This window comes from Lissotriton helveticus, chromosome 2_1 (genome assembly GCF_964261635.1).
Source record: "Lissotriton helveticus chromosome 2_1, aLisHel1.1, whole genome shotgun sequence".
NCBI classification, from domain to species: domain Eukaryota; kingdom Metazoa; phylum Chordata; class Amphibia; order Caudata; family Salamandridae; genus Lissotriton; species Lissotriton helveticus.
Genome location: NC_136059.1, coordinates 333796283 through 334084640, shown reverse-complemented (window position 1 = coordinate 334084640; position 288358 = coordinate 333796283). Strand labels below are relative to the sequence as shown.

The 288358-nt window shown below is 44.4% G+C and overlaps 4 protein-coding genes across 4 annotated transcripts; 2 read left to right on the top strand and 2 right to left on the bottom strand.

The window, feature by feature from the left end:
• The first annotated feature begins 75794 nt into the window (after window positions 1-75794).
• LOC144819343 (uncharacterized) lies at window positions 75795-198387 on the top strand. The gene is made up of 5 exons (XM_078677284.1): window positions 75795-75846; window positions 86162-86375; window positions 177860-177937; window positions 181553-181624; window positions 197529-198387. The coding sequence occupies exons 2-5, from the start codon at window positions 86199-86201 to the stop codon at window positions 197568-197570; spliced, it is 369 nt and encodes a 122-aa protein (XP_078533410.1). The 5' UTR covers window positions 75795-75846; window positions 86162-86198; the 3' UTR covers window positions 197571-198387.
• Window positions 154346-155882, top strand: LOC144819091 (uncharacterized). Its single transcript, XM_078677099.1, has 3 exons — window positions 154346-154831; window positions 154939-155163; window positions 155259-155882. The coding sequence occupies exons 1-3, from the start codon at window positions 154346-154348 to the stop codon at window positions 155880-155882; spliced, it is 1335 nt and encodes a 444-aa protein (XP_078533225.1).
• Window positions 160446-166732, bottom strand: LOC144817954 (uncharacterized). The gene has a single exon (XM_078674921.1). It carries the CDS (start codon window positions 166598-166600, stop codon window positions 162449-162451), a length of 4152 nt encoding a protein of 1383 aa, XP_078531047.1. The 5' UTR covers window positions 166601-166732; the 3' UTR covers window positions 160446-162448.
• Window positions 160446-168897, bottom strand: LOC144817955 (uncharacterized). The gene is made up of 4 exons (XM_078674922.1): window positions 168802-168897; window positions 168600-168698; window positions 168306-168446; window positions 160446-168096 (listed from the first exon to the last, which is right to left on the bottom strand). Exons 1-4 carry the CDS (start codon window positions 168857-168859, stop codon window positions 166742-166744), a joined length of 1653 nt encoding a protein of 550 aa, XP_078531048.1. The 5' UTR covers window positions 168860-168897; the 3' UTR covers window positions 160446-166741.
• Window positions 198388-288358: the final 89971 nt, after the last annotated feature.

The following is a 288358-nucleotide window of genomic DNA, read 5'->3' as shown; positions in this document are numbered from 1 at the left end:
GAGGAAAATAACAGAAAAACACTAGAGGGCAAGTAAAAGAGGCAGAGTGAGACGGTGAGGATGGGAAAAGCAGAAAATAAAGAGTTGGGGGTTGAGTCGTTCGGCTTTGTTCTATGAAGTTTGAGCTCATGCAGTGTAAGCCACACATCATCCCATGGGAATGCGTGCATCGCTGCTGTGGAGGAGTGATGGTATTTGTTTAATGAACTCATTAAAGCAATAAAACAAAACCAGCATTCCAGGCCAGGGCGACCTATTAAGGGAAAGAAAAACAATTAATGTAGTGTCTGCCCTATGTGTTTTGGTTTCTTTACATCACTGCCTTCCACCCGGTCCTTTCAAGTATCAACCAGTACAGCATGTTTTAGCCATGGGACATCTATTACAGCGTTTTTGAATTTCTTGAACTCACAAAATATGTTATGTATATTTTCTGATTGTTTGTTTGCATAAAGAGGGGCGCGCTGGTGAGCTTTTTGCAGAAATGATCCTCATTTGCCATTTTATAACACGATGAAAATTCTTGGAATAGATCTACTATAATTAATCCTGTTGTCAGCAAAATATTGGTTTTGGCTAAACTTCAGGGAACAGGGCAGCTCTGCTAATAATAAGGCACTTACTGTAAACTTCTGCAAGAGCAAACACCATTTGAAGCTTGTTTTAGACGAACCTCCACATGACTGTGAAAATAAAATACGTAGTGTTTGAGTTTCCTCCTCTGCGGCCTTACGCCTCTTGGCTTCTCTATTCTGTAACAGCTTTTTATTCCTCTGTTTCCAACCATATTTAATAATGTACATTAAACGAATATGTAATTAATGGGATCTTTGCTAAAATGTTGAGGTAGCAGTAAGGGATGTACTGATATCTATAAAAACGGTTTTGTGCATTATTTATCTTTGCATGGTTTATGTGTCATTTTAGCATTATATCAGTTTTACCTTAAATGTCCTTTGTATGGTAGTTTAAACGTTTTATTATCTGCATAAGTGATTACATGAGACTCTTAAAACATTGATTTGGTGTTGGCAGAGGAATAGAATATTATCCATTAAATTATATTTTGACAGGCACCACCTCTGACTTGGCTGATGTCCCAACCAATCTAGCAAAGGTCACCACTCCCAGCATCCATACCCCATTCAAATAGAAGTTTCAACCCAAGGTTGCTGCCTTTTTGTTGGAATCTACTTCACGCCCTGACTCTGCCATTTTATGAGGAGTCTGCACTCAATTCCGAGTCTGTCATTTTGTGAGATGTCTGCACCTATTAGAAACAGACTTTTACGGCAGTCAATGACCTTGGCCACTACTGTCTTCCGTACTGGTAATGTAAATTGAGTAAGAATGTGTTGTTGGAGCAGCATATGTGGCAGAGGTTTTTATAAATGAACATGCTGCAAGGATTATTGACAGAGATTATTGAAGGTGGGCCGCCCTCCTCCACCATCCAGCAGTGAGGCTGATAACATAAGTGGACCAGTGGTACCCCAGGGAACTTAAGTCTAGTCTGACAAATTATTTCTCCATGGATGCCTGCTAATAAGGTTTCAGGTTCATGATAGATGTTAAAGTCTGAAAAGAAGTTCACGAGTCGGGTGAGTGAATAACTTCTTATTTATTGCCAACAGGACGGAGAGGAAAAGCAATGCAACCTCTCTCTTTGAATCTCTCAACTGTCGACTCTTCATTCCAGAACTCCACTACGTGAGAGTTCTAATCTAATATAGAGAATGGAACCTAACATATCTTTCTCCTATACAGAAAAGAAAACTAAAAACAAATACATATCAAAATTAAATACAACAACATTTTATGGCATTTCATGAAAGTAAAAACAATAAGTGATTAAATTCTGATCTGTTATTACACCTATTTATACATTACATAGTCATGAAATTTATTAGGTAACTTTGTTAATCTAGAATAGTGCTCACAAGTGTGAGAACAGGAACATGTAGTACTTTGATCAGCACAAGTGATAGTTGGATTGGTACCAAATGAATTCTGGTGATCACAAATAATTTGGTTGGTACAAAGTGAATTATACTTATTGGAGACAGAAATTTTACTTTTATTCCATCACCTCCCATCTTGTAATTGCACCGCACTCTTATTGGTTCTCACTACAAGTTGAGGCTAAGAAAACTTTGACGAACCCTTAGACAAGATTTTAGAACATTGAACTCGAACAAAATCTCCCACTTTTACTTTGAGCTCTATAGTACACGGTTGAATGTACTTCTTTTGAGCTTCAGTTCTCTTCTTGGTAACATCTTGTACTTTGGTTAGTGGTACTGTGAATGCACCCATCCACCCTCTTAACATTTTTGAAGAAGGAACCCGACCCCTAAGTAAAACAAACGGAGAAACTCCTGTGTCTGAATTAGGTGTAGTGTGTACAGCCCACAATACATTTTTATGTTCCTTTTTAGGTTTCGCCTTGGCCATAGCACTGCGAAGCAGTGCTCCGCCCAGGGCGAAAACTTATGTCCTACAGTATGGGGCTTCGTCCAGCCTCTGTATTCCATTGGCTAGCTCCATAAATGGAGGCTAGCCATTGGAAGAGATTGGCTGTCAGTCACTATTTCCCCGTCGGAACGCGATTCGGGGGCGTTTCCGTGTCTTTTTTTAAGTCCCGCCCTCTCCTCTTCCCATTGGCTGGAATTTTACCTTCCAGCCAATGGGAAGGGGAGAGCACGAAAAACACGCCCCCGAATCTCAAATTGACCTTGTTTTTCGTCGGTGCATTGGGGGGGGGGGGGGGTTAGCTATTATGGGAAGTTTCATTACATAATTACCAGAATCGTTACGGGGGAAGAGAGCACAGGTGCGCATCGTAAAGCCCGGCTCGTTTTAAGGTCGAAGGTCCAAGAGAACTTCGAGCTAAGCCAGCGCCTACCAACTGTCTCGAGCCTACCAACTGTCTCTATGCCTTCAGTGGCTCGACCACCTCTACGTAATACAATACGCCACCGACCAAGCATTGAGGCTTTAAACTAATCATGATTGTCGCTCCGGAAGTTGTCAATGTAATTTTGGACGTAAGGTTGTTTACACCGGTTTCTTCTCTGAGTTCCTATTGGTTTGTAAATATCCCGGATACTGTGTTGCCCGTCCTTCCTATGAGCGTAGTGATGTCAAACGCAGCCCCCTTCGCTGAACTCCCTGAGAGCCGAAAACAATTTTCAAGATGGCCGAAGAGAGAAAGATAACAATGGCGGGCGGAGGCTGGGCGCAGGATTGTAACCTTTGAGGACCGGAGGAGCCCAGGGCCCTGGGAGCCCAGGGGGCTCTGCGAGGTTCCATCCCTTGCTGCGGTCCTCCAGCCCTGGAAATCCTTTCCAGGCTGTCCCAGGAACTGTCAAAGGCCTTCTACGAGCAGAGGGATCTGTCCCAGGACGGCTGGGCCTGGAGTAGCAAGAAACAGGCGGGCCATATCACTGGCGGCAGTGCCAGGAGACCTCTTGAGTACAGCGCGATGTGTCCAGCTGGATCCTGAACGAAGGAGTTTAAGGGTATAATTGGTGACTCCATTCCGCCAAAGTGGCATCAAGCATTTGGACAGTTTTTACCCAAGACCGGGGATTCTGTGTGGTCAATCTTGGAGCGAAGAAACTGTACTGGTGGTTACCTTGGATATTGATTTGCGGCAGTGCTGTCTGGTCTTTTTACCCGAGACTGGGGATCTCTGAAGCCCAGTCCCAGGTTCTCGATGTACACCCCCTGGGGGTAGATACTTCTACCCTCCCATGGCGGAGTTTGCAGTGCGGTGATGGAACGCCTCCGTCGCCGGATCGAGCTCTGCCGCCGGCATCACGGCTCTTGTGAGAGCCGCTACGAGGCAGTTTCGGCCGAGCGGCTAGGCTTAGAGCGACAACAGACTTACAGCTTGCACCAGCGCTGCCGCCAAGACAAAGCGAGCTGGCAAGCACCGGGCGCCATCCATCGCCTCCGGGGCTGGTGACCGGGGAGTGGCAGGGTCCGGTGGCGGTGATAACGGCACAGGGACAGATGGGGACCGGAGCAACAGCGCCGTCATAGCGGTAAGGACCCTGGTGGAGTAGTGGTAATATATGGCTTCTATAGATTGGCACCACGTTGCGGAGATGTATAGGGAGGTGGAGACATTGCTAATAGGAAGTCATGGTACAAGAATAGGATATCGGCGTGCAGAAGCCGTATCACCACAGTAAGGTTGCATTTCAGGCCATGGATGCAGGAGTGAGGACAGGTGCACATAATATATAGAACGTTGACGTTAATGCTGGAGTGTATAATTTTATAAATTGTCGTGGGAGGAGTAGATCTGAAACGAATGGATTTCCCGAATTAGGTACGTAGAAATGCCTGCCGAGATTCTGAGATGGGGCCAGTCCCCCCTATTTGGACATTGGAGCATGATGTTTTTGTAATTACATTGCGTGTAGAGGGCATTCTCATGTACGTTTTTTGAGAAGAGCCGATCGGGATAGGGGAACCTTTCTGGCTGAATAGTTTGCTTATGAGATTGGTATGTGGCAGGTCGCGTGTAGAGGGCACTCTCGTGTAAGTTATTGAGAAGAGCAGATCGAGATAGGGGAACAATTTGGGCTGGACAGTTTATTTATGAGCATGGTATGTGGCAGGTCGAGTGGGTTGCACACGGAGGCTGGAAGCGCACTCTTTTTTCTGAGGAAAGCTTTTGTTGTTACTTCCCTTACAGAAAGAGGGGAGTTACATGAGAATTACATAAATCTAGAAGCTATCCCTTGAATATTGAAGTGGGCACGTAAAGGGTTTTGGTCCCTTGAGGTATGTGTTGTTTGTTCACATCTTCATTTACCTCCTTCCCCTCTTTATAATCCCTGTTTTGTATACCGTAGATCACCTCCATTCCGTAATACGTTATGTATTGGCTGGGTTTTTCCTTCGACTACGGCCATATGTTGGTCTTCTTAGGCCATAGTACGCAATTTATGCCGGTAACGCCACCCACAGAAAGTCCTTTTGTGCGTTTAGCTCACTGTTTCTCCGGGAATCGGAAGTTGAGTTGGCTTTTTATTGTACTGGAGAGGGTAGGTTGCCGGAGGTACTCGGTTCCACCTCTGTTTTCAGTTCAGATCGGTTCTGGCCCACAATGCGTGGGCGCTGTAAGGACCCGGAGAACAAAGAAATCTGTGCGTTTTTACGACAGAGTGCTTTCCTTTGTATGTCAAAGGCAGTGAAGCAGTGAAGCACTCGCTTAATTTGGGATCTCTGGGCATCAGCGTGTCACTGCTCCTGGGTTTACAGGCGGGGGTGGGCTCGGTCAGTGGGCATTTCAACCTGGGACATACAGGAACTCATCGGGTGGGTCACTAGGCGTGGCCACGGCATAATGAGATCATCGGGTCGTGCCGGGTTGTGAAGTCAGCGAGCGTTGAAAGCCGCATTTCTCAAAAGGCTTCGTGATAGAAATTGTGGATTCACAGTATTATGGTTTGGGATCTACCCGGGAGCATACCCAAACGTTTCTGGTTACTAGACAGTCGTATACAATCTGGTTGCCAATTGTTCCCCGTCACCGCTAATTTCATATCTTAACTGGTCACGCTCCAATGTATAATCCGTCTTGCACAGGGTAGCTCTTATCGATCAGTGACATTTTCATTAAAACTATTTAGGCATGTAATACGAAGCGTGCATAAGGAGGCTGTCTCAACAATACCCCGGAAGTACTTTCTCCCCCTCTTTTTTTTTTCCACCCCTTCCCTATAATTCCAGTTTTCGGGTTTCAATATTATTTTTCTACAAATGTGAGTATTCCCCCGTCAAAACAAACTATTCATTGTTGCATATAATGGGCAACGGGGTTATCTCTAGATGTCGGGAATGTTTCTGGCTTGTCTAGTGTGCTAAGTTTTGTGTATGTGAGTGGGGGTGTCTCATTGGGCTTTAAGATTGTTATAGCTAGTCTTGACTATGGTCTCAGTGGACTGCGTTTAACTATGGCTAGTTATGGCCATATCCCTCTTATGCAGGTAAAGGCTCATTGGGGCTTTATGTAGGCGTTGTAGCCAGCCAAAACGTTTATTTTGGATCTCCGATTCAGTGTTACATAAGTTAAGGCTGGATAGGACCAGGGCTCTTGACAGTTACACCAGAAGGTCAGCACTTAGTATAGAGTATTTTGAGTAAGGAGAGCTGGAGATTCATCCCTTTGACCGTTGCTTTACACTGTGGAACCAATGTTTGTGGTGGTGTCTAGTTGGAGATGGGTTTGAGTTTCATCTATGACCGTTTGGAAGTTTACTTGCTATAGCACATACCTGTGCCAAAGGACTTGCCGAGAAAGGGACGAACCTTGGAACACTACACGATAATGGTGTGTGGAGGGCTCATTGGTTTAGAATTAGATTTTCTATCATAATTCTCTCATGATAGCAGACACTTTATCTTGCTTTAAAACAACTGTCTGTTGGACGTGTGCACCAGCTGTGTACGAAATTGTGTTGCTTGATTGAATAAACTGCACCAAAAGACAAAATTATTAAATGTTTTGTGTGTCTTTTTTTCTGCTGAAAAGCTCTTCCTTTATGGATCACCAATTGGGAATATTAATATCGCTGTGGCCAAGTTATCTTTTCTTTAACACCTGAATATAATCGATAGACTTAAGTGTTGCTGTGTGGCTCTGTGTGTGTGTGGCTGTGTGTGTGTGTGTGTGTGTGTGGCTGGCTCTGGGTGTCTGTGGCTCTGGGTGTGTGTGTGTGGCTCTGGGTGTGTGTGTGTGGCTCTGGGTGTGTGTGTGTGGCTCTGGGTGTGTGTGTGTGTGGCTCTGGGTGTGTGTGGCTGGCTGTGTGTGTGGCTCTGGGTGTCTGTGGCTCTGGGTGTGTGTGTTGTGTGGTAGTAATTGCTGTCTGCTGAGCTCGTCCAGTAGGGTACAATAGGTCTCACATTTGCGAGAGATTAAGCTATTGGCAATGTAAATGACAATGCCATTTATTTATCTGTTTTCAAAACCAACACATAAATAAAAATGTTGTCATTTACAATGCCAATAGCTCTAACTTTTGCAAAAGGAGAAACCGTTCCATTGTAAATGCTTGTTACAATTAAGATTACTGGCCTTGGAGAGTTGTATGTTCTCCTTAATTACCCTATTACACCGCGCCACAAGGCCATTACTCCTAGGGTGATAGAGAGATGTCTTGGTATGTTTTATATCTAAGAAGTTTAAAAATTCTTCAAATTCTGAGGAAGTAAATTGACAACCATTGTCAGATATAATTTCATCAGGAATTCCATCCCTAGCAAAAAGAAATTCCAGAAATTCTATGATGCCAGAAGTTGTCGGAACTTTAAAAAATTTTAGTTCTGGCCAAAGGCTGTAATAATCCTTGACAACAATACCATATTCTAAATTACCATGATCTGTTAACTTCAAAGAACCAATGATGTCAATAGCCAATTTAGACCATGATTTTGGAGGAACTTCCACAGCATGAACAAGACTGTGGACAGTCACCTGAGTCTTATCACTGATGGCACATTGCAAATAATCTCTGAACTGCTCCGTGATCCTCCTCTTCATGGCACGTATGCCTTTTTGTCCCTCATGAGCTAGGGTAAGAATTGTATTCCTCATACCAGTAGGTACTACAAGAGAAGTAGAACGGAATAACAAATCATAAATTATTGACAACTCATCAAAAACATGTTTGAATTTACCAATGGAATCCTCAAAAGAAGACTGAGAACTCCACCCGATTGAATCATGTCCATCACCTTCTTGATGTCCTCATCACATAAATATGCATTTCTCCACTCACTCTCTAAAATGGCACCACAAGACTCCTAAATGGCGAAACAAAACACATCCCCATCATCAAACTCCTCAATGTCATCTGTGTAATTGATAAATGGCAATCTAGATAGACAATCAGCGACAATGTTCTTTTTTCCTGGAACATACTCTACTTCAAAATTCTGTTCCAATAACCTATACTGCCATTTTGCAATGTGGGTTGTTGCCTTTTCTCCACCTTTTGTTGTGAAAGTTGTACCAAGGGCTTGTGATCAACTCTTACTGTGAATTTTGAGCCCGACAAATAGTGTTTAAAATAGACAATGCCCCACCAACATGCTAAAGCTTCACGCTCTATTACAGAACACATAGATTCTGCACCTTTTAGTCCTCTTGAAGCGAAGGCTACCACCTTATCTCTTCCATTTCTGCATTGCATTAAAACTGCACCTTTTTGACTCGCATCTATCATAATTATGGAATTATCATTGATGTTAAAGTGTGCAATCTCATGTTTAATTTTTTTTAATTCTTTGTCGCACTCATTATACCATTTGAAAATGTCATTTTTCTACAGAAGATTCCTCATATGAAAAGATTTTGAAGAACAATTGGGAACAAACCTTGCATACTACTCAATTAGTCCCATGAAAGATCTTAGTTGATCTTTGTCAACTGGAACACAAAAATCTTCTATAGCTTTAATTAGACTAGCTTTTGGTTCAACCCCATTCTCAGATATTTTATACCCCAAATAATCTACAGAGACAACATTCATTTTGCATTTTTCCACACTTAATGTGACACCTTTTTCCTTCAAAATATTAAAAACTTTACTTAAAGTTTCATCATGCTCATTTTGATTTGAACCATAAACCAAAACATCATCCTGAAAGGCCATCACCCTAGGGATGTTTTTAAACATGCCTTCCACAATTTCCTGAAAATCTGCCGAACTTTTTCCCATTCTGAAGGGTACTAGTCATTTCAGTTATATTTGGTAACGGATGCTGATCTATCCAGATGTTGCGATTTAACTCGCGAAGGTCAACACACGTGTGAAGAGAACCCTTGGCCTTGCGTGCTAAAACTATAGGGGAAACCCAATCGGAAGATTGAATGGGTTCTATGACACCAGATGCACAAAGCTTTCCTAGTTCATTTTTAAGCCCTTCGCGCAATGCCAATGGTACCCTGCAAACTTTATGTACAACTGATTGACACCTATCAATCAATTTGATTTTGTGCTTAAAACCTTTAATTAAGCCTAGGTTATCGTTAAAAATTTCAGGATGAGCAGTTACCCATGGTTCATCTTTAAGAGCATGTACTAAAACCAAATCCTTCTTTAGGATGACCTGCTCTGGGTCGTTAGGATCAAGAATAATTCCCAAATTGCCTTGGTCTTTCCAACTCAAAAGACATGTGCCATCTTTAGCAACATACACGATTGCATTGGTACGATTACCTTTGAAACATAGATTTGCATCAAATTCACCTATAACATTTATGTTTTTACCTCCATACGCAATAGGTTTAACAATAGAGTGTCTTAAAACATGACCTTGTAACTTAAACAAATCGTCCCATATTTTATCCGATATGAGAGTAAATGGAGATTCTGAATCGGCTAGAACTTTGAGGTCCACTCCATTTATTGTTGACATGCATAGTGGTAATTTAGTTTCAGATCCAAGTATGGCGATGACATCAGGATTATGGGAATCTGACAATATGCAGATTTAGTCTTCCTCACTTGACGATGATACATCGGAAGATTGCTCAATATTCATGATTTTCTTCTTGGATAATGTGCTTGGTTTGTTGGATGATGACGATTTAACAATAGATTTGCAGGTACTCGCATAATGACCTTTCTTTTGACATTTACTACATGTTTTATTAAGAGCTGGATAAAACTTAGCATTTCGAACAACTTCCACAACGGTACCATTCCCAGCATTTACCTGGTTTAAAATTAAAGTCAGATCCATCTCTTTTTCCTTTATGTTTATCTTTTGAAGAAACTTTGGATTTGTTTTTAATGGCAGAAACCGTCGGTGCTTGAGCATCAGAACTAGAAATAGTCATCTTCTCTAGATGAGAAGAAGTGTTTTCAATTCTTACTGCTATTTCCAAAGCTTTGTGTAGTGACAGATTTGGTTTGTTCAGAAGAGCTTCCTGGACTTTTTTGCTGTTAGTTTTTTCCACTAACTGATCCCTTATCATTTCTTCCTCAAAAGGTTTGTAATCGCAGGATTCTGCTAAAGTGCGTAAAGCACCCACATAAGTAGTGGCTGACTCACCAGAGAGTTGTGCTCTATTTCTGAACTTGTGTCTTTTTAATGTAATGTTTTTACAGGCTTTGAACCTATTAAGCGATTTAATTGCTGTAGCATACTCATCTTCACCTTCACCTTCGCCACTTCCTGGTAAAAGTACAATTATTTTTGTGGTGTGTTTAAGAATGGTGCGACCTTCCGATCCGAGACAATGTCTCAACATTGCAAATTTCTTTTTATGCGTGAAAGAATCGCCATCTAGAGCTTCCAGATATACTTCAAAACTTTCTTTCCACTTTCCCAATCCAACTCAGGAGAAGAAGGATTTGGAGAAAACACAGGAAGAGCTGATAATGATTGCTGCATTTTGGCCATGACAACTAATGAGAAGAAGAATGCTATATGCTTATTCTGAAATGGTATAATAAACTAGAATGTGATTGAAAAATTACATTCCACTGTACTGTGCTAAAAAGTGCTAAAAATGTATAATAAGAAAACAAAATAGATAAGCTCTTGTAGTAACAATCCTATTGTATAATATGTGAAACAGATGTAAAACAACTAGGATGTAAAAAGTCAGTTTTTAAAATGACTACAATATTAACAGAACAAAATCCTTGTGTTTATTTTGAAGAAATAATGTTTTTCACTTGGTCGCATAAATAATAATGTTCAGTACTTGTCTGTATAAATAATAATAATTTCTACTTGGTTGTAGAAACTCGCACTGTGACTTGCTTTCCAAGCTGACTGCGCATGAGCAGAAGCTTAATAGTAAATAATTGCTTCCTTTCACGCTTGATTAAACACATAAAAAGAATATAGCCTGCACATCGCTGAACATGCGCTGGTTGATTCAGATGAGTGTGTTTTTTATTTGGTTGCAGAACTGGAGAACGCGCATAGCTGACTGCGCGCGTGAGCGGAGGCTTAATTGTAAATAATTGCTCCCCTTCACGCTTTGTTAACCTCACAAGAAGAGTATAGTATGCGCATCGCTGAATATGCGCTGGTTGATTCAGATGATAGTGTTTTGAGCGTTGCTGGGCACGCGCTGGTAAAAGACTCGTGAATAAATGCGTTGCTGTGCGACAGCTTAACAAAGCGTTCTGACTCAAAATGGTGGCACGTCAGGAATTACGTCAAGACGCTGTGCTCACGACGTTGTGCTCAGAGTCTCGGGGAAAACATGTCTCGAGCGCAACGCATACTTTAAAATCGCACGTTAAATAACTTCATGAAGTCACATACCTTGCCCAAATATGCCGCCAAGATTTCAGGCACTTATTTAACTTTCCAGGATTTCATCGACGTTGAAAAAAACAAAGTATGAAGTTTCTGGGCCGGACACAGCTCCTGTAGAATGCTGCTTCACCAACTGAAGACTGGAAACTGCACGCATGGCTGTCCTGGTTGTCCTGTTGGCACCTCATCGCCAGTGAAAAGAAGTTCACGAGTCAGGTGAGTGAATAACCTCTTATTTATTGCCAACAGGACGGAGAGGAAAAGCAATGCGACCTCTCTCTCTAAATTTCTCAACTGTCGACCCTTCATTCCAGAGTCCTGATGATGATCCTGTGTATTGGGAGAGGATTGAAACACTGTCTGGTTGTACCACAGACCTACTTTTCAATTTAGTATGATTTGTTATGAGGGGCAGTGTTGTATTTGTAATTTTGACACATAAGATGATCACGTTTATCACATATGTGTGAAAAGGTGTGGAATGTTTCTGGTAAAGAGCTAGGTCTAATAAAATGTGCCCAGCCAGTTAAGATCAGAGTAAATCTGAATGTTGTTTTCCCTAGAACTAAACAGTACAGACTTTCAAGAGAAGCATAATTTGGAGTTAAATCTGTCATTGAGAAAACGATTGAGCAGGGAATTGTTCAGGAAGTGCTTGTTAGCCCTTGCAAGTCTCCTGTGAAGGGGATAAAGAAACAGAGCGGTAAATAAAGAATAGTGCATTATTTATGAAAAATAAATAAAATAGTAATCCCATGTTGTCCGGTGGTACCAAATCCATCAGTAATCCTGTTTCAAATTCCAACCCGCACACCCTCCCGTTATCCGTGTTGCCCCCCCACATACCCTCACTCCCTCTGTGTTGCCTTCTGTCTCTGCCTCCAACCCTACCAGCAATAAAAAAAAGTGCTATGACGCAGGCAGTGGGGGCTACGTTATAGCCCAAGTATTTTACTTTTGTTTGTGTTGCCCATCCTTCATCTCGCTTCATGTCCCACCCTCCTGCCCCGCCAGCAGTTAAAAAACAGTGCTATGGGGAACCCAGCGCAAGCATTGTTATAGCACTGTTTTTATTTTTAACTCTCATTCATGCAGCACAGCAGCTACGCTACTTTACAACATGGCTAAAACAACTTTGACAAATCCAATAGCTCTTGTAGGGAAGACCTATTGGCTTTGCCAAGCTTGTTTAAACAATAGTTTCAGATTAATCTTAGAGAATTTGTTTGATGATAGTTTTGTGACTATGGACCTGATTTAAATCTCGGGAGACATTTTAAGACATCACAAAGGGGATGGATATCCCGTCAGATGAAATATAAATCAAATTATATCCTATGCGATTTATATTTTGGCAGACAGAATATCTGTCACCATTGTGATGCAGAAACCCTTCCGTTGAGATCTAAATCAGGCCCTATGTGTGAGCTGTTCTCATGTAGTGTAGTTCCTATATTCCCAATAGGCTCTGCGCATTGGAATAATATAAACAGCAGTGTAGACGTAGGACTGAGGTCGACTAGGTCACTACTGACTATATTAGACTTAATTAGTTTTGCCAGCTAGCTCAGAGTTCACTAGAAACTTTCTCGAATGTTCAGGAAAGAGTTAACTCTCCGGATTTAGACATGAAGGGATTAGCTTCTGACAACCGCATAAACATGACAACTTTGCTCCCTCAGAATAAAGAGTGTATCTCTAGAGTCGTGTGAAAACAATAGACGGTTATTTCACTCGTGCGTACTTAGTTTCACCAGAGTGCAGAGAAATAGAGAGACGGGCGTTTTCAATAAAAGGTGTTATTTATTGAGCAGTCTTCTTTCTCAAGCAAGAGAAATGAATTGCCACAATTGCAATACTTATCATAAAGTAAAGTGCGTACTGTAAAAGGAGTATTATAAAATAATACTGTAAAAGCATTGATATGGTTTCTTAGCCATATGATACTTTAAAATGGATAAAATATATACATACATAAAAACATTGACTAACGTACTCAACTGGTGCTTCTAAGATACGCCTACCCCGGTGTACCTGACCTGAGCTTAATACGTGGGAAGGAGTAAGTAAGTTGCAGTTTAAGTTAAGTTGTTTTTTGCCAAGGAATCTGAGTCAAGAATTCTCTTAAGGGTTTAGTCAGCTCCGTACCTTGGTAATAGGATGTAGGAGGTCTTGTATCTCTCTCTCAGGACTCGATCTCCCAGCAACCCACAAGGGTGACTGGAAACACCGGAGCTGGATTTCTCAGCAAGAGAAAAGACAGCGTCTCTCTCAGTGCGTCAAGGGAGGGTCGGCTTCCTTCGGCTCTCGCATCAGCTGGGCTTCAGGCAAATAGATAGCCGCTCTGCTCCAAACCACCGTGTATTTGCTTAAGGCAACGTTGGTATATTTATACCTGAAAGGTGCCGGGTTTGACGTAAGGTTGGACATAAGACGTCACTAAGAACTAACAGTTCTTTCTGGACTCCAGGAGTTCTTGTGCAAATCAAAACAAGAGCAGGGGGAATTCCCTGGCTGCTGGAGGCTTGGTTTGTTTAAAGAACACGTTGTGCTTTCTAGGAGTCTATGGGAGTAGCCTTGCTGTATTTGGACTGCATGGGCTATTACTAAATATGGATATGATTCTTATGCCTTTATAAGGATATTATTTATTATAACCACATAAGGGCATAAATCGGGAATATCGAATTAGGGTCCTAGATAGAAACACAACACCCACTCCACGTATTATGTCAATCATTTCTAAAAATACTAAGCAATAGTAAACATATAACGATGCATGTGTGTTTTACAACCCACCCCAAAATACATAATTCGCATTTGAAATGGTATGTTGTAAATACACGAAAATGAGTATTGGTACTGTACGCTTTTCAAGCAGTGTTATCATTCAGTTAAAAAATGCATATATGTATCAGCTGAATGAATTGCGAAAATTACACATGAAATGGCTCTAAATACAGAAATGAAGGTCGAGACCATTCCATCACATATTTATACAAATGCTGTGCATGTGCTAGAGGCTGAGGTAAAATATTGTCTCTAGTATCTCTAAAAATAGAAGCTCTGTTCTTTAAGAATAGTTCTACTTTAAGCATAATACTGTGTGCCAAAAAAAAGTAAATATTTTGGAAATGGAAAAAATAATTTCTCTTTCAGGGGAAAAAATAGTTCCAAATGTTTTCAGTAGTTTTGTTTATCAGAATTGAAGACCGAATTCAGAGTTCAGGGAACGCTGTCTACTCGTTGTTCAAAAAGTTATTCTTTTTGTTCAGGGGAGAACATCATTTCAGACAGGCTTGCAAAAAATTGGTCTACACCATCAGGTGAAAGTTCGACCAAGTTCGAAAATGCTGAAATTGTGCATAAGTGAGAATGATTGCTATCATCGATGTTTGGATCAGCAATGCTCACAGAAGGTTGTACCTGGTTGGTGCTGCTTTTCTCTCATACTTCACCACCACCTACTCGTAGTGGTGAAGTCTCAACGAATGCCGTCATCAGAATAGGTAACTGCTGGGGACAACACGATGCATGAGTCGTTACCGGACCTAGCAAGGTATCTGTATCCATTGGTACTGCTGATGGTAGTGTAAGACATACGTCCAACACGCATTCTTCTCCGCATAGCAGACATCAAAGCACAGGTAAGATGCAATTTTGCCAGATAGGTCTGAATGAAAGAAACCATGTTGCACTTAGATCTCTTAGCCGGGATAGTCCGAGGACTCTAGTGATTTGGTCTTGGTAGCGTATTGCTAGGATCATCTCCTCCATCGTAGCTGGAGTTCTGTCTGTGGCTTGGCTTGCCATATCGGAGCAGAAGGATCAAAAATAAAATTCCTGCTACGAGTCCCAAAAGAAGAGGCAGGCCGCCTAATACAGAATGGACAAAATTCGGAAAAATGCCCAGAACTGTTTCGAAGGGTGATAACAGTCTCGAAAAAATTGTCTTAAATACATGTGCGATGCCACTGGTATCAGACATGTTTAAAATTTGGCTTAACATTTCTACGAAATGTACCAGGCAATTTGTTGATAATAGGGAATGTATCTCTGCCGCTGTTCTTGCAACTTGCAGATCATACGTCTCTTTGGACGAGGTTAAAGGCACAGTTGTCTCTAAAAGAATGGATTTCATTGTGCTTAAAGTATCAATTCGAACAGAAGAGATATTCAAAGAAGGCCATAACGCAGCCTCCATGTCTGGATTGCTGTTTGGATACAATACTTGCATACAGCAAATGACCCTGGAAGTGACGGTTACGAGATAGGCTTTTCCTGGCACCATGCCACAACAGCTGTGGCCACTTATTAGAACATAACTGCTGTTGGAAATGAGAATACATGCTCTGGATGACTGTGGGAGAAAGTGGGATATGATGAAATGATTTTGATTTATAAATTCTGTGACCCTTTGTATATCTAGAGTTTTTTGTCCGATCAATCACAAATAAAATATATCTATTTTTCATAGAGAATTGTTTGGACCTTGTGTCATTCTATGTCTGCTCTGATACGGTTACTCCTGTCACCTTGCATTTAACATGAGGATCCTTGAGTAGGACCTTAAAAATTCAACCCTGGCAGGGTTCTCTCCTTTTCTATTTTGCTGCTGTTGGAAAGCTGTCTGAAAAATGGCTCTATCTGTTTTGCAGGAGTGCCATGCAGGTGACATGAAAGGTTATTTGAAGACCCTTTGCAGGCTCCATGCAAGTTAATACCTTGACACAGGAATGTACAGCTTAGTGATTTTTTACAATTGTTACCACTAAGAAATACCTCTTTTTTCCCTTCACTATAACATTCATGTGTGTATGGTAAATCCCAGGTTGATTTGATGTATCCTTTACCCAACTTTTCATACAGGCCTGCTGGTATATATTTTTGGCAATACTGGAAAGTTGTTATTGGGATTGTAATCGTTCCATGTATTATCCATTCAATGACAGGTCTCTCTGACATTGTCAATGGTAATTGTAGAAAAGATGACGTAGGCAATTCCAGTTCCTTACTTCTTTATTCTATGTAATACAAATACAGCGACACCGAACACACCTCCAACCTCCAACCCTCCTCCTTCAGCAACTGCCTTCCCTATGACATAAACCTTCTCGTATCCGACGCATTCCACATACTCCACACGTGCACACACAAACACGCGCTATCATACACTATCATACCACGAGACAATCCACGCGCACAACACAACACGATACATACGAACCAATACCACACACCCTCCTCCTCAACAATTTACACGACACTGACTAAAAGTTACCCTAACTTAAAATCAGAAAAACGAACAGGCAACTTCCTTGTTCTATTACCACGGCGTAAAGCCTCACCTTCAACACCCATATTGGTACGAGTGGAACAAGATTCAATAACATCACTAACACCACTCCTACTCCTGATTACATCTCGACCAGATGTGTCACATCTGACATTACAACTACTCGTACTTCCAGTTGACACCACTTCCCTCATCAGTCCAAAATCATCACCTAACATATATCCGCTACACACTCCTTCATCATCACCAGACCGTGTACCTACCCCACCTTCCTTCCCATTGCAAAGACTCAATTGGCGAAAATTCCATCTCTTACCGTCCTCCAACTCTACTGCACTTCCAAACACTTTCATTACTTCCAGGGGTTTAGACCATACACTTTCACCCTTCAACACAATTCTAGGATTCTTTACCCGAACCATTTGACCTATCTTAACCAACGGCCAACTACATCTACCTCCATGATACTGCTGACTACGATCCTGATACTTTTTGACCTCAGACCTAATTTCTTTATCAATATTGTTGTTATTGCACTGCACTTTACCATTCCTTTTCCTCAACCACCATGGAACTAATCCAGTGAATGGTTTCCTACCTCTCAAAACCTCAAAGGGTGTCTTTCCTGTAGCAGAATGCGGGGTGACACGGTATGCTGTCAATCTTTCTTGTAGAGCTTTTCTCCAGGGTAAGCCTGCACTCAATGCTAATTCAATCACTTCCTTGACCACCCTATTGAAGCGCTCGACTTGACCATTGCCCTCGGGATGATATAGTGATGATTTAATATGCTTGATGCCCATCACTATTAAAAATTCTTCCATTTTTTGTGACACAAACTGAGGCCCATTATCCGAAACAAGAACTTCCGGAACTCCTTCCCTTGAAAACACATCTTCTAAAAACTCAATGACCACATCAGTAGTCATCCCATTTACCATTCTCACCTCAGGCCACTTCGAATAATAATCGACTAATACAATGGCATAACAATCCTTTACTGATATAGCTGAAAATTGACCCATAAAATCAATAGCAACTTTTTGCCATGGATACTCAGGTAACTCCACCATAGTTAAAGGCACACTAAACGGCTTTGCCACCTTATCACTGGTACAACAAACTTTACAATTTCTCACTAAACGATCCACCATAGAATCAACTCCTGGCCACTAAAACCACTCTTTAATCCTCCTTTTTGTACTGGACATACCACCGTGCCCCATGTGACTCTTCTCAACAATATTCTCTCTTAAACTAAATGGAGGCACAATTCTGTCACCTCTTAAAACAATATCTTTAACAACACACAGTTCCTCTTTGACTTTCCAAAACGCAGCACATTCACCCCGTAAGTTAGACTCTCTTGGCCAACCATTTATTATGAATTGTTTAACCTCTTTCAAAACAATATCCTTGTCCATCTCGCACATCCATGACGCTTCGGATAATATGTTATTAACATCCTTTTCATCAATCAGAAATACATCCTTGATGGTAAAAGCTATTTCGCCATCACTGTTGATTTCAGTACCTGTCGAATCTACATTTGGTAATCTTGAAAGACCATCCGCAACCACGTTATCCTTACCAGGAATATATTCTATATCAAAACTGAATATTTGCAACTTTGAAGCTAAGCGAGCTAACCTAGGAGTTAAATTCTTCCCACCTTCAGGTCTCAAAATATTTACCAAGGGTTTATGATCAGTACAAATTTTGAACTTCTTCCCCCACACATACATCCTAAATCTCTCAGCAGCCCATGAAGCAGCCAACAACTCCTTCTCTATTACAGAATAATTGCGTTCTGATTTTGTCAACGTGCGTGAAGCATACGCAACTACCCATTTCTCTGATTTGATATGCTGAGAGAATACAGCACCAATGCCATACCCAGATGCATCCACAGACAATACACATTCAGCAGTTGGTAAGAAGGGTTTCAAACACGGTGTTGTGAGAATCTCTTTTTTCACTCTTTCAAAACACATTTTTTGTTGCTCTTCCCATGCAAATGTTACACCCTTTTTTAACAACAATCTTAATGGTTCAACTTTAGATGCATAATTTTCAATAAAACGAGAGTAAAACTCTGTTAATCCTAGGAACGACATTAATTGTTCCTTATTTGTAGGCTCAGGAACAGCTAGAATTGCATCCACATGACCAATTTTTGGTCGAATACCATCCTTGGATATGACATGTCCTAAATACTCTACTTCAGGTTTTCCAAAGATACACTTTTCATTTTTGATAGTTAACCCACTATTCTTCAATGCTTCTAATACAGCATATAAACTTTCATCATGACATTCCTTATTCCTTCCATATATTAAAATGTCATCTTGAAATACCTTTGCATTTTTAATCCCTTGCAAAATTCTACACATTTCTCTTTGAAACACTGCAGACGCGCTTGCAAGGCCAAACGGCATACGTTTATATCTAAACATTCCTTCTGTGGTAATGAATGCAGTACAATGCTTAGAATCTTCATCTAAAACAATTTGGTGATACGCACTTGTCAAATCTATCTTGGAAAACCAAGAGGACCCACCAACAGAAGATGTAAGTTCTTGTAAATTCGGAAGAGGAAATGTATCAACCCAAATGGCATCATTTAGGCATCTTAAATCGACACATAAGCGCAAATCGCCATTAGACTTAAGGGAAATCACCACTGGAGAAACCCAGTCTGAACTCTCAACTGGTTCAATAATTTCATCCTTGCATAATGTTTTTAGTATTTCACCCAATTTTTCTCTGTAACTAATAGGTACGTTCCTAAGTTTTATTCTCACGGGACACGCACCTTCTCTTAGAATAATTTTATGTTTAAATCCAACCATCTTGCCGATGCTATTGGAAAATACATCAGAAAATTTTTCTTTAAGAAAGGAATAGTTGTTCATCTCACGACAGTCATCCTGAATAGAATAAACAGGACAATCTAAACTAGGATCAATTTTCATACCCAAGTCTGTTATGTGTGGCCATCCTAAAATAGTTGCACCTTTGTTAGCCACATATATTTTACCTTGACACGAATTATGTCCAAAACTAATCTTAGCCAAAATGAAACCTTCTAAAGGTATTTTATGTCCAGTATAACTTTCAGGATGTACATCCGATTCCAATAATGGTCTGTTCGGCCAAAGTGTTTTAAATGAATCCATGCCCATAATGGTATACCATGCACAAGAGTCTACCATTATTTTAACTTCCAGACCGTCAATGTTGACGATACATGATGGTAGCTTTCTAACTTTACTCGTCCCCTTAATTGACTCATCATGCACACTGCAAATTTCACCTACAACGTGAAAAATATCATCTTGATCATCTTCTTGGACACAATTAACCTTAGCTTTAAAGTTGTGACATACTCTAGTAAAATGTCCTTTTTTTTGACAGTTGGTGCATATTTTGTCAAGTGCAGGACACCACTTATAATTTGCTAAATGGTTGCTAGATCCGCACCTATAGCATACAAATGTCTTTTGTTCATTACTTTTCTCATAACTTTTCTCGTTACTTTTCTTGTTAGAGTAATTACTAAACAACTTATTATCATTCATGTACTTGGATTTGTCATCCTTATTTATCACATTGACTGAACTAGATTCAGAATCATTTTTCTCAGTTCTAACTTCACGAATACATTGGTCCGAGATTTCTACACCTCTAGCCACTTCAATGGCATTTTTTTATGAAGTACTACCTGATGACCATAACTTTTCTTGAATTTTTTTAGATTTAGTTTTCATAAGAATTTGGTCACGTAAAACCTGGTGATATGTCATACTTTCAAACTCACACGTAACAGCCAAACCTCTCAGGACTGAAACATACTGATCAATCGACTCATCCACCTTTTGAGTCCTCGAATAAAACTTAAACCTTTCCATAACGACATTAATTTTCCTCCCAAATCTTTCCTGCATTTGTTTAACTGCACATTGATAAACACCCATATCACCAGCATTCTCAATTTTAGGTAAATTCTTAAACTCCCTTAAACCTACTGCACCTAGTCTATGTTTAAGTAAAGACACTTTCCTTTCCTGTGAACATTCTTCTTCGTCTAAGACCTCTACATAAGCTTCAAACATGTCAACCCATAAGTCCCATGCAATAGGGGGTTCACCAGATTCCGCTAAAAAAAATGGCGGTGGATGAATTGAAGACATTTTAAATACGTAAAGGAAATACAATGCAATTGCTTCAAAAGAAATAAATAAAAAAAATTCTTTCCAAAATTCAATTCTTGCCCAAAAAGTTCACCAAAGTTCCAGTAGTATCCTTTGTTGTACTTCAATTTGGGCAAACAGTTCACCACAGTTTTTATTTCAAATCTTCTCAAAGGGAAATTGGCTTGTAGATCCAAATAATCCAGTAGAATTAAACATTAAGTTCAATAGCCAGGAAAAGTCAATGGAGAAATAAACGCTTACTTCCATGTATTAAGCGCTGAACGATAAAAGCTCCTTAATGCACACGATGTAAAGATAATTAATTTGTTCGGCGCTCGGTACTTGTTGCTAGGATACCTTTAAACAAAATTAAAAATGGCCGTCATATTGCGTAGTAGTGCGTAAGCAAAAGCGTGTCTTTCGTATCATCCAGTTGCTAGGATGAAGTAAGAACGTGCGTCATAGTACGCTCACGCTCAATCTACTCACGCATTGATGAAAACACTTCAGCCGCTTGAAAGATGCAAGATGTAACAGCAATAGATAAACGTTACCGAAGGTAAAGGTTCCGAGCCAAATTTTGCTAGTTTAGAGTTTCTCTTGAGATGAAGGTTAAAGAGTGCCTTAGAATAGATTTGAAAATCGGTAAACAATTCGTGGTATTAGTAAATGCAACGTGGTAAAAAATTATTATTTTTTTTTTAGAGAAAAAAATAATCCACAAGGAATTTGTGCTCAGTGCCGCTGAATCCCGCTCGTCGTCGCCATGTGTAGAAAAGATGACGTAGGCAATTCCAGTTCATTACTTCTTTATTCTATGTAATACAAATACAGCGACACCGAACACACCTCCAACCTCCAACCCTCCTCCTTCAGCAACTGCCTTCCCTATGACATAAACCTTCTCGTATCCCATGCATTCCACATACTCCACACGTGTACACACAAACACGTGCTATTATACACTATCATACCACGAGACAATCCACGCGCACAACACGATACATACGAACCAATACCACAGTAATCTCTCAAGTTTTTCAATGCTCAGAATCGTATAGTCTGCTCCTTTTTGTGCCAAACTGATTTGTTTATCAGTAAGGTTAAAGATAGAGAATAATGACGTTATGTTGATTAAACGCATTGGCACGTAGCCTGAACGCAGATTTTGCAACGTCCAGCCAAGCTGTACAAAAGAACGTAATTGGGACTGACCATGTTGTAACATTAGTAAGTCCTGCTCTATTATATCAATAGCAGATGATACAATGCCGTCCAGTGAATATATTCTGGAGGACAGAGTCGTTAACCCATTGTCCACTACAGAAAGTGAATTTTTCCAAATTTATACGATCAATTTCTCGTATTTTTTCAGCTGTTTCAATTTGTGTTACTTTCCAAGCTTCGTTGTAAGCAGCGTATAAACCGGAGTATATGAAACGTTTTTGATAATGTTTGCGTGGTCCCAGTATGAAATCACGCAAATCAGCACCGTCTTTAAGTAACGTCAAGTGTTGCTTAATTTCAGCCAGTGTGGATTTCTGTAGCCATTCGAGGCATAGTTTCCCTACACTGTATGTTGTAACTATCCCTGGATGTTGTCTCTGGGTGTATCTAGGGTCTGGCCTGGTCTGTTTAAACCCCTGTGTTTTGTTTAGGAATCTACCTTGACTGTTATTTGTGTCTGTGGGCCAGATCAACCATTGTTTCCAATCAGGATTTGTTCTGTTTTGGTGTAAAATATGGGATATGTCTATCTCCACATCTGTAGTGCTATTACTATCAGGCATGGGCTTCGGAATAGACGGTTTGTTTAAATCTTTTATCTTGGCTAGGCCAAGACAGGTTGTCTGTTGAATGGTGTCATTCAAGGATATTATTTGTTCTGGGATCATGCAGGCTCTAAATAATGCTTCTAAACCTTGTTCCTGCCAGTATTTTGACCCACAGATGGTTTTTGTTTCAATGTTGTTTTTCCAAAATTCAAAACCAAATGTAGACATTTTGTCATAAAACCTTTCAGAATAAATCAATTTAGTATTTGTCAACATTGTTTTCATTCCTGTCTTATTTAACATTTTAAAATAAAACGTTTCTGGATCACTGTTGTTAAACCCTGAGAAGTATGTGAATTTCTCCTAAAATGTTTTTGAACTGCCTTTTGGCGGTGTTGGACAATGTTCCCATTGATTATAATTTAAAACATTTCTAGGTTCAGCAGATTTATGCAAATAGTGTTCACCATAATGATTGTAACAATATAACTCTTCATAATTTGATGAACCCTGCAAATAATCATGTTCTGTAAATTTTGCTGACATTACTAAATCTGACATCATATTATTAATATTTTCAAAGTCCCAACCATCAGAGAAAGTACTTGGTGTCACAAAGTCACTTAAGGAAACCTTAAACTGGTGTAGATATTTCAAGAGCTCAATCGGGCCATAGATTTCATAATCCGTTTCGTCCCATGCTACCCAACCAGGTATTGGATTGGCTGTGATGTTCACTGGTGACAGTTCTCTTTTCTCGATGTGAGAGGATGTGTGAGGCTTTAGGACCAAGTTGATGTTCTGACTTGCTGTGTCCATTGTACTATATGTTCCATTAATGAATCTATCCAAACATAAAACCATGATGAGCCAAAGCAGGAGGAAAAGTACACCTAACACAATCCAAAATTCAATCCATGGTGAAATCAGATAAGTTTCTTTTAGTTGGTAAAAAAGTTCAGTTACTTTCTCTTTGAAAGTTTTTGTAGCTGGCGTTTCTTAATGCTCGCTTGGATCTTCCGAAAAGTCATCGAAATTGATGAAGTAGCCAGATGCAGTTCTGTCAATTGTTGGAATTGTTTCCGGATTTTCATTTTCTTTTGGATTTTTTCCTTGTTTCATTAGCATAGTCTGAGGCTACATCGTTGTAGACAGGTGTTTCTTGACGAACTGTTGCAATTTGGGTTTCAAGAGGCACAAGTTCCATGGCTTTGTTGCATAGTCCTTTTTTATTCTCTGCAGGTTTATCAAATGTGATTAGTCTCTCAGTTTGAACCTCTTCGATTGTAGCAAGATTTGGTCTTCTGCTATTTCTTGGGAGTCCACTGGGCCTACTACTTATTATTGGCCACATGATTGTGGTTATACCAGGTCGATGGATACAACTCGGTTCTCCTTTTTACCAGCAAGGGGCGGAAGTACAACTGATCTTGTTCCGCTGACGGCTAAGAAAGGTACTGCTTTTCTGTAAGAAGGCCCAAATTCCTTCTTCACCGCGATCTTCTCTCTGACCAGATCCCCAATCTTTGGAATCCAGACAGGTCTTGCTGGGACAGGTGGCTTCTCTTCAGTGGCTGTTGGCTTTAACTTTATATTACTCAGACTTCTTCTTGTTTCATTTAAGTCCTGTAAAACAGCCAACCGATCTTTAATATCAAAGGCTTTTTCTTCTACCACTGAAGTCTGACAATCAAGATCCTGGATGTGCATTCTAGTGCCGAACAATAGTTCGTAAGGAGTGAGTCCTTTTAGAGAATTTCTTGGCAGACTGTTAAGACTACGTTGGACACTTTTTAAATGTTTGACCCACCCATCACCCGAACCTAATACCCTCGCCGTTATAGATTGCTTTATGTCACGTTTTTTTCTTTCCACTACCGCATTTCCCTCAGGTTGGAAGGGTGAAGAGTACCGCAATGCAATGCCCATGCTGGCCATGGCCTCTTTGCAAGCTCGAGAGCTAAACGCGGGACCCTGGTCAGAATGTAGCATGCCAATTGCGTATGTGCCGATAAAGACTCGCAAATCTTTTATAACAGTTCTGGCGTTAGACGAGGGCTGGGGCCTGCATTTTAAGTGAATCGAGTCTTAATATTTACGGGATCGCGTTTTTCCTGCTGGATTTTTGCGTATAGATAGCCTTATGCTTTCAAATAGAGGTGTCCTGGCATTAGACTGGTCCGGTTCACGACTGCGATCTTGGTTGCAGTTTGGACAATCCTTTGCAAATTTGTAATGTTGCAGGCTCATCCCCGGCCACCAGTATTCTGATTGTAATTCTTTTAGAGATTTCATGATCTCTTGGTGCCTTAGACCTAATCCCACGTGTACTGCTTCAATCAAGAAGACTCTCCGGTTCGTGTTTGGAATTACTCTATCCCCCACTCCAGGGATTTGAGCAAAAGGAACGGAGTTTGCATCAATTATGTATGTATTATTGAGTGGATAGCCGAGAGGTAATGCTGCATAGTCGCCTTTTAAAGAGGCTTTTACCGCCAGCATGGTTTCCCCGTCTATGTGTTTTTTAGAACGCTTTTTTGTGGCTACGGAAGCCGGTTGAACCGCTACCGCTGTGGCTCTGTTAGCCAATGAATTCCCTGCAACGTGAATGCTATCACGTTGATGACTCAGTGTATGTATCACGTGAGTCTTTCGTAGTTCTTTCTGTAAAAGAACTACTTGTTCCCAGAGCTTTTTATGCTTTATTGTCACACCTCTGTCATCTTTGTAACCGTTTTGAATCCAGGTCTGCATGTCATTATTGTAAGACTTGACACAGTAATGCGACTCGTACACTATTAGTGTCGGGAATTCACGATCGGCATTTTCAAGCGCCATCTTTAGAGATCTTATTTCAGCTCGCTGAGCTGTACAGTTTCTGAGTGATTTAGTTTTGGTAATTAATGGTCTGAATTTACCAAAGCGCCAGCGACCTTTAACAATCATGCACGCTGTGTTGTAGGATTTTTCCTCTACATCGTAGTGTTGTGCAAATCTGTCCATGTATATTACACATGTGTACTGTTCGAGAGGCAGAATTTCGATTGGCAGAGGATATTCTTCTCCATATTCTAGACCTTCTAGTTTTTTCATTTTCGGGTCAAAATAGTGCTTCACGTCTTCTGCAGCAAGATAATTTTTCCATTGTATCCATTTTGGATCTAATGCCACTGCATTTAGATTGCGTGGGCTTGTTAATGCCTCAAGGGCTGATTCTGCTGTTAAAACAGATATCCTCCTGCCTTGGGCTTGGGTTCTTTCTATTGCTACAGCAGTTTGAACCGCTATTAGAAGTTTTTCAGTAGAACTGAATGTCATTTCAGCTTGTGTGTACAAATGTGATTTGTAAGCTATTGTACCGTTTCTCCCTCATTAGAGGATAGGTATGTGAATCTGCATCTTCCTGGGATGACTCGGATTGCAAGGTTGCGTATGTTTTCGCGTGTTTGCAATTTTGTTTTAGTTAACATGTCTGCTTGTAATAATCTTAAAATTTCTGTGTGTTTCTGAGTCCAATTGATTGGTTTGAAATCAGGTTTTATTAATTCATAGAGAGGTTTAACCCTCTCTGCATAATTTAGAATGTATGTTCTTCCGAAATTCAGGAAACCTAGTATTGATTGTAAATTCTTCAGCGTTTTTAAAGTTGAATTTGTAACGCTCAGCTGCGAACCTAAGTATTATGGTGTTCACTCTTTTCAAGTGAGTCTCCAGGTCATCATCTGTGAGATAGATGTCATCGACATAAGATAATGCCTCATCATCATATATTTGTAGTAACTCTGTTACCCTTGCTGAGAATAATCCTGGGCTATTCTTGAACCCCTGTGGGAGTCGACAGATTTGTTTTGCGACCTCATTATTGAGAAAGCGGTCAAATACCTGCTTTCAGGTGCAATGTTTTGACAAAAGAATCCATTTGAGATATCTAATGTCGTTTTATACTTTTTGCACACTATGTTATTCATTAGTGCTGCACTGTGTGAGTTTTGTACTGCAAATGTTTTGCAGCAGGAGTTTAGGTGTCTGTAGTCCAAAACTAGACGATATGAATTGTCTGGCTTGGAGACAGGAAACAAAGGATTGTTCATTTGTGAGGTGCATGTTTCAAGCACCCCCTGATATTCAAGTTGATCTAAGATCTCCCTGACTTGCTTTTTAGCTTCTTGTTTAACTGGGTACTGCCTTTGTGCAGTGGGTTGTCTTTTTTACTGGATTTTGTGAGGAGGAGAATCCTCATCCCATCCTACATGATTTTTATATAATTCAGGAGCTTGGGCCACTGCCCATTTTCTTGCAAATGTATATTTTTTATGAATTGGAATATGATTTGAGAATGCAGGCATAATCATTTCTTCGCCATGAGGCGACTCCCTGACAAACTCTCAGCTAACAGGATGTCATAGCCTTTTGAAAGGTTATCCCAAAAGAGACCCTTTACTTTCCTAGTCTTGTCCCCGTCTATACGTAATGTTATTTCGTATAATTTATGGGGTTTGCTAACTCTGGTATCTGTAGTTTCCACTTGAATGTATTCATTCGTGTCCACTGTCTCCAGAAGATTCATCAGGATCTTGCGAGCTATGGTTATTTCTGCTGTGCTGTCTAGCATTGTCTGGGCCCACTCTCCGTTTTTCAGTTGTGTCCTCAGTATCCTCGGCATGTTTTATTTTAATACTGGCTACCTTCTTTCTTGAAAATTGTAATTTTTTACTTTGATGAGCAGGTTCCTTATCTTTGGACTTGACGTGCTCTTCTTTGGGATGTATGACATTACAATGCATGCTTTTACCACGCATGCTGTTACAACACAGTTGTTACAACGCATGCTGTTACAACGCATAGCGCTTTGGGGTGCTGGATAGTGAATAGTTTAATTTACTATTCCAACTCCAGTCCCCGTGGATAGTAGGGAAGGTGTTGGATAGTAAATTAAATCTATTCCCTATCCTAGAGCGCCCCCCAGCGCAATGCGTTGTAATGGTTTTCGTTGTAAAACCTGCGTTGTAATAGCACTGCGTTGTAAAAGTTTCGTTGTAAAGGATGTTTCCCCTTCTTTGTGTTCTGACCGTCCTCTTCTTTCCGATTTCTGTGAGGAAGTCTGAAAAGATCGAGAGGGACGTGTATCAATATCTTGATATCTATCGGGTTTTCTCAATTTATCCCTATCTCTAAGGTTGTATCTTTTCTCAGAGGGCTCCCTCTGGGGAGACTTGCCACCTCGTTCTGGAGATCTATCTCCCCGTTGAGGAGACCTTCCTCTGGACTGGAATCGTTTTTCTTTGGGAGTAGATTGTTTATTTCCATCCCAACTCTTTTTTGGAGTGTTCAGATTATTTTTAATAAATGTTTTTTCAGGATTTTCAAGTAGTTGGGGTTTTACTGGTTTTCCACCCAAACTATTTCTACCTAGTTCTTCATAGGATTTTTCTATGATTCTGGCAAGTTCAAAAGGTTGTTCTGCTATATCTGTTTCTTTCAATTTCTGGCGAATCGCCACAGATGCTGCTTCTCCTTTTATGTTGGCTAATAATATAGCCGAGACCTGCTTGAAGTCTTTCAGTAATTGCATACCCAGAGTTAAAGCAGGTTCTGGACTGTATTCATTTTGAATCTGTCTTATTACGTCTGGTATAACCGCCATGGACGGAACACCATGTGTTTTTGTGTAGATTGAAGCAAAGACTGTGCCCCAAGTGTCACAGTCCTCCACATGTGGTGCGATCCCCATTGGAAGACAGATAGTCAGAATTCTGTGTTTCTCATTAGGAGTAGTATCAGGAAATACCGCCTCTATTTGAGTGATTTTCTGGGCTAACCACTATGGAATCTGTTCCCGTTTTGCGGGAATTTTGCCAATTGCTGATTGTATATTCTGTGGTGTGTTTTTGTTTGTGTTCCCCTGGTGAGGGGTGGTCTGTGGAATTATTATTGCTGGTTGGACTGTTGAAGTCCGCATGACATATTGGACCAATTGTCTATGTATTTTGATTAGTTGTTTTAGCTGAGCTAAAAGTTCCCGGTCTGACATTTTTTCAATGTCGGGATGTGGTGTGTAGCTGGCTAGAACCGGCCACGTTGCTCCTGGTCTACCTAGTGGACCGAGCCTGGTGATGTGATTTTGATGCTTTAGGGCGCCATTAAACCAGAGCAGGTGCTCTTGGTAAGTTAGTGGGATTTCAACGTCCTCGAAAGGAGCGTATTCCTCCGGAGTTTCCCCTATTTTGTAATAGTGGAATTTGTGTGTCACAGCGTGTGCTGCTGGAAAATGTATCCATGAATAGAATACCTCTGTCTGCCGATATTCATGGGCCTCTACCACGAATATTACTGTACCACCTCGTGATGATACTTCATTTTCTATAAGTTTTTTAGTTATAGTTCTCGGTACATTTACTGGAATGAGTATAGCATTCGGGTCTACATCTTGGAGACTTGTGTCATCCGCTAGGAGTTGAGATGCTATTCTAGCTTTCTCCCTTTCATCGTCACTTTCCGCCATTTGCTGACTGAAAGTTTTTTTGCAGATCAAGTTTCAAGGAAACAAAGATTAGGTGCACAATATTTTGGAACACTGTATCCTTCAACGTTGACTAAACCAAAACCTAATACATAGGAATCTCTTCCTACTAAGTTCCGGCGGATATTAACCTTTTACCCACTCCAGACGTCTATTGGAGTTTTTACGGGAAAAGGGGTCTGTGTGAAAAAGCACGACTGAGTTACTCTAATGTCTTGCGTTAGATTATCGCCTTACCAAACGTTGGGCGCCATGTAGTGTAGTACCTATATTCCCAATAGGCTCTGCGCATTGGAATAATATAAACAGCAGTGTAGACGTAGGACTGAGGTCGACTAGGTCTCTACTGACTATATTAGACTCAATTAGTTTTGCCAGCTAGCTCAGAGGTCACTAGAAACTTTCTCGAATGTTCAGGAAAGAGTTAACTCTCCGGATTTAGACAAGAAGGGATTAGCTTCTGACAACCGCATAAACATGACAACTTTGCTCCCTCAGAATAAAGAATGTATCTCTAGAGTCGTGTGAAAACAATAGACGGTTATTTCACTCAGTCAATCGTGCGTACTTAGTTTCACCAGAGTGCAGAGAAATAGAGAGATGAGCGTTTTCAATAAAAGGTGTTATTTATTGAGCAGTCTTCTTTCTCATGCAAGAGAAATGAATTGCCACAATTGCAATACTTATCATGAAGTAAAGTGTGTACTGTAAAAGGAGTATTATAAAATAATACTGTAAAAGCATTGATATGGTTTCTTAGCCATATGATACTTTAAAATGGATAAAATATATACATACATAAAAACATTGACTAACGTACTCAACTGGTGCTTCTAAGATACGCCTACCCCGGTGTACCTGACCTAAGCTTAATACGTGGGAAGGAGTAAGTAAGTTGCAGTTTAAGTTAAGCTGGTTTTTGCCAATGAATCTGAGTCAAGAATTCTCTTAAGGGTTTAGTCAGCTCCGTACCTTGGTAATAGAATGTAGGAGGTCTTTTATCTCTCTCTCAGGACTCGATCTCCAGGCAACCCGCAAGGGTGACTTGTAACACCGGAGCTGGATTTCGCAGCAAGAGAAAAGACAGCGTCTCTCTCAGTGCGTCAAGGGAGGGTCGGCTTCCTTCGGCTCTCGCATCAGCTGGGCTTCGGGCAAATAGCCGCTCTGCTCCAAACCACCGTGTGTTTGCTTAAGGCAACGTTGGTATATTTATACCTGAAAGGTGCCGGGTTTAACGTAAGGTTGGACATAAGACGTCACTAAGAACTAACAGTTCTTTCTGAACTCCAGGAGTTCTTGTGCAAATCAAAACAAGAGCAGGGGGAATTCCCGGGCTGCTGGAGGCTTGGTTTGTTTAAAGAACACGTTGTGCTTTCTAGGAGTCTATGGGAGTAGCCTTGCCGTATTTGGACTGCATGGGCTATTACTAAATATGGATATGATTTTTATGCCTTTATAAGGATATTATTTATTATAACCACATAAGGGCATAAATCGGGAATATCGAATTAGGGTCCTAGATAGAAACACAACACTCACCTTGTCCTAGAATGCAAATTCAAAAATGGAGAATCATTTGTGACGAAAACAATATAAAAGTTATGAGTTGGGTCTCTTTACTGAACAGACTGCATTAGCAGTGTTAAACTCTACCTTCAGAGAAAAGCATTGTGGAAAGGAGTCAGAAGATGAATATTGCATTGTAATGCCTCAATTACAATTAACTTATAGCAAAATACCCATATTTGCTCCAACCAGCAGGCAGGATCATGCTACAATCAAGGGTGGTAGCGCCACTCATCACATGCAGTATAATTTATTACACGCACAGCCAGACAGGCTCGCTGATGGCAGAGTGGCGGTAGGTCTCATCAATTGAGGTGGTGAAAGCTTTTATGTCTCAAGGTCTTGGGGTTCACCCATGACCCCTAGGCCTATTGAATTCCAGGCTTCTGCTTCGCATTTCAATGCATGCACCGAATCATTGCTGGAAACTCCAAGCATTTCCAGGAGATTCATGCAACCCTGTTGTTGGAGGCTACCAAGCATGCCCACTGTTCCATTCTACATCAGCATGATAGTAGCACCACTGCCATGTTTATGTCCTCCTTTGCCACACTTTTCAACCTTGGCCCAGTCACTTACTTGTGAGGAAAGAATGCTGGTGAAAGCGGCCGATTGTTGGTGGGACTTATTGGGTGAAGTAATCAGGTGTAGGCTGTTCCTCTGCAGATGTTTAAAGTTCAGCCTAAATATTATTTATTATATTATGAACGAGCAAGAGACATCCATACAAGAAAGTCAGTTACTTCGCATAGCATTACATCAGGAGTGATGGCATTGCAGTGATTGAATCAGGAGTCTTTACATCAGGAGGTATTTTTTGTTTTTAAATAATACCTTTAAATTAATCTGCACACAATTTTAAAAAGAAAACGTTCATTCACTTTGGCAACTTCATGCAAAGTTTTGCGCTGATCTGTCAAGTGAGGGTCAAAAATAAGTTGTTCTCAAAATATTGATTTCCCATGTTATTTCCATAAACAACTTTGTACTTCGATACAGGAAAAATTGTCTAAACATATGTACACGAACTTTGGCAGAAAGTTAGAACTTCGTTCAGAACGTGTGCTATTAATTATTTGGTGTAAATCTGTTCAGTACTGTTTGAGAAATTAGCATTTAAAAAGGTGCCTGGTGGGCATGAAGGGGTTAACCACCAGAAATAGTTAGTTATATCAGGACCATTGGTGTCAAGAAATGCTTTGATTGATCAAATTAAAGGGGATTTGTCAATCCCGATTGGCTGCCACAACATGAATAATGTGTTGTGGCAACCATTTTAGAAATCAGGGACATGGTCCCTGTGTCCCGAAAATAAATTAAAAAGAGCCTACGAGGGGGCAGGGTGAGTACATCCTGACCCACAGGGACAAGGGATTGGCCGGCCACAACATGGACAACATGATGTGGTAGCCATTACAAGACTCAAAGGCATTGTAAAGAAAGGCAATTTTTGATGGTTCCCAAAAAAGAAAACGTATGAAGGGTGATGTTAGTCACAATGTAAATTGTTTATTGGTAGTACCATGCAAATTCTAATAATTTTAGTGCATTCTAAAGTGATCTAAACCTGTGAAAAATGCTAATCCTTTGCTGGGATTTGATGAACAATATTTGACGGAAAAAAGTTTTCTCTTATGATTTTCTGCTAGAGTTATATCAAGTGCTCCAGAAGCTAAAATGAGAACATATTTTCTATAAGGGCTCCCTATCCTTCCGGGCAAAGTGAGAACAAAGTCAAATATTCTGAGAAGAATATGTTTTTCCAAAAGCAGCTGCAGACTATCAGTAATTCCTCAGTATTCTACTGTAGCTTCACCACAGTGTTGTAATGAAAAACTGGAGTGCTAACATTCTGTATTTATAACAGAAGAGTGGCACACCTAAATGCCATCTTGGTGGAATCATAACTATAAAACTGAAAGCATTTCCTACAGTGGTTACTGCATCAAATGAAGAAATAATGGGGGTCTTTTGTCATAGAAAATATGATTAGTGCTCTAGAAAGCTGGAACCGGGACACATTTTCTTTGAGTTCTCAAATAGCTTTCTCATCTATTTTAGTAAAACATTTAACATACAGAGTGAAACATGTACATCTAACACCAGCAGCAGTCTATCATTTACCTCCCTACTAATCAACTGCAGCTTCACCACAGAGTTCCAAACAACTATTAGAGTAATAATATTGTGCATGCATGACAAAAATGAGGCACTCCTCAATGCTATTTTGTTGGACTAACAGCTGTTGAATTTAAAGCTTTTTCTCTGGAGTAAGCTAAAGTAAATTAGTATTGAGATGTTAACACAGGTATGAAACCTATGGGTTAGAAAAATGAGCTCAGTTATGCGTTTTTAGTAAATTGAGGATTAATTAATTTTTAAAGGGACTACAAATAGCTAAAGAGGGAGGTGTTTGCGTAAGTATAGCATCCCATTTTCATATCTCTTTACTCGCCCTGTTCATTTTTGCTGTCGCTTAACATCTCCCTAGTTTGTGTGCATCAGTGGTGGACACCCGCAGAGGGACACCAGTGTAGGATGGTTACTACCCCAGTGGTCATCATCCGCTCCAGGTGTTGGCCGTCTACTGACCGTTGGGTGCAGGGACTGGTCTTGTGACTAAGCCATGTGGTCAGCCCCCACTGCAAATCCCCCAGTGGAAATCACTCAACCCTGTCCGCTCCTCCCCGAACCTGAACACAAGCAACCCAGGACCGGTTTCACCCTAATTATGGTCTCATCAGCCAAGTACAGCTTGGTTCCAATGAGACAGCGTGTATTAGACCCACATCTGGGCATACCTGTCATACTTATGATGACACATTAAAGTATACAAAAAGTGATTAATGGAATGGTTAAAATAATCTCAGCCACTGGTAAATACTGGGGCTGCATCCAATCCATCGTTATACTGTTCTGATTGGAGCAGCGGTCAAGACTGATTTGCATATAGCTGGGTGACATAGTGACAAAATAACCATGGATTGGGATGCTCCCCCGAGTAACTACCAGTGGCTGAGAATAATTCAAGCATCCCATCCATCACTTTTTCTATATTTTACCGTGCAATACTCAATGTAGATTCCAGATTGCCAGTAGACAACATTTTCTCCTGCACTCTATGATTGTTGGTTGTCTCAATTAATTGACCTGAGAATACTCATCCACTGCTTCAATGTATACAATTCCTCCAGCAGCACTTTCTAGAGTAACCCAAATCTTCACCTCTTGTATAGGTAATAGTTTTAAAATAGACCTTGCTTCAAGCCCTAGATTATGGATAAGTAGGATTTTCTTTTTTTTTATTAGTAAAAGTGTTGCCATTAAATGTCTCAAAATAAGCCTCAAACAACTCTTTCAATATTTTGCCAGTCTACAGGAGGCACACCAGGTTCAGACAGAAATGGGGGTGGAGCTAATACACCAGCCATAGCAGAATAATAGCTAGTAATATTGACTAATAACTCTTACCAGGAAGTAGAAGAAGAAAGGCAAATACTCGTAACACTTACTGCATTGTCCCAAATAAGAATAATAGCAGTCAGGCAAATCCACAATGGCAGAAACAAAGCTTTACGGGCGCTGAATAAAACCGTCAGTGAAACTGCCAGTGTAGACCCCATGATACGCAGTGTCCAATTAATGTGTGTCACATGCTGTGCTGAACTCCCTGTTTACTAGGTGCGATCAGTGCCCAGGATTCTCGTCATGGCCATCACGGTGTTGCACGCAAGGCAACCTGGTTTTGGCTGAATGGCACGGCCAATATTTTCAACAGGCTTCCACCAAATTGGCCTAAAGGTCGCTGCACTAAGTAAGCTCTTTTTTGTTGACACATAAGATTAAGTGACCTTGGGGAGGGTTTGCCTGTGATGGTTCATATTAGGCCCTGTTGCACTGTCAAGCCAGACCTAAAAATCCATGCCGGTTGATGACTGCCCGCTTCCCATCTGTGCTGTTGCTACACGAAAACACTATAAATGATCCAGTTATTTAAGATACTTTAACAGCATTACAAAGTCATTTGTGTGCACCTGAATTTTCAAGTTCAGGCAGCTGCATAAATAAACAAAATAATCAGAGATGTGTGGAGGGCAACAACCTTTTTGTGGAAGCACACAACGTCTGCCTAATCAAAACATGTACTCCTGGCTCCTAACATGTGGGCGGAGCCAAAGCCCCTTTCTTGGTGAGTCTCACATCATTGTCAGGTGAGAGCTGTACTGTCAAGTCTAACCATAAAAATGGTACATACATCCAGCTGAAATCATCTTGGTTTGATTTGTCACAACTTCTGGGGTTTTAGATATCGCAACAGGGATACTACCAGATTTATCAATATGTGGTTGAATGTGAAGATAGGTCCAATTGGTTGATAAACTGATGTCGCACCGCACAGATTAGGAACTGACAGGTAAGGACATTCTTGCCTTCCTAGATCAGTAGAGGTAGGAAGAAGAGAGAAGATGACAATGAGAAGACTGGTGGAAAACAATTAGATTAACATGTTAACAGTCATAAATGAGACACCTGTACTGAAATATATATAAGACACAAGGAGTGCTTTTGACAGCATTCAAACTACTTAACCAGCAATTTGTAGGATCAGCATAACACCACATCACACAACATAACGCTCAACATCCCACCTCCTACTCTACTCCAAATTGAGTTTCTTGTCCATGACCTTTGTAGGTTGTTCATGAGATTGGTAAAGCTGAATATATACCTTTATTGCACTTTCCATACTAGTTCTAATTATCAGTCCTAAGAATACTTTTTTCAAACTGGTCTACATGGAACTGTTTGCTGGACTTGCATCTATTGCTGCAGGAAAGCCAAACAAACAGGTAAAGTTTACTAATTAATTATTCAATTAATCATGCATTAGATTTATTCTCTTACTGAGTCAATCTATTTTAAAATGGTGTTGCATTGTTTCCTTGAACATATCAATTATGATTCGATTACTTGTGCTCAGGTGCTATGTAAAAGGCTGCATATGCTAAGACTGCATAAAGTGTGCAGGAACCAATGTCTTTACATTCTCTATCCCTGAGAAGAGTTCCCGAGACCCCTATATCCCTGTACATTAGTGGGAGGAATAAACCTTTTCTCAGTAACAGTTACAATATTACTTGTGTATACCAATTTTCTTCCTGGTTAAGTTATTTGATATCTACACTTGCTGCCCCCTACCACTGTCATTAGAGTTTGGGATAGGGTTAGAGGTAGGGTTATTGTGCCATATTCTTTTATTCAAATTACATTAAAAGGTAACATACACCGACTGTTTTAAACAAGCATTGGCATAGCCAATAGCTCTCGCTTTTGGGGCCATATAAGTGTTTAGCCGTGCAGCAGTTGATGTCGTAGCACCAAGGATTTTGTGCTGCATAACTAAATTTATTTATTTATTTATTTATAACATTTATAAACATTTATAAAGCGCACTGTTACCAGCCGGTGTCCTGGCGCTGATTGACCGCTCCCATGACTGAAATAGTTATAAGGTCCCAAAAGCTAGACCTTTTGGCAATGCCAATGCTTGTTGTATGTTTACATTGGTACAGGTTTGGTACAGGTTTGTAGGATATGGCATTATATTACTTCTTTGGTGAGGGCTGCAATCACTATGTAGTCCTTTGGCGTCCATGGCTGCTGTACACATTTAGGGCCTGATTCTGATGCAGTTACGAAAGCATTCCCACCTAGGGACTGATTCTGATGCGGTTAGGAAGGCCTCCTAACGGCATTTGCGCCTTCCAAATCGGATCGGGAACGTGTCTTCTTAATCGAGAGCCCAATTATGATGCGGTTAGGAACATATGCTCCCATTGAAGTCAATGGGAGTCCAACCAAATTGTATCGAGAAGCATCCAGATGCACTGTACTCCATTGGTCGAACTCTCCCAATCCAAGTTGGTCGGAAACCATTTCCAAACCGATTCGGTCGGGAAGCTTTCCAACCCGCATCAGAATCGAGCCCTAAGTTCTTATGTGATTCAAGCCATCCTAATTTTTGGTTCTGAAAATCTGGTCATCCTAGCGGTAAGGGTGACTGTGGCAGGTTTCCCGACCCACTTGTTCGCCCAAGGTTCTATAAATTCGTGCTCTATGCTGTGCCTATGATATTTTTAAAAATTGCCATTTGTGTGTGATTTTAAAATTGAAACTAAATTGAAACTGCAAATTGCCCCGTGTTAGTTTACATCGCGCTGTGCAAATCGCGCTCCTGCCAAAACACCTTCCCTAACCTGATTTGAGAGGGGGGACGGTATCTTCAGGGCAGCTCCCAGCACTGGAGCGGTTAGCGCTGTAGTGGCTGCATCTCCGGGGCTATTTAGGCGGAGCCTGAACATCGGCGAGCTGCGGTAAGGGTGACTGTGGCAGGGTTCCCGACCCGCTTGTTCGCCCAAGGTGCCTAAATTTGCGCTCTATGCTGTGCCTATGATATTTTAAAAAATTGACATTTGTGTGTGATTTTAAAATTGAAACTAAATTGAAACTGCAAATTGCCCCGTGTTAGTTTACATCGCGCTGTGCAAATCGCGCTCCTGCCAAAACACCTTCCCTAACTTGATTTGAGAGGGGGGACGGTATCTTCAGGGCAGCTCTCAGCACTGGAGCGGTTAGCGCTCTAGTGGCTGCATTTCCGGGGCTATTTAGGCGGAGCCTGAACATCGGCGAGCTGCGGTAAGGGTGACTGTGGCAGGGTTCCCGACCCGCTTGTTCGCCCAAGGTGCCTAAATTCGCGCTCTATGCTGTGCCTATGATATTTTAAAAAATTGACATTTGTGTGTGATTTTAAAATTGAAACTAAATTGAAACTGCAAATTGCCCCGTGTTAGTTTACATCGCGCTGTGCAAATCGCGCTCCTGCCAAAACACCTTCCCTAACCTGATTTGAGACGGGGGACGGTATCTTCAGGGCAGCTCTCAGCACTGGAGCGGTTAGCGCTCTAGTGGCTGCATTTCCGGGGCTATTTAGCCATCACCCATCCTCGAGCGCTAGGGAGCTGAAGACACGCCGAAGAGCAGCCCGTCTGCGCCCGTCCGCGACAGGACGGGACTAGGGGCCACAAACTCTGTTTGTAATCAACATGGATCGGACGGCGGACACCCGAACTAGGTACACATCCCAAGCCTTATTCGACCTGCAACCTCAGGGGGCGGTGGGCTGTGTTCGTAATCAATGGCCATGTCTTGAAGGCCCAGTCTCATGCATTCAGTGCAGATTCCAGGAATCCTACATCGCCAATTTTACTGGAGGCACCGTAAGGAGAACTTCAGCGCCCATGGGCTGGAATAGTTTTCTTCTCAATGTCCGCTCACTGCCAAAACACCATCTTGAGGTATGGGACCTCATTAACACAGCCAATCCAGAAATCTGTTTTTTAACAGAAACCTGGCTAAAACCACACACGACCCCTGCCATTACATTAGGAATTCCTGCAGGATACAAAATTCTAAGGCTGGACCGCCAGATCAAAACCGGAAGCGGAATAGCCATTATATATAAAGAAGGTTTAAAAGTTTCTATAATTGAACAGATTAGTCGCCCCTCGATGGAAGTGATGATATTTAAGATTAGCTCAGGTCCTAAAGAACACTGGAAAGGAGCCCTGATCTATCGCCCCCCTGGGCCAAGCACAGGATTTACTCTGTCTTTAACTGAGTTACTTGCACAACATATTAGAGCTAAAGAAAATTTACTCCTGTTAGGGGATTTTAACTTTCATGCTGATATCCCTGACCATCCTGAAACCCTGTCGTTGCTCTCCGACCTCGCCCTTTTGGGATTTAAGATACAGAATAATAGTTCTACTCATATAGGAGGTCACACTTTAGATTTAATTTTTTCCAACTGCACAACGATATACTGCCATCCCCCGACCCGAATACACTGGTCAGACCATTGTGTGGTTGAATTTTCCCTCCCTGGTCTAGTTAAACCCACCAAACAACCCCGCCCCTACCATATGGCACAGACAATGGCATAAGGTGACTTTAGAAGAGATTCAAAAAGTTTGGAGAGAGCCGCTTATTGCAGCATCAGACAACGTAGAGTCAGCTCTTTCCAAATACAACACAGCTCTCATGGAAGCAGTTAATCTCCTAGCCACGTTGAAATTAATGAAACAACATCCTACATCTAAGCAGGAGGTATGGTATACCGAACATCTTAGACTAGAAAAGCAGGGTTGCAGGAAGTTGGAAAAAATATGGAGGAAACCCCTCACTGAAGAAAGCCAGAAAAACTATTCAGAAGCCATGTCTTCCTATTACAAAAACATCAGGCTAGCCAGGAAAAACTGCTTGACATCGCAGCTAGCAGAAACTGGCAATTCCTCCAGAGAGCTATACAGGATCTTGCAGACCTTTGTGAAACCCTCTGCCTGCGAGAGTCCTGATGAGTTCTCTCAAACCTTATGTAATGACATCTGCCTATTTTTTTAAAACAAAATAGAGGCTATTTATGAAAAAATTACCAATGCTAACAATTCCAAAGACACTGCTATCTGTACTCTGGCACATTCTAGTATACATAAAGGTACCCTGACTGCCTTCCCTGAAGCTAGTCAAAATGACATTCTGTCTCTGATAAGCAACATAAAAACAGGCTCCCCTTTAGATCTCCTTCCAGCTAAAATAACTGCCTCACTAAGTAATCTACTCTGCCCAATGATCCAAACCATCATGAATCTCTCTTTTAAAGAGGAACAAATACCCCAAGACTGGAAAAAAGCGGTAGTAAATCCGATTTGTAAAAACTCGGCCATGCCATGGACAGATCTTTCCAACCTCCGCCCCATCTCTCTACTGCCATTTTTGAGCAAATTTTCTGAGAAACATGTGAACACTCATGTGTCCAATTTCATCGAGGCAACAGGGGGTCTGGACTATTCTCAATCTGGGTTCAGACCCAACTACAGCACCAAATCTGCGCTCCTCTCTGTGGCAGATAACATCAAGATGACACAAGATAGAGGAGGCTCTATGATGGTGCTGTTAGACCTGTCTGCAGCCTTCGACACTGTGTCACATGAGATTCTTCTCGGTCGCTGGCAGAGAGTGGGGATTGGAGGTATGGCACTGTCCTGGCTGGAGAGCTTTCTCTCTGGCCGCTCACAAAGTGTCAGCCTGGGCTCCTATTGTTCCACTTCTAGGGAGCTCACTAAGGGGGTTCCTCAGGGCTCATGCCTAAGCCCCACATTATTTAATGTGTACGTGGCCCCCCTTGCTGACATTGTGAGAGCACACAGATTTATCCCAGTGTCGTACGCTGACGACACCCAGCTTTTGTTTCCCTTCCAGACTCTCACTCCTGCCACTAAGAATGCTTTTGCTGAGGGCATGAGAGCAGTGTCCAATTGGATGGCCTCCAATTGCCTTCAATGCAATGTGGGCAAGACCGAGGTCATGCTATATGGGAAAGCTAACCTCCTATGGTCACTAGACTGGTGGCCTTTGGACTTAGGACCGGTCCCATGCCCTAAGCAATCAGTGAAGAATCTGGGAGTGCGACTAGATCAGGGGCTAGTTCTAAAAGAACATGTGAACGTGGTGACCGGATCATGCTTCCGGACAATTGGTCTTCTAAGACGAGTATTTCCTTTTCTATCAGATGTCTACAGAAAGACCCTTGTCCAGGCCCTTGTAATAAGTCAGTTAGACTATTGCAATGGTCTTCTCATTTCCGCTAATGAAGACGTGCTTAACCGACTGCAAGTGGCCCAAAATACAGCGGCTAGACTAGTCCTTATTGTCCCATCGAGAACTCCATCCAGGCCCCTTTTGGAAGAGCTTCACTGGCTGCCCATCCGCCAGCGTATAAAATTCAAGATCTGCTGCATAATACATAAAAGCCTCTTCGGCACAGGTCCGCATTATCTAGCCCACAAATTTCAGATTCATAAACCGGAACGCCTTCTGCGCTCCAGCAGCCAATTTCTATTAAAAACTCCTCCAATTAGGAAGGCTAGGCAGGGTGGTTGAGCCCTTTCATACATAGGGCCCACCCTCTGTAATAAACTCCCTATTAGCATGAGGCAAAACTCCAACCTTCTTTCTTTCAGGAAAGCATTAAAGACGCACCTCTTTTTAGAAACATAGTTTTGTTGGCACCTCCTAAAGGCTCGGATTCTGGTAATAATGGCGAATAAAGCGCGGAGATACCCCTTCGGGGGTCTTGTCCCGCGCTATTTAAGCATATAAATAAATAAATAAATAAATAATAGCATATTTTATATATAGCGCTTAGGAAGCGAATAAGTGGAATATGAAACAGTATTTCCAAAACAAGTTCTTATTGGAAGGCTGGTTTCTAGTTGAGGCCTCCAGGTTCTCGCATGGGGTTTGGTAGATCTTTGAGTTGGTGCTTAGCTCCTTCCTGAAATGTGAAGGTCTCTTTATGTGAGGCGATCAAGGTGGCCAGGAGGGGAAAAAACAGCTGTAAATACATTTCACAGATCCTGGTATAACATTCGACTACTACCACTATTTGATATTTTTATTTTCTGTGTAATGTGTACCCCCTTTGCTGAACCAGAGGTGATTATGCGTGACATATGTGATAATTCATTATATAGAAAGCTAGTAGGATTGCGTAGTTATTTAAAAGCTCACTGCTAAAATATGCACTGTTCTCCAGTTGCCGATAAACGGAGTACTATTCTGTTATCAACAGCACTTTAGAAATGGTGTGGTATGAAGCACTACATAAAAAGAATGTTTTTTAAATAAATTGACAGCCGATAACGCTTTACTGCACATGTTAGACGTGCATTTGCATAGACTGTAAACAGATCATGAAACAATGCCCTTGATTGATTGGCTGCCAACAAATGCATTGAAAGCGTAGCACAATAACTGTCTTCTTCAAAACCTGGCCATATTAGCCGAGTCAATTTACTAAGCAGCGGTTCTAGGCTTATCTCTGTTTGGCATTATGGGGGGGTTTCACTCTGGAATTAACTAAAGTGGTATTCAGTTTGCACACACTACGTAAGTAGACGATGAAAGATGCTTACAAGCATTTACAACGTATGTCAATCAATCAATCAATCAAAACATTTATAGAGCGCGATACTCACCCGTTAGGGTCTCAAGACGCTGAAGGGGGGGGGGGTGCTGCTACTGCTCGAATAGCCAGGTCTTGAGGTGCCTCCTGAAGGTGAGATGGTCCTGGATCAGTCGTAGGTGTGCGGGGAGGGAGTTCCATGTCTTGGCGGCCAGGTAGGAGAACGATCTTCCTCGGGCTGTGGCTCTGCGGATCCGTGGGACGATGGCGAGGTCGAGGCTGGCGGAGCGGAGCCGGTGGGTGGGAGTGTAGAACGTGAGGCGGTTGTTGAGGTATTCAGGCCCATGTCGTGGAGAGCTTTGTGTGCGTGGGTGAGGAGCCTGAATGTGATCCTCTTGTTGACGGGGAGCCAGTACAGGTATCTCAGGTGGGCGGATATGTGGCTATGGCGAGGGATGTCGAGGATGAGTCGTGCGCAGGCGTTCTGTATGCGTTGTACTCGTTTCTGGAGTTTGGCGGTGGTTCCTGCGTATAGGGCGTTTCCGTAGTCCAGTCAGCTAGTGACGAGGGCCTGGGTGACCGTCTTTCTGGTTTCGGTGGGGATCCACCGGAATATTTTTCGGAACATGCGCAGGGTGTTGAAGCATGATGACGAGACGGCGTTGACTTGCTTGGTCATCGTGAGGGTGGAGTCCAGGATGAATCCCAGGTTGCGCGCGTGGTCCGAGGGTGTTGGTGTGTAGCCCAGTGCAGAGGGCCACCAGGAGTCGTCCCAGGCGGAGGGGGATTGTCCGAGGATGAGGACCTCCATCTTGTCTGAGTTCAGCTTCAGGCGGCTGAGCTTCATCCATTCTGTGACGTCTTTCATTCCTTCCTGTATGTTGGTTTTGGCGGTGGCTGGGTCTTTGGTGAGGGAGAATATCAGCTGGGTGTCGTCGGCGTAAGAGATGATGTTGATGTTGTGTTTGCGTGCGATGGGGGCGAGGGGATGAGCGAGGATCCTTGGGGTACGCCGCAAATGATTTTGGTGGCTTCTGAGCGGAAGGGAGGGAGGCGGACTCTCTGGGACAGTCCACTAAGTGGTGCTGGCTACATGTTGTACTGGCAGGAACAATCTGATATTCTCATTTACTTTTATCCATAAATCTGTGCGCCACGTGATATAAACTGTACCCTCCCCACCCCCGATATTCGGCTCTCTTTGAGACCTGTACTACGCTGTGGTGTTTAAAACTGTACCCCCCTTAGAGAATAATGCCGGCTGCGCTACACCCATTGAAATGAATTGCCCTAGCATAGGTAAATTGCGGGGCACTAATCCGGTCTGGCCAGGGCTTTAAGTAGGATGATAAACAAGATGCTTATATTTGAGGGCAACCAAGAGTACAGTAAAGGAGCACTGAGCACCACAAAAGTGAAAGTGATCGTGAGTGTGCGCGCAAGTGATGCGACCGCGCGGCGAAAGTGATCGCGAGGTTGCCCGCGAGCGATGCGCTTGAGCGATGCCCTTAATGAGGAAAAGATAGGAATGCTAGATGCCGGCTGCGCATGTGCACGTGCACGTAAGTGCGAAGCCACAGGCAGCACTTTGAAAACCCGTACACTAAATGTCTCAGCCAGGTCAGCTCATGCGCTGGATCAGGCGAGACCTAAAAATGGAGTACATGCACTGTTGTACTAAAGCACATAATACTAAGTAATATTATGTAAATTAACTCAATGAAGTTAAATTTCCTCTGACATGATGTTCACTACAATCTGTCAACCCATTATTTCAAATATTACAGCGAGACTATTTGTGTTTATTAACCACACTAATAAAGAAGCATTTGCAATGCAATCGGTCTCACCTTTGGGACCTTATATGTATTTAGCTATGCAGCACATTAGCCTGGGTGCTGAAATATCTACTGTTCTTTACCATGGAGGGAAAGGAAGCCCCAAACCGCATTACACACCAGGTTTGGGAACACATATTGCCTTTCAGCGGGAAACGGTATAGTCCTAAGCTCTGTTTTTAATATAAAATCAGTGCATTTGGTGGTCATATCACTGAAAATACAAGCTTTGAAAAAAATATTATTGGCTACAGGTGCTCGTGGAAGACAATATCTATGGACTGGAATCTAGAGAGTGCTAAAGTGATCTGGTATTTTACTGACCTCTGCTGGTCGTTTTCTATCAAGAGAGTTAAATAGAGGCAGTTGCCCAAAAAAAAAAAATCCTCAGAAGAAAGCAATTCTGGAATTTTACTGGCCTCTACTGGTCGTTTTCTATCAAGACAGTTAAAGAGAGTCAGTTGAACAGAAACAAAAGTCCCTAAGCGGAGGCAGACAAGTCCTAGGGCTGATCTCCAGAGCCCACAAAGTACATACACATATAAGTAAATACTAAAGTATGTACAAGATGTCTCGAATGCTCGATATATAGTAAATGGGCAATTAAAAATGGATCAAATACTTGGTGAATTCCACAAGATGATGAGTGAGATGAGGTTTGGAATGGATTTGAAGGGTGACTAAGAAGTTCATATTTGAATAAGAATAATAATGTGATTAGAAAATATAATATGCTTTGAGACATCATGTGAGGGAAAAATTCAAGGTTTTTCGCGAACAGAGTTACCCTTAATTCATACAAATGCCACATATACAACTACATTGTGAGTAGCTACTCACATTCTTAAATTACTGTGAAAGTATGAGATGCAATATAGTATTGCAATGGCACTCTTTTTACATTTCCACATGATGCTGCTTTTAAATAATCAATTTTTCTTCATATGACAAAGTGTCACTGCAGATGTACCTTATTCCTCAATTACATTAGTCAAGTATGTATCAGAGGAACAACTAGAAGTGTCATTTGTCTAGGAGTGGCACCAGTTTTTCTTTGTTTTCATTTCAGTACCATAGCAGGCCTATCATGGAAGTGAAAATGTTATGTTAGCGCTACTCTTCTTTTTCTTCACTGCTCTTTGAGTAGCTGGTATACTCATTTTTCTTTGACACTGATGGCTCACCTTGAAAGGTCATCAATCAATCAATCAATAATATTTGTTGCGCGCGCTACTCACCCGTAGGGGTCTCAAGGCGCTGGGAGTGGCGGGGGGGGAGTGCCGCTACTGCTCGAAGAGCCAGGTCTTGAGGTGTTTCCTGAAAGTGAGGTGGTCCTGGATCAGTCGTAGGTGGGCGGGGAGAGAGTTCCATGTCTTGGCCGCCTGGTAGGAGAGAGATCTTCCTCCGGCGGTGGTTTTGCTTATCCGTGGGATGGTGGCAAGGGCGAGGCTGGTGGAGCGGAGTTTGCGTGTTGGAGTGTAGAACATGAGGAGGTTGTTGAGGTATTCGGGACCAATGTCGTGGAGCGCTTTGTGTGCATGGGTGAGGAGCCTGAACGTGATCCTTTTGTTGACGGGGAGCCAGTGCAGGTCTCTCAGGTGGGCTGATATTTGGCTGTGGCGGGGGATGTCGAGGCTGAGTCTTGCGGATGCGTTCTGTATGCGTTGGAGTCTTTTCCGATGTTTGACTGTGGTTCCGGCGTATAGGGCGTTTCCGTAGTCTAGTCGGCTCGTGACGAGGGCCTGGGTGACCATCTTTCTAGTACCGGTAAGGATCCACCGGAAGTTCTTGCGGAGCATGCGCAGGGTGTTGAAGCATGAGGATGAGATGGCGTTGACTTGCTTGGTCATCGTGAGAGAGGAGTCCAGGATGAATCCCAGGTTGCGTGCGTGGTCTGTGGGTGTCAGTGCCCAGTGCTGTGGGCCACCAGGAGTCGCCCTATGTGGATGGGGATTGTCCGAGGATGAGGACCTCCGTCTTATCTGAGTTCAGTTTCAGACGGCTGAGTTTCATCCATTCAGCGACGTTTTTCATTCCTTCCTGGAGGTTGACTTTGGTGGTGGCTGGGTCTTTGGTGAGGGAGAGCATCAGCTGGGTGTTGTCGGCGTATGAGATGATGTTGAGGTTGTGTTTGCGTGCGATGGTGGCGAGGGGGCTCATGTAGATATTAAAGAGGGTTGGGCTGAGCGATGAGCCTTGGGGTACGCTGCAGATGATCTCGGTAGCCGCTGAGTGGAAGGGAGGGAGGCGCACTCTCTGGGTTCTGTCGGAGAGGAACGGGTGATCCAATCCAGGGCTTTATCTTGGATCCCGGCGTTGTGGAAGCGAGATATTAGGGTACGATGGCAGACTGTATCAAAAGCAGCTGAGAGGTCCAGGAGGATGAGGGCGGTTGTTTCCCCATTGTCAAGTAGGGTTCTGATGTCGTCGGTGGCTGCGATGAGAGCGGTCTCGGTGCTGTGGTTGGCTCGAAATCCAGACTGGGATGGGTCGAGGGATCCATTGGCCTCGAGGAATGCGGTCAACTGTTTATTGACGATCTTCTCAATAACTTTTGCAAGGAAGGGATGAAGGGAGATGGGGCGGAAGTTCTTGAGGTCTCTGGGGTCCGCTGTGGGTTTCTTCAGTAGGGCATTGATCTCTGCGTGCTTCCAGCTCTCTGGGAAGGTGGCGGGCACGAAGGAGTTGTTTATGATGTTCCGTAGGTGGGGAGCGATGATGGTGTTGGCCTTGTTGAAGATGTGGTGAGGGCATGGGTCGGAGGGAGAGCCGGGGTGGATGGTGGTTATAGCGTGGGCGGTGTCTTCGATGCTGATGGGAGTCCAAGCGCTGAGGGTGGTTGTAGGGGCGTTAGTTCGGTGGCTGGGGGCGGAGTCTGGGCACCGAAGCTGTCGTGGATATCGGCGATCTTGCGTTGAAAGAACGTGGCGAGGGAGTTGCAGAGGTCTTGCGATGGTGTGATGTCGTTGCTGCTGGCGCTGGGATTGGAGAGCTCTTTTACGATGCTGAAGAGTTCCTTGCTGTTGTGTGTGTTGTTGTCCAGCCTTTCTTTGAACGATGTCTTTTTGGTGGTGCGGATAAGCTGGTGATGTTTGCGGGTGGCGTTCTTGAGGGGCTGTCATGTTTTCTGCCGTCTGCTCGCGGCACCAGGCTTTCTCGAGGGTTTGGCAGGATTTCTTTGATTCCTTGAGGTCGTCGGTGAACCATGTTGTTTACCTGTTGCCGGGCTTGCCTGGAGGGTACTTCAGTGGTGCAAGGGTGTCGGCGCTATTGACGATCCACTGTGTGAGGTTGCGGGCTGCATCGTTGGTGTCAGTAGTGTTGATTGGTGGATTCTGGCTCAGAGATGTGGTTAGCTGGTCTGTGGTGACTTTGCTCCAGCATCTACGGGGGATCTGTTGCGGGCGGTGGTGGGATGTGGTCTTCTTAAAGGTGAAGTGGATGCAGTTGTGGTTGGTCCAGTGTAGTCCGGTGGAGTGGCTGAAGGCAATGTGGCTGCTGGCGGAGAAAATGAGGTTGAGCGTGTGGCCGGTGTAGTGGGTGGGGGTGTTCACCAGTTGCTTGAGTCCGAGGTTGGCGAGGTTGTCAGGCAGGGTGGTGGTGTTGTTGTCATTGTTGTTCTCCAGGTGGAAGTTCAGGTCTCCTAGGAGGATGTAGTCTGATGAGGCGAGGGCATGTGGGCTGATGAAGTCAGCGATGGCCTCACAGAATTGTGTGCGTGGGCCCGGGGTCTGTAGATGAGGGTTCCTCTGAGGGTGGTCTTGGGGTCGGTGTGGATCTGGAAGTGTAGGTGTTCGGCGGTGGTGAGGACATCTTCGGAGTTGGTTGTGACGCCGATGGTGTTCCTGTGGATGATGGCGATTCCACCTCCGGTTTGGTTGACGCGGTCCTTTCGGGTGATCTTGAGCCGTCCGGGATGGCTATGGCGATGTCGGGGGCTGGGGAGGCGTTCATCCAGGTTTCTGTGACGAAGGCGACGTCTGGTGCTGTTGTGTCGAGGAGGTCCCAGAGTTCGACGGCGTGCTTGTGGACGGAGCGGGTGTTGAGCAGGATGCACTTGAGGTGGTTGTTGTTGTTGCCTGGTCCGGGTGGTGGGGTGCAGGTTCGGACGCAGGTGAATTTGCAGGTTTGGCAGGAGAAGGGTCCGTGTGTGTGCTTCGGAGTGGTTTGGTAGCAGGCAGATGGTCGGCCGGTGTTGAGTGCGTGGAGGGTTGTGGGGTCGTACTTACCTAGGGTTTCTTGGTTCCGACTGGGGTCAGGGGTTCTGGCGCTGGGCGCGGTCCAGGCGCAGACGGGCACAGACGGGCTTGCCTTTGGCGCGCCTTCGGTTCGCCAGCGGTGCACCCGCTGCGCTCGTCCACTGCGCGGCCTCCATATGAGGGGCTGTGGGAGGGAGGAGCAGCTGGGAGGCGGGAGCGGGGGGGTGAATGGGGCACCAGGGGGGGCGGGAGACAGGGGAGGCAGCGGCGGGCAGCGCGAGGGAGGAGAGCGGGAGGAGGGGTGGTACAAAAGAGAAAACAGGGGGCAGGGGGGAGGGCACAAAAGGCATGAGGGGTGGCAGGAAAAAAGCAACAACAATAGTAGAAGTGACACAAATAAATCAAAGCACAAGACAGACTCAGGCAGCAATCCTGGTCAAGGCGGGTGGCGGCAGCGGGGACAGCAGCACAGGAGGACCGTGTGGCGGCTGAGGGGGCGATCTACCTGGTGGCAGGATCACGGGTCGCTCCCTTCACCACCGTGCAGCCTCCATATGAGGGGCTGAGGGAGAGAGGAACAGCTGGGAGGCGGGAGCGGGGTGGCAAATGGGGCACCAGGGGGGCGGGGCCACAGGGAAGGCAGCGGCGGGAAGCGTGAGGGGGGCGACCTACTTGGCCAGCACTTAGGGCCTGAATTCAAGTTAGGCCACCCTGCCAACGCCCCGCTCCAGGACCACCTAACATGTCTGCCATCCGTCCGCCAGATTACGAGTCAGCTCATGGTCTGACAGTCAATCCTTTGGCGTTACCACAGCAGCGCCTATTAAAAAGGTACCGCAATGGGAACGCCAAAGCCAGGGGAGCACCAGGCACATCAATAACACATTGAACCCACCTTGACTCAGCCTCTGGCCTACATATCCAAGCATGCAGCTAACCCACTTTATCTTTGATGTCATACAGTTGATGTTGCGTAGAAAAGAATTGTCTGTGGACCTCTGCCTGTGCTAGGTCCTGATATTCCCAGTGCACTATCTCCAGATTGCGGAGTACCTGCAGATCTGTCCAGGCCCCTGGAGACCTCTCTATAGGTCCTTAAGCTAATGTGGCCTTCTATCTGTTCCGTCATTTTGTGTTTTTTACATCCCAGTATATTCTGTGCCCTGTCCCTCAAGACAGTCTTATAGGCTCCCAGACCATCACCACTAAATCCACTAACCCTTTATTCTCTTTAAAGTAAAGTTCCAAGTCAATCAATAATTCTCGGGTGACTTCCCGGTCCCTCGTGTTCCATGCATTAAATTTCCATCCCGCAGGCTGCCGAGGTCTCTTCCCTTGTATCATCACCCAGATAGGCGAATTTTCAGAGAGACCGCTTGCCAAGGGCCCTATCCACTTCAGCCACTTCATCTGCTGGTGAAAAGGTGTAGTCTAACATGGATAAGACCCTGTGCATCTCAGAGAGGAAGGAGTAATCCCTGGCAAATGGATATCGCTGTCACCACAAATCAGAGAGACTCAGGGAATCTGCAAAATGTGTCAGGCGGGAGCCTGCTGGGGCATCTACAAGGGCACCCAAGCGGTCTGCCACCAGGACCATAACATCATTGAAGTCACTATACAAAATTTGTAGGGTGGAGTTGGCCACCAGAAGAATGGCTGCCAGCTCTTCCAGCACAGGTGCCTGGAGATGAGGGGATGCGTATACACTAACTAAGGCATCGACGTCCGCCCCCCATACCCTGAACACTGACATATCTCCCATTTTGATCCATCCATGTCCGTTGCACCTTGAAGGGGGACTTTTATTATCAGGATAACCACCACTCAGTGAAACAGTGGTAAGCCCTGTGTGTGCTAGTGTGGTATATGCACCCCTCCCCATAAAATGGCTCTGGTTCCCCAACAAATAAGTCTCGTGAAGAGAGACCACATCAGGTTGGAGACGTCGAATGTAGCATGTCACCAGGCCCTATTTCACCTTATTACCCAATCGGTTAACATTCCAGGACATAATTGAGCACCGTGTGTCATCTAGGAGACTACCCTGCATGGCCAGGGTGGGAGAAGGCATATATGACCAGCCCATACCTTCTCCCACCCGTGTAACAGGGATTGTGTGTTTCACAAAACTGAACTGAATCATTAAACCATCAAAAAATAACATCCATGCAAATACCTTACCCACCCCATCCCCACCTCCCACCATCCCCCACGAGTGCAAAAAATCATGTCAACTAGACAACCACTTATCAGTGACACAAAGGGTGGTCTGTCGCCCTCCCACAATTAGGTAAAACACTTAACTGGTATGCCAACCACAAGGTAGTAAAGCAAAACAGGGAGCCTTAACACATCAAGGAGAGTGAAATAAATTAGAAAGAGCCAATGAAACAAGAGGAGATAATAAAAAATAGAAAAAGAAAGGAAGGTTGGGGTGACAATTATGGCAACCACCGCCATAGAATGTGTGCCACTATGCCATCTGCTATGCAGTACAAGGACATCCGGAGGCAGCAAAACAAGCTCCTCAGGCAAACAGCAGGAACAACAATGCATTAACCAAAAGGTCAAAGGGACAGTTCACTTAAAGTCAACTGCCACAGCAACAATTTATTTAGTGGCTCCCAGATCCTGACCAGGCCCCCACACCAGAAGCAGAGTACCACGGCTCCGTACTTCCTAGGAGCTACTGTCCACACAGGTCTGGTGTTTCCCCAACCATCTCCGAGCCACTGTCCAGTGACTGCACCAATGTGACTGCCTCCACCAGATCTCTTGCTTCAGCCGTGCCACATCCAACATACCATCCTGTCTGACCACCACATCTGTGCTTGATCACGTTTACCTCCTGCTGCTGCCACGTCTTCTCCTCAGTGCTTGCAGCCGAGTGAACAGCCTGAGGACTCCCCCGCACCAGGCACCGGTATTCTGCTGTCTCCCCGTATAGCCAGCCAGTCCCACACTTCCTCCGGGGTCACAAAGAAATGAAACAACCCTTCGTGGAGGACCTTCAACTTGGCAGGGCACAACAACATATACAGGGGGGAGGAAGCACACTGCCTCTCATCCCAGCATAGTTCACCCCATTGCATCCTTGTAAATGCTGTACTCTTTCTTTCAAAGTTGCTTAGTCTTTCACCAAAGTTGGTACAGGTAGTGCTGTTATCTCTAGACACGTGTTTCTGGGTTTAGCCCGTCATCAGTAGAGAGCAAAAAGTATTGAGGAGCAGAAAAAAGTCATCAGGGTTGCTGAAATGGTGCCCAAGTCTTCATAGGTCACAGTACCTCTCCACAAGCACACAGGTGCATCCCAGGAGATCTTGTCTGCTTGTTGGCTCAAATAAGCCTTTTGAACAGAGGGGTGAGGGAGGACACTGCCTCTCATCCCAGCACAGTTCATCCCATTGCATCCTGGTAAATGCAGTACTCTTACTTTCAAAGTTGCTGTAGCCTTTCACCAAAGTTGGTGCAGGTAGTGCTGTTATCTCTAGGCATGTGTTTCTGGGTTTAGCCCATCGTCAGTAGAGAGAAAAAAGTATTAAAGAGCAGAAAAAGTCATCAGGGGTTGCTGAAATGGTGCCCAAGTCTTCACAGGTCACAGTACCTCTCCACAGGCACACAGGTGCATCCCAGGAGAGCTTGTCAGCTCGTTGTCTCAAAGGAAACTTTGAAACACAGGGGGGAGGGAGCACACTGCCTCTCCCCCCTGTGTACAACAACATATACTGCAACCCCATACCTTTCAGCTTTAGCTTCACTTCCCCAAACGTTTTCCACATCTGCTGTACATGCACAGTATAGTCCGAGGAGATCCTTATGCCCTGATTCTCAAAGGAGGGATCCCCTGCTGGCAAACCGTCTGCAATATAGTATCTATGGGACTGATTCACAAAAGTAAACTTAGACCAAAAGTCTAATTTTAGACCTGAAGTCTAAGTTGAGACATAAAGTCTAAATTTGCTACTACTAAAGTTAGCCTTTTGTTCTAAGTTTAGATCAAAAGTCTAAGTTTAGACATAAAGTCTAAATTTAGTAGTAGTAAAGTTAAACTTTTGATCTAAGTTAGACTTTTGGTCTAAACTTAGACCAAAAGTCTAACTTTAGTAGAAGTAAAGTTATACTTTAGGTCTAACTTTGGCTTCAGGTCTAAACTTAGACTTCAGGTCTAAACTTAGACTTTCGGTCTAAGTTTACTATTGTGACTCAGGCCCGATGTCTCTGTAGTTGAGTATTTTGGCAATGATAGTTCTCGGCAGCCCCCCAGATAGCGGCGCCAATGCCCTGTGTGCACATTCTACCACAAAGACACTTGACAAACCAGTGTCTACGAGTGTATGTGGAAGCCATTATCTAGGAAGAGTTCTGGTGTACAATCTCCAAGTCCTTGGGGAACCCCACAAACTATAGGTTACAGCATCTGGAGTGACTCTATAATAACAATATAGTACAGCCTGATAAAGCACACATAACATGACATGTATCATGGAGAACAGTATTTGCATGCATAGGAGGGTAGAGGAGAGATCAAACATAGTCTAACGTAATTCTGAGTGTATTCTGAGGGCTGGAGGAATGTATTGTAAAAGAAGGGACGACGAGTAACGTAGTGTGAATGTAGGGGTGACGTAGGAGAGAGAACAATGTAAGACTCTGAAGCAGGTGGGGAAAGCCAATCAAGAAGATAGGGGGTAAGTCCTCAGAGGATGGGGAATTCTTGGATAACAGAATTTTCACTTTTTCTTGAAGAGGGATATGAAAGGGTTGCATTTGATCTCGGGGGAGGGAGGGGGGTAGCGAGATAATTCCAGATTCTGGGAGCGGTTCGGAGAAAGATCGATTGGATGTTTTCTTTTTCTTTAATTTTTGCAGTTTGAGTAGTAGGGAGCTTGTACTTCTGGAAGATCTGTTCCCACCCTAGAGGGTCAGTTTCTGGGCCAGGTAGGAAGGGCCATTGAGGTGCAACGCTTTATGAGTCATACATGTAATTCTGAATTGGACCCTTCCCTCCTAGGGTAGCCATTTCAGTGATTGGAGGTCCGGGGTGATGCAATCTCTTTTCTTTGATCCCATGATGAGGCTAACTGCTGCATTCATTGTGACCTTCAGCAGCGCAAGTGAGGTTTTTGGGAGGCCGTTAGGGTAGAGTTACCGTAGCCTAGTTTCGGTAGTACACAAGCTTAAACCACTGTTTTGGGGTCTGCTGGGGGGAGGAAGGGTTTAAGTTACTTAAGAGTATGCAACTGATTGTTAGCACCCTTGGTAGCGTCATTGATGTGTTTTTGACTGGAGGGGGCTTCCTCCAAGGTAATGCATAGGGATTTAGCTAAGTCAACTATGAGTGGGGTACAGTTAAAGGCAGTAAGATGTGGAAGCCAGCCTTTGAAATTTGGGGCTATGGTGGGCGGCGAGATCAATAGGAATTCAGTTTTTGGGGCATTGAGTTTGAAGTGATTTCGAGTCAGCCAGTGTTGCGGTTTCGTCAAGGTGAGATTGAGGGTATTGATGTCATCGGACTAGGTCATTTTCATGTAGAGTTGAGTAGTGTCCACATACTTATGGTAGGGAATGTGGGCGAGCTTGTGGATTTCGGTTAAGGGCTCCATGTGTAGGTTAAAAAGTGTCAGGGAGAGAGTAGACTCTTGGGGTAAACCCAGCGTCACTGGCAATTGGTCGGAAAGAACATGGTTGAGTAAGATGCGCTGAGATCTGTTGTGTAGGTCAGGTCGAATTAAGAAGCACGATTCATTCTGGTTGATTGGCGTGATCGGCGGGGAGTGATTATAGGTGTCTAGGAGTGAGTTGTTCTCTAGTTTTCTGGCTAGCCTGTTGGGTCGGGAGGAGTGGTTATGGTAAGGTGTGGATCTCCAGTAAGGGTATGCGGCCAATGTGTAGGCAGGGATAGAGGTAGAGGGGGATAAGGAAGTTGGTGTGTTGTTAGTCTGGCGTTGATTCAAATGTGAGGACCACTTGTGTTCGAGGTTGGAGGTGATATGAGCTAGTTTGAGGATGCCTGCCCAAATCAATTGCAATAACATTTTTATACTGTCTAGCATTGAATGATTGAAGGGACTACTAGGAGGATCCAGGTTGGGGGAGCACAGAAGGGTAGGGAACTGGCAGAGAGAGGGCAAAAAGGGTAGTCATTATGTAGGGTTAATAATTCTAGTCATATAGGTGGGAGTGTGAGTGTAGTAGGGTGAAGAAGATTGTGAGGGAATGATGCAGTAGTGGTGTTGAAGTGAGGGAGTGCTAATGTTGTGACTGGGGGGAGAGATGGACTGCAGTAGTGCCTGTGGAAGGGGGTGTGCCCGCCGAGATAGAACTGTGGGGAAAGGGAGAAGAGGGGTGGGAGTGGCGTGTGAACTGTGAGGGGAAGAGTCATTGTGGAATAGTGAGGGAAGCATGCAGGGGAGTGTCTGTGTGAAGTTTGTTCTTAAGCTAGGTGAAGAGATCTATGAAGAGTTCTAGATTACGGTCTTAGGACTGGATGAGTGTCGTGCTGTTGCTATAGATGGAGATGGTGGCATCAGCATTGTAGAGTTTAGAGGTCACATTAGTAAGTTTATGGCCGTAAGGAATTGTCTTGTTGATGGTAGTATTAAGGGAGGAAGTGTTGCAGAAATAGGGGTCAGTGACAAAAATGTCTTTATTAACTTTGAGGATTTTATGTTTGAGAGTTCTCATTTAGTTTTTGGATAGGCTGGGAGGGTAGTTTATTATAAAAAATAAGTATTTTCCTGCAGGAGATAGTAGGGCGTCAGTGGGATCCATGGTGGGTGAGGAGGGCAGGGAAGAGCTTGGGAGAATAGGTAGGAGCCTCTTTAGGTAAGGTAACCTATTAGAGGAGGAAGGGAAGTCTATTATGTTGTTGTAATACTTTACTTTATTCGATACATGTATCATAAAAGTACAAACATAAATAGTACATAGAAAATTTTATCGAGTATTACAATTCCTCCTAAAAACATGACATCAATACAAACAATTAATAGCTGGGGGAAAATATCGTAATTAAAATTCACACTAAAAGGTGATCTGTACAGGGGTGGGACAACAATTTTGACCGAATAATCCAGGCACTAGCCAAGAACTTATCAACCCCGCAGATAATAAACATAGAGGTAGTGTTAGTTAAAATAATGCGGAGGGCTGATCTATGGTCCCTAACTCCTAGCGCTCTACTGACTGGCTTCAACCATTTAACCATTAGCCTGCTTGTATGCTTTACATGCGAAGAAAAAGTGTCCTAGAAATTCTTCCAGACATGGGCAACCTGGGCATTTTAAATCATCTTCCCTCCTATCCTTCCACCCCTCCATAAAACTTTTGAGAGGAAGGATGCCATATCGTAATTTCAGAAACAAGGTTCTGTCTCGAGGGGTCTGAATAAAGTCCAGAAATGGCTCTAACTTTACAAGGAGCTTGTGTTAAAAAATGTATTCGTTAGGGGACCCCAGTTTGGGTTATGCAAAACCTTGGCCTCTACCCACTCCCAATATCATTTTTTTACTGTTTGTTTAGGTGGGGGGGATTGGGAGGCCCAGGAGCCACTCAGGCCTATAGATACCACAAGCTTCTTTAAATTGTTTAGCCACTTTATTTTGTTTGAAACATTCATACTAATTAGCTCGTCCAACACTAGAGCATATTTTGCTAGTTCCGGGGTCCTTCTAAGGCGCACCCAGAATAGCAATGGTCGGACTTGAACTATTTCAGAGATCGATCTTTTGCCCATGTCAAGAAATAATGGTTTCAGGGGGGTCGAGAGAGGGAGCGAGACCATATCTCTCATAAACTTGTTCTCTGCCACTACCAATGCCTTGGTGTTCTCGGCGCCCCATAATCGGATTTGTAGACAGCAGAAGCTAGTGCTTTCCCCTCATAGACTGCCAGGGCAGGGGCTATTGGTCTACTAATTGAAAGTCGCTGATTCTTTAGTATTGCACAAGAGACCCTTTTAAGATTTAAAACCATTTTACACAAATGGGATTCCCAGCTCATGTTATTACTGAGTCTAACCCCAAGATAATCAAATTCATCCACTACCTCTAATGGGGACCCATTCAAAGAGAGAGAAGCCTTCCTATGGTTTCTTTTGGCGGACATAACCATCAGCTTCGTTTTCGCAGTATTCACCGTTAACCCACGGTCTTTGCAAAAGACATTGAAACGATCAAGCAGTTTTTGCAGGCCATTGGGGGTTTTGGACATCAGGAGGGTATCGTCCGCAAAGAGGAGTGTGGGTGTTTTCTCCTCGGCAAGGACAGGGGCATCCGCTGGGTCTTCCCTCAAATGGTCCACCACTCCATTTATGAAGAGGGAAAACAAGGTCGGGGCCATCACACATCCCTGCCGCACCCCTCTACTGACTGGAACCCTCCTGGTCAATTGGCCCTGATTCCCCCATCAAATCCTTGCATAATTTTCTTCATGGAGTTTAATAATAAACTGCAACAGATAACTGGGGAACCCCATGTCCATGAGGACCTCCCAGAGTTTAACACGTGGGATGACATCGAAAACTGTTTTCAAGTCTATGAAAGCCAGGTATAAACTACCCCTGGTAATAGACACTGACTTCCAATAGACTGCACAGAACCGTAAAACCTGATCCATGGCGCCTACATTGCGCCTAAACCCCGCCTGGAAGTGGGTCAGGATGTCCTCTTCCATTAACCATATCTCTGTCCAGTTTATGATGACCCTGCCAACTACTTTCTGGATGGTATCAATTAGACTTATAGGTCTGTAGTTGGCAGGGTCCTCTCTATCACCTTTCTTAAATATGGTAATGACCTCTGCACCTTTCCAGGATTCAGGAACAGGGTGACCGGACTGGATTAAATTCATTAAGCTGGCTATAAGGTCAGCCCATAATTTAGGATCATGCAATAATAGGTCCCCCGGCAGGCCATCTGGGCCAGCCGCCTTTCCCGGAATTATTTTAAGGATGGCGTCCTGAACTTCACGAGGTGAAAACGACTCATCATTGGTACCTGGCTCTAAGCTGGACTCACTCTCAATAGCCGTCACTGGAGATTTTAGCTGGCCCTCAACATTAACCTCACAATACAAATTTAAAAAGTGGGAGTACCATTGGTGCTCAGTTATGTGATTTAAAATCTGCTCTGCCCCTCTTCTATCAAGAGCATTAATCAATTTCCAAAAAAGGATGGAATTTTTCCCACAGGCTGCAGCCTTGAGCTCCTGCCAGTGCTCCTCCTCCCAATCCTTCTTAGCTGCCGTTATGCTTTTACGATAGTCTAGTCTAGCTATTCTCACTGCTATGGGGTCTTTACTTTTTATGGCCAGCGTGATAGCTTTCCTCTTGTTCCTACAGTTTGCCGTGTACCAGGGGTTGCCCTTGTTCAGTTTTTGATGTGTCGAGGACATCCCCTGGGGTTTTGTGGAAAAAAACTTCCCTATTTTATCTGTAAAGGTCTTGTACACAGCTGGTAAGTTGGACCGGAAGTATCGGGTCCTTCTTGAGCAACTGATGCCAAGCCACGAGTTTCAGCCAAAACTAGCTCTTTAATACTGTTAAGTTTCCCCTCCTCGCACCTGACTACATTCCATTTAAGCTTACGATTACAGTTTGAGGGGAAGACCTCTTTAGTGATCAACTCTGGCTTACCACCTATGCTGATCCCATTTACCCAATGGATTTCCATACATAGTGGGTTATGGTCACTATCAGTTGATTGCCTAACCTTCATATCGACAAGATTGGCCCATGACTGAATGTCCAGAAGGATATAGTCAATCCGGGATGGGCAACCTAACCTATTAAAGGTCATTGCTCCATCACGATCGGAGATGGTTCGCCCGTTCAAGGCTCGTAGGTTATGTTCTAAAACCAGGGCGTTTAACTGGATTGCTCTGGCAGACCATTTCTTGATAGGGGCAAGGGCTAGGAGTGGTATAATCTGTCTCCAATCCTCGGAATTAAAACCTAATATCTCTTCATCGTTTAGGGGTTCAAAGGTACAGTTAAAATCCCCCCCCACTAATATTTTGGATCTTGGAGGGAGGGATGATAACTTCCTATCTAGCAACTCTAGTATGGGCGAAATTTGGCCACCCTGTAAACCTCTTGCGTATACACAGAAAAGTTCTAGTATAGTACTCCCGGAAAGGCTTTTTATGGAAATGTGCAGGATGTCGTTAGAATTTGTATTATGGAAAGTGGCAACACAGTTCAGGTCTATCTTTACCCAGATATGCAGGCCACCAGAGGGACGACCTTTCCCAGTCGTGACTGCGGGGATAAAGTAGGTTGAGTACCCATTTTTATATTGTGGCAGGGGACACCAGGTTTCTTGGAACATGCATATGTGGAAAGTGTTTATAAAATCATTCCAATCGGGATTATCTAGTTTTTTTTTTTAAACCTGCTATGTTCCAAGATAGGATGTTACTGGAGGTAGGGGCTGCAGATAGTTCATTCGATGTGTTTGGTGTACTACATTCCTTTTCTCCTCTGCCTGGACTGGTGGTACCTATACTGGTTAAACCATCCCTACTAATATTGGTTCGTACCCCCGGGGAAACAGGCACCACTCTGTTGCCAGAATGACCAGGGGACTGGATTGGGAGTCAGTCCACCCCTTCCAGTCCACTGTAACGATTGTAGCAGGGGAATAAAGGATAGTTGAGCTGAGGGCCTGACCAATCCCCATTGAACTGTTAACCACCCAAAATGGCTCTCCCTGCTCTTCTTCGTACCAAGTTCCAACCTTCCTCATCATTCCCACCCCACTTGGTGGAATTCTGATGGTTTCAATACTCCCGCGTATTCCTCCCTCTCCCACTATTGGAAGACCTCAACCAACTCCAACTCCATCTGTTGTCATGGTGTTCCGTGGACATATAGAAGTATGACAGAGGTTTGACCGTAATCGTGGTGTTGTTGTCACATGGGGGACCAGAACAAATATACTCCACCATACGCGGGTCCTCAAATGTGACAACAACACAATCTCCCTTTAGGCTTTTCCTTTTCGCGCCTACCCAAGGGGCTCTCTCCACCATAAGCATTTTATTGATTATTCCGGGAGGCGAAGGATGGTTTCTGTCTAACCAATGACAAATTTAATTTTTGAGTGCCCAGAATGGTTCAGAAATAGCCGGGGCAAGTTCAGGGACGCCTGTCAAGACTATCACATATGGACAGGCGTCTGGTGGTAAACTGATGTTCCGGTGTGGATTTGGCTTCTCAGGGTGGGGTAAGGAGGGTTTGGGGGCTGGAATAATAGGGTCAGTTGTACTCTGAGAGTTAATGGTTGCAACAGTAGTTGGCTGGTTAGTACAAACTTTGTTACCCCTAGGGATAGGTATTTTGGCAGGGGGGATCTTAGGGTTGGGAGTGTCCCCTGCAGAATGCTTCTTAGAGTTGGTCAAACGACTACGAGCAGGAGGTGGTACAGTGGGGGCCCTATGGACATGATTGGTTTCCTTCAGTTGTTGTACCAGAAGAAGGGCCTCAAGCTGGTGTTCAATGCCCTGCAGTCTAGTTTCTAGGGGCAAAAGTAAGGACTTGATAAGGTCGGATAAAGAGTTCAAAAATAAAGCATTCCTATCCTCTAAATCCACTGAGGATTTGTCACAACTACTATCATCGGGGATGCTAACCAAACTACTATTAGAGATTGTGTCATCTGGAATACCCAATGGTAGGGGGTGAGATGCACGTTCAACCTTATCAGTCCCTGCGTTCTCGGTGTTACCCAAATGGTCCCTCCCTTCTTCGATGGAGCCACTTGTACCTGCCTTCCCATCATTATGTCCCAACATCTCTAGAGAGACAGGGTTGGCAGTATTAGGCTTGTGGATTGTTTGGTTTGTTTTAGGGATTGCACCTACCAAACTGCCCCTTTGGGGTCGATTAGTCTCATGATGAACTACAACTTGTATCGATAATAGATTGTTAACCAAAAGGGGAGTCGAGATTGGTGCAGTCACGGGTGGAGGGTCAAGGGGGGGATAATTGGGTACTAGTTGGAGTGTGGGGCCTGGCATCTGACTGTATAGGATGGGGGTCAGAGCTGCTTAGAGCTTTGGACGGTGAACGCGCTAGGGCTATATTGCCTAATGAGCACCTTTTTGCTTGAGCGAGGTCCAACGAAACCCTCCTTTCCATGAGGATTATTCCCTGATCGATTAAAGAATTGGTGGAAGAATGAAATTATCCAAAGTGCCTGTTAATTTTTTGGTTTTTGAACTTGCCGCAGTTTGACTGCGAGTTTCACGGGTAGACATGATTTTAACAGATATGGCAGATGGCGGCACAAAATCGGATCGAATTAGTATCAGATACAGTTGCAATTAACAGTACCTAGCAATAATACATATCACAAGATAATCCGGACTTAATACGCAAAGGAGTGATAGTAAAAAAAAAAAAATGATTAGTACCAGTAGAGGTCAATAGCAATAGACTAACACAACAGCGGGGTGAGGGAACAGATGAAAAAGAACAGGGGTCCGGGCCCAGTCCAGGCTCTACAGGTCTCGGAGGGCCTCAGAGGGCCTGCCCTTTGTCCGGGCTTCGTCCCGGGATTCGTCCCGCACACGCGTCCCGCTGACGCGCGATAAGTCCACCTAAAATACAGGAAACGGGCTGAAGGGGAGGAGACACGGGAAGAGGCAGCAGGTGTGCGGGAAATGCAAAACGCACAGCCTGGTGGGCCTCGCAGTCCCGGTCTCCTACGGATCACCAGAGTTCCAACACACGATCACAGTCCGGCCAAATACTGATCTCCTCCAACACGATAGTAACAGGGCAGCAAAATCCAAAAATCGACTGCGAGCGGCTCCCGCGGACCGGGGGCCGCGAGTCGTGTTTTAAAGGGCCAATCAGCAGGATGGACAGAGGGGAGGAGACGCGGGAAGAGGCGGCAGGTGTGCGGGAAGTGGAAAACGCACAGCCTGGTGGGCCTCGCAGTCCCGGTCTCCTACGGATCACCTGAGTTCCAACACACGATCACAGTCCAGCCAAATACTGATCTCCTCCAACACGATAGTAACAGGGCAGCAAAATCCAAAAACCAACTGCGAGCGGCACCCCTCTATTAGTCTATTATGAGGGAAGGGAATGAATCCAAGATCTAGGTGTTTATTAGAATGCGAGAGAGGAAAGCATAAAGATGTCATGGATAACAGGGCACTGGTATTACAATGCTGGATCAGAATAAGTGGTTGTGTCTTTTATGGCGTAAGGCCTTGTGGTTGATGCTGCAAACAACATATAGTTACCTTACAACAGGCATGTCCCTAAAGAACATGTCCAGAACACCCGGCAATGTCTACCCTCAAGAGCAGAGTACAAACAATTAGTAAACCTTGAAACAATGAAACCAGGGCCACTGAGACTTCCCAGGCTGTCAATACAAGGACCGTAACAGCAGATACATGGAAAAAACACAATGAGGTATGCCAACTTATTGTTTAATTTTTGAGCTGCTGAAACATCCGAAAATTTTTCAAACAGTGACTTGCCCCAACCATAGCGGAAGCAGCCTTGGAATCCAATAGGAGAAGCAGCAGTCGCAGTGAAAACGTTTTTTATGGGCCGTAAGAGATTGTTTAAAATTGTATGTCATCAGACAAGAAACATACATTTCAACAGGGCATTGAGTCCATAATATGTAAGAACATTGAATCCTCAGCAAGTTTGATAATGTCATCATTTAAAAGGACTGCCCCATACCAAAGTACATGCCAGGTCATAAAAAGAATATATTTTAATCTAAACATTAGATAGACTCATTGCATAGGTTAGAACCTTGACACCACCACCACAGAGCCGATCTCTTTAGGACTGCGAGGGAACAGGGTGCAGGACGTAATCGTCTCAGCCGACCTGCAGTAAAGTGGAGGCGACGGCACAGGGAGGCCCATCGAAGTTGATTAGATTCTCTCTTTGAGTCTCTTTAGCAACTATCCTACTCACATGTATAATCACATGCAAAAAGAACTTGTGATGCTGTTGACTGCACTCTGACAGCCACAGGCAGAGAATGATGGATGGAGACCAGGGTCTCCAGTGGCTGAGGCTTTCACTCCAGACGGGGCAGGTCGCCTCAGCATCCGCTGCAGATCCCGCCAAGACGTCGGCCTCGCAGACCCTTGGGCCCAGGCTGTGAGGGAGATAAGAAAACAGCCGGACTCAGAAACATTTCTTTTGACCTTGCCCAGGTTGTTTACATAAAGGAAACAAATCATGCAATACTTCCTCAAGTGCTTTAGGTTGAATTCAGGTGTGATTGAGGAATAGGTTTTGTTCTTCTTCTAGAAGAGCTGTTTTAGTTTCTTTGGGCCCCTCTGGTCCTGGAGTGAGAGCGGGAAGGTGGACCACTTCTCCAGAGGTCGAGGATCTTTCCGCAGCAACATAGCGAATATAACAAGGACCCCCTGAGGTATAAATTCTAAAAATTCCTAGGGAAAAAGCAATATATGAAAGATAACAACCTAGGCAATTAATATTTACTTGTCTGTACAATGAAAAATGAGAGAGGTAAACTAATAAAAAATCAGGTTCTATCTTTTATTCACATCATTTAATAAAGAATACATATTACATTAAAAGATTTGTGTCCAAAGCTATTTAGGCCAAATCACAACAATAAATTAAAAACAATATCACAAAAATTATAAAAGAAATTTAACAACGACTAGTGACATCACAATATATTCAACGCGCGTTTCGGCGACCAGCACCTTCTTCAGGAATGGCCACGTACTTCCTAAAAATAAGAGTAAGTATACAATAAATTAAGTTAAATATATGTTAATCTGGAAAAAACTTTATACATAAAACACATGTAAAATGAAAACATAACATTCAAATAATTCATCGTTAAATAATTTGCAGATGTACATGACGTATAAAAAAGTTACCACCTCTTGAATATTAACAGACAAGAAAAAAACTGGTTGAAAATACAGTCTAAATTCAGGGCAAATTTCACTGCTCAATCCAAACCAACAAATATTATGAACTGCGAAAAATGAGAAAGAGAGAGAATGCAAATACAGGGCTAATCATCGCAGAAATCTGTATAATAGTGCACTGCGGATTATTTTTACTGATCAAAACAACATGTTTTAGGTTATTTTTTAGTATAGAACAACAATCAACGAAAATGGATAATAATAACAACCAGCAGCAACTGCAGCAGATCCAGCCCAAAATCTATGGGGTTTGTGGGGAAAGGTGCCAATACCTGGAGAGGACAGTCGTGGTCAAGCCGAAACATAGGAAGGCATACTCCACCGTACAGAGAGCCCCCTGAGAGGCTTTAGTAGCGTGAAAGGCCAGGTCGCCATTTTGAGTGTGCTACTTAGCACAGGATCAGGGCAGTGGTCTCTCACCTCCTCGGGCCCGGGAGGTCACAGCAGGATGGTGGTCAGCATCTCCAGAAGTGGTAGCTCTTTCCCTGGAGGAAAGGCAGATCACTGCAGCGCCCTCCACCGAATCAGCCCAGGATCAATGGAAAGGCGAGAAGGGCCAGTGCTAAGGGAGGGGGTGGCTGTGTTTGGGCAGTCATTGGGGGGCACACTTCACCTTGGCCTGAGCTCCCGGGAAACATTTTTTTCTGCACAGAGGACCCGGCTGCCATCATGGATAACGTCAGACGAAAGCTGATGTGTACTATCTGCGGCAGGTGAACTGGAGAAAGATTGCTTCACCTTTGTGAAAAGCTCCAGAGAAGCTTTTGCAGCATGGCGGACCCAGCCGCCATCTAAGTTGTTTTGCTTAGCATGGGATCAAGAAGAGTCAACGAGGATCCTCCGACAGAAGGTGATCTGGTGCAGGCTCTCAATGACCTTGAAGTGGCGGTCTTCTAACCTCTCATGTACGGGTAATGTACGCTGGATGGTGACCGGTGTCTCCAGTGGTCCAGCCCCCTGGTTCCCCTCTAGGCTCCACCATCTGGTGTGAATACACACAAGGTCCTCAGTCATCAAGGAGGTACAAAGTTTTTCTTTTTTCCAATTTTTTATCCATTTATAGTGTTAGCTGTGTTACCATTCCAATTCTGAATGGGACAGTGTTAGGTGAGCTAAGCTTCTACCTCTTCTGCTCGTATTTCAAGTCGCTGTGTTTGGCTTGTTAGGGTAGCAGTTGTGGACTGGAGAGCTTTCACTTCCTCCTTGAGCTTCGTAATGTGTTGTTCAGTCTCTAGTGACCTCTCAGTCACTTTACGCAGATCGGTGCAAAACAGAGTGACATGCATAGATACAGAGCTTATGTTCGCCTAGACTTTGGTCCTGGAACCTCAATTGCTGACAGAATATGCTCACCCATGAAGCCCTGCAGGTCATCAAGATCTCCCCCACCAACCGCTGATTGGCCGATTACTGCGCCCACAGCTATGTATTGATCTATTGTCATCTGTAGGCCCCCCATTGGGGGTTTATCTTTAACCAGTTGCGGCTTCTACCAGAAGGGGGTGATGGGACGGGGGTGTCATAAGGAATCTAATAAAAAAAAAGAACTTACCTTTAACGGACAGCCGCCACCTCTTCCCCATCCTCGTCCTCTTCATCTTCCTGTCCCGGCCGGCAGCAGGAAGCACCCAGGCATACAAGCTCCCCATAGCCAATCACAACATTGCAAAGCAGAGCTGTGATTGGTCTGAGCACCGTGGATTGTCACTCAGACTGGAACAGGGACCCTGTGTATGCTCCTAACCAGGCTGTGTAATGCAGAATGGAAGGAACATGCAAAGTGCTCATGAAGTGTTTGGTCGCTCCAGGAGGGCCAGCCAAACAGTTCATGCTCCTCCCTCGCTCTGGCCAGCCCCACTCGCCACTGACTGCAATACGGAAAATTAAATAATAATAATAACGATATGTTATTATCATTTTATTTTTCCTTTTGAGCAGTCTTTAACTATCTGCAGGCAGATCTAGGTCACTGGAGGCCCCTTTCAGCCAAGTTTTCCCATTGTGTCAAACACTTCCTCGGAAGGCTATTGCCAGCTGAAATCTGCTGCTACTCCACTCCCACTTAGGTGATTCTTGTATCTACGGTAAGGGGGAGAGGGTTAGTCAAGAATGCCAGTCCAAAGCACCCCAATTACCGAGCATCCAACACACCCGCCCCTCAAACCAGCAGAAGGTCACAATATGGGCTCAAGTAAGGAAAGTCAGGGGTCCCATAGCCAGTCAAGCAGCCTCCGTAGTGAGAGAAGGGGCACAAACAACACATACATCCCAGGAAACCTGTGCACAGGTTCACATCAGAAGTCACAGGGCAGACACCACCAATACCTCAGTCTTAGCAGGTTTCTGGATGTCGAGAGTGTCAACAGTGAGGATCCAGAGCGCACCCACATACCGCAATTCAACTGTGCCATTTTGCAGAGTTGGGGCCCCATGGCAAGACATCTAAGCTGAGATGTTCCACAGCAACAGTGACAGCAGCAGCGTTCCATACCGCCCATGCAGTCTCCTCTCTATCAACCAAGGGCAGGTCCCGCGAGGGGGATCGTCTTCCCCCAGGTGTCAGCCCCATCCAACAGCCCGGCAAGGTCCAAAGTCCTCCTGACCATCAGGGCCAATCTCCCCCAGAGAAAGAAAAGTACATGCAGGTCCCAGGTGCCAGGGGTAGGGGTAAGCAGACAGGGCCGAGGCACAAAGTCCACCTAAAGGCCACTGCACCCGCCATGCAGCCTTCAAACTGCTGCAAACACAATTACAAAAAAGAGTCCCTCAATGGCCGCTAGGCCAGGGCGAGACAAAGGGCTTCCCCCTCTTGGCATCCAGACCACTAACATTCTCAGCCATGATGGTTGCCATGATCAGTGGTCCAGCACATCCACAGGCAGTGTTCAGGGTCCAACAAAGGAAGAAGGGGAGGCAACCGAGGCACGCAACCCTCCTCCAGACTGCCGCACTCCCAAATAACCTCCGCGTTTCAAATGTGGCTTCCCCAATACCATAGGCAGGGTCTTCCCCAGCTGCGGAGTGAGTCACCGGGTGTAGTGAAGATGCACTCCCAGGCCAGGCCACCTAGCCTCTAGATCTTCGGGGGAGCAGCACCGCATCCGCCCGACTCACTGATGGCCTGTAGGTTGCAGGCACAGCCCCTGGCAGGACGCTGCGATCCTCCCCAATACGAAGCCACACCAGATCACCTTATGGAAAGCCCACACAATTCACGGGGCCCCAGCAATGTTGAAGACCCCTAAACAGACTTAGGGGGTCCCTGTTAGATGCTGTATATCACAGCGCTTCCCTACAGTAAGAGGATGTGCATAGATCAGTAGGATGGTGCAGGAGGATTTTTTAGGGCTGAGAGCACTCCTCTAGAGCTCCCGGCCACCCCCCCCTGCAAAGCATCATTGAACCAGACACCGTGGCACGTGAGGACAATATAAAAACACGGAAAGTGAGAAGAAGGGATATGGGTGGGTTGGGGGAGTTCGGCCAATGTAGTGGTAAGAATTCCCTGAAAAATAAAAAAATAAAAAAAGAAGTGCGGTAATGGAGAAGAAACCTATCCCCTCTACTCGAATCTAGATTACAGTGCCACTCTTCTTCAAAAACTGAGAGAAGGAGTAAAATGACTTTTCTGAATTTAAATCAGCTCTTGGCGGGATGGATTGCAGCTGGCGGTGGAGCGTCAGTATTTTATAAACAAGCATTGGCATAGCCAATAGGTCTCGCTTTTGGTATTTTATAAGTAGATGTCGAAAGTTCCCTCTGTGAAGTCACAGTGATGGTTGCTGTGAGGTCACAGCACCTCTTGCAGTGATGACACAGTAAGGCTTTATATGATGTTATAATGAGCCTCTCTCTGATGGCTTAGGGCCCCTTACTATGATGTCACTGTGCGTGTTGTTAGGGTGACAGTGCTCATTCCTGTGATGTAACGGTGTTCGCTCCTTTGATGCAAGAGCCAACACTGGATTTGTGTCACAATGACCCTTGTTGTATTGCCACAGTGCTGGTCATTGTGATGTTACATTGCCCCTCATTGTGACATCATAGTGCTGGTTGCCTTGACAGCACTAACCCCCATTGCTAGTTGCTTGAGTGTCACAGTGCCCAGTTCTGGGATGTGATGTCGCACCTTTTGGTGTGATGATTATTGTGAGATGACAGTGCTCGTTGGTGTGCTGTCAGTGCCGGGTGCTGTGATGTGGCACCTCTTGGCGTAATATCAGTGTCCCACTTGCTGCTGTGATGTCACATTGCCCATAGCGGTGATGCTGCTGTCATTTATATTAAAAACACACAGTTCTCTTTCCGTAGTCTGGCAAGGACATTTGCTGAATGTCTTCACGTCTCTGCCGATCTGTCGGGAAAGAAGAGAGGGAGAGAGAGAAAAACCAAGCGCGAGCCTCGCGCGGCTGCAGGGAAGGGGGCCTGCGAGATTTCCTTGCAGGAGCGTGTAACCATATGGCGCCACCATATGGCGCCATGCGCTCCTGCAAGGAAATCGCCAGACGTGTACGCTTTGCCATTGCAAGCAATGCAACGCGTGCACGTCTTTGCAGGAAAAGCTGTGCCGATGGTTACAGGTCTCTCTCCTAGGCAGCGCATGCGCGCTGCGTAGGCGAGACTTAAAAAAAGGTTATTTTAAGGTGGGAGGATCCCTTTCCACTTTCTTCTCTGTCTACAGTTAGACATCTTAAGCAGCTTCCAATACAGATATATTTACCCGAGTACCTGCAGCTGAAGAGGGAGATAGACATAGCTGGGATTCTGGAAAGACAGAGGCCATCAGGATCAGATGACCGGTCTTTGGCCTTGGGGGACCGAAGGGGGTGAGGTTAGCAGCAGGGTAGGGGGTTCAAATAGTAAGAAGTGTGCACAGGTATCTGATTTCTTGGAGAATGTATGTATGTGTTTTTTCTTTGTTTTAAACACATTTTATTGATTTTATATTTTAAATTGTGAACATTGCCCAAAAGGCTGACATGCAATAGAAAAACAAAAAGAAAAGAATTATACAAAAAAGCAAATACCTGCAAACTCGCCCCATCCCACACCCAACCTCATTCTAGCAATATAACACAAAATAAGTGCAAAGATGAAGTCACGTGTCCCGCACCCTCCCGACACACTCTCATCCCATGAATGTGAAAACATCATCATGAATCATGTGATGCATTCTGCGAACAAGCTCCAATTCAATGCCCCGATAATACACCCACAGTGGCCATAACTATGGGTGTCTATCTTTGTATGTGGTATTTCCACGGCCGGCCGACACAAGCTGCTGGCCACCTCACACCTCGGTGTCCCACTGCTTCTTGGTACCCTGCAGACACTGGGACAGCATCAGATACTCCCTGTGCAATCCCTGCTCTCAACCTATTACCTAGCATGAGAGCAGTGCGGGGATTGCCTGAGCAGGCCAGTTTAATGCTCGCTCAGGCACAGGGAGTCTGTGCTATTTCACCAACCCAGCTGTACAATACAGCTGGGTTGGAGAAACCTAACTGCATGTCTGTTTGGCCAGCCTAAAACAGCCGGCCAAACAGACATAAGCACTTTAAAGTGCAAATACTACTCCATTCCTTCTCCCTTCCATGGCCCAGCCCGCCCTTCACTACATTCTCTGGCTCAGCCAGCACCTGAAAAATAAATTGATAATAAAATAACATTTTCTTTTTCAGCTGCTGGCTCTGAGCCAGTGGGGGCACTCTCCTCTGCCATTTCGGAGGAGTCGCAGCTGGATATTTCTATAGTGTGAACATAGCCAAAGGCAGCGGAGCACTGTTCAGGTTAAAAAGGTCACTTCCATCTTTAAATTTTAAAACTGGCGGTCTATCTTTAGTGAATGACAGTAGAATGTGGCCAGGTCTGCTCTGACGAGTCAGTATTCTAACTCAGAAAATCAAATGAGATTGGGATTCAAATTGCCTGGCCTGTCTTTTTGGCCCAGTTCCCTACAGGCTGTAGTATAGCGATTCCTAGTACACCTGGAATTTCAAACATGATTTGGAGGTAGGCGTTAATAGGAATTTTGTAAGAAATGTACACAAACCTCTGTGTACCACTTCTCCTTGTAGAGTGCGTAGGGAGGTGTTGTTCTTCATGATGAAGCAGTCACCAGAACCAGCTGGTCAGAGATATTGTTGGACTAGTCGCCAGCCTCCACCTTTGCAGGTAAGAGCGGTGGGGCCGGGTTAGGGGGGAGATTCAACAGATGACCAGACCACTGGCGTAACGAAACTTGAGGGGGCCTCTCTGCAAGGTACGTGGAGGGGCCCCTTCCGAGCTCAATCAGGAGCTCTCCGGCCAGAGTGATGTGCTGAGCACCGAGGGATTGGCGGGGGCCTGTGTTACGCCCCTGGACCAGACAAGACTACATTAATGGAAACCCTGAGCAAGATTACCAGCTGTGATCATTTCAATGCAGGATTGCCAGCAGTAATGTGAACAATGCATTGTCAATTTGAAAAGCCTCTACAAGGGTTCTACATAACACCCCCAGCAGCAATACCTCTGGCACCAAGGTAATAATATTAGTAATCAGTGGTGGCTCGCAGAGGTAACGCGGTGGGCAGTGAGGCGGAGCGGGGGAGGGGCTGCGTGGGGGGTAGTGGAGTCCGACATACGACAGCAAAGGTGAATGTAAATAAATATAGAAATATCTGCCATCGTATGTCGGACTCCACTACCCCCCCCACCCAGCCCCTCCCTCGCCCGGCCTCACCGCCCCACAGCTTTACCTCTGCGAGCCATCACTGTTAGTAATAGGTGTCTCAGTGCTGCATGATGAAACTGTCGTGCCGGCATGAATCGTGGGTGGGGGTCGGGGGGGTCACGTGGGGAGGGGGTGGGGGGTATAATTTCATTAAAAAAATGTTTTAAAAAACCTACCTTTGCCTCCTGTGCCGGACTCCCGCGCCCCACCTCCTGCTCTCTGCAAACAGGAAGCAGAAGCAGGCAGCCTCCCTCTCTTCCCCTAAGCCAATCACAATACTGCAATGGCAGCATTGTGATTGGCTAGGACGCCGTCCTACAGACGTCTACGGGGAGGCTGTTTTCTTCAGCCTACATGAAGAAAATGGAGAGTGCTATGACTTGTTTTGTCGGCACTGGGGCCTACCAAAACGTCAGCGCCCATAACATTGGGCTACCACTCCTCCCCAACCCGCCCACGTACCCGCCCCACCCAGGCACCCCCTTCTTCTACTTTCTCGCAGTGCGAGAAGCAGAAACATAAAATTGTATTTATACCATTTTACGTTTCTGCTTCTCACACTGTGAGAACGCAGTGGGGCGACGCTCAGATGCCCACGTGGAGGAGTGGCACCTGTATCCGCTTTATATATATTTGGGATATTATGGGTTCTGAACATATATACATTTTCATCTTGAATGCGACCTTTCAATTTTGGTATAAATTCAACAAATCAAAAGGTTTTTATTCAGTAGTCTGGGATACACACAGTAGAGCTACTCATGTAGCTGGAGCCAAAGATACCAGTAGCTCTAGAGCTACTCGTTGGAGAAGCCTGGTTCAAAAGCATTCAAGGCCTAAAGATTTTCAAGTTGAATACAAAAACACGGCATTTTTCAGCCTCGCTGGACTTCCCACATAGACCACTTCCGCCATCTAGTGGCCATTTAGCGTTTTGTACGGTGGCGGTAAAATTATATACATAGCTTGTTTGACAAAGCCAGAACTATTTCACTGTTCTTCATGTGCGCGTGCTTCAGAGCTGCGTGAACAATCTCTTGTCGCAAAATTACCCAGAGCCAGAGTTCCTAAATGAGCACATTCAGAATGTAAGGAGCGCAAGATTTTTATTTGCTCTGTTTTTGATGTTGGTCTATTAATCTATGCACACTTACATATTATAAAATGTGCACCGCTATTCCTGGTTGGCTTGCTTTCTTCAATTAATTTGCTTTTGCAGAAGTCGCATTTGGAGTCCGCAATTAATTACTGTGTCATGCTTATGGTACTATATCCAGCATGATGAAGTACTTACACAAATTCTCGTAGCGCACCATTCGAAAGATTACTTAGTAAAGAAATCCAAATGTTGAAACGTGTGACACCTTTAGCAAGCGTGTCAAATATAAGAGAAAGATTTTCTGATGATGTTTGGGACTAGGCCCTTCACCCAGGACAAACTGTTGTGCACTTCACACATTACAAAAGAAACTTCCAAATTATTTGGGATTTTTAGAAATGGATAGCGAATCAGGATGATTCTTTTTGGGATAATAACTACCATCATTTGACTTTTTAGGAGTATTTTATATCTTTCAGATCTTTGTTCCTTCTCTGGATCGGTGACTCTATCTCCCTCACTCTAGCCCGATGCTACTGCAGCTCTCTGCTCTCCCTGACCCTTTCTTTTCATCTACTGATGTGCAGTGACACTTTCTTTATTCGGTCAGGAAAACGGCGAGGGTGGGAGCAGGAACAGCATAGTGCCACAAAGGGGTCTTTCTCACAGCATCCTGCTAGCACTGGTACGTCTGGTGATTTCTTCAGCCAGGAAGCAGTTCTGCAGGAGGAAGTGACGATGCAGAATTGCCCTTTGGTGTGTGATTGAGCTACATGCCAGTATTGCTAGTCCACATGCTTTCTTTTGATTTGAAGACTGATGGAGAAATCATGGGTCTCATTTACGAGGCCCTTGCGGCACTTATGCGCCACCGCAGCGTCACTTTGTTGAGAGAAGGTGTCCTTCCTTTCCCTGGCGTGGAAACGAGGGTCCTTATTTGGCCTAAGGTACCTACCTTCTGCCAACCAGGGATCCTGAGTCTAACAAACAGCATGCCCCGATCGAAACATACAATGGAAAAAACAAACAAAGGACTCAAACACCCCATCAGCACAACACAATACAACCAAACATATTATCACATAGCCTGTCCACAACCTACCTACCCACATCTATGAACTGATGTGTGTGACCTATAGCCTCATCATGAATTGAATCCCAAACAAATGATGCATGTGACCCAAAGCCTGTACCTGATTTATCCACAAACATGGTGTAATGCAGGGGTCTCCAACCTTTTCTGTAGTGAGAGCTACTTCTGAAGAGTAAAAATCATTGTGAGCTACTAAAGGCCGAGCAACTCGCGAATTGTTCCCAAAGTTCCCCCACGCCCAGCTTAATTGATTTAAGGGCCTCCACAGAGAAAGAGCTACCCATTTAGTGTATGCAATGCACATCATGAAACCAGAAAACCTAGCATTAATCACAGCTTTCCTCTCCAACAAACTGTGTGATCCTAGCCTCTGCAGTCACAAGCTGGGTAGACTACAATTTTTAGGAAATTTTAGGGTCCTGCTGAGCTGTGCAAAGCTACCAGAATACTGAAAACAGTAAACTACACATCTGCCTCTCATTCCTTATTCCATCCCATAACACGGTAAATGCACATCGATGGTCATCACCCAGGACACGGAAACACCTTCCACATAGGATCACGAAAGAATGACAAAACCATTCCAACCACACACCCTACATGGTGTAGCTACTTGACCATGTAGGTAAGTACTTCAGTGCCTCTCGAAGGGGTAATAAGTATAAATGCAACAATACCATTTTTACATCATTCCTGCTTTTTCTTTACTGTTACACATGATGGCACCTTGAAATGCCTGAGTTCAAGGTGTGCACTGTACAAAAATCTCCCCCGACAGACTATACAGTTGCTCCATGTAGTAATAAACTGTGGCACATGTATGGTACACATGACCTGCTTCTTAGTCCATTAATATAGCATTTTCATAAGGGACGGTTGGAGTTCATAACGGTTTTATGTTTATAAACTATCACTTCCCAAAATGCCTCTCAATGCAGTGATATCATTTGATGCTCTGATGAAATGCTTCTCCTTTTTAGGATTATGTCAGTTTTTATTAGCAGATTACGCGACAGAATAATACAATGTATCCTTGCCTACAGCCTAACGGGCCGGCTGCCTATAAGTCATGAAGGCAGATAAGAGCTGAGGAGTGACGGGCTACCTGCATAGCTAGATTACACCTTCCAAGTCGCCTTGTAGACCAGTGGGGTAAGCTGTTCGAGGTGGTGGTGGTTCACTCACCCAGTTCTATTGAGACACCTATGAACTTCTTTACATAGAGACTTATTTTCTTTTCTAGATATTCCATTGGCCCTGAGGAGAATCCCCCCCTTGACTCCGTTCGGGATTCGAAACGCGTAGGCCCTTGTATTAAGTGCTGCTCTGCTCTCAAAAACACAAGTGTTGACAAATACTGCACTTTAGTTTTGTACATATTGATATAGAAGTGTTTCATCGAATAATTGATTTTGTATTGAATTCCAAGTGTACTTTGTTCCAGGTTGATATGCATTGATGTATCATATCTGATGTATTGATTTATTGAGCAACCTTTGTTTTCCTTCTCTCTCTTTTTCTTCAGATTGTGTTTAAATGGATGTATGTACTTTTGAACGACTGTGATGTGTCTGATTAGTGTGAATGAATTTTTATAATGTTATAATACTGTATAGTGTAATGGTGTAGTGTCCTATTGTGTATAACGTGTACAAACTTTCCCCCCCAAAAATTTTTTTGTCTAAAAAAATGAATAAATAAAATGCTATTAACTAGCAAAACCCAGGGTTGAAACGTAACTTCTTCCTTTGCGAGCTTAAATTACATATGACCAGCTGTATCAGTTCAGGCACTTCTTTTTGCTGTTTAGATATAAGTGCTCAGCCTAGCTGATTAGAGCCAACTCTTCGCTGCTAATACATAGCTAGATTACACAGCATGCCGCATACAACCCATCATGGACCGGCCGCGTTCAACAGAAAGAAACATTAATTGACCCATGGGCCATGGAATTTGAAGAGTAGAGATGATCCGCAGAATGCTGATCAGACAAGTGCCCGGTGAGCCTAGGAGGCATTAAAGTCTGCCCTTTAGGTAGAACTCTGCTGTATGTTTCTCCTTTTTGAAGAAGTTGGTAATTTTTTTAAAAGATGCCATTTCTGTTTGACTTTTGTGTAATATTTTGCAATGTTTTCAAATCTGTGCTTGTGCAAGGAAGGGGTCATAAATCTAAGCTTGGTTCATGTCTCAACTTTCCCTGATCATTGGCTGCAGAAAAATATAGCCACTACAGGTGTTAGGTACTTTTTTCAAATGGGATAAATTTAAAGTAAAGTGTTAAGCCTTATGTTCAGTATGCCATCAAATGAAGACTTAATTTGAAATTCCTCCCATTATTTTATTAAATTAAAGCAGTGTTTTACAGGGATTTTTAAAAATAAGCTACGTCTTGCAAGTTGTCACTATGCACAAAACAAGGCCAGGAAGTTATTTTACATTTCTCTTTTCATTTAATTAACATTTAATGAAAATAAATGTAAAGTGAACTTCCTGGCTCCGGTTTGGCGCCACAGCTACCAGGTTTTCAGGTTGCTTACGTGTGACATTTCTATGCTTTTAGTGTGCGTATGTTTGACATTTTTACTTTTAATGAGTGACACTGGGAATGACACCATTATGGTTAAAACTAAGCAGTAATATCCATGTAAACAAATAAATGTCACAAATTAACCACTTCTGAGACATGAAAATAATCAGGAAAAGCGTTAAACTGATGTAAAACCACTAAAATGGAAGGTCACAAACTAGTGTCTGACCTTAGAACAAGGCAGACCTCGAAAAACCTGCAGGTCAAATAACCTAAATTATTCGCTAGCCCTTTAAAGAGGAAATTATTTTTATTTTTATTTAGTGTCAAAATAAAGTATTTTGGTCATAGTCAGATATAAACTAACCTCACAAAATGCAATGTCTTGTGAACATTAGTAGAAGGAAACACTGTCTATTTTCTTTTAAAAAATATTGGATAAATGAAGGTGGAGAAGCTTTCTTTAATCTATTGTTACTAAACAAAACTATTTTGCCAGCCCAAGACCTTTCAAATGAAGGTTCAAATTGGACATATGTTCTAATTACCACATATGACAGATCATTTGTTTTAGCTGTGTGCTAGCTGTTCATAAGTATACAATGTTTTATAGATAAATACGCCTCTCTGTGCAACAGTAGACAGTTCTATATTTGTCCTCAGACCAAGCGTAAATCAGAATGGATTACACATGTAGGCTTCACCTCATGGACAAGGTATTTCAAACTACCTAAGACTTGTTTGAACTAAACAACTGACATCCTTATTCGGTTCCCTACATAGTGCACCAAGATGATTACTTGTAGACTTACCATAACTTTGTCTTACTGCTGGTGTTTGCTGTGCTGCTCTGCTGGCTCATGCTTACAGCAGGGGCAGAGGCTCTCTCTCAGAAGGGGGCATGCTCCTGCAAGTCGAGTAGCATAATTCAAAAACACTGCTAACTGCAAGAATCAGTCATCCCTCTGTGGCTGTAGTCAATGCTGTTACTCTGCTGATGGCGACACGCTAGGCTGAAGCTGCAGAGACATTTCTCTTGACCGGGCCGCAGGCTCAGGAGAGTGAATAGATTGTATGGTGCAGTGCTTGTCTATGGTGGCTGCAGAGGAGTTTTTTAATGAGGGCTCAGGTCAGTGTTCTTCCTATTTTCACCAGGCTGCAACCATTGTCTGTCAGTGTGGCCCCAGGACTAAAACATATATCTTCCGACGCCTAGTCCATGCAGCACCCAAGAGCGTGACTTCCTCTGTCTCACATGGTTAAAAGGTGACCTGTGGCAGTGCGCCCATTAAGGCGTTGCCCCCACACCCGCGCCCGCAGCTCCCTCGGTGTCGCTGAACTTAAGTAAACTGACTCAGTTTAAGTCTAATCGACTTTGGACTGCCATAGCGCTGTCATTGAGGGGCTCGCTGCCGGTAACATTCTTAGAATACTCTGCTGGTTTTTAACTACAAAAAGCATTTTAACTCACTTGTGCATCCTTTGCAAAAGCATTTTAACTCACTTGTGCATCCTTTGCAGTGCTGCTCGCCTATGCCTCCCGGTCCGTCACGGCAAGTTCCGATAAAACGGAGGCGGCGGAGGGCGCGGTCAGCAGGCCCTCACTTCCGGTATGGTGGCAATTCCCGGGGTGAGCGTGCCAGTTGTTCAAGCCCGCAGACTACTTGAGGCTCAGTCAGCGCGGACACGGAGTCTAATCGACTTTGAACTGCAGTAACGCTGTCATCGAGGGGCTCGCTGCCGGTAACTTTCTTAGAATACTCTGCTGGTTTTTAACTACAAAAAGCATTTGAACTCACTTGTGCATCCTTTGCAAAAGCATTTTAAGTCACTTGTGCATCCTTTGCAGTGCTGCTCGCCTATGCCCCCCGGTCCGTCGCGGCAAGTGCCAATTGAACGGAGGGGGCGGAGGGTGCGGTCAGCACGCCCTCACTTCCGGTACGGTGGCAATTCCCGGGTGAGCGTGCTAGTTGTTCAAGCCCGCAGACCATAAATCCCATGATCAGACGGACGCGCAGCGGGCGCACCGGTGGCGCGCCAAAGGCAAGCCCGTCTGCGCCCGTCCGCGCCTGGCCCGGGCCCAGGGCCAGAACCCCTGCCCAAATCGGGATTAAAGAAAACAGGAGGGTTTACAATGGCACAGATCTAATACAACTTTGGTCTAGGTCGTCCTGCACCACTCATAATCCAATAGATGAAATCAAACACTGCCCAAACTGCCCACTGTCCTTTAGTTACGTGCCTTGCAGGACAGCCGCAGTTCAACACCAGCAGGTCAGAACGCACAAACGTACACAGATAAAAGCTGCTCTGTTGAACGAAAGATCCCTAGTAAAGCACAATACAGAGGTGGCCAACCTCATCGACACTCACAACTTTGATCTGCTGTTTATAACAGAGACCTGGGCTAACAAAGCCTCAGAGATAGACCTGTCACTAGCAGTCCCCGGGGGATACTCTACTCTTCGGGCTGATCGAATCGGGAAACGAGGGGGAAGCTTAGCCATCATCAGCAAAGAGGGATTACACGTTCGGGCCTGGAGGCTCGCTGCTCCCCGGAGTGAGAGTCCCTTCCTTTAAAAATTAGCATCACACATAACTACACATTTGACGGCCTTTTGCTGTACAGGCCGCCTAAAGCTAGAAACCCCCTATCTCAATCCCTAGGCCCTGCTCTTGAATCTAGTCTCGCAGGGGCTGATTACATCATCTTGGGAGACTTCAATATTCATCTTGAAAAAGCCTCAGATAATAACACAGCTCTCATTTCAGAGACTATGGCTAGCTGTGGTCTGTCCCAACTGGTACATCAAGGAACGCATTCCGCAGGCCACATTTTAGATGGGATCTTTTCGTCTAACCCCAATATCATAGTAGGCGATGTTATCCTGGTCCTCTGGTCGAACCATAAAGTCGTCAATTTTACCTTAACTATCGACCAGACCTATACCGCTAGGACCCCCCAGCGCAAGCAATTCTCCTTCCAAGAATGGGATAAAATTAACATTGCCAAACTTCACGAGCACCTTGTCGCGACAGTTTCAGGGCTAGCCCAGGAAAGCAATCTTGCTATGGACCAAGTACATAACTGGATCAAAGCGGCAGTGCTGTCTGTCGCACCTCTTAAAACTAAACTCATTAAAGGGAGAAAAATTTCCGAGCCTTGGTTCTCAGAAAAACTCAGATTGCAAAAACAGACTTGTAGGCGGGCTGAAAGGAGATGGAGGGCTAACTACGAGGACAGGGAGAAAGATATCTATTGCAAGACATTAGCCACCTATAAGAAACTTATAACTGAAGAAAAATCGGCTTTCTTTGTAAAGAAAATCAAGGAGGCCAATAACTCCAGTAAAGAGCTCTTTGCCACGGTCAGAAACATCACCAAGACTGCGGCCAAGCAGATAGAAGGCAGTACAGGGCTTTGTAATAACCTGGGCCACTTTTTCATGGATAAAGTAAAGCTCGTATACGACTCGATCCCTATCCCCAACGGACTATTGGAGATCCTCAGCCCGATACAGGAAAACACGCAGAGCCAGTGAAAGCAGAGTTTCAGTTTTCCGCCCCTTCAGCGGATCAGGTGTTCCAACTCATACTAACCATTAAGTCACGGGCCCCCCTGGACCCGTGTCCCCCCAAAGTTTTGCACATGTTCCCAGATCGGCTCAGTAAGCAACTTCAGCTGCTCCTCACTAGGATTATTGAGTCTACCTGTTTTCCTAAGGTCTGGAAAGCCGCCTCCCTTCTCCCACTCCTCAAAAAACCGAACCTTGACCCTTCGATCCCAGCTAACTACAGACCGATCTCGAGAATCCCCTTCCCGGCAAAAATTCTAGAAAAACACCTGAACTCCCAACTTTTCTTCAAAATCATTCAAATCCCCCTGGGGGGTTCCCCAGGGCCCCTCTCTAAGCCACACCCTTTTCAATGTTTACACTGCCCCTTCAGCAAACATTATCAGGGAACACGGTTTCCTTCCAATTTCCTACGCGGATGACACACAAATAGTGGTGGCCATTTCCCACAACACCTCTGAGACAGCAGATAAATTCCGGTTTTGCATAAATCAGGTCAGTCTCTGGATGCAAGCGAATCGCCTGAAATTAAACAGAGATAAGTCTGAGGTCATGCTGCTGGGGGCCGACGCTGACATCTGGTGGCCTGACGGTTTAGGCAGCTGCCCATCACCTGTGGACAGCGTAAGGAACCTTGGATTCATGTTTGATTCTAATATCAAGTTTAAGGCCCAAAGTAACAGTCTCGCCTCCTCGGTCTGGTTCACGCTGAAGCTTATTCGAAAACTACTGCCACATATTCCACCTGACACCTGTAAAACACTGGTAACTATGCTGGCCCTTTCCAAAATGGATTATGGGAACGTCTTATATGCAGGGCTCTAAAAACAGCTCCTTCTAAAACTTCAGCGTCTACAGAACGCTGCTGCCAGGCTGATACTGAACATCCCCAGGTTCGAACCGGTGGCCTCTAGACTTTGAAGTCTACACTGGCTACCGGTTGAGAAAATAATTAAATTTAAGTTAGCCTGCCTGGCATACAAAGCCCTGCATGGTTCAGGCCAGCATTTTCTGAAAACAAACATGGTACAGTACGAACCACCCAGGACCCTAAGATCCAGCAGTGCTAACCTCCTCAGGACTCCCAGATTTAAACAACTTAGATGGGGGGGGGGAGGTTTCCTACTGCACTAAGCGATAACCTGGAACAAACTTCCTGCAGAAATAAAAAACAGCCCATCTTTGCTAGCTTTCAGAAAGAGCCTAAAGTCCTGGTTCTTTTCTGTCTAGCTTGGCACAGGTATATGCACAATGCCTCCACGCTCAGACAGTCTCAGTCATTTCCAGCGCCAAGACGCCCCTGGGCATTCATGCGCTCTACAAATCCGATAATCAGATCATATCAAATCAAATCAGTTTACTTAAGTTTAGAGATGCCGAGAGAGAACTGACAATCATGTCAGTCAGCATGACGCCAGACCGCCCACCCCCTTCAGATTCTGAAGGGGGTGGGCGGTCCAGCGTCATGTTGACTGACATGCATTGTCAGACCAGGGGCAGCAGGCAGCAGCATAAGTGTGCATGTCTGGTAAAGGGCGGCATATTTTTCCGCTGTGCCCATTCTTGTGCACTAGTGTCTCCTCTGGCTTGCGCAAGCCCATTAGAAGGGCAAGGGTTGAGCAAAGACTCAAATCTCGGTCTCCTAATGGGCAGGCGGGCAGCTAGTAACCCTGCAAAGCCAATCCTGGCACTGCTGGAGCAGTACCAGTATTGGCTGAGAGAGGTTGCCACACCAGTGCCGTTCGTGAAGGTGCCAAGGGGAGCAGAGGCGGCGCGGAACGGCTGTCAGGTAAGGTGGTTTTTGTAGCTGTCTCCTGTGTGTTGTTTTATTTTACCAGATGCATTTCATTGTTAACCATTGTGTGCTCCCGTCAGCCACTCCCTCCCTGGTGCTGCGAACGGCCAACGGCCGTCGCAGCCCTGCCCATTCTTTAGAACACCTGCACCGCGGCGGAATTGCCGCAGCGGTTAAGGTGGTAAGCGAATGCACCTGCAGATTTTAAGCACCTTCTTGTTTCACCATCTTTTTTTGTATTATTCTGCGCCTGCTTCCCAACGCTCTCTTCTGTGGACGTCCATTTGAATCTGGGGAAATCTATGCCCCTTGAGGTGAAGGGAAAGGCAATTTCACCAAAGTAACCTGCTGTGACGGACAGGTGGCGAATATGCAAACTTCGGACTGTGGCCTTAGTCACTCTTCCCAATATAGAGACAATGCTAGTTGTGATTTTTGGGTGACAAGTCAGTTTTTTGGCAATTATTCTACCGCATGTGGTTTCAGTTCATGCGGAGCTTCTCCATCTGGGCTTACGCTGCACAGCGACGCTGTGCTGCAATGCACTCAGGATTTCACTGGCTTTGGTTGCTGCAGGGGAAAGTTGCATACCTGGGTGAACATCAGGATACAGGGCTTGTGAATTAAGTTTTATATGTCCGGGACACGGTTTGCATAATTTCAATACCTAATGTATGCCGCATTATTGTACAGCATGTGTTACATATCACTCCAGCAGCAGAGAATTGTGAAGTGCATTACTATCTGACATTATTACAAATGTACTACCAACTTTAAAGAAACTTAGGAAAATAGTCTCGTACAGCCCCAAAGTTACTGAACAACCCTCAATTCACATTCAGTTGGATGGGGAAAACCTCTGTGCCAGCAAGGGATAATGGTTTGTTGCTATGCCAGCAAGTGTATTTCATTGTATTGTAACTCTTGTATAGTGCCTTTTATCACTGACAAGGCTCCAAAGAGCTTTTGATTTTAAGGAAAGAGGGTACTCTCTTTGCTGTGCATGGTTTGCCAAGTTTGGATTTATTGTGTGGTTTATGGAAAGAATTTGGGAGTTGTGTGAGGTTCAGAGGTGCTCTTCAAACAATTGTGGCAAACTTGTGGCCATGCTTAAACGTGCACTGAAGCAGAGATTTGTGAGTTATGCTTACATTTACCTGGGCATTTACCATCTTCTAGCAAGAGGTCTCACAATGGTTACGCTGCTGGGCTAGAGAGCAGCTTATGTGGGAAGAGTTTGGCTGTCGTAAGCAGTGTTCGAGGGGTGAGAAACATGTGATGGGGCCATAAGGCTATGTCTAAGGTAACAGTGATAATGTATGTGTAGATGTGTTCTTTTATTTATGCACAATGAGGTATGAGAAGCACCAGTGCTCGGAGCTTGAGGAGATCTGTACTTCAGGGAGCACAGCACCAAATAGTAGAAAGGCAGGGACTTTTGAAATGGGTGTCCGCAGAGTCTTTCGCCCCACCACTTTCCAAGTCCACCAGCTGCCACTGAAGGTGACACTTAACCGTAGCAGCTGCTGCCACCAGGAATAACCATTGCAAGCTGCCAACCCCAGTGTCCATGACCCTGCGTAGTCATAGCGGGCAGGCGCGCCTAGCAGTTGCCAGAAATAAAAGGAAAGGCACCACCCCTGTGAATCAGGTGTGGGCACTGCCGGGTGATGGTCACCGGGACTGGATCTTGTTTAGTTATTGCTGTGATGCATGCTGTGACATGCCACGTGGTATCTCTGATGCCGCAGCAGGGCAGAGAGTCTCAGCTTGATTGAATCACGCACTGCTCATACCAGGCGGACGTCATCCACTTTGCTAGAACAGATAAGAGACCAAAAAGGCCTAAAAATAAACATAATGACAATGACAGAGTACAAAAGCTGGCATTGGGATGCAAGCTACTGGCAGGTTGTTGTTGAGCTACCGGTAGCTCGCAATCAACTGTTTGGAGACCCCTGGTCTAATGCATGCAACTCTCAGTCTCCCCACAACTTAAAAAAAAAAAATGTGACTTGTGCGACCCGTAGTCTGCTCACGACTTGCACACGGATGGGACTCATAGCCTGCCCACGACTGGGACATCAATGAAGAATGATGCATGCAATAACAAATGATGCCCTCATCGTGCCCATACTTTGCCATACTTTGACATACAGAACCTACCTGGAAAATTAGACCACATAACTCCAAACCCACCACCTGAAGCACCAAGGAAACCTCCCCGAATCCATCAACATTTGGATCACCTCTTGCACGGACACCCTGGTCCCACTCCAAACCACCACCGCCTTCTGGACCATATATCAAGCTAGTTGATACATATGTGACTTGCTGCTCACTAACCATCACTGCGAACAGCAGGAGCACCAATGGAGACTCACCCACAATTACCACAACAGACAGACTTACAAATCTTTCCTCCAACACAACCACCAACAATCAGAATGGATTAACAATACAGCAATAGCTCAAAGGAACTTTTCTCCATAGTGAAGAAATGAATTTCCCATTCCGCCGGGTCCACTGACCATCACCCTCTTGCAGAAGCTCTGCTCTGAGCTCGCTCTGTATTGTCGCAGAAAGTGAAACACTTTGCATCCTGTCAGACCTCTGCAGTCTAGCAGCCCTCCAACACAAAGATGAGAACAAACCTAAAATTGCCCTGACATGCTGACCCACCATCACCCCATGGAAACCAGGTTCAACACGCGCTCTATCCACTCGGGATCTCCCTCAGACCCCAGCCACTACTTCATCTTCACCAAAGAACTCAAACACATCTGCACTGCCATAGGCCTGATCCCCAATGACTCTCTCACTATCTCTACCTTCCCGGATAAATGGAAACAAGCCACCATCTTACTACTACTGAAAAAACTACTGTGAATCTGAAAACACCAGCAAAGTACTGACCCATCTTCCTGCTACCCTTCCCAGCGAATCACTGGCCCAGCACATCAAAGCCAGCAATCTCCTGGACCCATCCCAATCAGGATTTAGATCAAACCACAGAACTGAGATTTCCTTCATCGCCACTATCGACGACATTTGTCTCATAAAGGACCAGATTTAAGTGAAAATACTGCATAAAAGTACAGAGCCAACTACGGTTATCTGAAGTCACAAGTTCAGGCAGATCATGATAGAGCACGGGTCGGAAACAGAGACCAAGTTAGGCCAGCTGAACAAAGTAACGTAAACCCTGATTTGCTGTGCATTGCGAGATCCCATGTCGAGAATGGAACAGTGGAAGTTCCAAGGGGCTTCAAGGCTGCAATGCAATGCAATTGCAATGCAATGCAATGCAAAGTTGCAAGGCTGCAATGCAATGCAGAGCATTGCAAAGTTTTGTATCGTCATCAAGGACGCCATTGATGAGGGGCTCAATGGTCGCTCTTCTGTTATGGCGGAGGAGCATCATTCCCCCCCGCTGATAGCCAGCAGAGGCAAAGGACAAAAATAGAATTATAATTAAACATTTTTATTATCATTTTGTTTGTAGCCCTGCAGGCTGCGAACCGAGGGATGGCTGTAGCTACCCATACGGATGGCTGCAGCTGCAGAACTAGGGAGGAGGGGGAGTGATGAGCACTGCCAAGTGTGCATGACGGTTGACCCGGCCCTATAGGGCCGGCCAAACCATCATGCGCACTTAGGGGCCCATTACGATGTCGGGCAGATCCCCACCGCCATGGTGGCAGTGGCGATCCGCCCGACGGAAACACCGTCTGCCGCTTTTCTGCCCCGGTCGCCTTGCGGCCGGGCGGAAAAGGTTTAATATGGTGGCGGTGTCTATTACCCCCCAACATTTGCATACACAAAGCGGCAGGCACCACGTGGTGCCTGCGCTTCGTGTATGCAAATGCATACATGCATTTTTAGCATTGTGGCGGGCGGTGCTGAGAGCGCCGCCCGCCACAATGTTAAAAATGAGGGATGCTCCCGCCGCTGAGGTGGGCGCATCCTAATTCCCACCACCGGACCCCCGCCCTTATGGTGGGCGGTCCCAATCCCCGTGAGGATGGCAGGCGGGCAAAGTCCGCCTGCCATCCTAATGACCCCTTTAGTCTTTCTCCACCTGGCTGTGTTGCACAGCTTGGTGGAGAAACCAACACAGGCTCCCAGTCTATGTCTGAGCACCAAACCAAGGTGCTCAGACCAATCCCAGCACTGCTCACGTGTGGGGAATAGTATTCCCTACTTGTGAGCAACGCTGGGGTTGGGAGCTGGGAATCTGCGCAGTGTGCAGCAGTTTCTGCTTGGGACTCAAAGATCGTGAGCAAGGCAGCAGCTGCCACAACAGGTAAGTTGTTTATTTATAATTCAGTTTTTTGTTTGTGTTCCCCTTCTCCCTACTCCATGGCTTTGCAAGACGAGTGGCCGCTACTGGAGGGGCTTCTAATGTGAAGTCCTGCATCAAAGATGTATTGGGCAGTGCCGATTCCGAGGGGGGTGTGGGCTGCCTGCACCATGCGGTGTGCCGTTGGGGATGCTTCGCACTGAGTGATTCCAAACTGGGACTGCGAAAAGATGTGGATCACAACTGGGCTGGCAGAGCACTGTCAGGCCAACTTCCAAGGGCCCAGGACTGGGATGGCATCTCTTGGAGGATATTACTCATAGCAGACAGAATCCAGGTGCCGGGCTCAAGGTGGTTGGAGCCTTTTCTGTCCCTGATCAGGAGGCCAGCCAAATAGCCCTTGGAGTCACTTTGTTGGTCCTGGATTCAAGATGCAGATCTAGGTCTTTCACTCAAGATGAAGGACAGCAGGCAACAGAGTAGCAGTCCTTTTTGTTGCAGAATAGCACAGCAGTCCTTTTGAGTTTTCCACAGGTACAGAGGTGCTCTGAAGAGCTGGGTGTGAGGGTCCAATATTTATACCTGGTGCCCACTTCGAAGTAGGGGAAGGTTCTGGAGCATTCCACCCCTTAGGTGTCTGGAATTTCCTGTCTCCCTACCCTGGGCCCAGCTTGTTTGGGGTCACAAAGGACTATTGTCAAACCTTTTGTGAGTATGCTCAGGCAGAGCCTTTGTGACCTGGTAGTGTGGGAGGCTCCTCCCCCTCATCAGATCAGAGATGGTCCATCCTGCCAACACCTGTTCTCCTTCGTCTCATTGCTGGGAGCCATATACTAAGCCCAGCTGCCAGCTACACCTAGTCATGTGACCGAAGGTGCAGGCACCACATGCTAAGGACAACAAAATCCCAACCTTCTAAGTGTCATTTTCAGAATTGTGACTTAACATCTGACTTTACCATTAAATTCCTTAGACATGAAACTCGATATTCCTACCCGCTCTCAATTGAAAGTTATCACTTATTAAATATAATACGTTAACCCAATGTTATCCTATGAAAGAGGTAGGCCTCAGAGTGGTGAAATACGAATTTAGTAGTTTTTACTACTAGAACATGTAAAATGTAAAAGTACATTTCCAGCTTTGTTTACATTGCCAGGTTAAAATGGGGTTTAAAACTGCACACACAGACTCCAATGGCAGGCCTGCAGCTTGTTTACAGTGCTACTTTGGTGGGTTGCACAATTAGTGCTGCAGGCCCACTAGTAGTATTTAATTTACAGACCATGGGTACATGTTGTAACACTTTTCTAGGGACTTACAAGTAAATTAAATATATCAACAGGGTGAAAGCCAATGTTACTATCCTTAAAGGAGAGTGCACAAGCATTTTAGCACTGGTTCATAGAAGTAACGTGTGCAGAGTCAGCAAAAACAAAGTCAGTAAAAACAGGAGGGTGGAAGGCAAAAAGATGGAGGAAAACCATGTGAAGAATGTCAGGTCCAACAGAAATATAATCGGATTATCGAGCATATAAGCATAAAGGCTCCCCAAAAACAAACTGATTGTTCAAAACTCATGAGAGCAACGCAGAATCCAGATGAGTCAGAACATGGATATTATAAGAGATTGATGGAGATTTATAGACAGTATAGTGAAGTTGATGACCTCATGCAAGATGGTGTTTCGGGATTTCTTTCTGCATTGATGTTGGAGTTGCGTCTGGAAATTAGGTTGCATAATCAGCAAATTGAGAAGAGTTGGCAAGCTAAATAGTTAGATGAAAACATTGCCTTTACAAAGTAATGCAGTGACTGTTGCAGTGCTAAAAAGAAAATGATGAAGAAGAAATTGATGGTGGCTCAGGCATAGGTTTTTCAGAAATGAGGTCAAGGTGCTTTGCAGACACATGGTTTTAGTGCTGGTACTGGTGTAGGTGTTCAAGGTGTTAATACACACGTGAATCGTGTTCAATCTGGGTAAGACAGAATTGGTGGGCTTCATGGGCTTGGTAAGGGATTTATTAACAGTTTTAACATGAATAATGTGAATAATAATGTACAGATGAGAAATAATTTGTGCCACAACTGTATGAAAAATGGGCAATGGAAACAGGATTGTAGGTTTAATACAAATAGATATCAAATTGAGTAGTAAATGGTCCCCCAGCTGCAGCTGAATATGAATCAAATTACAATGTGAATGGTATCAGCCCTACTGGCCTCTGTGAGAACATGCAGAAACTAAGACGGTTCACTGGGAATATGCCTTCAGCCCCAGTTGTGCAACAGCTGATGCAGAATAACATGCAGGGACTACAGTCAAATTTGAGATTTTCAGCAAAAATCTACTGGGATTAATGACCCTTTTTTTACAATTTTCAGCTACACTCGAAATTCCTACAGGAGTGAGTCAGTCACAATGAAGATAACTGAGGGGAAGGTAGACCAGGATGGTCCTTTTGAAGAAGTAAATGGCCATCCAGGATCAATTTTAATCCATGCAGGTGCTATCTGCTCCAGGGTTAGACCAACGGATATTTTCAACCTGCCTCTCTCTGGAGAAGAAGTCCGGGTTACATGTATTTCAAAGAAACAGGTAAATAATACGTTATTATATGATGTCCCAGTGAACATTAGTTCAATTAGAAATGATCATCATTTTATAATCAGTTAGATGAGTTCACTTAATTTACCGAGATGTGATCTGTTGTGTATACTTAACTGTGTAACTTACTGTACACCTGATGATTTTGGTGTTCACAAAAAGAATGAGGATTCTTAGTTTAAAATAAAATATATCTTGGATTGATTAAAAGTGCCCAGCCAGTGCCAATCTCAGTAAAACCGAATGCAGCATATCCTCATACATCTAAATGCAAGCTAACTCATGAAGCGGGGGAGGCGATTAAACCTATTATTGATAAAACGATTGAGCATGTCATTCTAAAAGAAGTACATGGGAGTACATGTAAATCTCTGATCATGGGAATAAAGAATCACAGTGGAAAATAATTGATGCAAGCATAAAAGCAAAATGCTTGACATTTCCATGGTTCATTTCTGGACATTCCCTGTTACAGGCCAAAGACCCACCCACACAAGTGGAGTTGTAAATGGAGGAATATGGGAATGCTGGGTAGAAGGATTTTTGTAATTTCCTTTAGATTTTGGAACTTTCCTCAACAGAAATGTAAGAAATGTCTATGATTTCAACCACAGTTTGAAGTTTTCAAGGCATTATGTGTAGAGTGAGTCAATAAGCCAAACACCACTAGACTCTACAGGGTGTCTAGTTTTCTGAAAAGTTTGGAGATGCTAAGATTGCCTGGGTACCAATTCAACCCAGGCCAAAATACCACAGCTGCCCATATCCAAAGAATGATTGGAATTTAAATATTTCCACAGTGCATTTTGAGACCTACTCTGTCTCCAGTAACAAGCATATTCACACAAGCGGGGTATAATTGTTATGAGGAGAACCATGAGGGTACTATGTGGTAGTAAAATTGCATTTCCATAAATTTTGTCTAACAGAAAAGTGAAGTAATACTGTACTTTCACCCAAATTCTGACTGTTGTATGTAAGAATATCGAATACAAAATATTAAGGGGCCAAAATATTGGAGCCTAAATACCAAGGACCAACATATTTCAAAGATAAGTGAATATAGGTAAGTATAGATTTATACACAACCCCATGCCTTCTAGATACATATATCATACACTTAAGAATATATAGACTCACCTTCACAATATTTTGGTGCTTGATATTTAGGGCTCAAACATTTGGCCCTATAATATTTTCAATACTGTTGACTGTTGGAAAAGCAAGATTCACATTTGCAGAGCATTCTTGGTAAGAAAACTAGTGGGATCCATCAAATCACACCTCCATGGATTCTCCCGGGTGTCTAGTTTTCTGAAGGTTCTAGGGGCATTAAGTTTCTTGCAAGGCAGGCAGGCCTTAGATTCATACAGGTCATGCAACAACCACAATAGTCTATATTCAAACATCACTAGCTTTCTTCACATGGTCACATTTTTGCACCTTTCCTATTCCATATAGGCCCACCCACACATGTAGCGTACTGATCATATTAGGAAGACTGGGAATGAAGAATAGAGGAACATTTGTTAGTATACACAGAATTTCTCTATACTTCTGTCTTTCAATTATACACAAAAAACATGTTGAAAACATTTCCTTAGCATAACCTGGCATTATGAGTTTCTCATATACCTAAAATGAAATTCATACTCAATTTGTATTCATTTTTTTACGATAGAAATATGGTTGGTACAAAAATGATATATAACTGCGACCACTATTGTTTTAGTTCAACAATTAGTTTTATTAGAAAAACTTTGTGAAATCTACACAAATGACCCCTTACTGAATTCAAAACTTTGACTAGTTTTCCCAAATGTATAGTTTTCCAGGTTCACCCATAGGTTTTACATTCTTTCTACCACAAACTGCAAGTCTATCGAAAATACAAAGGCAGGAAATATTGACACAACAGATATGACTGAAGGAAATGTGGCAACATTTGTTTATGTTTTTCAACTTTCCCTATCTCTAAAAGCTAGGAATAAAGTGATCTTAGCACAGCAAACCTTTTGTTGATATAATTTAAGAAAAAAACAATACTTTCTTGCACAGTACTTTTACCATTTTGTGTAAAAAGAAAAGGTTGCCATATTTCTGTTATTTTTTTAGATCCAGGTTGGGGAACGCCGATAGCCTGAGTAACTTCATAATCACCATGTGGTAAAAGCAACACGATTTGTCCTTGATAACTTTTGGGGAAATAGAGTTATGAACGTTTTAGTCTGAACTGCCCAAATATAAAAAATATCTTAGCACTGGAGGGAAAGCTTTCAACACCCTAAACATGCAATATTGACATCCCAATGCGCAGTTTCTAAAAATTAAAACATATTTTTCAGGAAGAGTTTCCATAGGCACAAATAGCACAGGTGAAGTCTTCAAAGTTCTACAAAGATTCATATTTCTATGGTGTATTAATTTTGCCATCTAAAAAATGCTATCATGCTGTGGCGTCCTATGATCACTTGTTACAGATAATGTTCAAAAGACCAAATCAGTCATAGCAGTCTTCAACCCATCGTCCTACATCATCATCATTCCACAGGAGCAGCTCCCAGAGAAAAGGGTCTCCATTACTAAAGGTCATGGGGGAATATCAGCAAGGAACGGTGATGAATAACACACAGTGTGCTTAGAGCTTTGTTATTCATCGCCGTCTATCTCTGGAATTTATCGCCCTAGTAGCGGGTTATGGATGTATGACATTACAACACATGCTTTTACCACGCATGCCTTTACATCGCAGTTTTTACAACACATGCTGTTACAACGCATAGCGCTGAGGGGTGCTGGATATTGAATAGTTTAATTTACTATTCCAACTCCAGTCCCCGTGGATAGTAGGGAAGGTGTTGGATAGTAAACTAAATCCATTCCCTATTCTAGAGCGCCCCCCAGTGCAATGCGTTGTAATGACATGCGTTGTAATAGTTGCGTCGTTGAGGCACTGCGTGGTAAAAGTTGCGTTGTAAAGGATGTTTCCCGCGCGTTATCAACAACGCGTTGCTCCAGGGCGATACAAATTCCAGAGATAGTGGGGGAAATCGCCGTTTTGCAGGGAACATCGCTGGTTTTCTAGCAATGTTCTATGCAAAGGGAGATAGCCTTGCTGATACGACCCTGTGGTCGTAGCAGCATAATCCACCCCCTATGTTAGGGATGGGTAAGTCAGGATTTTAGCAGACGTTAGTTTTTGGAGAAAACGTCTGCTAAAATGCTGGGGCAGCCTTGTAAATATCATGATGTGCACATCAGCGATATTTGAAAAGCATTACTGCGCAGTGACGCCCACTTTGCATCTCACTAGAGATGCAAAGGGAGGCGTCGGGGAAAAGGGTGCTAAGATGCGATTACGCATGTTAGCACCCTCTTGTAAATAGGGCGATAGTTTTATCTCCGCTTTTTTGGCTTTTAAAGCCAAAAAAGCGGAGATAAAGCCCTTGTTAATATGCCCCATGGACTTTATCCAAGGTTTGCCAGGAATAGAAGCTGCTACCCTTGGCCTGCCATTTGGTAGTCATGAATGAATGAATGAATGAATGGAGCATTTTGTTAGCCAATAAATATGGTGCCCTAGCACTGTTGCAATATAAACAGTAAAAATGGGGGGCTGTCGGTAGGGCCGAATTACCTACTATTGTGTTTCTTGCTTAAAGACATATGGCCAGGATTAGATCGAATGGTAATAGGAAGACGGTTCCAATATTTAGCAGCAAGATAAGAGGATGTTTGACCTCCCATGTGAAACTTAAAGATCACTGGGATCATGACAAGGCGTGATGCTGATGTTCATTGAGACCTCGGAGGGATGTCGTATGAAGAAAAGTCCATAGAAAAAGAGGCCCTATGTCTAAGAGTGACCCTGGGGCAATGCATAGAACCTTGATGACAATATACTTCCTCACAAGTAAGCAGTGAAGTTTGATGTTATGAGACCATTAGGAGGCGCAGGTAGAATGTGCCAGCAGTAATCTAGCTGCCAAAGATGGAGTGTTTGGATGGAGGATTTAGGCAAACTGATGTACAAGGAATTAATAATAATGATAGATAGAACCACCATTTCATGGCAGTGAAGAAGGAAACGTGGACTGTCCTTTCTTAGCATGCACATGCACAAGATGCAGGAAGAGATGAATTTGGTAATTTGGTCACTGAAGTGAAGCTCACTTGGAATGATGACTCCTAGATTCTTAGAAGCCTGCACTGGAGTAGGAAGAGCATCGAATTCTGGGTGCCACCATGCAGTGAACCAAATGGTAAGAGGTGCCCCCGGAAGGATAACTACATTTTTGTCTCTAATGAGCAGGAGCTTCAGAAGTAAAGTGTACTGGGCTTTTATTTTACAGACACTCAGGCCTATTAGCTACAAATTTCGCAGGCCAGAATTAAAACCATATTGGGGCCGATTTGTTATTTTTAGCGCATGGCTGGGCTGCATTGTTCAAGCAGGTAAAAGCAGTGCAGCGCCATATTTACTAATTATAAAAATGTCTCTCTGCTGCAAACAGGCCGCCTACTGCCATGCACTGTATGCGTGATGTGTAGCATAGGTTTTATACTGATAATATACTCTCCTAATTCAGACTACTATACCTGGACAACTTCTATAATGTGTTAAATATTGTATACGTGCTGTACAATGGTGCACACATGCACTATGTTGAATATTTGGAAAAATGAAAACATTTGTCCCAGTGATTAATGTGTAAGGCAGTAGTGCCAAGGCTCTAGTCAGGAGGCCACAGCAGCTTGCACCACCATTGCCCCGGCCATGCTGCCAACGATAGATTCAACACAATTTCTAACATCACACTCCCAAATATGACAACTATGTAAGCTATGGGAATGGCTTGGTCAGCACATCATAGTCATGTTTAATGTATATTGAATGGATAATGAAATGTTATTGTGATCACCTCTTAATGAGCCCTAAAGGCGCCACCCAGTGGCAGACTGACACAAGCACTGTGTTGACAATTAAGTGCCGGTTATGAGCACTGGAAACCACCAGCTCAAATTAAGTACTGATTTCTCCATTTTGAGCCTGTTTCAAGAAGGCCTTAATTTTTCACACAAAGCCAATAAGTATATCTGAGCACTTTGTGTGACCATGTGCCTGCGCAAATTCATGGAAAATCAAATCCACCCCACTGTCGTCAATGTATGGCATGAGAGGGAGAGAGCAGGGAAACGCCATCTTTGTTAAGAAGCTGTCCTCACCCTTCATCTTGTTCCATGTTAAACCCGAGGAATCCTAAATAGATCCCACCGTGTTTTATAATTAATACAGTTAATCACACTTTAGGGCAACATCAGTAAATATTCGGAACTGGATGGAGTGGTGGACTACCGAAGTTCAAAAATGTTCAAATAAGGAAGCAATATCAGTTTCTTCATTGAGATCAACCTTTATTTTAATTCATCAAAAGTTGTGAAAACACGGAACATCAGCCAACGCGTTTCGTTCAAGAAGTGAACTTCATCAGGGCAAAAATATATAAGATGAAATGTCACAATCACCGGGAAGAACCGGGACACCTAGACTCTCAACGGAGGCCTGGTAACACTGGCCCTTATTATAGAGGCCCACTGAATTATTTTATGACTCGATGGGATTTGGGATGACACTGTACCCCTCATTCTCCATGGTGATTGTGAGATTTCATCTTATATATTTTGCCTGGCCCACCTTCGTGCAACTCTGCCACGATTTTCTGCCATTTTGGGGTGGGGTGGGAATGGATCCTTCCCCCGTCCATCTGGTGTCTCTTGTGACCCCCAACTCCCCCCCAAGCCTCCCCTTCACTGGCGCAAGGTCCCCATGATTGTGTCTCCTGGAAGGGGACCTCCGCTTACCTCTTCACTATTGCCGCTCCCTCAGGCTCTCCTGCGGAGTTCGGCCGTTACCTCTACATGCAGCTCTCAGGGACCAAGTCCCAGCGGGGGCCGGGCAGAGGAACGATCGCAGCTCTACTTCTAGAATTCTCAGCAGCATTGGATAGGATGAGATCCGTATTTGCACACTAAAAGACCGCATTGGATTTCAAAGTGAAAGTTCTAGAATTATTCAAGTCAAACTTAAAAAACAAAATGCTCACAGGTGATCAAAATAGAACATGCATTATCTAACTCTCATGGATCAGTTCTAGCTCATGCACTCTTCAACATATACCAGAGCAACCTACTCAAGAACCCTGACATACACTATATCATTTCGCAGACGACACCCAACTGAACTTAAAGGTCTCCTCTCCGGCTAACATTGTGAGATGGCCACTGCTTTTGACAGAATATAATCCTGGGTGACGACCCACCATTTAAAGCTTACAGCCAAAAAACAAATTTCCTCTTCTTTCTGCATACTTGCAGACTGGACTTTCTAGGCTGGCCTGCCACCGTCGCTGAGAAGGACCAATTCCTGGGTTTCACTCTAGAGGAAAACTACCTTTCCTTAAACACATCAGTGTGACCACAAGATCGAAAAATTACCATGTTAGACTAATTCAAGATATCAAACTCTTTCTACATGTCCAAGACCCGAAGACTGTGATACAGGGTACCACACTATCAAAACTAGACAATGGAAATGCCATTCTAGCCGGGATTTCGAAATCTCACACTACTACAACGAAAGCCTCACTACACCCTACTCCACGCTTGGAGACGGGGGAGACTAGCCGATTGGATGGCATCACACCGATGTGGGCTTCCTTAAGTTGGCTGCCTATTTAAGGGATATCTGTTACATTCTCCTACATTATTACTGTTCCTTTAATTCTTGTAGAATGTTAGTGACCACTGTGTGTACAAAGGAATGTAAGAGTCAGTTGCTGCTGAGCTCCTGTACTGGTGACATCTGAGGGTCCTATCTACAAATAAACTACAAGCTGCATCAACTTCTTCTCTTTATTACTTGTAAAAGTGGCGACGAGCGAGGAAAACGACCCATTTGACCCTTGGATGTTCTTTTCATTTTAAAATTTCTTGTATTTTTTTTTCCTACAAGCAAAAAAAAAAAGGAATCAAAGAAATCGCCTTCAACTGAGGAATCAATAACCAAAACCCATCTGCAAAACAACTTTCAACAAGAACAGCTTCGCATGCAGTGAGTTGTCATAATATTATCATTTTTTTATTATTTCCAAACTCTGGAAGCGCTCGTTAATGCCAAGAAACTCTGTTTCCAAAACTATTATTGTGTTTTACTAAGCGCTGATAAATTGTTAAAACGCCTCGTTAAACAACCTTTTTCGTTTAATTGAGTAAGCGCACAACAGGCATATAAGCGCACAACAGGCGTGTAATTTCATTTTTGCATCCTTTAAAAGACAAAGCATCTGTTGGAACGCTCGAGCGCATCGGCATGCAACTTCCAGCTGACTCTGCACCAGCGTCATAAGCGTCATACGTCAGGCGCACGAACTGCAGACAGTGTCAGGCATCACGTTGCGTAGCGGCCATCTTATATCTCCAGTTGCATAGCAACGCGTCTTTTACCGATTTCAACAACATTAACCCAGCGTTAACCCAGCGTTTATCTTCCAAAAAAAAAAAAAAAAAAACGCAAACAACAATCAACTCGTACCAAACAGAGCACTCGCCAAGCTTTCCTTTTCAACTATATTTTTACAACTAACTATTGCTTTAACTTTGACTACTGCTACAACATTGATATGACACTCACCTGCTGCCTTTCTTCGTTTCCTCTGCATTGTATTCTGGGAAATTGATTACAAAGCATTCTGGGACATTTAAAAAAAAAAAAAAAAAAAAAAACATACTTTATTCGTTTTACAAACAACAGTATTCAGCATCAAATTTACTGGAAAACAGTTTTTTTTTCTCAGCATTCTTCTAGGAATCGACGCAGACAACGGTGACTACTTTTGTGGTTAATTTTATTTTGTTCAAAATACCAACTTTGATTATAATATTATTCCTGTGATGTTATTGTGTATCTTATATTAATTTGTCATAATTCGACATGGAAACTAATAATATTTTAGCTCCACCCAAATTCTTACAAGACCCTGGTATACCTCCTATGAATTGGGAGGATTGGCGTGAATCCTTCGAAACTTATTTGGAGGCAATAGGAGGAGAGGTATTTCTTGCATCACGAAAATTAGCTTTACTCAAGCACAGTCTTGGCGTAGAAGGTAGAAAAGTACTAAAAACATTACCTATTGTATCTTCTGTTAATTCAAAGGTATGTGCAGGAGGAGATGAAGATCTCAGTGAAGAGGAAATTGTGTTTGATTGTTCCAAACTTGAACCACCTCTGTCTGATGAATATCTAGATGCACTTAATGCACTAGAGGAAAATTTCGGTAAAAAAACTAGTATTGTTGTAGAAAGACATAAATTCTTCTCAAGAGCACAGATGGTTGGGGAAACTGTAGAACAATATGTTACTGCCTTAAGAAGGTTAGCTGTCACTTGCAGGTTTAAAGAGTTACATGAGGAAATCATAAGGGATCAGTTCATCAATAGAACTAACAATGTTAAAATACAGGAGAAATTACTTGACTTAAAAGATCCATCTCTCCACAAAACTATTTCTATTGCCAGGAGGGTGGAAAATAATTCACGTTATGTCAAAGAGTTAAACATTACGCATACTACAGATCGAAAGCTAACTGACAGTAAAGATTCTGGCGAAGTATGTGCGGTATCCAGTAAGCCAAAAACTTTTGACACCAAGCATAATGTCAGATATGATAGTAGAATTAGACCTCGCAATTTTTCTGGTGCCAACAAAAACACTGTATCTTATAACAAGATGTCTTCTAATAAGACTATGCTTCCTAACAATAAGCAGTTTTGTTTTAGATGTGGGAATGCCAAGCATACCACTGAAAATTCTTGGTGTCCGGCGTCTAATGTCACTTGTTTCAAGTGTAACAAATCTGGCCATTTTTCCAAAATGTGCAGGTCTGGGAATCCCAATGCTTGGAAAAGCTCTGTGAATTTTATTGATGAATCTGATGACGATAGTGATATTGAAGTTATGACCATTTGGAATGAGGATGAGGTTAATCATATTTCTGAAGAAATTCAACCACCAAAATGTGAAGTCACTATCAACAACCACAAGTTATTCCTTTGGGCTGATTCTTGCTCCCTGTATACCATTATCGATAAAACTATGTGGGAAACGTGTGGTAAACCCACCTTAGTTCATTCACAAAGATCTCCTGTGGGGTACCTATGCATTAGACTACCTGTGATCGGATGTTTTTCATCTGAGATCATTTTTAAAGATAGGAGTACTCCTGGAACTGTCTATGTGGTAGAAAAGGGAAGAGCCTTATTAGGATGGAAAGAAGTATGGAATTTAGGTTTGACCCTTGATCCAAATCATCCTGACCAAGTTTTACTATCTCCCAATTGGCGTAAAATAAATTCTGAAGAAGTACTAGTAACTCAGGATGATAACAGTGTGTCAGAATTACATAAAAAGTTCCCTGATTTATTTAATCCCAAATTAGGGTGTCTTAAAAAATTTGAACACAGAATTGTTCTTAAATCTGATTGTACCCCCATTGTTCATAAAGTACGTAATGTACCGTTAGTGTTAAGGTCTCAACTCAAAGTGGAGTTAGATCGCCTTTGTCACTTGAACATCATTGAACCAATCGAAGCTTCTGAATGGCTTAGTCCAGTAGTTTTGGCACGCAAATCCAATGGAAAATTGCGCATGTGTGTTGATCTGAGAGATTTAAACAAAAATATTTGGGTAGATCGCTTTCCTTTACCCAAGATTAATGAAATGGTTGCCTCTGTTAAAGATGCAAAATTTTTCTCGTCTATTGATCTATCAAATGCATATCATCAGATAAAGTTACACCCAGAATCCCGTCATCTAACTTCTTTTATCACTCCTGAGGGTGCATTTCAATTTTTGAGAATGCCTTTTGGATTATCTTCTGCTTCAGCCGTTTTTCAAAGAGTCATGTGCAAAGTCCTAGAAGGCATACCTAACATGTTAGTGTTTCAAGATGATGTACTTGTATGGGGTGCGGACAAGTGTGACCACGACATGATTTTGCATGATGTATTAAGTAAACTTCAAAAGGCTGGTTTGACTGTAGCTGCTGAGAAATGCAAATTTGCTACCAATGAAATAGAATATCTTGGGCACACTTTATCTGCAGATGGTGTTAAACCTAAAAAGAATTTATTGGATGCGATCAAGAATGCTCCGGCACCATCTGATAAAGACCAGCTCCGATCCTTTTTAGGTCTTGCCGAGTATTACTCGAAATTTGTACCGAATTTTGCCTCTAAAGTTTTCTGTTTAAGATTGTTGATGAAAAAAGATGCAAAATTTTTGTGGTCCACGGAGTGTCAAACAGTGTTTGATGATGTAAAAAGAGAGATTGCTAATGCTGTTGCTCTCAAACCCTACGATCCCAGCAAGAGGTCGATCATCGTGGTGGATGCTAGTGCATATGGGCTTGGAGCTGTCTTGATGCAAGGGAAAGACAAATTTGAGTGGGTGGTAGCTTTTGCCTCACGAACATTGAAGGGTGCTGAATCTTCTTACTCTGTCATCGAGAAGGAGGCTTTAGCATGTTTTTGGGGAGTTAATTATTTCAGGAACTATGTCTGGGGCACTAATTTCGAGTTGAGAACGGATCATAAGCCCCTTGTTGATATTTTTTCCACTAAGGGTGCAGGGAAAGCCACGCCTAGAATTGCCAAGTGGATATATAAGTTACAAGAGTATGATTTTACAATGGAATATGTACCTGGAATCAAAAATGTCAATGCTGATTGCCTTTCTCGACTTCCTATTGGGGGTGAGGATATTCCGGTTGAACAAGATGAAGACTGGTCAATTGCTTCTGTGGATGAAGCTTGTAGTGGTGCTATAAGTTTAGAGGTATGGAAACAAGCTGTTCAGGATGATGTGGTATTGAAGGAGGTAATTACACGTTTAGCATCACCATTCAATAATTTTTCTTGGAGTGATTCTGACTTATCCGAATATAAAACTGTTTGGCCTGAACTCTCTTATGACCTTGTGATGGGTGTGGTTAGAAGAGCTGACAAACTTGTTGTACCGTCTTCCTTACGGAATAGGTTACTGGATCTTATGCACGAAGGGCACTCAGGCATGTCTGGGATGAAAAGAAGGTGTAGGTGTGATTTCTGGTGGCCAGGTATGGACAAAGATATTGACAGATGTGTAAGGAATTGCGCTGCTTGCACGTGCAGTGACAAATCTCATGTTTCTCAAGAAACCACAATTTCTGCTGTAGCATTTCCGGATGGGCCTTGGCAGAAACTAGCTATAGACATTTGTGGCCCGTTCAGTGTAGGTAGTATTACTGGCAAATTTGCCATTGTATTGATGGATTACTATAGCAAATGGCCTGAAGTTGCTTTTGTTAAAGAAGTTAAAGCTTCCAGCATAATTAACTTTTGTGAGGAGGTTTTTCATAGGGAAGGTTTTCCTGAGAGCATCACTACTGATAATGGTCCACAATTTGTTGCTTCAGAGTTCCAAAGTTACTTACATTCTTGCGGAATTAGACACATCACTACGGCTGTTTATTGCCCAAGAGAGAACGGCATGGTAGAAAGGTTCAACCGTGTTTTAAAGGATTGTATACAATTAGCTGTCTCTGGTGGTGATGATTGCAAAGTTGCTGTCAAAAACTTGGTTTGGAGTTATAGGAATACTCCACATTCTGCTACCATGGTGTCTCCATTTCATCTTCTGAAGGGGCGTTCTGCTGGTAACAAGGTGACTCCTGCTTGGATGCTCAAGGTTTCTGCTGGCCGTAATTATAAAGAAAATCTCGACAGTAGAATGAGTCTTTACCAAAAGAAGTATGTGGACAGGCATAACGACAAAATTATAAAACATGCATGTAGTTTCCAAATTGGTGATTGGGTCAAGTCTTCTCGTTTTGGGTTGTCCAAGGATGGTTCTTCCAGGTGGTCTCGTCCCAAGAAGGTGTTGAAAGTATTGGGTAATTGCGTTCTGCTGGATGATGGACAGAAGTGGAATATTTGTAATGTTGTTAAGTGCAATGATTTAGAGCTTGACCTCTGGTTAAAAAAGGAGTCTGGTTCCAGATCTGTTCCTTGTTCCGTTCATTCTCCGCGTGTTCAACCCACGTCATCTGATCTTCCAAGGTTGGATGTTTCCAATTCCAGAAGGTTATCTGGACGAATCATTGTGAAACCTGTCAGGCTTAAAGATTATGTTATGTGACTCTATATATATATATAATGCGTCATTGCAATGTACATAGTTTTTTTTATATGTTTTTTTTTTATTTTAAGAAGAGGGATGTGTTACATTCTCCTACATTATTACTGTTCCTTTAATTCTTGTAGAATGTTAGTGACCACTGTGTGTACAAAGGAATGTAAGAGTCAGTTGCTGCTGAGCTCCTGTACTGGTGACATCTGAGGGTCCTATCTACAAATAAACTACAAGCTGCATCAACTTCTTCTCTTTATTACTTGTAAAAATATCCATGTTTAAGGTTTCATGCCTAGTGCACACACTTGTTCACTCTGACCCATCTCACTTGCTTGTGAAGAAACTGAAGCGTTGTGTACAATCAAAACAGAAGAAGAGCACCAATTCACTACTACGTAAATTACCAACCTCCGGGAAAGAAAGAACTCTGAAGCAACCCTTCAATGGAACTCGATTCCTACCCAATGCGTTCCTTCCCAAACACACCCCTCCACAGAAAGATCACTAAAGATGTGGATGGACTTGATCATCACTGCCTCCATCTGTTTTTCGACTGACCCCAACAACCCAGCTCTAGATACCCTTACAGCAGTGCTTAATTTGTAAAAAATATATAAGTGCCAGGGTTCTTGTTAGAAGGCCTCTGTAGCTTGCCCAACAAATTGTTCCTGACATGATGCCAATGATAGTAACAACACAACTACTAACCATCACACTCCTATAAGTGTGACAATTCGGACTATTTAAGGCCCCCAAAGATACATGAATGGCTTGGGCGGCAGGTGATAGTCATTTTTAATGTATATTGAATTAATAATTAACTGTTCTTGTGGTCATCTCTAAATCAGCCAGACAGCGCCACCTTGTGGTACTCTGTCACGATCACTGGTGTTTACTATCAAGAGCAGGTATGAATGACCGGAAACCATCGGCTCAAATTAAGCACTGCCTCGTGAGTGTTAAGCTGCGCTTGACAAATAATGATGATTAATTATTAGAGGTGACGACTCGGCTTAAATGCTACTATGCCCACACTATTCTGGCCACCTCAGTAATCAGGGCTTCACTCCTCTGCTCCCCCATATAAAAAGATTAAATACATAAATAATGCAGTTCAAGGGAGGAGCTAAGATGGCGACCGGGATGGCTGCATAAACGCTCGGCTCCGTGAGCCCTCTCACCCCGCACGTTTATCCTGGCACTTATCCTGCGAAATAATTGCATATCTAAAGTTGGTGAAGATACCGTTCACTTACCGTCTGCTCCTGAGGCTTCTCCGTGCGGTGGGCCCGACGAACTCTCCCCGACAGTTTGGCGGCCTTCACTGTGCCGGGGCCGCGATCTCCAGTGAGGAGAGTATCCGGCCGCGGCTGCAACAACAGCGGCCTCTGGCTGCGGTGGGGAGCCGGTTGGAGGGAACCTGAGATCTGCTGGCCAAGGGCGACAGGGCCGACCTACTCCAAATAGCGGATTGCCCTGCGGGAAGTGAGATACCGCGGGACCGGAGAGAAACCAGGACCCTCGGCCCCCCCTCGTTGTGATGCCAGGACCTTAATAACTTCTCCCGGGACGGACGGGTGACTCCCGGGAATCTGCAGAGATTTTGTTTAACCCATTGGTGACCCTCCGTTGAGATGCCTGCTCTGATTTTTGGGGTCCACCCGTGAATCCTGTTACATCCTGGTGTAGGGTCCGGTCCTGCGGTGAGATGGAGAAGGAGGAGGCCGTAACGGCTGAGATGGCGGATGGCGCCCTTTTCCGCACCCCTCTTCCGGACAGAGAATCCGCTGTACAAGAGAGTCCCGGGGGTTGGCAACATGAGAAAGGGCCCACGTCCAGAGATGTACTGGCTGCATTAACAACCCTGCGAATGTCCCTGATCCGGGAGGCCCGGGAACTGGGAAGACAGATGGCCGCCATTGTTGTTCCGCCATTCCACGTCGGCTTGGTTCAATCTAGTGTGGGCACCGATCTGCCCGCCTCTGTGCCACTGATGACTGCCTCCGCTACGTTCACGTCCGTAGAACCGCTGATGGACTTGGTTCATGTGCTTGCTGTGGGTACACCTGTTGCACGTGTGATTGACTCATTGGGGCCCCTGTCTGCTCGGGGAGTGACAGAACGACATCGATCTGTGTTTTGGGCTGCCTCGGCGGTGTTTCGGCGCTTGCCACATTGTGTGATTCTTTTTCCATGGCTGGCGACACTGTGTTCGGGCTGGAGGCTGTTATCGGTGTCGATATTGACACAGACAGATTTCCGCCATGCGTCTTTGGCGGGGTTCTGGTGGCTAACGTCCCATGGAGCAACGACACTCCCAGATCCTCCTGGACCATTCGGACCCTTCGTGCTATTTTGTATGCTGATTGAGACCGAGAGATACGTTGGTACTATGGATAGAAGAGGCCAGGGGTGAGACCGTTTGGGACATGGTGGGACTCATTGTTGGTTGATGGTGATTTCGGGGACACTCAGCGGGGATATATTTGGTTGTGATGTGAATGGTTACTCTTTATCGTAATCCCTTTATCATTGTCGTCAGACGATTATTGCACGCGGTGGTGGGGAGGGGCCAGGTGGCCGGGTTGATGGCCTTCTCCAATAATTTTTCTTCTTTTTTCTTTCTTCTTTTTCCTTGCTGAAACAATAAAGGTTCTTTAAAATAAAAAAATAAAAAATAAAAAATAATGCAGTTCAAAAGGTAAAGGGTTCGAATTGCAAAGCACTTTGGAGCAGCTAAAGATTAATTTCAGATTTACGTTTCCTTGCGCATCCCTGCAAATCAGCAGGGATGCGCCAGGAAAGATGCGTGACACAAGTTTACCCTTGCGCCACCACAGATGTGCCGCATTTACAATGCGGCGCATCATGGCACAAGGATAAACAGGTGCGTCTCGCCTCTGCAGGCATAAGGTTGGCGCAGTGCTGTAGTTGTGTCACTAGCGCGATGCAACTCCAGCACTGTTCCAACCCTGCCTATGTACTACATGGTGCATCAAGTCTTACGCCTACTTCAAGCAGGCGCAAGGTTTTGACGCAGCGGTGTCTCAAACGTGACTGAGTGAAATCTTGTAGGTTTCTATCAGTCACTTTTCCAAGGCGTTCCTGTGAGAGAACAACCCCCCTCCCCCTCCCCCCCCCCCCCTCCATGCTGGAACACCCACATGAAACCTGACGCAGGTTTCATGTGGCGCAGGGTTTTACAATGTGATGCATCTCCCTAGATGCATTACATTGTAAATATGGCGCAACATGGCGCATGATTTACGCCGCCGCTGCGTCACAGAAGTGACGCAACAACGGCACAAATGAGGCGCAAGGGGCTTGTAAATCTGCCCCAAGGAGTGTAAATATACAGTACTATGACATGCACATATGTTTCATAATGGCAAAATCACAGAAAATATTACCTTGGCTGTAGAACATGTAGCAATGTATATCTGTTGCGGCGAAAGGAAATGAAAGTTAAGACAAAAAAAGTCAAATGTATTACTACCTTTCAGAGGACGCAATCGCGAAGATTGAACAAAGAAATGAGATTAAAAAGATTTTTCTTTGATGTAGAGACTGAGTAACCAGATAGAAAATAATAATCGTATTTTGAAAAATCAAGGAGAAATTTTAACATTGAGTCAGCGTGTGATCATTTCTCTTTATGTTTTCGGAAATTGTTTTTGAATTGCAGCAGACCTATTTAATTAATAACCATCTGATGGCGCTATAGATCCACGAATAGGCCTTAACTGTGTTGAACTTCCTCTTGAAAGGTTTAACAAATTGTTGTAGAATTAGGCTTAAAAAGTCGATGGAAGAGGCTGCATTGGCTAAAGAGAAGGGAAACGTTGTTCAGGCTGATTAATTGGTTCACACTTTGGGCAAGTAGATTTGCAAACAAGTTTTGTGTTTGAATGTAAATTCCACATAAACATTTAGTGCCGGTTTGGTTATTTTTTTTATACAAACCTGGTATAAAATGTTAGTAATTCTTGCCCTGGGGGCAGATTAACCAACTTTTCACACAAGTAATATATGGTGTTGATGTCATCTCTCCCTGTGCTGTTGCACTTTAGGCTGCCATGCACCGTTCTGTCCAGCATAGATAAAAGCAAAAACTATACTTTAATAATATTCCCATTGTGTATGTGTACTGTATAATGCAGCACACATGTATAAGATGGAAAAAATGCGGAGAGCCCTAAAACCGATCCCACAGTTACACTTTGCCTCGAGGTGGCATGCGCTTATGGCTACATCCCTGTCTCCTAATGTTAGTAGATAGGGATTTGTATCCAAACCCATGTGAAGGACTGGGCTACTTAAGGCCCAGCGGTGCCAGGGGACAACACCTAAAACCTTCGTGGGATACCTGTTCTGGCGTACAATTTGACAGAGACACGGGAGACTTCCTTCGGCGTCAAAGATCAGAGTTTTATTACTGCAGGGATACAGAAGTCACTCGAAGTACAACATCGTGTAGGTTCTGAGAGTCTGCTTCAAATTGCATATGTGGATCGCTCCTTTTATACAAGTTTTCGTCATAGAATAACATTACGAACAAAAGGTTACAACTCGGTTCCCACAGTAAACTTTAAAAGGCTTCATTCATGGTGTCGGAAACCCGGAACATAATTACAGTAACATTTGCCGGTTCCCAACTGTAAAAGCACATTATCCCTCCGCTCGGCACATTCCGCTCTGGTTGTAAACAGACAAGAGAGGGAGAGACAGGAACAGGTGCAAGGAAGGCAGACAACAGTAGAGGAAAGAATGTGGGGGTAATATCGGAAGCATGATCACAGGATCAAAGGATTCAAACTTAGCATATGCAAGGCTGAATCAATAGCCCGCTGTGGCACGATTACCCTCGAGCGGAGCCATCTGCCTTTGCAGTGTCATCCTCCAGTGTCATAAAGGACGCACCAAAGGGATATGCTTCATCCGCAAAGCTTGGGAATCCCAGGGTCATAAAGCGAACATTTTCACTTCGCTGGCTACGTGAGGGCAAGAAACAAAATGGATGCCGTATCTAAATTGGAACCCAAGGGTTCAAATAAAGAAAACATGGAAATAAGACGAACCCTTCCAAGTAGTGTAGTGAAAATGCGTACACTCACTAAACTCGTCATTTACGGTTCGTAGATACCAAACTCGTCCACATTCGTACTTGCCCAAAACATCGTATCGGTCCTTACGGAACCTCAGACGCTCCTTTTGCCCTCATGTAGGCAAGCACTAGTCGAAATCAGAATCAATTTCGATATTCATCAGATCATTTAGGTGTTGCTGAAACATCATCCTATCCATCAATGTCTCTTTGGTAACAAATGGCCTTCTTATACACGCTGTAGCGCAAAGGCCACATAAGGCAGGACCACACTGCACACAAAGACAACACGTGAACAGAAACGCCACAACAACTCCCATAATCATCAGAATCTTCCAACCCCAAGTTGACATTAGGCCCCAAAACCATCCTAGAAGCGTCCAATCTCCCTCGTCCACGTGTATGGACTCCGAGATTTTATGCAACTTCGAAATGGCTTGATAAACAGTTGGAGCATTATCAGGTATGAAAATGCAGCAGCTCGAATGGATTACCCTGCACACACCACCTCTATCTGCAAGTATAACATCTAGAACCATACGGTTCTGAAGCGTCATAAGTCTATCCGCTTGCAGCTCTGCCGTCAGGTTACCAAGGGCGCTTGCAGTGATATTAGCAGTCGATTACACCACACGAGTCAACTGTATCAAGTTCCTACTGTTAACCATAGGACCCCAAAACGGTAGGAAACCCTTAAAGAAGTCTCCTGCCTCTTGACTCGCAGTGTCCTCTTTGCCAACGACGCCTCTCACAACTCTAGTCTTGTGATAGTCTGAGGCAACTGTAAAAGTAGGCGGTAAAAGATTTGCGATATAACATGTGCCTGAAAAATCATGGGGCAACCATGTATAAGCACGATAGTAACACACAAAATAAGTACCCTTGGCAGTCAAAAAGACGGGGGAAGAGAGCATTGGTAAGACATACGTCTCAGTACAAGCACTCTTCCCAAGCTGAGCTCTCGGATTTCGACCCAAACCTTGCAGACAGAAATTACCAAGATGGGGTACAATCCATATCGGAGACGAGCTCTTAAGCTGTCTATCGCTCACCAACATACTATACTCAACCTCACTCAGATCCTTGTAAGCTCGCAACTCTTCTTCTGGAATGATTGTTGAATCAAAAATATCTTTATTCAAATCAGCAATAGCCATCGCCAGAGACTTGTGATACGGGCCAGGACCAAGGTCTGTGGAGCGAGGCTCTCGACTGGGGTAGGAATCTAGCGCACTACGAAACACTGATTGGAATGCTCGAGCTGACCCTTGGGAGCCATAGGGAAGAACTAAATATGGAATACCCTTATCCATGGTATGTGGCATCAACCCACACACCCAACAATTGGTAGTATTCATCACCAACTAATGCTGATGTAGAAGTTGAATAAAGGAGTTGTTAATAAATTCCGCACGTCTAACCTGTTCATGTTGAGGCAAAGGATGAAAGGAATGTGGTGAAATAGTGGAGACAGAATTTAGGGCAAATGTAGAAGAAGTAGGTGAAATGGAAGGCAACAATAATTGAATCCCAAAGTACACTCCACCCACTAGTAGCATAGAAACAGTTAAGAATAACATGAATACCTGTAACAAAAAACTTTTTGTTCGAAACATCTTGTGCAATTTGGATCTTTGCGCCGCCATTTTCTCCATTTCTAACAGCTTAGAAGACTCCATCCTCTAAAAATCGTCCGTGACGTTCTTGGCGCACTTCGTTCTGAGTAGCGATTATCAATTCCCAGGAGTTCCCAGAAATTGACAAAGGGTAATCGACCTAGTGTCAGATACCTGCTAAACAGAAGGAGGTACCCGCACGGCCCTACGGTCAACCCAGATGATAAAAAATTGATTTTATTAGTCTTTTTTATGTGAGCGGAGAAAATATCGACGGCTTCCAGGTCGAGTCTGCTCTTCGAACAACGGTCCAGATGGCAACACAGTGTCCGATTGTTCAGGTAACAGTTCAGGACTTAAATTCTCCAATGTTGCAGACAAAGGTGCTGTCACAGGTGTATCAACAGGAATGTCCGGTTGAATTAGATCATTCTCTACAGGCTGAGCGTCGCTAAACGGTAGATAGCAAAGGGGGGACACGGTTTCACATGAGCCAACTCCCCTCTTTATCCATGTATCAGGTGGCAAAGGAAGCGGAACCTTTTTGGTGTGGGTGGCGTGCACCAAGTGTTTTCTGCCTCCCAGCCGAACCGCAGTCCTCGTTGCCAATAGCACTTGGTAGGGTCCTACGAATCTCGGCTCAAGGTTGCGCTTTCGTCCAAAATTTCGGGTGACCACCCAGTCACCCGGTTGCAGCCGATGACCAGGGCCCTCTGTTTGTGCCGGTAGTGCGTCGTAAACCTGTTGATGAATCAAACTCAATTTAGCAGTCAGATCATAAAGATAATCGATCAACATTGGATATTCAAGTCTGTTAAACTCTTTAGGCCTCGGAACTCCCCAAACGTTTGCAGGACGGCCGAACACAATCTCATATGGGCTAAGCCCTACTCGAGAGTGCACAGTCGCCCTGGTCGATAAAAGGGCTAGAGGCAAAGCATCAGGCCATGCTAAACCAGTCGTTGCCTGGATCTTGGCAAGTTTTAATTTCAGGGTGCCATTGTATCCTTCCACCAAACCCGCAGACTGAGGATGATTAGCACTATGAAATTTTTGCCTTATGCCAAGGCCACTACACACACTCTTCATCACACTACCCACAAATTCACTTCCGTTATCTGACCATAACAACCAGGACATACTTCAGATTATTACATCTCTCCATGTGGATAAAGTCTAACTGAATAATTTCAAAGGGATATGTGGGAGGAGCGAAATGGCCAGGTGGAGTGGGGGTGCCCTTGCCAGGATTATACATCAAACATACCATGCAATTCTTAACTACTCTCTCCGCACACTTCGTAATTCCATCATTCTTCCACACAGGAGACAACAACTTACATATGCCTTTCGTGCTAATGTGTGATGTACCGTGTGCCATAGTAACAACAGCAAGCACATACGCATCTGGTAACATCCATCTCTGCTTTTCTGACAAATCAATCCAACATCCATTCTCGTCTAACTTCCCCGTATTTTCTTTCCACTGCGTCTTTTCCATATTAGTAGCCGCATTCTGTATCTCCTTCACACTCTCTATTGTGTCTTCACACATACTAGTTTCCGCCGGCCATCTTACTGCACTCGCAACATACATTCGATTTGTCAGATTTCGGGCTGTCTCCTTAGCAATCTCATCCGCAAACGCATTACCACGACCAACATCATCCGTCACTTTCCGATGCGCACTGCATTTAATTATTGCCACCTCTTTAGGCAATGTAAGTGCATCCAAAAGGTCATTCACAAGCTGTCCATGCTGAATCTTCGCACCATGCGATGTGAAAAACCCTCGTTCTCTCCACAGTCGTCCAAAACTATGCGCTACGCCAAAGGCATACTGACTATCGGTAAACACATTCACCCGCTTTCCTCTAGACAACACACATGCTCTCGTCAATGCGATCAACTCAGCCGCCTGGGCCGAATTCTGACTCAATCTCGCAGTTTCCACAACCGTACTCAACGTCACTACAGCATACGCAGTCGTCACATCACCATTCGGCAACTTGAAACACGAACCATCAACATACAGAGTACCATCGGGATCTATCAATGGAATATTTTTCAGGTCAACACGACCCTTCGTCTCTTCTTCAGTTCTTAAGTAACAATCATGTGGTGCTACATCACCTAATTCCGTGCTGATCGGCAACAGCGTTGCTGGGTTCAACACATTACAGCGTTTTATCCGTATATGACTTGCCAAGAGCGTCAATTCATACCCAGACAACCTCGCGCTCGTTAAGTGTTGAGTTTTGGTTCGATTCAAAAGAGTGTCTACTGCATGCGGGACCATCACTGTAAGTATATTATCCATGACCAAACCTGCGGACTGTCGAATGGACACCGCAGCTGCCGCTGTTGCTTTTAAACAACTCGGTAAGGCTCTAGCCACTGGATCCAAGGTCGAGGAAAAATATGCACATGGCCGTTGTTTGTCGCCAAACTGTTGCGTCAAAACACTCAACGCACAACCATCCCTCTCGTGAACGTAAAGTGTGAACGGTTTACTGTAGTCGGGAGTACCTAGAACAGGAGCTGAACACAACGAATCACGTAATTCCGAAAAACTTTTCTGACACTCTTCAGTCCAAGGCAAAGGAGTAGGAACATCCTTGCACGTGAGAGCTAACAATGGCTTCGCCAACAATGAAAAATTTGAAATCCATTGTCTGCAGTATGACGTAATACCTAGAAAGGCACGTACATCTCTCTGAGTTTTTGGCACAGTCATTCGAGCAATTGCTGCTATTCTTTCTGGGGTCAACCTTCTCCCTTCTTTCGACAATAAGTGACCCAAGTAAGTTACTTCTTGGCAACAATATTGCAGCTTAGAAGGTGACACCTTGTGATGTAGGTCACATAAATGTTGCAATAACGACACTGTAGTAGTCTTACAAATAACCTCGGTATCAGCAGCCACCAATAAGTCGTCAACGTACTGAATCAAAGCCGCACCCGTCGGTAACTCAAACGCATCAAGTTGACTCTTAAGGGCTTGACTGTAGATTGAAGGACTCTCACAGTAGCCCTGTGGTGCGCGTTTAAATCTAAAACTGCGACCACCCAATGAGAATCCGAATATGTCTCTGCTTTCTGCAGCGATCGGAATACTAAAGAAAGCATTCTTCAGATCGATCACCGTAAACCAGGAGGCAGAAGCTGGAATTAGGGTCAACAAAGCCGTGATGTCGGGAACCACAGGAAACTGTGGGACCACAATTTTATTCACCTCTCGCAAATCAATCACGAAACGATACACAGGAGGTTTAGATGGATCAGTTCGTTTCAAAATCGGTAACACAGGACTATTACACACATTACCCCTAGTTTCTTCAATGACATCTTTCTCGATTAGATCATAAATGATCGTTAATAGCGCACGCTCACCATCAAGAGAAATACGATACTGAGGTATACGTGGTAAGCGCACATTGGTTTTCAACTGGACCACATAAGGTGGAATGTTTAGCAGTCCCACATCATTGGGACCCGTGGCCCACAGAGACACAGGAAGAGAACTCAATTCCGGTGGGAATTTATCGATCGCCACGTACATAGGTGAGATTACTCTCTGACCTAGTGTAAGCTCCACTCCCGCAGGAGAGCAGTACAAAGTCGCATATAACCGTTTTAACAAATCCAAACCCAAAAGATTCTCACCACAACCAGTGGATAAAATCAATGGGGCCTCTAGCTCACGTGGACCAATCGTAAGGGACAAAGGGCTAGAGACAGGATTGCTAACAGGGGCGCCAGAGAATCCAATGGAAACATTCGTTAAGCCAGACAAAGGTGCGCCAGGGAGTTTAGAATGTATGATGGAACTTTTTGCTGCACCAGTGTCCAACAGAAAAGGCTCAACTACGCCAGATGTAGCAACTGCGACGTAAGGCCCCTTCTGATCAACCGGAACTGACACTACTCCCTCTCTTTGTCGGTGGCTGTCCTAGTATCGGTCATCTGCAACAATCTCATGTTCAACGTAATAGTCGTCCACATGATACTGTGCAGATCTATCGGACCTCGTGTTTCGATGGTCAAAACAATTATTCACATCCGATGAAACAGGAGTGTGCTCATTTTGATTTCGAGGGGCGCCCCGACCTCTACCTCGAGAGGTCTGTTGGGAACCACCACGACCACCTCGTGCCAAAACATGGTTATAGCGGTCACGTAAAGCAGGACAATTAAATTTAATATGGCCTTCTCCCCTACAATATGCACATTGATTATACCCAAGCATAGATCTAAAGTCAGAGGAGTCAGAACGTGACTGTATCCTAGAGGACTGTGCCTGCGGTCGATATTGATGTTGCGAATCATTCTGATTCGAACGCGGAGGATACGCTTGTTGCAACAAAACCTTAGTTTTAAGCTCTTTCGTTTTCTTATCTGAACGATCACTTTCTTCTTTTTCCCTATTTTCGTAGTACTGAGCCGTCGCTAGAATTTGAGCAGTGGTTGAAACAGCCCATGCACTTTCTGAATTTTTCAATTTGTTGCATAGCTCAGGCAACAAATTTAACACGAACTTATCAACGAATAACCGCTGACCTCCCTCAGTGCTCATGTCCTGACCACTATGATCGATGAACGCTTCCTCAAATCTAGTAAAGAAATCCGAGACACTCTCGTCTTTCTTTTGCTTACAAGCCGATAGTTTGTCCCAATTCACCCTCATTGCTGGCATAATTGTTTTCATGAGCGTGATTATTCTTTGGGGCAGATCCGTAATTAACTGCTCAGGCTTAGCCCCACCAACTTGTCGTCCATCAGCCGCAATTATTGTAGCCCAGTCGCCGCCTAATTCAATTAAATGATTCTCTTGGCGAATTTTCGCCCAAATTGGTTGTGGCACAACATTACCAAACAGCATGTCGATATCAGCAAGGTTCATAATAGAAGCATCCACCAATTGGGACAACTCCTTATAATAACCTGCCGGATTCTTGCGCGGATCAGGCAAGGATTGCTTCAACTGCAACACTTCTGATCGTTTCCATGGGAGGTGTATCCAAACTCTTTGGAAGTATGGCGGGACCACAGGATTAGCTTGCGGATCACCTGGCATCCAAACTGGCGGAACCTCTCTCATAGGATACTGACCAGCGCTTGCTTTCGGGGTATCGGAATCATCATCAAACGACACTCGAGAAGGCACTGTGGACCTAAAAGCCAATAATCGCTCTAATGCGCGTCGCACATCTCCATCTACTATCATACCATTCGAGAATTGACTCTGAAGTTCAGCCATATCAGAAGGTACATCATCTAAATCATCATTATCCCCCTCTTCTCTCAAGGAGTTGCACATTTCTTCAAATACAAATCTCTGTGTTGGCTCATTAAACTGAGAAAATGTATCGAAAACTATGCGCGGGGTATATTTAGCGGGGTGTCTAACCCATTTACGCGCCATATTTTCCAACGTCGCTCTCTCTCTCCCACAAGGGATTTGACTTCGTCTTTGAGAAACGTCAGAGATATCGGATGGAAATAACGATCCAGAAAGTGGCGAATAGAGGTTAGCAACAGAGTTAGGAATACGATTACGAACGGAAGGAGAAGAAGAAAGAAGAACGGGAGCTACAACATTAGAAGTAATCGTAGAAACAGTTGGAGTAGCAGCAAGAACAATAGACTGAGAAGATACAGGCAAAGAAACAGGAGGAAGAGGAGCAGGTAGAGGAACAATAACAGGACCAACAACAGGCTGACCAGCAGCCGCTAAAGCAACAGGAGGAACTACAGGAGCGGTAGCACCCTGTGCATAAGGAGGTGGTGATTTCAACAGATACGCTAACAAAGGATCCTCTTTTAAATCATCATCCTTTTTATCAGAATTTGAAGATAAAACCGGATAACATTTATCCCCCACATGTGATGCAGTCTAGTCGAAACTTCCCTATCTCTTTCTGCGTTATCTTGACGGTGGTGCTCTGCATCTCGCATTATCGTAACGATACTACTGTCCTTCTTATTTTTCTTATGCTGTTTGATTTCTTTCTGCCTGGCTTCTTTACGCCATAACCGTAAGGAATCGAACATAGCTGGCCTAGCTTTCTTTTTAAATAATTTCGCCTCAAGATTATCTAAAATCTCTGTTTCATAACTTCCATGTGGTGGCCAACTGAGCACACCATCATTCTTTGTATAACGAATCCAGTATTCGTTATATATAATAGGGCCCACACCATGTCGACTATAGAGCTCATATATCGGAGTTCCAACTGGAGGTATCGGACACGAGTCCTCCAACCGGGAGTCCATACTGTGACATTTAAAGAAACCAAGGAAACCACTATGGCCAGGCATCCTGCACGCTAACCTAGTATCAAACTTCAAGGGTTATCGAAGTACAAAATCTTCGTGAAATACAAAACCCTCGGTTTTTGGCAATTGCAACTGTCAAATAACAACTAAGAACCAACAACTAAGAACCACAAATGCAATGGAACCATGCAAAAACGACTAAGCACCAACAACAACCAAGGATACTGGGAGTGACCCACAAATACTTAACTGAGAGCTCAATGGCGTCACCAGGAAGGCCCGTCTATCGTCTCGCCATACAAAGGACTACGCCAGGCGCCAAAACAGGTCGACAGTCAGAGCATCGGTCCGTCGCAGCCGTCAGGAGGCGGGAATCTTCGCAGGAAAAGTCTTCGGACCACTTATTTCGACAACTGGATCGATGAAGTGGGGTGCACCTTCCCTCGGAGATTTCACACGAAGTTCCTCACGATCGTCAGGCTTTGGACCGGTACCACTGATGTCGCCCCACGTTGGGCGCCAACTGAAGGACTGGGCTACTTAAGGCCCAGCGGTGCCAGGGGACAACACCTAAAACCTTCGTGGGATACCTGTTCTGGCGTACAATTTGACAGAGACACGGGAGACTTCCTTCGGCGTCAAAGATCAGAGTTTTATTACTGCAGGGATACAGAAGTCACTCGAAGTACAACATCGTGTAGGTTCTGAGAGTCTGCTTCGAATTGCATATGTGGATCGCTCCTTTTATACAAGTTTTCGTCATAGAATAACATTACGAACAAAAGGTTACAACTCGGTTCCCACAGTAAACTTTAAAAGGCTTCATTCATGGTGTCGGAAACCCGGAACATAATTACAGTAACATTTGCCGGTTCCCAACTGTAAAAGCACATTATCCCTCCGCTCGGCACATTCCGCTCTGGTTGTAAACAGACAAGAGAGGGAGAGACAGGAACAGGTGCAAGGAAGGCAGACAACAGTAGAGGAAAGAATGTGGGGGTAATATCGGAAGCATGATCACAGGATCAAAGGATTCAAACTTAGCATATGCAAGGCTGAATCAATAGCCCGCCGTGGCACGATTACCCTCGAGCGGAGCCATCTGCCTTTGCAGTGTCATCCTCCAGTGTCATAAAGGACGCACCAAAGGGATATGCTTCATCCGCAAAGCTTGGGAATCCCAGGGTCATAAAGCGAACATTTTCACTTCGCTGGCTACGTGAGGGCAAGAAACAAAATGGATGCCGTATCTAAATTGGAACCCAAGGGTTCAAATAAAGAAAACATGGAAATAAGACGAACCCTTCCAAGTAGTGTAGTGAAAATGCGTACACTCACTAAACTCGTCATTTACGGTTCGTAGATACCAAACTCGTCCACATTCGTACTTGCCCAAAACATCGTATCGGTCCTTACGGAACCTCACATGGGAGGTTGCATGGAAGCCCCCATGTACCATCCATGGTACGGCCCCTTGATGCAACGTGGAACAAAGTACCATGCATTACTCTACTTTGTATTACTTTGGCCAATATTGATTTGGAAAGTAAATGCCACCGCATCATTTGCGTCAGGTTTGTGTTAAAAAAGTAAAGTAAAGCAAACCTGGTGCAAAGTGTTAGTAAATTTGGGCCTTGATGTGTACCTGGTTTCTGACGCTTGGTTATGTCATTCTGCACCGGTGAAACCATGAGGTGAGGAAGGGAGACTGTTCTTCATGAAACACTCCCTGCTGGTGTGGATCTTGTTAATGGGACATTTTACTGTGCACAAACCAAATGCTCTGGAAGTCAAAGTCAAAGTCAAAAAATGTACTGTTTTTTATTATTTAAAATCATTACAATTCACAATAGAAAGATGATCCTTAAAAAATTCAAACAATTTATAATACACATTACATAAAATTATCATCTAGTTGCCTTGTCCATTACTGTGTGCTTATAATCATGGAATTCATTGGGAGGTTTGTTTTATACAGCGTTAAGTAGATGAGCGAAATGGTCCTTAAAAACTTTTAAGGTGGCCATCTCAATTAAATCTTTCATTTTAGCCCTGTTATTAACATGTTTTCCAGCCTGGTTAAAATAATCTGTCAAGCATTGAGGTTACCATTTCCGACTTTACTTCTTTCCCCAAGTGCAGCTTGTCGTAGGAGAGATTGTACTTTTCTCATATATTTGACCCCCCTACAAGCCAGCATGGGTGATGATCCCTCCAGCCATCGAATTACGGCTCTAGCCGGGCTCAGGCGGCGGATCAGTACACTAATTACATGCTCCTGATAACATCAACCAGGGCTGCAGCTGGGCCTCAAGCGGGGGAACACGTGCCTGCTAACATCAAACAGGCCTGCATCTGGGCCACAAGCGGGGGAACACGCAAATGAGCGTGTCTGCGGGGACAATTACTGCAGCCTCTCCTACTCGCTGTCACTGAACTCTCTCATTAAACGGATTTACCCGCGGCTGATAACTCTCTCATTCAACGACATTGCAGGCGCCTGCTAACATCAACCAGGGCTGTATCCAGGCTCAGGCGGCGGATCACTACACCAATTACACGTGCCTGCTAACATCAACCAGGGCTGCAGCTGGCCCTTCTCCGTCCCTATTCTAATGAAACAAAAAATGTTGTCTACCGCGAGATTTTAAAATAAATTGCCCTTGCCAAATACACACATTACACACATTCTATTTTATACCCTACAACATTGGGACGGGCTGCTAGTAGGCTAATAAAGAAGTTGGTGTTTGAGATGTGATTATTGTAATGTAAATATATTTCAGGGACAAGCTTAGAGGGCCAGACTGGCTCTTCAACGTTTGAGTGGGCTGGCAGTAGGGGGGCAAGTTTCACTGCAGTGGGGGCAGGTTTTGTTGCTGGGGACCTGCCGGCCACATTCCCATTGGCAGTGCGTCTAAATAAAGAATGTGCAAACAAATGGGTGTTAATCGTGCTTAAAGTGTACTTTAAAACCATTTGTTCTTGCCTTGTTTATTCAGAGGCGCTGCAAGTAGGAAAAATGTGGGCAACATCGATGTCAATTCACCAGAATTCCAGGGCTAGCGGAACTGACAACACACACCCTTTGACCTCTGTGACATCACAGTAAGCAACATCATATGACCGTTGACCGACTAGTCACTAGGTGATCTTATGACCTTAACCGTGATGACACTTTCTGCAGGTACAGAGAGTGAACCCTACTTCTTCCAGGAAGGGTTCATGTGAGGGGTACTACTCCACCAAGAAAAGCTTAAAGAAAATTGAGCCAGAAAGCGTATTGTAAAGCCCAATTTTCACGTAATTTTACAAATAAAATAGGCCCTGAAAGTGCACTCATTAAATATTCAGATCCTTCATGGTGGAACCAGGCCAATGAAACCGGATGCTCTCCATGAGTTCGTTATATGTTTTTCAAAGTGTACTGGGTGTGCTCTCATATGTCAAAATTATGTTCAGGAGTGGCAGGCAGTTTGGCAAAAATCACATAGAATAATCCAGTGCCAAAATGTTGTCATTAGTGCCGCTCCATGTAGGAAAGAGTGCCCTTATGTCAAAAGTTATCTCTAGTATGTCTGGGTCCGGGTCTTGTCATTTGCCCCACCTTCCTTTATATTTATGTTTATGTTTTTGAGATTTTTATTGCGCACAACTACCCGAAGGTGTCTCGGCGCATATCAGACTGCCTGGGGTGGAGAGCTACCAAATGGATCATTGATTAAATAACCAGGTTTTCAGGAGTTTACGAAAAATGATAAGAGTGGGACTGGTTTTGATAAACAAAGGAAGAGAGTTCCACAGTCTGGGGGTTGCCACTAAGAAGCGTCTGTTTCCCCAGTTGGTGGTTCTGGTATGTGGAACGGGGAGGAGGTGAGTATTCGCCGAACGAAGGGATCTTTGAGGAGTGTAGATTCGAAAGGCCTCTCTGAGAAACCTGGGTCCTGAGTCATGAATGGCTTTATAGGCAATACATAAAGCCTTGAACTTTATCTGGCTCCTGACTCTAAGCCAATGTAGGTGACGTATGGCCAAAGAGGTGGGACAGCAGCTGGGAATGTCTAACAGAATTCTGGCCGCTGCGTTTTGCACCGTTTGCAGTTTAGTTAGGGTCTGTTCTTGCGCGCCTAAGAAGAGGGCATTGCCGTAATCCAATTTAGAGAACACGAGGGTGGTGATCAAAGCTTTCCCCGCCCCTGAGGGAAGATATGGCAGCAGTTTTTTGATCTTTTTTAAGGTGTAGAAGGACGATGAGACCACCGAATTCACGTGGTGTTTATAGCCCGGTTCTACTGTTGTCTTTCCTCATGCAAATAATTACCTGCAATGCGCCAGATCCAGCATTTTGCTATGGGTGACCAGGCCAAGATTTTTTCCACACATGCCTCTATGCCAAGAAGTACCATCATTTTGTCATGAGTGTCTCCCATAAGCAAAGTATTACCCCTAGAATGTCAGTGCCTGTATTAAGCATAGGTGCCTGTCACGATAAGAATTGCCTCAGTATGTCAGGGCCATCATTTTGCCATTGGTGCCTTCAAAAGCCAAGAATTATCTTCAGTTTCACAGGGTTAAATGCAATCTCAGAAGCATAAAAACACATTCTCACTCACACTCACATTCATTCACTCTCACTCGTTCTCAGCAACTCACACTCATTTTTGGTCTCACTCCCTCACTCTCAGTCTGACTCACTCATACTTTATCACTCTCATTCTTACACTCACTCGTTCATTCTCACTTCTTTTTATTCTCACGCAGTTACTCTCACTCATTGTTACTCAGTCACTCATTCTCATTCCCTAACACTCTCTAACACGCCTCACAATAATTTTCATTCATTCTCATTTACTCATTCTCACTCACTTCCTCATTCGTATTTACTCTGATTCAATCACACTCCATGAGTGATGCAGTCTCACTCAATCTTTTTCACTGCCTATTACTCAGACTCTCACAAACACATGCTTACTCATTCAGACATACTCACACACATTTAATATCATTTTGTTTTACTTACATCAGTTGTCAGTGAATGCCTGTTCTAGTTCCTGTTGCTCTATTTAAATTACAGTAATAGTGAATGATATATTATTAATTATTAGTATAATCAAAATAGGCCGAAAACAAGGAGGGTACAGCCATAGGGCCATATGTATCAAGCTCCCCATTTGCGATTTTGAAATTGCGATTTTTAGCGAATCGCAAAATTGTATGTATGTAGAAAATCGCAATAAAATAGCGATTTCTTAAAAATCGCTATTTTCATTGCGATTCCCCCAATGGCGATTTCTTAAGGTAAAAAATCGCAAATTTGCGATTCCTTAATGAAAAAATCGCTAAATTGCGAATTTCACGAATCTGCTAATCTGAAACTCAGGTGCAGCTTGATGACATCACAACCAGGAAGTGTGACTACCCATGATGCACCTGAGTTTCTGAAGCAGTCAGAGTGAAGGAGTGGTGGAGAGGGAACACTGTAGTGGAGAAAAAAATGCAGGACACAGGAGACATGCCCAGCCAGGACACCCCCCAGCAGCAGCAGGATGACAACCAGAGGAAGAGGAAACAAAAGTTTTCAGAAGCAGAGCTGGAAGTCCTTATCCAAGAAATGGTCACAAGCCATGAGCCGCTGTATGGCAAAAAATCTCTGAGGGTGCCTGAGACACGGAAGAGGCGCATATGGGCAGACGTCCAACAAAAGGTTAATGCTGTTGGGGTAACACATAGGAGTGTGGAAGACCTGCGTAAGCGCTGGTACGACATTCACCAGCCATCCAAGGAGAAGGTGGCTGCCAGGTTGGAGCAAGCCAGGAAGACTGGTGCAGGGACCTCCACTGCCACTGACTCAACACCTTTGGAGGAACTGGTGGAGGCAACCCTACTTCCTGAAAGCATCATGGGCGTGGCTGACCTGGACAGCTCCAACCCCCGGGACCAGGACAAGGTAAGAGGCATGCCATCACACCCCTGACCCCACCCCAACTACCACCAAACACCCAGCAGCGACCCAGGGGCAGGATTAAACTAGAAGTTCAGTGCAGGTACACAAGCACACACTGCAATGCATTATGGGAGATGTAGTCATATGCACATTACAGTGGTGCATTTACACCCAGCCAGTCCCCAAATGCATGTGCACATCATGAAAGGAAAAAACAAGATACATGTAATCCCAACAAGTGAAATGTAATAATTGTCAAGTGCTAGTCAGAACAGAAAATAAATGTGTGCTTTTACATCCACAGCATCAACTGCAAATCAGACAACAGGCAGTGGGAGACAGGGCAATTCCCCTACCAGACCAGCAGCTGCGCAGGAGGATGAAAGTGAGGACGAGGCTAGCCCAGTGAACCCCCAAAGCGCCGGAGGAGGAATGTTGTACGACCACTACCCCCTTTGGAGGACGAGGGCCAGGACACTGATGGCGATGGCCAAACTAATATCACACAGCCAGAACCACAACAGCGCCCCCGTGCAGAGCCAATGCCAGAAGTCCCAACCAGGCGCAGGTCCCGTGCTGCTACAAGTGCTGTAGATCCAGGGAATGGGTCCGTGTTTGCCATTCTTGAGTTGAACATGTTTGCAGGTACAGCGCCTGCAAGCAAAAAATATAAAGTCACTCCAAAGGGAAGTCAGGACAGGCTACAGGAGCATGACATGTGCCATGGAGGCACTCTGTACCAAACTCAGGGCTGTCCGTGCAGCCAGGCGTAGGGAGATGCAGCACCTGGACCTATACACATGGACGGGGAACCGCCTGTCCTCTTCCAACAATGTTTTAGCTAGGCGCAGCATCTGCATGCACAACAGCCAGGACGTGGCATTGTCCCTGCTCCAAATCTCTACGACTGTGGATGAGCTGTGCGCAATCCGCACTACTGGGCCAGGAGTCCTGACTCCAACTGATGAGGATGCCCTATCAGGAAGGAGCAGCGCCACCTCCCCACCAACGATGGATAGGCACCGTAGTGGCCGTAACATTAGGGCTAGTGATCCAAGTGAAGGAGGCACTGTGCATCCCCAAACAGGAGCTTCCTCCCGCCAGCGCCGCTTGTAAGGAGACATACATGGGACCACAGGATGCGTGCAGCTACCCACTGTGCATGGACACTTGCCCCTGATGGGAGACTTGCACTGTGCATAAACATGTGCTGGACATTTTGATGGACATTCTGTGTCACTCAGCCTGTGTGACGTTAACAATCCTGATGTTAAGGAATAAAAACACAGTCTGACAATTGTAATTTAGCATTGTGTAATTTTCTCTTACCTAAAAATAGTTGTGCGTGATCTCATCCCACCTCTGGCACCCAGCAGCTGCACCAACTGCACCGGCATGTATGCGTCCTGGAACTGGCCCCTCCACATCTGATGTGTCAGATTCACTGACCTCCACCGGTGTGCCTTTCCTGGTGGCGATGTTGTGCAGCATGGCATATGCTACCACTATCTTGCAACGGGTTTCTGGGCTGTATTGTAGTGCCCCTCCACTCTTGTGTATGCACCTAAAGCTGCTTTAGAGAATACCAAATGTCCTCTCAATGGTGGCTCTTGTTGCAATGTGTGCGCTGTTGTACCGCCGCTCCACTGCATTGGCTGGATTGAGGTAGGGTGTCAGTATAAAGTCACGGACTGCATACGCACTGTCACCTGAGGGCAGGAAGGTATATGGTTAGACACTGTCCTGCACATGCTATCCTTAACAAGTGTGGCCTCTGTTCAAATGCATTTACCTAGTAGATAGCCCTCGCCAAACTCCCCATTTGTGAGTCTATGGTGTATCCCACTGTGGCGGAAGATGTATGAGTCGTGCATGCTGCCAGGTGTCGTGTCCCGCCCCAATAACTCAGGAGGACACAGTGGGGTAGGGTCATGGACCTTCTTTATTAGTCATCCTTCTTCTTCAAGTCCCCACAGCATACTGCCCTTTCCTGCCCACTTGGTCCCCAGCTCCTCCCTTTCCGCCTGCCCTCGTCCCTCACTCGGGCCGGTCCTAGTGCCTGACCAGTTGGGTCACTGGGCACTTTGCATCAACATCATTACATCTCCCCCCTCTGTGCATAAAGAAAACAAAATAATATACACCACGGCAAACAGGAAATTGTCTTTCTTTTGAATTCTTCGATGAAGTGATACGGTATGGCCTGTCGGGCTCATTCTCAGCGGCAGTCTCCATCAGTGCCTGACTGTCAGTTGGCAGTGTCTCAGGATCTCTCTGTTCCAGTTTCGTTACGGTTTCACGATGCGGGTGAGTCGTCTTCCGTCAGCCTCTGTAGTTCTTATAGTTCCGTTTTGTTGAAAGACTGGACTGAATCACACTATTGCATCTCCCCCTTGTTGACAAAATAATTTTAGCGTCTAACATGTTTAATGGTTCCTCAGTCAGCCACACGGGTCTGCAGGCCGCCTATTTGGGCTACGAAGATGCATCTCCATTTCTTTTGTATGGCTTTCTGTTGCTTTGACGAGAACATCTTTTGTTACAGTAGTGTATCTTTGTAATTGCGAGACGTCTCGCGTGGTCTTCTTGTGCTCAAGTTCGTGGTGGTTTCCAATCAGCTTCTCTCGCGTGGTCTTCTTGTGCTCAGGTTCGTGGTGGTTTCCAATCAGCTGTACTTCCTTTTGTCTTGTCTGGTCCTGGACAACACTGCCTTCCTGTTCAGAGTCATGTATACCAGACGGTGAGGCGCTATCTGAAAAGACCATCTTGGTTTGGTTCGGGGACTCATTCGCTGCCTCTGTTTGCCTCAACCACTCCCACTCATGTTTATGACTGGTGGGCTCTTTGGCCGTCTGGGCCTGTGCATGTTTCTCTCTCATCGGATGATGGTCTGTCTCTGTTAACACGTCTTGTCTTCCTTGCGGGGTGACTGGATATTCCTTTCTTATCCGGTTGGTAGTGTCCACTATCTTTATTTTCTTTCCGTAGGCCCTGTGGGTCAGCCTCGCTGACCCTATCCGTGGTGAGGGTATATGGTTTGTATCTTGATGTATATGCGGTTGACATGACAGGTTGTCTTGTGAAGTGACTGAGTACTCAGGGACATTGATGTGAGATACTTTACTCTTGACATGACTGATGTCCTTTGGTTCTGAGGTGTGTTCAGGTGGTTGACGCCATGGCCGTCGTTGGGACCATGACTCGGTCGACTCGAGGGATCGAACAGACGTGCTTTCTGAATCAGAGGAGTCTTCTGACGATGTCCTTTGATACCGTTCTCTAGAGTGTGTCTTGAATAGATGATTTTTTAAATAGGTAGGCCGTGACGAGCTGCTCCTAGAGTCGGAGTTCTCTTTGGCATATTTCTCCGGGTACCTTTCTCGAAATGACTTCGATGTCGTCTTACTGGATGGGTTGTTTGATGACCACATATCTATCTCTTGTGGTTGATCTCTTGGCATTTCATTTCTACCTCTCTCGTGTGATGATGATGGTCTCCTCTCTGTTTCTTCATTGTCTCGGATGTCGTGGATGTGTTTGTCTTCCTCTTCCCGGTGTCCGAGTGAGTCAGTCTGTCTTATCCGGTTTTCTTCTCCTTCCCGCTTGTTTTGTGCACTGACCTCTGTGTTACGGGTGTGATCATGTACCGAATTCCAGTGCTGGCGTAACTGGTCCAGACTTCTATAATTTGCCTTTCTTGCACATTTGTTGGGCAGGCTGTCATCTGGTCCATTGGTGCGATCTGTCTCACTTGAAGCTTCATCTGCTTCATAATCACTTGCACTACATGTTGAGTTTGAGGTTGAATGAGTGACGCTGTCGTACTCCTGGATCATCTCGGTCTTTTGTGTTGTTGACTCAGAGTACTTCATGTTACTTTGTTTCTCTCGTTGTCTTGTCTCTGATTCGTATTCATCCTCCCCGTTTCTGGTTTTGTTTATTTCTTGTGCTTTATTCACCGACCTTAGAGATGTCTCTTTTCTGGTATCTTGGTGTCTTGCACATAGGTGCGGTTCTTTTGATAGTTCTCTTGCTTTTACCCGCTCTCCAACTTCGGCCTTCTTGATTATTTCCTTTAGCGATAAATGCCCTCGAAGAATCTTGTGCTTTGTACTAGACCTTGAACAGCCTTCGATTACCCGAAGTCGAACTGCGTCCTCATTTGTAAATGTGTTGAAGTGGCAGCGTTGTACCAGACTCTGCAAACGGGTGATGAAGTTTGGCAATGATTCTCCTGGTTCCTGCCGTGCTGTGTTGAAAACGATGCGTTCATGATCCACGTCATCCTTTGCGTCAAAATGGGCACGTAATGTCTCTTGTAGTCTTTCATAGGTCTCTGTGTCCTTTTCAGAAAATGTTCTAATTAAACGTCGGCCCTCATGGCCCACCAACTGGAGCAGTAACGTCAGACATTTTCCATCTCTTCGCTCACCGGTGGCGTCAAGAAAGTCGTCCAGTGATTCCAGCCACCGGTTCCATTTGGGACCCAAACTCTGAATGTCAGTCTGTGTCACTGGGGGTGGCACTTCAATGTAGGGATTGGATCGTTGGGTTGCTTTCCCCACCGCCATGATGGAGGAAGATCTTGATCTGCTACGGTCACAGGACTGTTTCCTTTTAGGCTATCTCGGTATGATTCTGGACCATTTAGTTTCTCACCTCCTTTATTTTAATTCGTCTCTTTGCGTAGCGTTACATTTGCTTGTGTTTGTCGCATTCGAGATTTGCACTATCTGGTGCTTGTTATGTTTGTTTACACCATTTGTTTTGCACTTGCCAGTGCTTGTTTGTTGCCTCTGTTGCATTTGCCAATGTGTGTTTGTTATTTCTGTTGCATTTGCCAATGCTTGTTTGTTTCTTCTGTTGCATTTACCAGTGCTTGTTTGTTACTCCTGTTGCATTTACCAATGCTTGTTTGTTACAGCTGTTGTATTTGCCAATGCTTGTTTGTTACTTGCCAATGCTTGTTTGTTGCTTGTCAGTCCTTATTTGTTACTTCTGTTGCATTTGCCAAGGTTTGTTTGGTATTTCTGTTGCATTTGCCAATGCTTTTTCTTTTCTTCTGTTGCATTTACCAATGCTTGTTTGTTACTCCTGTTGCATTTACCAATGCTTGTTTGTTACAGCTGTTGTATTTGCCAATGCTTGTTTGTTACTTGCCAATGCTTGTTTGTTGCTTGTCAGTGCTTATTTGTTACTTCTGTTGCATTTGCCAAGGTTTGTTTGTTATTTCTGTTGCATTTGCCACTGCTTGTTTTGTTTCTTCTGTTGCATTTACCAATGCTTGTTTGTTACAGCTGTTGTATTTGCCAATGCTTGTTTGCTACTTGCAATGCTTGTTTGTTGCTTGTCAGTGCTTATTTGCTGTTTCAGGCACTTTGCCTGACTTCAAAATGGCCGCCGATGATCCCTCGCAGGGGATTGGTCAATATTGCCTGACTTCAAGATGGCCGCCGGGAATCTCGTTTTCAGCGAGATTTCGGTCGTTTCTGCTCGTTTCTTTGGCGGGGGGGGCCAGTTAGGCGGCGATTTCACTCACCGGAGCCGTGGTCCACCGCTTGAGTCACCAATCAAGGTAGGGCAATTTCCTTCACTTCTGCCGCCGAGGTGGGCACTCGGTAGGCGTTTCCTTTGGCCACACGCTTCTATTTCCTTCACTTCTGCCGCCGAGGTGGGCACTCGGTAGGCGTTTTCTTTGGCCACACGCGTCCGCCGCCGAGGTGGGCACTCGGTGGGCGCTTTTGTCAGCGCGCTTCCGCCGCCGAGGTGGGCACTCGGTAGGCGCTTTATTTAACGCTATTCCGCCGCCGAGGTGGGCACTCGGTAGGCGCTTTATTTAACGCTATTCCGCCGCCGAGGTGGGCACTCGGTAGGCGCTTTAATGACCGCTATTCCGCCGCCGAGGTGGGCACTCGGTGGGCGTTTTTCGCAGCGTGCTCGAGCCTCCAGACGTGGGGCGAGCTCCGGGCCAGTCGGTCGCCGGTTGCTGCTGTGGCTGTCCACACGCTTGGGGTTTCATCCCACCCTCGTCGCCAGTTGTCGTGTCCCGCCCCAATAACTCAGGCGGACACAGTGGGGTAGGGTCATGGACCTTCTTTATTAGTCATCCTTCTTCTTCAAGTCCCCACAGCATACTGCCCTTTCCTGCCCACTTGGTCCCCAGCTCCTCCCTTTCCGCCTGCCCTCGTCCCTCACTCGGGCCGGTCCTAGTGCCTGACCAGTTGGGTCACTGGGCACTTTGCATCAACATCATTACACCAGGGTATTTAGCAACAATGTCCGTGATGATGTGTTTGGCATCACACACCACCTGTATGTTCAGGGAATGGTAAGATTTGCGATTCCTGAACACGTACTCATTGTGGGAGAGGGGGATATTGCAACGTGTGTCCCATCTATGCATCCAATGACATGGAGAAATTGGGCAATTTGATAAAAGTCCTGTTTGGTCTGGTGTAGTGCCTGTGGGGTGCTTGGGAAGTGAATGTGGTGGGGCAGCCTCTGTACCATGGCATCAAGGAATGCATGGAAAAAGCGCGAAAGAGCACTTTGTGACACCCATCCTGCTGTGGCTATCACCCCCTGGAAACTGCCTGATGCCAAGAGGTGCAGGGAGCACAGGACCTGGATGTGGGTGGGGATGGATTGTGTCCTGCGTGTGGGTTTTTCAAGGAAGGGTTTGAGTTCCTCAATTAAATCAAGGATACTCTCTTCATCCAGTCTGTAGTGTGTGTAGATGTCCTCCTCTGTGCACTGGAAGATGGAAATGCGCGCACGGAATATCCTGGCGTCTCCTCCTCTGTGCAGCAGCTCTCAGTTGCAGCCTCCTCGCTATCACGTAAAGCCCAGACATTGTGGAAAAAGTCTGTTGCATTGTGGGCCTCCTTATATAGTTTGCACCTGGTTACCACCTGCTCCCACTTGGTGGTAATTGCGATTCTCAAAATTGCAAATTTCGTGAATTCGCAAATTGCGATTTTTTGATACATTTTATTGCGATTCCTTATTTTGCGATTACCCCATTTGTGAATTTCTCTAACTGTGGTAATCGCAAAATAAGGAATCAATAGGGAAATCGCAGAATTCAGGCTCTCGCAACGTAAGGAATCGCTATTTTAGCGATTTCTTATTTTGCGAGGAAATTTTGCTTCACACATTCGGAATAGCAAATTTTTAATTGCAAACGCTGTTTTTTGCGATTTGCAGCGTTTGCGACTAAAAATTAGCTTGATAAATATGGCCCTAAATGCACAAAAGTGTGAGATGCTCCTTTGTTCTTGGCAGTGATGCTGCCAACTTTGAGGCCAAGGGATGCAAGTACAGTGCCAGCGTTTGCTAGTGATAAGCAAGGGGTCAAAGCTCTGATCCCTGAAGACCCCTAACTCTAATCCATGTGTGCATTCCTCCTCGTAAAAGCTCCATCTTTCTATTCAATTTGTCTATTTATTACACGTCGCTCTTATCTGTTTCCTTCTCTCTCTGTCTTCTCTGCCTCTAATCTATCTCCCCTTCTCTCAGATGTCTCTGTTTCACCTTTCTCTCTGATGTCTCTTCAAAGCTGTTTCTTTATCACTCCTTTCTCACAACGGTCTCCCCCTCTAATTCGGTGTTTCTGATCTGAATGCCTGTCATGTCCCCCGCGTGTCTTCCTCTCTCTGGCTTTCTACAGTCTCTTTTGAGCCTGTCTTCATCACCTCTCTCATCTGTTTCTCTCCCCTATGTCTTCTGTCTCCTCATCTATTTGAGCTGTTAGTTTCTTCTTCTCACTCTCTCTGTCTCACCCTATAGCTCTCACGTTCACCCACAAATCTTTGCCTGTGTGCCTCTCTGTGTCTGATGCATTTTCTTCTATTTTCCTAATCCCTCTACTTTACCTAGTCGTCTTACGTCTCTGCCTTATTTTCCTCTCCGCTGCAAATGTTCAAGGACAGCCACATTTACATTCGGACTACTTTTTTCCTAGCTCGCTCAAGCAGCAACTATAAATAATACTGTTGGAAGTTTATTTTATTTTCTGTTGAAGCACAGGGAGCTGCCATCACAAAACTCTGCAAAGACCAGTGAATAAATAGAGGCAGCATTGTTTCATTCAGTGGCGTAACCAAAGTTTAAGGCCCCCCCCTGCAATGTACATGGAGGGCAGACATGCCAACCCTCCCGATTCAGGCGTGAGACTACCGATTTCAAGGCTAGTCTCCCGCCTCCCGATTCCTGCAAGCAAAAACCCGATTCCTCGGGGTTTGCTGACAGGGCTTAGTATTGTGTTAAGTGCTAATTTTTCCAGCAATAGTCAGAGGGGCCATGCAGGGGCTCTCGATGGGGTGAAAAAACAACAAAGGGTCATTAACAAGGGAATGGTCTTTTAAAGACCTGTGGAGTAGGGGGGGCGTGTGTGTGCACAGGAAGCTGTTTTCGGCTGGGGTGTCACACAGGGGGGTGGGGCGGGAGGGGTGCACGCACTGCCAGCAACCTGCCAGGCCAGTGTACAACACTTGCATCACCCTCTCTGCCTACCATTGCGCTCCATGCTTCTGAAAGGTAAGAAATAAAACGTACATTTGTGTTTTAAATGTCCAATCCTGCAGCAGCACACTTCCAAAGTCCATACACGCCAGTAACACGATTCAAGGCCCCATTCTCCCGATTTTTTTTTTTTAATCTCCCTCTTTGCTCTTCTTAAATGTTGGCATGTATGATGGAGGGGCCCCGCTCTGGATTTAATACAGAGCGCTCAGGCCTACGTACTGTGCTGAGGGGGCCCCCTGCAGCTCGACCCCCACCGCAGAGGATGCGGGGGGCCTTGTTACGTCCCTGGTTTCATTGTAGTGCTGTATATTCCCACCTAACTTCCCATTGCTTCGGGCTACAATGAGTTTGAAAAGCTCAAGTGGGCTCTGTTATCTTGTTATCCTAGCCCTTTTTAACAACCTCTAAAGCTAGGGGTCGGAGGAGCACTGCCAGGAATCCCAAGGGCAAACTCGGGGGGTTAATTGTGACCCCTGGCTACCCCTAAATGTTGTCAATGGTCAGCAGGTCTCCAGCCGGCACCCACCGGCAGCGAACCTGGCCCCCACCCGCCCAGTCCACCGAAATGCCTGGTGTCCAGTGAGCGAGGCTTACTGTAGTCTTCTGAATAAGACAAATCATAAGTACCTTACATATGTCATATGTGAGAAAATGGAGTCGCAGCTTGTTGTAGACTGGATCAGTGACAGCTGTTACTGAATGAGGGTGGCGGGGGATTAAAAAATTAAATGGCACTTACCTTATAAGGTCACCGCCTCACCACCGTGGTCGTCTGCTTGGTCCGGCCGGAACAGGAAGCACAAACAGTCCTCTAAGCCAATTACATCTCGGCAATGCAGCGTTGTGATCGGTCTGAGTGCCATGGTTCGGTGCTCAGGCAGGCAGTCGGAGTATGTGCATGTTCTCCACTAGCTGTGCATTACAGCCTGGTGGGGAACAGGCTAAGTGCGCATGGCGGTTGGGCCAGCCCAAGAGGGCCAGCCAAACCATCATGCACACTTAAGTGCCCAAATGTCCTCCTCCTGCTGGTTGTATTGACAGCCAAGCCCCGCCCCATAACCTGCTTCAGCGCAAATAATAAAATGATAACATCGTGTTGTTATCATTTTATTTTTCCTTCTTTTCACTGCAAAAAGCAGTGGGGCGACACTCATGACTAGCCCCTGACACTACAGCTATTGTCGAACTGATCTGACTATGCCCAGGAACAAATTCATTGGGATTATTCTAGTACTACACACTTGTCTGTGTAGGAGGGAGGAGGGATGATAGCAGATGTAATATTCAAAGATATATAGCTTTGTCTTCTTCGTGACTGTTCAGATTTCTATACCCAGATTGTAATTCTGTTGACATTTATTTTTTTATTTTTTAACCCACCAATTGTTGCAACCAAAGCATTTGTGACAAAGTCTCGGTTTAGCAATAGTGACACCTGCACGCTTTAACAGCAATGACATCAGAGGTATCAGAATCACATCACGTTTGACCTTGAGCACATCACAGGAAGTGATTTGTTATTAAAATGTAAAATATGTGCATAATTAATAAAATAATGTCACTAAAGAAAATCAAAATCTACGTTAAATACCGTTCATATATTAACTTAAAGGATGCAGTAATATATTTTAAAGTCATTGTTTAGTGGCAAGTGGTAACCCCCTAAAATGGGTGTATGCTACAAATGGAGATAATGCTCTGCACCCTTTAAACTATAAATAGCAGCATTTGTTTGAACATGTCTTATTGTTCATTATCACTGATGAAGTGAGACTATGTATAGCTCCTCCCACCCATCCACACTTCCTTCAAGACTTTAGATTTGGCCCAACTGCTTCTGGGAACTTGACAGCAATGGATGCAGAGTCTGTACCCAGGGCAGGCAAGCATAGTTTTGTCTTTAAAAATTACTTTTAGTTTTGGCAAATATAAGGCATTTGGACAAAATAGTGAGTTTAAAATATCGTGGCACATAAATATTGGAAAAGAAATATAGTGATACAAAAATATTGTGGTATAGAATACCGTCATGACAATTATTTGTGGGTAATAATGTCATTTTCAAGAATATTATTGGTTTTAATGTCAATTTCAGTAGTATTGTTTTTAATTATTTTAATGTTAACTTTTAGGTGTTAGTATTGTTGATAGTTTTAAGTGATTTAATAATTAAACCAGTAAGCTTTAGGATGGTATTACCCCAAACCTTTTGCCTTCGCTCCTCCTATTTTGCTGAATTTGTTTTTGTTGGCTTTACGACTCTGCACACTTCACCACTGCTAACCTGTGCTAAAGTGCTTGTGCTCTCTCCTTTAAATATGTTAAAATTGGCTTGCACCCAATTGGCACCTTTAAAAGTCCCTATTCAAGTTTTACAATTTCTACACAGACCTGTAAACTAAATGCTACTCGTGTGCCTGCAGCCCAAATTGTGCCACTCAGACCTGTAGCCTTTTAAACATGTCTCAGGCCTGTCATTGCAGCCAGTGAGCAAACTTTTAAACTGCCATTACAACCTGGCAAAAGAAACCTTTTGCCAGGCCTAAAGCTTCCTGTTTAATACATATGTCACTCCTAGAATATGCTCTAAATAGCCCATAGAGCAGGGGGGCAGTTTATTTAAAAGGCAGGAAATTCACTTGCAACTTTTACATGTCCTTGTAGTGAAAAACTCTGAAATTCGTTTTTCACTACTGCAAGGCCTGTATCTCCCATAGGACAACAATGGGTTACCTTATTACATTTAAAGTGCTAACTTTCAATTAGGAACAGGTAGGAAAGTCGAATTTGGTCTCTAAAGAATTGTAATTTAAAACTGTCTTTAATAGTAAAGCCGGGTTGTAAGCCACAATGCTGTAGCCTGTATCCTGGGTCACATTAATAGGTATAGCTGCCATTTGGTCTTTGTGTATTACTCCCAGATAGTGGGAAAAGGGGGAATAGGTGTAGTCAGGATGGGCCATCTCTTTCTCTTTTGGGGAATGTCACCCACCACACTGCACATCATAAAGACTGCCTGAGCCCACTCAGAAATGGTGTCTGTTGTCATAAAAATGTGGTGGCAGATACTTTTCCCCTTCCCACCTTTGAGCATAGCTATTAGCTCATTAATATTTGAAGGGGAAACTTATCTGCCACCACATTTTGATTTAAGCTCCTCAAGGTCACACAGAACCTAAGCTTACTATCAGGTTTACGTGTGGTGACAACTGGAGAAATCCAATTTGAGGCTTCCACAGGCTCTATCACACCTTACTCTGTCACAACAGTGTCACACTATTCATTTGTGCCCCTAGACAAGCTAGGGGCATGGTAGGGAGGAGGAAAATTCCAGACACCTCTGTAGGGGGGAACTCTGGAAGCTTCTCCCACTTCAGTGTTGGTGTCAGGTATAAATATTGGACCCTCTGACCCAACTCTTCAGTACACTCCTGGACCTGTGGATACTACAGAAGTACTCCCTGCTGCTCTGCTGTATGAGAAATGTTTTCTGAGAAATAAGACTGAACCTGCATCCTTCCTCCCAGGCTGATGTGACTCCAAGTTTTAGCTGACTGACCTCCTGTTTGAACAAAAGCTCTAGAGATCTCCCTGCATCTGCCCAGCTGACTTGGTGCCTATACCTGCCTGAGCACTGCTAGCTTCTCCTAGAGTGAGTTTATGACCCCCAAGAGCTACCCCTTGGGTGCTAGACCCTTAGTGCGGCATCAGTTGAACTCATCCTTGCAGCAAAGGAGACATCTTGAAGTTCTGGGCTCTTTGTGATGGCAAAAGGGCCTGTTCGCACTAAGTTCTTGCCATCCATGCCTCCTGCGAACATGAAGTTCTGGTGAACCTGAGTCTTCGCGCTTCAGTGACTGCCAGCGACGATTGGCAATGCAAGTTTTGCTCTTTGCGCTACAGCATCGACAACACATCTTGACTGTCAATGCGAATATCCATTAATGACCGCCCACAATGCCTAACAGGATTTTTATGCTACAACAATAACCATCTTCAATGCTCAGCCTGCTCTTTACGCTACAGCGACGACCAGCCATGATGCTCTCCCAGCTCCTCGCGGCCTTCTCCACACAAACAGAATTCTTCGTGCGAGATGTAAGAAGGTCTCTTTTTCAGTGGCACTAACCTTGTCCCTGTATCTGGCCCCAGCTTCATCACAGTCGCACTGACTTGTGACTTTCACCCAGTCTCGCACGACCAGATAGCCGTGCTTTGTGCTCTTAGGTGCTATACTTACCTTAAATTTTTAAAATTGCACAACTCTGTTTCTAATGATTGGATTTTTGTCAGATTGTGTTGTGTTTTCACTTTAATACTGTTTGCGTGCTGCATAAATGTTTTACACCTTGCCTCTAAATTTAGCCTGACTCTTTTTGTGCCAAGCTACCAGAGGATTAAGATCAAGTTAATCTAGTGACTTGTAGTGGTTCATCCTGGCAGGGATTGTGGCTATTGCTTGAGAAGGGCGCAAGTCCCACTTAAGCAGCAACCCTATCTCTCACGGTAATTTGTTTTAAATGTGATTGGTAATTTATAGGTTTTTTTTTTTAAATGTATAGGGTTTTAGCAGGTTGTTGGGTTTGTAGGTGGATAGGGTGGAATATTATTTAAATGAGAAATATTTTTAATTTAATGGTAGTTCGTTTTTTAGTGTTAAATACTTTTCAATGAATTAATTATGTACATTAATTAATTGTTTTGAATTAAAAAATGTAATTGTAATTTTTAATTTAATTTAGATTTGTTATTTGTAATATTAAGTTATTTTTAATATTGGTTGTTGGATTTCAAGGGTTACAGAGTAAGAAATTAATTCAATTATAAAGATAAAAAAATAATGATAGTTTCTAAAACATGTTTAATTAATTATTTCATTGATTGTTAAATATGTTAAATATGTTTATAGTTTAATAGTGATTTATGTAAGTCATATTTTAGATGCGGGTTGCAGGGGAAGTAGGGGAACAGGGTGGGAAGTTAAATAATATTAAATGTTTTTTAATTTATTGGCAATACAGTTTGCTAATTAAATAGTATTTGAATATTAATTATGTAAATCACTTAATGTATCATTATTGTGTTATTTCTTTTAAGATTTTTGTAGTTTTTATGTTCATTACACCTGTACTTTTTTATGATGTGTTGTTTTTTCCTTGAGAATTAGGTTATGTAGATCATAAATATAAAATATTTTATATTGATTGATATGTATGTGTAATTTATGAATTGGTACTTCATTGTATATCATTTATCTATTTATTATTAAAATACTTTATTCAATGGCAAGCGATTGTGACATTTTGTTTGTAGAATGATACATGTTTTTTCAATTGTATTTGTCTTTTTTAAAGTATTATTTGACATTGAATAAATAATGATTTTTATGGTAGCTATAGAAGTTGATATTATTATATGCAATTTTATTCTTCCCCTTTTTTAATTTATATTTTAAAGTGTTTATTGTTTTTCTTTCAAAATTAAAGTCAAATCATCTTTATTCGGTTTATGAAAAAAACATAAACAAAAATACTCAGTTTATGTGTTGTTAAAACTACAGCCATATCAACCACACACTAAATAAAACTGTATTTTCAACCACGAAGGAACATGGAAATACATTAGAGACTCAAAATTACACACCCACAGGTCCCTTCCACTAAACTGAAAAAGATAAGTCAACGGTCCATCGTTTTCTTGCTGCTTACTGACATTTTATAAACAAACAAACACTATGACACACATCTGCCTAAACGCAGCATACAAATAATGTATCTGTGCATTTCCGAAACACATTTTTTAACTTGATTTAAGAAAAGATAAAGATTATAATTGTTATAAATACAAAGCAGGTTGCACACCGAGGTTTCTTGGGTTAGGTGCTTTATTGAGAGGAGACGTAGAAAACCCAACCAGCAAGACCGGGACCAAACGGGCATCTAACTGCCGTTGGACCGAACGCTCAACCCGTGAACAGAAGGACATGTCACGAGCTCAGCGCGAGACACATGCTGAGGCAAATAAAGACATAACGTAAATATAACACATCTCTTTTCCTTAAACAATAAATAATAAGAAACTAATAACATTTTGAATTATACAAGAAGTAAAAGAACTTACTCATACATACTGTAAAAGTCAAATGATGCATATAGGTTACAACTCTAAATTTACCTCTCAGTTACTTTTCCTTGAGATTATATTGAACCATGTAACCCCACACCCTTCCTTAAACAAACCAAATTACACAAAATCTTTTAAATAAGCAGGTGCAACACTTTTACGAATTGGTCTGCAAATCTTTTCCCCAACCACCTTCTTAGTGGCCGGTACTGAAATTGTTGGCTTGTCTTTCTTTTGGTAAAGTGCTACCCTGCGGAGATTCCAAGTTTGTCCATTCTGTAACTTTATGTAGTTACCAACAACCGATTTAACTTGGTAAGGCCCTCTAAATTTGTTAAACATTTTCTGATTTCCGCCAGGTTTCACTTTAACCAAATCACCTTCTGCTATATTAGTTGAAGCATTGTGTTTTTTTGACATATTGCAATCCACCTTCACCACTTTCCCATGTAGCCAAGTGGGAATTAGTTTCGTACCCGCTGATCTCCCCCTCATGAGTTCAAAAGGTGTCATGGACATATTGCTATGTATCGTTGTGCGGTACGCCCACAGCATTTCTTTTATTTCTTTCTGTACTGAACGATTTGAAGCTAAAGCAAGCTGCATAGTGCCCTTAACAAGCCTGTTCACCCTCTCGCACAGTCCGTTACCTTGTGGGTTGTAAAGTGAAGTACGTAAATGCTTTAAACCCAAAAAACTAAAATAATCTTCCATAACACCAGAAGTAAGCTGTGTGCCATTATCCGTCAGAATTATAGAAGGAATTCCTTCACGTCTAAAGATTTCATCAAGGACTTTAACAGTGGATTCAGCAGTGATACTTTTCATAAAGGCAACCTCCACCCACCTAGAAGCCGAATCCACTAACACCAAAGCAAATTTCTCAGTATCCAACAAATCATGAAAAGGACCTATGAAGTCGATGCAAATTTTCTGCCACGCACCTTCCTCAGAAACAATCTGTCCCATAGAATCTTTACTTGTACGAACTTGTAGCCTCTTCTCAGATTCTTTGCAAGGTTGACATTGCTCAACCCAAATCTTGACCTGTACATCTATACCTGGCCACCAAAAATCAGCTTTAATGCGTTTACCAGTGAGGGTTTGGCCCAGATGGCCCTCATGCGCCAAGGCAATGATGCGGGGTCTAAGAGATGCAGGTGGTATATATTTTTCACCCCTCACTAGAATGAACTCGCTCTGCAAAGAAATTTCATCTTGTAATTGTACATATGGCCTAAGACTAGGTGAGACAGTACTTTGTCTGGATACACCTTCCCTACACATCTTAATTAAACTTTCCATGACAATATCCTTTTTCATTTCTTCCACCCACTCCTGCTTGGATATAGAACTGGGTAAATCACTCTCCAAGTCATCTAAAAATGCGACAACACTCTCAGTCACCATTTCCTTTGGCTCTATCTTAGTGTCTGGCAACCTTGATAAACAGTCCGCAACACTGTTGCACCATCCAGGTAAGTACTCTACGTTGCATGTGAATTCCTGCACACTAACTGCAAGTCTTGCCAACCTTCCTGAGCAATTTCTAATTCCTCCCGGAGCTAAAACTTTTAACAGAGGCTTGTGGTCAGTTCTTAGTGTAAATGAAATTCCCCATAGATATACTCGAAAATAGCGCGTTGCCCATGCAGCTGCTAATGCTTCTCGCTCTATGACCGAGTAATTTCTCTCGGTCTCAGTCAGAGAACGCGAAGCAAACGCAACCGTGTTCTGTTTACCAGGACCCTTTTGTGTTAAAATCGCTCCGATCCCAACAGAGCTCGCATCTACAGTGAGAATGGTAGGCAGTGACTGTATGAAACTAGAAAGTATATTGGCATCCAAAATATTCTGTTTGATTAACAAGAATGCATTTCTCTGTTCAATCCCCCAAGTAAAACCTTTCCCTTTTCTCAAGATGTTCCTCAAAGGTTCTACTTTTTCTGTAAATTTTTTTACGAATTTTGCATAGTACTCCACCATGCCCATGAAAGATCTCAACTTATCTTTGTCATCAGGTTCAGACACATTACATATTGCACTAACAAGATCTTGTTTTGGTTGTATTCCACGCCCAGATACATGGTATCCCAAATAATCTACTTCCTCCACACCAAACACACATTTATCTCTTCGCAACGTCAAGCCAGCCCTTGAGAGAGTGGTTAGGACTTTATCCAAAATCACAATATGATCATTAGTGTCCAAACCATAAATCAAAATGTCGTCTTGGAAGAAGACAACACTTTCAATGTCTTTGAGAACATTACTAATGATTCTCTGAAATGCACTTGCTGCTGAACACAGACCAAAAGGAAGTCTCTTGAATTGATAAGTTCCCTCCGGGGTGATGAACGATGTGCATTGCCTGGAGTCCGGATGAAGTTTTATCTGGTGATATGCGCTTCGAAGGTCCAACTTAGAAAAAATCTTTCCTCCGCCCAAACTTAAAACAATTTCGTTTATATTAGGAAGCGGAAAGTTATCCATTATCACAGCCTTATTCAGACTTCGCATGTCCACACAGAAGCGCAAAGACTTGTCCGGTTTCTGAGTGATCACTACTGGACTCAACCACTGTGTGGCCTCTACAGGTTCAATTATGCTATCATCCAATAACTGTTTAATTATCTTTCTCACCTCATCCCTCGCAGATAAAGGTATTTTCCTCGCAGTGTGCTTTACAGGTGCAACGCCTTTCTTGGTTTTTATAATATGTTGGTAACCAATGGCTTCTCCCAATTTCTCACTAAAGATGTTCTCATGTCTTTTAAGGATAGTTTCCAAATCCCCTTGGACGCTATTGCATTCATTTTCACCATCTACACACATTACTGGTGGATCTGCCCTCGGATTTACTCTAATGTTTAATTCGTACTGGTGTAACCACCCCAGTATTGCAGGACCATGTGGGGATACATAGACCTTTCCTTGAGTAATTCTCCCCTTAAACTTAATACTAGCTTCAAAGAAACCGAGGACACCAATACTCACCCCTTGATAACCTCTCAGTATAATGTCAGATTTGATTAAATTTGACTTTGTACATGAACAATCATACAATTTCTTGGGAATAATTGTATATAGTGATCCAGTATCCACCATTAGGTTCAAAATATCCCCATTTTTCTTTAAAATCTGCCTTAGGCCGAGACAGAACAACTCCTTCTGTTAACTTTTGACTCCCAGAACATGTAATCATCATTACCTCCGCCTCATCATCTGTGGTTTCACTTTCAACCATAGCAACCTTTCTTGAACTATTGGTTCTACACATACATGCAAAATGCCCTTTTTTCCCACACTTCAAGCAATCCCTAGACAAAGCTGTACAATTTTTAGAATCGGCTAGGTGAAAAGGACTACCACATCTGTTGCAAGAACGTGTAGTCTGTCTGAACTTGTTTGTTGCTCCACTTTTATTATATGAGGTTGTGGCTTTCCCCCCTCTATTCGCTTGCCTCCCTTGTACTAAACCAATATTTTCTGAAATATCACCTTGTAAAGTTGCAATTTCCTGACTATTTGTATGCCCATGTTGTATTCTTTTAAGTTCTTTCATACATCTATCACTCTCTTCAGCAAGTAGGGTTTTTAGCTGCCCATAATTTTTCTTGTGTCTTTTTGCTAAGACATTGCACGATCAATTGATCACGAATCATTTCATCCTGAATGTTTCCAAACTGGCATTTCACTGAAAGTTCTCTTAACCTAGAGACAAAATCATCAATTGTTTCATTTTCCCTTTGAGGAGCAGTGTAAAATTTATGTCTGCGCATTACCACATTTTCTTGCTTAGCAAATCTAGTATACAACTTAAACAAAGCGTCTTTATAAACATCGTCAATGTCCAAAGGTGGACTTGGTAAATATTTGAAGATTCTCTGTCCCTCGTTCCCTAAGGCACCTAGTAGCAAAGCCTTCTTTCTGACAGCAGAGAACTTTGTGCCATCCAATGCTACGATATAGTTTTCAAACGCTTCACACCAATCATCCCATTCCATGGATGGGTCACCCGGGACACTTAGGAAAGGAACAGGGGCTTGTATGGTATTGTTTACGTTCATTATGAAGCCTAAAACAATTTTTAAACCTTTACAGTAAAGTGATCACTTTAAGCAGTGTATGTAAAAGACAATTATAGGAGAAGATATAAATTAAGACGTCAATTTTCCCAAAAGTGAGTGTATCACTGTTGTAGATCTATTATATTCTTGATACACCAATTATTTAAGTGTGTGTATCACTGTTGTCATACTGTAATTGTAATTATGTGACACACTGCATACAGAAGTTATTTTAAAGTGTGTGTGTCACAGTAGTCAAAGTTTAATTTCAATTATAATCGTTTTCCTTCAATTGACGCTAGTATTTATATTTGTGGCATAGTTTTTTACTGCATTCCTTCAACTGCAAGACTGCTCATAGTACATTTCCCTTTTTCAAGCACGTTTTTCCAACAGTGGGCCCGCTGACAGCACGTTTCCCTTTTAAGAGTGTTTCTCTTTTAAATATTCTCCCTTAGGGGCGCTGTTGTCCGCATTGACGGGCTGGAGATTTACAGTCAAAGCTCCGTCACGTTTCAAGGACAGTCAGTATTCTCCCGGTGAGTAATTCCCAACACGTACCTTCTAGCAAGCCTTACGTTACTTGTCTTAAGTAATACGATCCCTTCTCGTGAGATCTCAGGCCGCTTTTGCTGTGGTCGGGTTTTCTTTCTGTCTTCCGCCAACTCTTGACGCGTCGCTCGTCTGCCTTTGCCTTCGCCTTCACTCCGATGTCGCCATAAATGTTATAAATACAAAGCAGGTTGCACACCGAGGTTTCTTGGGTTAGGTGCTTTATTGAGAGGAGACGTAGAAAACCCAACCAGCAAGACCGGGACCAAACGGGCATCTAACTGCCGTTGGACCGAACGCTCAACCCGTGAACAGAAGGACATGTCACGAGCTCAGCGCGAGACACATGCTGAGGCAAATAAAGACATAACGTAAATATAACAATAATCTATAAAATGTACAGAAAAACATGAAATCCAACATAGATTGCTCGGACGAGGCATCACATAGACAAACAGGCATACTATCCCTCAAACAGCAGAAACGTCTGAAAATCACAGAAGTCGCCACACTGCCTCCCCTAAAACGAAAGCGAAGCCATCTCTTCCACCATGACAGTTTCAGGGATAAGCATTATGCAGGCTCCCCAGAGGCAAAATTCGGATAAAAAGCTCAAAGGGAAGCTTTTTTTAAAAACAGTTTTTATTGCCATTTAAGTCAAAGTCGAACAGTGACACAACTACAAACAAGTCAAAAGGACAGGGGTTAGGTGTTAGGGGGAGGAGCATCAAAGGGGAGAGAAGTGGTGGGGGAGGGGGAAGGGCTGCACAATATCACAATAGTGTAGTAGGTTACATCGGATTCTGCTCAATGTCCCCAGTTGCAGCACCCCAAACAGGGTGAATATCAGAGTAACAACCAATAAAGTATAGTTATATACAACAGCATGTACAAAATACAGAGAAGCCGAAGGTGCTACTTTGATAAGCATGAGACGCTAGGGGTCACTGGTGGCACTATCATTCCATGAGTAGGTAAGGAGACATAAGGGGTACGGGTTGATCAGAAGTAGTCTTGTAGTGACTATAATTAGCAATGGTGGGGTAGAGGCTCTGTGGTACATGTAAACCAGGAAGCGTTCCCATATATCCTTGTGACGGGAGCGCAAGGGCATCAGTTCCCAAACATTAGAGAGTCGCTCCTGGCAGTATGTGACATCCTGTAGCCAAGCTTTGACTTTGGGAGCAGGTCGCCGGACCCAGTTAATGGCCACTCTCTGGCGAGGAGAAGGAGCATGGCGGTGAGCCAGTCTTCACATGTTTTAACATCTTTGGCGTAGCCCAGTAAACCCACCAGCGGGGAACAGGGCGTAGATGACCAGTGAAAGCAAGAATGATGGAGAAGACTTGCTTCCAGAAGTCTGCAACCTTGGGGAAGTACCAGGCTAAATGAATAAAGGACACCTGTGTGGAAGAGCACCTAAGGGAGTGCGGGTTGGCAACCAATCCCATTTGTGAGAGTTGTGAAGCGGTACGGTACAAGCAATGTAGGAACTTGAACAGTACCAATCTCAATCTGTAGTTGGGTGAGAGTGCTTCAATCTATGCACAGCAAAAGGACGACTGGGTGTCTGTGACAGGAGACCCCCGGTCCACCCCCCAAGCAACATGCGCATTCGTAGTTGTGATAGATGCAGAGTTTTGCATGAAGGTATATAAGCGGTGACTAATTTGCGCGTGATGGGTTAGTGAGCATGTGTCCTAGAGGCTGGAGTGGAGGGGGGGAGCTGGGAATGTGTCGTGCAGGGCACTACAAGTGACACACAGTTAATAAAAGAGAAGTGCGTCTAATGCAGTTGGGGGAGTAGACTCTGGGCCATCAAATGGGGGTAGAAGGCGTCCCTCTGGGTAGAGGTCTGAGAGATGTGAAGACCGCGGGCCCGCATCCAGGCAGCCATATCCTGCAGTGGTGGTAGCTGAGGGCTTTACCCAAGGGGCACAGAGGGAGCATAAAGGCAGGAGTGACCTGCACGGTTTCGCAGCCTATCCCAAGCACAATGCGCGCACCCCACTGTGTAAATCTCTGCCCTCAGAGATTTTTAGGGGAGGACTAGAGCAGTGGAAAGGGGCCATGGCAGTTTGCGGTCAGTTTTGCTAGTGATGTGAGACTGGGAGGGCGCCGGATAGAGCCAGTAGTGTAGGTACTGCGCCTGTGGACAGAATGTGCAAAGTGACATGTTATGTTATGTTGTGTTATGTTATGTTAAGTTTATTTGTATAGCGCATGGCTACCCCAGCGACGGGGCGTCCCAGCGCTTATGGACATAACAGGAGATGCGGCAGCGCGGCCGAAGAAAGTAAGTTAGATAGAAGAGAACAACCAGGTTTTAATCTGTTTTCTAAAGAGCATGTGGTTAGTGGTGCCCGAGCCTTTAGGGGACCGAATTCCATAGCTTCGGGGCCAGGTACCTGAAGGAGCGGCCACCAGCTCTACTTCTCCGGATGTTGATTGTGCCAGCAAGGGATAGATCCGCTGAGCGGAGGGTACGCGTGGGGACATAGAGAGTACAGAGTCCCTGCAGAATTCGTGGACCGGAGCCATTCAGAATTCTATGGGCTATGCATAGAGTTTTAAATTGGATGCGTTGTTTGATTGGCAGCCAGTGCAGGCGTCTAAGAATCGGGGAGGTGTGACAGGTTTTTTGTAGGCCAAACAAAGAACGAGCAGCCGCATTCTGAGCTCTTTGTAGCCTATTAATCACTGTCAGGTTAGAGCCCAGCATGAGAGCATTGCAGTAGTCTAGGTGGGAAAAGACTACAGCCTGGACTATTACCTGGCAAGTGGGAGGCTCAAAGAAGCCAAGAATGGGTTTAAGGGCACGTAAGCGACCATAGCAGGTGCCCGCCACTTTTTTGGCATGTGACTCTATAGAGAGTGAGTTGTCCAACATCACACCTAGATTTTTTACTACCTCCTTAGGAATAGGTGGAGATTCTGATGTGGAGGGCCACCAGTGATTATTCCATCTCTGAGTTTCATTGCCTATGACAAGTACCTCTGTTTTGGAGGAGTTTAACTGAAGGCAGTTCTGAGACAGCCAATTAGAGATGGCCAAGATGTCTTCCTGGAACTTGATTTGGTCCAACTCAATGTTTCTGGAGAGAGTGAAAACAAGCTGAGTATCGTCGGCGTACGATACTAGCCTAATCTCATGATCTCGTGCCAACATGGCCAGGGGGCGGACGTACACATTGAACAATGTGGGGCTAAGCGCAGAGCCCTGCGGGACCCCACACTCCACAGAGTGCCTGCTGGACGAGTACGGTGGGGCATGCACCTGGATGGAACGGTCAGATAGAAAGGACACAAACCAATCAAAGGCACTCCCTCTGACTCCGATCTCCCACAGTCGCTCTAGCAAGATCCTGTGGGAGACCATGTCAAAGGCCGCACCCAGGTCCAGCAGAATCACAAACGAGGTCTCGCCCTGGTCCTGTACCTCCCTTGGATGTTCCGTAACCGCCGGTAAGGCAGATTCCGTGCTATGTTTAGCACGGAAACCATTTTGGGACTCGTCCAGAATTCCATTGGATTCCAGATGAGTGGACAGAATGGAATTCACATGGGCTTCCGCTATCTTGGCAAGGTATGGGAGTAGGGAAATAGGTCGGTAGCTATCCGGCCTGGCGGGGTCTAGCGTTGGCTTTTTTAGGAGAGGGACTACCTTAGCATGTTTCCAGGATTTAGGGACAGTTGCTAACTGAAGAGAGTTGTTAATCAGCATTAGCCCCTCCCGCAAGATGGACTCCTGGAAAGCTCTAAACAAGTCCGGTTTTACGGGATCTTTCGGGGAGCCAGACTTAGCCCTGGAGGCCAGAAATTCCATCTCAGTCAGCTCGATAGGTGGCAGAAATTGAAGCGGGCATGAGAAGGCAGTAGGACCTATGATGGGACCAGGGGTCATAGTGTGTCCATCCGGATGTAGGGAGTTGTAAATCCCTTTTATTTTGTCCAGGAAGAAACATGATAGCTCTTCGCACTGTGCATCCGATGCTATCAGGTTACCTGTTCCTTCCTGGGCCTTGGTCAGATCCTTCACTCAGGCAAAGATAGTTTTGGAGAGGTTGGTGCTAGAGTTGATCAGATCAGAATAGTACTTTGCTTTAGTTGATTTAATAAGTTTATGATATTCTTTAGTGGCGGATCTGAAGTTGGTTTTTGCCAAGTGATCATATGATCGCCTCCAGATACGCTCCAATAACTTACATTGCCTTTTTTTCCCTGTCAGAGCCTCAGAGTACCACGGGTGGGATTGCACACGCTTGGGCCTCGACAGTTTCATAGGGATAAAATGGACGAGTGACTCATTTATCCATTCCCTATAGGCTGTGTCGGCCTCATCAATATTGCTAGGCCAGACTGGGCAGGATGTTTTCAGTCTGGTTTCAAACAGGCCATTATCCAGTTTGTTCCACGGGCGCCTCCAACGTAGGGGGGAGGCTTATCCCTACGGCCGACTGGGATCTTAATCGAAATTAAGACCGGGAAGTGATCGGTCCAGCTAAGGGGGCTGGGAGTAGTGATTTGATTTTGACTTCCTGGATGTTAGTAAATACTGGGTCCAGGAGATGACCTGCCTGGTGTGATGACCCATTGACTAGCTGAGTCAGCTGGCAGGCCTCTAGGTCACCTAGAAATTTTAGGATAGAGGGTGAGTCACGGCGCTCAAGGTGGAGATTGAGGTCCTCCAACACTGTGAAGTTTGCTGATCGAAGAGCTAGCGCCGAGATGAGCGATACCAGAGAGTCCTGGAAGGCGCTCGCTGGCCCAGGAGGGCGATATACCATCAAACCCATAAGCGTAAAAGTGTCAGAGACCCTCACCTTAAATGTCGCACTCTCTCAATTAGCTATGCTTGTGGGGTTGAGGGTACAGATAAAATTGCTTTTAAAAATTATCGCTATGCCACCCCTCCTTCCCATGGGTCTGTTCTGGGCACAGATAAGGTAGCCTGGAGGGAGAGCCAGGGTTAGGACACCTGGAGCATCGACAGTAGTCCATGTCTCTGTCAAAAATAGGAGGTCAGGGGAGTGGTCAATGAGTAGCTCATGGACATCTTCGTAGTGTTTCACTAGGGACCTACAATTTAGGCTCACTATACTCAAATTAGTGGGATAATTGGTCCCTGGAGCTTCGGCGGTTTGCATCGGGTGAACCTCTGAGGCCTTAAAGCCACATTGGTCACATTGGGCGCATAAAGAACCAGGGTGCCACACATGTGCCCTGCATCTTGCATGACTCCTAAGAGCAAACAACTCCTCGCGAGCATAGGGAGCCATTCGGGAACCAATCGGCCAGAGGTCCCGGCGCCTGGCGACGGACCAGCGCGTCCGCTGCGCGGGAGAATGGTGTGCTGGCTAAGAAGGCACCGGTCCCGCCTCTGGCGGAAGTGAAACGCCCTCAGGGGCCGGGCCAAAGGTCAGGGATGCCCTCCACGCAAGCGGCACAAGCTGTGGTGGACCGGGGCGGTGACCGAACAACAAACAGGGTGAGTAGCACAGAGGTACACTTTAATAAAACAGATATGCCAAATAGCAAATTTTAAAAACCAAGAACAAACTTTCTGCTCGCTGCACCAGCGCCTCGCATGTCAGGCGCGTCCGCTGCGCAGGAGAATGGTGTGATGGCTAAGAAGGCACCGGTTCCGCCTCTGGCGGAAGTGAAATGCCCTCAGGGGCCGGGCCACATGTCTGGGGCACCCAGTCCACCCTGGGCGAGTGGCAAGGTGAGGAGCTCCCAGGAGATATGAGGCTGCTTGCCATCCCAGTTCAGTGCTATGAGGTTAGATCTGAGATGCCGCAGGAAGGTGGCTGTAGGGGGAATGAGCACATTGAGGAAAAGATAGAGGAATTTTGGCAAAATTATCATTTTTGCTACTGCTATTCGGCCCGAAAGTGATATTGGCAACCAAGACCGAATTGACACTGTGTCCTTCAACAGCGAGATGAAACAGTGATAATTTGCCTTCCAGAGTTCATCTGGATCTAGACTGAGCCAGATACCCTGGTATCACACTTGATCAGATGCCCACTGCAGAGTGCATTCTATAGTCAAGGGCTGGGTGCCATCAGTGAGGGGAAATAGTATGGACAATTGCCTTAATGCTGAAAAAACCTTTAAATCTTATGACCTTGTGGATCACAGGCGCAAGATTCTCCTGGGGCCTAAAGACATATAGGGTGATGTCATCAGCATACATTGAGACTATTAATCCCCTGGTGGTGAAACTGAGGCCTAGATGGGTATGGTGTTGTGGAAGACGTGCCGCCAGGGGCGCCATTGCTATGGCAAACAAGATGGGCATCCCTGGTGTGTACCAGTAGTAATTGGGAACGGGTCAGATAACATGCCGTTCACTGGCACTCAAACAGTATTGAAGGTATATAGCGGTCGTACCTGTCAAAGAAAATGAGAGCTGTGTCCGAAATGTGCATGAAGAGGGAAAAGGTAAGGCCACTACAGCAAGTCAAATGCCTTTGTGGCATAGCGCAAGGAGGCCACCGTCGAAACCTGAGAATGAAGATAGGCAGAACCACAAATATGGTGTGTATATCATGGGATGTGGAGCGGCCAGGAATAAACCCAGATTGGTCAGGTCTCATAAGCGTGTGCAGGAGGGTGAGAAGGCAGTTCACCAAGAGCTTAGCAAAATCGTGTTGTCCACGTTGATCACAGAAAGTGGCCTATATGAGTCACAATGGGAGGCAGGTTCGTCAGGCATGAGAAGTGTTACAATGACTGGTGGCAGGGAGCCCTGATCAAGAGATTCTTCAAACATAGCGAGCATATAAGGGCAAGGATGATGGCGTATTCTCTATAAAATGCAGTGGTTAGGTCGTCAAGGCCTGGCACTTTGTCGCCAAGAAGGCTTTGGATGACTTGTGCTATCTCTGCCACTGTAAACAGGGAATCTAGATAGGTCCGGTGGGCATTATCCAGCCATAACAACTGGACAGTGTCTAGAAATGCTTGCAGTTCATTCTCATTGTGAACAGCGGTGGCAGTAAAGGGGTCATTGTGCCCAGAAGGGGTTAGATTTGTGCTTTAGGTTGTCATATAACAGTTTCATCCCATTAGTGGACACACGTGGCTTGCGAAGTATGGCAGCTAGGGTCCTCAAGAGGTGGTCACGCTCCTCGTAGCGGGGGACCTGAGCGTTGCGATTCAAGAAGTTAGTCCCACAAGTTGCTCCCTCAGCAACTTCTGTCAGTTTTCCCCTGATGGTTGCAAGCTGGAACATGTCTTCGGATTGGAAGTATTCAGTCTTGAGAGTGTGAATTTCATGTGCTACTAATGAAAGTCTCCACAAATGGCTTTTGAGCCACCCAACTACTTTGCAATGCACGTGCCGTGAACCACCTTCAGGCCCTCCCATTGGCTGGACGGCACTCCAAGGAGCCCACATTATGAGCAAAATACTCAACAATTTTTCTGGGGATCTCTTCATGGAATACCACGTCCCACAGTGCCTGGGGAGGTAAATGTCAGGATCAGCACTCTGCAGGATTCGTTTCGCAGCAATAAGCTCCACCTCCGGACCTCCCAAACACCCTGACTGATACCACACAGGGTGTTCGAGTGATACGGTGAGGGAAAAACCCCGAAAACGGGGAAAACCCAAGGAAGGAAAGGAGGGGTCAGCAGGGAAAGGAAGCTGCAAAACAAAAGAACAGGTTAGTACACTTCCTATGTCTACTCTCAGTAAAGTCTCGCTAAAAGGACTAATCACCTGCTTCTATCATGAATCATTCTCCACACGACGGCCTTCATCCCTTTCCTCCAATCCCTATACAACACAAGGGAAACAGTTAACACATACAATGAATACAACACCCTGCACTTCTACTATATAGGTTATTCCGTCTTCACATACCCCCAGAGTGGCAACACTCTTCCTCTAGAGAATAACACAGCCAAAGTCTTGCACAGTACACTGTTTCTACTGTCCAGCAGATCAATGAAAGCAAGCATAAGAAAGCAAATAACTGCAGAGGCTTTTTCTAAATAAAACGATATCAATTACAGCATTGAAATCCATGAATGGAACTGAAAATCTCTTTTTTGTCAACACCCAACCAAACACGGTGAGGTGTAGCCACAAAGCCACTGCCACCCGCTTTGGGAATTGTAATCCAAAAGAAAAGATAACACTCGTCATGTATTCATGACGGCAATGAGGAGAATGTCATGAATGGAACTGAAAATCTCTTTTTTGTCAACACCCAACCAAACACGGTGAGGTGTAGCCACAAAGCCACTGCCACCCGCTTTGGGAATTGTAATCCAAAAGAAAAGATAACACTCGTCATGTATTCATGACGGCAATGAGGAGAATGTCATTCCCCTTCATTCCGCCACTGGAAATGCCAAACCAAGTACAACAGTTGAAGTAAACAAACGCCAGACACGCCTTATCCAAGGACGTTCTGAATCACTCTCACAGTAGTTTGAGTCGAGTTCAATGCGACTTGCATTTCCTGCCGACTGTGAGCGCCCAGCACTCATAAGAACATATGCCCAGCAAGCAAAGTAAACTGTTTCATTAACGATACCAAACCAGGATCGCCAAAGTCGCCGAATCCTATGCAGACCTCACTCCTGGGAAGGAGAGCAGGACCCGAGAGCAGCAGCTCCCGCGGGGACACCAGAATCACTAGCTCCGAGCAAGCCGCTCGGTAACGCTATATCGCGAGGGCCGCAAAGGATCATGGGAAGCGTAGTTCTTGGCCCGCAATTCCTGGGAAATGTAGTTCGCAATGCAGGCGCGAAGGCTAGGACCTGACAGTAAATGCCAGGAGAAGGCACGGGAGGCCATCTGAGGAATGAGGAACTCCAGCAGGATAGGGGCATGTTCGGAAAGATTGCGGTAAAGATGGCCCACCATCGCAACCCAGGTCTGGACATCTTGGGAAATTAATCAGTAATCTATTCTGGACCATGCGTTGTGGTGTACCATAATACATGTACCCTCTGCTCTATCGGAGTTTGAGTGACGCCATATGTCCTGGAGGTGGATATTGAGGATGAACGCATTGAGTGTCAATGCAGCATTGCAGTGAGGGTGATGGGATGTCCCCGATTGGTCCAAACAATAGTCAAGTATCAACTGCTAGATCTTCAAGAAGAACCCAGGATCATCAGCACTGAGGCCATATATTGCAGGAAAGATAACAGGTTGTCTATGTAGGGTGCCTGCAAAGAGGACGTAATGACGGCAGTCGTCACAGACAGTGCGACACAGTTCCCATTGTAATCCTTTACGCAGTAGGATAGTGACTCATAGCCAGAGTAAAGAGAGGTGTAGGATTCGTTACACCATCTGGCACGCAGCCCGGTAGCAGAGGAGTGTGTGAAGTGGAGCTCTTGAAGAAAGCAGACATCCATGTGGTGTCTGATAAGATAAACATGAACCGGTGTGCTTTCCTTTGGTCGTTGAGCCCACCTCTATTCCATGTGAGATATTTGGTTGCTGTCATGTCATCATGAAGAATGTGTGCTCGGGGGGCAGAGTCAGCCTAGAAGTAAGTGCCATGCAGGAAGTTGAGGAAGAGGATCTGGACTGGGAATGTGACCAGGAGAGGAAACAGAACTAGAACAAACAATAGCCATGGATAATAACCCAAACCTAACCCCTCCCACTCCAATCCCCAAATGCAATTGATTATGATAATCCCATACCCCACCCCAACATCCAACAGTGAGTTTAGCAAAAGGTCTGGAAGGCATCCTTGCGAGCAGAGAGAGCCAGGTGGAAAACCCAGCCATGAAATGGCAGGGTGGCCAAATGGGTGTAAACACCCAAGAGTTAGACAGAAGGCCCATCGCAACAGTCTGGCGTAAAACCAAAAACAGCAGCTCCCATGGGATACAGCCATCCAGCTAAGGATAGAAGTGTTGATTGAACATGTTTAGTGGTCACCCTGGGTTATCTGGGGCGACAAGTGCACTGCAGGCGTCAAGGGGTCAAGTTATCTGTCAGTGATGGCAATGATGTGTTTGGCAAATTTCAGAGCCTATTTGGCATCAGTGAAAAAGAGGTTTCCCTTCAAACGGGATGTGGAGTTTGTCCGGGTAGAGGAAACTTAAGGAATGTCCACCTGTTCTGGGAGTTTGTTGGCAGGCAGAAACTCCTGCTGGGCAGCCTGCACAGTGAGAGTAAAGTCCAGATAGAAGTAAAGTCAAATCAAATCAAATCAAAAAACATTTATATAGCGCGCTACTCACCCGGAGGGTCTCAAGGCGCTTGGGGAGGGGGGGTCCGCTACTGCTTGAACAGCCAGGTCTTGAGCTGCTTCCTGAAGGCGTGGTGGTCTTGGGTCAGGCGGAGGTGGATCGGGAGGGAGTTCCAAGTCTTGGCGGCCAGGTAGGAGAAGGACCTTCCTCCTGCTGTGGCTCTTCGGATGCGGGGGACGGCGGCGAGGGCGTGGCTGGTCGATCGAAGCTGGCGGGTAGGAGTGTAGAAGTTGAGGCGGCTGTTGAGGTATCCTGGGCCTTGGTTTTGTAGGGCTTTGTGTGCGTGGGTGAGGAGGCAGAAGGTGATTCTCTTGTTGACCGGGAGCCAGTGCAGGTCTCTCAGGTGTCCGGAGATGCGGCTGTGACGGGGGATGTCGAGGATGAGTCTTGCTGAGGCGTTCTGGATCCGCTGAAGTCTCTTCTGGAGCTTGGCGGTTGTTCCGGCGTAGAGGGCGTTGCCGTAGTCTAGTCGGCTGGTGATGAGGGCCTGGGTGACCGTCTTCCTGGTCTCGGTGGGGATCCACCGGAAGACCTTACGTAGCATGCGCAGGGTATTGAAGCAGGACGAGGAGACGACGTTGACTTGTCTGGTCATGGAGAGGGAGGAGTCCAGGATGAAGTCCAGGTTGCGTGCGTGGTCTGTTGGTTTGGGTGCGCTGCCCAGGGCGGGTGGCCACCAGGAGTCGTCCCAGACGGAGGGCGAGGAGCCCAGGATGAGAACTTCCGTCTTGTCTGAGTTCAGTTTCAGGCGGCTGGTCATCATCCACTCGGCTACGTCTGTCATCCCTTCGTGTAGGTTGGCTCTGGCGGTGGCTGGGTCGTTGGTGAGGGAGAGGATCAGCTGAGTGTCGTCGGCGTAGGAGATGATGTTGAGGTTGTGTTGGCGTGCGATGGCTGCGAGGGGGCTCATGTAGACGTTGAAGAGGGTGGGGCTGAGCGATGATCCCTGTGGTACGCCGCAGATGACTTCGGTGGCTTCTGATCTGAACGGTGGAAGGCGGACTCTCTGAGTCCTTCCGGTGAGGAAGGAGATGATCCACTCCAGTGCCTTCTCCTGGATTCCGACGTTGCTGAGGCATTGCACTAGGGTGCGGTGGCAGACAGTGTCGAAAGCCGCGGAGAGGTCCAGGAGGATGAGGGCCGCTGTTTCTCCGTTGTCGAGCTGGGCTCGGATGTCATCGGTGGCTGCGATGAGGGTGGTCTCGGTGCTGTGGTTGGCCTGGAAGCCAGACTGCGAGAGGTCGAGGGATCCATTCCTCTCGAGGAAGGCGGCCAGCTGCTTGTTGACGGTCTTCTCGATGACTTTGGCCGGAAACGGGAGGAGCGAGATGGGGCGGTAGTTTTTGAGTTCGGTGGGGTCCGCTGATGGTTTTTTTCAGTAGAGCGCTGAGTTCGGCGTGCTTCCAGCTCTCCGGGAAGGTTGCGGTGTCGAAGGAGGTGTTGATGATGTCCCGCAGGTGGGGGGCGATGACAGCGTCGGCCTTGTTGAAGACGTGGTGAGGGCAGGGGTCGGTTGGAGATCCGGAGTGGATGGAGTTCATTGTACGGATGGTGTCTTCGGTGGTGATCGGGGTCCAGACGCGGATGGAGGTGGTGGGGGGCGTTGGTGCGGTCGTGGGGAGCGTTGGTTGCGTGCTGAAGCTGTTGTGTATGTCCGCGATCTTGTTGTGGAAGTAGGAGGCGAGGGAGTTGCAGAGGTCTTGCGATGGGGTGATGTCGTTGCTTCCGACATTGGTGTTGGAGAGCTCTTTAACGATGTTGAAGGGTTCCTTGCTGCTGTGTGCGTTGTTGTCCAGTCGTTCCTTGAATGTAGTTTTCTTGGTGGCGTGGATCAGTTGATGGTGTTTTCGAGTGGCGAGCTTGAGGGTAGTCATGTTGTCTGGTGTTGGGTCTCTGCGCCAGGCTCTTTCGAGGGCTCGGCAGTTCTTTTTGGAGCTCTTGAGTTCGTCGGTGAACCATGGTGCTTTCTTACTGTTAGGCAGGGTCCTCAGTGGTGCGAGGTCGTCTGCGCAGGTGCTGATCCACTTCGTGAGGTTATCGGCGGCCTGGCTGGGGTTCGCTGAGCTGGTGGGAGGGTGCTGGCTCAGGGATGCGGCGAGTTGGTCGGCAGTGATCTTGTTCCAGCTCCTGCGAGCAACCGGTTGCTGGTGATGGTGGATCGTGGTTCTTCTGAAGCTGTAGTGGATGCAGCTGTGGTCCGTCCAGTGGAGTCCGGTGGCGTGGCTGAAGACGATGTCCTTGCTGGATGAGAAGACGGGGTCGAGTGTGTGTCCGGCGTAGTGGGTGGAGGTGGTCACCAGCTGCTTGAGACCGAGGTTGGCGAGGTTGTCCAGCAGGGTGGTGGTGTTGCAGTCGTTGTTGTTCTCCAGGTGGAAGTTGAGGTCCCTGAGGAGGATGTAGTCAGCGGAGGGGAGGGCGTGCGGGCAGATGAAGTCGGCGATGTCTTCGCTGAATTGTGTGCGTGGTCCCGGGGGTCTGTAGATGAGGGTGCCTCTGAGGGTGGTGTTGGGGTCGGTGTGGATCTGGAAGTGCAGGTGTTCGGCGGTTGTGAGGGTGTCGTCGGTGTGGTCGTGATGCGGATGGTGTTCCTGTGGATGATGGCGATGCCTCCTCCGGTCTGATTGCCGCGGTCCCTCCGGGTGATCTTGTATCCGTCCGGGATGGCGATGGTGATGTCAGGCGCTGAGGAGGCGTTCATCCAGGTTTCCGTGAGGAAGGCGACGTCTGGAGATGTGGTGTCGAGGAGGTTCCAGAGTTCGATGGCGTGTCTGTGGACGGAGCGAGTGTTGAGCAGGATGCATTTCAGGTGGTTGCTGCTGGTACTCGGACTGGTGGGTGAGCGTGTGGTGCAGGTCCGGCTGCAGGTGAACTTGCAGGAGTGGCAGCTGAAGGGTCCGTGGGAGCGTCTCGAGGTTGCTTGGTAGCAGCCCGGGATCCGACCGGTGTTGAGTGCGTTGAGTTCGGTAGAATCGTAGGACAGCCGGGTCGTCTTCCGTCGGTGGGGGCCAGGGGTCCTGGCCCTGGGCGCGGTCCAGGCGCGGGCGGGCGCAGACGGGCTTACCTTTGGCGCGCCTTCGGCGCACAATCGGCGGCCCGCTGCGCGTGCGCACGGTCGCCATTTATGGCGAAGTGCGAGGGAGGGAGGAGCAGCTGGGAGGCGGGAGCGGGGAGGGCACAGAAGGTAAAGGGGGCGTGTCCTTAGACACGGCGGCGGGAAGCGGGGAGCGGGGCGGGAGGGCACCGGGGAAAACGGCAAGGGAAAACGGCACAAGGGGGCACAGAAATCCGAAAAAGGGGGCAAAAGCCTAAAGAAGGCTACAAGGCAGCACAAATACCTAAACAAACACAGTAGCGCAGGAGGCCACCCCGAGCGATGGCGGGGGCGTGGTCAGCAGGCAGGCTGGCTCAGCGAGGCTGAGAGTCAGCGGCAGGCGGGGGAGCACACGCTACAGCTGGTGGCCGTGCGGCGCGGGGGTGTCCTACGAGTAGGTCACACTCACCTGTGCCGCACGGTCGCCATTTATGGCCAAGTGCGAGGGAGGGAGGAGCAGCTGGGAGGCAGAGCGGGGAGGGCACAGAAGGCAAAGGGGGCATGTCCTTAGACACGGCGGTGGGAAGCGGGGAGCGGGGCGGGAGGGCACCGGGGAAAACGGCAAGGGAAAACGGCACAAGGGGGCACATAAATCCGAAAAAGGGGGCAAAAGCCTAAAGAAGGCTACAAGGCAGCACAAATACCTAAACAAACACAGTAGCGCAGGAGGCCACCCCGAGCGACGGCGGGGGGCGTGGTCAGCAGGCAGGCTGGCTCAGCGAGGCTGAGAGGCAGCGGCAGGCGGGGGAGCACACGCCTCAGCTGGTGGCCGTGCGGCGCGGGGGTGTCCTACGAGTAGGGTAAAGGGTGTTCCACTGGTACTACAACTTTTTATGTTAGGGGTCAGCCCCAGGACCATGTCCCAATCTCTGTAATTCAGGAGCCTTGAGACAATGGGGGGAGCCTGTGCTCCCAGAGGGGGCAGCGGCCCATGCGAGCTGTGCGCTTGCTCTATATTAAGGACAGGGGAAAGGGACTCTCCTAAGAGGCCATGAAGCATGGATTCAACAGAGACCTCCATTTTATTGAAAGCAGTAGATTCCGTTACTCCTGTGATCCAGAGGTTGTTGAGGAGGGCCCTTGATTCCAAATGTTCATTCTCTGCCTTGATGAAGTCAAGTATCTTGTCCATCTGCAGTAGATGTTCTTTGGAGTCAGCCTGGGTGTTGTTCACATCGGAGACGTGATTTTCCAGATGATCCAGCCTGCTTTTCTTGCTTGTCCACGCGTTGCTTCATGTGGTCCAGGTGACTAGTGAGGATATCAAGCTTTGTGTCAATAGCTTTGAGGCTGGTCTTGACGTCCACAAGGAGTTCATTGAGGTTCATATCATGTTGGATGGAAGCCACAGGATGTTCGGAGGCATCTGTTTGCAGCGGCTCCTACTCATCCTGCTGGGTGTGCCGCTTGCCTTCAAAGGTAAGTTTGGGCTGGCGTGCCTCCTGTTTGCCCATGATTGGGAGTCAGCCAAGAAGAGTGTCCTGGAGCCAATAGCACTGTCAGGGCCACGACAAATGATGTATTGATGTCGGGGCAGTAATGGAAGTGTATCACAAGGGAGGTTGAGACAAAAAAGATAGTATAGCCCCACGTGGGAAGCCACTGGAAGTTGTGAGTCTCTTCAGAGCCCAGCCACACCCTGACCAAAAGCCCCCACGGGGTGCACAAGCAGGCTTGTGGAATATCGGGGTCTGGCAGGGAGCAAAAGGACCCCAGGGCAACACATTGATTGAGGAATTATGGAAGTGCAGCTCGTCACCTCAGCAGGGGATCCCAAGCAGGAGTGATGATGAGGGCTGAATGAGCAGAGTGTGGCACTAGAAGCAGTGGCAGCGATATCATCCAACGGGGCCAGGAGAAAATGCCAGTGCAGGCAGGGGCAAGTTGTGCTCAGGAGCCAAAACAAGAGGCACACAGGGTAGAGGAAAAAGTGCAGACCCGCTTGCTGCTGGAGGTCTTCTGGGTCAGTGCACGTCTTCTCTGCACCAGCTGGTTGAATATGCTCCTTGCTGTACGGCCCAGGGGCTGGTTGCTGGCCCCGCCAGCTGTATTGCGGCACCCATGCAGGGGGGTGACCATGCAGATCCTCTAGTAAGCCACCCACAGGGCACAGACAGGATGTCGAGCCAGCAGTGGAGCCACAAGCGGGGACCACAAACCACACAGGCTGCACCCCACCCGGGCGTGAAGGTTATAGGGCCAATAGCCCAGCCGGGGCCAAACAGCAGCTGCCACACACTCACAGCGAGGTTGGCCCTGGCAGCACAGGGCCACCCTCTTTTGCTGCCACAGCACCCGCGCAGTCCGGACCGTGCCTCGGTGCATGCAGGCTGTGGCCTGGAATGCAGCTCAGTAGGAGAAAGCCATTAGCTGCTGGCAGCGCCCCTCATTCAGGGAGGCCAGGGCGATGTATAGGTTTGGCTATGTGGCCGCTGCTAGCAGGATTCTGGGAGGATGGTGAAATCATCCAGCAGAGCCCTGCAGTGAGTTGCCATCTTCCAGCCTCCAAAAGGAAAATTTACTACAGACATTGAGAAAGACAGAATACTAAAAATCAATACTTCACCATCAACTTATCTTTTTTAACTAAAGTGTTCCGCGCAGAAAACATATCTCGTAAGCTAAGATCGCGAATAGGACTGACATACGTATTTCAGCCAGGGAATAGTGAAACCCCTATCCAGATTAAGACAGTCTGAAATTATCTCCCTATTAAGACTATCCTCAGCACTGGACTAGACACTCACCAGAGGAAGAACAGATACATCTTTACTTTATCAGAGATGTAAGGTAGATTTAACTCTGAATGTAGAAGATGATTAAAACTGTTAGGAAGAAGGTTGAAAAGGCGCCTATAGATGCGTTTTCCTTCTATTTGTAAATTAGAAGAATTATGCCACCACCAAACCCCTGTACCATACAAGGCCGTGGGGACACACTGCAGACTTTATTTTGGTGTAGGGGAATCAAGGGGAATATATTCCCCCTACCTGCGGTAGAACCAGTCGCCCTGCTCAACTACAGGCAAGCAGTGTTAACCTGAGGCTGGCATGAGCCTGCTGAATCAAAGGTAACTCCAAAGTAGATCAAATTGTTCACCCTGCTCAATATAAGGCCACTAATTGGCAAGAGCTGAAAGTTCTTCCTGCCTGGGCCGCACGTCATATTGTGGGGTTTCCCATAATTGGTTAGCAGATCTAGGTTGCTCATAAAGGAGACAAAGGACTCCACTAATATACACAAGGCTCTTGGTGTCCAGCCATTTAGACAGTGTTGTCAGCATAAAAAAAAACACTGGGACAGCCAGATTCGCAATTCTAGGGACATTCCTGGTGGCATCAGCCAAGTGGGGGCTCAAATTGTTAGTGTAGATGATAAACAAAAGAGGGGCCAAAATACACTCTTGGCGGACCCTGCCAGCTAAGGGGATTTATTTTGTCTGGAGTTTTATATAGCGCAAACTTGACCCGAAGGTATCAGAGCTCTTTACGTGAGCACCAGTTGAGTATCACAAGGACACATTAATATAATGTCAGAAGTTTCTCCTGCTGGGCCATAACATATTTTTGCTGCTAGATTATCATGTAGGTTGTGCAGAAAGTTCACCAAGGTGATTTCAACCCTCAAATCCAGCAATATCAACCAGAACTTAGCCCTGTTCACTCGGTCAAACACAGCGGATAAGTCAGTAAAGGCCAGGTATAGTGGGAGTAGAAAGTAGGGATACCATTCCTCGTCATGCGTGTCCCCAAAAGTGACAGGTCTGTGTGTCCTTAAAAGTGCCAGGTCTGTGATTGTCACCAAATGTGACAGATCTGTGATTGTCACCAAATGTGACAGGTCTGTGATTGTCACCAAAAATGACAGGCCTGTGTCCCCAAAAGTGACAGGGTGTTCCTGTGCTTAAAAGTGACATGGATGTGTGTTTCCTTTAAAAAAAAAGTGACCGGTCTCAACCCCCCTCTATGATGACTGTAGGTGTTCATTTGTCCCAAGGCGCGGTCTTCCAAGGGGCGGTGTTTGTTTTGGGACCGTCAGCGAACCAGAGTCCTATGACGTTTGTAAGCCATTGTTATGGTGTAGAGGTGTACGCCCCTTTTAGAGGCTGCTTAGGATACATATACGACTTCCTTAAGAGCATCGTACAGCAAGCAGAAGCCTGAATACGAGAAGGTGCCCTCACCCCACATCAGTATGAAGAGATACAACCCATTTGTGAAAAGGCCAGTGTTGGGCGGCTCCCAACCCACTATCAATAGATATTACCGCACTTTAACACCCCTGGTAATGGACGAGGATGCTCAACAAGAAACCCCTAGGGCTATGGGCTGCGACGTTACTGGTTTTGGCAATGGCATATGTAGGCCTATGGAAGCTCACCGTCTCAAGGATTGCGTATGTCGGATGTCCCCGATTAAGGGAGACAGCAGCGACAGTGAGGTCTCATGTAGCGGCAGCCTGCTTGCTGGCCTCAGTTCAATGGACCTGGAGGAAGCTGAAGAAGCTGTAGCACCGCCTAATACACCCGTCTATGAAGACATGGACCTTCAGGAGGATAAGGCTGCCGAGAAGGTTGTTCTGCACCATCCTGCTACAAGCGTCGAAGATGATGGGGCATCACAGGACATTAGCGACTCTCAAGATTTCAGAGCAGCCGCCGAAGACGATGAAAATGCGAAGGTTAGTAACATTTTAAAAAGAGAATGTTATGAGCAGGCAATTACATAGCGGTGTATTTTATTTCTTCAACTAACGAACTGTCAATATTTTCTTCTTTTTGACCCTAGAGAGCAAACCCAATCGAATACACATACTTAATAAACTATGGTAAAAAAGATGTAGCACCTCCTAGCACACCCAGCTATGATGCCATGGACCTTCAGGAGGATACGGGTGTTGAGAAGGGTATTCTGCAACAACCCGGTACAAGCGTCGAAGATGATGGGGCATCGCAGGACATTAGTGACTCTCAAGATTTCAGAGCTGCCGCAGAGAGCGGTGAATATGCAGAGGTTAGTAAGAAAATGTTATGCGCGGTCACCTACATAGCGATGTATTTTATTTCTTCAACTTACGGATTGTAATTCTTTCTTCTTTTGAACCCTAGAGAGAAACCCCAAAAAGGCCTGTGCCAGAATGGCGGTCTACAAAAGCGAACAATGTAATTTTCAATTGTCTGTGGTGCTCAAAACAGGCTGAAAGTTCCACGTGCCAAAACCGTGATGGCTGCGACAAGTGTGTATGCAACTCTGATATGTGTGAAAAGGAAGATGAAGGCTTGTCATACTACGCAAGGGAGGAAGTTAAGGCTTTCGCCGCACAGGTGGTCCTAAACTGTGTCAGGCGTGACTATTACAGTCTTTGTAACGGCCATCAAATCAACGATCCGCAGCAGGACGCTCACGAATGTTTGTGTGAATCATACAGAGCAAGAACAATACGCTATATTTGTAGTTTGATAGATCCATACAAGGTGTATAAACTGCTAAGGGTGGTGTATGGGTCGTACGCTGAAAAGAAGCTTGTCCACCCTGATATGTTGAGAATCTTGACGGCGGCAATCAATGAGATCCGATATGCCTATGACCCGAGCTTAAAATTACCGGGTATGCAGGGTATGGGCACCACTTTCAACAGAAAGATGATAGAAAAACTCGTAGCAAGGCGTATGTGTAATCTGTATAAAAAAAATAGAAAAATAGGGTCTTTGGCCCCTCGAAAACTGTTTTAAACAGGGGCTTATTTAACGTTACATGATAGCGTGTATTTAGAACAAAGTAATAGAATGTTACACCGCAAGGTGACTCTGTGTTAATACGTACTTACGACACTTACTGTGAAAAATGTAAAGTATACTCTGTTTATGATTTGTTAAATTTTTTCTTTACTTTTTTAATAAAAGGCACTTATGCAAAACAAGTGGCATTCATTGTCTGGTGTGTAGCGGATGATAACATGTCGGGGTCCCTGTTACGAAAACTTTATTATGATACACGGGGAGTTGGCAGCTTGGGAAGCGCCGAAGCTCTATATAGAAGGGCTGTAGATGAAAACGAACCTGTAAGCAGAGATCTGGTGAAGAACTGGTTATCCGGAGAGGAGGCATATTCACTACATAAACCCGCCAGAAGACGTTTTAAGAGACGGCCTACAATCGTTAATGCACAATTAGATTATCAATGGCAGGCGGATATCATCAGCCTTCAAGATTTAGCAAAACATAACAACGGAGCTCCCTATATATTAACTGTTATAGATGTGCTCTCCAAGTATGCCTACGCAGAAGCGTTACGAGATAAAACTGGGGCTAGCGTCACGGCCGCTTTTAAAGCCATCTTCGAGAAAGGGCGAATTCCTCAAAAACTACAAACAGATGCCGGTAAAGAATTCTTAAACAACACATTTCAGAAATTATTAAAGCACCACGGCGTTCAACATTTTGTAACACACACAGAGGTAAAAGCAGCAGTTGTAGAGCGGTTTAACAGAACTTTAAAGACTAAGATGTGGCGGTATTTTACGGCCCACAACACCTACAGATACGTTGATGTTCTGCAGGCCTTTTTAGATGTATATAATGCCAGTTATCACAGGACCATCAAAACAGCACCCGTAGAGGTAACGCATACTAATTAGTTAGCTGTTTGGAGAACTGTGTACGGACATAATTTCGCTACAAAGGTGAAGAAGCCTATTTTTAAAAAAGGTGATCACGTAAGAATTTCAAAATTGAAAGGGGTCTTTACGAAGGGTTACCAACAGACTTTTAGCGATGAAATATTTATAGTGGAAAGTGTGGAGCTTAAAGAGGGTTTGTATATCTACAGGTTAAAGGACTATGATGGGGAAATGGTGTCTGGGGTGTTTTACAAGGAAGAATTACAAAGGATACCCGCCGATCCGCACAGGGTGTATAAGGTGGAAAAGATTCTGAAAAGGAAAGGTAGAGGCGCTAATAGTCAGGCATATGTCAAATGGAGGGGGTGGCCGGAGAAATTTAACAGTTGGGTGCTGGCCAGCTCCCTGAAGGGTGTGTGAGCTGTGGAGCGTCTAAAAGCTGCTGTTAAGATGGAGACAGCGCCCTTTTATATCACCCTGCCGTCCAACGCTTCTAAAGACATGTTCCCCGACAACCAAATTTCTAATTATACAGTGAAATTGGCTAAGCCTGTGGACCTGAAAGGTGATTGGGAGGTAGCCCTAACCGAGATCCAATACCCTAGAACCTGGAACACATTTACACAGACCGAGGCTAAGTTTTACCTAAAACGTGAGCAGGACCCGATGAGCATGCACGAGAGCATCCCATACGGCTACTATCCCACAGTTTTAAGTGTTGTCGATGCCATCAACAAAGCCATAGGGACCATCGAAACATATACGAATACCCATCTGTCACTAGATAACGTCAGAAGGAAGGTGTTTCTTAAAACATCGAGTCGCACCACAACGTTTAACTGTACCGGTAAATTAAGCCGCGTTTTAGGAACAGTACAGAATGCTAAAAGTCCGGTCGAGCCGGATCACACGTGCCCTGATATTGACGGAGGGTTCTACACACTCTATGTGTATAGCGATATTGTAGAGGCACAGAGGATCGGAGACAGTTACTCGCCCTTGTTAAGATGTGTCCATGTACAGGGCGAAAATAATACGATGGTCAATATTCAATTCAACAAACCCGACTACATAGCAGTTTCTAAAAACCATTTTGACACTATTTCAATTATGATCTTCGACGATCAGTCGCAGCCTGTGTCCTTTAAATATGGGAAAGTTATTGTAAAGCTTCATTTAAGACCGAGACGCGACAGAGGTTATTAAGCAGCCGGCATGGTGGTGGTGAAAACATACGGGGACCCTTCAATGTACAGGGACTATTACCGAAACCAGGCCGGCTATGGAGGCCCACCGTACTTTCAAGGGTCACCTGTTATGTATGGGGCTGGTCTAGAAGGTTTCTTCCGCAGTCTTTTTAGAAGAGCTATGCCATTCTTGAGAAAAGGCTATGAAATTGTAAAACCGCATGTTAAGGCGGCGGCTTCGAACATTGCCCATGATGTTGTTGGCTCTGTTACTTCGGCGGTTGCCGAACGTATGAACAAACAGCCGCAAGAAGGCGCTGGCTTAGTGTACAAGCCGCGCACGAGCGTTAAAAGGAAGCGCCGTGCATCGAGACGCAGAGGACCGCCGGCCCCCTATAAAAAAAAGAGGAGTTCTTCAAAGCGTGCTCAGAAAAGAAAAACCCCAAGACGGAAGAGAGCTACGAAGAAGAAGAGATCCTCCTCTAAAGTAAATATTTTTTAAAGCGGCACAAACTAAAGCATGGCCTTCGTACACTGTGCATCGGGCGAGTGCGCCAAATCCGAGTTAGACTTGTTTACTCTAAAGCCTACACAGACAAGCATCGAAAACAGCTTCTTCATGGAGGTATCGCCTTTAGCCGCTTTGACACCATTGGCCCCTATTGAGTTTTATGTATCAGGGTCCACGGATATGTATCTGGATCTCAACAACACGCTACTCCACCTTATGTGTAAAATTGTAAAAGCTGATGGTTCCGACATAGCAGCAGACGCTAAAGTGGCTACGATAGCTTATCCCCTCGCAACCCTGTTTAATCAGGTGGACATCACCCTGGGCGACCGGCTCATCACACAGAACGATAACATGTACGCCTACAGAGCCTACCTCGAGAGCATTCTAAATTACAGTAGCGATGCCCTCGACACGCAGCTTTCATCGGGGCTCTTCTACAAGGACACATGTGAACATTTTGAAGTCAAGGAGTTGGACGGTGAAAATCAGGGCTTTGTAAAAAGAGCCAGTTTTGCATCGGCCAGTCGCCAGTTTGACCTTCTGGGCCGCATACATTCAGACCTATTCTTCCAAGATAAACTGCTCATCAACGGAATCGATCTTAAGATCAAGCTCACGCGTAACAAGGATTCATTCTGTCTCATAAGCGGGGATGCAGAACAGTACAAGTTGGACATACGGTCAGCTAGTCTGTTTGTAAAGAGGGTAAAAGTGTCCCCGAGCGTCAGACTAGCTCACGCCGACGCTTTGCAAATATCAAACGCCAAGTACGCTGTGGAAAGAGTGACTCTGAAGGTATTCAGCATCCCAGCAGGTACACGGCTAACGCAGCAACAGAATTTATTTCTGGGACAATTACCTAAGCTTATCATCATCGGATTTGTAGACAATACAGCTTTTAGCGGCTCCTACGCCGCAAATCCCTTCAATTTTAAGCACTACAACATCAACTACGCCGCTCTGGTCCACGAGGGTACCGTGATTCCTGCAAAACCCTACACACCCAGTTTTATAAGCTCCAACTACATCAGGGAATACCAGGGGCTGGTTTCGATAACCGGGAAACATCTTCGGGACTGTGGTGTAGCTGTGACAAGAGAAGGCTATGGGACCGGATACACGCTGTTCGCATTCGACCTGACCCCTGACATGGAAGACGGTGATCACTACAACCTTGTCAAAAACGGAAATCTAAAAGCGGAAATACGATTCAGTAATCCGCTACCTGCGAATGTGAACATGATCGTATTCTCGGTATTTGACAGCATCATTCAGATCAACCACGCCAGACAGATTTTGTTTGACTATCTTTAAACGTTTGTGAAATGGACACTGTGCAGATACGGGACTTCTTAAGCAGGCACAAATACGCTAGGAAATATTTTTTAGGTGTTTTCCCTAGCGATGGGCTGCCTACCGAAATAGGGTCAGAAAGACCATGTGCCCTAGTCTTTAACACCGATCCTCATTACAAGGGTGGAACACACTGGGTTGGCATGTTTATAGATAGTGACACGGTTACGGTGTTTGACAGTACATCTGAGTTCCCCGAACACAGTATCTATACAAAACCCATATTCAAGTTTGTGAAAAAAGCTGCGGCGAGGGTTGAGTATAATAAGCTACGGGTCCAGGATTCGCTTGCCATCACATGCGGGGAACACTGTATTTATTTTATCAGTAAAATGTCTGAGGGTACGTCGTTTAGAAATTTCTTAAATCTATATTCGAGTGACCTTGTTAACAATGACAGTATAGTTGTGAAATATGTAAAAGAAAACACAAGGGTCTCGGTCCGGCCTGTGAAAACCGAATATAGTGTCTGTCAAAATTGTAAGGGATTGTAACACATGTATGTTTAATGATGAACGTTTTTAAAATAAAGACATTTTTTAAAGCACACATTCAGACTCTGTATTTCTATGCTGTCTCATACATCAGAATTAAAATGTTTTAAAAAGACGAGTGAGAAGGGTTGAAAATTTATAAAAGTGTTTATTACAAACAGTTATGTAGGTTACGCATTACATTGACAGTCATTACTAAAGAAATATATGAAGAAAAATCACTGTTATACATGTAGAAGGCCCAGTTATTCAATAAGTCTGTAGAAACATTAAGGATTAATCCACGTGTGGGTCTTGGACATGTGTCTTTTTCGCCGTGCTGAAGGCCCCATGGGGTTGCTCCAAGAGGGTGATAGTAGGGGCCCGTCAGAGGCGGCAGGCGATGGCGGGAGGGGCGTCTTTAAACTTTCAAGCATACGCCTGTGTTCGTTATTACCCACGAGTGTGGAAGGGATGTTGAGTTCAGCGGCCGCTTGTAGAAACTGCTCCCAGCCTCTAGGAGCATTTTGCTGCGTTAGGATCTTGGGGTGAGTGAGACCTTTGACCAGATCGTACATGTGTGAACCAACAACCGGCTGTCCCTTGTAAAGAAATTCACCCCGGTCATTCCACGCTGTTAGGTCTTTAGAAGCGGCTAGTTTACTCATCAACATGTGCGCGGCCCCCCTATGCCGCTGGCTTATATTTTTAGGAGGTCATCAACAAAAATATCCGAAGGAGGGGTCTGGGAAGGCTGCGGCTGCGGCTGTTGGGGCGGCATAGCATGCGCAGATGCTGATGGCTGCTCAGAGTCCGGGGCATATAAAGTTAACTTGTTTTTTTCGGTATCCCACTGTTTGTAGTAGCTTAGAAAATTTTTAAGGGTGCTGGTGTAAAGGGTAGCTTTGTCGTAGGGGTTTAGATCCGTCCGGTTCAAAATGTCTTTAATTTCAGCATCCAGGCGTAGAGTCTCATTACGGCGTATATCCCAGGCATTGTCCGCAGTAGAGCCCAGTTTCTCCAACTGTTGCTTAGGAACCAGATACATCTTTGAGGCATGCTCCATCACAGTCCTGAGAGGAGGCTTGTAATTACGGGTATAGCTATGCCCAACAATGAGCCTATAAAACCCCCAGACTGTTTCACCAGTTTCTTCTTGGTGATGAGTGAGGCCCTTTTATTACTGAGCTTCCTGATAAGATGTCGCTTCTTCTTCAACACTTGTAACTGGCTCTTTGATATAGGGACATTGCCTTTTAGTGTGTTTAGAGCTATTTCTGAAATGGCTGCCACTAAATCGTCAGAAGCTGCGCAGAGGAGAGCCTTTCGCTGTTGGGGACTGGCTGTTACCAACATTTTCAGGAGGGCCAAATTGCGACGTAGGCGTTCAGACATGGTCAGCACCTTTGGGGGGTTATAAGGTCTGGCTACAAATGTCTCTAATGGTCTTCAGCGCTGCTTTTTATAGGCTCGGGACTTAGTCTTTGGGGTGTAAGCGACTGGGAGATCAGGGGGAAAAATATCAGCCCTTAGTCTGTAGTCTTCTAGAGTATTATTTTTTAAGTCGACCAGCAGGTAGCCGTGGGGTTTTGATGTAGCGTCGTTAAAGGCCTCCATGAAGAAGTGTGTGTTCCCAGGGTACATCTGCTTAGCTATGATGGATATTTGCTGCTTGTCACGGGGATTTTTAAATAAAACAAGATATGAGGCATTAAGTGCTATAGAGCGGCTATTCTTACCCTTGTAAAACAAGTTCTGCACAATGTAACATATGCTTAGATTGCGGTGATGTGAATATTGAGTAAAAGCTCGTTCTAGCTCAGGATGGTCACCACCTTCGCGCATAAGGTCATCGACAATCACCATGTTTACAAGGGTCGGGGGTAGCAGCTCATCGTCGTTGAGATTCTCAGGTATACCTTCTATAAATCTGATATGAGGGAAGCTGCGGGACAGGTCGGTATAAAGCTCTTGCCAGCACGAATAAAGCCATACGATGTTATTAGGTGTTTGGGATAAAGCACCTGCAGCATTTTCTAAGAGCTTTTTTATAAAGTAGCTTTTACCGCAGTTTGAGGGCCCTGCTAACACACAGGAGAATGGGTGCTGTAATCGGGTGTCCATTGTGCTGGTGGTGTCCTCTCTAATGCTCCTAATATCCGTACGGCAGTGTTTTATAATCAGTAGTCAGGACCCTTTTGTCAAAAACAACGCGTAAGGTTTTATGTAGGGGCTGTGTTGTAATTTCCCACTTCTTTTTGGATCTGACTATGCAGGGCTGGTTAACAACTATGGTTTTATCATTTTCATGATCGGCCGCTGCAGAGTATTCATGCACCAGATCTTTCAGACTGTCAAAATTAATTTTGAGGGTGTTGCTGACGTTTAATGTTATACCTTTGACCTTCATACACACTTTGTTGGTGTTCGTTTTGTACGAATATGTCTTAGGCCCGGCTGAGGTATATTCTATTATGTACTCATCCTTATCGAGTTCGCTGGTCAAATTACCTAGATAATCCCCAAGAGGAGGATCTTCATCCCCCGGTTTACTCAGAAAAATCACTGAGTCGGTATCATGATACAGACAACGGTCCTGGAGTTTATCCATAACACCGTAAAGCTCTAGACGGGCGTGTGCAGTCGTGAAGCATGCTATAAAGATGTTTATGTTGTTACACGTTGTGGGATACTCTTTTGTGTATTTCCAGCACACAGCAGCGGTCTCGTCATCGATAAACTCGCAGCTGGACACCTCGTAACAAGGTGCAAAAAGGTACTTAAACAGTTCGTCAGGATCTGTTATTAAGGTCGTATTTGACATGTTTGTACGCTGTGCGAATTTTCCCCATAAGGAGTTGAGACAGAGTTTGGCTAACTGTCGGCGGGCAGGGTTGACTTCTATCAAATGTGGCCGTAAACGTATACCCTCGTGCGTGTGGTAGTCATCGATGTATTTCTGCTTTGCAGCTTGACTAGTACACCATTCGGGATATCCGGAGGCCTCCTGTTTGTCTCTCAGAAACAAATTAATGTAGCGTGAAAAGAGGCGTGTCGTGGTTCTCTTAAAATGCCACACCTCGTGTACTCTACCGAGTCTGTAGCCTTTGTCTAAGGCAGCTTGGACCTCAATGGTGCACCAGGTCCCTGTGAGCATCCTTTGTTCTTCGGTGTGACTGCAACCACCGACCTCTTTAAACTCAGCGCATGTACGACAGAGGGGGAACAGCAGCTTACCTTCAACTCTGTATGGTAACACAGGAAAGTAAAGCTGCCTTGGAGGATAGATTTCACATTTGACTAGCCCGAAGTATTCGGAAAGGGGCTTAAAGTCTCTATATATGATGGTAGGGTGCCCTAAGGGGTACACCTTCATTTTGTTTACAAATGGGTACAGACTGGTGAAATCATAATAGTGTATTTTCTCACCCTCCCCAGCGGCCCTGTACAGCTGTATGGCATTTGTACGCCCCCCGAATAAGGCATCGCGGGGTTCCAGAGGTTGTGGTAAATCACGACTCTGAAGGAAAGAACGTAGCTCAGTGTTGGTTGCTATCATCTCTAACCACTCGTGCTCCCATAGTACACGCAGAGCAAAGCCACATTTTTCAACATACTGGGCCCTTATCATAGTACGTCTGTGTAAGTGTCCAAATTTGGCCCCCAGCAGTCTGTTAAACTCATGGGGTTTGTAACACTGTGGACAGCCGTGGTAAAAACACCCGTTGTATTCAAAGGCAGTCCGCACGCCCTTAATTTCAGCGTACCCGTCCAGGTAATAGGGACCCAGGCGGTATTCACCACCCTGTAAGGCATGCCGAATATCTATGTCTTCCTTCTCAGAGACGTACATGAGCCATTGGATAGAAGGGGTTGAATAACGTTTCTGTTTACCGTTATAGAGGTCTGGCGGCACTAGAGCCATACTTTCTGGTCTTAAAAACATGTGCTTGTAGATGGACATACACATGGAGGCCAAGGTGATGTTTTGAAAAGGGTCTATGTATTCAACCGACTTTGGCATTTGAGGTGTCTTGGGTTTCAAGACCCTGACGTTCTTAGTCATTTGAGTTGTTTTGTGTTTCAGGACCCTAACTTTCTTAGTCATAGACACCACAACATCTCTGAAGAGGTTGCATGCCTGTCGCAGGATCATTACATCGGCCTTGCAATAGGCTTTCAATTCGGTTTGAAAATTAAACTCCTTTTCATGGTTTTCAGAATACCACTGTAGAAAACTCTCTTTCTCAGCAGGCATCATATAATCAACCCCGTAGCTGTCCGGAGGAGGCATGGGCCCCACATAATTCTGGTTCGCCCAAGTGTTAAAAAAGTGTGGAAAATAACCTTTACACCCGGGAAAACCAAAAGCTTTTGGTAGCTTGCTCAATTTCATGGGTAGGAAATTCAGGGTGTCTATGAACCTTATTTGTAACTGCCCAGCCATTAACAACATCAGCTTGGACCCTTGAGTGATGAGTTCTACTTGCACCTTTTCACGAATCATATTCTGTAAAATAAAGAATGAGTCGTATGCTTTAGAGTTGTGGGCAAGCATGGTATACCCTTTGAATTTTGACTGAATGAACGTATTGAGGAAATCACCAACGCACGTTCGCCCCTCAAACTCCCAGCAGTCATCGGAAGTTAGATGGTGAGCGTAAATATAGTTAGGTTGGTGTACCCCCGTCTCCTGTGTGCACTCTATATCAAAAACAATGTAATCTTCGGTTTTGGGCGGTTGTCTGTCTTTAACCATGTAACACTGGTGTACAAAGCCAGCCCGACATGGAATCTGACACCTTGGACATTTCATGCCATTGCATTTGTGCTCTGTCGACACATATCGGCCACACTCTTGACAGTCCATTTTAGGGCTGCATTTAATAGCTTCACGGTGTATGAGCAAGCAGGCTTGCGAGCGACAAAACATTTTACAGGTGCGACACATCACCTTCAGGGCCTCGTCTACAACGCAACCATCCCTCTGACACATCTTACAATGTATTTCACAATGATGCTGTGCCTTAGTGTTGTATATATGGTCGCAATGTGTGCATACGTACTTGACTCCCAGAAAACTTTTAAGGTTCAAGATACCGTAAAAGTGATTCTCATGGTGAAGGACATATACAGTCTTGTTTTTCACACGCTCCCCGGTTGTAAAGTATTTCCAAGAACCGTTGTGATAAAGAACTTTCACCGTAACGGCGAAATAGTTCTCAAAAAGACCTATGTCGCCAAAGCCGACCATGCGGTCTGGAGGTATTTCAAGAACCGCATGGGCTTCAGCTGCTCTAGACATGATGACAGCGTCGGTGGTGTTGCGACCCATCAGCAATCCCACGATGCTGGCCGCCAGACATGTGTTGGCTGCTCCGTTGTTAAAGTTGAGCAGCCAACGTTGTTTCTTACCAATGATCTTACTGTACAGGACACTCTTTAAAGGCCTGGAAACACCCCCCTCACGACCCCTTACAATGAGGGCTATGACTCTGAAAGTGCCATAGGCGACTAGTTCAGCCTTACTCTGTAAAAGCTTTGACAGGTTTTCTAAAAATTCCACAGCGTCAAACACATCAAGGGCCCTTCTTTTAGTGAACAACGGACTGTCAAGGCCCTGCCCCTGGAAGCGTAGCTGGAAAAAATCATTAGGACCCACATCACGTATCAACCTATCAATGAGTGATTGCACAGCCTGCTGTATGACTAAATGCCCGTGCAGGGAGGACCTTATCCGGTGTAGGTTAATAAACCTAAACTCCTCATAGTGCTCTGTAGCGTTAAATCTCTCTACAGTACGGCTGTAGGTTCTGACGCTCTCTAAGAACACTGTCTCTGAATCCTCATCTTGAGGAATCTGACTGGAGGGGGAGTTTGCTGCCGTATCACTTTGGGGATTCTGGTTTAGGCCGGGCTTGGGGGTCCTTTTAAGATGCCGTGTAGCGCATATTTTGGCTTTCTTTAATTTACTTATTAAAAGCCGGCGTTGTTTAGCGCTATTAGCCCACTTATGTTTTTTGCGGGACCATACTTTTCTAGGTAGCCGACCCCCTCCTACCTGAACAGTATGGTTTGTGTCTGTGTGTGATGTGCTCATAGAAACCTCTGCTACAGCCCCAGCCCTAGGGCCTTCTGTGTGTACATGGGATTGTCGTTTTGGTGCTCTACCCCGGGATCCCTCCAACTGTACTGCACAAGGGCGGTCCTCGCCTGAACTTGTGTAATGACTGGTGCATTGTACCGGTGTATGTGATTCAGGCGGTGCTTGTGAAAATATATAATCTTGCTTGCGGGGTTCCATGTCCTTTTTACGGTTGAGGAAGCGTAAGAAACGCAGGGACTTTGTCAGAACTGTGTGGACACGGCTGCTGTATTTAGATTTACGCTTACTTTTATTAACACCCAGGGGTTGTTGGGCCTTTAAGGGCCTCCGTAGGCATAGTCAAGAGGGGATACTCCAAATATCGGCCACTGTTGTTTGGCACGTTTGTATGATAACCCTTTTACACTGGTCAACCATTTGTAGTATCTTTCGCTGCGCCTCCAGCCCCGATCTGTCGACGCTACCGCACACTCCTAGTTTTAAGGTGGCGGTGTTCACTTGTCGTTTTAACTTTCTGACCGCCAGCTGTATGTCTTTCACATGGGCCCCTAGTACCTCTTTTGGGTTTACAGAATCGTATTGCGGCGGATTAGGGATGAATACAGTGGCTGGCTGTACACCATGCTGGAGCATCCCTGGACCCCCACTCGCACCATTCGCCGCAACACCATTCTGTAACTGAGGTACCGGAGGGTTCATAGAAAGAGGGTCCCAGTGTGAACACCCCGGGGCTGCCGTGAAAGGGTCCTCACTAGATATGTCCTCTAAACCCTGATTTGACCAATCGTCCCAACCCGTACTATTATCACCGCATATTGCTGATGGTGATGGTTGGCTTACACTGGTTGCGGGGCTGGTTGGGTCGTATGCCCCCGGTGGTGGAATAGGTGACATAAGGGTTGGGGAGTGTAAATGGCCGTCAAAACAATCGGGGTCCCTATCGGCTAAGGAATGGTCGTGGTTGTGATCGGGTGAATGTCTAACAGCCGTATACAAATACCCCCTGTGGGTGCTTGAAGGGTCCTTGTGAGTTGCTTCTGAGGGGCTATCAAGCTTGGCAACCATACCTATCAATCCCTTGAGACCACCACTGGTAGCTTTGTAAGGGGTGCCTGGGGGCTGAGCATTATCAGCCTCTGAGCTTCTAAGCCCAGCATGCCTGATTATAGCCGGTTTTAGGGTTTGGTCTCTGGGGAACCCCTCTAAGGTATGGGTAGGAGATGGCGTCTTAAGGGGTTTGATTAAGGGATCTGCCTGCACCCCTTGTTTCTTCTTAAGACAGGATCTTGAGAGGCGCCTCGCTTTAGGAGTTTGGGGATGTACCATATCTTCAGCGACTGTCGTTGAGGCTTTGAGAGGGTTCAGATACGCCACATCACTTTTACACTGAACCGGCCTAACTTTGTCGGGGCTTGTAAGTACGTCCTTGCTGTTGCCCCCCTCCTGGTGTAGAATAGACATTCCTGTAGGATTGTTCAACATGCTGGAGGAGGGATTGATCTGACATTTTGCAGCCGTGCCTGTTCTCTGTTGTATGTGCGTGTAGTATGTGCAAAGCTTGTCCTGGCGCACACGCCTACTCACACCTTTTGCTGCAGGCTCTGCATTCTGAACCGTCGTTGTTATATCCCTTAACGGCTTCGCAGACCTCTTGACCACACACGTATTTTCAGCTGTGTTCTTTTGAACGGCTCCTAGAATGTGAGATAACATATATATATATATATTAGAAAAAATAAAGAACATGTATAATGATGCTTACACTACCCATAGTCACCCCACCACAATAATTTCTACACGTCCCCCTTTATACAACCACTACAACACGGCGGCTGCCCCCCTTCTACCTGCTAGAATAAAACACAGAGAGTTCTTTTTTTCGCACCCTTTTGTAAAAACACACCTTTTAGAGGTCTTTTCCCCGCTCCTTTCTTCGTCGTCGGTTCCTTTCCATATGTTGAAGCTTTCCTCTTTAGCGGTCTTTCTTTTGATGGTGGTGCAGTCTCTTGCAAAGCAGCGTCGGTCGTGCTTGTCTCTGAGGAACCTGCAAAGAAAAAATAATCACATTTGTGGTATAAACAAGTCCTTAGCAGTCCCTTCTGAGAAGCCCTCCTACAGTACGCCCCTGGGGTTATTGGGCTAACAAAGTCTAAGTCTTAGACAGTTTAAAGAACACCGGCATTTCTTTTTGATTTACCTGAAAGAACCCCATTATCCTGAATACGTTGCGACACCTCTTGAGCCCCCATGTATAGCTCTAGATCATCAGAATCTAGTTGTAGAGCTGCGTCATAATCTATAAAAGTATACACATGAGAAGCCCATTAGAAAAAAGCAGAACTTCTGAGACAAGGGTGTATAAAAACTACACATAACTATGCAACTCTAAATACATATACCTGCTTGTATGGCTAGCATTTCGGCGTCGGTGATGTCTATTACAGGGATGGCTAGCATTTCGTCGTCGGTGATGTCTATTACAGGGATGGCCTGTTTAGGGTTAGATTTAAAAAAAAAAAGAGGTTTAAAACTACACATCATAAACAAGGCCTTACAGTTTGTTACATACACCTTAGAAAATGCCAATGATAAATTCAAAATTGAAAACAGCCTTGTCTGGACATTTAATTTTTAATAAGAGCATCTCATACCTACACACAAGCCCAACATAGGTACACCCCTAACATTTTGCGCATATCCATAGTATATAAACCTCAAGTTGTTCTTTACAACCCTTTAATAAACATAGCGACATGTTAGAATTATAAACGCCAGTAACAGGATATTCCTAGGGAAAAAAGCAGTCACAATCTACCCTAAATACATTATACACAGCCCTGTGTACATTATATACACTCTCAGGGATGCATTTTGAAAGGGCTGTCTGGGTAGAGAAAAAGTACGCATTTTAAAACGGGCTGTCTGGGTTGCGCAAAAACATGAGAAAAAACCCTGCGCCATAGCCTATGCTTCTGGGCAAATCACTTAATTTATTTATTTATGCATTTATGTATGCGTTTTTATATAGCACCGGCTTTACCCTAAGGTGGCAGAGCGCTTCACAGTAGGAACAGTACTGATACATGCGGAGCAAATTACATGGGAACAAATTACAGAAGCAAGCGTTCAGTGATAATTGGGAGCAACCAAAATGCTGTAGGTAGCAAAGGTACAGTACCGGAGGAAAAAAAAAGTGACGTGTGCACGTTACAAAAAGTGTACAAAGTACAAGTAGAGGTTAAATACTGCAATAAATGGTAGACACTCCAGCACAAGAACAAACGTTACGGATGCAATGGCGGCACTTTTGCAAGTATCTAAAACAAACAAAATGTAAGAGATAGCAACCGGTTTGTTACATGGGGAAAAGTGACGTGTGCATCTTACAACAGAGAACCGGACACCGGTACAGGGGTAAAACTACAATAAATGGCCGACCTTCAGGTCGAGTTTGCGCTATATAAAATGACCCCAAAGCACGAAATCTTGAAAGCGGCAGGACCTCTGCTACTCAGGTCCCTGCTGCTGTAAACACTTTTTTATTTTTTCATTTTATTTATTGCCCATACTCAGGGGCGTTGTCGCGCTAAATCAATATGCCCCATTTAAAAGGATAAAAAAAAAATTCTTGAAAGCTGCAGGGCCGCTGCTAATCCGGGCCCTGCAGCAGTAATCACAGTTTTTTTTAAATTTAAATTTATTGAATCCCCACCTTTGGGGCACAGCCAGCATGTATGAAGCTCTGCCAAGGAGCTTCCTCGGCGCGTGTGCGAGGGCGGGCCCCGCCCCTTCATGATGTCAGGGGTGTCCCCGATGACATCACTGAGGGGTTGGGCATAGCCGCTTTGAGGATGCTGCTTGCTGCCCTGCCACCGGTTTTAAAAAAACATTTTTTTTATTGTCAGCCCTCCTTGGGGGCTGTAGACACCTGTAAAGCCACCGCGGACACATGGGCTCCCCCAAGCATGGAGCTTCCTCTTCGTGTTTGCTAGGGCAGGGCCCACCCCTTTCACGATGTCAGGGGTGTCCCCTGTGACATCACGAAAGGGGCGGGTCCTGAACTCGTAGTCACGAAGAGGGAGCTCCCTGATCCCATGCAGCCGCCGCCATCGGGATCCACGTGGGATCCGTGGAAATGCCATTGTCTGCCCCCCCCCCCCGCCCCCAGAGCCCAGCCAGCGGTAAGAGGGCTCTGGGGGCTTCAATTTAAAAAATGGAGCCTCGAGCCCGCACACCACCACACATTACCCCCATGGAGCTCCGCAGGTGGCACAGCGGGCTCCGGGGGTCTTCATTTTTTAAAACATCGGGTCCGCGAGCCATCACCCCGAAGAGCATGCCACACAACCCCCACAGAGGGCTCTGGGGGTCTTCATTTTTTAAAACATCGGGTCCGCGAGCCATCACCCCGAAGAGCATGCCACACAACCCCCACAGAGGGCTCTGGGGGTCTTCATTTTTTAAAACATCGGGTCCGCGAGCCATCACCCCGAAGAGCATGCCACACAACCCCCACAGAGGGCTCTGGGGGCTTTATTTTTATTATCAATAAAGGGGCTTCGATCCCCAAACGGCCACAAAAACCCCGACCCTCTGAGCACCTTAAAACCACAGCGTGCTCGTGGGACCTTTCGACCCCACGTGACTGCACAAACCCCACAGAGCACCACGTATGGAAGCGCTCTCTGTAAACCTTTATTTTTTATAAATACAAGGTTCCTCGAGCCCTCCCCAGCCACCAAGCCTGCACAAGCCCCTGAGGTACGCACTTGGACCGCGGACTCTGGGGATCTTAGTATGATAATTACCGGGACCTAGAGCCCCGCACCCGGAGGCATTTAGAGCTCTTGGCTGGCCCCAGAGGTTCGCTGTATATCCCACAGAGACCCCCCTTAATAAACTACCCGATGTGTCCCTACCACACCATGGTTCATATTGGGAAACAGCTGTTTGAATATGTCGCTGCAGAGCCTCTACACATGTTGGTGAGTACCTATTTGCATTATTTATATATTTTATTTTGTAACAATGTAGAATATGTAGTGTACTCCGACACCCATAGCCCCACACCGCATTGTTGTAGGTTTGTAGACATTGTAAAAGCCTTGCGTTACAGGATTGTTGCACTTCTAATACCCTTAGCATTACCCTCCTTAAATACAGGCCCACAGATTTGTTAAAATACCTTTAACCGGTCCCCACACCACAAAAGCAGCATCCACAGATATCACAGCTACAGCGTAACACAGCCGTCATGTACAAACCCTAAAGCAGCCACCTTTATTCACATTACCATACAATTCCCTTTCCCATAGCGCATTTAAAAAACTTAAAATGACAACCACCCCTTTACACAACCCGCATTATACACCTTAGGCACCAGCCCACAACCCCCAGTATGTATTATTTAAAACATTATGAACACAGTCCTACATTGCGATAGGTACCCTATTAAAATGCAACCTTATACACCTTAAAGGCCTTGCTCCCAATACTTTTAAATAAAACCTTAAACATACAACATTGCACCATTCCCCTGTTTTACTTACATCCATAAATGTGTAGCACGCTGCATCAATCTGTGATAGGTTGTTCTGATCCATTATTCCTTGAAACTCCTGAATTGGGCCTGTGCAGCAAAACAATCCAAGTATGTCGCTCCCTCGGGTTTTTAAAAATGGCTATTTCTGCTGACACCCCCCAGAGTATGCTTTTATACATGGCCTGACCTGATGCTTAGGTCCGCACCCCTTATGGAGGTGGGGTTTAGAACCATGTAATGGGGGCCTATGGTGGGAACATTTTCTGACCAATGTACATCTTCTGTTGGCCCCCCTTTAACATCTGTTAATTAAACCTACTGTCTATAGTGGGAAGAGAGGTGTAACCAGTTGTGCTCGTGACTCCATCTCTGGGGGAAGCTAAGCTCCTTCCGTAGTTTAGGGACATGGCGGATGCCCATGTTTTTCTAATCAAGGCTTTGTTTGTTAGATAGACTCTTAGTATTATGACAGCTTTTAAACCTATTGTTTGCTGAGGGAAGTGATGTGTAATCCTCAGTGCTTGGGACTCGTGACTCGTTCTCCTGGGAAGGTGGGGCCTGGTTGATTAGTTTTTCTTTACTCTGCAAACATTTAAACATGCCCGGACATCCCCCCTCTTACACGAAGCCATTTAAACATGTCCAGACATTCCCCTCTTACACGAAGCCACTTTTTGCGCACACATTGCCCTTAACCTAAATGCCCTGCTAGGCTAACATACCATTTAACACTGTCTCGTGCTCTGACACACCCCCTTATGCTACATCCCCCCACAGACCAGCTCCAGTTAGGGAGACCACACATTCCTCATGTAACCAAACTTTTTGCTCACCATCTGTCACTTTTAAGCACAGGAACACCCTGTCACTTTTGGGGACACAGGCCTGTCATTTTTGGTGACAATCACAGACCTGTCACATTTGGTGACAATCACAGATCTGTCACATTTGGTGACAATCACAGACCTGGCACTTTTAAGGACACACAGACCTGTCACTTTTGGGGACACGCATGACGAGGAATGGTAACCCTACTTTCTACTAGTGGGCATGCTTAGCGATGGTATATTTGCCCAAAATCAGGTGCAAATTCAAGCACTGTTCCACCGTGCCCAGTCTGGGATGAAAGCCATATTGATGTGGAGACAAAATATTGCCTTGTCCAGGTACTCAAGAAATTGAAAATCACCTTTCCCAAGATCTTTACAGTGCTATCAATGAGGGAGATCGGGCGATAACATTTTGACGAGTTGCGGTCATCTTTTTTGAAAATCATTACTCGAGAGTGGCAAGTAATGTGTAATTGTGCTGCAAAGTGAGTTGTTGAATAAGTTGGTAATTAGGGGGCCATAGATTAGGTAAGTAGGGGGCCCCATTATTATTTTTCCCTTTGAAGCCCAACACTTTCCCTACTGGTGCTTATACTACTGTGGGAATAGCAAATCTTACACCCTGCAAAGTCCAACAATTCCTCTACTGTTGCTCAGACTGGTGTAGGAACAGTAAATGTAACCCTTCCGAAGTCTTTCACTTTTTCCCACTGTTACTTACACTGGAGTGGGAATAGTAAATATTGGTGCATCAGGATACTAAATATATATATATATATATATATATATATATATATATATATATATATATATATATATATATATATATATATATATATATATATATATATAATATATATATATATATAAACACACACACATACAAAAGTGTCTGTTTGTTTCTATAAATATATATTTTTATATTGTACTATATAATTAGTGGAATGTACTACTTTACATTATATTAATGTTATGTATTATAGTATTCAACATTTACTTCTTGAAACTGCATATATAATAGAAAAACACATTTTTTAGATGATAATACTTACCACAATTTTTTTTCAATCATTTTGTCATTTTCATGATAGGTATAGGAACACAATACCTGTGTTATTGTCATTTAATTTATCATCTTCTGGCATGGGCAGTGGGGCGATGCTCCTCAGCCATTATGGAGGAGCTGCCCCTTGTTTAGTTGCAGGCTCGTATTCATGCCATTATACTATTTGCTGTGCCTCTACACATAACCCGATCAATGGAAATTTAATGGTGCGAGTGCCAATGTGATCCTCTGTGCCACGAATGGGCTATTTTGACTATGATTCTGGTCTTCTCATTGCCACAGCATTTTTTCATATGGTCTAAGCGCACTATGAGAGTGTATTGTCTTGTAAGGCCTACATGTAAAGCGCACTGAGACCAACAATTATATCCTGGCGCTATAACCACGATTTAAGAAAACAGCTGATGAAGAAACCGAAGAGCGGATCGCTAGTGAGGAAATAGACAGGTTTTCAGTGATTTCCTGAATGTTAGTAGGTCACAAAAAGACTGTAGGGGAGCTGGTAATTTATTCCATATCCGAGCTGCATTGACGGTAGTGATGTTCCAAATAATGGGGATGAGCGTGTTCTTCATTTTAAGCAGGAGAGCCTTTATTTCAGGTGTTTGTTTGACCCTGGTTGTGATCTACTACCTCTCCTGGATCATTCAAGTCTCCTTCATATTTTGCTCATTTCTTAGCGTCGAAGGGAGTTTTGACTATTTTATATCTGCTTATCCCATACCTCTGGAAGCACCAAGGGAACTTGAAGCCAAACTCAAACCTGAACAGGGAACTGGATCTGGGACCTCTACACTGCATGTACCCAGCTACTGTAGTAGCAAACTAGGAATATACAAATATACAAATAATAAAGACATTTACAGGGGGTCAAGAAGAAAACCTACTGGGAAACTCAAAGATTTGTTAGGACTGCCCTCACCCACTTAATAGTGGCATGCTTCCTAATAGGGATGCTAACACACCCAGGTTCAGAACAATAAGTGGATTGCTTAGTTAATTATAGAAAATAAAATAATATTTTCAAAATAGGGATTCCTATTGCAGAAAGAAAGATGTTTTAGCTATCTAAGTGAGTGCCCATATATTTATTTATTGTTGGTCCCGCCTTAACATGGTTAAAAATATAGAACGGGTATGTAGGAGGAACTATATCTCCATTACCCTATTGGCATGTACTGACATGTTTCAGCCATTACCAAACTTCCCACTGGGTTACTAGCCTTCCTCAAGATACTGATCCCTTGTTTAAATCCGAATCCCTCCTAGTTTATTTAACCAGATGGTAGGGATAGGTGTATGGCAGTACTTGCCTTTTAGTAGACACACTCAGGAGGCGTACCTACAAAGAAAAAAGAGACATAATAATATATTCCCTTATTTTAATTATACTTCCTTCAGTAGAGATCACCCCCTTCATAGTTCTATCGATAAACACAATCATAACGTGAAAACGTATTCCATAAAACTTTCACTGTTATGTCGCACCCAAGACCTTGTGAAATGTGAGACACTCACTTAAAATCAAACATAAGCATTCTACCATAATAGTGAGGTAGCCTTCCTTACCTGAGTCTCATTATTGTGTCTCCAAACTCGGAGCCAGAGTGCGAACGTCACCCTACAGTCACACTCTGCAAACAAAAGCAATGCAAACAGAAGGAGTACTTGTTTTATTATAGCACTATGTTATGTGTGTCTATGGGGTTACTCTTTTTCCTTTTATCTCAGTCGTCCTGCAGTTAGACTGTTCTATCTCATAGATTACTGCCTGTTCAAAAACCCCTACTACAGGTGGTACCTACTATGTAAGTGCAGGAACAAAAGTAGATTTTGGTCTAAGCCCCATGTCACTTTGTGGACCTCTCTCTCCATTATCTCTGTTAAAGAAGACATCGAGGTTTATTTTCCAATAAAACCTTAGGAACGAAAGACCTGTCCTCCTGATTGGGTGCTGCCTATGCTTGGGATGTGTGCGGCTAGGAGCCTTGCAGAGTGTAGGTGTCTGGGTGATTGATGGAAGGTGATGCGAATTTTCAGGTAGGTGGGGCCTAAGTTGCGTAGTATGTTGAAAGTGTGTGGGAGCAGGAAGGTGTCTTAGTCAATTATGTGGGTTCTGGTATACCAGGTTCCTTTCTCTCTCACACTTCCTGCATCAGTGCCCGGCAGGCCCGGTTCCAGTTCTCCCTGCTCATAGCCAATACAGCAAAGTCTGGTAGCACAGCAGGGTCAGTGACGGCCCACACCAGGCCACAGTGGATCTATCACTGCCTCACTGGTTGTCTCTCCAGCCTAGGTGGCCCCATTACAGGTAAGCTCAGGAAGAGAAATCTATCTAATGATTGTCCATCCCAACTCCTCAAGAGGGGTGGAATGCACAACTGTTGCATTAGTGATATTTTTTTAAATGTACAACTTCAACATTAGACATATTCCATCTCATATGAATTTAGTGTAAATTACTATTTTAGGATAACATTGTTTGCTCACATTATAAACCTTCCTTAATCATTAGTGATAGATGTGCTTACACTGTTCCACTGTTTTGGTAGCAGGGCTATGTGACATTTTGAGGATGGCTCTACCTTTGGTCTCCACTCTTGATTCACTGCCTGATGGACATGTAAAAAGTGCAAGGGAATCTTGTGACAAGATATATGTTTTTTCAACATAACCAGACCAGTCTACTGGCTCTGACTACAATATAATACAACATATTCAGTATTTTAAGCTCTTTTCTCTGGCAAGCCTGGCATCTTCATATTTTTATGATTTCAGTTTAATATTTTCTTATCCAGTCATATTTTCTTATCCAGTTGTCAATAGGATGGTCCAACTCAGTGGTTAATTTGTGCCCAGTGGTTACAGTGGGCCCCACCTGCTTTCAGTTTAGAGATCTGGGACTCTTTTGACTGCTCTTGTGGGCGGCAGTCTGCAGCCATACTGAAAAACCTGCTCATTTGGCAGCTCCTTAATGGTATTGTGTAAACAGCGTGAGACTGGTACTGCTGTGTTTATGCAACACTAATGAGCTGTCTGTCACTGCAGCATGAGTGAGAGTGGGTGTGAGCGAGACAGCATAAGGAGCGTGAATGTGTATGAGTCAGGATCTGATGTGGGGTCGGTGCTCAGCATCTGCAATATTTAAAAACAGATTGTGTAACGGGTTGCAGCCATCATCTGCCAGTGGCATAACAAAAGTAGGTAGTGGGTTGCCCCAAAGTTCAAGGAGTGCCCCACCCTGTCTGGAGCACTCAGGTAAGGGACCCATACACGTCCTGGAGGGGGCCTCCTGGATCTCGGGAGGCCCCCAGCTCTGCAGAAAATTTGGAGGTTAATGTTACACCACTGGCCTCCGCCTTTCAAGTGCTTCCCTTTAAGAGCAAACTCAATTATATCTTTCTTGACTATGGGTGCTGAATGCTTAACTTAACCCAAGTCAGTGATGCACTCACTGTTGCTGTTTCACACGTTTTGCTTCATGGTGCATGTTAGACCTGGCATAAAGATGATATTAGTGGTGTATATCTGATTGACATATTTGTTGTATTGGTAAGTTTAGTGTAAAGTGGTATACCATATACCAAGGGCCTGTATTTGAAATACTACTAGTGGGCTGCAACACTCATTGTGCCACCCACATAAGTAGTCTTTCAAACCTTTCTCAGGCCTGCCACTGCATTGCCTCTGGGTAACCTCAAGAGTAGGGTGCTATGTAAGTAAAAGGTAGGATTTATACCTTTATGTTTTGCATGTCCTGCTAATGGCAAACAGCCTATTTAGCTTTTCACTACTATGAGGTTTAACTCTCTCATAGGCCAGCATTGGGAAATCCTCAATATACTTTTAAGCTGTATTTGCTGATCAGGGAGGAGTGGCTTTTTACATATTTAATATGTTTGGAATGAGAATGATAAATCCTCCTCACTAGCGAAGTTGGATTTAACATTACTGTTTTAGAAATGCCACTTTAAAAAAGTGGACATTTCTCTGTACTTACTACTCTTTTTGCCTGACAGGCTGTCTCCAATAAATGTCTGGGTTGGCTGACTGCTACACTTTGTGCTCTCCCTCCGGACAGCCACAAACACAGGAAGGTAAGAGTCAACAGCATTCATCCGCATTCTAATAGCCTTCTTGGGCAGGAAGGGAGAGAGATGGCTCACACTTAAATCTGAATAGGCTGTGTCCTGTCCTCACACAAAGCACTAATTTAGCACCCAGGGGTAGCCTGGCTGACAGGATGCAGCTGAAATGGATCCTTGTGCACTACAGAAATTTCATTCGAATTCACCCCCTATACCAAATCACTTTTGGATATAGGTATTGTGCAATGACATCTCAACCTACTTTGAAGAAAAGATTCTTAATATTCAGAAGAACTTTCCAATCACTCCCAGCCATAATGGGGATGATTCTACAGAATCAGTTCCCAACCTCCCTGCTCATTGCATTAAAACCTTCAAACAGGTGCCTCTAGAATTGATTCACGAGGCTATCATGACTTACAAATCAGGTTCTCCTTTAGATGCATGTCCCCTCATGATTCTCCATAAAATTATTGATTTAGTCAACCCTGTCATAAATCAAAGAGTTAATTCTTCACTAAGTACAGGCATTGTACCAGATGAGTGGAAACTGGCCCTGGTAAAACCTCTGAAAAAGAAACAGAATATTGACCCCCTTGGTGCTCTCTAATCTTTAGCCCATTTCATTGCTCCCCGTGTTGGGTAAAATAACAGAGACATCTGTACACAAGGAACTCACTAGATTAATTGAAGCAGCTAATATTCTCCATCCACAACAATCGGGCTTCCAACTGAAGCATTCAACTGAATAAGCCCTTTTTTGAAGTTACTGAGACCCTAAAAATCGTAGCAGACAATGGTAGGAAAGCAGTGCTGATCCTACTTGATTTGTCTGCTGTGTTCGATACCATCTCGCATGACATCCTTTTAAAGAGAATCCACTGCAGCGGCATTTCAGGCACTGCTCTTGAATGGATTACATAATTTCTTACCAACTGTAGACAAGCGGTGACCCTAGGTACCTTCCTCTCGACAGAGAAAATCATAACGACAGGAGTTTCACAAGGCTCCTCATTGAGCCCACTGTTGTTCAATATTTATATGGCCCCGCTCATCTCTTTTATAAGCTCCTTCGGAATCGAAGTAACGTCCTATGCAGACGATAATCAAATGATGGTATCTCTCGATAACGATAACCCAGAGGCCGAAGCGAACTTTAAATGCTGCCTATCGCAAGTTATACAGTGGATGAGGGATAACCATTTGAAATGCAATACCGATAAAACAACAATTCTGCCCATTGGGAGAGATGTAACTTTTCTTTTGGATATGTGGTGACCAGAGGGAACTACTCCCCCACCAGATATGGTTAAAGTAGCTTTAAATCTAGGGGTACAGTTTGATACTGCATTGTCCTTTCTCCCGCACACGTCAGCCACAGGGACCAGCTGTAGCCTAATAAGATGATTAAAGAAATTATTTGATCTGATCCGGCAAAGAAATCAGTAGCCGTTGCCCTAATTCTCTCTCGCTTGGACTACTGCAATAGCCTCCTTGCAGCTGCAAATAACACCACGATAAAAAAACTGGAAGTGTTCCAAAATGCTCCATCGCGCCTTGTCCTGAGGCTGCCACAAAGAGCGTCTGCATCAGCGGGGCTTAAAAGTCTGCATTGGCTTCCGATTCATAAAAGAATCCTTTTTAAAATTCTTTTAATCACTTATAGAGCCATCCTTAAACTAGGACCTAAGTATCTCTCAGCACGGTTCTCCCCTTATACCACCACCTAGATGCTTTGGTCATCCACAGCCAGCCTCCTGAAACCTCCCACCTTCAAATGGATAACAAAAGGAGGAAAAACTGCTGCGGTCCTGGGGTTCAAAGCCTGGAACGCACTTCCAATCAACTTTAGATTACAGGAGACAGAATCTCAATTCAGGAAGGCATTGAAGACATGGATATACAGCATCTCCGATGTCTGCTGCCTTGCGCTAATTTAACTGGGACACAAGCTGGTATGTCATAGGACCCTCCCTCATCGTCTATTCCTCAGCGCCAGCATACTCCTTGCCGAGTGACAGCTTGCGCTTAATAAATGGCAATTTACATTACATTACATTACATCACTGCAAGAGCCCCGTTCATTGAGAACCAGTGCGATGCCAGTGCTGATCTCCACACAAAAACAGAACTCTGTATGTGGAAGATCAGAGCTCTAATCTCACACTGAGAAGGACTCGGTGTGCTCCCTCCAAGGACCAGTATCTGCATGCCGCTCACAGACTGGTGCGGTGGCCTGTTTTTCTGAAGCCGTATCCCTGAGGACAGCTCAGCGTGGCTCAGCGCACCCTGCAAACATTGGAGAAATTTGAGCTAATCCCAGTGCGGCTCCGATCCCCATGTGGTTCCCGACCGAGGGAGATCGACGCATCGGAATTGCCAGCTTCAAACAGCGTCACTGCCAAAGTCAGTCAACGAGACTCAGCCTACCCGCCATTCAGTGGGAAGGTAGACCGTCACGTCTGCCCTTACTCTTTTTTAAACAGCCACACCGGACTCCAACGCTGCCTGTTCCCTCAAACACAATCAAAAGGTACTGTACCCCACAGTCCCCATAACTGACCCACCAGAGCATATCGATTACCTCAACCTTAAGTGACCTACCTGAAGTATTGATTAATAGTAACTGCTGAACCCTGCTTAAGGTATAAAGTTTTTGAGCAAGTCTATTTCCTGATCTATGATTCGAATGGTTGTGAGCTCACTAAGACTCAGTGGTGGCTGCCTCGGAACAGAGGAGGTGGGCAGGGAGGATTAAAACATTTTTTAAATAATTAAACATAACTTCACCAACACGCCGCCTCTCCCGCCACCGCATGTCTCTCCTCCATCCTGAAAGGAAGGTCTGCTGGAAGCACCAGAAGCACCTAGGCTTCCGGACTCTCCCAGCCAATCATGACGCTAGAGGGCAGGCCAAACAGTCATGTGCACTGAGAGGATCACAAACCACTCCTCCCCTGCTCTGGCCTCAGAGCCCAGCCCCACCCAACTCCCGCTTAGAAAAATAAAATGATAATAATGTCCTGTTCTTATCATTTTTTTTCTTTATTGCACTGCTGAAATAGCAGTGGGGCGACACTCCTCTGCCTTAGCGGAAGAGCTGCCACTGCTAAGACTACTGTAAGGAACCAAATAGAAGCACATGTGTTCCCATCACTTTGATTGCACATGCTCTTTAAATGCTTATGACTTGAAAAGTATATTCTGTATTTTTTTTGTATTGTTTTATTAATAATACAGTCAGCTATTTTTATAAACCAGTGTGGAGTCTTTTTATGGTGTACTCAATTGTTTTACTGTGTGTGTGTGTGTTACACAAATGCTTTACAGATTGCCTCTGTTGATATGTCTGCCTGCTCTGTGCCAAGCTACCAGAGGGGTGAGCACAGGCTAGCTTCGTACTGTGCCTAGCTTCCCCTGACTAGAGTGGTAGGTTCTCTCTAGATGGATATTTACCTTAGCCAACCAGAAACCCCTATTCCAACCGTGTATCGTATATTTGTTCCTAATTGATGAAGGGCATTTTTTCTGGGATATTCTGTTTCTGCAGTTTTGTTTTTTCATACAACATATGAGTCTTATAGTGTACATATGACTGACTACTGATTTGCCTCTTGTGGTCAGGGTGTCTTGAAGAATTGGATGGATGCTCATGACGGTACAACAGAGAGCTCCGCAGTTGAGGCTGAAGGCAGGGTAAGTTTCCCTGAGTCATAAAGGTGTTCTTGCTACTTGCTCATCCAAGATCTGTCTGGCCATGCAGGTGGAGTCGGGAGAGATAATTGTCAACGCTTTTGCATCTATCTCTCGCTCCATCACTGATCTTTTGACGTCTCCCGCTTCTAAAAGGCGCTTAGACAGGTCGCCAAGATGGTTTGACACCGCATGCTCACGCGCAGCCAGGAAGCTTAAGGAAGCCTTGCATGCTAGTCCCATATATAGCGACCGAGGTACAACTGGCAGAAAGCAGTACAAAGAAGCTCTGAACAAGCGCAGGGATGCCCTGAAGAGGTAGCTTGGAGTAAGCCCATGGAAGCCAGTATAATTAACAGCAGTACTAAGTTCTGGAGCATTGTCAACAGCCCCTTCCTGGAAGTAGACACAGTTTTAATGCCTTAGATGCTCCCATTACAGAGAACGCTCGGTTTAGCCACTTTGAGGATATGTTTGGGGGACACCTGGTCTGGGGCACTCCTGGAGGAGCGGGCGATGATAAATCAGCCCTGACAGTCTCGGAGGGAAAAGTCAGGTCGGGAATTGCTGGGCCGACGCCTAACAAGTTCCTTGACCAGACGGAATTCCGCCCGATCTGTACATCTCAAATATGGAATTGTGGGCCCCTGTGCTTTCCTCTGTTATCAACGCGGCAGTCAGGTCTGGTCGCCCGGCCTCATGGGCCACTTCCATTATCATTCCAATTTTCTAAAAAGGGACTAGAGATATCACACACTGCTACAGGCCTATTTCCTGGGTGGACTCTGTGGGTAAAGCAGTAGGTCGGATCTTATTGGATAGGCATTTTGATAGACGAGGCACCTGGAAACCCGCAGTCACCGCGAGAGCCCTAGCTTTTAGCAAGGCAACGGGAGCACTCCTAAACTTTGCTAAAAAGATAGGGTCGAGGGCTCCTCCAAATTTTTAAAGCAAAATGTGTCTCAATAGGAACCTATGGAGCAGGTTTATGGGGACTACAGTCCGTGGAAGCAATTCAACGTATAGAGAACAAATTTTTATGCTACCTCTTGGCAGTGCCAAGTAGCACATCTATATACGTGCTCCATGCTGAGCTTGCCACACATTACATCTCGGACATCATAAAGGTGGCACCAATTTTACTCTGGCATAACATCTGGACTAATACTGCCACAGCATTAAACAGAACTATAATAGAGGGCTGCTTGATGTGTGAAGGAGTAAAAAACATTACACGGTTCTCCTATATAAAGAATATTGTTTCCGAAATTGGTCATCCGGAATATTTCTCAAATCCGACCACAATGTACTCTGTCTCACGATCTGTGCTATAAAAAAACTTTGCTGGAATATCTCGAAATGAAAAGATGGAATAAAGAGAGATCCAAGATATCAGTTATTAATCATGATGATGTTACATTGCACAGAAACATCCAGCTCTACCTTGTAGTAGATCAACCTTTCTTCTACCGTAGGCTTCTAACATGCTTCCGATTTTCTAGATTAATAACTCTCCCAAGGACTAATGACTGGTCTAAAGAAAAAATAATCTGTCCATGTGATGAGGTGTCAACTCAATCAAATAGTCATTGTACCCTCTACTGTACCTTTTATTCACACCCAAGGCGACAAATTTTAAGACCTCTTCTGTTATCCTGGGGAGTTAGAAAGTCAAGAGAGGCATATAATAAACTAAGGACACTGGAAGATTACTACACTATTAATACTATAACCATGTTCCTGAGAGCAATATTGAGATTGAGAAGGTCCATTATAATTGAATAACTGTTGCTTCCTTGATGAGTTAACTCTTAAGTCCTTTTTAACTTAAATCCTCCCACTGAAATCTTTCGTCTATCTCCTAGGAACCTGCTAGTATGTATTTTAATATTGGTTTTCCATTTTTATCAAAATTGTATATATGATGAATTTTAATGATCATGATTGTACTGTATATGCTTTTATGAATTGTTTTTACACTTCGAATAAAGCTTTTGAATTTGATTTGAATTTGGATAGGCTATCCAACTGGGCCTCCGAGAACAACATCTTGTCTGAAGCCCAATATGGCTTCCGCCCTGGCCGCTCTACCATAGACCAATGCTTGAACTTATTTAGGATTTCCAACAAGTACACAGTCGTCGGCTCAGGCCCTATCTTTTTTGCTTTTATGGACCTCTCCTCTGCATCCGACTGTGTGCACAGAAGCAGGCTGTGGCAAACCTTGCTTTCCCTGGAAGTGGACAGGGACTTAGTTCTCTTCATACAAGATCTTCACCGGGACATGAAGGTGGCGGTGCGATACTCGGTTGACCTGAAGGTTTCGCACCTGTTCTCAATCCAGAGAGGGGTCCCCAAAGTTTTATTTTGGCCCCTTTCTTATTTAATGTATACAGAAACAGCATAGAGAAGATTCTTTTGGAGACTAAGGTGGATTATTCCCAGATGGGACAGCGTGGCCTTCTGGTTGTGCTGTATGCAGACGATGACATTTTGATGGCCAGGACAGAGCGCGGTCTGTAGATGTTATTGACTTCTTTTGTCCAGTTCATTGGGGATCAGGACTTAATGGTTATTAACTCAAAGTCCTACGTTATGCAATTGAGTGCAAGCTCGAGTAGGACTTACACCTTTAAGGTAGGGTCCACCCCGGTCCCAAGGATGACTTGTTTTTTAGGTTTCGCCTATGCAGCGCGCACGCGCTACATAGGAAAAAGACCTGTAGCCATTGCAGTGCACGCGTTCCATTGCGTTCAATGGCAACGCGTGCACGTCTGGTGATTTCCTTGCAAGCTTTGACACCATATGTTTGTAATTAACTTGCAAACATATGGTGCCCCTGCTCGTTCCCGGAAGGGAAACAGGCGCAGGCCCCTCCTGTTTTCCCTCCCCCTGCTGCCTCCTTCTTTAACGCGAGTCGCGTCCTGTCACACAAACCAGTCCTTCTAGGTAATTGCAGCACATCTTTCACCACTCGCCCAAAGTGCATTAGGCCTCCAGAGAAATAAACATGGTCATCTCTTGCAGGGCATTCACAGGGAAAGTCTCCCCGCACGAAGGGTTAAAGTGCACAAAAGTGGTCACTCTGCTTTTTCACCCCCTTTGCCATATTGATTACAAAAGCAAGCCATTAATCAGGATTTTCTACACATTTACGGCTGCAAAACACTATGACACGAGTGAGCAGGGCCTTATCTTGGGTCGGCCCACATGAATAATATAGGGGGGTAAGCGGGTGTCAAAGACCGGAGGGCATTTGGGGTAAGCAGTTGCCAGTCAGAGTTATAGCGAGGGGCTCTGTGGGGTCTGTTTCTGGGCATGGAGCCTACAGAAGACCCACATCTCGCAGTCGTGATTTGTGTCACCGCTGCCCGGAACTGCAGGCCACCGTGCCTGGTCCCATGATTATGCATGCGGAAAGAAAGAGTCCAAACCAATCTTTATCCCGTTCCATTGTCCTCTGTCCACCATTGCAGCTCAGTTATGATGTGGGAGGCACAGGCCGGCGTCTTCAGTGGCGGGTTTATTAGATTCCATTCGAGTGTCTGCACAGATAATGTGTTTTGAGTTTTCACACGCAGTGCCTGGGAAAATACGTGCAGAGTAGACCCCTTGTCTGACCCTCTGTTCCCGCATGCATGGAAGGGGTACAAGTGTTTGCATGCCTTCGCAGATTGATTTTCATGAGGCTTCAGCACACCGTCTATCTGTCCGGGCGTGCACCAAATGGGAGCCATTTGCCTCAGCAGCTGAGTATGGGTTTCTTATTGGTGAGGCTGCAACGCAAACTAAAGTCCATGCAGTATAATTCAGCAGTATTGCGCCCAGGTCAGATGAATGAATGAAGTACTGTGAGAAAACTACTGAGACAGTTCGGTGAATTGCTTGTTCACAAATGTGAGTGGCAGCAGGGCTGAAGCAACCTTTCATCCTGCCAAAGATGAGGAAAAAAACTGAGCACCACTGTTAATAAGCGTTGGCATAGCCAGAAGGTCTCGCCTTTGGGACCTTATAAGTGTTTAGCCATGCAACAATTGTTGTTGCACCAAGGATATTGTGTTGCATAACTAAATACTTATTAGGTCCCAAAAGCGAGACCTATTGGCTATGCCAATGCTTGTCATATTTGGGGGTGTTGTTAGACGCCAAAATGACATGGAGGCTTCAAATAGCCCACAAAAAATGACATTATGCAGAGACTACAGCCATCTTTAACTCCAGACTGGGAAAAAGACCAGTGGAGGCCTTATTACAGCTCTATAGGACCAAGGGCCAGATGTAGGAACCCTAATACCAGTCGGTAACGGCCGAAATTACCGAATTTCGGCCGTTACCGACCGGTATTAGGCATTTTGGATGTAGGTGGCTACATTTCAGGTTCGGTAATTTACCGAATCGGTATTTAAGAATTCGGTAAATTACCGAATTCTTAAATACCGATTCGATAAATTACCGAATCTGAAATGTAGGAAGCACTCAAGTGAGTGCTTTTCACCTGTAAGGATTCGTTATTTACCACCAACTACAAGTTGGTGGTAAATAACGAATATTTTTCAAAATGCAAATCTGTGCATTTTCAACTGTGCCATGTGGCAGACAGTGTGCCACATCTGCACACAAGCACGATTCAGGGGTGCAACCGGGTGTCAAAGTGACACCCTGGCACCCTTGAATGTTTACCCCATTTTACCGAATCGGTATTTACCGATTCGGTAATTGCCATTCATTCCTATGGGCCTCCAGGCCCATAGAAATGAATGGCAATTACCGAATCGGTAAATACCGATTCGGTAAATATAATTTTAAAATTCGGTATTTAAGAATAGGTAAATTGGGATTACCTACATCTGGCCCCAAGTGTTGATCTAAAACACTGTATGGCAGTGAAATCTGGGTATACATCACCCCAGATATTTTCCAAATTGCTGAAAAAAGTTCTTGAGGTGGCTTTTATCTCTTCCACAGGGCACCCCCTCCTTCACCATACATAAGGAGCTTGGTGTGGCTCACATCACCGATTTGATTGCTACCATCCTGTGTTTTTTAGGTTAAAAACTTGGGCTGGTATAGGGACATCGCTAACCAAATTGATCTGAAAGGACTTTTGGCCCTAGATCACGTCTCTCGAATACCCTGGCTTAAGTATATCGAGGAGAGTCTCAGGAGCCTAGGGAGAGGAGCTCTTTTTAATAACTCTGACCTGACTAGCAAGAAGGACTTAAACCACATAAAGGCGGCATTTTTTGTGCAGCAGTCACTGGCCAGGGAAGTTAATGAGCTTGGGAAGCCCAGTGTACGTTGTTAAGAACTACCCTGACGGTGGAGATGTGCTTGCTGGGGCAAAGTTTGTCGCATTGTGGTTGGATGGGAAATCCCCACAGAGATTTGGGGCCAGATGTAGGTAACACATTTTTACCGACTCCAAAATACCGATTTTTACCGAATCGGTATTTCAGAAAAGTAAAACGAGATGTAGGTCAAAATCCGGTAAAAAATACCGATTCGGTAAAAATCGGTAACCCCTTCACGGTATTCACCGAATTGGTATTTTCCGATACGGCAAATACCGAATCGGTAACTCACATGCAATCCTATGGGCCGGGAGGCCCATAGGAATGCATTGAAACTACCGACTCGGTATTTACCGAATCGGTAAATACCGAGTCGGTAAATACCGAGTCGGGGATACAAAATATCAGGCAGTTGAAGTATCAACCAATCACGTGTCTCCATCCCGCCCCTCAGCCAACCAACAGAGCAATAGACCAATCCTGTGCATCGACCCCACCCCACAACCAGGAAGTGGCCACACCCATGCAGGTGCAGTGTAACTGATCACACAGGAGAGCAGACACACAGAGACAGGCAGTTGTGAAGCAGATCCCTGCAGGAGAAACAAATGGAGCCCCAATACTCTCAGATGGAAGGAGCAGAGAGGAAGAGGAAGATGAAGTTTAGCACTGGAGAACTGCAGGTGCTGGTGGAGGAGGTAGTCAAGCACTACCCAAGAATCTTTGGAAAGCAGTCCCTGCAGGTACCAGAGGCTGTCAAGAGGACCACCTGGCTGGGGATCCAGACTAAAATCAACGCCATAGGAGTGACCAACAGGGAAGTGGACGACCTAAAAAAGCGATGGTACGATCTAAGGATCATCACTAAGAAGAAACTGGCTGCAAGAAGCAAGGAGTCCAATTTAACAGGTGGAGGGAAGAACAAGGCACCTCCACTCACAGACCTGGAAGAGCTAGTGGAGTCCACACTGGAGCCAGACTGCGTCCTGGGGATTGGTGATGCAGACAGCTCAGCCCGAGCTGCAGCTAAGAAAGGTAAGGGACATGTCCATCATCCCACACCCCCTGCCTGTGTACCTCCCCCAATGTGGCTATGTATTTAGGAAATCCAGTTCTGACTTTAGTACTCACCTGCAATGCATTATGGGAGTGGTAGTCATAAGAATACCCATATGAGCAGTCAACATGAAATGTCGTCAGGCATGCCACACAATACAATCAGACACATGGGAGGAGCAGAAAATAGTGATGTGAAAATGTAATTTAATATTGATGTACAAGGTGAAAGCACCACTAAGATACTGTCCATGTCTGTCCACAGGAGAGACATCACGCAAGTCACAGCAGGTGAGGGAGAAGACACATCCCCAAAGGGATAGCATTGAGCAAGAAGGCAGGGATGCTGGGCTCAGCAGTGCAAGACCTACAGCACCATGCACACAAGCAGCAGACATACCAGAGGCAGACGACACCATGCAACTGGAAGCATCTCCTGTGCTCATTGGCTCACCACTACCTGCGTCAGAACAATCACACACACCAGCAGACTCCGAGGTGTCTGAAATCCTCAGGCCTGTGAGGCATGAGGGTCCCCCACATAGGATCCTACAAACATCCTCGGATGAGGAAGGGGAATGTGAGGAGTCAATGCAGTCTATGGCAGGGAATGCACCAGGTCACACATCCACTCCTGTCAGGCCATCTGAAGGAACAAGACGTCATAGGGTCCGGGAGTCAGGTGGCAGTGGCCATGATGAGAGTGTGTTCCAAGGCCTCGAGACCACAATGGTGAAGGTTCAGCGCCTGCAGGCAAAAGGGATAAGTGCAGTACACAGGCAGATGCGAATTCTGAACACCAACTTCACAGACATGAACAAGGGAATAGCATCAAATACAGACAGCATGAAGGACATGGCAGAGGGAGTCAGGGACATGTCTCAGTGTGTGATGACACTCTGTGAGGAACTTCGTGAGGACCGTGCACAAAGGCGCAGGGAGACCCATCGTACGCAGCAGCAGACAGGCGGCATGCGGCAACTTGCAAATGCAACTTCACTGATGTGTCGCCGGTCAATTGCAATGCAGGAGGGGCTGGTGCACTGCTGTACTGACCTCACACGGGGGATGGGGAGAGTCACTACAGCGATGGAAGTGTTGCTGACAAACCAGTCAGCCACCACAGGAGCAGAAGGTCTTGGGGACACAGATACCACTAGTAGCAGGGGCAGCACCCCTGTCCCTGAAGTAAGGAGGAGTAGCAGACGCCAGAGTGCCGGCGCTGGCACAGCAGACTTTGAACCCAGCCAAGCTCATGCATCACGCGGGGCTGTTCATGGCCGCAAGCAGTGAGTCTAGCATGTTCAGTTGGACAAGTGAGGGTGAGGTAACCCCTGTACACACAGTAGTGCCAGGCACACTAGTATGTGACATTTGTGGCTCATGTCTTTTCTACGTAGTGCTAAATAAACTACGTGCGTTGACGTACAACACGTGCTTTGTCTCGATACTTGCTCAGAAGTAGTTGTGTGTGATTTCTGTCCGTCTCTGTCTTCCATCTGTGGGTGTTGGTACTCCGACTGTGTTGGCTGCTGGTAGTGCCTGCTCATCCTCATGGTCTACATACTCCTCCAATTCCACCTCTGTGCCCCTCTTAGTTGCGAGGTTGTGCAACATTGCACAGGTTTCAATTATCTTACAGCACGTTTCAGGTGTGTACTGCCGTGCCCCCCCACTTTTGTGGAGGCAGCGGAACCGGCTCTTCAGGAGGCCAAAGGTGCGCTCAATGATGTTCCGGGTGGATTTATGTGCCACATTGTAACGTCTCTGGCTGGGGGTTGTGGGGTTGAGGTAGGGTGTCAGGACGAAGGAACGGAGTTTATATGCACTATCCCCTAAAGTGGAAGACAAAATATACATTACTCAGATGCACACATTGACATACGTCTGCTTCATCTATCAAGGGAGTGTCACCCATTTCTTTACCTAGCAGGTATCCTTCCCCGAATTCACCCGCTGTCAGGCGGGTATAGATCCCACTGTTTTGGAAGATATATGAATCGTGGGTACTTCCTGGGTATCTGGCCACTATATCGGTGATGATGAACTTGGCATCACAGATTGCTTATACATTAATTGTGTGTGTTGACTTCCTGTTCCTGTATATGGGCTCTGTGGCAGCTGGGGGGCAAATGGGGATGTGGGTCCCATCAATGCAGCCAATCACGTGTGGGAAGTTTGCCATGAGGTAAAAGTCAGTCTTGGTCCTGAGCAAGTCCGCATCAGTGTCTGGGAAGTGGATGTAGTGATCCATTCTTTGCATCATGGCATCCAGGAAATTTCAGAAAAAACGCGACAGGCAGCTCTGGGACACCCCACCTACCGCTGCCACTATACTCTGGTAGCTCCCAGATGCTAGGAGGTGTATGCTACAGAGCACCTGGACATGGGGTGGGATGGCATGGGCCCTTGGTCTGGGTGGTCCAGGAGTGGATGCAGGTGCCTGATCAGGTCCATGATGGTTTCAGGGTGCAGTCTGTATCTCTGCAGTATCTTTGGCTCTGTCAATTGGAGGAGTGTAATCCTTTGCCTATATACCTGTTCCTCCCTTCTCCATTCCCTCTCACCTGCTGCCTGTAGCCTTAGCCGTCTTGCTATGACGTAAAAAGCCGCCATTCTGCTTCCAGTGTTGCATTTTGGGGTCCTTTTTTATAGGCTGCACCTGATTACCACCTGCTTGCAATCCATGTTAAATACCGACTCGTAATTACCGAATTTCGGAGCGAATCGGTAATTTAAGGCTCACCTACATCTCGATGGCGTGGTATTTTCCATTTCGTAATTTCCGAATCGGTAATTTTACCGAGTCGGAACTTTTACCGACTCGGTATTTGTTCCGAATCGGTAATTTTACCGATTCGGTACATTTACCGACTCGGTATTTGTTCCGAATCGGTAATTTTACCGATTCGGTACTTTTACCGACTCGGTATTTGTTCCAAATCGGTAATTTTACCGATTCGGAAATATTGACGTTTCGGTATCTTTACCGAGCCGGTAATCTACCGATTCGGTATTTTTTCCGGTTTTAGGCGACCTACATCTCATTTTCCAAATACCGGTCGGTAACGGCCGAAAACACCGATTTTCGGCCGTTACCGACCGGTATTAGGCTACCTACATCTGGCCCTTGATGTTCTGTAGTTTTTATGACACACCTAGAAAGACCTTCTTAGTCCTGATCCTGAAAAAGGTTAATTTCAGGCAAGTGTGACCTGCTTTTATCTTTATACGAATGCTTATGGGCAGCACTGTTTTTTATGTGTTCATTTTTTAAAAATCTGCTGTCAGGTCTACTTGCAACTAATCATCCTGTTTTCAGCATACCATCTATGACACCTTACACTTAGTATAATTTCGCTCACCTCCTGTATTATTAATGTTTTTATCAGACTGGATTAATTGTGTTAATTAAAGCGATCTTTCCACTTTGTTTCGTATATGTGACTTTGGAGCGATTGCACTCCTGCATTTATTTTTAACTAAGGTTAAAGTTTTATGTGATATGTGCCTGTGAGGACTGTTTTATCATGTTTTGTCGTGTGCTTTTATGGTTTTATTGTCTGAAACCGAATAGAGATTATTTTGATTTGATTTGAACACATAATGTCCAAGGATTGTTCCTTGGTACTCATGCCCATTTTACTTAAGGTAATGACTCTCTTCAAATTGACACTGAATCGGATGTATAACCAACCCCTTTTCTTGTCCTTTTTTAGGTCTGATAAAGACAGCTTTAGCTGTCAGTCAAAACTCTTGTAATCACAAAAAGATATTAAAAAGCAGCATAGCAAGAAGGGGTTAGTGATTTGATTTAAATTATGTTAGGCTGCCCATGAAGTAGTTCCATTGTGTGTAAGCAATGGAGATATTGTTAATGCAAAATCCCTCTCTAATACAGCAGAGATGGCTTCTTAAAAGTGTATTCCAGAGACCAATACAGTAGGAAAGGGTTTTGCATTCTGAACTCTGTGGCAAACGTAATTGGAATGGGTTTTGCATTTTTAAATGTTTTAGAAACATAGATATGGCCTTGACATTGCTTAACAATGAAGGTCCATCTTACACAGATATCTAGTTCAGTAGGTTTTAGAGCAGACTGGTTGTCATTGTATACATTTATAATTCGATGTGTAATATTTAGGAGTGTATGTGTGAATTGAAGTACTTTGTCTTTTTTAAAGGAAAGACACTCCCTGGACTTTGATTTATTAAGTGTCATTGTGTTCCTTAATGCGACCTGGGATTCTAACTCTCTAACCTCAAATAGTAAGCCTTCGACGGCCCTACCTCGCTACCCTGTGGGTCAAGTACTAAAATTGTGTACTTGGTGCTTAGTTTGTGTCCACAGAAAGGTCCTCCGAGAACTTTGTGGCCGCAACTTTGCTTTATCTTTATATAAATTTAATTGGTCAAAAGATGTGTTATCCCACCTATCAAGTAGCTCCATTGTTCTTAACTGAGCAAGACATTGTTAATACAACTCCTGTCACATAAAGGAGGAAGTGGTTTTGAACATTGTAAGCCTATGAGCAGGGTGGGGGTTTACATTATGAACTCTGTTAAGTGCAATAGGAAGGAGTTTTACATTGTGCACTCTAGGAGAAGAACATTGGGAAGGGGTATTACACTGTGAAATATGGCAAATAGATTAGGAAAGGGTTTTAGATTATGCATTCTATGGCAAACCCCATAGAAAGAGACTTTACATTGCTTAATACTGAGAGTTCTTGTGCACTGATCATTAGTACTGAACAGGCTAGAGAGGGCTGGTTTTCATGGGATACATTTGCAAGCTTAGTTTTTGCTATTTATTGCGCGTGTGAATACATTTCTTTTATGTATGGATATTGGCATTAAGTAATAGGTTTTATGTGGTACTCTGTGGACTCCTGAGTTTGTAATCCACACCACCTCCCAGAATAAGCATTGGATTACCTTTCGGCATACTGGATACTCAGATTGGGGCTAGTAGGGACGCTTACACCTCAGGTAAGATACTCCTATTTTCACAGTCAGTGCTTCATAACACCTGATTGACCTGGGAGCCCCCAAAGCAGTCCCAACGTTGCCATAAGCACTGGAAAAGAGTTGTTCTCGTTAGAAATGGGATTTCTGGCTAGCTGAGACTTGCGCCAAAGCGAGGCAGAAACCACCACTCTAGTCAGGATACGGGAGTTATACTTCTAAAATAACTCCGCTTACCCCCTTTGTAGCTTGTGCACGAGCAGCCAGGCTTATCTTAGAGGCGGTGTGTAAAGCATTTGCACATAACCAAGAGTAAAACAGTGTACGCACTACAGAAGGACACCACACCAGTTTAGAAAAATATCCAATTTTTATATACTTAAGACAAGACCACATTCGATAAAAATCCACAATACTATACTTCAAAATCTTCACTTATCAAAATATGCTTTTAAAAATAGTTTCTTGATGTAGATATTTCCATCCGGGGCTATCACGGCATCGTAAATAACAAATCCAAAAACAGTTCTGGCTGACCGCTGGGTCACAGGCCACCTACGGTGTCGGGAAGACCCGCAAACAGTACCTTTCAGAGATGCAGGGCGATGGGGCCCTTGAATTCACTCGTGTTGCAGGTCGAGCTCCTTCCTGATGGGATCCGGAGCGCTGGCGCCAACAAGCATTGGGTGCTGCGGTGTGAAGCGCAGCAGTGCGGCGTGCGGTGCCCCCAGGTAGTGGTGCGAGCAGCGACTCGGTGGCGGTGGCGGATGGCGTTGTCGGTGAGACCAGGGTCACGTTGAGAGATGGAGACGGTGCTCGTCGCGTTGCTAGCAGGTCTCGGTGCAGGGAGGGGCATTGTTGTTGCTGAAGCACCGTCGTCGGCTGATAAACTGGAGTCGATGGTGCCGGAGTCAGTAGGCGGTAGGCCAAGGCTGCAGTGCGGGATGAGGGCGGTGCATCGTGTAACTTACGAACGGTGCCATCGAACCATGGTGCAAGCAGCGGCATTGATTTTGATGGGAAGTGGCGGCGTCAGGCCAGCCAAGCCGTCCTCGTGAAGCAAGTTGGTGCGGAGTGTGGTGCCCACAGGTTGCGGTGCGAGCAGCAGGTCAGTGGCAGCGTCAACAGGTGGCATCGGTGAGACCAGGGTCGTTGTGTTGCGTTGTGGCGGTGGTCTCTGCGGGGCCACAGCTTCGGCGTCAAGCAAGGCAGTGCAGAGTGCGGGGCCCACAGTGCAAGCAGTGGCTCGGTGGCAGCATCAACAGGTGTCGTCGGTGAGACCAGGGTTGCCGTGCAGCATTGCGGCGGTGCCCTCTGCAGTGCCAAAGCATTGGTATGAAGCGAGGCGGTGCGGAGTGCGGTGCCCACAGGTCGCAGTCTAAGCAGCGGCTCAGTGGCGGCATCAACAGGCGTCGTCCTTGAGGCGTTGCGGCAGTGCCATCTGCAGTGCCTTCAGGACACGGAGTCCACAGTGGCATCGTAGACATCGCTTAGTTGGTGTTCTTCGGGTTGCAGCACCAAACACACTGTCCCCGGTGCTGCAGGTCGAAGAACTTGAAGTCTTTGCTCTTCCTGAGACTTCGTGAGCAGGGGGCAAGCTCTACCTCAAGCCCTTGGAGATACTCACAAATTAGGTTTCAGAAAGTCCAGTCCAGGCCTTTTGCTGCCCTAGACAAAAGCAGCAACTGCAGGTCAGCCCAGCAAAACAGTCGTTCCTTTTCGCAGTTTCTCCAGCTCTCCTTCTTGGCAGTCTTCTTGATCCAGATGAGTTCTAAAGTTCAGGGGTTCGGGACCCAGTTTTTATGTTAAAAAATCCTTTGATCTTTCAGGCAGAGGGTGTCTGTTCCTGGCCAGAACCAGTTGGGCCTTCCCTGGTGTGAATTCCTAGCAGGAGCTGGAGACGGCATTTGTCAGAGGCAGACCAGGCCCTTTGAGGTACACGGAAATCTCCACCCCCTTATCCCATCGTAGCCCAGGTCTGTTCAGCACTTTCCTGACCTACCTAGTCCCTCTGAAGCCCCTCCGGCCCCCCAGCCTTCTGTCATCTAAACCCAGACAGGCATTCCATATTCCAGCAGGGGCACACGGGATGACTGAGCAAGAAAATCCCCACTTTCTGAAAGTGGTATTTTCAAACGCAGAATGTAAAAATCACCTTCACTAATAGATGCATCTTTAGATTCTGAGTTCAGGCATACTACATTTTATTTTCTCACTGAATTCCCTGGGCCAGTTATGTTTATAAGATGTTATAAACAAATCTCCTATTCTATCCTAGCTTTGCAATAGTGAAAAACAAAATTGGCTGTAATTCACTATAAGGACATGCCACACACACCAGGGCATGTTCTACCTTTCACATACATTGCACTCTGCCCACAGGGGTACCTTGGGCCTACCTGAGGGATGTCTGACATCTAAGAAAAGGGAAGGTTAGGGACCGGCCAGTGTGTGCACTGGCCTTGTCAACATGGCAGTTACAAACTGCTTGCAGACTCTACAATGGCAGGTCTAAGTTACCGTTTTCAGGGCTACTCATGGGGGTGGCACAACCAGTGCTGCTGGCCCCTGGGTAGCATTTGATTCACCGGCCCTGGCACATGCAGGGCACTTTACAAGGGGCTAACAGGTAAATTAAATATCCAATCATGGAAACACCAATCCATAACACAATTTACACAGAGAGCATATGCACTTTAGCACTGATTAGCAGTGGTAAAGTGGACAGGGTCCTAAAACCAACACACACAGGTCAGGGAAAAATAAGAGGAAAAAACAATAAGTTTGGGGATAACCCTGCAAAAAGGGCCATTTCCAGCACTCTGCTATTCCCCTCTACCTCTGAGGAAACTAGCACTGTTACTGCCATCCCTAATAGCACCCCATTTTGAGGCACCATAAGCTCCCCCAGCTGCAGTGCTGTTGTTAATTCACATGTTCCTAGTGTGGCTGTCTCTTCTAGATGTAATGAATTGCTGGAATGGAGTGGGCTAGTGGATGGTGTGTGTTGCAGTAAATAAAGATATGGCCGAGCCACTGTGGTGTGCTCCCTGCCTCTTTCCCAATGTTGAACGCATTATTTATTGTTTTATCTTTTGCCAGGCTCCCCCCAAAGCTTCCACTACTGTGATGACTGGGGTAGTGGGATCTATGCTGTGCTGTTCTGCTGCGACTAGAAGAAATATAGCCCTCTTCAGTGCTTCCCTGAGGACTTCTCCTTGGTAATAGGTGTAGAATAGTAATCCTATCTTGTGGAAAACTATCTTCTCCCATTAAGTTCACTGTCCTGCACATGCACTCCTGAGTGTAAATCACATGCATTAGTTTACGCACACTCAGGGGAGCAGAAGAGGCTTTAGGATTTGTGAACGAGGACTGGCATCACCTAGGAAGAGTAACTTCTAGAACCTGCTATGGAGCTGTTCTGCTGTGCCCAGAACAGAGTGTGACTGTCACTTGTGTAACTGGTGTTTGGTCGCACCCCTAAACAGAATGAGTGGTGCACAGTTTTGGAGGCGTAGTGCGTGTTGGAGGCCTGCCAGCAGGCGCTGGACTTCTAAAAAGTAAATACAGAGGTTTCCTTAGTCATTAACCCTACCCGTCAATCTTTAGGCAGCCACCTTAGGACAAGCAGACCGCTGAGGTCCCCAAGGTCAGGAAGAGGAGGCCACTTATGAATAAAAGCTGCAACACTGTTTTAGGACTAAGACTCAACCATCATTAGAAAAGTGCACAGCATGTCATCACTTTTAATACCATTATTATTATTGTGATAAAACAAAATATGCCATACACCGATAAAACACCCTCACCTCTCCACGACTGGCACCCACACACTACTGTAAGAACTTTCACAATCCTCACAGAATACCTGCGACACACTACCAGATGATTTCTTTCTCTCCTCACATACCAGCAGTCTCACACTACCAGAGTAGTAGTTACACACTATCAGAAGAACTCTCATACCCCTCGCGGACTAGTAGTCACACAGTGCAGACAGCACTTTCATACCCCTCCAGGACTAGCAAACACACAGTACTGATAGTACTCCTATGCACTGCATGGACTAGAAGACACACTCTACCAGAAGCACTTTCACATCCATCACAATTTACCAGTGATGGAGCAAGGTTTCATAGGTACAGAAACTTGCTTGTAATCAGCCCTCTCGAAATAACTTGTAATTTATTAATCAACATGTTTTGTTTACTAATATTTGCATTACACAACATTTCTAGTAAGATGGTAAAGCTTGCCTATGAGCTTTTACTATCATTAACCCGAGTGTCCTAAAATGGCTGCCGAATATGCGGGAAACTTGCTGCACATGCGTCCGCCACATCTACGTGATGTGACGTCTTTCGCTCCTGGTGGGAACTTCTTGCAGCTGTGCATAAGTGCCAAGATGGCAGCTTCATGTCTCACACATTAATGCACCTGCTACTGCTATAACTAAACTTTGTTAGCTCTGCTTAACTATTAACGCTATAGTTAAATTAAAGTAATGGGGTTAGAGTAGAAATAAGTGGTATACAATGTATTCATTTGTTTTTGTATTCTAATCTGTTTCTCTTTGATTTTATTAATAGCTCGTATTTGGGCCTATGGGTGACATGAACAGCCATATTTAACCCGCTCTGCGCATGTGCTGGGAGCACCGAAAGACCTTGAGCAATGGCATTGAAACACTGCCAAAGACTGTCTTACCCGCGATGCTCCTGGGAACCTCACCCCATGACCTGGGAAAGGAAGACAACTTACAAAATTTTAAAACATTGTATACTAAAATGAAATAATATTGGTAGGAGGAATAAAGTTATGGGAAAATAAATTATGGGCGGGAACATTGATCAACTATATAGAATTGAAATGATCTCATCTTAGTATGGTGCGATGACCTCTCCTCGTCTTTCTGACCAATCAAATGAAGGGAACACATAGAACTTGCAACATTTAGGGGGTGGTACCCACACTGATGATTTGTCCGACTTGTCACAGACCTGTCACTGACCCAACGTATGCTGAAGGAGAATCGAGAGCAGAGGTGTTGGCAGAGCACTCTGTCAGAAGAATCGGGGTGTGCTAAGGGAGAAGTATTGATTACCCAAGCGGGGTACCAAATTGCTGTAGAGAGGGGTGTGACGCTGGCGTTGCTCTAGTGGAGGTTACCTGTCCTGATCTTCACCTGTCCAGTCCCATTGGCACCTGATTAGTCGGGAGCCTTCCTCTTTGTCCCAGCCCGTGGCCAAGGTTGGTCTTCACAGCCTTCTAGGTAAATATAATCCATGTGGTTTGTCCTTGTGCTATTTCCCTTTCTCACCCTTCCCAGGTACCAATGTCTAAAGGTGTTATTATAGTTTTTGCAGACTTTATGCCTTATTAATTATATTCTTACTTGTAAAATTTCTGGTCACTCTGTTGTGGCCTCTGACTCTACACAATTTGCATAGATAAAGTGTTTAAAACTTCTCCTGAGTCTGTGGTTATTACAGAAAAAGTAAATTATTAAATTGCTACCTATTATGCTAACTCCCTTTACGATCCCTAGGACTTATGGCATAGGTGACAAAAGTTGGTAAGTCATGGTGTACAGGTATAAGTCCTAAAATTATAAAATTCTGATAGGTAGTAAGTAGAAGCAGGATTACCGGTTCAAATGTGTGAATATTTATGGGTCCAGGTGAGTATGATGAATTGAGCTGGTAATCCTGTGCGCCATCACCAGACACACATTCCTGGCAGCACTCTCACACCCTCAGCTATCAGTCAACAGGTCTAGCTATTGACTGATTGGTGAGTTTGTGTGGTATTGTTGGATTGCTGAGTAGAGAAGGTAAGAAGTGGTCAATGGGTGTGTGAATAGATGCATTGATGCAAGAATGAATGACTTAGTGCATGGATATGGAGTTATTTAGAGCAAGGAGGAATGGATGACTCATTGCATGAATTGAAACAGCCATGGATTTTCAGTTAGGAGCCGGTGGGATTTGGCTTTGCCAATGCTTGTTTTCCATGAGTTTTAGTATGAGTAACAGATTTCACCTTTATGGAAGAGAAAAGAATGCAGGACTAAAGAAAACACATGAATGTGCTAGATTCTTGTTTTCCGATTCTCAGTATGATTTACATAAAGAGCAAAGCAAATAAAGCCAATATAGGAGCATCTCTTTATCAAAAATGCACTTTCAATTTGAAGAGCCCATTCAAAATGTGGTAACTTTTCAGAGATACATCAGTTTCACATCTAGAAGTAAAACGCGCCAGGCATGTGGACAATACTCTCCTAGTCGGAACCATCAATTGCAAACAATGGTGAAATAACAGACAAAAGCAGGAGCTAGATTACCGCCTAACCTCTTCCATCACTTTTTTAATGCACAGACATGGGGTGACCACTATAGACATGGGGTGACCACTGCAATGAGCCTCAGGCATAGGAATGTGCACTGCCAAAAGAGAACAAGCATTGGCATAGCAAATAGGTCTCGCTTTTGGGACCTTATAAGTATTTAGTTATGCAGCACAATATCCTTGGTGCAACAACAACTGTTGCATGGCTAAACACTTATAAGGTCCCAAAGGCGAGACCTATTGGCTATGCCAATGCTTGTTTAATGCTAGAAAGGACAACATTAAACAATAGAAGGTCATCGAGAGTCACAAGTTTCATCCGAGCAGGCTTCAGCTGAGGGCTTCCCCTTCAGGAACACATCTAGAGTGATGTATCCCTCGTGTGTCACGAGTGATGCTTTTATGTCTCATCACGAATGCCACCTTTTCTTGTTATGTTATGTTATGTTAGCTGTTTTTGTATCGCGCACAGCTGCCCCAGCAAAGGGGCTTCCTGGCGCCAAGAAAGGTATACACAACATCGCAAAAAGCCGCAGAATCAAGGATTTTTATTAAAAAGAAAGGTTTTAATGGCACGTCTGAACTGGAGTAAGTCTTCCAAAGCTCGAATTTCAATAGGAAGAGAGTTCCACAATTTTGCGGCTACTACTCGGAAGGAGCGGCCGCCCGTCCTACTCAACAGAAAGCGTGGAACAACAGACAGATACTGACCCATCGATCTCAGGGATCGAAAAGGGACATAAGGGGTCAGTAGATTCATCAGTATAGGAGGGGCCGTGCCTTTTAAAATTTTAAAAGCCAGGCAAAGCACCTTGAACTCGATCCTCCGAGCAACCGGTAGCCAATGAAGCGCCTGCAGTGCTCTTGAGACTGAACATCGCCTAGGCAATCCTAATACCGCTCTTGCTGCGGCGTTCTGCACTCGCTGCAGCCGCATGAGTTCCGCTTGGTTCGTACCTGCTAGCAGAGTACTGGCATAGTCTATCCTAGATAGTACTGAGGCCTGGACCACAAGCTGTCTCGTGGGGGCATCGAAAAATTTAAGCACAGGTCTAATGCCCCTGATAATGCCAAAACAGGAGGCAGCCACACTTTTGGTATGGCAGATGAAACTGAGGGTGGGGTCCAGCCAGACCCCGAGATTTTTTAACTCCATTACGGGAGAAGGGATCATTCCTAACTCACGAGGCCACCAGTTGTCATTCCACCATCCAGGTTGCTTTCCGACCACCATGACCTCTGTCTTCTTAGTGTTCAATTGGAGACAGTTCTGATTCATCCAACTGGCCACCGCACGGAGCCCCTCGCAAAACTTGAGGGCCTCCACAGCTGAGTCCCCACTTAATGTGACCGCCAGCTGCGTGTCATCCGCATAGGAAACCATTTTCAGGCCCCAGCGTTTGACTACCGCAGCCAGCTGTCTGACGTATATATTAAATAAAGTGGGGCTCAAAGATGATCCCTGTGGGACCCCCAAAGTGAGCAGGTGAGAGGTAGATTTACCTGGTGGGATCGCAACCTGGAAAGATCTGTCGGAGAGGAAGGAACGGAACCAACACAAAGCGGACCCCCTGACGCCTGCTTCCTCTAACCGCCGCAACAAGATCTCGTGGGACACCGTGTCGAACGTGGCACTCAGATCTAATAACAGGAGTGCCGCTGTTCGTTCGGTATCCAGCACGGAGCGCAGATGTTCGACCATAAACAACAAGGCAGTCTCCGTGCTGTGGCCTGCCCGAAATCCATTTTGAGTGGGATCCAAGATGTTAGCTTTGGCGAGATGGTCAGCCAGGATCCCATTCACGTGGGCTTCGGTGACTTTGGCAGCCCACGGCAGCAGTGAGATGGGGCGATAGTTCTCAGGTTTTATCGGATCTAGGGTAGGCTTTTTTAAAATAGGTGTTACTACCGCTTGTTTCCACTTGGTGGGTACAGTCCCTGACGCCAGTGACAGGTTAATGAGAGCTAGCATTGGTGAGCGACATATTGCCTGCATGTTCTTAAACTGGGCCGGTTTAAGAGGGTCCACGGGGAAACCAGATTTGATTTTTTGGCTCAGTAAATCAAACTCCTCCTCAGAAAGGGGGACCAGCATGTCCAGAGTCACATCATCGCCCATCGGACAGCCAGCTGAGTCCGAATAGTGCATGATAGTTGGAAAGGTGCGATAGATTGCTTGCACCTTTTGGATAAAAAAAGAGGCCAGACTTTCACAGTGGGAGTCTGTGCAAATTTCCGCTGCAGAGGCCCTCTTAGTCATAAGGTCCTTTAGGACCTTAAAAATTAGTTTAGAGGGGTTAAGGCTGTTCCGAAACTCCTGCGCATAATATGCGGCACGGGCTCGGCAGACCGCTCTATGGTATGCCTTAGTTAGAGTGCAATAGCAGATTTTAAGCGCGGGGTCATAAGCTTTCCTCCATCGCCTTTCTGCTTGCCTACAGTCTCTCTTGAGAGACGCTAAGGTCTCATCATACCACGGGCTATGAACTTTAGTCCGGCAGTTGGATCGACCCAGAGGAATTAAAGAGTCCAGGGCCATGGCAATCCAATTACAGAATGAGTCATACCCACAATTAACATCCGAGAAGGGAGGCAGGGGTGACTTTCCTAGTAGAAGGTAGAAATCTTCTAACTTTAATTTATTCCACTGGCGTGTGAAAGTGGTTTTGTTCTGTGACACGAAAAGAGGATCTGGCCAGGGAATAGCTGCCTTCACCAACATATGGTCCGTCCGTATCAGCTGGATAGGTGGACATATAGTTATGCCCTCTAAGTTGGTGAAAAACGGATCCAGTATATGCCCACCCAGATGGGTGGGGGAAGACACTTTCTGTGCGAGCTGCAAGGCTTCTAAGTCAGCTAGGCAGCTCCAGATAGAGGGTTGAGATGTGCAGTCAAAGTGCAGGTTAAGGTCCCCTAACACATTAAAATTAGCACAACCAATAGCCTCTGAGCTAATGACATCCGGGAGAGCGGCCCTAAAGGCGGCATCACAACCCGGAGGCCGATATATTAAAAGACCAGTAAGGCTGTAGCAATGAGAGAGGGAGATTCTGAAATGAGCGCATTCGCATCCCGGAAATTTAAGTTCTTTCCATTCGCAGGGGAAGCGGCGTTTCACTGCCATGGCAATTCCACCCCCTCTTGAACCGCGGTTAAGAGTGGCCACGGTATAATCAGGGGGGACAGCAAGGTTTAATATCGCGGTATCTGCATCCTGTAACCAGGTCTCGGTCATGAAAAACACATCCGGGGAGTCATTAGTAAGAATATCAAAGATCTCCGCATGATGTTTGACCAAAGATCTGACATTTAAGCTATATATACTGATAGCACTCACCCCAGACACGTTAATCTGCCGGGATGATGTTTCTAAGGAACGAATGCGGGAGGGGGAAGGCAGTCGCCAGCAACAACAGGTGCAGCGATAAGGGCCACTTAACGGCGCTACTGACGGCAGGGAACAGGTGGGGAGCCGTTCTTGAATGGCCAGTAAATCTACTCTGCAATACCTGATGGTAGAAGAAGCCATGGCGACAATGATAGAGTTCTGCCGCACCCCGCACTTCCTTAGCGCTGACGGGCGCAGACGGGCAGACTCTGGCTTGACTCAGGCGCGAGTCAGGCGCTACCGCTGCGCGTCACCGCTGCGCGGGTGGAGTGAGCTTTAAGTACAGCCTCACCTGGTCTCCAAACGGAGCACTAGAGCGCTGAGGCAGGTGGCGCGCTGAAAGAACAGCACCCCCAATATGGCGACCAGGCGCCACGAGTATGCAATGACAATACGAAGAACTCCGCTCTGCAAGCGGTGGGGGGCACAATTATAGTGTAAGTCTGTGGGCGCGGCGATGATATTAAAAACAGGGGCTAAGAAATAAATTTTACCAGAGATAGAAAAAAACGGTAAATATTAAAATATCAGAAGCGCTGCACGCCTACTGAAGCACAGGTAGTAACGCGCGTTGCAAATGCAGGATAAACCTTTCCTAAGGTCGAGCTGCTCACAATGCTCGCCTTAAGTACCGCCTCACCTGGTCTCCAAACGGAGCACTAGAGCGCTGAGGCAGGTGGCGCGCTGAAAGAACAGCACCCCCAATATGGCGACCAGGCGCCACGAGTATGCAATGACAATACGAAGAACTCCACTCTGCAAGCCGTGGGGGCACAATTATAGTGTAAGTCTGTGGGCGCGGCGATGATATTAAAAACAGGGGCTAAGAAATAAATTTTAACAGAGATAGAAAAAAACGGTAAATATTAAAATATCAGAAGCGCTGCACGCCTACTGAAGCACAGGTAGTAACGCGCGTTGCAAATGCAGGATAAACCTTTCCTAAGGTCGAGCTGCTCACAATGCTCGCCTTAAGTACAGCCTCACCTGGTCTCCAAACGGAGCACTAGAGCGCTGAGGCAGGTGGCGCGCTGAAAGAACAGCACCCCCAATATGGCGACCAGGCGCCACGAGTATGCAATGACAATACGAAGAACTCCGCTCTGCAAGCGGTGGGGGGCACAATTATAGTGTAAGTCTGTGGGCGCGGCGATGATATTAAAAACAGGGGCTAAGAAATAAATTTTAACAGAGATAGAAAAAAACGGTAAATATTAAAATATCAGAAGCGCTGCACGCCTACTGAAGCACAGGTAGTAACGCGCGTTGCAAATGCAGGATAAACTGTTATATTCATCCTGTGCTTCGTGTCACTGCCCAGGTCGCGCGCTGAGCTCGTGCTGCCTGACTCGGTGACATGTCCAGTGTTCGGTCCAACGGCTGCAGTTGCCCGTTTGGTCCCGATCTTGATGGTTGGGTTTTTCCTACGTCTTTACTTAATAAAAGACCCTAACCTACACGACGTTGGTGTGCCGCCTATCTTCTTTTTATAACATTTTGGCGACAGTTGAAGGCGGAGGGTAACGCAAGAAAGAACAGTCAGAGCTCAGCAGAAAAGACGACGCAAGAAAGGAAACCCGACCAGAAGAAATACCCAAAGACCAGAGAAAGCAGATCAAAATTAAATAATAACGTAAGCCTCAAGAGAAGGTATGTTGAGTAGTCGCTCACCGTGAAGGGAATTAAAACTGTAGCTGCCTTCGTATAAAGCGCGACGGAGCATTAACTGTTAGTATTCAGCCCGTCAACGCAGGCGACAGCGCCCCCATGGTGCCATTGCTCTTAAAGGAGAAATTATCACTGCAAACAGAAAGGCAGTACCAGTGAGCCCCACCACTCGGGGGAACAATTTAAAAGGGAAACGCACTTAAACAAAGAAAGTGCATTTTAAACGAATACCAGCGCAATTCAGTCTACAGTGACACACTCACTTTTAAGCAAGTTCGTCTACGTGTGTCACGCAACCACAAGGGAACTACACTTTAAATAAACATATTTGTCGTTAAAGACGGCCGAATTTGGAGAAAAGCCTAATTTACAGTGACACACTCACTTTAAAGTCAACCTTATCATAGTGTGTCACACACCTACAACATAAACAACAGTGACACACACACTTTAAATTGAGATATCACGAACCTTGCTGAGTAATTTTCCTCTCTGATTTACGTTTCTATGAGATTTGTGTTAAGTATATTTGTAAGTGTTACTCCTGGGTATTCACTATGAATGTAAGTAATGCCATTCAAGCCCCTGTCCCTTTCCTAAGTGCCCTGGGTGAACCATCCATGTAATGGGACGATTGGTGCGAGGCATTTGAGAATTACATCATAGCCTTGGATGGTACAAAGTTTTCTGACATCAGGAAGAAAGCTTTATTACTGGGTGCCTTAGGAAAGGAGGGACAAAGAATATTTAAATACTTGCCGAACCCACCTCTTGACATTGATGATGTTTACAAAGATGCTCTATTTAGACTATATACTAGATTTGCTAAGCAGGATAATGTAGTAATGCGCAGGCACAAATTTTACACTGCCCCACAAAGGGAAAATGAAACGATAGATGAATTTGTTTCTAGGCTAAGAGAACTCTCTGTGAAATGTCAGTTTGGGAACATACAGGATGAGATGATTCGGGATCAATTAATTGTGCAATGTTTTAGTAAGAAAACACAAGAAAAGTTGTGGGCAGCTAAAAACCCCACCCTCACTGAAGCAATTACTATTGCTAAAGTTGCTGAAGAAAGCGATAGGTGCATGAAGGAACTTAAAAGAATACAACTGGGACACACAAGTAGTCAGGAAGTTGCAAATTTGCAGGCAGATGCTTCAGAAAGCATAGGCTTAATACAAGGAAGACAAACAAATAAAGGGGGGAAACCCACAACCTCTTTTAATAGAAGTGGGACAACTAGCAAGTTTAAACAGACCACACGGTCTTGTAATAGATGTGGAAGCCCTTTTCATTTAGCTGATTCAAACAATTGTACGGCTTTGTCTAGAGATTGTTTAAAATGTGGGAAGAAAGGGCATTATGCACGAATGTGTAGAACAAATAGCTCAAAAAAGGTTGCTATGGTTGAGAATGAAGCTACTGATGATGAAGCGGAAGTAATGATGATTACGTCTGCTGGCAGCCTGGAATTAACAGAGGATGTTGTCCTATCTCGGCCCAAAGCAGATTTTGAGTTGAATGGGATTGTTGTCAATTTAATGGTGGATACAGGGTCGCTTTACACAATCATCCCAAAGAAATTGTATAATTTATCTTGCACCGGATCTGTTTTAGTGAAATCTGACATCACTCTAAGAGGTTATCAAGGGGTGAGCATTGGTGTCCTTGGATTCTTTGAGGCCAATATTAGGTTTAAGGGGAGAACCACTCAGGGAAAGGTTTATGTATCCCCACGTGGCCCTGCAATTTTGGGATGGTTACACCAATATGAGCTTAATATAAGGGTGAACCCGAGAGCTGATCCACCTGTAATGTGTGTGGAGGGAGAAAATGTGTGCAATATAGTTTATGAGAATCTAGAAGCCATTCTTAAAAAACATGAAAACGTCTTCAATGAGAAATTGGGAGAAGCCATTGGTTACCAACATGTTATTAAAACCAAGAAGAGTGTAGCACCTGTGAAACACACCGCAAGGAAGATACCCCTATCTGCAAGGGATGAGGTCAGGAAGATTATCAAGCAGTTATTGGAGGATGACATAATTGAACCTGTAGAGGCCACACAGTGGTTGAGTCCAGTAGTAATCACACAGAAATCGGACAAATCCTTGCGCTTCTGTGTGGACATGCGAAGTCTTAATAAAGCCGTGAAAATGGATAGCTTTCCACTTCCGAACATAAATGAAATTGTCCTGAGTTTGGGTGGAGGAAAAATCTTTTCAAAGTTGGATCTCCGCAGCGCATACCACCAGATAAAGCTTCATCCGGACTCAAAGCCATTTACATCATTCATCACTCCGGAGGGGACATACCAATTCAAAAGACTTCCCTTTGGCCTCTGCTCGGCAGCAAGTGCATTCCAAAGAATCATCACAGATGTCCTCAAAGACATTGAAAGGGTAGTATTTTTCCAGGACGATATCTTAATTCATGGTTTGAACATTGATGACCATAATGTTATTCTAGATAAAGTTCTCACTGCTCTTTCAAGGGCTGGTTTAACATTGCGAAAGGGAAAATGTGTATTTGCTGTTGAGGAAGTAGATTATCTGGGGTACCACGTGTCTGGCCTTGGCATACAACCCAAAAAAGACCTTGTAAGTGCAATATGTAATGTGTCTGAACCTGATGACAAAGACAAACTAAGGTCTTTTATGGGCATGGTTGAGTACTATGCAAAGTTCGTAAAGAACTTTGCAGAAAAGGTAGAACCCTTGCGAATCATCATGCGAAAAGAGAAAGGTTTCACTTGGGGTGCAGATCAGAGGAATGCCTTTTTGTTGATCAAACAATACATCTTAGATGCTAACATTCTCTCAAGTTTTGTGCAGTCATATCACACCATCCTCACTGTTGACGCCAGCTCTGTTGGGATTGGAGCGGTCCTAACACAAAAAGGGGGTGGTAAACAAAACACTATTGCATTTGCTTCGCGTTCTCTGACTGAGATCGAAAGGAATTACTCGGTCATAGAGCGTGAAGCATTGGCGGCTGCATGGGCAACCCGGTACTTCAGAGTGTATTTATGGGGAACCACGTTCACACTCAGAACAGACCACAAGCCTCTATTAAAGGTTTTAGCCCCTGGGGGAATTAGAAATTGCTCAGGGAGGTTAGCGAGACTTGCTGTTAGTGTCCAAGAGTTCACGTGTAATGTAGAATACTTACCTGGTTGGTGCAACAGTGTTGCGGACTGTTTATCCAGATTACCCGACACTAAAGAGCTGCCTAAAGAGTTGATGACCGAGAATGTGGTCGCGTTTTTAGATGACTTAGAAAGTGACTTACCCAGTTCTATATCTAGGAGGGAATGGATTGAGGAAATGAGGAAAGATCTTGTCATGGATGGTTTAATCAAAATGTGCAAGGAAGGGGTGTCAAGGCAAAGTACAGTCTCACCTGCTCTTAGACCTTATGTTCAGTTACAGGATGAGATTTCCTTACAGGGCGAGTATATTCTTGTGCGGGGCGAAAAATATATACCTCCGGTATCCCTTAGACCCCGCATCATTGCCTTGGCGCATGAGGGCCATCTAGGCCAAACCCTTACTGGTAAACGCATCAAAGCTGACTTCTGGTGGCCGGGGGTAGATGCACAGGTGAAGAGTTGGGTTGAGCAATGCCAGCTATGCAAGGAGTCTGAAAAGAGGTTACAGGTTTGTGCAAGTAAGGATGCCATGGGGAAAATTGTTTCTGACGATGGTGTGTGGCAGAAGGTCTGCATTGACTTTATAGGTCCTTTTCATGACCTATTAGATTCTGAGAAATTCGCCTTGGTATTAGTGGATTCAACTTCCAGGTGGGTGGAGGTTGCCTTCATGAAAAGTATCACTGCTGAGTCCACTGTCAAGGTACTTGATGAGATATTTAGACGTGAAGGGATTCCCTCCATGGTTTTAACAGACAATGGCACGCAGCTTATCTCAGCCATTATAGAGGATTATTTTGCATTTCTGGGCTTGAAGCATTTACGTACTTCGCTCTACAACCCACAAGGGAATGGACTTTGTGAGAGGATAAATAGACTTGTTAAGGGCACTATGCAGCTTGCCTTAGCATCAGGCCGCTCAGTACAGAAGGAAATTAAAGAAATGCTGTGGGCATACCGCACAACAGTTCATAACAACATGTCCGTGACACCCTTTGAGCTCATGAGGGGGAGGGCGGCGGGTACGAAACTAATTCCTACCTGGCTACATGAGAGAATAAACAAGGTGGGATGCAACGTCCCGGAAAAACGTGTCTCTACTAAAATAGCCGAAGGGGACCTGGTAAAAGTGAAACCTGGCGGTAATCAGAAGATGTTCAACAAATTTAGGGGGCCCTACCAAGTAAAGTCGGTAGTTGGCAACTACATTAAGTTGCAGAATGGCCAAACGTGGAACCTCCGCCGGGTGGCACTTTATCAGAAAAGGGTTAAGTCTGTTCCCTCAGTGCAAATCTCTAAGAATATTGTTGCTGATGGGCTTTGCAGACCTCTTCGCCGTAAGGTTGCTCCTGCTTATTTAAAAGATTATGTGTAATTTTGTTTATTTAAGGGAGGATGTGGGGTTGAATGGCCTGTTTTATCCTGGTCCTGCATTCTCAAGAGAAAGAAGTGTATTCAATACTGCATTGTTTTTACTTTATGTTTCACCTGTTTCCTTGCAAAAGGTTGCTATAAGCTTTTGTCCAATTTGTTCTGTTGCATTCTTTTCATTCTCTGTTTAAGGAAAGGAGATGTGTTATATTCATCCTGTGCTTCGTGTCACTGCCCAGGTCGCGTGCTGAGCTCGTGCTGCCTGACTCGGTGACATGTCCAGTGTTCGGTCCAACGGCTGCAGTTGCCCGTTTGGTCCCGATCTTGATGGTTGGGTTTTTCCTACGTCTTTACTTAATAAAAGACCCTAACCTACACAACGTTGGTGTGCCGCCTATCTTCTTTTTATAACATAAACCTTTCCTAAGGTCGAGCTGCTCACAATGCTCGCCTTAAGTACAGCCTCACCTGGTCTCCAAACGGAGCACTAGAGCGCTGAGGCAGGTGGCGCGCTGAAAGAACAGCACCCCCAATATGGCGACCAGGCGCCACGAGTATGCAATGACAATACGAAGAACTCCGCTCTGCAAGCGGTGGGGGGCACAATTATAGTGTAAGTCTGTGGGCGCGGCGATGATATTAAAAACAGGGGCTAAGAAATAAATTTTAACAGAGATAGAAAAAAACGGTAAATATTAAAATATCAGAAGCGCTGCACGCCTACTGAAGCACAGGTAGTAACGCGCGTTGCAAATGCAGGATAAACCTTTCCTAAGGTCGAGCTGCTCACAATGCTCGCCTTAAGTACAGCCTCACCTGGTCTCCAAACGGAGCACTAGAGCGCTGAGGCAGGTGGCGCGCTGAAAGAACAGCACCCCCAATATGGCGACCAGGCGCCACGAGTATGCAATGACAATACGAATAACTCCGCTCTGCAAGCGGTGGGGGGCACAATTATAGTGTAAGTCTGTGGGCGCGGCGATGATATTAAAAACAGGGGCTAAGAAATAAATTTTAACAGAGATAGAAAAAAACGGTAAATATTAAAATATCAGAAGCGCTGCACGCCTACTGAAGCACAGGTAGTAACGCGCGTTGCAAATGCAGGATAAACCTTTCCTAAGGTCGAGCTGCTCACAATGCTCGCCTTAAGTACAGCCTCACCTGGTCTCCAAACGGAGCACTAGAGCGCTGAGGCAGGTGGCACGCTGAAAGAACAGCACCCCCAATATGGCGACCAGGCGCCACGAGTATGCAATGACAATACGAAGAACTCCGCTCTGCAAGGGGTGGGGGGCACAATTATAGTGTAAGTCTGTGGGCGCGGCGATGATATTAAAAACAGGGGCTAAGAAATAAATTTTAACAGAGATAGAAAAAAACGGTAAATATTAAAATATCAAAAGCGCTGCACGCCTAGTGAAGCACAGGTAGTAACGCGCGTTGCAAATGCAGGATAAACCTTTCCTAAGGTCGAGCTGCTCACAATGCTCGCCTTAAGTACAGCCTCACCTGGTCTCCAAACGGAGCACTAGAGCGCTGAGGCAGGTGGCGCGCTGAAAGAACAGCACCCCCAATATGGCGACCAGGCGCCACGAGTATGCAATGACAATACGAAGAACTCCGCTCTGCAAGCGGTGGGGGGCACAATTATAGTGTAAGTCTGTGGGCGCGGCGATGATATTAAAAACAGGGGCTAAGAAATAAATTTTAACAGAGATAGAAAAAAACGGTAAATATTAAAATATCAGAAGCGCTGCACGCCTACTGAAGCACAGGTAGTAACGCGCGTTGCAAATGCAGGATAAACCTTTCCTAAGGTCGAGCTGCTCACAATGCTCGCCTTAAGTACAGCCTCACCTGGTCTCCAAACGGAGCACTAGAGCGCTGAGGCAGGTGGCGCGCTGAAAGAACAGCACCCCCAATATGGCGACCAGGCGCCACGAGTATGCAATGACAATACGAAGAACTCCGCTCTGCAAGCGGTGGGGGGCACAATTATAGTGTAAGTCTGTGGGCGCGGCGATGATATTAAAAACAGGGGCTAAGAAATAAATTTTAACAGAGATAGAAAAAAACGGTAAATATTAAAATATCAGAAGCGCTGCACGCCTACTGAAGCACAGGTAGTAACGCGCGTTGCAAATGCAGGATAAACCTTTCCTAAGGTCGAGCTGCTCACAATGCTCGCCTTAAGTACAGCCTCACCTGGTCTCCAAACGGAGCACTAGAGCGCTGAGGCAGGTGGCGCGCTGAAAGAACAGCACCCCCAATATGGCGACCAGGCGCCACGAGTATGCAATGACAATACGAAGAACTCCGCTCTGCAAGGGGTGGGGGGCACAATTATAGTGTAAGTCTGTGGGCGCGGCGATGATATTAAAAACAGGGGCTAAGAAATAAATTTTAACAGAGATAGAAAAAAACGGTAAATATTAAAATATCAGAAGCGCTGCACGCCTACTGAAGCACAGGTAGTAACGCGCGTTGCAAATGCAGGATAAACCTTTCCTAAGGTCGAGCTGCTCACAATGCTCGCCTTAAGTACAGCCTCACCTGGTCTCCAAACGGAGCACTAGAGCGCTGAGGCAGGTGGCGCGCTGAAAGAACAGCACCCCCAATATGGCGACCAGGCGCCACGAGTATGCAATGACAATACGAAGAACTCCGCTCTGCAAGCGGTGGGGGGCACAATTATAGTGTAAGTCTGTGGGCGCGGCGATTATATTAAAAACAGGGGCTAAGAAATAAATTTTAACAGAGATAGAAAAAAACGGTAAATATTAAAATATCAGAAGCGCTGCACGCCTACTGAAGCACAGGTAGTAACGCGCGTTGCAAATGCAGGATAAACCTTTCCTAAGGTCGAGCTGCTCACAATGCTCGCCTTAAGTACAGCCTCACCTGGTCTCCAAACGGAGCACTAGAGCGCTGAGGCAGGTGGCGCGCTGAAAGAACAGCACCCCCAATATGGCGACCAGGCGCCACGAGTATGCAATGACAATACGAAGAACTCCGCTCTGCAAGCGGTGGGGGGCACAATTATAGTGTAAGTCTGTGGGCGCGGCGATTATATTAAAAACAGGGGCTAAGAAATAAATTTTAACAGAGATAGAAAAAAACGGTAAATATTAAAATATCAGAAGCGCTGCACGCCTACTGAAGCACAGGTAGTAACGCGCGTTGCAAATGCAGGATAAACCTTTCCTAAGGTCGAGCTGCTCACAATGCTCGCCTTAAGTACAGCCTCACCTGGTCTCCAAACGGAGCACTAGAGCGCTGAGGCAGGTGGCGCGCTGAAAGAACAGCACCCCCAATATGGCGACCAGGCGCCACGAGTATGCAATGACAATACGAAGAACTCCTCTCTGCAAGCGGTGGGGGGCACAATTATAATGTAAGTCTGTGGGCGCGGCGATGATATTAAAAACAGGGGCTAAGAAATAAATGTTAACAGAGATAGAAAAAAACAGTAAATATTAAAATATCAGAAGCGCTGCACGCCTACTGAAGCACAGGTAGTAACGCGCGTTGCAAATGCAGGATAAACCTTTCCTAAGCAGAAGCTTTTCTCTTCAGAAAGGCTACATTTTTCATCCCCGACACACTTCTGCTGCGAGGCTGAAAAAGGATGATAAATACGGTTTTCATGATCTGAAACACAGCTGACACTGCTGTGATAGCCCCGGGCCCTGGAGAGTCATCTGTCAGAGGCTGGGATGCTCAGAGTGGTATTTATTCATGAACTCATCTGCATGAGTTGCTTGCTGCCCATGTGTTTGTCAAAACAGAGCATCCATTGTTACTGCAGAGATTTATGGCTGCAGATCAAGTTGTGGCTGTGTGGGAGCGACATTCACCGATTCCAGACAGAGCAGCTGCGCCATGGCACTGCCCTCTTATTTGTGACACATCCTAAAACAGACAGCTATACTTAAAAGGAAGCCATATTAGTTTATATTAATGTGGCCCTGTGAAGCATTTGGAGCACGTGAAATACGAGAGGCAGAATCGCACATTTAAAGATGTGGAAAAGGTTAACTTCCCTTTTTACCACAGTACAACCCAACTAACTTAAAAGCTCAGTGAGTCATTTCCACATCTGGGTCTAGACAGCAGCAAAAGCCCATTGCACATGTCTGAAGCCTGTGCCCAGAGATTATCTGCTTGAAGAGAGGATATCACAAACCATTACAGAAACCCAAACATTCATTAGAAAAACTGTTGAAATAGAAATTTACTGAAGTGGTCAGGAGAAAATAAAAATCCTTCATAAAATACTGTAAAGATGCATTTAACCAAAGTATATTGGTAATTTATAGAGAGCAGTACAAAGATAATTAGTCCATGAATGCACTGTTGTTGAACTCACACAAATCACGGGCGACCTCAAAAGTGAAATCAAGGAAGCAGCCTTGGACAAAAAATGCCACCCACTTTAAAGCACATCGAGTAAGCAAGTCTGATTTCCACTTTAAGGTTCGGGGGTCAGGGGCGTAGCGAGGTCAATAAGATGAGGGGGTGGTAGGGGATCGAAGGGGTTGGGTTCCAGGTTTTCCAACAGTCACGCTGGGATATCTTGTTAAAACATACTACATGAGAAGCAGGCCACGAGGTGGGCGTAAGGGGCAATGGACAGAGAGACAAGGGCGGATTTTTAGAGACACTTAAAACACATTTTTCAAACTAATCAACATTTTTAAGGCCTTCAAAACAGATATGAGAGTGAGTGTGCATGTATGTGTTTTTGTCAATTAGGTATTTAAAAATCCCAGGTAAAATAGACAGAGACTACATCATAACTGACTAAACGCAGAGAGCCCACTATTTACTATTGACATTTTTTAGGTCTCGCCTGTCAATGCGCATGCGCATTGAGCGGAGCGAGACTATAGGGGCTTAAACAGAGTTTACCTAGACTGGCGATTTGATGAAGTGCATGTGCGCTTTGAGCTAAATGCGCAAGCGCAATGAGTTAAAATGCGCGTGCACAGCATCAAATCGTCAGCTTGGTGCTGCCAGCAGCTCTTCCCGCTCCGCCCCCTGCTGCATCAAAGGCTTTGCGCTCTGCCTCAGCCCAGCCATTCTCCTCCCCTAATTTCTTTTAACTTGTTTTCACTTCTTTCACGGCCGCGCTCTGCTTTGCGCTCCGCTTTCAGTTTACTTTCAGTTTTCCTCTCTTGATATAACTTAATACTGCAGCCTGCCTTTCTCTCACAGACAGACCAGCCTTAGTGCGTGCGCTCTCACTCTCCAGCTCCGCTTTAGATTTCCAATTTACTTTCGCTTTCCTTGTTTCAGGACTCTCTTCCTCTCCTAGCTTTACTCTTTGCTATCTGCCTCTTAGTATCACCCGTTGGTATTCATTTCTGCTACCAATACCTCCTCTGCTATTCCTTCTCTGTGAAGTGGCTCTGTGCACTTCTGTGTTAAACCTTCTGACTGCAGTTTCTTTCCCAGCTCCTCTCTTGATATAACTTAATACTGCAGCCTGCCTTTCTCTCACAGACAGACCAGCCTTAGTGCGTGCGCTCTCCCACGGGCAGCTTGGCCTCAGGCCTTCACCCCAGCGTGACTTCTCCTCCCCCCTAATTACATCCCTGCTGTTTGTGTGAGATTTCCTGCTTGCACCCAAGAGCGAAAATGTCAGCGAATGCAAATATGTGCAGAGTAGAAAGACTCCTCTGCTGGAAACAGCTGCCGGCTCAGCTGGTCGCCTCACTTTGGTGACTCCTCGGTGCCAAGGAGAAGTGTTAGCGGGTCCGTGCTGCTGTATGTATTTATTTATTTTATTTATTTAGTGCATTTTTATATAGCGCGGACTTTACCCAAAGGTGTCAGAGCGCTTCACAACAGAACCAAGATCGTTACATGAGGAGAATAGTCCATATTTTACACGTTACAGAAACATGTACTGTTACGTTCAGGAGCCTTGTCCTTGGAACAGCTATTAATAGGCTGAGGTTTGGACTCAGCACTTTGGAGGCTTCTAGAGCACAAAGTATGCCATATAAATGTAGCTGCTCGCTCATCGATCAGGTCGTCGCCTTTCAGTGATAATCGCCCTCAGTGTTTACAAAACATATTGCATTACAAATGCTATAGGTGTAACATTTGCGAAAGTTATAACTATTGCCATTGTAAATGACAAAGCTATTAATTTAGCTATTTCAAAAAACAACACAATAATTTTAAAAAATCATTTATAAGACCAATAGCTCAAACTTTCCTAATGCGAGACCTATTGCATTTCCAATGCTTGTTTTTTGGGAGGGGTGACACCCCAAAAACCCATCATCCCCCTCCGATGCTACGCCCCTGTCAGGTTGTTCCCCTCCTCATGAGTTTTCCTATTTAAATAGGGATTACAGGGTGCATATTGCAGTATCAGTTTCAAACAATGTGGTGAAAAAGCTTCACTTGATAGGCCACTCAGAAAATAATCAAAAACAATACTGAGGCTGACCTTTCCTGTGCTTTTTTTACCGCAGAAAGAAATAGGGCCAAATAATATTTTCACCGCATAATTTGTCACGCAATTTGGCTAAAATTACATTGGAACACAATTTGATATAGGCTCCAGCAATGTTTCTCATTGTTATATAGTATCTTCTATTACTTCTACCGGGCACAACAAGTTGCTCAAACTCGAGAAGGCAGATCTGAGACAACAGTGCCGAGAATTGGGTGGAGGGCAAAACATACTGTCTAAAAACAACGAGGATTCGCACAAACGGCTTGGGTAAGGCCATCATATAGCAAAACCACTAGTGCAACAAGCCCATCTTGTCAGGCACGTCAATGGTGGTCTGGGCCAAACAAAAGAAATGGACAATATCTAGGAAGAAATGATGACTCAAACTTCAGGAAAAACATGTTGTGATGGCCACAAACTATTATGACTCACTGCTGTTGTATTAGTAAAAAATGTAACAATTTTGGGTAAAACACCCTAACAATCTTCTATCCATCTTATTATCCTTCTATCTGCCCTCACCATCTCCAAGTATTTTTCATCATGTTCATACCGATTCATGAAGCGGACACAAGAAGACTTGCACTGAAGATCAAAGCTTCCGATCTAACGGCTCGCCTTACACTTCCCTAAATGATGTAATTCTTCCCATCATTGACTGCCTCTATTATCAACATTTTCAACTCTTCTCTTGCAACTGACATGGGCCCTGGCCAGCTGAAGCAGGCAGGCATCTACCTGTTACCGCAAATCAATCTAAAGAGGTACAGGACAACTACTGAGTAATTTCTCATATTGCAGCAAAATCTTGGAAACAGAAGTTGGAAAATGACTATAAGAATATACACAATAATATTATGTATTTATAAAGTATTTATATAGGTCAAACCTAGCTGTCAAGCAACAGAGCGCTGTATATTATATTGAGGGTTTGGGAGACAATGGTAGATCATATACCTAAAGTGGGGATTACAGAAATACATTTTAAGTGATATGCCCATAATCACATAATGTTGGGCCTAGCACTGAGACCAGGGTTCGATCCTGGGTCCCTACGTTCTAGTTCCAAAGATGGTATCTCATGCCAGAAGGCCACATCTCCTATCATCTGTTCCATAAATTCAATTGATGTTCCAGCTCATGAGAAGTTCAACACTGTCCCAGCCAACAGCAAAAAGGAACTCCACGTCATCTATGAAGGCAAACAATTTACCAATATGTCTCTGTAGCACTTAACACCACCGATCAGCAAGCAAGTCTCCATTAGATCTACTATATCCTCCACAATAGGGTGCTGCATAAAGCGATCCTCTCTGTCAGTCAACAGCAACACATGTTCCTGTTTATATCATTGAGCAATACCAGGAGCATATCAAAATATATTCTCATCAAATACACGCTATTTGGATGTGTTTTAAAGCTACAGAGATGCAAGCACTTTAATTCCGCATTGAATACTCTCAGTGGTTCACAGTGTAACACAAAATCACATTCCTAATGATCTACATTGCACAAAAGGCCTTTTAGAAAAATTCCCAGGATACACTATGCATGTTGCTGCCTCATTACATACCACCTGAAAAATATACATAGCCATCCCTCCGATCCCGTAATGACAGAAGAAACATGGTGGTCACGCACTGAGAGCTTAGGGTGGGTTTAAAACACTTGAATTCTCTTTGCCTGAGGGCCTAATTAAACTATCTGTCTCTGAGTCGGTGTGCAGTCTAAATATCGAGTGTTTTTATTTCGAATGGACATAATATCGACTCCAGAATATCGAAATGGCATTAATATCGAGGTAAGTAATATCAAAGTTTTTATTATCGATTGTTATGTATGTTAAAAAATATCGATAGATAAAATATCGAGTATGTAATATCGTCAGTAAAAAATATCGACATTTTTAGTAGTTAAAAAATATCGAAGGTTGTGTTATCGACAGTCATGATATCGACTGTCATGATATCGACAAATAATATGGATATAAATAATATCTAATAGTTAAATGTACACTGTTTTTATGTTTTATAAATACATTTATTGTTAAAATATATGTTATTTATTTATTTATTTATATAGAAATAATTTAAAAAATAATTATTAATTTTAATAAATAATTCAAATACTATAATAATTTCTAGGAGCGGGTAGTGGGTTTTTAGGGGAATAGGGTGGGAAGTATTTTAAATATAATTAATTAAATATATAAATGTATTAATTGGTATTAATATTTAATTAATTGTTAATTTTTTTTTTTTAAATATATAATATTTAATTGGTAATTATTTAAATTAAATACATTAATTGCTAATTATGCTCATTCAAAAAATGTATGTTATGTAGCGGGTTGTGGGTTTATAGGGGAATAGGGTGGGAAGTAAATTAATTATAAATAATTAAATATGTAAATTAATTAATTGGTATTAATATTAAAATAATTGTAAATTAATTAAAATATGTTAATTATATATAATTTAATTGGTAATTAATTTATTTAATTGAATAATTGCTAATAATGAAAAAGTAAATATTTTATGTCATGTAGCGGGTTGTGGGTTTATAGGGGAATAGGGTGGGAAGTAATTAAATTTTAAATAATTAAATATGTAATTTTCTTAATTGGTAGTTAAATTAAAATAATTGTTACTTAAATCATATATTTAAATCATATAAAATTTAATTGGTGAATAATGTAATTTATTAATAGCTAATTATGTGAATTTATAAATTTTATGTCATGTAGTGGGTTGTGGGTTAAAAGGGGAATAGGGTGGAAAGTATTTTTATTATAATTATTTACAAAAGCTTAAATTATTAATTGGTAGTAATAATTTAATAATTGTCAATCAAATAATGTATTGAAATTATATAAATTTACATTGGTAATTAATACAATTGTATTGAGTAATTGCTAATTATGTTATTTTAAATAATGTATGTGATGTAGGGGGTTGTGAGTTTATAGGGGAATAGGGTGGGAAGTAATTTAAATATAATCAATTAAATATGTACAATTATTAATTGGTAGTAATATTTAATTTAATGTTAATTTAAAAATGATTGTTCATTAATTAAAATATAATTGGTAAATTATTTTATTTAATTGATTATTAGCTAATTATGTTACATTAATTATTTACTTTTCTGTAGTGGGTTGTCTGTTTATATGGGAATAGAGTGGGAAGTAATATAATAATAAATAAGGAAAAAATAATTTTTACTTAAGGTATACAAAGTTTAGCACACAACGTTTAAAATGCAATACCTTTACAATTAAACTTTTACAACGCTAAAACCATAGCAACGCATGTATTTAGATCAAATGTTTTTAGTTTTCAGGTATTTTTACTACGCATACCATTACAACGTAAGTGTTGGTAGGTATATAATAATATTTAAAATCTTATAGCTTTGGATTGTTGGCTAAAGGGGTATTTTTAGGGTTCAGGGTCAGTTTTCAGTTTGTGGGTAAAGGGGTATTTTTAGGGTTCAGGGTCAGTTTTCAGTTTGTGGGTAAAGGGGCATTTTTAGGGTTCAGGGTCAGTTTTCTGTTTTTGGGTAAAGGGGTATTTTTAGGGTTCAGGGTCAGTTTTCAGTTTGTGGGTAAAGGGGTATTTTTATGGTTGTGGAATTTTAGTTCGTGTAGTGAACATCATCTACGCCATCTTGCAGACTCGCTATGAACACACACGACAGCCATTTTAGGTACCATGGTCTCCCTGTTCACGATCGCCCGTCAGCACATTTCCCTGAACCTTGCAAGCCTTACCCGCGCACCCTGGCTGCCCCCGCGCTCACATGCACAAGTCATGAACCCTCCCCTCCCATAGCTCTGTCGCAGGGAATCACACCCCGCGCCTGACCAACACCTCCTTTCCGTCCATGAATACCCCTCCTTTGATGACCCCTTCCTCTGAGCCCGAACGTCAGCACGGACCGCTGGTCATCCTTTAGCCCGAGGTTATAGTTCATTGTCCACTACTGTATGCACTCGCCTCTCCTGAAAGGAGCCACTATTGATCACGACCCTCCACCCCAGAAGATTCGATCAGGCGCACACATTCCAAAGGAATCGGCAGAACACTCAGCTGCGTGATAGCCCCCTCCCAATCATATGAGGGGAAAGAGTCTCTACTGTTGTCATGTGTTGGAATGGGCCGGAGCTGGGCGGGGGGGTGTTTCCAGTGATGTCGTTCTCATGCTCTACAATGTCCCTGTTGTAATAAAGGACGCTCACATGTCTTAAACCAGTGTATAAAAGACCAGGTCTCAGAAAGGTTGAGAGAGCACCTCGAGACGATACCTTGTTGTCCGATCTGATGTATTCCACTCCGTCGGAATAAACTTGTTTCCTGTCTTCCAGTCTCCAGCGCCTGCCTCTTTATTGAATAACTTCGTATGGTATTAGAGGCGTTTTACGCCGGGCAAATTTAACTTACGAAACAACTACTGAAACCGCCTGACCATTTGAAATTGATCTTTATCAATTGGCGTCCCAAACGCGGGGCCCATCAGCGACACGTGGATCCAGTGGGAGAGGTCCCGACGACAGAGTGAACGACTGCAACGATCGGAAGAGCTCCTCTCCGATAGACCCTCGTCTGACAGCCGATCATCTGAACTTCACTGATTCCGAGCAGACCTCTCCCAAGTGATCTACGGTCCTGACTGGGAACCACCAGGAGTGCCGCGATAGCAACAGAGAGTAGAGGACGATCGGGCGCTGGAAGCGGAAGACGAGAAACTGTCCATGCGGTCCGGGTAGGGTCGTGACACACGACAAATTGCGAAATTGATTGATTGATTGTTTGATAATACTAGTATTACTTATTTGTCTCTGAGAAATTCTCTATTTTGCAAACAAACACAGAATCGCCATACTCTGTTTAGTCTTTGCAGATAGGGGAGAGTAGGCAACGCAAAACTTTAACACGTCGTGCCTATTCTGTTTTTCTCCCCATTGATTGATTGATTGAATCGAGCATTGAATTGTTCGAAGTTGGTCCTCTTAGGAATCTTCTCTGCCTACAAACGGGGAAGAATAGGAATATTCTCTCTCCCTTTGCAGAGAGTGAAGGGTAGGTAACGCAAACCTTTAACACGTCGTACCTATTACGTTCCTCATTGATTGATTGTTTGACCAAACATTGACTGTTTGGAATTGGGTCTTTCGGGAGGTATTCTCTGTTTGCAAATAGTGTAGAATAGAATATTCTGTCCAGCCTTTGCAAGTAGTGAAAAGATAGGTAGTGCAGGCTTTTGCCCCCCTATGGTAATTCGTCATGCCTATCTTCTCCCCATTGGTTCATAGTTGGGTCAACCCGGACCGCTTATTAGAGATGAACCATCCAGCTCCACTGGAGGGCACCCCTAATAAGGACATGTTTACTAAGCAAGGACTAGTCGCTATAGCTTATAGTAAGTTATGGCATAAATATACAAAAAGGGATCCTAAAAACCAGTGGCCACTGATAGGTTCTTTTGATGAAAATAAAATAAAAACACTAGAAACAGCTGTAAAAATAAATAAGGCAACGCCCACTATGCTCGATAGTATCGGCATGTGGCGCAAAGAAGCAGAGCATCGCAGGAAAAGAGAGGAAGCAAAAACAGTGAAAGAATTACGAAAAGCAGCTCATCTGGCCGCAAAAGAACTAGATGAAGAAATAAGAAGAATAGAGGAAGTTAAACAAACTCAAGAATCGGGACTGATAGGTCAATGCCCTGTCAGGACCACTCCTACGCTCTACCCGGAGGTGCCCTCTAAACAACGGGCAAATGACGAGTTACTGCTCGGTCCTCCAATAATCTACACGCCTCCTCCTTATGCTCCCTGCCAACCTCTAGCACAACACTCACCAGTCCGGAGTGCAGTCGAGGGTAACCCTAGCGCTAGTGCCCCGACTCTTACGGCCTTCGCACCAGCCACATCGATAACAACACCAGATGAACTTGAGACTGACAAACAGTTAACAGCCAGACCAAATAGGTTAAGCAAAGATGAGCGGGATGGAATCGACCGAATAGCAAAAACCCTGGTAGAACGAAAGGAGAGTGAAGAGTATACGATGAATGTGCACAACTCGCATGCCGGTAGTCACAGACGGCATTTTATTTTACGGTTCAGCTACCACACCCTGAACGCGTATGAGGATAGGTACCAGACTAAAGGTCCTGCTAAATTGACGGCTCTATATAGAAAGGTTGACGTCGGAGATGGGGCTGAAAGCGATATGACGGACCTCTTCATGCAAATGCTTGAAGTCTTCCGCCACCTCGCGGAACAGAAACCAGAGGTTAAGATCACAGTCCCTGAGACGATTGAACCCTCATTAGGAGCAGCCAACACTATGATGCCTATCAGAGAAGCCGCCCCCTATTGGGTTCCCCCAAGAGGTCAGGGAACAAACGATAATATCAACCATGCAGATGCCAAAGGGAGGGTTGTGTACAACTGGGTTTACCAACCATGGGATCGGCAAGATATTTTAACTTTTAGACAAACCCTGCCCGATTTAAGAAAGAATCCTACAGCATTCTATACCGAATTAGGCACAGCCTTGGGCTCAACCATAATGACTCTAGCGGACATGGATTTGTTTTTCGGGTTGTGTCTGCCGGCTGATGTGTGGAAGCAAATCCGGAGAACTGACCACACAGAGCTGTTCGGACACACCTGGACAAAACTCGATGAACTAGATAGACAGCGAGAGCCCGGAAAGAAACCTTTAAAAGACATACTGGAACTACCAGATAAAATAGTGCAGAAGCTAAAAACGTTGGTCCCAGAAAAGAAGGTAGACTGGTCGATAGTCACGGCCTGCCGCCAGAAACCTCAGGAGGACGTATCAGAATACTTCTCACGATTTGAAACAGTGTTCTCCGACTACAGTGGCCAAGACATGACCACCGCAACCGGACAACACCTATTCGTGCAGAACTACGTGAAGGGGCTATCGCAAGAGGTCTCCCAAAAGTTACAGACTAGCGAAAGTAGTTGGGGAGCCTCTAAACCTGCAGCTATCCTTCAGATGGCTCAGTATTACGAACACCAAAAGAACGAGAACGAAAGGGCAACTGAGAAAAAGAAAAAGGACCTAAAGGAACGAGTAATGATTGCACAACTACAGGGAGTGAGCAAAGGGAGGGAACGGTATAGGGGGAACTACCAGTCGAATGCCCCTAGGAATTCGGCCCCTAGAGACCGCAACCCCACCCCTGGCGCTCCACGAACCGACCTTGATGAAAACCAGTGTGCATTTTGTAAAGAATTTGGACATTGGAAGTCTCAATGTCTAGCCCTTTGGGAACTGATTAAAAATAAAGAGACAAAGAACATGACAAATGGCCCCAAAACTGGAGGGCAGGGACAAGGACAGACCCACGACACCACCAATGACCGATCTGGTAGATCTAACACATTTGACCGTCCCCGACAGAATCAGTGCCAACAGTCCGATGGCTACAATGATCACGACTCTGCATAGGACTGCCAGGGGCAAGGGAGGGATCCAGTCGAGCTCTGTGTTGACCAGCAAGGTCCTTATGTCACTGCTAAGGTCCTGGGTACAAAGTCTCCATTTTTGGTAGACACTGGAGCGACACGTAGTGTGTTATCAAAACGACTGATTCCAAGGGCACCCTTGTCTGGCTCACACATTACCTCGATAGGTTTCGATGGGACGCCCTCCACTAACCCCCTGTCTGTACCTATCTCCTTTGACCTAGGAAACAATCCCACTGACACGACGTTTCTGCTCTCCTCCAACTCCCCTGACGCCATTATGGGTATTGACTTACTGAAACATTTCCGAGCTACTATTAGGTGTTCCCCGGAGGGAGTCCGAGTCATTCTGTACGATAACCCGAGCATGTCCAGACCCTACCCCGTACGGCATATGTGCTCCGTAACAGATGCCGACCTATCCTTGCTCGATACCCTACCCCCGTACCTATGGGCCAGAAACGACTCAGATGTAGGACGAATGATGATCGATCCTGTAAACATAACTGTTCGACCAGATGCAATACTCCCGAAACTCCCACAGTACCGGATATCGCCCGAAGGCGAGAAGGCATTGGTAGCGATTATTCAGTCCTTGGTAGATGCAGGAGTGGTAGAGGAAGTGGTTAGTAATGTCTGCAATAGTCCTATCCTACCCATTGTTAAGAAGCAAGGTGAGGGGGATGAGAAAGCGTACCGCTTCATCATCGACCTGCGAGAAGTCAACAAAGTGGTGGAGCCACAGTACCCCGTAGTCTCAGACATCGCCACCATCCTGACTCTCATCCCGTCTACTGCCACCACCTTCACCGTTATTGATCTCAAGAATGCATTTTTCTCTATCCCCATCCATCCAGGCAGCCGTTATCTCTTCGGCTTCACTTTAAAAAACCGGTCATACCGATTTTGTAGAGGTCCCCAGGGCTACACTGAAAGTCCCAGCATTTACAGCCAGGCCCTAAAAAGGCAGCTGGACGCCGTCCAGCTACCAGATGGAGTGGTGTTGATCCAATATGTCGATGATATCCTTTTGGCGGCCGACACCACTCCACTCGCCATCACAGCCACTATCCAACTCTTGCACTTTCTCGCGGAGAATGGCCACAAAGTCTCCAAAAAGAAACTGCAGTTCTGTCAGTCCCAAGTAACATACCTAGGTCATCTCCTGTCCAAAGAAGGGAGAAAACTTACCCCCGACCGAATCCAAACCATCCTAGACACCCCTATTCCAAAAACGCAGAAGCAAGTCCGTTCATTAGTAGGCCTCACTTCTTTCTGCCGACAATGGCTACCAAATTTCAGTCTCGTTATATAACCCCTACTTTCCCTGTTGGCCAAAGATGTTCCGTTCCCACTCCCGTGGACCCCCGAATGCCAAGCATCCTTTAAGGAGTTGCGAGATGCCCTTTGCTCGGCACCCGTTCTAGGAACACCAGATTACTCCAAGCCCTTCTCCCTCTACACTCACGAAAGGGAGGGATGCGCATTGTCCGTTCTGACTCAATCCATCGGCGCCAAGCAGCGCCCTTGTGCCTACTTCTCTGCCACTCTTGATCCAGTCGCCAGAGCTCTACCAGCCTGCCTTCGAGCAGTAGCCGCTGCTGCTGTCTCTATCCGACAGAGTGAGGGAATTGTACTTTCGAACCCCATCACGGTATTAGTACCCCATGCAGTTGACACGCTTTTGAACCAGACAAAGACTCAGCACCTTACTAGCGCACGACTGACAGGATACGAGTTGACTTTGCTTGCGCCCCACATCACTCTGAAGAGATGCACGACATTGAACCCTGCTACACTGTTACCCTTGCCCGAAAATGACCCCGATGTGCCCCCTATACACGACTGCGTGACTCTCACGGACGAACAGACTAGGAGTAGAATTGACCTCCGAGACATTGCTTTCCCAGATCCTGACGGAGAACTATGGGTAGATGGCTCTTGCATCAAACTCCCAGACGGCACCACTTCTGCTGCCTATGCGGTAACGACTGCTCGAACAGTAGTTGAAACAGCTTGCATCGTACAACGATCAGCACAGGCAGCAGAACTAATTGCCCTCACACGAGCATGTATCATAGCAGAGGGAACCACGGCAAACATTTACACGGACAGCCAGTACGCCTTCGGGGTAGTTCATCATTTTGGGCTCCTGTGGAGGGAAAGGGGATTCCTGACGTCCCATGGTACACCCATCCTTCACGGAGATTTAGTCTCCGCCCTGATTGAAGCAGTCCTTCTCCCCACACGATTAGCAGTGATCAAATGTCAGGCACACAAGAATGTGACAGATCTAGTTGGACAGGGAAACGCACTAGCCGACATCACTGCCCGAACCACCGCTGAGAATAGGGCCACGACACGCATATATGTGACCAGGTCACAGGCAGAAAAATGGACCGACGCTAGGGAAACGATCAGGGATATTCAATCGACCAGCACACCACACGAACTGACTGAGTGGGCACGGGTGGGTCTAAGGGACGATGAAGGCTGCTGGCGGACAAAGGACACAAACAAATGGTTGCTGCCTGACGCATACTTGATCCCCATACTGACAATGGCACACTCCCCTGCACACATAGGTTCCGCCCCCATGATCGAACTCATTTCCAAAGTCTGGCACAACGGCAAGATCCCCGACTCAGCCAAACGCCTAGTCCAACAGTGCCTTATCTGCTTACAACACAACCCCGGGAAAGGAACTGTGGTACCCCGGGGAGGGTTTGGGATCTCCGACCACCCCTTTGAGGTCCTCCAGATGGATTACATCCAGCTAGAGAGATGCCAAGGCTTGAAGTACGTATTAGTCATTGTATGTGCCTTCAGCAAATGGGTGGAAGCCTATCCGACCCGTGATAACACTGCCATGACTACTGCCAAAGTACTACTGAAGGAGTTTTTCCCTCGCTACGGCCTTTATAGAATTTTATGGAGCGACAATGGCCCCCACTTCATAGCTGAAGTTATCCAACTTATCCTGAAGGGGTTGGGGGTCAAACAAAGGTTCCATGCGGTTTTCCATCCCCAATCCGCTGGCCTGGTTGAGCGACACAACGCTACACTGAAACTGAAACTGTCAAAAATAGTGGCCACCACAGGACTTAAGTGGCCAGATGCCCTTCCACTGGCATTACTATCGATTCGCTCCACCCCCACTAAGCATCACTTGACCCCCTACGAAGTTGTGTTTGGGCGGCCTATGAACCTCTGGACTGCCCCCAAATCAACCTCCATTCATGACGTCCCCGACGTCCTGCTGTCAGATTATTTGTACAAGTTAACTAAGACATTGTCTGTCATTCATCAACAGGTGCAGCAGGCCATCCCCGATACTTCCAGGGGTCCCGGTCACAATATCCAACCGGGGGACTATATCCTGATCCGGAACTTTCAACGAGCGAAGAGTCTGGAACCCCGGTGGACGGGCCCCTGGCAAGTACTGATCACCACTCGGACGGCTCTTCGAGTGGAGGGGGAAAAGAATTGGCTAAATGCGCACCCCTGCAAGAAGATTTCCTCAACCCTGGCCACGACAGACAACGTCAGCACCCAAGAAAAGCTCCTGAACAAAGACCGACCATCACTGAACTGTTATCCTGATACTGAGGCACTTGAACTTTCAAAACACTCTGACCCCACTGTGCCATCTCGAGAAGGGTATTTCCTACGTCGAAAGGAGGGAGCTTCGGCTAAGTAGGCCACTGACTAAGTTAAAAATCTCAGAACGGTGACCCAAAGCAACCAAGGGTGACCCGGAGAGAAGCTAAACGAAGTCTGTGGTTCTGCCCACTACCGAGCACCTTGAAGATGAAGATGATGGAAGCGCCAGATAAGAAGATGATGGAAGCGCCAGATAAGAAGACATCGAAAGCAACAGGAAATACCCACTACAGGAATCCAAAAACTGACAATTTGCACAAATCAAAGACAATCGCTTTCTTCATTATCTCCCTGTTCTGCCTCCTCCTCATGACTTCCTTCTGGATCCTGGAGGAAAGCACGCCTGCTCACCAAATGTTGCCAACCACCGTCCAGCCGACCACCGTGAAAGAGCACCACCTGATCACCCTTTCACCTCAGCTTCGAGAAAGGCGTAGGGTATTCTGGAACAATTCCTTTGTACAACTGTTGCACCAGCACAACCTTGCTGCAAATGCCACAAACTGTTGGATCTGTGGGTTGCTCCCACATGCTACCGGACACTCCATCCCCTTTATTCCTTCACCTTTCTCAGTTCACGGCTCTTGCCTCGCCTGGTTGATCCTCATGCAAGAAAGCCACAAGGACAACGCCACTTCTGGTCAGACAGTATCACACTTCTACTATGGGTTCTGGCCGAACAACACAGGAAAGCCCTTTTGTCCTGCAATTTCAGGTTCAACCTTCCTTACGAAAATCCCTGCCAAAGAAAGGGTCGAAATGCAAGTGCTCCACAATCCAGCCAGATCCACCTTCTCCCACCTGCGGAAACAAACGGCTGCCACCCTGACTGCGGCCCTGTCCGTCATCAATGTCACGTGACTCGTATGCCTCGAAGGACAAGGAACACAGCTGGTGTGTCACAGTTCCTGCCGCATCACCAAACCATTGGCCTCAGCTGACCCCCCTTCCTTTGTTGCTTCCCCGAATATGTACTTTGTTTGTGGCACCAAAGCTTACACGTGGCTCCCAAAAGGCTGGAAGGGTACGTGCTACATCGCCTTCATTCTTCCTCCCACGTATGTGGCTCCAGCTAACCCCCACCGGCAAAAGCGCGCTGGAGATGTTGAACAAGCCGACTCCACCGGAGCACAGTTCCTGGATGCAGCAAAGGGACTTGTTCCTCTGTGGGGACCAATGGCAAATAGCCGCGCAATCCGACATCTAACTCAGGCACTAGAAACAACCATCAACATCACCGCTGGCGTCCTCGCCAACAACACGGCTGAGCTTCAGGCAGTCCGCCTGGTGGCTCTTCAAAACCGTCTTGTTTTAGATGTGGTTCTGGCCGACCGTGGAGGTGCATGCCGTATCATCGGCTCCAGCTGTTGCACCTACGTGCCAGATAACTCACCTTCAGTCTATAAAGCAATCGAACACCTCCACAGACTGTCCTCGGAGGTTCACCAGGAACAAGAAGGATGGTCGCTTGGAGGCTGGTTCTGGGACACTTTAAAGAACTGGGGATGGAAACTGTTCACGTTTTTGCTAATACCAATCATGATACTATGTGGGTGTTGTTTGGGTATTCAATGTTTACCATCTTTATGTGCACTCATTTCCACCTGTATGTGCCCGAAGACTTTGAACTTTAAACCTGAGCACATGAGTCCCCTGTACGAAGTAGAGGTGCGTGGTCTCATGGGGATTGATCCAAACTGACAAGCTGGCGAGACATGTTAAAGGGAGGACTGTGGAATTTTAGTTCGTGTAGTGAACATCATCTACGCCATCTTGCAGACTCGCTATGAACACACACGACAGCCATTTTAGGTACCATGGTCTCCCTGTTCACGATCGCCCGTCAGCACATTTCCCTGAACCTTGCAAGCCTTACCCGCGCACCCTGGCTGCCCCCGCGCTCACATGCACAAGTCATGAACCCTCCCCTCCCATAGCTCTGTCGCAGGGAATCACACCCCGCGCCTGACCAACACCTCCTTTCCGTCCATGAATACCCCTCCTTTGATGACCCCTTCCTCTGAGCCCGAACGTCAGCACGGACCGCTGGTCATCCTTTAGCCCGAGGTTATAGTTCATTGTCCACTACTGTATGCACTCGCCTCTCCTGAAAGGAGCCACTATTGATCACGACCCTCCACCCCAGAAGATTCGATCAGGCGCACACATTCCAAAGGAATCGGCAGAACACTCAGCTGCGTGATAGCCCCCTCCCAATCACATGAGGGGAAAGAGTCTCTACTGTTGTCATGTGTTGGAATGGGCCGGAACTGGGGGGGGGGTGTTTCCAGTGATGTCGTTCTCATGCTCTACAATGTCCCTGTTGTAATAAAGGACGCTCACATGTCTTAAACCAGTGTATAAAAGACCAGGTCTCAGAAAGGTTGAGAGAGCACCTCGAGACGATACCTTGTTGTCCGATCTGATGTGTTCCACTCCGTCGGAATAAACTTGTTTCCTGTCTTCCAGTCTCCAGCGCCTGCCTCTTTATTGAATAACTTCGTATGGTATTAGAGGCGTTTTACGCCGGGCAAATTTAACTTACGAAACAACTACTGAAACCGCCTGACCATTTGAAATTGATCTTTATCATGGTTCAGGGTCAGTTTTCAGTTTGTGGGTAAAGGGGTATTTTAAGGGGTGAGGGTCAGTTTTTAGTTTTTCGCTAAAGGGGTATTTTTAGGGTTCATGGTCAGTTTTTAGTTTGTGGGTAAAGGGGTATTTATAGGGTTCAGGGTCAGTTTTCAGTTTTTGGGTAAAGGGGTATTTTTAGGGTTCAAGGTCAGTTTTCATTTTGTGGGTAAAGGGGTATTTTTTGGGTTCAGGGTCAGTTTTCAGTTTGTGGGTAAAGGGGTGTTTTTAGGGTTCAGGGTCAGTTTGGGGGTTTAGGGTAGAGGGGTAAAGGGTAAAAATAAGGTCAATTTAAATTTTCATTAAATTAATTACATTTTATTTCATTTTATTAAATTATTTTCTATTAATTTACATTAAATAATATATTATATAATTATAAATACTTATGTTGTAATGCTATGCGTTGTAAAGGTATTTGCTTTGTAAAAACATTTGTTGTAAATAAATGCGCTGTAATGCTATTTGCGTTGTAAAAAATTTGTTGTAAAGGTATGCGTTGTAAAAGTATGTGTTCAAACGTAATACATCTTTTATTTTATTGTATTTAATAGAAAAAATTTACATTTAATTTTTTATTATCAAAATAATTATTGGTAATTAGTTGTAAATTAGTATTAATAGGTAAGTAATAGAAATAACGATAGTTATTTAGTAATTTGGATATATTAATTATTATGTTAAATTAAATAGTTAATCATTTGTTAACAAAATTATATTGATAATATTTTGTTATTTATTTATTAATATATGAAGTATTGACTTTCCCTACTGTTGCACCCATTGGAGTGGAAATAGTAATTAGTATGGGTTCAGTGTCCAGCACCTTCCATGACTTTACAATTGGTGAAATGGGAATTGTAATTTGTATGGTTTTAATGTGTAGTATGGTTTTGTAAGTTTATAATCGGTGCAGTGGAAATAAGAAAACTTTTTTTATATAAAAAATTATTATTGGTAGGATACTATAATAAAGTTTTTACAGTACACAGAAAAATTTTGTTTTAATTATAATTATTGTTATTGTAGTACTTAAAAGATTAATACACTTTTACAAAGATTAAATTTTAAAATGCATTTTTATATAGAATATTTCATATGCAATTTATATTTATATACAATAATAAAGAAGGAAACATACACAGGGTTAAATGCAATAAATGAAAAACAGTTTATTAACATTTAATAAATAAATTGTAAGTAGAGATTTATTTTTTATTTCAATTAAAATTTTTAACTTAACATTATTTTGTGTTTATTAACATATATTGTAATTTAAATAGGTAAAGAAACAAATTGGTAATATGTACTTTTCATTTAATAACAATTATTTTATTCACACACCCATTGAATATATTGTCATAGATAAATATGTACATTTCTTTTATAACAGTTACATTTTTGTTTTTTTACAAAGAAATCATATATTTTTGTAATTAATATTATGAATATTGAAAATATTTATAATATTAATTTTTACAAAGATAAACACAAAAATACATTTTTATATACATACATAATGTTTCAACTAATATTTGCTATTTTTATAAACAATTTATTTGTAACAAAGTTATAGATGCAATTTTTTTTACATATAGATTATTTTCAAAATGTATATATAAATCATCAAATATTATTTCAAGTATCATATAACAGTTGAATAATTATTTGAAAGGAATGTATATTTAAGAAATAATTTTCTACTAATTAAATAATTATTTACACTTAATATAATACTCAGTGTATTTTTTTAAGTGTTGGAATATAGAAATTAAAGAGGATTTTGCTGTATACAGGGACTACTTTTTAACCGCGTAATGTTACAAAGGCTTATTTGGTGCTTCAACAGATCGCGGTTGGATGCTGCTTCGCGTTAGAGAGGGTAAGTTTGTTTTAATTGTATTTTACAAGTTAATGAAGTTATTGTTAGTGTATGTGTGGTGTGTTTAGGTTTATGTAGATAGGGTTATTAAGAGAAGATTGTGTGTTCGGTGTTAGGTAGAGTGTACGATATTTGATTTTTACCGCGTTTTTGTTGTGGGTGTGTGAGGTGAGGTAATATGTTTAAATGTTACTAAGATAATATGTTTGGTGTACAAATATGTGTATTTATATATGTATGGGTGTTTTTGTGTGGGTGGGTATGTATTTTATTTTTTCCAGGTTATCGTCGCGTTTTACTGTTTTTGAGGAGGTCCTTCTTTTTCGATCGATAGTTGTGTGACGAGTATTATATACTCGTATTTTTTTTTCAACATTATTTTTTTCGGGTTTTCTATCGTATCTAGTGTCTATTACATTAGAAAAGAGTCGCTATGGATTTGCTTGTATTTTAGCATTTTTGTTTGGGCTTCCATGGATTGTATGGGTTTTTGCAATGGTGTTGTATGGATTGTTTGGAATTGGATTACGTTTGAAGCTGCAACAGAAATGTAAGTATTTTCTAATAATTTTATGGGTGGGTAAACTGTTTTAAATTTTGCTTTAATTACGTTGTATGTAACATTTTGTAAATACATTATCTAAATTCATTTTATATATGTTAATATTATGTATTTGATAATTTAATTGCAAATTGTTAAATGTTAAAATCAAGGATTTTAGAAAAAAAAGCTTAATTTAATGTCTATAGTTATGTAATGTTTTAAAGAATAGTTTTGGCAATCATTGATAGATATTCTAGTCCTTTGCTAGTTGGATAGAAGGTAACTTGACTTTGGAGTGTGTTATACATTTTTTTACTTTCTTTGGTGAGTTTAGGCCCGATCAAAGTTACTGATTGCTCCATTCGGAGCTCCTGGTAACTCTGTTTTTTTTGTAAGGATTGTATTAATTTGTGAAGGGTAGGCGTTCCTCGGCCTGTAGTTGCTTGGAAGGCATTGTGCCATCCTTCAACTGCATTGTTTGTTTTAGATTCCTTATTTAGTGTGCTAAGGTAGACATTCCACCAAGCTATTTGGTATTTGGGTTGTCTTCTATGGCCTGATCTGTGTAGCCTTCCTACCCATGTGTCTTCGAAGTAGTCAAGCATAGGGCTTAGTCTTTCTTCGTTTCTTTTATAGTAGGGGCTGTCTATTAATAAGTTATAGTGCTCAGTTACATCTGTTAGTGGAACATAGGCTAGGGCGATGAGTTTTTTTATTTGATAAGCAAATGTGCTATCAGTGGCGTATTGGATACTCAAGGTTGATTTTTGTAGATGTCGCCAGATACATTGATTAAAATGGTAATAACAACCTTGTATTGCTGTGTGTGGGTATGTTTTAAGGATGCTGTTTATCATTGCTTTTTCAAAGTCAATGATAATTTTTTGTGGAAAATAGTTGTTAGTATGTTGAATGACTTCAGTTAGTATTTCTTGATAGGTAGCTTGCTGTTTGTTTGGTAGAAGGGCATAAAGGAATGGAATATTTGCATTTTGGAAATGACAATGGATGGTGTATAATTGATAAAAAGGTTTGGGGCATACAGAAAAAGTACCGTCCATCATCCAAGTTTGGCATTGGGTAAGTTTAGTCATGTTGTTTGCTGTGGCAAACACTATAATTCTTTTATCTTTAGATTTGTTGTCATAGAGTATAAAATTATCTTTATTGTGAGTTACAGAGAGTTCAGGGGGAATTTGCACTTCTTCAAAAGTTTTTGGTGTGGGAGGAGTAGTGCATGTTGCTCTTTTTTGTCTATCTACAGTTCCTTTAAGGGATTCGATAGATGGTAATTGGCTAGAAGCATGTTGGGGAAGTACACTTAAATGGTGTTTCAGAATAGCAGTTGTTGGTTGATCTGTTCTAGTACTAGCTTTTTTAAGGGAATCTAGCATTTGTCTAATCTCTATTTCTGTTACATTGGGTGGGTGATTATGTTCTTTAGTATAAGTAACAGTAGTTTCCTGAGTTATAGCTCTACCATAACATTTGTTGGCATAATATTTCGTACACTTCCAAAACACTTTCAAATCTTTTTGTTTCTCTTGAGTGTAGACATATGTAGACATATCCCATGTAACAAAGAAGCATTTTCCCTTTTTGTGAATAAATGAATTTAGCTCCTTCAGTCATGATAGTATTGTATTTCTAGGAGGTAATTAAAAGAGAATGTCATTACAATTTTAGAAAAAATAATGTTGTATTCTAATAATACAGTTTAATACATTTTTAATTTACCTGTAATTCTTTTGATGAATTCAAGTAGTTCTTTTCAGGTGTTGATGTTCTTTAAACTGTTATTTTCTGTGTATATCTTTTTGTACCTGTGGAAGTAGAGAAAATGTGTACAAATATTTTATTACTATTTATGATATTGTGATAGAGGTGTTTTAGCTACTTTCTATTTAGTTACCTATCTATTAAATGTCTAATTTACATTTCAATTATATACTTACTTATTTATATTAAACTTTTGATGTCCAGGTGTTGTGTAGGTCTTCTGTATTTTCTTTTTGTCTGTAGGATAAGTAGTAAAAAAAAAATACATATTTTAGGTATTTGGCTTTTAAACATAGGTGTGAGGTTTGAGAGTTACATTTTGGATGGCTAATAATGTAGTAGTACTTACTTTAGATAGGTGTAGCTGTCTTTATGTTGCAGTCAATCAGTTTTCTTTCATAAATCCTGCAGAGTTTCGTCTTCCTTTAGTTAGGAGATGTAGCCTGCATTTTTAGTTTGTTGTAATCTTGTTTATATAGTATTAGTCTAATTGTTTCAGAAATAGGATTGGTTGTTTAAATTGATAGTCTGTTTTTATTTGTGGATTTGAATTTTTTTATCTGTTATGCTAATTGCTTTCCTTATATGGGTGACGCCAATTAACGTTTTTGTAATGTGTAAGGCCTTATTTAGTATAGGTAATGTTATTTTTATTTTTGTAAAGTGGAGAAATATATATAATTTGAAGTAAGAAATGTTTAGTCGTTCAAAACATTGTTTATGTATTATAAAATGTATGTTTGTATTAATTGTGTGTTATAAATGTTAGGAAAATATATAATATATTTTATACATTTATATAAACAATATTTGAATAATTATGATTAGTATGACTCAATTTTAAATAATAAAGTGATTTATTCAAGGAAATAGTAATGTCGATATTTAAAAAAATCAATCAATTTGCTATCTATATTTTTGTATTCGATATTTTGACTGTTTTTCATTTAAATATGTGATTATCGATGTTTTAGAAGTCGATATTGTTGTTAGTCGATATTGTTGTAGTCGTTGTTTTTTTTAGTCGATATTGTGGTTTCGATATTTTTGTGGTTTGTTGTTTAAGTATAGGCAATCGATAATTTTGTTGTCGATAATTTGTCATCGATATTTTGTCCACTCGATATTCGGTCTGTCGAGGTTATGTCAGTGATCCCTCTGAGTCACGACCCACCTCATAACAGAATTAGTCATACATTAATTTGATTGAAGGATTGCCTTTACCACTTGCCTCCACGACTGAAGATACGTAGGGGTTCCCATTACCTGTGACTGGATGTTAACTTCTTTTTGATGTATCAGACCTGCCCATCTATGTATATATTGCTCAGCAATGACCTTAAGCTCACACACAGTGCCAACACTGCTATGGAAAACACTTAAAAAAATATCGTCATTGTACTTTACTATAATGTTTCCTCCAAATGCATAGATGCAATGAAGCCCATATCTCTGGAATCATAATAGTCCCTGAACAACCCCGGTGTTGTACTTCACTCCTCCTCCTCCAATCTCTAGTGATCTGAATTGCTATGGTTATCCCAAGTATCTCATTTAGTCACGATATGCCCTGGGTGTTAATGTAATTGTCTAATGTGTGCAGTAGGCATACATACTCCTGCAATATTTTTTGCTCCTCCATCCTCCATGAGTTGCTGCACATTGATCGGGGGCGTGTCCCCCCTGCCAAATTCTCATTTGCCAGAGAAGGAAAGCTCTGTGTTAAAAGGGCTTGCAAATGAGACATCAAAACTTGGCTCTAATAACTTGTATGAGGACTTGCTTGTGGTACGTTATTACAAGCAGACGCTAGTGCCATGCGTGGCTAACTCTAATTTAAGAAGTATTGTGTGATTGGAAAATTGTTTTTAGGGAAACTGCAGTCATTGGTGTGTTAATAATCATTTGATATTGATCAATTATTCTGCCAAAGACACAAATTGATTTTTTCTGAGTGCTTAATTATAGATTAAATTGTGTTTACCTACATTAGTTCTTCTCTTTTAACTGAGTTACCTGGACTTTTGTCAGTCCCACGATTTGCTTGTCAGGCTGTTCAGACAACTGTAAGACTAGATGCGGTGCTGCAGATCAGCATGGGGAAGCACTGGCTGGGGTAGGTGCTGGCGAGGAGCCAGTTGTTGAGCAACAGATGGCAAACTGGCAAGCTGTACAGAGAAACTACGTGTTTAAGTCCCTTTGGATGTTATTTTGAAGACTGCTGGTCATTGGTTGAGCTCTGTGGGGCACAAGGGTTGTAATAGGGGAAGTTGGATCATGTCTAGATTGAGGTGCATAGGCACATTTCTAAAGGATTCAGCACTGCAACAACAGAGATGCTACAGTCCAGTATTGAAGTGCATTTGTAGAGCTATGTGAGTTTCCTGAATTTTAATAATAGGAAGAGGTTCTACAGTTCATAATTGGGTATGTTATAGAATTATATTTACATAACGTGCTAAAATATCAGGGTGTTCAAGTAACACCTAGGATGATTTCCCAGAGCTGTATTTGGATCCAAACCACAGGATGAGTTACAGTAGAATTTGGGATGTGCTTTTGTGAGGCTCTGTTTTCATTGTGGCCAACTTTATTGGACACTAATACCGTAATAACTTGGGGTTCTCATGTCAGGATTGAGGCACATAGGATCTGCGCTGTGCGCTTGAACAGTCAAGGACTGGCCATCCAATGTTCCACTTGGACTGTAGTGCGCTGGCAGAGTTCTTTAGGGCCTAGTGTTATACTAGCACTGACACGCCTAACCAACTCCGGTAGAGCTCTGCTCAGGTTTTGTAACTGGTAACCCCCAAATAAGTGCAGAAACTTTCACATCTTGTTTGAATTTCAAGTGATATTCCTAATGTGGAATTTCCTTTCAATGTTTAATGGTGTCTCATTCCCCTTTTCAGAGGGTTTCTATCAACTTGTCCTCAAAGTTAAGTCTACGCATAGACCCTTATGCTTTCTGGCACCAGCAGAGGACGTGACCATGCACTCGGCTGATAACACCTTGTCACAAGCTTAATCAAACACCATCCTGAACCATTTGAAAAGTAACCCTTGGACTACGAATCACAGTTCCGTACTGAGAGATTGTGTGCTATATACTTGTAAAAAACATAACAAACATACAGAGTAAAATAATCTAGTGATGAACTTTGAGGCTATAGAAGATTTAAACACAAGTATGAACCATTATGTGGAAAGCAGAGGGCATTTACTTAAGGGAGAATGTGTGAAAAATGTGCACAAGCTTCCAAGTCCAATTCATGTTCCTGAAATAGCTTCACCACAGTTTGGGGACTTGAAGAAAGGCAATATACAGGCAAAGACCTTATCGGTCAAATTAAGTGAGGCCTCAGTGCATGGAGTCTTGCCGTCTGGCTCCTAACCTCACACTCTACCTGATTTCTCAAGTCTCCCAAGCCCATCTGTGAGTAGCTCACCCAGTTCAGATTTTTATATTTGTTTTCAGGGAGTTGTAGTTTTGATTTTATAATGAGATAAATAGGACTGCAAATTTCAGAAAGCAAAGAAAACACATTGTGCTAGATACTCACACATAGAACAGGAAATTTGAGACTTCTGTTCCATTGTGCCACTTGTGTTTTTAGGTCCAACCACTCACATATGCTATGTCAGCTGACAGCTTGTGCTCCATGAAAAGTAACTTCTGTTACCTTGAGCCTGAACCTTAGAACGTGGAACACAGTGTTCATGAAAACACAGTTTTCCATCGAATGTCGCATCTTTGAAAGAATTCAGACTGCTCTTGCAGGTGCTTACATTTCATCCTTGGATTCTGATATGCAAAAAACACAGCAGGATTCAATTAATCCCACAGCCCTGGAAATACAGCTGCATTCTGAAACAAAGAGAAACCTGCATGCTGTGGATTCAGTGTCAGATTAAAAGTGGCCCCTCATGCTCCTCCCCATGCTATTGTTGCAGAGATTCTGTGAAAACAAAACTATGAGTCGGATTGCCGAACATCAGTATGTAGAGAACTGAGTCACCATACATCATCAGTATCAGTCCTGACTAGCTCATAGGGCCTTACCTGCCCTCCTAACCTTACCAGAATGACAGGTAAGTTAGCACCAGAGAACACAACACTTAAGTCCCCTCATGGAACCGTGGAAAAAGATTGTCACCTTTCGTTTTCAAACTAGTGCATGCCCAGAATAAACAAAACAAAGACACAAGAACAGTTTTCAATGTTTATTGAAACTATCATGCTCTATTATAATACAACAGTCATGCAACTGCCATGCCAGCAATGTAAGTAGCATCACTAGCAAACTATATACAATGAGAAGCCCTACTGTGTTTAAAGATAAAATTATATCTGTCTCAGGCTATCCTGATTATAGTGGCACAGTGATATATCATAGATCCGTGGGATTAGAACCGAACCCGATAGCTGTATTATTGTTAGGTAATCGGCATCTCAGGGTGCGCAAGGCTGGTTCGTTTGTCTGAGGGCCTCTCCTCTGCAAGAATTCCCCTCTCTGGTTTGAAATGGCACGTCTCAGTGCATATGATACGAGGTGTCTTTTTAAAAACAGCAGATTTTAATGTTTTGTCTAAATGCCAAGCTATGTTGCTGAATGAGCAAAGAAGACAGGGCGCAGTTTTGTACATGTACAGTGTTTGCTAAACTAACGTCATGGCACAAAAATAAACCTGCTGAGTGCAAAGTGTGCTGAGCAACCTACAATTTGCAGAGAATAGACATGATCCTCAGTATCAGCTGATGCTGAGGAAGTATCAGGGCGACCTGCATCTGTGTTATTAGAACTGAAGTTAAATGAGTCATGTGCCAGAAGCACTCATCTCCTCTGAAATGAGGGGCTCATACCTGGCATTGTGCAGCAGCCACAAGCCAGTGGAACATCTCCGAAAACAGGCAATTAGAGGACTCATCAACAGGGTCATGTCCACACCAGCCGGCGTTTGCAGAGCCAGGCAAATATCCAGTGTCCATTCAAAGGGTCACAATAGGTAATGAAACAAGGGTTGGACGTAGGCACAGTAGACAGATCGGAGTGCCAATGACCAGACAACATTCAATTCTTGGAGCAGTAAGATTCCAAAGAACCTTACCATGCATTCACAACATAACTGGACTGGAGGTAGTTGCAGGGGGCTACAAAACAAAACATGCATTGTGGAGGAGCAAAAATAGAATAACAATGTCACAAATGAGGAATAACACCATTGGGATGCCTCCAAATACACTAGAAAAAAGGGAATCAATAAAAGTCGGTAGTAATCCAAAGATTATTTGGAAGAAACTGACTATGCCAGAACCGACAACTTTTAAAAAGGTGGGCAAAGTTGGAAGTATTAGATACATTAACTATGCAATGTTGTTTAACAAGGACTGTAATTCACTGGATGTACTTGCAACTTGTAATTCAAAGGCTTCTTAAGCGGATGTTAGTGCTACTTCTTTTTGAAACAATAGTGCTTTGAGTCTGCTTAGATTGTTAAAATCTGCCCTCAAAGTTGGAATGAAAGGCCACAATGAGCTATTGTATTCTCTTTGCGGAGGTGGGAAGGGCACGTTACTGCAGCAGGTGACAATGCGGGAAACCAACAAAATATATAGGATCCCAGCTTTCATTCCAAAATATTTGTGATAATTTAACATTAAACAGCTTTTGTTTTAAAGAACTTGAATAAGGAGAATTATGAAAGAGCCTGGGATTCCTTTTAGAAAACAGGACAAATTCGCACTGATGCATTACATTTACCCTGAATGGTAACATTTTGACAAATAGGTGAATGTCCGTTGGAAGAGTCACATTCCTTTCTAGTAAAGTAGACCACCTCATTTGCATGTTGCAAGAATATAAGAGGGACTATAATTCATGAATGAAGCTGCCTCTGAGGGGCTCATATCTACCAACAGGGAAATGCTTCATGCAAGCTGTAAATTGAAATGTAGAAATTACACCATGTATTAACTGAACAGTAGTAGATGTTTCTGCTGTAGTGAACGGGAGCTTTGTTAACTTCTCAAGATGCAACATTGTGTAGGTTGAGTCTTTTTTTGCCAGGAGTCGTTGTTTAGTGTCAGATTGAAAGGCATGAATACCTGGCGGGAAGTAAGGTAACTCCAAGGAATGAGACCCTTTTTAAGGGTTTGAAGGGTCCGGCTAAACTGGACAATGGATCTAAGTTGACTTTGCCCACAGTACAATGAAGATATGCCCCTTTGCATGATATTAATAACAGATGACACGTTCTTCAAATTGTAAATGCGAGAAGACAACATACTGATACTATTATCAACAACAGCAAGCAATTCATCCAAATTATTTCCCAGATTATCTTGATCAATTCAAATCAATGTGCAACAGCTTCCATTTGTGGCAATTTCCAAATTTCATTATATGTTCCATAGATAAATCTTTTAGTACACAGAGATTTAGGAAACAACAGAAAATCAGCTAGGTCCATGTCCTCTGATAGGAGAAAAATATGTTATTTCACTGCAGATAATGTACAGTGACCTAACCAGTGTTGACACAAGTTTCCCACTGAATAGGAAGTAACAATTCCTGAGTGTTGAGATTGTGAATATCGAGAATCAGGTCAGCTAACCTTAAACCCCGGTGTGGAATAAAAAAAAAAGACAATAACCACCTGGGAGGACCTCAAAGTGTGGTATTAAATGTTCCATTCTGTAAAATACTAGCATTGAAAGCAGTTGGTCAGCAGTGAAATTTGTTAATAGTTGCCAATTGGCAAAGCGTGCAAATGAGGGAATGGCTGGTGCATTTATTTCTTAAATTTTAGCCAATCCGGTGTCATTCAGGAAAATCATTTGAGTTGAAATTAAGCAGACTCAAAATAAAGTGTCTGTACACTGGACTGGCCAGGATGTGGTACTACAAATGATTTCAAATCAATGGCACCCTTCCAATAACCATAGCCTTTCACAGCTAATTTTGCAATAAATAAATCCATATAGATTAATTTGGTTTGTTTAAGCATATATTTTTTCAGTGGTGTTGGGACAAATTTAAAATAAATGGATGTTGGATCTGACTTGTCATATCCTGAAAAATATATAAATTTATCTTTGTATGTTTTGGAACTACCTTGTGGAGGAATTGGACAATGTTCCTATTGTGTATAATTAAAAAGTGTGCTTTGAACCCTGGTTCAATGTAAATAATTGTGTCCATAATGGTGGCAACAGAACATCCCACCTTAGTTTGCAGAATTAAGGTACAAATCCTCTTATTCGAAAACAATATAACATTCCTGCTCCAAGAGCATGAAGTTTACAGTTTCTACATCCGACTCATTAGAATATAACCCAAGTACTGATACATCCCCCTTAGAAACCCTAAAAACATATATGGTATATGTAGGATCGCCGTAGGACCAAATTTGTCATATGGAACTTTATCCCAAATAATTCCATCAGTTACTGGAACAGCTGAAATGTTCATGAGAGAAAAGTCTCTTTTTAGCATATGTGAAGATGAGGGGGGTTAACACCCCATCAACATGTTCTGGAAGATAGTGGCCATTAATCAGAAAGATAAAAACTGTCACAAATCCAATCCACAGGAATAGAAAAACCAATGAAAGTGTTATCCAAACATATATCCAAGGTGGGACCAGATAAGTGCATTTCAGCCATGGAAAGAAAACAAATTCATATCCATGTAGGAGAAGTCTCCAAAACGGAAGAATCATCAAAAGAATCAGAAGAAAAATATTCTCGACCCACATAATACCCAAAAGCAGTTTGTCGAAAAACTGGTGCCGCTGGTACGTTTAAAGAATCATTAAAATCCTAGAGTGTTGAATCTGAATGAATGACATCAGCTGTAGAAGATGCAGTAGTAAGTTCAGTACTCATTTCAGTTGAGTTGCTGGCAGTTGTAGTGGATGCAGGTATGGATTGAAGTGCATTCTCTGCCCCCCTAGCAGGGAGAAACAGCGTGGGTGGTGCTCACTAGTTGTAGAGGAATTTCCTGTATGGTAGAGAGAGGAGTTAGGGAACTACTAAGGACTTCTCGTGGCCTACTGTTGAGAATCGGACACATGATATAACTTGATGCCATCAATGGAGATAAAACAATTGTCTTTAGAACCAGGAAATGGTGGGAAGATTACAGTTCTTCTTGTACCTTGACTGAGATGGGTGCTCAGTATGATGGGCCAAACTACTTCTTTACTGCCACCTTCTTTTGCCCGAAATCCCCAACCTGTGAAATTTAGCTGGAAGGCACCATCACAGTCTGGAATGAACATTTTCATGCCAAAGAGGACCTCGTATGGGGTCTGGCCACCCAAAGATCTTTTTTTGAGAGCTCACTGAACCCCATGTAGGTTGTGGATCCAACTACGCCCTGTGCATAATACTGTAGGTGTTAAGGACTTCTTCAAGTCACTGTTCATCCTCTCCATGACAGAATTGCCCTATGGCCTATATAGAGAAGAATAATACACCTGTACACCCAGGGATGCCATATTGTCCTGGTGCGCTTTAGAAGTGAAAGCCGGACTTGGTCTGAGTGGAATCTACTGCATGCATGTGTCCTGATGTATGTATGTATGTATTGCGACTTATATAGCGCACGTATCACCCGAAGGCATCAAGGCGCTTGCCTTGGGAACCCGTCCTGGCTTTTCCCTGTGAGATAACCCCTACTGGGTATCCCTAGGGTGAAAGCCAAGCATCCCGCAGCGGGTGGGCCGCCGTAGTGGAGATTAAGCAACTATTGCCCAGAGCTGCAGCGTGGGACCCCATGATTAGAATAGGCACCGAGGCGAGAATTATCAAGTCCGTGGACATTTTGGGCTCAGGACCCTGCCGCGTCGGGAATTGAACCCTGCCCGGGCCAGACCTCTGCATCAGGGTCTGCCGCTCTAATCAGTGAGCCACACTACTCTGATGAAGACGTGCATGTCTTTAATAACAGTGCGAACTTCGACCACATCCTGTGGCCAGAATCAGAGGAACCTGGAGCAAGAATCAACTGTAACTAGGATACATTTAAATGCTGTATCAGAAATAAGAGGACCATTGGGGTCCAAATAAATGCAGCTGAATGGTTTGTTAGAAATGAACAGGTGTTTCTGCAGTAGACGTGCCTAGTGCAAGCTTTAATTTGTTGACAAATGTCACAACAAAGGACATATTGTTTGACCTATTGATAAGTCATGCCAATAACATAGCTGTTGCAGCGAAATGGTGGCTGCACACCTGCATGTGCAAAAGCAACACCTTTGTGTGCAGCTATCACCAAAGCTAGTCTGTGGTCTTTGTTGGGAATCAATTGATCACCAACTCCTGGAAAAATTACAAAAGGAATATTTTGTTCACTCAAGTGGTATGAATATTTAGATGGAAATCTCCTAGGTAAGGGTTTGCCATCTATATTAGCATTAACGACAGCTAACATGACAGCGAAAATATCTGAGCCTATTCTCATTTTTGAACTAGCAATTGTAGCAACAGTGGCAGTCGCAACTGCAGATTTGGCCGCTTTATCAGCCAAATAATCCTCACAATGTGTGCTCTCACATTCTAATGACTCAATGTATGTATAACATGAGTCTGTGGCAAGCTATTTCTGAGGTCCGCCACTTTAACCCAAAGCATTTTAAGCTTGATTGTGTTGCCTTGAGAATCTGTGAATCCATTCTGACACCAATTCACAATCCTTTTTTTTTTTTTAGAAAGTTTTGACATTGTAGATGAAGGCCATATGCAGTGGATTATTTCCATCCAGGGATCTTCCCTTCAGCTACTGATGCGCATGATTCAACGACTGGGGTAGAAGTAAATCAGTGTTCTGCCCATCCACTGAGGATATGCATTCACAAATAAATGCCTCTGAAAATGTGATTTTGAAAGAGGTAGGAGTATTAAATGACAGAACGTTTTTTAAATAACAATATGTCCAAGGAGGAAAGAGAATGTTTCAAGTAAATGTCAACTGATTCAAGCATCATAATGAAATCAGCAGATAAGGGGGAAAGAATCATCAGCCTCAACAGAGAGAAATATCAGGAAGAAGTACTTCGACAACTAAACAATAATAGACATTATCGCAAGCTTTCTCCTGCTCACACAAAAAGACTTTTTCATCAAATAGGGCAAACACATAAGGAAGCGCTAGAAGAGGAATGAATTTATGCTAAAGAATATGACATTTTTAATCAAAAAGTTCTCCATATGCCTGTAATATAGATACTTCCAAAGGTTTGTAAAAGTTTGACCAACCCCCTGGGCAGACCGTTTATACCAGCAGGAGGTTACTGGTTAGAACCTCTAACTCAATATGTGTTTTCTTTTCTTAAAACCGTTGTCGTTTTACATAATAAACTCCATGGATTTTATTAATAAAATTGAGGGTAAAGAATAGAAATTCTCACCATGTTTGACATTGATTCTCTTTATACAATGAAGCCTTAGCAGTCATAATGGAGGTTCTTGATCTAAGGACCCAGCCCCATCAGGTGCCCACAGACTTTTTGATCAATTTTCTGCACTGCAACTAAGGGAAATTAGTCAGTATGTCCTAATAAGAGAGTTCCATAAATAGCAGATGATAATTTGCCACACAACTAACTATTAGGATAGTCACCGTTTTGGTGAGCTTGATCCCATGGTGCAGCCCGGGTTGAGTGAACCCACACATGACTCTTAAACATGCCTGCAATGGCAGAGCACATTACATCAACACAGCTGCGGCCTCGAGTCGGGGGTACAAATTTTAGGCATTTGACCTCATATGGGAAGAAGTAATACAATCCCCAAACATGTGGGTGAGTGAATTACGTGACTGTTCCCTATATGACCATATAGTGATGAGTACATACTATGTCGTTCTCTTATTGCAGAACTAGAAGTTGAATTAAGAAACACGTTTCGGCCACCGAGCAAATCTTTTTCCTGGTAAGAATACAGGGCATACACATGCAGGGAAATTTAACTGTCACCAACGATGATCGAGGTAGAATTATATCTGTCTGCTTTAAAGGACACTGAGTTTCAAGATAGTAGTTTTTTAATTTCATTATCAATGTTAAGTGCGTAACGCCATTATGGGTAAGAGTACATTTGCCCATTCCTTTGGATGTGGTTAACTCTGAATGCACAAGATACTATGTGGTATTGGTGATATATATCCCTACACGGTTTGTGTGACACAGGTAGGATACAATGGTGTGTTCTAAACAGTGTAATGTGTAGTACTCTTGTTTTCTACTCATTTTGATAGCATGTTCTGATTTGTTGCTTGGGTGCATTTATGTGGCACTGATATCTTTTCATTAAGACACCAATAGCTTAGGACTTTTTCTGTTTTTGTAAAATAGGAATGTTAAGAAGCGATGTTGTCAATGTGTTTTTATGAAGCATTTTTGGTTTTTAGTACTTGGTCACTTGTCAACCGCTGGTTCTGAAGAGACCTGCAAATGTGTAAAGGCTGAAATGTGTTGACCTGTTGCTTTTTGGAGGAGCTTACAGAAGATGAACATTCTAAATGCTTATGCTGGGAAAGCTTAAAACCTATCAGAAAGAGATTGCGTTTAAACGTTTCCCACGCGGCCTTCTGGTGGATTATGGACTTTTGAAGTGAATTCATAAGCACTGCCTATTGATATCAAAACTGCGGTTGAGGGGCTCAAGAGAGGACCACGGAAAATGTATAATAATTTGGAATTCATATTTAAATCTATGTGTAAATATTTGTCTTGTCTACTTGTGTTTGATAATATGTTGTTTATAATTTGTAGTGTTGCATTGAGGAAAAATTTCCTGGCATTCCGCCCAAGACTTCGCTAGCTTGACTATCAATACGGTTTTGTGGGCCCGGCACGCTTTCGTGTAACAATTCAAGGCGTCCCGCAAGTATTCACGGATCCTTTACAACTAAAGGGGTTTCTCGATGGTCCAGAAAAGTCGAAAATGGACACTGCAGCAGCATCGACCGAACAAGGACACGATAACTAGCCTGGCCGTCACAAGAGGATATCGGTCCCTGACCTGATCACACAACAGACTGGGGAGCAATGGTCTAGCTCTAGACTCATTAAATACTTAAAAGGGGCTATCAACCCCATTGTCCTCATTGCCTCACTGTCTCAGGTGGGAGTTATGCTGAAGGCTTGGTAGGACGATCTACCTCTTAACAACATACGCTGGGATCATGAACGCTCAGGTGTCATTGTTCATTGAGGTTTACTGTATGACTATAAGCTCATGAAGGGTTATCATGAATGCTCAGGTGTATTGATCCATGATGAATGCTGTATGTTGATACAAGACTTGTTCGCCAGTGTGACTACATTATTTAGCAGGCTCTTCTTGAATAAGATGGAGGCTCAAGCTTATAGGAATGTGTGGTGTTCCCTCATAATGTTTGCCATAAGCATCTAACATGCTTCGAATGGGCACATATGCTCTTCCGTCTGAGGTGTTGGGTTCAAATCAGGCCTACATACTCTGCTAAACTCTCGAACACCTTAGCATAGAAGTTGGCACGGACACTGGAAAATGCAAAAGACAAGTTTATTAAGACCCCATGGGGTGGTGGTACATTCCTACAGCACCCTTCGGCAATGTAAGAAGTAGCACACCGAACATCGGTGCGCGACCTCTTTTATACAGTTTAATAGCAATAAAATGGTAGGCGGTTACAAGTTACACATTTTAGGTACATATAAGGACATTTTTGGAACACAGCCAGCATGTGGGAGGAGTTCAGTAGCACCGGTCAGTTAGTGCTAACATTCCTAAAGAATGACCAGTTGATGCATAGTGCGCATGTGCGCTTGACCAGTACTAAAAATAGCCTGTTGCCGAGCAGAATAGATGACCATGGGTAGCGAGAAAGGACGAAGGGGCACACTGACCACGAGGCGGCGTTCATAGCAAATGGAAGCCAGAAGGATTCAAAAATGGCCCCTGTTAGTTTTGGTCAAGTTAACGAAAAAGGCCGTGTAGCTGTGCTAAACGCTAACTCAGGAGCTGCCAAAACACGACAGACGGCCCTTTTAGCGTTTAGCAAAAGCTACCTCATAATGAACGTAATCAGAATTCTCGTCATCAATGTTGATGGCCATTATTTTCAGCACTTCGTCGGTGGTCAACTTCTCTTGCTTAACAATAGCTCGTTTGGACGGAATACAGGCTGTGATACATACAGAACATAATGCTGGGCCACATTGAATACATAGACAAAGGGAAAACAATACTCCAATGAAAATACATACAATAGTTAATAATTTCCAACCCCAAGTACTGAGTAGGGTCCAGAACCAACCAGAAAATGTCCATGTTCCATTTTCTGAGTGGATCTCAGCAGCTATCTTATGTAGTTTCGTCATTGAGTCATACACGGAAGGTGAATTATCTGGCACATACACACAGCAACTACTTCCGATAATGCGGCATGCTCCACCCCGATCAGCTAATATCACGTCTAGAACCATCCAGTTCTGGAGCGTCACAATTCTGGTAATTTGCAATTCTTCAGTTATATTCCCTAATGCAGAGGCAGTTTCATTAGCGACGGCTTCCACCACACGTGTGAGCCGCCTTATCTTTCTGCTATTCAGTGCAGCTCCTACAAATGAAAATAAACCCAAATTGAAATCTACATATTGCTGTAAAGTGGTATCAGTTTGGTCTATTCCATCAAGATCTAATGTTCTTTTAACTCTGTTTAGTACGAAATCATGATACAGAACGTAATCATTGTGATACATAGGAGGAGCAATAAATACAGGTGGCAATACAAAAGCTATGTAACATGTTCCTAACCATCCCAATGGCAGACGATGGTATCCCTTATTTCCACAAATGAAATATGTATTATGTGAAGCTACAAATGCAATTCCATTTGGCGTGTCAAAGGTAAGTGTAATATTACATTCGCTGCGGCCTACAGGGATTGTACCTTTATTTCTAATACACAGATCTGCCTTTGTGTCAATAACCGTTATCACATGTAAGCTCGTTACATTTATAAGTCTTTGATTCGTATAGACACGAGGTGCAGAAACATTGTCCGGACGATACTCTTCCCATTCAAATTTAGTTCCTTCAGCTTGTGGGTAACCATCTTTGTCATTAAAGCATATCTTGTTCAATCGAAAGAGTAGTCCACCTTTCGTTGGCCATCGCAAAGTGAAAAGAAGAGTGTACCAAGCGTTGCAAGAACCATTATGAGAAAACGGGAGAGGAATGAGTGGAGTTCCTCCCCTCTTCTGATGTCCGGGCAACATTCCACATACCCAACAATTTGATGTGTTGGTCATGTTGTGAGTATGATGCAAAATCTGAATAAAACTGTTATTCAAATAAGTCTGTCTATGTCTCTCTTCATGATAAGGCAAAGTAAAATGAAAATGTTCAGATGGGCTTGGAGTGGTGGGCAGTAGGTGTTCTCGTGCAGGAAACAATTGTTCTATAGTCCAAGCTACTACTGCGATCACCACTATGGTCAAGACAAACAAAACAGCACCAAGAATTCTCCCTTCTCGTGTCGAAAGGGATGCCATAGTTCGCAAAACAATAATCTTCAAGAGCAACCCTAAACGGAAAAATAAAAACGATGGTTCTGGACTGAGGCTGCCGTTGGTTTGTTCTCCGAGATTCAAGACGGGTGTCGCTACACTGGACAGAACTGATCCCCCCCCTTGATATTCCCGGCTTCCGTTTCACAAACCTCAGAGCGGTTACCAACCAGTTTCAAAAATGCAAAAAAGAAATTATTTCCTGGGACGTAGATTGTACTTCACTCCATCAGAAACAGTGTGGTCCGGGAAGGCTCCCTCCAATTCATCAGACGTAACAGCTGGGCTCTTTTCTGCATCCAAAATCTTTCTGTAGTCGGATAGCACCACAGGGCTCACCAGATCCGGAGAAACGCGACGGCAATGGCTGGAATGAATCCACCGTTTCTTGTTGGTGACTCTTACTGCGGTCCGAGTCGCCAGCAGCACCTGCTCAGGGCCATGCCATCTCGGTTCCAAACTGCTGGATCGCTCGAACACGCGGACCATCACGTGGTCCCCAGGATGAAGATCGTGAGCCTCACCAGTGGAGTTATCAGGGAGCGCTTCTCGAACCTGTTGATGAATAGAAAGCAAATCATTTGTTAATCGTGCCAAATAATCGTTCATCATTATACAAGGTACATCATGTATCAAACGAGGTTTAGGAACTCCCCAAATATTCATCGGCCTTCCAAACACCACTTCATAGGGTGTAAGACCAGATCGAGAATGTGGCACTGATCGAATAGACAGCAATGCCAAAGGCAAAGCATCCGGCCATTTCAAAGATGTGGATGCCACAATCTTTGCTAGCTTCAGCTTCAGAGTTGCATTGTATCTTTCTACCAAACCTGCTGATTGCGGATGAAAGACAGTGTGGAATCGTTGCTTGATTCCCAATCCTTTCAGGACGTACTCCACTACTTTCCCAATAAAATGAGGACCATTATCGTTCCACATAAATTTACAAACACCATAGCGCGGGAAGTCTCTTTGAGTAACACCTTAGCTGTTGTCAATGCTGTATTGTCTTTCGTAGGGTAAGCCTCGATCCATTTACTAAAGGCGCACACCACCACTAGGACATACTTGAGGTTATTACAGCGCTCCAGCTGGATGTAATCCATTTGCAGTACTTCGAATGGTGCAGTAGGTGGAACGAACCCTCCTTTAGGAGTATGAGTCCCTTGTCCAGGATTGTGCTGTAAACATATCAAACAGGTCTGAACCACTCTCTTAGCCGTACTAGAAATTTCAGGATTTTCCCAAACCCGTGTAAGCAATTTAGTAATTGCAAGAGCTCCAATGTGTGCCAGCCCATGTGTCATTCGCACCATTGTTTGTAAATAGGCCATAGGTAATTTCCATTTTTCCATGTCTTTACTCCGCCAGCAACCCTCATCGTCCAACACTCCTTCAGTGGCCCATTTCATAAGTTCTGCTTCAGATGCTGACCTCTGTATATCTAATATTTCTTCTCTAGCATCATGCCACCGCTCAGCTTGTGATTTCACCACATACATAGGGGAATTATTTTGTAGCATAGCGGTCTCTCTCGCAATGCGATCTGCGAAAGCATTGCCTTGTCCTATTCTGTCCGTCACCTTTTTGTGTGCACTGCATTTGACTATTGCTACTTTCTTTGGACATAATAGTGCATTTAGGAGATCGCGTACCAATTCTCCATGCATGATGTGTACTCCGTGTGAAGTCAAGAATCCTCGTTCCTTCCAGAGTAGGCCAAAATCATGCACTACTCCAAAAGCGTAACGACTATCCGTGTAAATGTTCACACATAGCCCAGCACTTAACTCACATGCTTTCGTTAAGGCTATCAATTCAGCTGCTTGGGCCGATTTCTGGGGTATTCGTGCTGCTTCTACCACTGTCTTAAGTGTCGTGATCGCATAAGTTGCGGAAGTCGTACCATCTGGTAACCTCACACACGATCCATCGACCCACAGTTCCCCATCTACATCTGGAAATGGTGTATCCTGCAAGTCGATACGACCCTTTGTCTGTTCCTCAGTCAGAAAAACACAGTCATGTTGTTCTTTCTTCTGGGTCTCAGCAACAGGATCCGGCAGTAAAGTAGCAGGGTTTAGTGTCGCACATCGCTTTAGTGTGATGTGCGGCGCCAACAACGTTAACTCATATCCTGTTAGGCGGGCGCTAGTTAGATGCTGTGTTTTCGTTTGATTCAACAACGCATCTACCGCATGGGGAACTAACACCAACAATTTGTGTGACAGAACTATTCCCTCACTTTGTCGTATCGCTACTGCTGTTGCTGCAACTGCTCGAAAACATCCAGGCAATCCTCGAGCCACAGGGTCGAGTACCGCCGAGAAGTATGCACAAGGTCTCTGTTTGTCTCCGTGTGCTTGTACTAAGACTGACAATGCGCACCCATCCTTCTCGTGTACGTACAATGTAAAGATCTTCGTGTAATCAGGTGTACCTAACACTGGTACAGAACAAAGAGCTTGTCTCAATTGTTCAAAAGCATTCTGACATTCATCCGTCCATTCAATGGGAATCGGTGTATCTTTAGCCAATAATGCCAACAAGGGCTTAACAATGTGTGAAAAACCCAATATCCATTGCCTACAAAAAGACGTCAGACCTATGAAGGCACGAACATCTTTCTGAGTGCGGGGAACTGGTGTCTCTAAAACTGCTTGAATTCGATCTGGTGTTAATGCACGGCCCTCCTTAGACAAAAGATGACCGAGGTAGGTCACCTTGGGTCTACAATACTGCAACTTTTTCTTCGAAACCTTATGATTATTTTTGGCTAAGAAGAAAAGCAAGGAAAGGGTACTTTTCTCACATTGTTCTTGTGTGTCTGCTGCAAGTAAGATGTCATCCACATACTGAATAAGAGCCACCCCATCCTGTAATTCAAAGGAATCAAGCTGCCTTTTCAAAGCCTGACTATAAATGCTAGGACTTTCAGTATAGCCTTGAGGAACTCGACAAAATCTGTACGATTTATTATTTAATGTAAAACCGAATAGATATCGACTGTCAGGATGTACAGGAATCGAGAAGAAGGCATTCTTCAAATCGATGACTGTAAAAATAGTTGCCGTCGGTGGAACCAACGTAAGCAACGTGGTGATGTCAGACACCACCGGGTACTGAGGTACTACTATCTTGTTGATCTCCCTTAAATCAATAATAAAATGATAAACCTTAGCGTCTGTATCTCGTTTAAGGATCGGTAGAATTGGGCTGTTGCAAACATTGTAGGGGACTTCCTCAACTACTCCTGCCAAAACCAAATCTTTCACAATATGTATCAAAGCAATTTCACCTTCTCTCGAAATTTTATATTGTGGGACACGTGGCAGAGATACTCCCTCCTTTACCGTAATATGTACCGGGGGAATACTCATCTGTCCTACATCAGTATCAGAAGTGGCCCACAATGATTTTGGTAGGGAGGCTAATACTTCAGATTCATGGAGAAGACACACTCGCTCTATTTCTGGATAATTTTCGTTCAACACAACCCGCACTCCTTCCGGGGCACAGCGAATAGTAGCTCGGAAATGTTTTAACATATCGAGTCCCATAATATTGTCTGGTGTATTTGGAGACAGCAAAAAGGGACAAGGGGCAGCAAATTTATCAACATGAAATGCAACAGGTTGAGACAATGGGCTAGAAGTAGGTGTTACATCGAACCCTATAGCTGTAATTACCTCGCCAGACAGGGGAGCCCTTGGAACCAAGTGTTTGGACAAAGCGCTACGAGTAGCTCCTGTATCGACCAGAAATTGATCAGTGGAACCCAAAACATGTGCTTTTATGTATGGACCCCTTTGATCAACCGGTACCTCAACCGATTCCACAGCCCATCCTACGCAACCCTATGCATAGCGCTCATCACGTTGTTCAACAGAGCCACCCTCATTTATCTGATATTGATTGCGATTATCGAATGTATTATAATCTGTCTGACCACGACCCCTTGCTCCATATCCTCCCCGATCATTCGTCCCATAATCTCCTCGATCATTTGTCCCATAACCTCCTCGATCATTTGTCCCATAACCTCTCGGTCCTCCATAATTATTCCTGGACCTACCACTTCCTCGTCCCCTCCAATTACACTGTTCTCGAAACAATGGACAATCTGCAATCCAATGTCCAAACTGTTTACAGTATGCACACTGATTCACAGATATGTCGGAACGAGGAGGAGGAGCGTTATTGTACGATCCTCGTCCCCCTCGATTGTTTCCCCTCGTAGCCTGCACCTGGGCCAACATTACCTTCGTCTTTAAATCCTTTGCTTTCTTATCGCTACTTTCCTTTGCCTCCAATTCCTGTCGTTCATAATATTGAGCAATAGTCAATAAAGAAGCAGGGGTTGCCGTGGTCCACGAACTTTCACTCGTCTTTAATCGTTTTGCAATCTCCGGTAGGAGATTAGCCACATATTTGTCAACGAATAAATGTCGGCCTGTATCTTCTGTCAATGATTGTCCACTGTAATCATGGAACGCTTCCTCAAAGTGAGAAAAGAAATCTGAAACCGATTCATCCGTTTTCTGTTTACAAGAGGCTAATATGGTCCAATCAATCTTTTTAGCGGGAACGAGCGTTTATAATTTATTTAGTATGCACCCTGGAAGGTCCAATATTAATTGACAAGGCTTACATGCTGGTTCCCTGTCTAAGTCAGCTTGAACTATATCTTTCCAACATCCCCCAAGAGTCGTGGGATCATCAAACTTACGAATCGCTCTCCACATATCAGGGGGCAATAACAGCCCAAAAAACAGATCAATATCAACTAACGTCATAATACATGATGAAATCGCGCTTTCAACACTCTCATAGAAAGCCGCTGGATTTTTACGGGGATCAGGCAAAGCATTCTTAAGCGCCATAACATCTGCTCTATTCCAAGGCGTATAAACCCAGTTATATATAAAATACCCCTTGGCGTCTTTAGATGTTTTATCATCATCTGTGCCATCCCCTTTATGAGGGACATACAAAGGCGCAGCTTCTCGCATAGGCCTAATATTAATCGCGGCGATCTTATCTGTTCCAAAGATAGAGCATTCTTTGGATATCTCCGTCGATCCGGACGCAGGCGGACCCTTTGACTTTTCCAACTCCCGTAGTCGTGTCGCCTCATTCCGTAGCTGAACCAAACGTTTGAAAAATTCATCCGCATCTGAAAGAACAAAGAGACCTTTACGAAAGTTATCGCGACCCTTGGATATATCCTTCGGTTCTAATTCCGTAGAACACCTCCTAAATCGTTCAACAACCTCATCACCAAAGTGATCTAAAAAATACAACCTCTCCCTATTGGACCATTCTTCCATTTGCTTACTAATGTCAGAGACAGTTACAGAAGTAACATTTAACTTTCGTGCAAACAAACGCAATTCCGCAGTTCGATCCGACGATAACCTTGTACGTTGTGCATTCTGATCGTCCTCATCCGAGTCCTTGTTCGGAGCCGTAGGTGCGACGTACGGAGGCGGACAGCGATCTAGTAATGAAAAATCATCTGTTTCATTAGCAAGGACCGGATAAAGAGGACGCCGGATGGGAAACTGACCATTAACCTGCAAATTGTGTTCTCGAGTCTCCCTCTCTTTCTGTTCCTGTAACTCCTTCTCCTGTAGCTGTAAAGCTTTGTCACGTGCAGCCTTCCGCTGCACCTTCTCCGCCAAGGCTTCCTCACGCTTCACTCGTTCACGCACCTCTTTCTCCCACATACGCACACAATCAAACATATCTTGTCTAGACCTTCGTTGAAACAAACACTGCTCCACATACTGAACCTTTCGTAAATCAAATGACCCATGTAGTGGCCACTGTAATTCACGATCGGCTTTACTGTATTTGTGCCATAATGTGCTGTACATTATTGGCGGAATGCCAAATTTTACATACATCTCACGATTTGGAGTCCCCTCTGGGGGAGCCGGCTGTGATTTATTTAATCGATAATTGGTACCATTCTCAAAGCAGCACATTCCTCGGAGCGTGCTGAAAACAGGCATGTTCAAAAATACCACGAAAACGTGATACTACATAAAATGGCACTTAATGTGTTTCATACACGGTGTGCCGTTCAAATCAAAGAAATCAGAGAAATATCCCTACATGCCTGCCTATGTGAGGTGCACTCCACATATAAATCAAATTCAAAGATTCAAATGTTAGCTAACTCAACAAATTCAAATTCAAATTCAAAAAGCCATAGTAAGTGTCAGTAGACTACCTCACCAATCAGAAGCTTACAACAAACTCAAAAAGCCATAGTAAGTGTCAATAGACTACCTCACCAATCAGAAGCTTACCAAATATCTTCAAACGTCCAAGATCCATCTGCCAAGTTCTGTGATCGAATCAGCCAAAACGGCACTACACGACAATCCAAGATCAGAATCTCAGTCGAGGACCGGCGCCACCTGGAAGGTCAGATCAGAAGGAAGGAAAGAAACACCGTGGATGCCAAGACTCGGGTCACTCAATGGCAGCGATCGCTTCCATGGCGAGTTTCCAAACCTTCGTCGCGACCTCTCCTTCGGGCATCCGAGTCGCCGATGAGTCCCTTCGTTGTCGCCAATTGAGGTGTTGGGTTCAAATCAGGCCTACATACTCTGCTAAACTCTCGAACACCTTAGCATAGAAGTTGGCACGGACACTGGAAAATGCAAAAGACAAGTTTATTAAGACCCCATGGGGTGGTGGTACATTCCTACAGCACCCTTCGGCAATGTAAGAAGTAGCACACCGAACATCGGTGCGCGACCTCTTTTATACAGTTTAATAGCAATAAAATGGTAGGCGGTTACAAGTTACACATTTTAGGTACATATAAGGACATTTTTGGAACACAGCCAGCATGTGGGAGGAGTTCAGTAGCACCGGTCAGTTAGTGCTAACATTCCTAAAGAATGACCAGTTGATGCATAGTGCGCATGTGCGCTTGACCAGTACTAAAAATAGCCTGTTGCCGAGCAGAATAGATGACCATGGGTAGCGAGAAAGGACGAAGGGGCACACTGACCACGAGGCGGCGTTCATAGCAAATGGAAGCCAGAAGGATTCAAAAATGGCCCCCGTTCGTTTTGGTCAAGTTAACGAAAAAGGCCGTGTAGCTGTGCTAAACGCTAACTCAGGAGCTGCCAAAACACGACACGTCAATTGATAGTGCAGAACTTTTGAGCTATGGTTAAATAGCAATATGGTACTCACCTACGACAGCTCTGCTGCATGTAAGAGGAAGCGGTGGTTATTTACCCTAAAGTGGGTCAGTTGCAAATATAGATGTTGCTTTAAGTGCGCAGGTAATGGTGTTGCCTTTTGCCTTGACAAGTTCGTTACGGGTTCATGAAGACCATAATCTTCTTTGGTTCAGCAAAATGTTTATCTCCTATATTGTTAGAGGTATGGGCTAGGTTACATGTATTGCCTCTGATTGCCTCTGATTGCCTCAATTGCAAATATAATGGTCGTACCAGTCATGCATACTTTGTTGAGGCACCGTGTCTCTGACACGTTATTGTCAGGCTTTTACAGTTTATATTGTTTATCATCGTAAACACTGTTTTACCTATGTTTTACCTATGTTTATAAGCAGGTTACTTACATACTTTTGCCACGGGGGAGGGTAGCTACTGTTGTTGCTTCTCCTTGGTCGCCATGCTCCTGGCACACTGTGTGGGTGGGGTGGGTGAATTGGGGTTGTGGGGGGTTTGGGTTGGGTTTTTGGTCTTATGTTCATGTGTGATTCCTTTCGTGTCTTCACTCTTGTTTCTATCCCCTCTTCACCTCTTGTCTCCGCTTGCCTGCAGCAAAACTTTACACACCAGTAGTGATGAAAATGCTGTAAGTGTGCACATGTACGCAAGTCCACACTATTCATGGGTCCGAGGCCTCACCCACGAAAAGGGAACACGGCTAGGTAGATATTATGCTACACATATCAGGTTGACTTCAAGATCATTCACCTTCTTGTGTGATGCCGACGGATAAATAGACTATAAAAATAATATCACTCAATGTTAAGGGGCTCAATCACCCAATTAAAAAGAGGAAAATTCTGGATTATTTATACAAGCAGACGGGTGACATTATATTGCTCCAGGAAACTAAAATAGACTCGTCACAATTCAATTCCATGAAGAACAAACTCTATAGTGAAGCGATTGGGTCTGACGCCATGGGCAAAAAGAACGGGGTCCTCACTCTAATTGCAAAGCGGGCCAATATAGATGTGTTACATAGTAGTGCAGACACTAAAGGCAGGTGGGTCTCCACTAAACTAACAAAAGGTGGGAAGGAGTTCTATGTGACACATGTATATGCCCCCAATAAAGATGAGCAAGATTTCTGGAAAGAACTTGGTTCCCACATTGACACGATCCCAGACTCAGCAACACATATCATGGGTGGTGACTTGAATCTCCCTATGGATCCCCTTCTGGACAGAGACTCACGATGTCCGTTCCGGTCAACCAACTCGCATAAAGCACTTCTTAATCTCTGTACTCGTTTTAACCTAGTTGATTCATGGAGGCTGATGAACCCAACAGGCAGAGATTATACCTTTTACTCCCCCCACATGGCTCATATTCACGAATAGATTACCTGCTCACATCTGCTCACGCTAAAGGAGACATTGAAGCCACCACCATTCAAGCGCGTGTGGTTTCCGATCATTCATGCATTACGATGACTCTGGCATTGCACAAAATGGGCAAAAAAACAACCTTGTGGAGATTCAACGACGCAGTACTGAAAAATGAAGCACACAGGATTGCCATAGAAACAGCAATCACTGAATATCTTAACCACAATAAAAAAATGGGACACCTTGGATCTTACTAGATGGGAGGCACTTAAAACAACAATTAGGGGAGTAATAATCAAGATACGTGCAGCCATGAACAAGGATGCGAACTCCACTCTGGCTCGTTCAGAAGAGGAGATATCTGCTCTTGAGAAACGCCATATTCTCTCTAAAGACCCCTCGATTCTCACTAATCTAATGAACAAAAAGTCAGAATATAACAAAATCATTAGCGAAAGGGCGGGTGTTTGGCTTCAACATCAGAAAAACCTTAGGGTATGCCATACAAACAAAGCGGGCAAAAGCCTTGCCTCATATCTAAAATTTAAACTACAACAATCTACTATCAAATGCATAGTGGACAAAGTAGGGACAGCCCACTCGGATCCCAATAAAATTGCCGACCTATTTAAGGATTTCTATAATGACTTATATAGTAAAAACAAGGACATCAATAGCGCCAAGGTGGGGACGTATCTTGATAAGTGTCAACTCCCGGCCCTCACAGAGCAAGATCAAATCACACTCATTGCCCCATTTCCGAATCTGACATTGCTCAGGCCATTAAATCCCTTAAAACAGGGAAAGCTCCGGGCCCTGCCGGGTTCAGTGCTTCGTTTTACAAGAACTTTGCATCTGTATTGACGGAGCCACTTGCAGACCTCTACGATCATTTTAACACGGATGTATGACGTTATAACGCATGCATTTACAACGCATGCCATCACAACGCAACTTTTACATCGCAGGTGCCATTTAAGGCGCTCTGTATCGCTCATCGGGCCTTCTGGCGGACAGGTCCGGCAATCAATGACAAGCTAGTCATACCGTATCACCCCAACAGAAACCTTCGCTCCACCGAGGCCTTCCTGGTTGTGGTACCCAGAGTTAGGAGAGCTAGGGCCGGAGGCAGGATGTTCTCCTCGAACGCCTCGAAGTTGTTGAATGCCCTCCCACTCCAGCTCCGGTCTAACCCGAACCTGCTATAATTTCGCAAACAACTGAAAACCCTATTGTTTGCTAAATCCACCTAGTCCTACTCTCCTTCCACCGCCTATCTCTGTTTACGTACTCAGCGCTTGGACGCCCTTGGGCAGCAATCGCGCTTAAGAAATGTATTTACAATTACAATTACAATTACAACGCATGGCATTACAACGCAGGTATTTACAACGCAGGGGCTATTACAACGCATGCCATTACAACGTAAGTATAGGTAAGTATATAATTTAAATTACAAATGTAAATAATTCTAATTTAATTAATTTAATTTAATTTAATTAATTTAATATAAATTTAATTTTACTTTATTTTTACCCTGTACCCTTTTACCCAAAAACCCATAACTGATCCAGAACCCTAAAAATGCCCCTTTACCCAAAAACCCAAAACTGACCCTGAACCCTAAAAATACCCCTTTACCCAAAAACTGAAAACTGACCCTGAACCCTAAAAATACCCCTTTACCCAAAAACCCAAAACTGACCCTGAACCCTAAAAATGCCCCTTTACCCAAAAACTGAAAACTGATCCTGAACCCTAAAAATACCCCTTTACCCATAAACTGAAAACTGACCCTGAACCCTAAAAATACCCCTTTTCCCAAAAACTGAAAACTGACCCTGAACCCTAAAAATACCCCTTTTCCCAAAAACTGAAAACTGACCCTGAACCCTTAAAATACCCCTTTACCCAAAAACTGAAAACTGACCCTGAACCCTAAAAATACCCCTTTTCCCAAAAACTGAAAACTGACCCTGAACCCTAAAAATACCCCTTTACCCAAAAACTGAAAACTGACCCTGAACCCTAAAAATACCCCTTTACCCAAAAACTGAAAACTGACCCTGAACCCTAAAAATACCCCTTTACCCAAAAACCCATAACTGACCCTGAACCCTAAAAATACCCCTTTACCAAAAAACCCAAAACTGACCCTTAACCCAAAAAATACCCCATTAAAAAAAAACATATAACAATTTAAATATAATTATATACTTACCAATACTTACGTTGTAATGGTATGCGTTGTAATAGCACCTGCGTTGTAAATACCTGCGTTGTAAATACCTGCGTTGTAATGGTTTTTGCGTTGTAAAAGTTTTGTTGTAATGGTAGTGCGTTGTAAAAGTTGCGATGTAATGGTTGTTTCCCTTTTAACACATGTGGTCAGGTTCATGGCACACCCGCAGAGGCCATTATTGCGGTTCTACCAAAAGAAGGGAAGGACCCGTCCGCTCCTAAGAATTACAGGCCGATATCTCTGATCAATCTTGATTGCAAGATTTACGCCATGGTTTTGGCAAAAAGGATTCAATCAGTCTTGCCCCAGCTGATACATCCATCACAGGTAGGGTTCCTCAAAAATAGGCTATTGAGTGATAATACCCGAACCCTTGCGCACATTTTAGAGAGGCCAAAGACGACCAACTCCCCCAATGTAGCAGTAACATTAGACGCCAATAAGGCCTTCGGTAAGGTTGACTGGGCTTATTTGGAAGCCACTCTGCATAAATTTAATCTGGGCACAAATTTTATACGCATGGTCATGGCCTTATATTCCAATCCTTCAGCATGAGTCAGAGCGGGTACATGCCTTTCAGACTCCTTTTCTTTACAACAAGGCACGAGGCAAGGCTGTCCCCTCTCTCCGTCACTCTTTCTTTTGGCAGTTGAACCCTTCCTTTACTATTTAAGGAGCAATGAACTGATTAAAGGTATAGATTTCTAAGGCACCATAGTCAAAATTTCTGCCTACGCAGATGATATCCTGGTAGTGTCCGAAAATGCGAACTTGGCTATCCCGGCACTGATGTCCACAATTGCAGAGTTCTCGGAAGTATCCGGATACAAACTTAACAAAGACAAAACCGAAGTCAAACTGCTTAGTAACATCGGCGATAGGAGTGTCTTGGGTGACAAGGGTCTTTGCTGGCAACAGAAAAGCTTTAAATATCTAGGGATTGACTTCGAGAAAGACTTAATCAGTACTCTCAAACTTAATGAGGCTTCACTATTTAAGAACATTTCTACACTCCTGTAAGGCTGGTCCCCAAAGTTGCTATCCTGGTGGGGGAGAGTGGAAACTCTGAAAATGACGATCACACCCCTTGTCAATTATTTACCCATGTTACCCATGTTGCTCTCGGATGACTTCCTTGCCAGGATACACAAACTCTTCAATGGTTTTATTTGTCAGGATAAAAAGCAGAGAATCTCCCTAAAGAAACTTCAATTGTCAAAACACAACCTAATTTCAGATGTTATCAGACGGCCTTCTTATGCAAGCAAGGAGCGAATTTGTTCCATGCTCATCAGGAATATACTCCTATATGGGTTCATGTAGAAAAATCTATCATTAGAAACTTACCACTCTCTGCCATAATGACTATGGATGCCTCTGCCTTTACTCAGTCCAAATACATATTCCTCAACACTAAACGGGCTCTACTCAGCCTTAAGAGGCATTGTAAAGTTAAAATAAAGTTCTCCAAATCAAACCTATCATCATTTTGGTTTAACCCGGCCCTGTAGGATGATGGCGGACTACTTTTCTGGGAAAATTGGGCTACAAAGGGTTTGAACTCAGTACAGGACATTTACGACGGTACCTCCCCTCTTCCTTTTGTCACCCTACAGTCGCGGTTTGATCTCCAACCACTGGATTTTTACAAATTTCTACGCCTCAAAGCGCTTGTCTCTGTCAGAGCCATAGTTCCGCAGCAACCTACTCTATATACTAGGCTAATACACTTAATGTCACAGGGTCACATGGTATCTAAAATTTACAAACTGATAACACCTTTACCCCAGAGAACACATAAAAAGTGCGAAAGAGATTGGGAAAACGAGCGAAAATGTTCTAATCTGGCTTTTGATTGGGACAAAATTCACCTCACTCCTTTCTGCAATAAAATATCTCCGATACTCTCCCAGACCAAACTCATGCTGATAAACAGATCTTTCTGGACACCTGAGAAACTTTTCAAACTCAAATTACTGGATAGCCCCCTCTGCTGGAACTGCAAAACACAAGTGGGTGACATGGCACACATGTTCTTTCACTGTCCGTTGCTCCAAACGTTTTGGGATAAGATCTTTTCCTACTTCCAGCACACCTTCCACTTTCAACCTCCCAGGGACTTCACATATATTTTACTAGGAGCGATTGACCCAAATATTGCTAAAGATCATGACAGACATCTCCTGGATCTTATGCTCACACTGGCTTGCAAAATTATCCTAAGCAAGTGGAAGAGCGCTTCTGAGGTCTCCTTCGCACAGTGGCAAGAATGGCTGGCTTCCTTGAGGGGAGCGGACAACGATATCCTACACTCATCGCCTTGGCAGAAGCCCCACGCCAAACTTTGGAGTTTACTTGACTCATAGGAAACCTGTTATGATCCACCTTAGACATACTGATTAACATACTCCATGCACTTCGCCTGGTTTTGATGCCACACAGGGCATTACTCCCGTTAATGAATTGATTGCTATCCGGACACAAGCTATGTTTTTCAAGTCATGTTGCTGCAGCAAGTTCTTTCCCCTTTTCCTCGTCTTCCTCTGTTCTCCCTCCCCAGTCTTCCTCTGTCTTGCTTCTTCTTCTCTCCTTCATCATCCCATCCGCTCCTTAGGCTCGGAACTTTAGGCATGGGCGTTTTACTCAATGCTCTCAGTTACTACTTACTTGTATGGTCTTGTGCGGATTTATTTCAGGTATGATGTATTACTGGCGCCTTACTACTTTCTCCGATTGCATCAACTGCACTTTTCTATGCCCTGTTGTATGTATCTTTTCTAGGAACCATTTGCTGTATGTCTACCCTTTCTGTATTTTTGTAATTTTGTGTTTTTGTACTTTTGTATCTCCATGTCTTTTGAATCCAAAATAAAAAAGATTTGAAATAAAAAAAAAAACTGCGGTTGAGGGGCTCAAGAGATGATCACGGAAAATGTATAATAATTTGGAATTCATATTTTAATCTATGTGTAAATATTTGTCTTGTCTATTTGTGTTTGATAATATGTTGTTTATAATTTGTAGTGTAATATAACCCAGAATGCATGATGACAACACGTAAACACACACAAGGCTGTGTACAAAGTTATATGGTAATTTGCCATCACATTTACATACTCTCTCTCACATAAATAATGATTGGAGGCCATGTAAAATGTATTATGTCTACGGAAGGATTAGGTGCAGAGTCTGAGAGGTTTTTATGTCCGAACATCAATAATAAAAATATAGTGATACATAAATTCCAAATATCGACTACCAAAATATCCATTTTTTAAAACCCATATAAAATACAAAAATATCAATAACAAGAATCTTGTAATGGAAATAGGGTGTACACCAGTACATTGACTGCAACTATACAGATGTTAAAAGATTATTTTTCTAATTTATCGATATGAAAAACCTGAATATCACCAACAAATACTTTGATAAAATATGTATATAAAATCTCCCTCAAAACATTTATGTATCACACTCACAAAAAGGACTGTTAAACATATGTTAAATAGAAAAGTATTCTCTAACTCATAACATTTAACCCAAGAAAATAAAAATAATTAGTAAACCAATTACATAAAAAATACAGCAGTTAATAAATGGAAACCCACAGTAAATATTGAGGTATACAAATAGAAGAGGTGCCAGAGATTCAGAACTGGCGCACAGACATAAGCTACTACAGGCTAGTTGGCGTAAGTGCACATGGGGCCTCAGTTACAAACTATTGACGCACGGCAGAGTAGCAGGCCTTACTTCTGCGCTGTCGTGTGTCAAAAGAAAAGGGCAGGAATGCGCTGTTTCTGTAAGATAGGGCGCATTCCTGTCCTTCTCCCTTGTGTCGGTGCACAAACAGCAGCTGTGCACCAACACAGACACCCTGTGTTGGTGCATCATGTTGCAAGGGGTGCCTGCATTGCGGGACAATTGTTTTTGTGCAGGAAGGGACACCTTCCTGCACAAAAACAATCTTTAATGGCATTTTCTTCTTTCTATGCAGGCTACACAATGCAGCATGTATAGAAAGAGTAAAAATAAAAGTATTTGTCCTTGTTGCACCGCTCCTACACCTCCCCTGGGGAAGCCTTCCCAGGTTAACAATTCTTCGTAAATATAGGAATGCTTCATAATCCTGGGGAAACGCATGGAAACACGCACAGCAACATTCATGAAAAGTGAAAGGAGCAAATATGTATAAGGCCATGAAAAGCCATGTAAAGTGGCATTACGTGAACTTGTAAATAAACTGCGGCTCATTGCGCCACCGGAGCATCAAAATAGTGATGCTCCAGTGGTGCAAAAGTGCATTTAGTGCCTTGTAAATGAGGCCATGGTATTTCTTGAACACAGAGAAACATGTTTGGCATAGAAACTCCTACCAATAAAATACAATTCAGATATAATTAGTTTTCAACCTACATAATCCCTTTTTATTTTTCCCTACATATACTAATACTACAAAAAGTATTTTCTTCTTTAATTGAACATTTAAAGCTTGAAAGGCTAGAGAAGATAAGCAACCTGAAAACGTAAAAACTGTATCTATTAAAATGTAATTAAAAAAACATAAGTGCAACATTTCCAAGATATACAGACACGTTCTACTGAATCTATTTCAATAATTTACAGACTGAAAATTTAAACTAAACCAAATTACACAACATCTTAAAAAAAAGGGAAATCTTTGGTAACCTATAGGATTTGCACCTATTTGAAAGAGATCTCTTTCAATGAATGCACACATTAAAAGTGCACTAAACACACTGACCTGCACTAAATAGTTATCACTTATTACATTTAATAAGGTAACCCAATTGTCATGGATCGTGTGATGAGCAGGCTGACACCGATAACATACATGACTGGTGGTGCGATCTTCTTGGAATGAGTACCCTTATTTCTTCACAGCCCACGGATTAGCCTGGGTGGACTGTGTCCCCATCTCCCGTCACAGAGCAACATTCCTTTGATACTTCAGATGGCTCCTTTAACTGGGGGTGTTTCTCGGATGACTCCGCCCCTGGGCCCCTCGGCATGACCGGGGGACCAATGAGGCTGGAGAAGATCCCGACATCGGGGGAGGGCGGAAAAGAAGAACCCGGAAAGAGTGTAGGTCTGGAGAACGTGAGAACTGAAAACGGTATAGATGAGATGAAGCCACTGGAGGAGAGACGTCCGCTGCCGATACCTGAGATGAGGGTAGCAGTCAGAAATACGGAGGAGCCAGGAAGCCAATGACCCCACGCTTTGCCCCTCCACGTTCCTGGAGGAGCGTGGCTGTCTCGGGTATGTGCAAGGCTTTCAGGGTGGGCCAGGAAGGGGGGTGAAAGTCAGCGTTAGCGGGCAAACACCACCAACCCCTGTGACCCCAACTGCCTTCCCTTCACCTTCGCACAAACCCTAGCTACCAGACCCGGTCACCTGGTGATCCCTCACTCCTTTTCCCTTGGGACGAGAACCACCTAGAATCCCTGTTCACCCTAATACGCGCTTTTCTTTACCGAGGTCAAGAAAACATCCGGGGCCATCGAGAAGAGGACGGGAGGAAGATCCTGAGCATAAGGCAAACCGAAGACTGCTCAGAAGAATTAACCAGATGGTCTCCGATACATTTATCTGGACTGTAGTAAAGAAATAAAGCTACTGCTTAAACCGCACCTACCTGGCTACCTCGCTCCTTTCAGGCGTTCACACCAATGTTATCCTATGGGAGAGGTTGTCCTCACAGTAGTGAAAAACGAATTTAGGAGTTTTTCACTACCAGAGTTTTTCACTACCAGAGCAAGTAAAACGTAAAAGTACATGTCCAACTTTTTAAATACACTGTTGCACCGTGTCCTATTTGCTGCATAGGGCCTACCTTAGGGGCCACTTCTATGTATTAAATGGGAGTTTTAGGAGTGGCAAATAGGTTATTTTGTCAAGTCGAACTGTCAGTTTAAAACTGCTTTAAAGCTTCAAAGGCATGCCTGAGCCATGTTTTAAATGGCTACTTAAGTAGGTGACACAATACGTGCTGCAGGTCCATTTGGAGCATTTAATGTACAGGCCCTGGGTATGTAGAATACCAGTTTACTAGGGACGTATAAGTAAATTAAATATGCCAGTCATGTGTAAGTCATGTTTCTAGGGAGTGAGCACAAGCACATTTGCACTGGTTAGTGGTGGTTAAGTGCACAGAGTCGTAACACCAAGAAAAACAAATTCAGAAAAACAGGAGGGGTGACAGCATAAGATTTTGGGGAAGAGCCCGCTAAGACTGGCAGGTCCAACATTGATGGAGAACCACCCACCATTTTCAGGGATCAACACCAGCACATGCTGAGTAAAACATGTGCTCCCAACAGAGCAGCTGTCTGTAAATGGAATCCTAAGTGTTCTACTGCGGCTTCACCACAGAGCTCTAATGATATGTATTTGAGACTAAAAGAAACACGCATGAAGAACATGTTGTTGGCCTAGGGGTGTGGCCAAGATGGCGACCCAATAGGACACGTTCTCGGGTCTCTCTGCTCCCATCCGGCAAAGCCCTGTTCAACAGCGAGAGCACGGGGCTTCTTAGGGTGGCGACCCCCGGGAGGATATTCTACAGGTGTGGGGGCCATAGGAGCGTTAACACCGGACTTGGCGCTCGCCGTGAGGTGGTCGCCGAGAGGGGAGCTCAGGCAATTGCACTATCTCTCAGCGGTCTATAACCTATTGAACATTGACGAACCTGCAGTGAAGAAGCTGCAACAGAGCAACTCAAGTAAAAGGCAAGGAAGTGGTCATGGATGGACCACCATCAATGCCCCGAGCACAGCATTGCAACCTGACCTGGACACCATGGCAAGGGAAAGTCAGGTGGTCCTAGCGTCTCTGACCGGAACCCCCTCTGAGTAGTCCTTTACCACCAAAGAAGAATAAACGGTGAACATTTGGTTGTCCCCCATGTCAGTCTCCAGGGACACGCTAACAAAAGTATGGGGCTGTGCCAGGAAAAGGCCTGGAGAGACACCGGCCACTGGTACCCCGCAACTTATCTCCCAGGAGCCAGAAGCTCCAGACACTTGTTTGCCAAATGACATTTTTGTATATTTGTATAGTTGTTTTCGTTGGGGGTTTCTCTTTTTTCTTCTGATCTCCTCCCCCATCCCTCTGCATGCCTGGCCACACGCGCCAGGGCCTGGCCCCCCACCAGTTCCGCTTCTCAACACAATGAGGATGCCCACAAGCAGGGACTCTTGGCACATATTGGCATTTTCTTTAGCTGTACACCTCGACCCCGGTCCACAGGCTAACAAACATTAAAATTCTCACTTTGAATGTAAAGGGGCTAAACAACCCAATTAAGAGAAGGGCTATCGAATCTTATCTCAAGTACTCAGGCGCACATATTTGCTTACCTCAGGGGATACATTGCGTACCGAGGGACACCCATAGGCTTCGATCCGAGGCTTTCCCACATCAATATGTCTCTTCACCCCCCACCAAAAAGGCTGGAGTTGCCATCCTTATCTCCCACAAATTCAAGGGGTGGTGGGAGCAAAAATATCTGAAATCAAAGGGCGGCTCCTGGCTTTCTCCATATCCATTGACGCACATACTCTTACGATTGGCTCCATATACGCACCAAATGAGGGCCAAAAGGCATTTCTTCGTAGAGCAGTGACAGGCTTAACAGTCTCTCCAGACTGGCAGCTACTAGTGAGGGGCGATATAAACACAGTTTTCGATAATCAGTTAGACCACTCAGCTCAACGGCAGGGACAAACAGGGACCCTGTCTAAGATTGGAAGGGAATGGCTGCATGATCTGGGGTCTGTTGACATATGGCACTCCTTCCTCCCCCACACAATGGGTTATACATTCTAGTCTCATGCATATAAGACCTACGCTAGGATTGACTATTTCATTGGTTCCCAATGCCTGCTTCCCTTGACACACGCCTCAGACATCGAACCCCGTACGCTCTCACACCATGCTGCACTGACCCTGACGCTAGCAATACCTCCCTCAGACAGACCACCATACTCTTGGTGGTTGTGCGATACCCTCCTTCACCGCCTGTAGTAGTACAGCGCCTAACCAAGACACCAGAGGAATTCCAGGCCTGCAATGATACCCTGAATAGCCCAATCGCATCCCTATGGGAAACGCTCAAGCTGGTGGCAAGGGAGATCTCGTCGCCACGTCCTAGGCGGACAACAAGATCCATAGGGACAAAAGAGAAGAACTTTCCAAACTAATGCAGGAGCTAGAATGTATACATAGGCAGACCGGGGCGTGTCGGGTGTGGTGGCAACTGGAGGCAGTGCGCTCGCAACTGGCTGGCCTTGACCTTTACAGGGCAGAGTATGCTGCCCTATGACTGAAGCACTCATTCTACACAGGGGGGGATAGGTGTGGGCGCTTGTTGGCCCATAAACTGCTCGCTCAGCGTCAGGCGGCTATGATCCAGAAGGTTTGCGATGCAAATGGCTCTGAGCATACTCGGGATGTAGACATCTCTTGTGCATTTCCGATTTTTACGCTAAATTGTATACATCGCAACAACTGTTGGAACATGACTCTCTAAATTACCTGCAGGGGATAACCCATTCCCGGCTGACTCCGGATCAGGCCTCCACTCTTGATATCTCAATTCGCATTGAGGAGGTGCTCTCAGCCATTGCCCGACTCAAACACCTTAAATCTCAGGAACCCGATGGATTTACTGCTTTTTTTTATAAAACCTTCTGTACTATCCTGGCACCGATATTAACTTGACTCTTTAATACGATGGGGGACACCTCCGACATCCCACCCACAATGCTCCTCGGCTCAGTTGTTGTTGTCCCCAAGCCCGGCAAAGACTGTCGGTACTGCGCCTCTGACTGGCCAATATCCCTATTGAATATTGACCTGAAGCTCTTTACAGGGATTTTGGTTTCTAGGTTGGGGCCACTGATGCCTGGTCTGGTGGACCCATACCAGGTGGGGTTTGTGGCGACCAGGCAATGTGGTGACAACACACAGAGGCTACTCCACATCCTGGTTAAGGCCCACCATCAACCGGTGGTGTTGTCGGTCGATGCTGCACTGGCCATTTCTGGAGGCCACCCAGGAGCAGTTCTGAGTGGGGAGCCGATTTTGCAAGTGGGTACTCAGTAGCTACAGCCGGCCTTCAGCCACGGTCCAAGTGAATTAACATATCTCAGGGCCCTTTCAGGATGACACGAGGACCGACACAGGGTCCCAGCTATCTCCGATGCTATTTTCTCTGTATATGGAGCCCTTGGCTCAGAGGGTGCAGGAAAATCCTTTGATCCTCGGGGTACAGTTCGGGGGAGAATGCCACACCATAAGTTTATACGCGGATGATGTAATCGCTACAACTGATGCCCCCATGACGGTGATTCTGTTTTTTTTCACAGAACTAGAGACATTTGCAGTGGCTTTGGGCTCCTGGGTTAATGTTTCTAAGTCACAAGCTTTGGGATTTTCCCTACAGCCCTTTACCAGTGATGCCCTTAAACAGATAGCCCAATTCAGTGGGAGCTGGAATCAATACTGTACCTTGGCATAAACCTGACGACCTCAATTCAGGATACAGTCACCTTAAATTACAATCATCTTCTGTCACAGACCTGGCGGCATCTTCACCGCTGGTGGCCATTTAGCCTCTTGTGGCAGGGCCGCGTGGTGGCACTCAAAATGAATGTGCTCCCGAAAATATTATATCTCTTTCTAATGCTCCCTGTAGAGCCTCCCCCCAGTATCTTGAAATTGCTTGAACAAGAATTCTTCTCTTTTGTCTATCGGATAAAAAACCTAGGATGAACAGGGACTTGAGCTACAGACCCCCAGGGGAGGGCGGCCTCGGTATCTCCAATTCTGATCTTTATTACTGAGCTGCTCAGCTGCTGGTCTTGCTGGAATGGTCCAATGGTGAATCCGAAAAGCATTGGCATTTTATGGAATGAGCCATGGCTGGCCAGTCCCTGTGAAAGATCCCCTGTATCCATAAATCTGGACGCCCCTCAGGGCTCTACAGAACGCCGATCACACGGCAACCTTAAGGGCTTGGGATGCGACCGCTGTACGATGCGGCCTTACTGCCTTTCCATCGCTTCTCATGCCCCTAACCAATAATCCCGATTTCACCACTGGCCTTGATTTAATGGATTTCAGGCACTAGGACAGAGAAGGGTGCATATTGTTTGGTCACCTTTTTGACGCGGAGGGTCCCCTGACTGTCGAGTACCTCTGATCTGATTTTGCATTGCTGGAGACTGAGCGCTATCATTTTCAGCAGATACACCACTGGGTCATGCCTCCCTCGACACGCCAGGGGGCACAGAGGCCACTTACTCCATATAAGAAGCGGTTACACACTAAACAGTCAAGCAAGCGCCTTATCACAGAGCTTTACCACTTTCTGCGGCCCCCGGAACAGTCGGCCAAATCCGCAGGACAGAGGGGCTGGGTGGCAGAATTGGGGTTTACATTGTCACAGAAAGAATGGGGGGACATTTTCTACTGGGCTCGACACTCAGCACGAAACATCTCCAGCATAGAAACAGCGACCAAGATTGCATCATATTGGTATCCCACCACTCCCAGATTACATAAGGGCAACTCCAGCGCACCCCAGACTGCTGCAGAAACTGCAGTTCCAAGGGCGCATTGACGCACTTGCTGTGGGAACACCCAGCACTCACATCGTCCAGGGAACGGATCCTCAATGAAATGAACAAACACTTTGATACACAAATACTGCGTTTCCCAGCGTATGTCCTACTGGGCTTGCCCAATGTGCTTACTTTTCCCTTTAGATCACGCAGGGGCAGACAGATGGGAATTGCCTAGGGGCGGCACTGCAAAACATACTGTCTTATTGGGGCACAGATAGGACCCCCCACATTCCAAGGGTAGTTGCATAGGCTGTGTTATGTACTAGGCATGGAACTTATATCCCTTTTACTCCAAGGGGACGGCGCCTCCATTGCGGAACTGTGGCACCCTTTCCTGACTTTGCTGTGATAAAAATTGGGGGAGCATTCTTGCGGCGGCTCTGATCCTTCCTTCTACTGTTCCGTTGGGTGGCTTGGGGGAGGAGCACAAACTGAGGGTGGTGGGGGCGTGAGAGGAGATGGGGGAGGAGGGAGTTGGGGCTCGGTTTTTGTCCCTTGCCGTATTGTTTTGCACATCCTGCTTGGCTTCTCGCAGATGGCACTATATTGTTTTGTTGCATTTTTGTCTTCTATCAATAAAAAGATTTAAACCAAAAGAAACTAAATAAGTTAATAAGAGAATTCCCTACCTAAGTCTAGCACCCCCTTTTCATATCTATTTACTCAGGCAACCCATCCTCTCTGTTGCATAATACTACCTCAAATTTAAACTAGTAACATTTTGGTATAGAGCAAAGTGTTTGTTTTACATTTTTCTTTAAAGATGAGAGTACATTTTTTGCAGAGGTACAAGAAGCTATTTAAAATAAACAAATGAGTGCTTGAATAGGCAGTGAGACCTTTCAAACGAATTTCGTTTTGGCATTTAATTTTTCCTTTTTAGTTTTTTCCACTCCTTGTCATCAATTGGATCTACCGGTTTGAATGTGCATCGTCTTCCAAATAATGGGGCAGATTTATGACGGCCTTGCGCCGCCGGTGCGTCACTTTATTTGACGCAACGGCGGCGCAAACAATGCGCCCTATTTACAACGTGACGCAGATGCGTCACGTTGTAAAGCCCTGCGCCATCAGGAGGCGTTCCGGCGCAGGGTGGGCGTTCCGGGGCAGGTGCGCCTCGCAAAAGTGGCTGAGTGAAATCTATAAGATTTCACTCAGTCACTTTCAGGACAATGCTGCGTCAAAAGCCTGTGCCTGCTTGAAGCAGGCGTAGGTCTTGACGCAGCATTGTGGAGATGGGGCACCCCCGAGCCTTGCTGGAGCTGCGTCGCGCTTGCGACACAGCTCCAGCACTGCGCCACCTTTTCGGCACAGATGCGTCACGCATCTGTGCCGTTTTTGCCCCATGGTGCGCCGCATTGTAAATGCGGCGCACCATGGGTGGCGGAGCTGCGGCGCACAATTACTGGCGCATCCCTGGGGATGCGTCAGTCATCATAAATCTGCCCCATGTTTATTGTGAGGTAAATATCGGAAAATTATAGAACACATTAAAAAATATATGTACTGTCGATAAATATATTGCTATCTGTGATCGATAGCCAACTGCATCCAAGGTAAATTAATTGAAACATTTCAAAATAAATAATATTTCAAATCGGCGAGAAACATGAAGTTTCTGGTTTGAAAAACTGTAACAACTGTCATGGACTACACAATTTTCACAGACGCAGAACAATTTCAATTGGGGATGCAAACACATAGAAATTAATGTTTTCAGGAATTTGTATCAGCAAAGACGGCAAACATTTTCTTGTTCATACTCTGTTTTGTAACCCTAGGATTCTAAAGCTGTTTTCTCTAGCAGCATGTCTCCCAAGACACGCGCCTTCTGTGATCTAGGTGAACCTTCCGTTTAGTTATTAGAACTCTGTGATGTTTACCGGCAACAGTTATAGGAAGAAGGTGTGATATGTGGGTTGATGCAGGTATGAGGCTTGTCTCAAATACAAGCTGTGAATTTCCAGGGTGGATATCAGCCAGCTAGGCACCAATCAAAATGCAGCATTTTTTAGTAGTGTACAGCTGTCCCATTTACAATCAATAATATTAAATCCAATAACATTGGGTTTATCAAGTTCAAAGTCTTTATTCGATTACATAATCATAAAAGACATTTACATGTAAAACAATAACAGTAATATCCTTACAATTCATTCCTTATTGAATACAAAGTACAAAATTCCCCCTGAAAGTAATCCGTACATACGAGAATACAATAATTTAATATAAAATGCATTTAAAATAGACAATGAATATCAATAAAAAATAAAAAACAGGCCGCAGTACTATAAACCGGATTTTGAATGAAACCAATTAGCACAATCTCGTTATGGTAGACCCATTGTATCCCTCACAGTATTAACAGCTCAATCTATGAGCACGGGTCATCCACATGCCGTGTAAAAATTTGGCGATCGCGATTATAGTTCATTCATTTCCATCTGTTTTTAGGATCCTTAACGCTTCAGAGCCAGAAGTGATCCCCATCATCTGACAGATGGGCTTCAGCCATTTGTACCTCAGGTTCTTATAAATGGGGCAAATAAAAAAGATATGGGCTATAGTTTCTGATTGTGTTGGGGAAAACTGACATTCCGTACAGGAACCTTTACCCCATTTACCAGGGAATGATTTAATAGAAAGGGTACCTATCCTAAATTTGTGGTACCACTTCCTATCACTGGGAACCATTATAAGGTCCCAGTACATTACATAATCAGGTACATGTTAGGTCTCTAAAAAGTCTCTTGACTGTGAGGGACTCGTCAGAGAGGAGAAACGTTTCATAGTGACCATATTCCAGTATAGCCCCCTCAATTCTTTTCGGAGATGGAAATGTACCATTTGTTGGATTTTGCCACAACCTGTTAAGGCCCAGATCACACAGAGTGGACTTTACCTGCCTCAACCATGACATGTTTCCCGCACTATCTGCATCCCTAACCTCCAATAGGGCTTGCGCATACTGGGTTAGCTCAGGGGTGACCCAAAGCCTCCTCCAGTAAGCCACTGGTCTAAAGCGAGACACGTCCTCTAAATACTGGCTTCCCAGGCCATAATAAAGCGGTATTTGTGGAGTAGATTGGGGCAGGCCTGTAATAGCCCTCATAAATTTATTTTGCGAGGTCGAGAGTGCCGACAGGTTGCTGAAACCCCATAATTCAGCCCCGTACAAAACCAAAGCTGCAATTTTTACATTATAGATTTTCAGAACGGGGGCAATCAACTTTGTATGAGATAACCGGTGCTCTTTTAACAGAGCACCAGACAATTGAGCGTGTTTTAGTAGCAACTGATCCAAATGTGGGTTCCAATTAAGTCTAGAGCTTAATGTAATGCCAAGATACGTAAAAACATTTGTCTGCTCAAGTATAACCTCGCTCATGGTAACTCTCCCTTTTACAGTTTTTTGTTTGGGTTTGTCAACAGTTTAACAAGGCAATGGCATGGAAAGGACAAAAGAAAAGAAGTGATGCTCTAGGAAATACAAATATCCCACAGCTCATGTGGAGACTCATGTGGAGAACTTTGTCCAGTTTTCTCACCTACATGTCCATTGTGGGTATCTGTATCCCGATTCATATCCATATCCATAACTGTATTATGAACTGTAAACAGTAACGGGTTGGAGACAAGCTACCCAGTTAGTTCTTTCATGACAAAATGTATATAGAAGAAGCTTAACATTTTGAATATATATACTCTGGATAAAAGAGAGAGTTTGCAGGAATATTGTAGTTGCGAGAAGCAATAAAACAGTGTGAAAAAGGGACAGCTGTGCAAACAGAGCAGGCTGGAATTGAAAAGTCTTTATTTGCCACCTGCTTTTATCTAAATTATAACTATGGATCCTTGTTTTCTCTTTTTGCTAATTTTTACAGATGATGCAGAAAGAAAATCATTTCGTTTCATGTCTGTATTTATTTTTAAATGTAGGTAAAAACGGTAATGAGGTTGTTTTCGAGTGATTCTAAATGCTGTCAGTCATGACTGTTAGGCCATTACCTGTGCCAATTGATAGGCAAGAGGGCTAAAAAAATAGAAATTACGTTCACAAATTAGACTTATACAGCAATATATGGGCTAGAGGTTGATGCAAGGATGATGTATTGATTAATCATCTCTCTGTCTTCATATCATTGAAACCTGTCAGGCCTTACATTTAGTGGTTAAATAAATGTGGAATTACACTAGTTTCAGCTTCATTATTTCAGAAAACCCACAATAATTATGAATAAATGCAAATGAAAATGGGAGGAAAAGACATTTGATTACAGGTGGAAATGTCAAAAAAATAAATAACAATGGCAACGTGAGCCCTAATCATAACATACAATTTGTATTTATGAAGTGCTTGTTCACTAAATGACCACTAAATAGCAGATATTGATTGTAACCCAAATCAATGGTACTTTTTTTCCACCGAAAGAAAATTAAAGATAGAGTGGACCCAAAGGCTTTGGAACCTGTGACTATGAGGTCAAGCATAGCTGCCTGCCCTTGTATTATGTACATGACGCAGCAAAATTACTTTTTCACAGCTTTTGTTACCTGTTTGAACACATGTATGATTTTCTTTAGTTAAGCATCATAAAGCAAACAAAATTTAATTGATCCGGCTTAACTACAAATCTTCTGAAAAGTTATAATTTATGTTGCATTAGACTGAAAGGGTGGTAGATTTGTGAAAATGCAGCCAACCAAACGGTAGTAAGGAAATTTGCATATCGAACTCTAAATAATTAATGAAAATAGACTCTAAGCATTTGACAAACTCAACTAAAAGGCATTTCCAAAAGGCCCCTGACACAAATATAAAAATGGAGCCATTTGCACCATGCCTATCTGGCAGCCGAGGTTTGTCAGCAAGCACCACCAACACCAGTAACAAGTGGTTTAGAGGTACCTTTAATGTCACATATGATCTCAATCTCTGGATTTACATCAGTCCCCTTCCCAGGATGGAGACTTTCTGAGATTCTAGAGATATTTGAAGACCTAATTGTTCACAACTGCCTGTGACCTGAGGGTACTGTAGTTACTCCAGAGAACTGAAAATGCGAGTACACATTTGCACACACCCTTCCCCACCCGTGAGCACTCTATGGCAGCAATAAAATAGTATAAATGAATTTCTGTGAATTTCGCAAGCGAAATATCTTAAAAAAGAAAACCGTGTTTTGCCACAATATGCTAAGAGATAATAGGTTGATTGTAAAATAAAGGTGTGAAGATAAAAACTCACAGAAATAAAGTACACAGTGATGATGGTTAACATGGGATGATGAAAAATGAAAATGGAGATTCAATAGAAAAGTAAGACAAAAAAGATTGTGAATGATACAATAAGAAAAATAAATAATCAACATGTGCTTTCCTAGTGAGTTAATCGGTGCTTATTATTTTTTACAGGAATGTCCTATAGCTAGAAATGCTTTAGAAAGAACAGTTATACATGTATTAATAAAATGTTTGAAAAAAGCACCAGAGTCAGGCATGCTCGTCCCTTCCAGTAGGAAATATTCAGCGATGGCTCCTTTGTTCACCTCGCAAAAGTTAAAAGTAATAATAAAATGTCTTTACGTGAGATATAGTTTTGACTGAAAAACACATTAAGCAGAAAGCACAAGTCTTGTGAAATAATTGTGCCAAAACACATTTTGTTGTCGTCTACTGCATGCTAGCGTCTTCAAAAGTCTTACAACCACATTTGTTATGGTATTTTATTAATAATTCTAGAGTGTGATTATAGTCAGGGCTTCACGGCGCTATAGAGAATTATATAACCCGTAGCTGATAAAAAACGAGGACGAGGACTTTATTGGTTGCAAAGAAAAGGTTATTACTTTTTCTAAATAATAAGACAAAAGGATTTGAACATATTTGATAATGGAGTTTTTTTCTGTTTGCTTGTGGCTGCCACTGAAGAAGCTCGAACCCCAAGAGTGTTACTCCTATGCCTTTCTAATCAAAATATGGTATTTGACAAGGTTATTTCCATAACCCTAAAGGCAGACCCCTTTAATGAAATAAGTGTAAGCTCTAACACTAAGCTCTAAGGCCCCTCTGGAGAGTGTGGTAATGCCTCTGGGTATTAAGATCATCAGCTATGCTGATGATACCCAGCTGGTAGTAGGTCTCCCACAATTGACTCACCATCCCGACCGGTTGCACACATGCCTGGAGAAGATCTTTACATGGATGTGTAGCTCAGCCCTCAAGCTTAACGGCTCTAAGACGGAACTGATGCTGCTGGGGAATTCTTCGCCTTCTCTATCTCCTAGCAGCTGGCCCAGTTGTTTGGGACCTGTGCCCACCCCAAGCAGGAGATCAAGAGCCTTGGGGTGTGGCTTGAGCAGGACCTTTCTTTTAAAACACACGCGAAAAAGATCTCAGGCGTGTGTTTTGGCCTGCTCCGTTCAGCCCGAAAGATCTTACCTCTCCTTCCAACAGCCTCTAGGAGGCTACTCATTCAGGGGCTTATCATCTCGCGGTTGGATTTTAGTAATGCCCTATTTCTGGGTGCCCCAGAATGTACATTAAATAAACTGCAGCAAGTGCTCAATGCGGCCGCTAGGCTCCTGACGGATATCCCTAGGCGTCAGTCTGCTCGCCCTGCTCTAAAGGCGTTACATTGGCTCCCCGTCAGAGAGAGGGTCAAATTTAAGGCACTCTGTATAGCCCACAAACTTCTACAGGGGAAAGGGCCACCTATCCTTGAGGATATGGTCCAATCTTATAAGGCCCCCCGCTCTCTCCGCTCTGACCACCAACACCTGCTGCAGGTCATGAGGGTGAGGAAAGAAAGAACTGGCGGAAGACGATTTTCCATAAGGGTGGCCACCCTGTGGAATTCCCTCCCTCTGTACTTGCGCTCGGAAGCAAGTTTCTTACGGTTTCGTAAACTCTTGAAAACTTTTTTGTTTCCTGCCTGATTTCTTGTGCTGGTATGACGTTGCTCTGCTCTGGATGAGCGCGGGGATGCCTAATGGTAACCAGGCGCTATATTAAAATTCGTAATAATAATAATAATAATAATAATAAGTCACAAAGATATTGAGGGCAGTTTGACTGGTTCCCTATTTAGTGTGTCTCACAGGGAACTAACTCTACATCACCCCCCTGTATCAGGGTGGGAGTTCAGGTCGATTTTTGCTTTAAATGTAAATATTCAGTCCAATTCTGTAGATAGCTGCTCTTGGCACACAGGGAGAGCTTGTGCCACCGTGTTTGGGAGGTCTAAGGAGGCCACGTCTGGGGGTGCTGCAGTTCACCCCAAATTGTATGCAAGAGTAATCAGGTCACAATGATTGATGGCATTCTCTTGAAAATACGAACCATATTGAGTTACCTCCTGAGCAATGAATGTCTTGACCCTGTGAATGTTCCCCTGGTCCCAAATGTGTCCTTCTCCCTACCTGAACAGAATATCCATATTTCTAGCACTCTTTTTGAGTAGGTCACAGATCTATGTGATTTTGTATACCTGGACGATATGGTTAGTGATAAAGCTTTGTTCCGATCAAAGGTCAAGGGGGTGTTTAGGTCAGCGGGCTCGTCTCTGCCACATTACAGGGTCTTTCTAATTTCCTCTCTCCTTCTTTGTGTAACTAGCACGTTCATTAAATGCATCTTAATACACGTGCAAAAGGCACGATCTGTAGACAGTTGCTATTCAACTTAAAGGGTGGTAGACGTTAGAAACGAATAAATAGGTTTGATTAGAATTAATTTAAAGCATGCGCAACACTAATATTGAGATAAATGAGATAAAATGTGTCTGGACAAAAATCTCCCAGCAAACACAATATAAACACAATTGTGAGTCATTCCATTCTCCTCATGTTCTTCAATCTTTTCTTTTTATTCAATTTCTTCTGTCAGCCAACACGTGTTTCGTCAGTGGGTTTTTCACCCTATGACTTCCTTAGGGCTGTTTTCCATGGGTATACTCTTAAGCATGAGGGTAAGTTGTGTGTCAATTCTGGTGCAAATTATCCGATGATGTCAATTACCTGGCCCGAGTACGGACCTTAAAGGGTATCTTACCGCTATCAGCCAGCGTACGGGTAGATTGGGCTCCAAGCACAAACACGGTGTGTGTGTCCTAGTTACTCATGTGGACAGAAAGAGGAAATTGAATAAAAAGAAAAAAATGAAGAACATGAGGAGAATGGAATGACTCACAATTGTGTTTATTTGATATTGCGTGTGCTGGGAGATCTTTGTCTCTGTTTGTTTTTTATTGGGATGCAGGGTTGACATCCTCTCTCTTTCAGCACTGCTAATATAACAAACTAGAACAACACTGCAGTGTGTCGTTAATCGACAAATCACCTTAATCTCCCCAGAAAAGTCATACAATGGGCCTGGTGTTAAGTAGCAGTATTACAGGACAGTCAGTAAGTGGTGTGTGGGCACTTGGCAGTATATTACCCCTGGACTTTGGCTGCTGTATGCTTTTTTTTTACATATTTATCTTGGGGTAGTTATCTTGAAAAAGCAAATTTCTTCAACTTACAGCTAACTGCTGGGACTAACTGGAAATCAAATGTTTACATTTTGTTTATTTTTCTAGAACACTTTTTAATAAAACTATGGGCAATGGTGATCAGAGGATTTATGTAATTTTTTTACCTGATTTATATCTTGTTGGAATGCATATTAATTTGCAAAGGCGGCAGAGTACAAATACTGCCAAGGTAATGGCCCGCCCGCCAAATTTATATGCTGGTGGACTACAGACTTAATCATGGCATTGGCAATGCCATCTCTGCCGTGATTATTCGACACGATCTCGCATTCGATACTGGTGCAACGTCTAAGAGAAGCTGGTGTCTCTGGCATGGCACTAAAGTGGTTCCAGTCTTTCTTGAGTGATCGTGCATTCCGGGTCGCCACTCCGCCTTTTGAGTCCAAATTCTATCCGTTAGAACTGGGAGTGCCTCAGGGGTCGGCATTAAGTCCCACACTATTCAATCTTTATGTACACCCGCTGGCTGCAGTCGCCATGCAGTGGGATATGACCATCGTCTCCTATGCTGATGACACGCAGCTGGCGGTTGTTCTGAGCAGGTCTCCTGGCGGTGGCCGGCTGGATGACAGCCAACTGTCTTCAGCTGAATGCTAAGAAGACTGAGATACTGGTTGTTGGTAAGCATAGTAACATGTGGAGTGATGAGTTGTGGCCTCCAGAGTTAGGTGTTACGCCTACTCCGGTATCGGAGGTAAAAAACTTAGGGGTTTGGTTAGACTCTGCCCTTAGTTTTTGTGCCCATACAAAAAAAGTTGCAGCTACTTGCTTCGGGATCCTTCGAGGACTAAGACCCATTTTGAAGTTCTTTGACGCCCCTACTAGGCAGCTGATCATCCAGGCCACTATTCTGTCTCGGCTCAATTACGCCAGTTCGCTCCTGCTAGGGGCGAACCAGGCGGAAATCGCCCGGATGCAGCGCGTTCAGAATGCTGCGGCCAGAGCCCTGATGGGGTTACCGAGGTTTTGCTCTGTGAGTGCAACTATTCGGTCTCTTCACTGGCTGCCTATGGCGCAGAGGACTGACTTTAAAACTCTCTGTCTTTCCTTTAAGATCCTCAAGCTGTCCTCTCCTCAGATTCTTGAGAATCTTCTTATTCCCTATGTTCCTTCTCGCTCCCTGAGATCTGCCTGTCAAAATCTGGTGGTAGTGCCTCGGTTTAAGCTGTGTAGAGCTGGAGGGCGGTCCTTCCGGGTTATGGCTGCTAAACTCTGGAACTCTCTTCCGCTCCGCATCCGTGCACTTGACGACCTGCTTATATTCAGGAGGGCCATTAAAACTTACTTGTTCCCTAGTGTTTCTTAGTCCCTCTCCCTTTCTTGCTTTGGTCCTGCAGTTTGTGTGGTGTTATGTGTTCATTTGCCTGTTCAAAAGCGCCGGGACGCCCCTTTGCTGGGGCAGCTGTGTGCTATAAAAATATGCATAACATAACATTATACCACTCAACTGCCCTGTGGAGTAAGGGCTGCCAGAGACAAACCTTTGATTCCACCCACCTAATTTAGATGGGCAAAATTAGTGGTCAGTTTTCACAGCCTTTTTACCGACAAGAAAACCCTACCGTAAGGGGCAGTGACAACGGCTAAATGCTCCCCTCACTATTGGAGAGGACTCCTATGGCAAGGGGAGCATTTCCTTTTTTCTTTTCAAAAAGAAAATCCCATTTTCTTTTAGAAAAGAAAAAAGAAAACTGTGTAGGGCTCTGATCACCGCACTAAACAGTGAATTGCACTGACAGCAACCGTCAGCATGACTGTTCCTGACAATGTTTTACAAACGACTGCCGGCTTGGCTGTTGTAAATCTGACAGACAGTTCTTCTACCAAGGCGATGGATTAATTTACTTTGTCACCTTGACGGAACAGCAGGGAATCCGCCAAAACTTGGTTTAGGCTTTTTATTTGTGTATTTTACTGATTTCACGAAAAAGGTTATTTTTAGTCCAAAAGCATAAAAATAATACTGCCAAAGATTGTGCCACATAATGTGTGATTTTTGCCACATTATTTTGATAACTTTACCACGTAATTTAGACCTCCATTCCTCATAATCCCAATCGCCCGTCAATGGTAAAACTCTTTTTCAGTGGTTGTAAATCGCTATTTCAATTTGAAACAGAAATATTTTCCATAGTTCATGGTTCCCTTTCAAATAGTTTTTTTTCTACCACTGCATTTTGTGCAATACAAGTGCCCTAACATATTTGTTGGTAATCCCAAGAAATGTTCATTATTCCTTAATCAGTGTTTTCAGTAGTTGTATTTTTAATTTAAACAAGTGGGAAAGCTTCCATTTGAAGTATTCCAATAGTAGAAGAATAATGACCCATTCCTGTGTATTTTCTTCTACCTGCTTTAAACACATGCAGGAGTTACTAAAGTCCCATGTTCTGTCTTGATAACTAGTCGTTGAATTTAAAGCAGGACTAGGAAGACCTAGTGAGCTATATGACAACTGCAAATCAGTTAGTAACTGAGACTGCTAGTCTTGAAGACAACAAGAGCCACACTATTTTATCAGGGTTTATAAAGTTAATTAAAGTTTGTCAATCTTTCCACTAGCGGCCTAATTACGAGTCTGGCAGTCCGAGGCGGTGGTGGCGGTCTTCCAACCGACATGTTATGACCTTGGTGGTTGTGACGCGATGATACTGCTGACTTTACCGGTGAACTGCAATTCCCTGGCAGTACAGCAGCTGGTTTGAGGCACTAATATGCTTAGCAGGACTGTGGCTGTTCCACCAAGCATATTGCGACTTTCCACACCAACATGTCTCTCCTCCATGAAAACAGCGGTGGTGAGGGAAGAAAGGTGGCCCTACAGGGCCCCATGTGCTTCACTCCATGTGGATGCACACGGGGCGCAATATGTGCACCCCTGTGTGCATGCACCCCAGTTACAGCACGGCATGGATTTAACAGTCCATGTTGTGCTGGAACTTCTTTTGACATTCCCATTGCTGGGCCTTTTTTGTAGGCACTGCCATGGGTACGCCAAATAAAGACACCCGCCAGTGCCCACCCGGGGGCCGTGACGGAGCGGTTGTGTCAGCAACATGGGAGGGGTTAAAGTCTCCCATGACTATAATAAAACATTGGTTTTTATTGACCTCCTTATATTCTACCAAAAAAAGATTTAGCATGGCCAGGTGATCGGTCTCGGTAACTCTATCGTAAGATTTGTAAAAATTAATAATTAAAATACTTCCCACCCCGCTCAAAGAGATTTGCACTGCCAGGCAGTACCGTGATCCTGTATCTAGTTGGGTGTGAGTACCGGGAATGGCAGCCGAAATCAGAGTTTCCAAACCACCCTTCACCCTCCCCATATTAGATTGATCCGCGGGAATAAAATAACACGAATAACACGAATAACCATCCAGACTCACAATATTCCTGGTGTCCCAAGTTTCTTGCAGTCCTATAATATCACCCATACTAATGAATTCTCTCCATGCTGGGTCATCTATTTTGTTTTTAAGACCCGCAACATTCCAAGTTACCAGCTTTATGGATGTACCCCATGGCCCTTGAGCCCGCCCAACTACAGGATGGGCGTTTCTTACCGGTATGACTGCACTCGGGCCTCTAGCTGAGGTAACAGGGGTAATAGTAGCTTTTTGGGTCCCTAGTCATTCGTTTTCTCCCAGGTTAGAAAAAATATCAAATCTGTTAAAAACTGGAACAGAAAAATCACGAGGACCTCTCCCTTTAAACAGATCACTATGCACTGGCCTGATGTTATGTGGGGGATAAAAAAATCCCAATGGCAGTATATTTACATACTCATCTTGAATTCTAACTGAACCAGCCTGCCTCAATATGTCATCAATCAGCCTGGGGGATCTAAAGCTTATGACGACACAGTCGCCTTCTAAGCTTTTCTTGGTCTTACCCACCCACGGCACCCTTCTAATCATCTTGAAGTTGTTATCCAGATGTTCTCCCAGGACAGATAGTGGAGGGCTTTATTTTTCAATGAAGTTCAATGTTCATTTTGGCCGCCCTCAATTTTGGGAACATTTGCAAGGATTATGTGTAAGGGCATGCGTCTACTGGTAGATGTAATGACAACTCTCTCTTGGGAGGCTGTGTCTGTGAGCTTAATCTCCCCACTGGGCCCCGCGGACCCTGTCTCTCTCCCTGAGTGGCTCCAGTGATTTTTGATACTAAAGATGGGATACTTGGTACTACTCCCTGGGGAGTCGCTTGAGGTACCGGTACCTCTCTATTGCATGCACCACTCCCAGGGGGGAGATCTTGATTTTCACTGCTATTCTTGGTTGGAGCAGTTAAGCTACCTACTGCATCTATATACTTGTTCAGGAGTCCTCCTAATCTATTAACCTCCGCAGACATCCGATCAAGTTTTGCCACTAGAGGTTTAATACCACCCTTTATCTTTAATTCAATAATGCTAACTAGGTGATTAAGTTGTTCATCATCCAATTTTACAGTGCCAGCTTCCACTGAAGCATCATCTTTTTCCTAGTAGTGCGGGTACCCCCGCGTTTGGTCTGAACTTTTCTGCATGCTCTTACCACTCGGTCGGAGGATGCTGTACTATATTGTCTATAGAATCATCCAACTCAACTTGGGTAATAGTAGACTGCTCAGGCATTTCCCTGTCAGATACATCGAGGTTATTAGGATTGCTACAATCGTCCTGTACCAGTACGATGGGGGAAGTGCGCATAATAGGGGGTAAAGGGTCACTACTCAATCCTAACGACTGTCGCCTTTCACTAATAATTTTGTTGACAACCTTAACTAAATAATTGTCCAAGGTGCCAAGCGCAGGTGAGGGAATGTGTTTAGACATGTTTAAAAACTAATCAAACAAAAATTTAAAGGACCAAATGAAGCTCTCATAAAGTGCATAATATACACTATACACTGAACCACCGCCTAGTAGCATGCGTCTTTAAAAGAGACACAACAATTGTACCCAAACCAGGTATGTAGCGTAGTCTCACTGTATGTGGAGTAGGGGGCCACATCAATGTCTGTTGGCCAGGGTCTGTGGCCCAGCCCGGCTCCGTTCTGCCCTGGACTGCCACAGATTGCCTGCCCTTTGCCCGGGCTTAGCCCGGCGCACACCCGCGCGCGTCCCGCGTGGCGGGAGAAGTTCCGCGATGTTATAGTGCCAGCAGGCGCAGCTGGAGCGTCACAGGAGCGCCGGGGGGCCGGGGCTGCTGGGGGATGTAGTCCCTGGCCCAGGAATGCCTTGGTGGGCTGGCCGTTTCCCTCACGGCAGGAATGCCTTGGTGTGATGGCCTTTTCCCTCACGGCAGGATATAGCGGTAAGTTACAGGAGCAAGCAAGTTTAGGCGTCCCCTCCGTCCCGCTCGAAGCTCCGCGATGTTATAGCACCAGCAGGCGCAGCTGGAGTGTCACGGGAGCGCCGGGGGGCCGGGGCTGCTGGGGGATGTAGTCCCTTACCCAGGAATGCCTTGGTGTGCTGGCCGTTTCCCTCATGGCAGGAATGCCTTGCTGTGCTGGCTGTTTCCCTCACGGCAGGATATAACGGTAAGTTACAGGAGCAAGCAAGTTTAGGCGTCTCCTCCGTCCCGCTCGAAGCTCCGCGATGTTATAGCGCCAGCAGGCGCAGCTGGAGCGTCACGGGAGCACCGGGGGGCCGGGGCTGCTGGGGGCTGTAGTCCCTGGCCCAGGAATGCCTTGGTGTGCTGGCCTTTTCCCTCTCGGCAGGAATGCCTTGGTGTGCTGGCCGTTTCCCTCACGGCAGGATATAGCGGTAAGTTACAGGAGCAAGCAAGTTTAGGCGTCATAATTAGACTCATAATTGTGATGTGGTAACAGCAGTTACCCCACATATCTTTATTTATTGGGCCACCACTAATGAGAGCCGTAGAGGAGTCTCAGAGAATTTTTTTGTACAATAAGGTTGCTTAAACTTTGTAGAGACCTGTGAAAAAGATAAAGGTTCTCAAAGGAAAAAAAAATGGTAAAATGATCTACCTTGTCTTTTTGGCCAGTACAATTTCATACACATATCATCTATTTAATTTGATTTGGGACTCATCATGATAAGGTTTAACTTGATTATATTGATGCACTTCAGTTTAAAGTTATTCTTTGCATGCCCAGGTTGACGCTGTGTGATCTTAGTATTGGACAGCCACAACATTATAATTGAATTCTGGTTGTTGTGTGAATTGTTGTTTGATACTTGGTGAATCATCTCATTGTCATACTAACTAAGCATTTGAAATCCATTTGCTTTCAAATGGATACAAAACTATCTATCCAACAGAACACAATGCGTTCAGCTGGATTCCTTCGTGTCACAGACTATACTGGTGGATAGGGGATTCCCACAGGGATCCATTCTAATGTCCCACCTTGTTTAATGTATATGTGGCTCCCTTGGAAGAAATCATAAGAGGCTGTGGGTTTGAGATTAAAGTGCAAGAAAAGGTACTAGTTCCTAAGGATGATAGAATAGAGTGCAACCTGTTGTGGTTGCAGAAGGAATGATGTCTCCGAAAAGGAATGAGAAGGTGAGTGGGGAGAATGATCCTCCTGTGTATGTTGTACCCTCATACACCCTTGAGAGCGCAAAGCATCATCATTGGGCACTGCTCCGCATGAGGGTGGTGCTGCAGTCCCTCATGGGCCCTGATAGAGGGCACTTTGGTGGAGATCTTTTATGGATTTTCACTTCTCTCAACCTGTGTGTGAAAGTGCTATAGTGTCTAGTGGTGCGGGGTCGACATGTTTCGCGCTATCAAGTGGTCCCTAGTGGATCCCAGAGCGCTTCATCAGGACCATGAAAAAGAAAGAGAACGGGAGAGAATAGGGACAGAGACACCCTATTATCCTCCCACACCTACAATGGGGAATGGTTGCTATGTGAGACAAACGGTTTGTTCGTATATGTCTCATTTCAGTAAAAAGGGTGGCTCAACGTCACACGCCTTAACAAATGATACCAGCCTAGTTGGTATAGTAATCAGAATGGAAAACAAAGAACAACATCGTGACCATCATGCTCAGTGACTCCTCAGTAAATAATAAGGTGGTGGCTCAGACAGTATTTCAGACTCCAGACTCTCAGGGGTGGGTTTGAGACCATATTGTATGCTGATGACACGCAGGTGGTTGTCCCCATAGAGGAGGACGTTGCAGCGACTAAATCAAAGTTTAAAAACTGCATGTCTAATATTGCGATATGGATGAGGAAGAATTTCCTACAGCTTAATTCCCTTAAAACAGAGATACTGCTGTTTGGGAAGGCTGAGGAATGATGGGTCCCTGACTGGTGGCCTTCAGAGCTAGGAGAAGCACCTTCCCCAAAAAACTGGGTCAAGAATCTAGGCATCAGGATCGATAATAAGCTATCAATAGAGGAACAGGTGAAGACGCTGCCTGGCACCTATTTCGGTACAATGCGGATACTTAGAAAGATCTTCCTTTGGATCCCACTTTCGGCAACAAACCCTCATTCAGTCGCTCTTTGTCAGTCGACTGGATTATGGCAACTCTTTGCTGGTTGGAATAAGGGAAGACTTATTATCGAAATTGCAGGTGGTGCAAAACACAGCATCCCACCTCGCCCTCAACAAACCGGCATGCACCCCTTCTTTACCTCTCCTACGCCAACTACATTGGCTTCCTATTCGGAAACGAGCCACGTTCAAGATCCTATACATGGTCTTCAAGTCTCTACAGGGGAATGGCCCAGCCTATGTTAAAAAGAAACTGGCCCTGTATTGACCTGTGCTTCAGTTAAGATCCAGTAATCGTAATCTGCTCTGTATGTGGAGAATAAACAAAGTGAAAATGGGTGGTCGAGCTTTTTCACATTTGCCCCCAGCCACTGGAACAGTCTTCCGGAGGAGATACGGGCCTGTGCCGATCTGTCACGATTTTAAAAAATGCTCAAGACCTGGCTGTTTTAGGATTATTCTGCTCATTGGTATTCTCTTCTCTGGCTCCGAGAGATCCCCCTGGGGATGATTCACTGCGGCTAACAAATTAGTATAATAATAATAATTGGCAGAAATAATGAAATCTCAAGTTATTGGTTAGGTGATTACTTTGCTGCTGAATGCTAGAGGGAATCACTGCAAAATGACCAACAGTAACAGATGGTTTGCATTGGGTGGAGTGTTTATGTGAGGGTGTGAGTATATCTGTATATGTATATGTGATCCCACCTATGTTTATAAGCATTTATGAGTGAACTGAATTATTTATGTATTTATATTGCACAGTTACTCAAAACCATTTGCAATACGTCTTACATCCAGTTTAAAAGGAAATTGAAGCAACAATTATAAAAGAAAGACATTTGTATGCAACACTATTAAAGCATTATAAAAAAAAGTAAATATGTACATTGGTAAGACGGCAAGAAACTGTCAGTTCAACATTTTTGCAAAGTTTCATGTAAGTTCTAAAATTTAATAGCTAAAATAACATCTTCACCGACTGGTTAGTGGAGGCACATTACTTATTAGCCCAAATTGTCTTTCATCTTGCCTGACCCCTCTTCTTCCATAAGCCTAATTCGAAGCTCGGCCATGTATTTCCCAAACCTGGCCAAGTCCGATGGAAGAGTGCAGGAAAAAAGTTCAGAAACGGCTTATTTTGCTGTCCGAACCCCGTTACTCAGCCAAATTTGTTTTTAAAGGAATCTGATGAGACAGAAGCATACCGGGACAGCAACAAATCAAGTCTAGCAGAGATTCGTGTTTATAATTGCAGAGTCTGCATCTGATTTTATGTTCAAGGGACTTCCACCCAGGGATTGACTCCATGATTTGGAGGAGCACTAGTCTGGCCCATATAATGTTTTTGAGTGCTTTCCTTCCCAGAGCTTGATTAAGATAGGGCTGGATTTTCTGCCCAGTATGTGATGTTAGCAGCCCAGGTGGCCCTCTTCCTATTACATATTCCGCTAGGTCATTTGTGCGCGACAATTGGAAACATTATTTATTAATTGCGTTTTAATGTCCAGACAGTTTATTGATCCTTCTAGCCAGTTTTCAATTGCCAAACCCAGTGTTTCCACCGCTTTTTCCTTGTAACCTTGCCACAGGTTGGTGGTCTCTCCCTAAATTGGCTTAAGCATACTCTTTAAGCTTCCGGCTGGAGCTGTTAACACTTGATAGTAGTACTTTGCATGCGTTCCCAGGCATTCCTTACTTTGTTGCCTTAGGCCGAATTCCAAACGAGTTAGGCTATTGCGAGTATATTTGGGAAGTTTAAAAATGTGTTTGTAGGCTAGGCATTGCACTTTGTCCAACATTGAGTCCATTTTACCTGGAAATGCCTGCTGTGCATAACCTGCAGTTGCCCTAATTTTAGCTCGTATTACTTTTTCTAATAGGGGCTGATGTTGGACTGTGCATTAACTCATTTAATTTGCATTGCGAAAAGATTGTTGACTGTGCTCTGGCCTTAATTTTGTGCATATGTGATGTTGCTTTACCTGTTTCACTTAGCCAGCACCCGAGATAATTGTACGATCTCGTGGTATTAATGATTTCCTTGCCCACATGCCATTTCAATAAAGCTTTTTTGGGGAAATGGCCAAAAATGACTACTTTCGTTTTTTGAGCATTTATTATAAGCTCATTGCTTTCATTGTACTTATTGGGGGTGTCTAGGCCTCTTTGTAGCCCGATTTTTGTGTGGTCCATTACCACTAAGTCCTCTGCGTATTGTAAAATTTGCAGTCTGTTGTTCCCGATTTTCGGGGTTACGAGGCTGACTTTAAGAAGCTTCTTCCCTAGATCAGCGGTGTATAAATTAAACAGTGTGGGGGCAAGTACATATCCCTGTTTTGATCCGCGGTTTGTCAGGCACTTCTTTGTTATGATGTTATCCGCTAGCTTCACTTTGATCCAGGTATTACTGTATAGTTAGATAATGGCATTGAGGAGACCTGCTGGTATATGCCAATCACTCAATTTTCCCAGAGCTTATGTCGGGGTACCCATCAAAGGCATATGAGTAGTCAACAAAGCATGCAAAGACTGGTTTATTGTTTTTGCAATTAGTTTGCTGGCTCAAATACAACATAGCCACGATGTTATCAATTGTCGAGCAACCCTTACGGAATCCAGTCTGATACTGGGGAGGATTTCGTTCTCTTTAATCCATCTATTTAGTTCCTTCAGTAAGGTGCTAGCATATCCTTTTCCTTCAATGTCCAGGATGGTAATTAGTCTATAATTTTTTGGGTCTGTATTGTCCCCTCTCTTGAAGATTGGATGCAGGAAAGACCCTCGCCACGAGTCTGGCACTTTTGCTTTCAGTCTACATTCGATGAACAGTTTAGAGATAATTTTACCCCAATAAATTGGATCTTCTCTAAAGATGGCTCCTGGGAGGCCATTGGGCCCGGGTGCCCCATCTTTACTTATCCTTTTTATTAG

What these genes read in the sequence shown, in the direction of transcription:
- LOC144819343 (XM_078677284.1), top strand. Translation starts at nt 86,199, where the DNA reads ATGAAGATAACTGAGGGGAAGGTAGACCAGGATGGTCCTTTTGAAGAA. An exon ending in ACAGCCACAAACACAGGAAG is followed by an intron (nt 177,938 to 181,552) that starts GTAAGAGTCAAC and finishes TCTTGTGGTCAG; the next exon opens with GGTGTCTTGAAGAATTGGAT. An exon ending in CAGTTGAGGCTGAAGGCAGG is followed by an intron (nt 181,625 to 197,528) that starts GTAAGTTTCCCT and finishes TTTTATTAATAG; the next exon opens with CTCGTATTTGGGCCTATGGG.
- LOC144819091 (XM_078677099.1), top strand. Translation starts at nt 154,346, where the DNA reads ATGAAGAGATACAACCCATTTGTGAAAAGGCCAGTGTTGGGCGGCTCC. An exon ending in AAGACGATGAAAATGCGAAG is followed by an intron (nt 154,832 to 154,938) that starts GTTAGTAACATT and finishes TTTTGACCCTAG; the next exon opens with AGAGCAAACCCAATCGAATA. An exon ending in AGAGCGGTGAATATGCAGAG is followed by an intron (nt 155,164 to 155,258) that starts GTTAGTAAGAAA and finishes TTTGAACCCTAG; the next exon opens with AGAGAAACCCCAAAAAGGCC.
- LOC144817954 (XM_078674921.1), bottom strand. Translation starts at nt 166,600, where the DNA reads ATGGAACCCCGCAAGCAAGATTATATATTTTCACAAGCACCGCCTGAA.
- LOC144817955 (XM_078674922.1), bottom strand. Translation starts at nt 168,859, where the DNA reads ATGCTAGCCATCCCTGTAATAGACATCACCGACGCCGAAATGCTAGCC. An exon ending in GGATAATGGGGTTCTTTCAG is followed by an intron (nt 168,447 to 168,599) that starts GTAAATCAAAAA and finishes TTTTCTTTGCAG; the next exon opens with GTTCCTCAGAGACAAGCACG. An exon ending in GGGGAAAAGACCTCTAAAAG is followed by an intron (nt 168,097 to 168,305) that starts GTGTGTTTTTAC and finishes CTCACATTCTAG; the next exon opens with GAGCCGTTCAAAAGAACACA.